Source organism: Anguilla rostrata, chromosome 1, assembly GCF_018555375.3.
Source record: "Anguilla rostrata isolate EN2019 chromosome 1, ASM1855537v3, whole genome shotgun sequence".
NCBI classification, from domain to species: domain Eukaryota; kingdom Metazoa; phylum Chordata; class Actinopteri; order Anguilliformes; family Anguillidae; genus Anguilla; species Anguilla rostrata.
This window is the reverse complement of record NC_057933.1, coordinates 31141496-31386832: the sequence shown is the minus strand read 5'-3', so window position 1 is coordinate 31386832 and position 245337 is coordinate 31141496. Positions and strand designations below refer to the sequence as shown.

The following is a 245337-nucleotide window of genomic DNA, read 5'->3' as shown; positions in this document are numbered from 1 at the left end:
GTTCACATGTGTACTTTTACATGTTGAGTGTTCACATGTGGGTTTTGAACAAACAATTTTTCAGTATGAGTTGGTTCAATGAACTGGCTAACATAGGCCTGGAAAACGAAATAGTCAAAAAGGCTAAACATGCTTCTGCAGGCTAGCTGTCCTATTCTGTTGCAGTACAAGCCAAATTATGTCTTTGTTTCAGCAAATCATCTCTCTGTTATTGCTTTTGTTGTGGATGCTCCTGGCGCTGAATACAAAAATAAAAGTGCATGTCAAACCCTGAATGTGACTGGTACATGTTGTAGGCTTCAAATCACATTAGCAGGCACTGACACACCAAAAGGGTATAGAGGAATGTAACAATGCCACCCAGCTGATGATACTGACACTTAAACCCGTAGAAGCCCCTGGCACTGAAGCTCTGCTTCCACACAGGTAACTTCAATGATGCCATGTCTAACCTGCAGGTAGATAACATCATCATCTAACCCCTTTATTGCCTGTGGAGCTCTTGGCACATGTCCTCATGTCACCCAGATTTGAGAGGAGTCAGGTGGCAAGGCAGCAGCTTCCTCAGCCTGCAAGAATAATTACAAGTGATGAATAAATGGCAATGCTGCAGCAGAAAGACAAAGAGAAGAGGGGACAAAAAGAGGAGGTAAAGAAGAAGAGGAAAGCAGTAAAGGGAAAGTAATGCCAGAGAACAGAACACAGAAATTGTGGAGGAAAATGGGCTCCGCTCCATCTGCAAACAAATGCAATCCCCACATACGATGGAGGCCCAGGAAGACGAGACAGCGGAGTACTGAAGGGTCACCTGCGAAATCTCCCGCCTGTGGTTATCATTTGGACTGCATGGCCATTGATAGTAAAGTGGTATGATTTTTTCAACAAATAATGATGAGTGTCTGTTTTGCACTGCACCACACCCAGAAGCAGTTACTTTCATGTAAGGTCATCGTAAATGACTATTAAATTAGTTAAATATAGTAACTATATAGTAATATTTAAATTTATGCTATCACAAACTGTTTTTGTTTACATCTGAAACTGACAGTACGCAAACATTGAGGCAGTAGTACAGAAGCATGTCATAAGTCAGTGTAACATCCAGTATGCATGAGTTGTTTTTTTATTTTTTATTTATGGAATTATTTTTGTTTTATTTTCTGTTTCTGTCTCTTTTTTAAAATGAATTATTTAAAAAAAGCCAAACATTTTTGAAGTACTACAGGTTCAAATTACATCAATCAAATTGTAATCTGAAGCCCACTAGTTTCCTTGGATGTACGGAACATTGTAACTCTACCTTAGCATAGTGTTCAAGGTTCCACCTAACCTTGACTGAACCATTTATACTTTGCAACCTCTGCTGCTGAATTACAGATTATTGATCAGGTCTGACCATCAAACGTATGAATATTATAACTATGTAACCCGCCCACCCCCAATTTCATTGATACAACAATGTTCTTACTTTGTGTTCAATTATCAATCCAAAAGAAATACATTTTAAAAAGATATAAACAGACAATAAAACTAAATAATTAAATTAATGCTTGTCCTTCTGTTTAATCCTGGACCTAAGTAACAGATTCTACAGTTGGATTACTTATACAGCCTTTTCTATTAGTTTCACAGCACTTCGCTCATAATGAGTAAAATTCAATGAGGCTTTTAAAAATTATTGATTGTATCCTCCTCCTGAGCCAACTGTTATTTGAACAGTTTTAAATGATCTGGGTTACTGGCCTCCATTACAAAATCGGTCTGCCCCACTTAAGTTCCCTTACTGGGGTGTGTGAAAAGCAGCAGGAGCCACTAAGAACAATTAAGTCAAGAACACAAGAAAGATAACTTACCATAAAACCTTTTATTCAGAACAACATATGGTGCAATGTTAGATGCAAGGTGACTGGCATGTACTGTATGACTCCAAATACATCCACATTATCACCACCCTAAGACATCACATAATTACATTATAGCATGGCACAGAATTTGAATCTCTCTTTTTTCGCAGAAAAGGTCATTGGGGCCACAGGGAAATAGACATGTTTTGGAGTTCACACCAGATACACTTTAACAGCTGGGGCACCTTTTTTAGAATAATTTCCAATCAGTTTTAAGCATTTTTTTGTGTTGCTTTATTGTGCCAGGTGCCGCACGTTTATCCCCAGGGCGCCCAGCGTCACTGTCATTCTTTTCTATGGTGCTCAATCGCATGAAAAAAGAGGCAGGCCTTGATTCTGCCATAAACTTCCCCTGTAGCTAAATAAAGATGAAAGAGAAGTTGGTCGTTACAGTTTCTGGCCACTTGAAGTTGAACAATTTCACAGATCATAACTACCAAGACAAAAATAAGTGGCCCAAGGCACTGCAACAAATTAGCACTATGTTGACATACTGCAAATGGCAAGTTATTTTCCGGTGAAATTAGTTGGCTAAATCCATTAAATACGTTACACAAGTGATTGACAGGAGCAGAGTGGGTTTAACAGCAAAAAAGGAGCTTCCACACTTTTTTCAAGCTTCTGATTTTATGAGTAAGTTTCATAAAATCAAAACAGATAGTGTGTCTTGAGTTTTCTAGCTGACAAAAGACATCCAGTGTGAATGCAACCTTATTCTTCTGAAATGGCTGATTCCAGACAAATCAAAGTCCAGGTCGTGCTTATGAGAGAGTCTTTGAGGTAGCAAGACAGCCATGGCTTTCTTATGTGAAATACATTATACAAATTAAATTTCAATAAATACTATGCGAAAAATGCAATATAACATGTTGTATGCCCATTAGGAATAACCTATAGCAACAATACGTCAACTGCTGCAAGTCTTCATCACAAATACTATAAAAACAGACCTCAAACACATATACTTTGGAATGTGCAGCACATAGTGATGGATGAAACAGTATCACAAAGCAATATCATAACGGTACATGAAGTCATTTATACACTCACACTAAATCAAAATGGATAGGTGATGGTAATGATCAAGGGTGAAGATGCTCTGTGCTCTTCAGAAAGCCAAGGGATGTCACAAACAGCTGGATTTCCATTTATATCCAAAGAGGCATTTACTACAACCTAATCTCTCCAAGACCCAGTCCCTCCAGCCGCCTACCCCATCCATTAGCAGATTCATACAAATCACTTACTAATGTTTCAACAGCCTTGAATGGGCTCTATGGTGCATACAAATGCACAGTTGCATAGTAACGAAACAACACAAGTAAAGACCTGTGGTCTTGCATCAGTGTCTCTAAGTCTTTGGGGAATCCCTCATTATTCCTTGCCATATCTTCTAAGCATTTTCTTCAGGGAAGGTCAAGGTTTTAACCATGGGAGTAGAGATCTTCACAGCATTGACATCACCTTGAACACAAAACAAACATATGGTAAGTGCAGAAGAGTATTAAACTCTACAGCATACTATTTCTTGCAGTAACATGACATCTCACCAAAAATGTTTTGAAAGTATGAAAAGCAAGTTCCTTAAAATTCTGGTGGTGTATAAAATTATTCTCATGATGATGCCACCTCTACTGGTGTGCCCATAAAGATGCCATCAGCAGCATTTGGCAGATTCAGGCAGCCAGTTACAATGCTTGCTGTGCCAGGATGCATCACAGTGGCACGAGGTGTCCGGCCACCTTGCAGTTACACTAGAGGAAGAGGGCATCTGCACAACACACATTCTCACCTGCACCTCCAATAGAGACAAGAATATAATCCACTATGTGACAAAAAATTATAGATTAATTTGGACCTTTTTGGGGGGGGGGGGGTGGAGGTGGTTTGGGTGGTGAGGAGTAAGGGGTTTTGTGTGGGTGGCTGGGTGAGGGTTGAAAACTGTCCAGAATGCTTGGTGTAACTTTAAACTCTTTATGGGGAGAAAGTGTTTGAGATTCATTCATAAGCATTTATTCTTTAGCCACAAATTGAGCATTATGAGAGAATATGTATGTAAATTAAGTTTTAAATCGTTGACTTGCACGGAGCTGCATGATTAAAATTTATGCAAAAAAAGAAGGAAGCGTGCAAGGGAGCATGCAAAAACCATGATTAGTTGTGAAACAATATAACCTGCTATAATAGCAGTGAGGAGCTTTAAAAGCAAGGAATCACAAAAGAGATGAAAACAGGTAAAAGTTATATTATGTTTGTGAAGCCATGCAGATGGGGTAATTACTTTAATGTGTGAAAAAACAAGCAAGGAATCATGCAAAAAGCGGGGTTATTGTGAAACGAATCACTAGTGTTATAAACAGTTTAAAATTATCATCAGAGAAGTTGAAACAGCATGCTGTAAGTTTTAAGAAAGCAAAGAAGCAAAAAAATTTAAAAATGACAAGAGCAGAATCAGTCCCGTGGTCAGTGAGCCAGAGGCCCTAAAGTTCCTGTGTATAGTTATGCATTGTTACATTAGCCTATTCTTTGTTCTAAAAAGGTGAGATATAACTTACTCTGGTGTTCGAAACAGAAATAGTCTGTAAGCATGTGTAAGCAAGGCAGGAGCTGGGGAGGAGCCATCCCACCTGTACCATTGGGTTAGAGCAATCTGAGAGTATCTGAGATTTGAGACTGCATCTTCAATAAAGTGACACATCGTTTTGAGTTGTTGAAGGACAAGAACAACTGTTATTTTATGGTAGCATTCTTAAGGAAACAAATAGTAGGGTAGCCGTGCAAAGTGGAAAAATGTTTTTAAATCAGCACCAGCAGAATAGCCTACAGGTTATTGGTCTAACAAAATTTGTCTTCTATTGTTCAGCGTCAGGGTGCTTTAATTTGTTAAATGTAGGAAAGAAAACCTGGTTTGAAAGTAACTACATTTCAGTGTAAACAAAAAAATAATTTGTAAGGTTACTTACATTTTTAAGCCCTTAAAAAAGGGTTTCATGAAATTTGTACGTGTTAAGTGCCATATAGTTGCTTCGTGTCTATACAATGCAAAAAGTGTGTGGTTTTAAAATTGTATTTATTAATTAATTATTTATTTATTATTTATTAATTGCACAGGACTTTATAAAATATTATTAAATTTATTTATTAAAACTATAGTTTTATCTAACAAAGTATTTATTTTTTTTCTTTGAGAGAACCTCCCAAAGTATTGTCAGACATGTAACTCCATTTGGCTGTTTTCAGCCATAGAAAGCTTCAAAGTGCTCAGCCAGCATTGCCTGGAGATAAGACCATGAACTGGAGGGGGGTTAGCCATCTGAGGTGTGAATATGTGTGTCTGCAGGTGTGTGTGTGTTGTGTGTGTGAAACATAATACATTTCTTAATTTTCACCTGGTTGTGGTTTGTGCATTTTGATAAAGGCTGATCCAAACAGTTCTCTGCCTATCAACAAATTCTACAATTTAAATGATAATTGATATCCTTGATAATAATGACCAAATGAAATTAAATAAATATAATTTAATTGTTAGATAAGTTAGGTGTTTGAACTTTTGATGCACTTGTGTTTGGTATTCAGAGTGCAGGACTACAGACAAGGGTGTTAATGATTAAAACTGCTCGGTTCAGAAAATTAAACAAATTTCACATAATCCTCACTCACCTGACATTAATGGAGGTTCCACCAAGATTGAATTTGGAACAGACTGTGGTTAACTACAGCAACTGTACAATCTCTTGTGAAAATAAGTCTCAAAATTAAGTTACAACCAGACATGAACCAGTCACAAAGGAGAGAGATGAGGGAGTTTCCAGCCTCTGCTACTGATCCCAAATTTAAATGGGAGCTCTGTGCTGAGTGCATGGTTTTTCAGAGAATGCGGGAGGAATTCCGTGAGCACTATCCAGGTCTTGACGGACTACGGGAGTCAAACGATGACCTCAGCAGGACACAATGATTGTACATCCTTGTTTTGGGGTATTATATGATTGGTACTCCAATGTTGAGGTATTCTGCTGAAGTCTCTCTGGAGCACTACCTCTGCAGTCACCCATGGAGCCATGGACTCCACTGCACACTGGAACGAAAGTAGAGAGACCAAGACAGTCCCCTTGTATTCCCATGGAGTTGTGCCATGGATATACTGATGGAGATGTAACATCAGATGGGTAGAGTCCTTTCTGACTGACCTATTGCAGTGTGTCAGAGTAAATGGGGCAGTGTCTTCTCCTATTACTACTAATACTGGGGCTCCACAAGGGAGGCATATTTCCCCAGTTTTATTTACCCTCTATACAAATGAATGTAGAAGCAACACATCTGATCGTGTTACTATTAAATTTGCTGATGACACAGCAATTGTGAGTTTGATTCAAGATGATGATGAAACCAGATACCGGGTGTGGGTAGATCAGTTTGTTGGTTGGTGCAGGTCCAGTGTTCTTCATTTGAACACCAAAAAATCTAAAGAAATCATTTTTGATTTTAGGAATGGTAACAACACCCACCAACAAATGACTATCGATGAGGAGGGTATTGAAGTGGTAGATGACTACAAATACTTAGGAACAATAATAGATGCTAAACTGTCAAAGGAATTCTAACACAGATGTTATCTATAAGAAAGGTCTGCAGCGTCTATATTTCATGCGTAAACTGAGACAGTTTAGAGTGGACAGAGACATATTGATCCTCTTCTATCGCTCCTTTGTGGAGAGCATTTTAACTTTTTGTTCCATTGCCTGGTATTTTTTATTGTCAGTGAATAATAAAAACAAACTGCATAAGATAGTCAATATGTCCAGTAAGATTGCTGGACAACAGCAAAATTGCATGACGATGACCTGTGAGTCCCGAGTGGTGAGGAAAGGGCAGGCGATTATTAGAGATCTATCACATCTCCTATTTAGCGTATACAAGCCGTTACCATCAGGCAGACGGTATAGGGTGCCATCCCTCCGAAACAACCGGGCTCGCAGATCATTCGTGCCTACCAGTACTGCATTGCTGAACAAACTGTGAAACAAAATAACTGAATCTCTGTGTGTGAGGATGCTGCACCATATAATATGTAGAGCACTTTGGTGATATGTTGTGTATAGGTCTGTGATTATGTTGAGGTGTTCTGTTGTTGTTTGTTGTAGGTTCTGTTGTCGTTGTGGTTGTTGGTATTGTGGTTGTCTGTTTGTTTGTCTGACGATTGCTGTATGGCACAAGATGAATTTCCAAAAGGACTAATAAATATCTATATATCCATCCATACAGCTAATGCAATAATGGCATAAGATGGAAAATTTCAAAGCTTATTTTCTAAGTGTACAATCACACAAAACTCCCAATAAATATAAAATGACACTGCCTGATGCATGTTTCAATGGTGCTCAAGAGTTTGAAACCCTTCAAAGAGCTCTCTTCAAACAGGAATTTGGCAGTCCCATGGTGTACTCAAATGGAAGTCTTGTCAGATCACAGTTCTGGCTAGAGAGCAGCATCAGTGTCCCAGAATTATCTCTTGGCACCACTGATAATTTTCTCACTGCCAGGCCTGAGGACTGTCCGATTTAGCCTCCTCAGCTTCTCTGTGATGTCCTTGAGATCTGAAACCAGAACATCCATCCTGAATTTGGGCTGGAGCTGGTTGAAGCTCCAGTATGCTGAGAGCTTTAGCAACTAGGAAAGCCAGCCAGGGCTGCTTCAGTTTTTTTGGTCAGCTTGTCAAAGTTGTGCATGAAGTGGAAGGCCTCAGGATTGTACAAACAGGTGTGATGCACCTGGCTGGGGTGGTTCACAGCACAGCCGAAACGGGCTTCTTTCAAATTATTATCAATAATATGATCCAGAATGCAGGGTGTTAAGGACTTCATGATTTTTATTTCGGGGGTGGTGATGAAGCTGTCAGATGTTGGCACATAGTAACAGGCAAATGGTGGTGAAGCTGAGTTCTGACATATTTAAATGTCTCAAGTTGCCTAGGTTTCCAAAATGTCTCTTCAAATACCTCGTCAATGTCTCAAAATATAAAATCCAGTCCTTCCATAGAAAATTCAGAGAATTGATGATCTCTCAATCAAAATCACCCGGCTGGAATTTTAGCAGGCCAGGCATAGTGAATTCAGCCAGTTCTGGAATGCCGTCTGACTCTCTTGTTCTGGTATCCTGAAAGTCTGACATCAATTACACACTGAAAAATGTTTCCTTTAACTTTGCTCTCCCAGGTAAGACGGTAGCACTTTTTCATGAACTGTCAGTCTGACAGGGACGGACGTACACCATTTGTAGATGGGCTGTAAACCTCATCTAAAAGCTTGAAAAGCGTGACCTTGCTTAGTATCCACACCAAAAGCCTGGCTCGTTATCCGACCGCCATTCCTGGTGGAGTATCCATTTCTGTGCTTGTGGATTCTGCTACGGGCTGCAAAGGCTTTCTTAGGTGCTTTGGATGTTCTGTGAGCCCACATTTTCTTTTACTGCAGCATAAGCTGCTGATAGATCTTGATCTCCGCCATGATGCGGCATCCAAACCAATAGACTTTATACACATTCTGAAGAGTGGGCATAATCCTGTTGGACGTATGGGCAGAGGCAGTATGTCTTGCGTACGTTCTAACTTCTTAATAACTGAGAGTGTGTCAGTGTATGAGTAAATTGTCATGGTTCTGTGTTTTCCTGTCTGTGTTTCCCTTGTTGGGCCGCCAGATGGCGGCACTTCTGTTTTGTGTCCTGCTCCCCCTTGTTAATTGTATGATTGTTTTCAATTGTCTCGTTATTCTATCATTGTTCCCACCTGTGTCTTGTTATCCCCTCCTTTTCTGGTTTGATTATTTTTTGAGTTCACCTGTGTCTTGTTACCCCCTGTCTATTTAAGTTCTTTGTCCCCTTGACTTGGGTGCTGGTTCCTTGTGTTTGTTTCCGACTTGTGTTTGTTTCAGACCGTATGTACCTGCCTGTGTTTTTGACATGTTTGTGTTTCTTACTTTGTTTCCGCTTGTGTGTTTCTGTGCGTTTCTGCCATTTGTTTTCTGTACTGGTGTAGTTCTGTTTTTTTTTTGTATTTTTTTTAGTTTTCGTTTTATGCCCCTTGTGGCTCTTTGTTTGTTCTGCCTTCTTTTTTTTTAGTAGTCTTGTTTGTATCAACTTTTTTGAGTTCTGTGTTTTTTCCCACTCTGCGCCTGGGTCCCACCCCCCGTACCGGTAGATAAAACTATAATTGAATTAGACTACTTAATAAAGATCTGTATAATTAATCAATACAATTTTAAAACCACATTAAATTATTTGCATTTTATATACACCAAGCAACGTTATATTGCGCTTATCATGTACAACTTTCACTTTAAGGCTTAAAAATGTAAGTAACGTGCCTATATTATTTACAGGATTCCTGTGTCTTTATAGCATCAAAGGAATTTCCTCACATGTTCCCAATTATAAAGATTTTAATAAATCTTTTCAGTATTGATAGCCCTGTCTTGGTTTCTATATTATTGAATAAACAGTTCTGGTGACTATGACCTCATCAAATAAATACTTAATAAGTGTACATTTATGACTCATATCTGCTACCACATGTATTCCTACATGTGTTCACATATCTTGTCTCTGTATTTCTTCTTTCTATATCAAGAGAATGTGATCTATATATGCATGATCACAAAGACACAAAATGACACGAGTTTGTTGTGTAATTGTGTGGTTGTGCAAAGTCTTATGTTCAATCTGTGTGTTTACACAAGGGTATAGAAGCTATACAAACTAAGGAGTTATTTCTCAAATTATTTCTGTGGGAAAATAAAAAACTACAAATTTGTTATTTGTGAGGACACACTTACCATCCAAATAAGGCTTCGACTAGAATATCAAAATATAATCCATTCTAGAAAGCCTTTAAGAAACCTAGAGCAGAAAGCAATGAATGAGAAATGCTATTTTTTTAACTGGAAAGTAAAAGTGGACAATTTATCCTTGTATAGTATGACTTCTAAATACAATAAGGAAAAACATCTCACAGTGAATGAGATGGAACCCCATTCAGCAGACGAAGCCTAAAGCAAATGTCCTCATTACATTGGTAATACACTAAAAAAAAAGAAAAGAAAAAAAAGCACTGACAAAGCAGGAGGGAGGCTTGCTTTCTCAAGCACAATTATGGCATCAGGAAAACACACAGACTGGGAATCTGCTGCAATGAGATTAGAGAAGAGTAATTACCGTACGTAGAAAAACAGGGCCTGCAGAACACGTTTCAAAGTTCATTCTTGCGGGACATTAAAAAGGAGCAGAGTGGCAGCTCTTCTCACTAAAGCAGACCCAGCCTACCAATGAAGGAGCAATTTCCTTAATGCTCACAGGAATGATTCCTGTGTCAGCTGGTATCCATAAATATTTTTGTGGTGAGAAAATGAAATATTCCTCTGAAAGAACGCAGCAGTGAACACTGCAGCCTTTTGAACCCGTTAACCCCCCAGCAACTAGTACTGTAAAACCCTGAGGCCTTGCTTACCTTATCTGCAGCGTTGAATGGCGACACATATAGAGCACAGATCTGTCAAATTTTCAGCTGCTACAACTGCAAATTGTTTCATTTGAAAATGGACTATTTTGAAATGGACAGGAGATTATGACAAATGGGCCCTGCATTTTCACCATGGGAAGTTAATTCTTCTGTGTGTTTTCACCTAGGGAAGTTTTTTTCTGTTTTGTTTTCTGGCAGCAGTTTTCATTTTCTATTACTTATTCTCTAGTAAATAAAAAATGAGACTGCATATTATGATATTAGAAATATCTCAGTAGCCACCTCTGTGGTGACCTTGAGGTCCAATCATTGTGTCAGATAATCAAAATGGAATTTACAAAATTTAATTAATTGATTAAATTAAGTTAACTAAATAAAAATTGGTATATTTTCTAAACTATTCTAAACTATACATTTGCCCAGCATATAATGCCTCTCATTTTATCAAAATTCAAAATTTGTATCTCTCCAAATGGGTACAAGGAAATATGAGGGAAGACTTTTCCAATAAAGAATGTCTCACACAAAGCATCAAAAAAGTGTTCTTCATAAAAGACACATTTGGTGTTGCAAAATTTCAGAATCAATTTCCTCAATGCCAGCAATAATAGGGAAAAGCTTAACAAAGCAGTCCTATAGTCCTATATGTAAAAGAATGAAGCCTATTTAAGCAAATCTGGCTATGAAGAATGATAGTCAATGCATAATTGAGGGATGAAATAAATTAACAAAAAATTACTAAACACGCTGAGCCAGTTTGAAGGCGCAATGAATCAGGTGTGCCTTCAGACTGGCTCTGTCTGTTCTCTGTCTCTCAGTTATCTCACCACTTAATTGCACATTAACACAGTTTTTCAGTTAAGAATTTATTCCTTTCTGAATCAGTTGTCACCTGGAATCTAGGATAGCTACAGTGATAAATCCATTGTCACCACTGTTCATTCAGCAAGGTATCATGTGTCTTTTCTACATTTCACAAGCAAATTGCAGAAAAGAACCAAGAATTTTAATTCTGAGCTCATTTTCAGGATGCAGGTTCATTGAATATAGGCCTAAAAGTCATGCATTGAAAATACGAAGCCTTGTTTTTGCTATTTAAAAAATACTGGTGGCAGAATTTCTCAGATGATGTAGTGATGCTTACACTCATAATTTCTCTTAGTGGACAAAGACATATCTTTTTAGCCTGGCTTTTACTTAAGGTGCCTTGTCATTTGTTGTTTTATTCATCTATTGTTGTTTTACTGGCTTTTTACTTAAGGTGCCTCGTCACTTGTTGTTTTATTCTTTTATTATTTTATTTGTTGTTTTGCTTTTTTTGTGTGCCTTTGCTTATTGTCTTTCGGTCATCTGCAGCACATTGGACTACAGCCACTGTATGAAATGTGTTATATAAATAAAGATTGATTGATTGATTGATTGATTGAAAGATAGCACCTTCCTTATCCTGCCATCTCTAATGTGCACACAAGTGGTCCCTGAGAAAAAATATGGAGACTGAGAACTAGCCTTTACTCATCAGCTATCCTGAATATTTTGTGTTTATATTGCATGATTAACAAACATGCCAGTTCAATTAAGATTCAAGTATTAGTAGCTGAATAATTTCCCCCTGATATAATACACAAATTTTGCATTTACATTAAATTGTTTTAGCTTCCCATCAGTTTTTTACCTCCCATGTTGATAGCATCCATCTCAGGTGTGTGCTCAAAAGCATAAAATGCACAAGGAGGTGTTACCTACAAAGATGGTAGTATCAGCTAGATTGCAAGAGCCACCTGCATTTTGTGATGGGCAATGCCCTGGTGATGGCAGGGTCTGCACGGGAGGAGTCTGTGCCTGGCCTGGCCTGGGGTGGGGGGAAGTGGGGGGGGTCACATGGGGGGCTTATCAGCAGCCAGTCCTTCTTGGAGAAAGGCTGGTTGAGTGCTATCACTGGCAATTTGACTCATGGTGGAATGAGGCTCTTTGCTCAGTTTGGCAGAAGAGAGATAGGGATAATGACATCATTCTGTCTGAGTTAAAAGGCAGAGCACGTCTTTCCCTCACACCGTTTATAAACTCACTCTCATAAACCAGCAACAAAATAATGCATGAGAAACTATTTCTACCCTGCTGTATAAATGGATAATATTTTGCTGTATATGGAGGCCATGTGTGTTGCCCTGGATTAGGATGTCTTCTAAGCAAATTAATATTTTCACAAAAAATAATGAATGAACACTTCAGATACTGACCAAATTAGCGCTTTCCATTTAGTGAGTCTATCTAAAGCACTAGCCCTTGAGAGAGTAATGTGCCACCCAGTGTCTCCAAATATTAATAAGTCAATATGCAGTTTGTGTATAGCATGCACTTTATAAATCCTTAGTTCAACAAACATATAGGCTTCATGGTTACTCACTTTTAAACTTTATAATAGCCTATGAGCATGTCAAACTTATGTACAGTAGAGAATTAAATGCAAAGATTACACTTTCTTTGGCAGTAAACCTAGTATCATTTTCTTTTCTGATATGCAAAGATTTCTGGGAAATAATCCTGTGTGTGTTTTCGTCCAGTTTTTAGCATGTGACGATGCAGAACAATGTAACTGTTAGAACAATGTGGTGAAATTTTAAGGTCAAATAGCTACTAGGTAGTCAGGATGAAAGCAAAGAGTCCCAGCTACAAAGAAGCTAATCAAAACAAACTCAAAAGCGGATCCTAGAAAAGAGAAAACAAATGAATGGATGGCTTTAAAAAAGAAGTTGCCAAGACAACCCATGCAAAACATCCGACCTCTTTTAGCCTACATTAGGCATACCATATATCAATAATGTTCCCTGCTCAACCGTTGTCATTCACACACTGCCATATCCTAAGCTGCGAAAATGCTTATTGTGGCAGTTGGAACACTATCCGGTAATGTCTACCTCCAGATGAGGTGCATAGGCTACCACACTGCTTGTGACATTGCCTGTCTCAGTTGCAACAGCGGAGTGCTCATTTTCTAAAATTACATTACATTTATTTAGCAGACGCTTTTATCCAAAGCGACGTACAAAAGTGAATATCATGGTCATTGGACAACTACAAAACACAGGTTCAATAATGTACAATGCTAATTTTGTACAGCTATTTCTAGCCAAGAACACAGTTCAGTTCACACAGTGAACACTATTCTGACCTAACTTATGCCAAGCCAAACTAGGGAGAAGAACAAGCTACAATATTAGGACAAATACAAATGACAAAAAGTGCTGGAATGGGGGTACATGTAACATGAGTGTCATCCCGCATCCCCGCTTGCCTGAGGGACATCCAGAGCTGGATGGACAATCACCACCTGAAGCTCAACCCGGGAAAGACGGAGCTAATCTTTATTCCTGCTCTAACCTCTCCCCTCCTCGATTTTTCCATTTCCCTAGGGGACACCTTAGTGACATCATCACCCTGTGCCAAGAATCTTGGAGTGGTGATGGACAACAGGTTGTCCCTCTCCAAGAACATCGCAGTAGTAAGCCGGGCGTGCAGATTTTTCCTGTATAACATCCGGAGAATCCGCCCCTTTCTCACCACCTACTCCACCCAGCTCCTGGTCCAAGCAATGGTACTATCCCGCCAGGACTACTGCAACTCTCTTCTGGCTGGACTACCGGCATCTGCCATCAGACCCCTGCAACTAATTCAGAATGCTACAGCTCGTCTGGTCTTCAACCTCCCCAGACACTCCCATGTCACTCCCCTGCTCACTACCCTCCACTGGCTGCCTGTTATAGCTCGCATCAAATTTAAAACATTGGTCCTAGCATACCAGGCAGTCAAGGGATCAGCCCCAGCATACCTCCACAAGATATTCAAACCCTACATGCCAGCCAGGCACCTCCCCCTCTTGGCACCTGCGCTTCCCGAACACGTCTCCTGTCTGTTCTGGCCCCACGATGGTGGAATGACCTCCCCGTGGAGGTCAGAACAGCTGAGACACTGACCCATTTCAAGCGACGACTGAAGACTCACCTCTTCAGGCTGCACCTCTCCCCATCCCTCCCTACCTCCCTGTAATCTCTTAAATGACTGTAAGCTTAGGGTTGTACCTAGGTAGCTGTTTCGTAGGTGACTTACTTAATGCACCAGTCTTAACTATTGCTTGTATTTTTGCATAGACCGCGTTGTTGCTGTTCTCGTTGTGTTAGTGCTAATCAGTTTAACCTTCAGGGTCCAAGTTGAACTATGCAGTTGTTCCCTGCACTTGGACCGGTACTTCTCTCTAGGGTTTTCGACATACTTGTTCCTGGTTATGGTTATACACTTTGTTGTACGTCGCTCTGGATAAGAGCATCTGCCAAATGCCTGTAATGTCATGAAAGGGGGGATTTAAAGTGAAATCAGGGCTCTGTATGAACTTTTGTCCTTCTGTTATGCCCCAACTGGTCATGTCTGGGTTTGCAGGGTTCCTGCAGTTACTTTTGTTTTACTGTTAGGCCCCTAATGGTCATGTCTGCGTTTGCATGGGTTCCTGCATTTACTTTGCCTATTTACCTATGCATGTGTTCCGTTCCCCTTCCTCATTGTTGCCACCTGTTCCCTATTGTTCTGCCCCTTTGTTACGCACCTGTTCCCTGTTACCCTGTCTATGTATACCCTGCCCGTTCTAGCCTTGGTTGTCAGTTCATCACTGTTTTTCTGTCATTCCTGACCTCTGCCTGTTTTTGGACCTGACTCTGCCTGTTTTTGTACCTCTGCCTGTTCCTGACCTCTGCCTGTTTTTGGACCTGACTCTGCCTGTTTTTGTACCTCTGCCAGTTCCTGACCTCTGCCTGTTTTTGGACCTGACTCTGCCTGTTCCTGACCTCTAACTGTTTTTGGACCTGACTCTGCCTGTTCCTGACCTCTGCCTGTTTTTGGACCTGACTCTGCCTGTTCCTGACCTCAGCCTGTTTTTGGACCTGATCCTGCCAGCCGTTTTTCTTACTTCTGCTGTGTAACTGCATGCCTACGTTATGAAAGACCTCATAACGCCGTTTTGTGTTGTGCCTCCTACGGGAGAGAGAATAAACTTCACTTAAATTCTAATCTTCGCTGGTCCGCGTCTGAGTCTGACCCAAAACCCTGACATGACTTGGGAGAACTTGGGAAAGTAATCAAGGGCTACCTGAGAAGCAGCGTAGGGCAGGAGAAACTGAATGGACTGACTGCACTATCAGGAGCATTAGAGCTTGGGAGCTGATCTTGAAGAAGACTTCTGACAATTTTGCACAATGCATGGCTGGTCGGATTACCTTTAAATGAGTGAGTAGATAAATTTATTTTCAAGGTGGCCAGTTTCCAATGGGCCTGCGTACCAGCCTGTTATAATAAGAGTTGGGCCACTAGATAATTAGATAGCACTAGATAATTTTAAAAGGTATACTATGTAGGATTTTGCGACCCTTGTAGAGTCTGTAAACCCCACTCACACCTCCCTTGTTCACACCCCCAACCACACCTCTGTTGGGGACGCACCCTCAATGTCAAGTGAAGAGTTGCGGTGGCCAGAAACATTTAAAATAGCATTTTTAGAAACATGAATGATTCCATATAGATGGTAATAGTAATTAGGCAGTGTTATAACGATCTTTACACTGAGTGCACCCCTTAATGCGAGGGAACATTGTACGGTAGCTACTCCATAGTGCCGATGCAACTACTTTGTGTTCTTCCTGGTTTTATATTTAGCTATTCTAGGCCCTGTTTCATGAAGCAGGATTATGAGATCAGCTGGATAACTGCGTAAATCAACTGAGTAAAACTCAGAACCCTCCCAAACCTGGAACATGGACTGAAAATGAACTGTTCTGGGGGTTACTCTGTACAGTTGCTCTAGTTAACTCAGTAGTCCTGCTTCCTGAAATATCCCCCCAGACATTTCTTAGCATCTGTCATCACCGTAAACTATCAACAAACACAATCAGAATCTGATCCCAAACCACAGGCTCTGTAGCCACCCCCACCGTTCCCCACACAGAAAAGAGCGCCACTCCAAGAAATGTTCCCATCCATATTTTAGAATAACAAATACAGGTAAAAGGTACACAAATTCAGCAAAACTGAATAAAGACACAGATTGCCAGTGCATCGTAGATATGCCTTAGCATGGTTATTTTTATAATTTGTTCAAGTAAAAAATATGCATAGTCTGCCTGTCAGCTCCAAAAATGTAAGTAGGGTTCATGAGGATGTGTTGAGCGATCTCAGCTCTGAAACAGACCGTGGTTTAATCCTTTCAATCTTGAAAATTTCTTACTGTTGATATAAAATGGGTTGTATGGTGATGTTTTGTTGTTATTCCCATATTATAGCAATTTGGGGATTTAAGCATTTTCCATCATCTTGGTGTTGAAGATTAGAGGGATATTGACTTTTGTAGCTGTTGAAAGTTTGAGTGTCAAAGGCAGTAAAATATAGCTTTTATTGTAGCTAATGTGATTAGGCTATTAGCTAACTAGTATGGTGCAGCTGTCCAGTTTTTGACTGTCGAAATACTGGTTACCTAGCTAGGTGGTGAGCAAACTCCTAGCCCAGTGATCAAGTAAATTAATAGCATAGCCTACGCATTGTATTCACAGCCTGCAAGCCAACTACTATGTGAGCTGCGGCTGTGCCAAACCATGGGCTTCTCTGGGCTTTTTTGTCTGATATGTAGGCCTCAGCAAGCGACAGGCTTAGCTAGTTGGGATGTTTGTTTTTGTGACCATCTGTTTACACCTGAATACCTTGACCAACATTCCCAACAGCCCAACTTGTACAACCCAACAGTGTCTACTGTAAATAATGGTCCCCTCACCGCTCGTGACCGCTACCGCCCCCCAAACCTGTCCTGAGTTCATTGTTGAAGACATTCGCATAAATTGAAAATGTGTTTGAGCTCAAGATTTAGGCTTATGTTTCTCTATATTAAAGTTGCAACCTCTCAGAAACAAGACATTGGTCTGTCAGTTCTTTGATTTCGTTGACTGCTGAAATCAAAATTGATGTGTGAAGTGTGCTCATTATATTTTAAAAGGAAACCCAATTGAATGCATTTTAAAACCACCCCTGCACCATAGTTACAAAAAAAATGATCTTTCGGTATCTATGACTCACTAAAAGATAATTGTAAAGACTATCAAATATTTAAAATTCATTTTCTTAAGGATTTTCTTATTCTTATTCTCAGCAAGCTCCAGCACAAAATTAGTTTTCTCATTTTCTAAATCACTTTAGAGTTTTTAAAGTTAAAAGATGCTTCTCAAGCTTCAAACCAAGGTCCGTCAATTTAAAGCATAAAGCTTTAAGAACAAAAGCAAAACCAACAACTGCATCAGCAAGAATAAAATATGGACCATTATATAAACTGATAATCAATGAATACTTGCAAGGCCCAGTAGAAGTAATAGTTAATTAGGAATCAATGTACTGTACACAGGTTATAGCTTGTATATCTTGACCTTCTAGCACTTCACAGTCAATGTTTTAACGTACAGAAACATTTCACAATGAGGTAACATGGTCAAAAAATGATACTTCAGTTTTGCAGAAGAGGAGAGACAGATGGAGATCTGATATCTCAGAAGGTCAGCAGAATGAATGAATGAAGAAACATCAATGTTGTGTTGGCATAACTAGAAACACAAAGAAGCAGACATCATGATTTAAAGATGGATTTGCAGAAAAGGCTGATCTTTTTACTTTAATTTTTTACAAAATTTTACTTCAATTTGTTTGTCAATATATATATATTGTCAATATATTTTTTAGGTGTTGTGGTTTTCTCAATATAAAGTAATTAGGTTAATTTGGATGAACCAAAACATTTTCAGTTGAGAAAACCTAAAAAATAGAGGTGTAACAAACTGAAGCAAAATTTTAGGTTGATCCAATTAAACTTCTTTTTTTCAGTAAACCAGGGGGGACCTAGAAGGGAAATTAAACTTGCTTAAAATGCGGCTGCTTCAAAGAAATAGATGCAATAATGAAAGCAGACTTCATTAATTGGTGATAGTAGTAGGAAGGTGGAAACATCTGGAGAGTTAATTGCATTTGCTGTCTCTTTCTGCTGAGCACAGCGCAGAAACACCTGTTTGGCAGCAGGCATGATGGGGGCTGTCTCCAGGTCTGTCTCGGGCTGATCTGAGCCTAGATGTTCTGAAAGACATGTGTGGTCAGCTAGATTCCAACAGTAATTACTGCACGCTCATATCATTTTCTGGTAATGAAAAACACACCCGCATGGGCAGCATTGTTACATTACATTACATTACAGGCATTTAGCAGACCCTCTTATCCAGAGCGACTTACACAACTTTTTTACATAGCATTTTTACATTGTATCCATTTATACAGCTGGATATATACTGAAGCAATTCCGGTTAAGTACCTAGCTCAAGGGTACAACGGCAGTGTCCTACCCGGGAATCGAACCTGCGACCTTTCGGTTACAAGCCCAGTTCCCTACCCACTGTGCTACACTCCGTCCTATGTACAGTATGACTGGCTTTAATCATGGTTCGCCCTGGTGTCAGTGTGGCATTCAGTTTTACAGTATGAACAACATGGATTTACAGTTGAGGCCAAAAGTTTACATACACCTAGGCTAAAGACATACATTTTTCACAACTCCACACATTTCATGTTAGCATACATTTCCTGTGTTAAGTCAATTAGGGTATCTACTTTATTTCCATAAGAGGTCATTTCAAAACAATAGCTAAGAGACTGATTTATTTCCGCTTTCATGTACTATATCAGATTTTCAGTGGGTCAAAAGTTTACATACGCTTTGCTAGTATTTGGTGGCATTGCCTTTTAGTTGCTTAACTTGAATCAAATGATTGGTGTAGCCTTCCGCAAGATTCTCACAATACTTTGCTGGAATTTTTGCCCATTCCTCCTGACAAAACTGGTGTAACTCAATCAACTTTGTGGGCCTCCTTGCTTGGACACACTTTTTCAGTCAGTCCACAAATATCTATAGGATTCAGGTCAGGGCTTTGTGATAGCCACTCCAAAACTTTCACTTTGTTGTCTTTAAGCCATTTTGTTACAACATTGGAGGTATGTTTAGGATCACTGTCCTTCTGGAAGACCCAGTTGCGACCAAGTTTTAACTTTTGAGTTGCTGTCTTGAGGTGTTGCTTCAATATTTCTAGATAAACCTCCTTCCTCGTGATGCCATTTATTTTCTGAAGTGCACCTGTCCCTTTTCCAGCAAAACACCCCCACAACATGAAGCTTCCACTCTCATGCATTTGATTTTCCATGAAAATAATTTAAATAAAACAAATACAAAGTATTTCATGTGTAAATACTTTAAATATGTATTTAACTAATTCAAATACGTATTTGTATGTGACTCAGGTTTGGTACAAATAAACTGGCAAGTAGTTTAAGAAGTCAGAGTTTGCCATCCCCCCATGCAAAGACATGTATGGGCATTTAGGCTACCTTCTGTTAGAGGCAGTGCATTTATTGTATTTTAATGTATTTTTAAATGGCTCTAAATACTATTTGAAAAAAAAAAATTGTATTTGACCCAGGTCTGATTTGTTTTTATTTATATTGGAGATACAAACACAAACCCCCACCCTAAAACCTCCTTACCACCACCAATAGCACACATTTCCTATAGACACCAGATATTAGTGTTCCTTCACCTCCCAAATTGAAGTTCATCACATGCCTGGCACATCCCACATGCCTACATCTTTTCCCTACACGCAGGTACCTGTTGCATATAGGGGCAGCATATGGGCCAGACAGCTGCAGCTCAGATCCAGGAAACAGGTGAAGAGCTGTAGGTGCGACTCACCTGCTGTGGGAGGTGTCTTAAGTGGTAGGGTTGAGGCTGGGGTGCTTGCAGCTGGCTATGGTCCAAGAGGCCAGGCCTGAGGAACACAAGTTGGTGGATTGAAAGGTTTTATTATGCCTTAATTTTATCAGGTGGGTCAAAGAGAATTTAATTCTCATTCAAACGGACAACTGGGGAATCAAAGTGGGCAGTAAATTCAAAGTGTGTGTGGCAAAATCATGATCAGGGGATGAATTAGTGACTTGCAAACTATGATTAACACCCTGGTTCTTTCTAAATGTGTGTCCTGGGATCCCTTATAATCACAGTGACCTCAGTTTAACATGTCATATAAAGGATTCTACAGCACTGTGTCTCCATCACTGTGCTGGGGCATGGGATTGCATAGGGTAAAGGGAGAAGCGCATTCCTGTTGGCTAATATGCATATCTTCTTAGATATCCCAGTGGGTAACCCATCAAAGTAATAACCAAGCCCAACCCTGCTTAGCCTCATCAAGTTGACATGAGAAGGATACAGGGTTATGTGGCTGCTTGACTTTTATTAATCATATAGGGAAGTGGGAGTCTGAAGGGGCAAAATGATAGAAGCACCTATTTTCTGTCTCCAGTTGGGTAGAGATGTGCTCAAGCTTGCTGCATTCTTCCCTCTCTCCATTCTGCAAGATGTGGGCAGGGTTCTGGAAATGGTTTGGCTCCACCTCCTGGATTTGGGTGGAGATCTGTGTTTGACTGGAATCTACCCGCAAGATGAGTGTGGGGCTCCATGGACGGGTTGGCTTGGACTCCTCCTCAAGGGCTGTGCAGGACTGCTCCTTATCCCTGTGGGACAGATAAGATATGAGGTCACTGCTGGTCTCTGTGCATGGAAGATTACCATAATAATAACCACAAGCACTTAACTTCATATACAAGTCGCTAACCAAAAATGTAACTCAGACCTGACCCAGCAATGTCTAGGTAATAGGTTTCAGGGCTTCAGCCTGAACTTATGACACCCATCTTTGCCCACTGTGCCACTTTGGTGACCTTAATTTGTTGGTAGATGATGTTCATTTACTACATTTATTACTCTTTTTTTTTTTCTTATTGGGTCTGCTCACCTATTCTGAAACTTAAAGGACCATACCGGCATTTTGGATAATAAAGCCCATTGACTACATTTTTTGTACATTTTACATTGCTGCAAACCAATCTGCAAAGCACACAACAGCTTTTTAAGATTCCCAAATTAGTTTTTCCTACCGTTCAGAAGCCATTGGTTTCCATTAATTTCCCTACGGTATGAAAATCAACTGATCAATAATGTAATAACTAACAAAATTACTGATAATCCAATGCAATGACATTATTACAATTACAATTATTACATTATTGGTAATTTATTACATTATCTGGTGGGTAAAGAGTAATAGTATTTACCAATAAAGTAATAACTACACAGAGCAAGCAGTAATCATTAGAATCATTGTTGTGCGTACTGTATAAATGACCAGTAAATAACAATTATGTAGTAATTTGTAAAGTTATTACATTATTGGTCGATTTATTACATTAATGAACTTTATTAAATTTACTTTGACACTACATATTGTAACAGCAAAAAAAAAAAAAAAAAACAGGTGTGACGACCTGCCCCCTTTTGGGTTGTTTCTGTTCACTTCTGTTCTACATTGTCATTCTAGGTTGGGAGGCAGCTCATCAGAGCTGAGGACGTACACCTGGATCTGGGCGTGGCCTCCAGCATAAAGGCTGCTGCCAGTTCCCAGTGCGGCCCCTCTCCAGTTCGCTGCACACTTAATTAGTTTGGTTATTGTTTGGGTTCACTCCTTGCAACACACACAACATATTCTACACACCCACACTCACTTACACCACTGATTCTACTGACGCTCATATAGGTAACATAGTTGATGTTGTTAATTTCATTACCTTTGTTAATAAATTATTTAATGGTTTCATGTGTCCCCCATTCTTTGTTGCAACCTGAGAGCCAGGGGTTGTAATAAAATGGGGGTTCGTCCTTTAAATTAATTTCTAAATTTGGGTAAGCATTTCTTTGTAATTTGTTAATTTGTTGTATTGGTTTAATTGATAGCGCTGTTTGGTCACTGTTTCTGCAATGTTATTGCCTGGATATTCGCCACATCAAGGGCTCAGCAAATACCATCGCTGACGCCCTGTCTCGGGCTCCTTGCCCCTAGTAACATGTTTTTCTTTTGTCCTCCTCTTGTTGCCCTCTCCTTCTATTTCCTTAAATTGCTTCCTAGGAAGGCCTACTGGGTTGCTGAAGGTGGAGGGAGAGTGGCAGCCAGAGGATGGACAGCGGAATCAGGTGTTAATTTATGCGCATTTTCTATTTATATTTCTTTAGGTTATTTGTATTTTTAGATTTCTGGAAGAAATTCCATCTAATGGGAGGGGGTGTGACGACCCGCCCCCTTTTGGGTTGTTTCTGTTCACTTCTGTTCTACATTGTCATTCTAGGTTGGGAGGCGGCTCATCAGAGCTGAGGACGTACACCTGGATCTGGGCGTGGCCTTCAGCATAAAGGCTGCTGCCAGTTCCCAGTGCGGCCCCTCTCCAGTTCGCTGCACACTTAATTAGTTTGGTTATTGTTTGGGTTCACTCCTTGCAACACACACAACATATTCCACACACCCACAATCACTTACACCACTGATTCTACTGACGCTCATATACGTAACATAGTTGATGTAGTTCATTTCATTACCTTTGTTAATAAATTATTTGATTATTTAATGGTTTCATGTGTCCCCCATTCTTTGTTGCAACCTGAGAGCCAGGGGTTGTAACACAGGTTCACCAATAATTAGGCTGGTACAACAGTGGCAAGAGTAAACACCAGACAAAAGGAAATATTACAAATTATATGTAATTAAATTTTAATATATAAACACACATAATAAAAGTAGTCAGTTAAAACAAGGAGCCCCCTATAGTTTTTCTGGAACTGCATATAAAATTCCTACACCATGCTGGCAGTGACAATCTTGTTACTCACACAGTCATATAGCCTATCACTACAGAAGCCATCAATTACTAGCACCAAAACTACACTCCACACTATTGTGAATAAAATACATCAGTGTAATAAAGGCAACCACACATTAGTTTGCACAGCACACACCCAGCACTAAAACTGGCCAATGTAGCGTTGCATTAAACAGCTACTGTAGGGACACAAGCCAAACCATATGAATTTTCACCAACATAAAACATTAAAATGGTCATGCGACACCATAAAAGCAAACGAGGATACAGACCATAGCCTGCCGGTGTGCAGACACCGTAACATAAATACAAGGAAACAGTTTGTTTGAATCCTCTTGCAAAACATAACTAGCATAAACAAGTGCGTGCTGGAAAAAGATGCGCTGGATAGATGATTAGCACTGTATAAGAACCAGATCTCACACAAGTTTTACCAGAAAATTTTTATAATAATAACAAAGAAATAGTCTTATGACACAAACTACCAGGCTGTGGTGCGGTGTTTCCCAACTCGCAAATGCTTGTACAACTGACCCCTAACACACCGGCCCAACTATTTTTATATTCCTGTCCCAGCCTCTTGATCTGACTCCAGCCTATCAACCTGAGGTTTCCAAGGCTTTGAACAAGGTAGGGAGAGATAATTATTGTAATCAGGGCAATTACGAATTTACTAAGCCGCAAACAATTATACAATACTTAAATTACTTCCCCATGATTAAGATAACCACTTCTTGCCCGTATATATCCTTTTGGTATGTTACTCTAAGCTCAAATCAGACAAACTATTTGAAGTGGCAGATCTTGTCATGTGCAACCTTTCCACTCACCTCTTCAACACAAAAACTACAAGAAAATAAGGTAACCAAATACATTTCAATATAAAGTCAGGTTCCACCCAGCCTATCAGGATTCATTTCACAGACACAGTCTTGCCTGCTAATATGAGATGTCTCCAGCAAATGTTGAATTCTAGTGCCATTGGGTGTCAGTGACTCAGTCGAAGGGCACCTCCATTTGTTAACAACCAATAAATAAAACATGTGCCTATGTCTGTGTTTAACTTACTAAAAAACCAGAAGGCTTTGGATTATTGCATCCCTGCCTAAAACCGAGTGCTCCAATGCTAGATTATTGGAAAGTCAGTGATGTGCTTTCCACTATAAATCCCATTCTTAGTATTGTCACCCCACCCAGCTTATCAAACGCCAGTGCATCTCCACTAAGAGGTAACATAGCGGGATCCCGGACGTTATGTTACGGCCGGCTCGAAAGGCCACAACAAACAAAGTCCAAATCACCAAAAACAAGACAGGAACTGATCTAAAAACACAAACTCAGACATTTATTAGAATAAATAACAAACTAATCACAAACTGAACAAAGGAAAACCCACAAAGTTCAAACAAAACGATCTTCACAAAAACTACAAATCCAAAACCACAAATCAAACCACACACAAAAGAAACCCGAAAGAAGATCCCCCTTGCCTCATACTGCTGGGCTTAAGTTGGCTCACAGGCAGGTGGAGGCAATCAGGCAATTAGGTACCACCTGCACCTGCACTACCCAGGCAAGCAGGGACAGGGGATGTAACACTGCTGCTATTACAAAAAAGAGTAAAAGATATAACTGGTAGCTAGTCATAAAAGTAGTAAACTAAGCCTAGTGAGCAGTTTATGAGTCATCTATACTTCTGGGAGAAAATACATGAACTGTTTTTAGTTTGGTGTCCAGATTGTTGTGAGTTACCCCTGCTAGGCTACACTTGAGAGAGCACTTGATGGGCCAAGTCAACATCATGCACACTTGAAACAAATACTATATCATAGGATCAGAAAGATACTCTGCCTGTCTGTAGAAAGGCCCAGATGGTTTGCAGGGTGTGATTTTTGTGGGAACGCAAGAGTACTCTCTCACATTCAGACATTCAACATACATGGTGTCCACCCATCACATTTTGTGCTATAAAACATAATAATGCAGGCCTATTCACATGATTCTGTGGGGCACTGAGCATTCCTTGGGATGTGTGAGAGATTAAGATTGAAGTCACATAACAATCTCCACATCATTTATTGGTTTTCCTTTTCAAATAATGCAACACAATCTAGCTCTGCAATATAATATGGCATTTCTAAAGAATAAAATGTTTGAGAGGACACTTGAAGTGTTACTCCCTTAATATTTAGGCAGTGGTGTAGCATAATGGTTGGGGAACTGGGCTTGTATCTCTGAGGTTGTATGATTGGGGGGTACTGTTGTAGTACCGTTGATAAAGGTACTTAATCTGAATTGCTTCAGTAAATATCCAGCTGTGTAAATGGAGTAAAAATATAAACTGAGTGAATTGTTCTGGTGAGGAGTGTCTGCTAAATGCCCAAAATGAAAACATTAATATGTTTATTTTGTAGTTGTTTAAAAAGTGGTTATGGGTGTGTTCAAACAGCTTTACATCACATTTAGATCTTAGTATAGCCAAGTATGAGGACTGAGCAGACAGTCTTTTTATCCTGCAGAGAATCACCAGAACGCTGAGCGGCCCAGATGAGTCACACAGAGCCTGCCTGAAGCAGAGTTAACCATGGAGGATTTGAGCAGATACTGCAGAATGTCTTCACTGGAATGTTTGAATGGAAAGGGAGAATTATTTAGTTGATGGTAACAGTCTTTGAATGGCATGCAGCCATTGAACTGTGAGCATCTATTTCACATGAACAGTTAGATGGGTCATTCCCCTGTTGCAATGGAATACTTTCAACATAAGCACTTAGCCAGGTCTTTCTCCTATTGAAACAAGAGCATGTAGGACCGAGTTTAAATCACAAAGCAGTCAGGCACTACAGTATTTATGCCTTTGTGAAGAGGGCCTTGAAGAACACGCTACATAAGAGGAAGAGAAAACTCTTTTCCTTCCCTCCACAGAAAGCCCTCCACCTATTGAGCTCCTGTCATAGTCTGGTTATTTTCTTTTACACGGCCTTTATGCACGACTAATAATCCAGTGTGAGTTGTTACACAGTAATTCAGCATGTCAATTTGGTCATTAAAAAAAAAAACTTGCCTGATGAAATGTAAATTAGGTGTGCTAGAAAATTTTACAGTTGACCCTTCCCACCCATATTTAAGATAATATTTTTAGCATTACCAATGGTTCTATCAATCAATGTACTCATTGAAAACCACAATCAAGTACCCTAGGCTTATCTTCACTATACAGCTTAGGAGAAAAGGGTGAGGAAGATACAAGTGACACAAGAAACAAGTTAAAGGAAAACATGTGGTATCAGATTAACTGGAGCTTGATCCTAATATAAATACCAATTTGGTACATGTTGGTGTCAACCTGGTAAAATATGTCAATTAGTATGCATTCCTATATGTAATTTTTCAATTTTTCCATATTCAGGATACATTTGTTATTTTACTTATATTACTATTTGTGTATATTTTAAATAATATTTCACTGTTAGTATATATATTCGATTTTAGTATATATTTTCCAAAAAAATCCACAACATATACTTTAATATTTTAAGCATAAAATTACAACAGAAAGTGGAATAAATCAAAATTATCCATACTATATGTTACATTATCCAATATTTATCAAATGTTAATTTCTTACATGTACTTAAAAAAATCTATAATTAAAATGTATTCCATATTTGTAAGGCTTTTACCCAGATTAATTATGTTCCATTAAAATAAAACATATTTTTGGAAATGTAATTATTACTTAAGATTGTACAAGATTGTACACATTGTAATAATACCACTAAAACAATTTAAAAAATACAGAGTACAAACCAACATTTTCTATCTGTGAAAAATGTGTGCAGGATGACATGAAAAAACAAAATAGGAGCAAGATAAAAATTTAATGTGATTTGTTTGGTGAATGAACATCACAATTAAGGTCGTTTCAGGAAATCATTGACTCAGTCTTTGCGATTCCGAATTTCAGTAGTAGCTCTGCTCAGCTAGTTGGCTGAGATTCCTAATGTACCATTTCATCAAAATAATGGTGTGCCTGTTTCAGATTTTACCTGTCTTCAGTCATGGTGCCAATCAACATAGGTCATTAAAAACAACCAACACAGAGTAAAATATCTAGTGTTAATTCAACTCTTAACAGATACAATTTGGTTCCACTCTGGAATGTGTAATATAAAATGTACCTTCTCTGGAAAAGTGAATCTGCAAAAGAACTGGAACGTACTCAATGCAAATTGAAGTCAATGCCTTATTCCATGCATAACATTTCCATGTATCCAAGCAAATATCTCATATTTTGATTGACCACCCCTTTCAGAAACTCTCTAGGAGCATATTATCATATCAAAAGAGTATAAATTAAATGAGGAAACATTGGATTGACTCAATGACCACAACATACCCACTTTTCCAACCTCAAGCAAGTTTAGGTTAGTTTATTAACTTTAGAAATTAAAACCTTGACTAAAATGTGTCATCAGCAATACAAGGTAGGTATGATGGCACATTTTGTTATTGAGGAAGACCGAGCGTGATTATTTTATAGCAGAACTGATAGCAATGAATAATGCAATTCTGCACAGAAGGGAGGAATCACTTCCAGCTCCAACTCTTTACAGAACCTCCTCATTCTTTTCTTTCAATTGCTCTCTCCCTTCTTCACTCTGTCATTATCTTGCCCTCAGTACTTCCTTCTTTTGTGTTTCTCTGTCTGTCTCTTTTGCCAGCTTACTCTCTGGCCCTATATCACTATCTCTCTCTCTCACAGACACACACACACACACACATACAGTGGGCCTCATTTATCAATATTTTTGTAAAACTGTAAATTTATGCAGAATCGGAAAGGAACAAATTCATAGACACAGATTTTTTTGTATCCACATGTGTATGTTGATAAATACCAATCCATCGTAAATGAAAAGTGAGTTCTGTCTTGGAATTCCATTGCAGGCAATTTAAAGAGACGGCCGAGAAAAGACAAAGGAAAAAAGTTCTCTGAAGAGGAGATTGAAGTACTGTTAATGAAAGTACAAGCCAAAAACATTTTATTCAGTAGTGTAAACAGTGGAGCATCAGGGCTGGGGAGGACTAAAGCGAGGCAGGATATAACTATTCTTGTAACTGTGTGTCTCAAGTTTGTGTACTATGCAACAGGTAAAACAAAAATTGTTTGAGATGAAACTGGAGGCAAAGAAGTAAATCCTAGTCCACAGAGGAAGCACATCAGTCACAGGGGGAGGTCTGAGTTTAACTCAGTTATCTATGCTGGATGAACACATTGGCAAAAGTATAGGAGACATCACTGCGTGGAATTACCCAGGAGGGTGACAGCAATATGTTGTCCCTGTCCTGTGCCAGTCACCAAGAAGCAGAGGGCCGAAAGCACAAGAAGCCAAGGACCATAAGCACATGAACATGTTCTGGATTTGCACATGTGGATCTACTGAGTTCTGCCTCCAGTGTGTTGCATAGATTCAGTCGGAGGGTGAGCCATTCATTATCCTCAGCAAACAAATTGGCCCAGTCTTTGCAGATGCTCTCCTAAAAGCGCCGTGCGCCAAATCTTCTAAGCAATAGCAATGAAAACCTATGCTATGACTTCTGTGACGTATTTATGGCAAACATTGTTTGGTTTTATGTAATTTATATTCAATAGCAATTGAATATAAATATAAATTGGATTAATCAGGATTACGCAAATGAAGCATCACTTGTTCTAATGTTGAATCTAATTGTTATTTTCATATAATAATTTGAACAATTATAATATAATATTCAATTAGCTTCTAAATTATTCAAACAACTTTAATGCTTTAAAAAAATTGAAATATGAGGACAAATATGAAGATGAAAACAAGAATGAATGGGATAATAAATGCACAAAAATGCACTTACGTGTTTTTTCATTACACAAACAACACAAACAGTTTAGAGCTCTTGTTAAATCTGACATACAAAAAAATCCCACATTGTTTGCATAAATGCATCTACAAATGATTTATGATCAAATTCGTTCGACTCATGTTTGATAGATGAACTCCAGTGAGAGTTTGTAAATCCGAACTCTGTCCAGGCCATTAAACCAATTGGCTGTCACACAATGTCATGCTACAAATGCCTGTTGTGGAGCCACCACTGAAAAATAGCAGGTAGTAATGGGAAGGAGTGACACTCACACAACACATTCACACCAGTCAAATTAAACACTGCACTTGTGCACATGCACCACATTAGATGAATATGCACGCAGTTGTTTTGATATATCCATATATTTTGTACACATATTAGTCTACATTCTTATAAAGGATAGGTAACAGAAAATGTACTCGGTCATTAAGAGGGCCATGGGATCAGAGAGATTAGGAAATCCTAACAGTAAACAGTAAACAGTTTTGGAGGGATACAGTAAATAGCCTAAATAAAATTAGGAAAATAAATGCACACCAAATGCCACACTGCTTATGTACAAGCTATTTTGAAGTTGTACTGGATTTTCTTTCTTTATACTAGAAACCCCAACAATGCCCTAATATCCCTCATTATATGGCTAGCAGGTCATCAGAAACATGTGTAAGTACCTAAAATATCATTCCTCTCACACACAAACTGCCTGGGCCAACTGAAAACATACACATAAGCTGATATATTTAAAAAATATAGAAAGAAATAAAGAATTTTGTCTTTAAATAGTGTCTGAAATAAAGAATTAAAAATGTAAGTCAGAGAGAATTACTCACTCATACTGCTCTGGACACATGCTAATGAGAGTGACCCGACTGAAAGAAAAACACAGAGGGGGAGGAACATGAATACCTCAGGTAAGCATCTTATGATTCACATCCTAAAATACAAGGTACCAAATGCAGAGGAAAAACTGCTAACCTGTGTAAACAGGGGATGTCCTACTCTGAATTACAGAGACATGCAAGGAACTAATTAACTAATTAAGATCTTGGCTTGAGTGTAACATTACTGTCCAACACAAATTCACAAACAACCTGTGCTGTGCTACTCTGCAGATAACAGTCATTTTCAAGAAAAGCATCACATTATGTTACTCACAATTATTGCACTGCACATCAATGTTAATTCACAATTAAATACATTCCGCACAATACTGTTATATATCAATTCACTGTTTTTGTTTATGGATACAATTTAATTGTCTTATGAACAATATTTTTTAATATAATTTATAATTATTTTTTAAACGCAAATTTAACGTTTCGCCCCCTATTCTTTTTTTCTACAAGTTTTAATTGCACAACCATGTGTTATCCCCTATCATTAATATGTTCTGTCAATTTGGAGGAATGCAAGCAACATTGTGGTCTCCCCTGCAGTTCATGCCTCTAGCCACAGCCTGTACAATCTGATGTCCCCCAGCTGAGCTGCACAGTCATTGTGTCTGAGGATTACACTTGATAAATAGTTGGCACAGACAGACTGCAGGTGCTTCATTCACATGGCAAAAGCATGCCGCAATTATGAACCCCTTGAAACTGAGATTCAAAACCAGACTGTAGGGCAGGTCACTACACTTTGGCCTGCAGGGTGTCGCCTGGCTTGAACAACTGGTGATTCCAATATAGGGAGGAGAATACAAATGTTTAACTATATGAAAGAGAATAATGTATGAGACAATCAGAATGAAGTATGATGTTTGCACTTTCCATACTTACGTCTCCAAACTCTCCCCTCCTCCCAGAATATTCTGAACTGGAAGGTAACCAAGACGAGGATGCTTGGCAAAGTACTTCTTTGACCGAAATTTGTTTTTCAGCACCTTTGTGAAGTCACGCACGTCTTCCCCGGAGGTCGTCTGAAACATACACAGAAGCTTTTGTGCTTAGGCAAACAATCCCCCACTATTTACTCAGATATCAGCTAGAGACATGGGATTAGGTAATTATCCATCTACACTAAGTTTCACAAGATCCAGAAGTAAAAGCTCAGAAAGAGCTCTGCAAAACTTCAACCACGATTGAAAGCTCTGCTCGGAGAGGTCGTAAGACTGTTGAGCTGCTCAATCAAAGTGTTTGTCAGAAGTTTCAGTAAAACAGTGATTGCCAACCCTGGTCCTGAAAAATCACTGCGTCTGTTGATATTTATGTTTTTACTTTAAAATTAACAACCAATTTAGAACCAAGAAACCAAGTGAGGAAACCATGTAATTAACTGCCTTAATTGAAAGTGTGGAGTAACTATGAAATCCAGTCAACCAAGGCTAAAAACCACTGCTTTAGAATAAGGTTACATTAATTAACATGAACTAATGAATTAATTAACATTAACAAATCATTAACTTGTATTTACAAAGCACAAAGATTGGATCTGGCTGTGAAAAGACAAATGACTGAATCACAGAGATTTCCTATTGAAAGGCTTGTATTTCTCAAATGAAAAGTGTAAAACCTTAAAGAGAGTTTTGGGGTTCAGTGAATTTGTCTGCATACAGTATGTCTATACCTTTTTCTAATCTCTATGATATCTGCTCACATTACATTTTTAGCCGGCAGCACAAATTTAATAACACATCTTCCAGGGACACCAAGGGCATTCCTCTGAGAGATGGCCAGAACATTCTTGGTAGTTATTATTCAGCATGTGCTTCCCAATGAAGCTTGAAATTATTTTCATGATTTCTGTGAAGAAAAGTTGTTATTTTAAAACTGAAACCAGGGCAAGTTTACTCAGACACATCAAGTGCAAAAAGGTAATGGCAATGAGTTTATAATTGCCCAAAACATGTAACAATATGCCTTTTTCCCGCTTTTATTTTGTCATAGAGGAAAACCTTTGTTTTTTAAATGCCCACCATTTCACTGCTTCCTCCTGCGATCTCTATTAGAAGTGTCAATACAAGAGCTCCTGCTCCTTCATCCACAGCACCAGTGATGGAGGCACTGCGAGAAAACCACTTTATCTGCCTCTGAATTCCACTCCACAATCTGCTTGAAGCTGGTTGCAGAAGATTGGAGCTGTATTGAGCAGGGAGAGATTGGGGGATGCTGTGGCCAATGAGCCATTTGAGGGGGAAATTCACTCTGGTCTTTTCTGTGGGCAAACAGAGCTCTGTGCTTTCCTTGTGCAGGTGCAAGAGGTGACCGAAACAGTCATCTCTGTCAGCCATCTCTCAGACATATTTATTCATGCAGGGGGAAATTAAGCAAGGGCTTATTACAGTGAATAGGGTATCACAGCTGTAAAATGTTGGTTTGTGGACAAGTAAAAGAAAGTATTAAAAGCATTATAGTTACTGCACTGATCACGCATACTCCTACATTAAAATTGCAATATTTTTACTGCCTAAAGCATATCTTTGCTTGAACAACTATAATTTTGCTCTCTCTCTCCTGTTTTTGTGTCGAGTAGAACTATTGAGAAGCTTAGATAAGGGTCAGGGGTCTGTATTTTTATTGTGGTGATGGTCTGGGTCTTACCATTGAGAAAGCCCTTTTGGCCAGGTATCTGGTTTAAATCCTGAACATTTGCCAGCTCTGGAGGATTTTCTTTTTTCTTCTTTCTTAACTTGCTTTTAAGTAACGTTAGAGTAACTGGGCAAATATTTTATTGTGCTGTTATCAGTTACCTTGGTACCCACTACATACCAATACTCCAACAATATCCCAACCCGTTTGGTTTCACAGAAACATAGCAGAAAATTAAATGTTTTTCATTCAGTTTTGTAATTTCAAATGAATTTGATTTGTGAATGGAGATAATTAATGTTCAATAATACTGGCATTTCAAAACTTGGATTAAAAACATTCAACATTCTCATTCGGAAAGGGCTCATGTTTTATGACAAACTTCAAAGTTAACCATCAGGGATTACCTGTAGGTTTTGTATGTGACATGTCTGGAATGTTTCTTTGAGAGAATTTATTTGCAGCAATAAAAACAAAAACTGTATTGGGAATGTTCTCACCACATCTCAAAATGGGAATCTAACTGGAATGTTCCCAAAATGTTTTGTTTGCTGGCAGTTGAACTTCCACCCTTCTGCTTAAGTTGCTTAAACAACATTACCATTTACACCCAAAATTAAGATAACACCACTACACAGAAAAATGCTGTATGTGGGAAAAATCAAATGCCAAGTGCATGGAGTCCAAAGTTCATTACCATTTTAGGGCTTGTGCATCAAATATAGCTGCTTAGGCAGCTTAAATGCTGTCCTGCAAAATATAGTAAAAGCAATTGTAAGGGATATGAATATTTTATCTAATAAAAAACACGTTTTCAACGTACAATAATGGCAAGTTACTCACACATACAAGACATACACCATCTATAACTCATTCGTTCAGACTGCCAAAATCCAGGCCTGCCATTAAAAGTATTGATATCAAAATGACGCCAAGTTACGGTACTACAAACAATATAGGCTGTCTTGCCTCACCAAAATTAAATAAGATGTATTCCAAAGCAATGCTACCCAATATTTTGTTAATTCTTTCAAGTCACTTGGCCCTGTGTTTTGTAATCTTACCATTTTACAATGTCATGTAAACTTTGTGTCAGATCAAAGTGTCAAATATTTTGAATTGCCTTATTGAACACATTGAAATTCATGTAGAAAACTGCTGGTGAGTAACTACAGGAAGCATATTTCTCCAGAAAACATACGTTTATACTTGCTTCTGAACTGAATTTGAGTAAATGTAAAAGTTATTGTATATTTGCTATGTACAATAAATACTGCATGTAAAATACATACTGTACATACATACATAGAGAACTTCTTTATCCCCATGGGGACATTTCCCTCGCAGCATGTTACATTCACATTTATGAACAGACATTTATACCAAGAAACATACAATCATTCACGCAACAGAAAGGCTGGGCAGCGAAATACATACATACAATACAAATGCGAAGTGACCCTGTAAGAAACGGTTGTGGATTATGGCTATCCTTGTGTGAATTTGTACAGTCTGATGAGCGTGTACCGTTTAGCAGTTTCAGTTTGCTATATATGTAAAACAGTGGCTGTGACAAAGGGTGTGGTGGCGTAAGTGTAAACGCATCAGAAACGCAGGTGAAATATGGCCAGAGCCTTGATTGAAAAAAGAATCAGCAAGCCCGTAGAATTAGAGCTCCCTAGGTCACAACTTGTGTACCCTTCTGTCGTGCTCCGTTGTCTGTTATTTCGTGGAGATGCACTTTTAGTGTTTGTAAGGTTTATAAGGTATTTTGATAGGCTTATCTGCAGGTAGGAATCCTCTTAGCTGTTTTGCTAAGCTAGAACCGGAGAACTTGATAGTGGAGAATAGGAGCAGATGCATATGTCCCAGCAGGCTTTGCATATGAGAAAATAACAACAGTGTGAGAGAAATTAGGAGAAATAATGAAACTGCCTGGTTGAAACAATATGTTTTTAGCAGAATGAGCATGTAGGTTAAGGTTGACATGATCACAGACTATAGTGCAAAGTAAATGAAGTGACCATGAGCGAGCTTAGTTTTCTTATCGAATGGTATATATAATAGTCGGTATAAAGCCTTAGTCGTTAAAGTGGAGGGTTAAGTAACGTGTGAAATCTATTGCACTGATGTGCTTTTCTCATGTTCAGTACTAGTAGTTATAATTATGAGTGAGTCATGATTTGAAATGTAATGTTTTAATGGGGAGTTGCAGAACGTGCATACGTAGTAATTGTTTGTATGTGGCTAGATAGAGAACAGGGCGAGGTAACATGAATGTAGAAACATGGCATTTGCTGACAAGAAGGTTTTGTATGGTAGCCAAATGAAGAAATATAGTTAGTAGAAATGGCACAATGGTGAACTGGTGTAACTTTTTAATAAAAGGAATACATTTGCCATCATGAAATGGATATGGGTGGCCGTGAGTGAGTTTTGGTAAAGCAAATATAAGCGTAATAAAATGTTAGTGTAAAAGAGGAAATTATCTGCCTGAGGGCGATGCGGGATTCAATCCTTCAACTGGAGGTTTACCAGTCTGTGACTTTGTTAGTGCAGCACCATGACATAGCTATGCAATGCGTGAAATATCATAAGCATGGTTTTAAAGAAGAACACAGGCCAGTTAGCACAGATTTGCAATATTGTAGTCAGTTAATAACTGAACATGCAGATGGTACGTCATAATGCAGTGTATACGTTCGGTGAACGGTGGGTAGGTGCAAAAGCAATAATTGAGAAGTAGTAGACAATTATAAGTGAGGGTAAAAGCAGGTTAAAGAAACATGTTCCTAGCTGGGCTTGAACCTAGGACCCCATGTTCCCAAGACCTTGTAACCTTGCCCACTAGGCCACAGGCAGACTAGCTGTTTAAACTGGATATGTTTCGTAGTAAAAAGGTATGGGTATTTTGATTGGGTCGCTGGTGTCGGTGAAATGTGCAATGGGGAGACATGTTGTTAGTGGGATAGGCGACAGGAAAAATAAGAATGAGAAGAAGGAGAAAACGCAAAATAACCTTCGTTTGGGGCTTCATTGTGTGGACATGTGAAGTTTTTTATGAATTCTGTCTGTTGAAATGGGGTGAGAATGTACAGAATTTAATGTTTTTAAGGGCTGAGTGTCTGTGGCTGTTGTGGTTATTTCTGTGGGGAACCCTGAAAATTGCCAAACTCTCAGTGCTGTATAGGTATGGGGCATGCCCCCGCCAAGGCGTAACTTGGCGGGATGGCATACCTGCCATCCCAATTATTCTTTCATTCTCGTTCTTCATTTAGTGAGACTATTATGGACAGGTACATTGTCCTATCATAAGCTAGACTGTAGTTCGAGAACAAGCCTATCAGAGTCCAGTATCAGCTTCACTGAGGGTGTCTAAAGAAGTGCGCGGAGAGAAGAGAAAATGGTGGATCACGAGTGAAATCACGTTTTTCCTGTGGGATAAAAAAGTAGACTTTAGCTAAAGTAAACCTTGAAAAAGGAAACGTATATCAAAACGGACAGCTTTGCCAAAGTTTACGTGTTCTCTTTGTTGTTTTAACGTGCGTTTAAGTTACAGAGCGCTCTCTTCGCGGCTGCTGTGGATAACTTGTGCTATCAGATGCAATGGCGGGATTCGTTTCAGAAATGGACATGGACTGAAAGCAACAGAGGCTTCGTCAGTGCCGTGAGTTTCAAGAGGAGACAAATTACATTGCTGAAGAGAGTAGCAAAGGTGTATTCTCTGGGCAGACGTTTTGAAAAGCTAAAGTTTAGTAACCACCGTTGCCTAAGAGCTGGTATTGTAGTGTTTTAAGTTTCAGTTCCATTGTACCTCGCCATTAACGTTACATGCGGTACGCGCATGGTAATTCCCAGTGAGTGCGTTTATTGAGGTTGTGATCGTTAACGTTAAAGTGTTTGGAAGACGGCGAATACAGTTTAAAGACGATCACAGAAAAATACGGAACTGTGCATTCATTTTGGATTGAGGAGTAGCGAGTGTTACCGGTGATCTGGACACACGGAGGAATCGAGGGAGATAGATTGAACTGCGCCGTAGTGTGAAACACACGCACACTGGAGCATCCATCGTTCATTAGAACTCTATCGAAGAGGAGAAGTTCCCTGCCATCCAAAGACATCTCCCAGCGACTCATCTCATCTCAAGTCTACAGAATGGTATTTATATCAAAACTTTATTATTCATTAAGAGAGGTAATAAGTTTACTATCCTTTATTGTAATAGGTTTACTATTATTGAATAGAATAAGTTTAAATGAGTGGTTGATACCATATTTTGTGTTTAAAAATGAATATTCCTATTGTGGGGTTTACTGAATTTTGTTTACAATAGTGGAATATGGACTGAAAGAAAACAAACATGAAAATAGTTTCATGGACTTCATAAAAGAGGGTTTTGTTAAGTGAACTATTTCATATATACTGTGAATCCATTTTGAAGTGTAAATAGCTATTTTCTGTTGGTTTCGATACTGCTGATACTGTGAGAAGAGATTATTACTATGAAAGAAGAGTAATTCATATTGTGAATTATTGTTTTTCTGTTTTGAAATAATTGTAAATTCATTGATTTTATCTTGAAAAAGAAAATAACCAATTTGCTAAGAAGAGGAAAGAAAAGAAATTCATAAAAGAGTATATTATTTGAGAAAATAAATATTTGAGTTATTTTAAGGTTAACTAACATCTCGTGTTTTGTGGTTTAGACTTACCTTGGAGTGGGGGCGTCTCACCTATCCTGCTAGATCTGGGGAGGGAGGGTTTATGCTTTATCTAACCCCTATAAGTGAGTTAAGCATATATTATAGACTTCAGGTCGCCACTGTGTCAGAGTTAAATCCTGAAGCCCACCTCGCCACATCTACTAGTGTTCATCCTGACCACTTCATTCAGCAAGATAGGCACAGACATATCTACACACGTAGGTACTGAGGCTAATTGTACTGGGGACGGGGACTCAGATCCTTTAGTTACTTCAGTCGTCCGAGGTAAGGGAGCACTATATTCACCCCAACAAGGCGGGCATAATTTCCCCGCCACACAATCATGGCCCTGTGGTGTGGCATGGCTACGTTGGGCTCTGACACACTGAATAGCTTTGTTTACTGGTGTCTCTTTAGAGAGGTAATAAAACATTAGGGAGGGGGAGAAAGAAAAACTGGCACAAGTTCATGGGGGATATACTTCACTGTTCTCTTTAACTTGCCATGTATTTAACACTATTTTACAACAAAACAATAACAATCTTTCAGTCTTGCTTTAAATGATCATTATTACACTGTGAAAATGCAGATTTGGACAGGGATTTAAGATTCCTAAAATACAAGTACCCTACTGAAACAGATGTTTTCTTGTTATTGTGTTTTACACCAAAACAGTTAAGGAACAATCTTGCAATCATGTTCACGTCCCAACTTAGAGTAAGGCCTACTACTACAGAGCACGGGGCTGAACAAAATACATATTCATGCATTGAAAGGAGGCTACTTTTACTGAGTAAGTCGTGCTGAATTAACAGATTAGTTTGCTGAAGATGTAGGGCTTTCGTTGAATGACTAATTAAAAATGAATAGTGTGTAATTCACAACTTTGAAAATAAAACTTGATGCTCTGCTGTTGCGTTGAGTAGGCACATTAACTTTTCAGTTAAAACCCAGCTGTGTAAATTGCTGTGCTGTGCTGTGTAAGTTCATCTTCGCCAGTTAAAATGTACTGTTTGAAAAAGCAAGACACAGAGGTCCAATTTTTTCCCCCAGTTTTATTTTGTTGTGTTTTTACTGTTTTTTATATTTGGGCAGCGGAGTTATGAGGTGGGGAGGGGGGGGGCTTCCCTGTGGTTGGGGGTTACTCACCGGTGTGCAGTACTCCACCATGGGGGTGCTCAGCTTGTAGCCCTTGGCGGTGCGTCCAGAGAAGAAGCAGGCTTGGCAGACATTGTAGTTGAAGTGCTTCAGGCTGCGGTACCTGCAAAGACCAGAGCATGTGCACAGCATTTTCAAGAAGGCTCCCTTTGATTCCCACCAGCCAACAGCTCAATCCCATAGCTTTTGTGTCAAAAGACACTTTATTCCATTTTTTAATTAATAAAACTTCATTGAAAAAGTTTGCTTTTTGATGTACCCAGTGGTTTTATTCCCACTCTATGGAAAAAAGCTGGAATAAATCTCTATACAGTATTTTACATAGGATATTTATTTGACAGATACAGACCCTTTAATACGGTATTTTAACATTAAAGCACAGACAGGTAATTTTTTTAGTGCTGGCATTTGAACCCAAGTTAAATACAATGCCTTCAGGATTTCCAGCTCAAATATGTAATAGCTATGCCTGTACAACTGTACAAACCCATGACCCATTTAATTAGCAAATACATTCTCTGTGAACCACCCCTTATTAAATCAGAACCTATATGAATACTGAATACAGAATACAATTAACATTGCGTATTTGTACAATAAACTGAACGTGACTTTTTCACGCATACTTCACAGCCCCATCTCAGGACCCTTCAGTGGGTCTCAAAGTACACTTTGGGAAGCACTGACCTAAAGCTCAAGTCTTCTGAGCATTTTCCTCTGGAATGAAATAAAAACAGATTCAGTGCCAGCTGTGTCTATGAGACCCTTGGGCCTGTGTGCAGTTGGCTGTGGTATTCATTATAAAGGGAGGATTTGGATTCTGGCCACCTTGTCAGTCTTCTCCACTTCAGCACACGAGAACGACCGCTCTGGGCGATCTGGGTACCATATGCCCACTGTGCAGAAAGTGCCAGCTTTTGAAAGAATTGCTGGGTAGCTCAACTGGTGAACCGTGGAGTTAAAAGAAACAACCCCGGGTGCCATGCGTGCATTCCCAAATTGATTTGAAATGTCACAGCACAATGGGACGGGGATTAGTATGATTCCAGATCAGAAGATATATAAAATAGAGATTAAAATAAAGAGATTTTTGTGGAGATAGTGAAACGAGGCAGCGCTGATGGACTGTGGGAAGCAGCCCCGGGAGATTAAGTGAAAGGTGGTCTAATTTCCACTCATCAATGCTCTCCTTTCCCCAGACAGTCTGTGCTCTGAGAGGAATCAGGCCCCGGAGTCCCACATAGCCCAACCCTGATGAGATGTGGCACCTCAAATTGATATTGCCTAAAAGGTGATATATCTGATTTTTTTCCCCTACTTGCACCAATGAAAGCATTTTCATCACAACTCAAACTGTATTCATTTGCATGTCATAGGCTTAATGTCATTATAATTCATGCATGATTTGCATTTGTTACTATTGAATATTTTTTTAATGTTGCTAGAAAAACTTGGGACTATACTGTAAATAAAAAGCTTCTGAGCTAAGTCAGGTGCAGTACAATGGATGCATGAACATGTATTTTGAAAATCATACACGCTTATTACAGATAAATAATTAAATATCTCATACAATATGGTATTGTGTAATATTTTTTTGTAATAACAGTATTTTTCTCAGAATTCAGCTTAAACCCAGTGGCACCACAGCACTCCTTGATCCAACAACAGTTTACAACCACTGACAGTAACCTGACCATCATCTTGTGAGAGTCACCTATGTATATTTCTTTGGAGGTTGGGGCTTGGAGTACCTGAAGCCCACTATGGGACAGTCCTTGCAGATGTTGCACTTGGCCTGGTGTTTTGCTGTCTCCGCAGCGGCTACGCGGTGCAGGACTGGCAGCCATACCACGGGCTGGGGCTCCAAGCGCATCCAGTCCACAAAGTGCCCCAGGTCCAGCTCTGCCCTGCAGTTCACCTGGTGGGGGGTGGAGCCACACACAGGAAACAAGCTCACTTCACATCCTGCGGCCACCGGGATCAACTAGAGCACAGCGGGTGAAGCTAATTAAAAGGCTTTATTCTTTAGATTACACTCTCTCCAAGAAAAAAGATGTGAAGAACATGATACCAGATCACTTAGTCCAGTTTTAAAGACTTTCAGAGAACTGGAGTTCACATTCAGCTCAGCTATGAGGAAAACTGAACTGTAAATGCAGGTGTTGATTGTCAAGCATAATCATCAGCTGCACTCTAAATGTGGTTTCATGCCTTTGCTAAACAGATGTCCGACTGCACTGATAACAAGGGATGAGTCAAGGCGTTTGTTCCACCAGCAACAAAAGTTACAATTCCAGTGAACTCCTCAGGAGAACTTCTAAATTTTGAACTTCCAAAATATCTAGCATTAGATCTGGGAGCAAACTACAACACCATTCTTGACTACTGACTACTGAGCATTATGACTCTTCATTGTTGATTTTAACATTATGAAATCTGCTGGCTGTTAGCCCCAAATTAACATCATCATTTGTATCACCTTTGCCATTGACAGGTTGCAGTTAATGCTTGCAATGCCACCTGATTCTCAATTCGATTGAGCCAACTTACACGCTTGCTTCTGCTTTCCACTGCGAGGGATGGCAAGACGTCTCTGTCAGAATTTAAACAGGCGCAGCTAACCTTATTAGCGCGAAGGCTTATTTTTGTCCACACAGGGCAGCGCTGCCACCGTCATTGCCACCTTTTCTGTTTCTCTCCGTCCCCATATCAGAGACCTATCACTAAAGTTATGGATTGATAATGACAGGCACATAAAACACCGGATGATCGGTTCCCCTCCCTTTCTCATCACATGGTACATTAAATAAAATGCACCTCGCCGTGACGGGAGGAAAACATTACAGCACACGGCCGGCCGGCTCCAAGGGCCCTGGCAGAACTGCCATCCCTGTTTATAAATGCACTATTAAACTGCTGATGTCCACAATGTCAGTGTCTCTTCGTCACTAATGGCATCAGCAGAATATTTTTGGAGCGGGGAGAGAAATAGTGTTAATTTAGCTGGATACAGCACACAGTTCTGGAAGCATAGTCAGACTGCAAGAAAACCTAGTAAAAGAAAGGGGTGGTGTATTTTGAGAGTAAAAAAATAATTGTGTTGTGGATTAATCTTTACCATTCATCCCCTCAGAAAGCAAGCCAAATCCATATGAAACTATCTGAAAAAGCCTACATTTCTGATTTACTTTGTAATACCCAAAATGCTATTGTCCACTGTCGTGAAATTGTTTCACCCTTGCCTGAAGTTCTTAAAACTGGTTTTGTGCATTTGATTTGATTAGTATGAATGAACAGCTCTTATGAATGCTATTTATCCTGTGCCAATGGGTACATGTGTAAACACCTATATTACATTACCAGAAAGACTGCCAAGCAGTTACTTCAATATTTTTTTGCTCGGTATTGAGCTTTTTTGCAAGAAACTGGGCCAAAATAGAGTAGATATTCAATCCTGAAACAAAAACACTGATTTCTGCATGAAAGGAAATGTGCCAAAGAGGTTTAACAGAAATGTAAGGACATAGATATCCATTGAAAATTTGTAGGATAAACTGAACCGGAATTACCTTAACATTTTTGATTCATGCAGCCTGTACAACCATAAAATGCTTATTTTGTGTCTAATAAAAGAAAATAAGCAATAATAAACTTGAAATTAACAATTGACATACTCACTATGAGAGTTAGCTTGCAAATATAGCAACATGCTGTTGAAAGTTTACTATATACTGCTGACGAAGAATGGATTTGCTTCTTTACTTTTCTTCTTCCCTTATATGAATGAGTTTAAATCCTCAATGTGGTGTTTACAGTGAGACACATCGCTGGTAAGGTGAGGTGCTGTTCTGGTACAGTGGTGTGGTACGGTACAATACATTGTTGCACGCACGTGTTGAAAGCAGCTGTGTATGCTGGGCTGGACGCTGCTGGCTCCAAAGGCAGTGGCCTCTCCGAGCTGCCTCGGGATCTGAAGAACGTCGTGGAGCAGCAGGCCCAGCCCTCCAGGGTCACAAGTGTCTGCTGGCGCTGCCACCTGTCGGAACAGATCTGACACAACGTACACCATGCAACATCCACGTGTACACACACATGCACACACACACCCACATGGACCCACACACAGGGGCACAGAAATGTATACATATGTGCCCACATACACACATGCACATCCGCACACACAAATACATGGATACAAACGTGTGCGTGCCACACACAAATACCCAAACACAAACGCATACATAAAACACACACACAGTGAGATCTTCTTTCTCCAGGCTAAAAACCATCTAAACTGGTGGTAGTTCTGCATTGCCCCAATGAGATAACTCACAACTGTATTTCCTTCCCACGACCATATTTCTCAGAACATAGAACTTTAGTGTCTTTCTTTGCTCTATGACCCTGTTGGTTTATTTATAGCAGTGTGTGGGTAGTGTGCTCTCAGGGCAGGGAAGAATCCTTAAAATGCAATAAGTACCATTGGGAACAGCAAACCCAGGCTGACAGCTCCTGTCTCCACAAGTGACAGAGTCTAGCCAAGCATTCAATTGCACATTAAGAAAGGTCCTGCTCGCACCAGTAGCAAACGGATTGATCAAAGGGGACTCTTGCCTAAAATCTATGATTACATTAAATGAGCACATTTAGCAACTGCCGCAATATCTTTTGGATATGCATCAGTGCAATGGCATTGGCAAGAGTCTAGTTGTGAATTTGCTGCACTGGTATTATCTCTGTGCAGCATAAACCCATAGCACTCTACTGCTATTCTTGATTGTAGGTTGGAAACTTTTCTTTTAAAAGGGGACTTTAATGCTTATTGCTGTTCGATCGCTATCACGGCACACTATACTGCTTCTGGGTTTTTATTTGAATGTTCATAAAAAATGTAATCACAGTCACTATATGGTGCAGCAGTAAACATATATTACAAATATATTTCTAAATATCTCAAAGCCAAAAACATTGTTTATATAGTGTTGCTGCATATTTATATATTCAAGTTTATGCACATACTTGTGGATATATCATAAAATCCATAAAACCAACATAAAAATAAAATTGCAAGGTCAGAATGGAAATATGTCATAATGAATGAGAAATGCAAGCAAAAATGAAATACCTGAGTTTCAAATAACTTGTTAATTTAGACACATATACTATAACTTTATGCTACTATTGTTACAAGAGTATTTAATAATTATTTCATAAAGATATACATTTGTGTAAAAAATCTGAATAATGTGTAGCATTATTATTCCAATAAACTAAAATGATCACTAGAATACTGTCTGTTTAATAATACAGTGCTGCTACATTATACTGCCAGTTAAAACCTGGGTCTAAAGTCAGCTAAGGACTAAGCTGGTGACAAATGGATGGTGGGGATACTGTATAACAAAGCTGAAAAAGAAAATGTGTGTAAATAGTGATGATGGGCAACTTAAAATGTAAAAAACAAAATAAAATTTAATACATTTCATCTTAATGAAACATTCATATACTGTAATAGTCCTGCCACCATTGATTTCCAACTTGTGCCTATTTGGCTTTACTCTAAGACTGAACAGTTAGGAAAAAAACCCTGCTTCAAGATTTCTTATTAATTTGTGTAGATAAGAGGAGCATTTCGTCGGTGAACAGCAGAGCACCAAATAAAAAAACTTTCTCCAAATCAGAATGGTTTTTAAGACGTTTCTTATTTTGATCTTGACCATTAGAGCTAAGCCACTTCTCTCACACTCACAGGCCCCATTCACACTTGCATTTTGGGGCTCGACAACCAAGCAATGGTGCCACTTATTTTATGATGGATTCGACTAAACCTCAACATGACTTATGAACTTCAAAGGCCTGATTCATATTCTACATTTATGAGTTAAGTCTGGAATCAGTGGAATTCAACACTGATATCACTCATTCAAAGACAGCGTACTGTAAGAGAATGCAAAAACCTTGTTTAGCGCTGATTCATCACAGTAGTGCATCTTGCCCCTTGATCTGCTTTTGTACTTACATTTATATTTGTCCTCCAGATGACCATTAGACAGAGAGAGTACGGCGATCTTCACAGAACGTGCTCGAATCTTCCCACTTCGACCTCTGTGAGAAAAGAGGGAGGGCTCATGAAGAGGTGTTACTGGGCATTACCACCACAATCTACTGGTGGGCAGGCTCCACTCCTGTGACATTCAGTTTAAAAAGTGAACTCCCTCCTTAAAAAAAAATGCTGAGATAACAAAGGGGAAACTATACTTCTTTAAGAATATGTAGATTATTTATGTGCACAATTTTTAAAAAGTCATAAGGAACATACTACACAGTATATGATGCAGGGGCAGGCAGAAAACCCTAAAGGGTTTATTCACAGCCTCTACCTAAGTAGGAAAAAATATTGTTCACAATATTACATCAAAACAAAAACATTTATTAAGGAAAGAAGAAAAACACAAAACAACACAGAATACATAATAATAATAATAATAATAATAATAATAAACGTATGTGCATGTGCGCACATGTGCAATGAGCAAATACATGTGGATATACATATATTAAAACACGAAAAAAAGAAAACCAAATAATAAAGCATTGAATTAAATTTTTTCAAATTATAAAGCATTAGAGATAAAATTTTCTAAATGTCCTCCTTAAAATTTTACCAAATAAGAAAAAACATTCCATAATTAGGAATTTGAAAAGATCTGATCATCTTTATTTCCCCAATAGGAATGGATACTTGGAAATAGGATTTGAATTAATCTGGTACATTTCTTACCTTCAAAAATACATATTTGAAAAACACTGATGTAACAACTTGAAAGAAGCCGAAGTGTATGGAATAAAGAAGCAAATGGGGTGCATAACTTTGAGTGGGCTGTGACCCAAACAAATATTTTCTGAAGGAGAAGAGTTTAAAGTTTTTAAACATTTAGAAAAATTGAAGAATGTAGAAATAGGACACCCTTTTCAACCTTTAGTTAACACTCACTTACTCACTCACCCACTCACTCACAAATGGACTAACTCGCCCACTCATTCTCACACACACACAACGACTGGACTGTGCAGCAGAGACGTACATGTCATAGAGGTTGAGGAGCCAGTTGAGGCACAAGTCCACACACAGGGGCACATTGACCAGGTCCTTGTGGTTCCACTCCAGCAGGTCGTATATGGAGGTCAGACAGTGGGCGACGTCAGGCACACTCAGAAGCTGGTTGTTCAACGTGAGTCCATACTGCTCAAAGATCTTCTCAGCCATGCTGAGCCCCAGCAAATCCACTGAGAAAAAAAGATAATTATGTTCTCTTCACTTGTAATTCCTTTCTTCCTTGCATTTTCTCCCTCAGGGCTAAAAGGCTAGAGCCACACTCAATCAAAGGCTGAAACACTTGAGTCACAATCACTTCAAGCGAAAAAGAACATTTCCCCCCTGAGAATTCATAACATACTGTATAGGTCTGGTGCATAAGTGCAGCGCAAATTTGCTCAGAGGTACCTGAATAGTTCTAAAATAATATGCATTGCTATGAATAGTTACAAACAGAAATAAACACACATGACATAAATTTCTCATTTTGGGAATTTTCAAAATTCACACAGCTTTAAAGGGATGGTTTGTTTTCAAGTACTATTTCAGCTTTTCTGTATGTTTTTTTTTTTTTTCTGGCTCAGACAGTTTTTGTGTAAAATAATTCAGGTTTACTAATGGATTTCCCACTCTGCCCTGCCATGTAAATAGAAAAATGTTCCTTCCCAGTTAGTGCAAAACAATATTCCAACTTGGAAAGGTTACTTGAAAAACAAAAAAATATGTACTTGTCTTGGCCTAAATACAAAGCATTTGCAGTTTGAGAGGTGATCAAATAATAAAAATAATAAAACCATAGCACAGCAAGTCAATTTACCACAACCCTGCTGCACTGTTGTAAAAAGTTGCAAAAATGTTTTGTGATAGCTGGGGTTGTGCCAGTAGAAACACAGCTGGTCCCTGAACCATACTGAACCCCAGGTCCTTCAGTTCAGATGATTGTCTTTCCTGTCTCCAACTGCCAGGCACCCGATTTATTTCAGTGTTCATTTGGATCCAGGGGCAATTTTATCATGAATTTGAACTGCAGAAAAGTCCAGTTTGGCTCTATGAAAAGCAGCACTGGAGTGTTCAGAATCCATCTCTGTCCTCTCTGAGAGGAAAAAATTCAGCATCTCAGAGCATGTCTATGTCCTCAAAATTTACATTTTAAATGATTCTGCTCAGGCAATTTATAATTGTTAAATTGCTTTAAATAATTGTTTATAAACAAAATAACATCGCTGTGCATGTTCGAATTTACGGTCATGCCCAAGGCTTCTCACATCTTGCTGATGCTCATATTCAGTAGTACAATCACAATTGACAACAATGTAAGCAGGTAACCTGCTCCCATAGAGCCACTGGTGTCCCTGCCATGTGAGCCTAAGAAAAGGAAGTAGGTTAGCTGCCCTACTGCTTAGGTGGCTATTAGTTTAATTTAGCTACCATTTCAGTTAGCCATTTAAGTGTGCTTCCTACCTAATTTAATTACGTGGTAAATTTAACTGCAAACCCTGCTTGAAAAGATCACAATCAGAGCAGTTGCTTTACTTTCTTTTAATACTGCTGCATTAAGGCCACAGCAACTGGCAGTTTCATCATGTGTAATATATAGTGCTAAAAGTTTGGTCAGCCCTGGTTAAATGGCATGTTTTGTTTATTTTCAAAGTGAAAAGAAGTTCACACAACTTTTGCACAGAACAAACTTAAATGAGTCATATTTCTGTAAATTTTAATGCACAGTGACTTTACAGTTGTCTTAATGGATTTATTGATTTTAAATGCTCAAAAAAATGTTCTTGTAACTTGACTATGTTAACGTGGTCTAAATCAGCACTGAAACGCATGCCAATGTACTATTTTGCCAGAAAGTCTTATAGAACTTTATATATAAAACTAATCGTCAAATTGTCATATTGAACTGCCGAATCCGATTCGACTAAAAAAATTCTGAGTCGGGCACAGCCCTTCTATTTAGTTGAATCCATTCTTCCACCTGCACAGTATTTACAGTGTCTCTGGTTGCCACACAACCCTAAAGCATTATAGATCTACTCATATGCTGAACAGTTGGCAAGGTGTTGTTTCTTCAAATGCTTCCCTTTTTTCTCCAAATGTATATGGTGGTTCGAGAGTTAAATTTTCTTCATCAGTTCACAACACTTTGTTCTAAAAAGTCTGTGGCTTATCTAAGTGTTGCGTTGAATACTTCAGATGTTGACTTTTGTGATAGCGGGAAAAGTTTCCTTCTGAAAGCTCTTCCATGCAGAACATTTATGTGTGAGCAACACTGCACAGTGAACCAGTAAGCCACCACTTCCGTGTCAGCTAAACATTTCTGCAGGTCCATTGCATATAGGTTTTGCTTTGCATACTTGATCAGCCTACGAGCAGTTCTATCACATATTTTTCTCGATCTTCCAGAGCGACATAGGGGCGACATAGCTCAGGAGGTAAGAGCGGTAAGAGCGGTTGTCTAGCAGTCGGAGGGTTGCCAGTTCAAACCCCGCCCTGGGCGTGTCGAAGTATCCTTGAGCAAGACACCTAACCCCTAACTGCTCTGGTGAATGAGAGGCATCAATTGTAAAGAGCTTGGGATAAAAGCACTATATAAATGCAGTCCATTTACCATTTACCATCTTGTCATGACTTCAAGGGTTTCCCTTAACATCCAGTTCTTAATGATTTTTTCTGACAGAGGAAATTCCAAGCTGGAAGCATTTAGATATTCTAATAGCCTTCTCTATAAGAGTTAATTATTTTTGTTTTCAAGTCCTCCGTCAGCTGCTTACTGGAGCCTGTGGTTGTTGAGAGTAAGCACAACACTCTGAGAGGTTAGAAGGGTCAGAGTATTTAATAAGCTCTGGAATTGTCATCTGGCTTAAAGTCAATCAACTTTGAGACCTAAGAAAAGGTCAACTGCAAGGGTGCACATGCTACATTTGCTGTTTTATTTTTTCAAACAAATAGTAATTGTGTATAAAACTTGCAAAAATATGTCATGTTTAAGTTTGTACCCTGCAGAGGTCGTATTCAATTCTTTTCACTTATAAATTCATAAAACATGCAATTTGATCATGGGTGCACAAACGTTTGCATACTTACTGCACACAATATTTATGTAATCCACAAGATGAGACTAAAATAACTTCACATAGTATTAAACTGTGGAAATAGTGTGTTATTATTGTATATTATTGACAGTATTATCCATAATGAAAATGTCACAGAGAGGTTTGGCCCCTGCAAGGGTTGGGTATGCCACAACTAGTGAGCCCTCTGATGGAGACTTACAGCACAAAGCCTTCTGCAGCCTACGGCTCTTCATGGCAGTTCTGTAGGCTGAGAACCTCACGCCATTCAAATCAGCTGGAGTTGAGAGAAGGAAGCAAAATAAGAAACATGGCATGCTGGGAAAAGACCCTCCTAGAGGGCGCACAATCTGGGCAGCTGCTCGGCCCAGATGGCTGACACCTTGGAGACATGAAAAGAATCATACAGGCAAGACTGCTGCGTTTCATAATGCAACACCGGCTCTGAGTACAATCCCAGGGATGGCAGGGACAACACTTCCCTCAAGAACATCCAGGACCTTCTAAAGAAGATCTGAGGCAGAGACTCTAATAATATTCATTGTCTCAAAATAAATACATAAATAAATTAGGCCACCTGTGGTTAAATACAGATCAATATTAGCAAGTCACAAAGATGATTGTAAGATCAAGGAATCTGCACAGAGCCTTGGCACAAAAAATTGGGGGCTCTTGTCTTTGTGCTTGGGTTACGAATACATTCATGCCCGGATTCATAAGTTTTAATTGGTTATTTATTTGCCTGTGATGCAACAAACTGAAAATAAAATAAATGTAATATCATTATTCCTCATTCAGAGAAAGAAGCCCATCGTATCTCACAAAGGTCGGCTTTTGGGATTTGTCATGTCAGAATATACAGTATGTACTGCACCCAATCCCTACAGCCTGCCTTTGTGCAGTACATGACACATTCTGACAAGATCCTGTCACCCAAAACCCAATTGTTAATTTTACACTCATAGGTGAGTTGAGGCCACTTTAGGGCAGCAGGAAATTAAATTCTGGGATCCCCTGTACCAAACAACATAAAACACAACATGCAGTCATGTATTCATACCAAAATCCCAATCCCTAGTCTGGACTAACACATGTACTGTCTGGGGCAAAAGGGAGGAGCCTCTGCCGCTGGGAGCCAGCAGCAGCTTCCCTATTAGTTAATCAAACTGTCTGTCTCAGTGTGCTGGTTCTCCCTCCCCCCCGGCACTCCCTCTGTTCCGTGTGTGCTGAAATCCAAGTCCCGACTGAAACACACCAGCGAAACGGACTAAACTACCCAAATTATCTGATAAAAACAGAATTATGGACAAATTCGAAGACGATTTTAATTCTGTTATATCACTGACTTGTCAAATACATGGCGTGACTTCGTTGAAGGACCTTCAGCGCGTATGTTTGGATGCGCTGTTATCGAACAGAGATGTACTTGTTTGCTTGCCTACGGGATTTGGCAAAAGTCTAATTTTTCAAGCGTGGCCTTCGGTATGCAGTCTGCTATCAAATAAATACAGAGAAAAATGGCCAGAAGAAGCAATGGTTTTGATTTTTTGCCTGTTACAATCAATAATGGAGGAGCAAGTGGAATTGTTGAACCAAAAAGGAATTAAATAAATAAACGTATCGCCGATAAATAAATTGTGTTTGTTTCTTTTATTATCTAACCTCAAACCGCAGACTCTGCATATCTCGGTGATAAACCTTGATGGTGTGGTCGGTGCTCTGACGTTAACGTTAGCCATTTTCCCCAAATAGTGGCAAACTGATGCGGGTCTGTGGAAAAGTTTGCCTCCGGTAATGTTTATCCGGTGCATGTTTCAGACCATGCCTGGCCAAAATCATCACCACATTTGGAGCACTGCCCCTCTGCACTCTGATTGGTTGGGAGGTAGCCTCCTTCGTTTATGCCTAGAACGTCAAGGCATCAGCCAGGCTCTGTTGGACGAAGTGAAAAAAGAGACTGGCTCATGAGGCTACCCAATCCCAAACTCAGACACCTGCGTATGTCGGTTTGTGCTCCAGATGAAAATATGTCCAGCATCTACTGTAATGTTAACTAAGCTGTAGTCTTTAAATGCATGTTGTCAATTTACTTTGCTGGAAGGAAAACCTGCAAACATGGGAGGTCCCCAGGACCAGTTTTTAAAACCATTCTAAAAATGTAATTCCAAAATAAATCTGGATCACAACTTGTTTTTGGCAAGTAGCGCCACAGATTGATCAGCAACTCACCAGAGGTCACCCTCATAGTTTTTTAAAAATTTGTCTCTGTTTTATCATTTCGCGTTTTAATTGTATTATTGGTTCTCATCTACATTCCAACACATGTTTTCATTTAGTTCTGTGTTTTCACCAGTTAGTATTTTTAGTATTCTGCGTATTTAAGTGTCTGTCTTGGCTTGGTCTTTGTGTTTTGCATGTTCAAGTTCTCTTCTGTTGATTTCCTGAGTTTATCTCCTCTGAGTGGTTTTCTTGTGTTACAAGCCAGTTTGTTGTTTTCGAGTTTCAAAGTAAACGTCTTTTTTGTGCTATAACTTACCTGGCATCCCGAGTCTGCTCTGCACTTGAGTCCTACCTAGAAACCTCCTGCGACAAGTAGTGCTACTAAAATATGAAATGGTAGCATGTTTTTAGGATAAAGTTCATCTGAAAGAACAAGGCAGATGTAATTAGCTAAGGTTCAGTCTGAAGTGAGTCTTTACAACAGGGGTCCCAAACCCTGGTCCTGGAGAGCCACAGATTCTCTTGTATATTTGTCAATATATAATCGATAAATAATTATATAATTTTCTATATATTTTACAATATTATACTGAAATAAATCAGAGACTTCCTATATATAGGAAAATGTATTTGTATTGCATAATGGTAAGCCTGATGAAATGAGGCGTGTTTTCAACTGAACTAATTGATTAATTATGTTGAGTAACAATGAAAAACAGCCGACCCTGCAGCTCTCCAGGACCAGGACTGGGGACCCCTGCAGTAGATTTCTCGCCGAAGCTGGTGGGCATCTCTTCTTACTCAGGTTGGTACAACATTCCACCACTTCACCACTCCACCAAAACCCGTACCAAGAGAATGGAGGAGTTCTGTCATCTTGGGATGGTCCCAGCTGGTGCTCTGGGTCTCATGGCTGGAAGGGAACAAATACATATTCAGTAACTAGCAGAGTTCAACCAAGAAGGAGAAATGTCATTAATGGGGTGGGATCTCACTCTGTCAGTGAATCGATCAATGAGTTAGTGATTGTTTCTGAATGTTAATGAAGGGATCACAGGACTACAACTCCATAGCATAATAGGATTACAAGTCTCAGCTGCAATTTCCAGCACTGTAATTCAATACTGTGCAACAGAAATGCGTAGCTAACAATAAAAAGGCAAACAGCATTCTCGTTTCGCTCTCACATTTGACACTGTCTTGAGTCTCTCTTCCCTCTCTCTTATCTCCCTCTTGCGTGCAGCCCGCACACCAGGAAGTGTTTGCTCGCCTATCGGCCGCAGAGTAACTAGACACCCAAAGGTTAACCCAGATTCTGTGTACGCTATTTATTTATCCGCAAAATGGGAATTATGAGGCCCCACATATAGCCTGCTGTAGCCTACCTGATAAATGCAAACAATTAGTAATAGTCTATGCCCAATTTATCAATATTAGGAAATATTTCCCTGCTTTGGTACAATTACTGTAAAACTGCAAGGTGAAAGTATATTTCTGCACTGAAATATTTGTTCTCCACTATTCACAGGCAGATGGCTTCCTCTTGTGGTTAACATTAGTACATAGACTATCATTATATATAGCCTAAGGTTACGAAAGACACTCGATAAGAACATTATGTAGTTTAATTGCTGTTGTTTATTAATGCTTTGTGATGAAACAGTTAAATTGTTTCATTTTTAAGATAAGAAAATGTATGTTAATGTCTCAGCTTTTCTTTCTTTGCTAGTCTTGAAAGATATATGGGTGTAAGAATTATGATTAATAAGTGGATTGTTAAACAAAATAATTATCTGTTGTTTATTGAGTATTGATGAAGAGAAATTAGAAGATGTATCGTTCTTATAATCTCCCAGCCACTGCTAGTAATAATATTCTAATTTAAATATATTGTTGTAAGCATAGATATACAAAAAAGAAAGAAAGAAAGAAACAACAATGCAAGTTTGTAACACATTTTAGTTCTGTTTTTTCTGTGCAGTTGTAGTACCTGCACTTTATTTTTGGAGTCTGGAACTCTATTGGAGCTGTTCACTATCTGCTGACTCATACAAATGAACCTGTGAGGAGAGCAGAACATTCTATCCATATTGATAATGCAGACAATGGTTTTCTATGGCAAAGGAGGTGATTTGCTCAGACTCAAAGAGGCTGTTTTAATCTAGTCCTGTTAATATAGACATTTCATATAAAGAATTTAAGAATTTATCCAACTATCTGTTAGTATAGATTAGTCAAATTCATTGTTTCCTTTATAAAGTAGCACAGCTATTCTGTATTTAGGACCTCACCAAACAGAGAGAAGATAATATATTTATTAGCCAATTCACTTCGTTTTGTCTTATTTGCATGCATTGCTGTAGAATAAAACATACTGTCGTATGAGTATGAAGTCCAAATGTTTTCTTAGAAGTGAAAATAAGTGAATAAATCTCAGAAAGTAGGAGTAAACTTTGGGGTTTCAATATGACAAGATTAAGTCACGATATGAAAAATGTATCTGACCTTGATTTATTTTTATCAAATACATTTTTTCCAAAGTAAAGCTAGTAGCATTGATTGAAGTGTCTTGCCCTTTAAAGATTGGTATGAATTCTATCTGTGCTGACTCAGGATAGTTGTATCTCATCATTTTTAATTGATTGGAATTTAGTAACATCACTGAACCAGAATCCCGACACAAAATACATTTTTATTTTTTATTTATAATTACATTGCTCACTTTGTTAATGGATGCACTTACAGAGACAAAAAAAAAAAACAAAATGAAAAATTCAGGAGACCAAGAATCACAAAAACCCGCTGGTCTATATCTATTTTAGTTTTTGAATTAATGAAATAAAGACTAGCACTGGGTTATGAGCCAGGGCAGTAGAGTGTGGATATGCTAAACCCACTCTTTCAATTCTTCTTTCCCAATGGAGTAGAATCACACTATAAGACAATTAAACAGACATTTACCACGTAAAATCATTTTTGTGTTTGCCATCCTAAGCTCATTAAGGTCCCTATTTCAGGATTTTACTTTCTGGTAATATAAATTATACCCACAAACCATACATCACAGCTAAATCAGTAGCCTGTTTTTAAATTGAGCTCAACTATATGAAAAAAGCTTCATATAGTTAACATGCTAATTCTATTCAAAGAATGGCCGGGGCCCTTGACAAAGAGATCATTCCAGTGCACTGTGGAGTGTGAGACCAGGGCTTGGTTCCCAGGTCTGGAAAATCTTGTTGCCCCTGGGAATTACCCACTTACCACATTGGTGTGATAAATGAGTCAGGACATGAGGATGTATCCAGTTAAAGGACAGTGTAGTGCTCCTGCCTGTCAGGCATGTTGACTTTTCAAGGAATAGCATGCAGTTAAACATCCTTTAGGGTCCCCATCTCAATATATACAATACTAACTATTCACACAGCATTTTACTTGAGCAATGGAGCTAAGAATCTTGTTCAAGGGCGAGACATCCTTGTTGTCCCACCAGGCATGTGACCCTGCTTCTGAACAGGAATGCATTAGGCAGAAACCACAGTATCTCACTGAATTATGATATTAGCTATATTTCTGATAAGTACCGTGTCTTTCATTTGGAGGGACAGTAAATGTGGTTAAAGTTTTGGAATAGAAAAGTCCGCTCCTCTGGAATTAAAATTTTCATATTATCAGTGGGTAACAAATTCACTTTTGACAGTAGGTTTCAAATAACAAAGTCTCTCTTCTGGTATGACACATCACAGTCACTCTGTCTCTCTGTTATGACACTATTATCATGCCTCTAAAAACAAGTCGTATTTAGTTTTAGGCATTCACTTTGTAGGTAAAAATGTATATTCACTTGTTAAAAAGAACCATGTCATTATTTATTTCAAGTCTTAAATCCCTTGAATGTCAGGCCTCCTTATAATATGAATAGCTCATTTGAGTAAGTAATTTCAGGCCAGCACAGCAAAGTCAACCTAAACATATGTCACTTGTTTGAAGAATGCTGCTACCCTTAGTGCAGTAGTATACTGGGTCTGTATCTGAAAAAGCAGAAATGCTTCAAGTCAGGCCCCTGGCTTTGCCTGACGTTAGTGAGCCTTTGCCATAGATTTCCTGCCTGCACAGTCAAAGAGGAGGGCATGTCATTAAACTGTATAAAAACTGTAACAAAAAATTCTACAAAATTTAATATGCCATTCCTCACTTTAGAGATTAGTGGGTTTGCATACTGAAGAGCAGGAAACTGTTTTCACAGTGGATTGATTGAAATCTCACTTTTCTTCTCTGAGAAGGTCGCAGTCTGACATCAGTGCAGACGTTTGTCCTTTTTAATGTTTGAGTGTTGAACAGTGGATTTATACCAGACACAAGTTCTTTTTTCTGACCTTGGTATGAGCCTTCAATCGTTTTTTTGAAATGTTGAGATTTCTTTTTTAGTTCTAACTGAGCACAAGGTTTTAGCTTAATTGTGGTCCGCCTCTTATCTTCAGAATGCTCTCGAAAGTCGGTCTAATAGCTAATGCAGCTCACGAATTGCTAAAATAAATAATAGAGAACCTCAGAAACAAAGGGGGGTTGTTTGGAACTGAAATATATTTGTAACATTTGAAAGTGAATTCAAATTACACACATTTCAATTAGCATAATTTATTGTATGTTACTTGCTTAATCTTGCCTTAGTTTTTAACAGACTCTCATTTTTAGCTTTTTATTTTGTTGGCTTTACAAAAGATGCAACCTAATAAAAGCAGCATTAAAATAACTTGTCTGTATCTGACAACTGTAAGCATAAAAGTTACCCTTCTAAAATGCAGTTAATGTTATAAAGAATATAGCGTTTGCCAGGTGTCAATGAACAGTAAAAGTGGAAGAACAGTTTCCAAATGTGCCTTTTATTAACCAAGCTCAAATTAAACTGCCTCTAGCATTGCGGATTGATAAATACATTTGTCAATGTGCCAAGAAATGCATTAAAGTATGTGTATTGTTGTTTATTTTCACACAAAAATATTAGTTTTTTTTTCATAATGCCACTTCTACAGGACCAGTGAATTTCACATTGATGCAACAAACAGATATACTGCACATTTCAAGTTTTTCATGCTTTCCTATTCATGGAACGCATGACAGTTCCCTTTAATGCTCATTGTGTGGCTCCAGTGAAAAATAACAAAAATAATCTATACTGTACATTATATTAAAGAGCTTACAATTTCTTATGCTGCTTCCGGGTTCATATGCTGTTTTACTGACCAGTTTAAAGGAACGTTTTACAGCCTGTATAACAGCAAAGTCATTTGCAAATGAGAGAATTAAAGGAAGAGAAATAGCCTCTGTGTTGTTAAATCACTGGTTTTCAGTAATATAGAATGTAGTGACCTGCCCCACAGTAAGTATCACATCCTGATCTTGAAGTGTCAGGTGTGGTTATAGCACCAAAAGCAGCAGGTGTATAATTGTTGTCCCCCTGGGAGGAACGGTTTTGTCATATTCCTCTCGTTCCCCATGTTTTTTGTCTTTGCCTCGTGTATCTTGTTTCTCCGCACATCTTTGTTCTCTCCCCGCAGAGTAGGCGTGCCACTGTGACAGCTCTGTAATTCCCAATCCTCAGCTGATTTCCCTCACCTGGTCACGCTGCATTCCGCATGCTTTTCCCCCAGTTTATATTCTCTGTTCGCCCGCAGATCTTTGCCAGATCGCACTCCGTTCAGTCGCGCGTTTTCTCTGTCCGGTTAAAAGAAACGTATTTCGGTTTATTCTATTTTGGAAATTCTCCCAGCCGTAGCCTAGCTCGCCTGCCTGCTCCCTCATTCCCTTTCAGTGTTTTTTGCTCTCCTTGTTAACCGTTGTCTGTCTCTTTGTTTCCCCAGTGCTCCCAGTCTGCGTGCTCGTCTCTTGTCCCGTCTCCTTGTCTGTCTTTATTTTTTACCTCCTGTGCCTGCCGGTTCCAGCCCGCCCTTCGCTAGCCTCCCAGTCCAGCTCCTTCTGCCAGTCCAGCCCTGCCCGGTCCTGCCAGTCCAGCCGTGCCCGGTCTTGCCAGTCCAGTTCAGCCCGGTCCGCCCAGTCCAGTCCAGTCCTATCCAGCCAGCCCGACCCGCTTCAGCTCCCGTTCCAGCCTTCCTGTCCGCGTCCACCTGAATCCTTATTGCCATCTACGTTTCTCCTGCCCGTCTTCCCCAATAAACCACTCGGTTTGCATTCCCAGAATTTCCTGTGTCTGAGTCCTGCATTTGGGTCCACCTGATCGGTATCTCACAACAGGTTTCACTCAGCATAGCTGTTCACTTTCACATGGTGAAAGAGTAACTCCTCACTTCCCGATGCCTACAGTTAACATTATGTAGGTGTAAAGTACTTGCCTCCGCCAAAGTATGTCCTGCAAACCGCCACTTTTCACTCCACAACCTTTGGAGGAGGCACGTACTTTACACTCGCCTAAATTTATAGGTAGGGGAGGCTCAGGAAGTAACTTAATTAACAGTTCAGGCAAATAAACTTTTTAAAATTCCATTCTATTCCATTTCCATTTTATTTCATTTCATTCCAAATTTGGAAAAAAATGAATATTTTTAAAAAGTGCATACAAAAGGATAACTAGATTAGCAACTTGTTTAAGTAACAACACTTAAAACAACAGTTGTTGAGAGAGATTTTCAAAATAGGCACTACCATAAGGAAACAAGATGTTAACACGGATGCTGGATGATAAATTGCCAATGATTACCCATCATTTTTTATTCTCTCAGCTCCTTGCCAAGTGGCACAAGCACCTTTTAATTAGTCATGCAATAAGCTGGGCATAGCACACTGATCAAAGGAAATAAAATCCTTTTTTGAGGTTCAAAGTAAAAAGAAGGTTCGTTTCTTCCCTGCGGTGATCCTTCTAAATATAAACGCTCATTTGTTCGCGTTGTGAGAACACTGTATGACGTTCTGTGCCATACTTTGGTATTGTTTCCTCTGAGAGACCACACATGCAACCACAGGCTGAAATTCCTTTAGTGCATGGGTCAAAGCCTTTCAATGCTGGTCTTTTGCTGCATCACTCAAGCTCAATAGACGTTTTTCTTTCCCCCCAGAAGACCCTTACGTGGTTACTGTCAAGCGTCATACAGACACTGAAATATCCATGGTAACCTTTCCTCAAAAGGTTTCCATGGATATCCAAAGGAGAACCACTTTACACAAGGAAACAAAACCTTTGTTCTTTTCTTGTAACATTCTCATGAAATAGCCTCCTATTTTCTTTCTCGTTCCAAACCATTAAAGTGAGTTATGGAAGAGACGAGGGCATGTGCATCTGATGGTTTTTTTCTGATAATGGGCGTAAAGGTTGTATACACTGACCAGTTTCAAAATGCTCAGGAATGGGTCAGAGAATTCACTCCAAAATGTGCAGTATATGTTTTAAATATGGAAAAGGCAACTGTAAAGTTTGGCTTTTAAATGAAACAGACACTTGAACGGTCAGCGCCCTGTCCTCATGCTCTTTAGTCTGATAGGCACAAAGTTGCACAATGTGGCACAAAGGAGGGGGTTAAGGTGAGTTGGTCTTTTTGTCTTATGTGAATGCATATCATTGAATCCTCCCGTATGTCTACTCATTCACATAACATAGTCATACTTACGGTGTGATGTATTCCCTCAGCCAGATATGATGTAGTACTCACTTGATGTAGTATGGTACCTCGTTGTGAGACACAGCCCTCTGCCATGGCAGTTGTACAGAAGCTGTGAACAGAATCATGTTTTTGCATGTTTTAATAAATGATTTGGCATTTATTTCCACCTACTGATATACAGTTTGTGTTAATACTGGTGTTCTGTTTATATTATGTGAATATTTATGTTTATTTCACGTATATTTTTATTATACATATTTATTGATGATGATGATGATGATGATGATGATTATTATTATTATCATTGTTGTTGTTGTTGTTGTTGTTGTTATACAATTAAAGACAAAAAGCCAGACAATCCTGTACAACATTCAATTTCAGGTCTGTTTGTAATATTCAAAAATATTTCAATTTAAAATAGTCAGAGCTTCTACTGTTTACATATCATGCTAGGTTTATTGGTTCAGTATAATTTGTGCAGCATCTGGGCTGTATTACATATTAGACAGGACAAATTGTACATCCCACCCAGAAATATTTTCATGAAATGTCTGACTCTTCCTATCAGGATACTATAAACTACCCTTCCCTGTACAGTGTAGGAATAATTTGTATTCATTAATTTTCTTAGTTCTTCATTAGTTTTGTTTTAATGCCATTTCAACATAGACAGAGACAATTTTCCTCAATGGCACTGATATATTGAGATGTCATGAAGTAACTACAAATGTAACACATGATCGCAATGATGCGTAGCATGCATAATAATGTTTAGGACAAAGACATACTTTTCCTTAATTTGGCTCTGTACTCCACAATTTTAGATTTGTAATCAAACAATCCGCATGTGGTTTAAGTGCAGATTCTCATTATCTTTCAAAGGCAATTTCTACCCATTATGTTTTCACTTTGAAGAAATAACAGCACATTTTATTCACAGCCACCCATTTCAGGGCACTATAATGTTTGGGACATATTAATGTTCTCTAAATGAAAATAGTCATGTTTAGTCCTTTGTGGCATATTCTTTGCATGCAATGACTAGGCCAGTTTTCCAAGCCATTCAGAATTTTCCAGTTTTTGCCTTTGAAAAATTCCTTTTTTTCTTTATCAGTATGTTTGGGATCATTGTTTTGTTGCACTGTCCAATGAGTTTGGAGGCATTTGGTTGAACCGGAGCAGATAAGATGTTTCTAAACACTTCAGAATTAATTCTGCTGTTGCTATCAGCAGTTACATCATCAATGGAGACAAATGAGCCAGTACCTGTGGTAGCCATACATGTCCAAACCACAACACCAGCATGTTTCACAGATGAGGGGGGGATGCTTTGGATCTTGGGCAGTTCCTTTTGGTTTCCACACTTCACTCTTGCCATTACTCTGATACAAGTCAGTCTTTGTCACGTCTGTCCACAAGGCCTTTTTCCAGAACTCTGCTGACTCCTTTAGATACGTCTTTGCACCAAACCTGGCCATCCTGTTTTTTCAGTTAATTAGTGGTTTGCATTTTGCACTGTAGCCTCCATAGTCCTGTTCATGAAGTCTTCTGCTGACAGTAGTCACTGACACATCCAAACAGGACTAATTAGAAACACCTATGAAGCCATTTGTTCCAAACATGGTGCCCGAAAATGGAGGGACTATGTATACAAAGTGCTATAATTTCTACATGGTGAAACCAAACTGTATATGCTGAGAATCTGCACTTTAGCCACATGTGAAGTTTTTGAATACAAATCTAAAATTGTGGCGTACAGAGCCAAATCAAGAAAAATGTATATATATCAATGTATATCAATTATTGCCACTTTCACACAGAACATACACGGCATATTCTTTCATATATGAAAACAATTTTCTGACATACTGTACGTAGTATGATTCAACATATGATTAAGAATGTATTTATATCATTATTTGGATTATATAATAATAATAACAAATATATAAGGATTGTTTGAGGATACATTTCTGTATTGATATCCAGCACAGTACCAGACAGACCTGCCCTAAAATTGTGCCATCACACAAAATAATGCGAGGAAGAGTCCTTACTGGACAGGAAATGCTGGGAAATGGGTCCAAAATCCCGCAGTGCCATCTGCAGCTGCCTGAGTCTGTCCCCTGTGGCTTCCTGTTTGGCGAGGATGAGGTGATGGTGTGGTCACAACAGGAAAAAAGAAAACATAAGTTGGATTCCAAAATAAAGACTGCTGTTGTACATTGTATTAGACACTCAACCCAAATTACTAAAGTGAGTTTCCAGCTGAATAAATTAGTAATATGAGAAATACGAGCTATAGCCTTACGATGTACATATACTGGTTGCACATACAAGTGAAGCAGTAAAAACAATGGGTAATACTTATGAATGGTCTTTCATAAGAGCTGTATAATTCCTTTATAAGCACTACATAGCACCGGCATTACCATTTCACAGACATTCATAAATGCTTAAGTCAATAACTACAAATCACCTACGCCTTATGGTGTGTTGTGTCACAACATTACCATGATATACCAAGTGACACACAGCATAGTCTGGTGGTAGGGCGTTCACTATTCCTACAAGGCCATTAAATGAAATAAAGGATAACAAAGACAAAATGTGCATGCAGGAAAACATTCCCCTTGCAAGTCTACACTGTATCAAGATTTAACAGCCCAACCCGCTGAGTGATGTGACGGGTCAAAAAAGCTCCTGTTTATCATTTTCTGATAGACAACTTTTTAACTGTGGCACCTTTGTGACAGCAATGGTTCAACAGTGCAGTTTAGTCTTACTTCAGCGGGGAGCCAAATCTCAGGGAGCAGATTGTTTTGACAGTCGATGATTCTGAGTTTGACTCAGGGGTTGGAGCAGGTCAGGGAAAGTGCGGTGGCGGGGACGGCAGCGAGTGTGTCTCTCTTTGGATGGCCACTTAATTACTGGCATCCTTCAGTCACTCTGATCAATGGAGCTGGTCAATAAACCCTGCCTACACTTCCTCCAGCACCGGGGAAAGCACACCCGGTCAAATAAACAAGACAAGGACACATGCCGAGTCCACAGACCCACAAAGACCTTCTTGATGAACAATGCGCCGCACCAGCGAGACACAGCTCTTCTTAAAGATGATGTAAGGACAAAGGGAGCCAACAACAAAGTCAACACAGAGTCTGAAAGTGCAGACAAACTGGCACACTAAAGACACCATGGGAGGCCACTTTTCCAACTGAAGAATACAGGCCTACACTGGTCCCTGGAGCCCCAGTAAGCCACTATCAGAAAATAAATTCCAGCTGACATGAAATTTTTCAAGAATGTTAGTGAACATACCAGTTAGATTCTTGTTTGTTTTTAGATAATATTATCATCATTCTCCATATTCCTGACAAGTCACATACACACATCCCGCTGACATACCCAGATGGCTATTATTTAAGATATGCATCAGTACAATTTTTAATTGTAAGTATTAAAATGCCAGATATATTTATCTTTGTCAACTGTCCTGATAAAATCAGCATGGTAGACTATCCACAGTTCAAATTGCTTTTAAGGCATTGCAGGAATGGTCTTAAAAATAGCATTGCAGAAATCTGACAACCGTAAGCACTGGATATATTCAACATAACATTCCAGAAATGTAGGCTAAAATGCTAGGAAGACATTTCACCTCTAATATGTTCCAGCGTTTGTTGAGTTTGCCGATCTGTGCGGATGTGGTGGAGGATGGCTGAACACAGAGGGCTGATAGCTCGGCAGAGAGCTTGTTCACAGCCCTCACCTGAAGCTCCAGGGGCACCATGTTCTGCCTGAATACCTGGTTTCAATATGAAAATCACACAGTATTATTAAAGAAACACAAATAGACACAAAGGTGTTGTTTGTGCTAGGGTTCAGAAAATGAGGCTTTATGAACCATACAATGGGAGCCATTATGAAATGTTTGTGACCCACACATTTCACCTGTTCGAGCCAATCATAATGCTTTGCTGTTAAATACAAAGTATTTAAAGGGCATGAGAACAATGGAAGGTTTATTTATAACAACAGGCCATTCAGTGCATCTAGGCTAGTAATTTTGCCTTCTGTCTAGAGCACAGGTATAAACCCTGGGACCCAGCAATGTTTCCATTCCACCTGAGGCTTATAGAAACAGTTTGATTATTAAGAGTCTGAGCCTGAATATTCACTGAGTACTTTCAGTACACAGTCACATGTGTTCATTTAGCCTTATCCTGAATCCAATTAGGTAGTTAGGGGCTTGGATGGGGCAAAAACCAGGAGCATATTTAGCCCTCCACCCTTACAAAAATAGAACATGAACAATGAGCATGTGCACACATTTTTGGAAATTATAATGATAAATATATTTAACTTTTTTTAAGTTTTCAATATCTGAAAGTAACAATAATTGTTACATTTGCCCTTATATTGTAAAGTGGTGCAATACCTTGATAAGTTATTTTCAGTATAATTTTATAAGGGCAAGATCAGGTTTGTTGGCCCCTGTTTTAGAGCACAAGTTAAATCTGGTCTTGAACACCCCAGATGTCCCCATTTCCTCCATAAGTCCTGGTAAGGTGTTCCAAAGTTTAATAACTAACTGTGGAAAAAAACTTAGGCAGAAACTGAGAAAAAAAAAATTCTGTTGTTTTTTTTTGTTCATACATTTAGTGATTGGCAGCATGTGAGATCTCCATCAATATGAGATCATCGAACCTGAAGATACCATTACTTATGTGGAAGTGCTCTCACAAAATAGGAAAATAAAAACAGACTATGTCTATTTCCGAAATGGAATGCAGCTGTCTCCCTAGCTACGTGCTAGAAGTGAGTTCCCTCCAAATGTAGTGCCCTAAAGGAAAAAGGAACATCATAAGGCAACACATTTGGGATGCATTTATTATAGGCAGGATGATGTCAGAAAAGAAAAGTAACATGGTTTCTAGTGAGTTAGCTGGCTAGTTCATGAAAAGCTCACTAAGGCTTATGTAATGTTATTCCAGTGTATTAAATAATTAAAATGTACTGTAAGGTATAGCTACGACAAAGTTCACTGTTTACTCCCACTTAAACAAGCTCTTGCACTACCACTACAACTGCCACTTCCCTGTTTTCAGCTGCCATTATTTTAACAGAAGTGAGAAGCCTGAGGTAATCACAAAGACCCATGGGACAATATGTCTGCTGAAGGATACATCAGAGGCTGCCTTCACCTTAGAAGGTGAAGGACACATTTTTGATGACATTTTTTGAGGACAAGTGAAAGTCTTCAAATGCTGCCTTCTAAGGCAGCTGCCTTCTTTTTGATTTGAACTCATGCCATGAAGCATAACAAAAACAATGTTTTTATGAACACGGACACAAAGGAATTACACAGTTGTATAAAAAGTTTGCGTTTGATGCTGGACTGAGGTGGGCACGTGACTTACAGTGGCCTTCTCAATGTGCTCCCGAAGAGAATCTGCACACAGATCTCCAACAGAGGGCCACCCCACCCTCTCCTCCTCTGCCTGGTCCAGCCCCAAGTTCAGCTTTTCCAAAATGCCATTCAGGTTCTGCAGCTTCTCCAAGGCTGCGTCCGCCTGTAGTCGCCGGACGCCTGCGCGGGTGACAAGGCGCTCCCAGCGGCCGCGCACCTCTGATGCCCGCTGGTGGATAACTCCAACTGCCCTACTGGCTGTGCCACTGGCCGTCTCCTCGGCCGGGAGGTCTGAGGCAGGGAGAGAAAGGGCCGTCACCACAGGGCCATCAACACGTGAGTGATGCCCAGACCCTGCAGGGGGCGCTGTCCTTTCTTACCCGTTCTTGATTCCGCATTCTTTTGCTGTTCCTCCAACTCCTCAGTGGATGGGTCAGCCGAGAACATGTGGGCCTCATCCAAAGCCCTGACTACTAGAGGCTCACAGGCCTCCAGTTCACTCTGCAGTGCCTGAGGGAGGCAGATATAACACTTAGAGGTGACACTCCATTGTCTACTTCCTTGGAAATTAGCCTCACCCAGAGGACCAAACAAACAGAACTTGTTTTTACAATGCATAACTAAAATATATAAAATAATCCATGTTGAAACATAAGTATCATCGTATCAGTGGAATGATCCAACGATAACAACGCATGGTAAGGCATTGAGTGCAAATGCTAAGGGAAACTGGGCAGCTGTGTAGCATAATGGGTAAATAGCTGGTCTTGTAATCTAAAGGGCACAGGATCTATTCCCAGGTAGGACGCTGTCGTTGTAACTTTAAGCATAGTACTTAACCTGCATTGTTTCAGTATATATCCAGCTGTATAAATGGATGCTATTTAAATGCAATTTATGTAAAATAAAATGTGTTGCTCTTATAATGGAAACCTCCCATCATCTATTTTACATCTTATTATTAGTTTGTATATGTTGAGCACAACTGCATAAATGTAATAATTTTCAACCCTGTACTTGAAAGACTACCAGGTAACTTCTTCACGTGAAAACCAGGTGGACCTCTTCACATTAAAACCTCTTGATATCACATAATGAAAGATTCCCTCAGATTCTTATATTCCCAAACAGAGATTCTTAAGTTAATAGCCTTTCCAATGGCAGTAGTCTAGCTATGCAGAAACATTCTGTGAGCCTCCAACAGCAGTGTGTGTGCTCACAATCAATACAAGAGGCTTCATCGCAGATGTGCCAGACATTCAGAGCTGGCTGTTTAGATTGGGCTTTCTGATCGAGAGAGAAAAGAATAGAGCAAGAGAGACAAAAATAAGGAAAAGGTGAATTTCCCCAAGGGCTCCTGGTGATTTTTTTTTCAGATACGTCTGCCTTCATGACCACTGTCACACAATATTCCAGTCTCCTACCCCAGCTCTTTCCCATGCGATGGCTGGCATCTCTTTAACAATTCATGACATTGCAAGCCTGGGGAAAGCTAATCAAAGAAGGGTCTCATTGTGCCATTTCTGCCTGGCAAATATGAATAAGATCCCCTGTAACCTGCCTGTAATGCTTCCATACAGTGTATCTTAGTTAACAGAGGCAGAAATTATTCATCATTACATTACCTGAGTCATGCAACCCTGGAAATGCTTAATGACAAAGATGACATTGAGCCTGTCCCTAATAATTTATTTAGTAGGATAATTGAAGTAGGCTATTTAATTGTACGGAGACAAATATTTTGACAACTGAAATTACAATACTAACTATAATAAGTCATTCACAACGCTGTGTGGCAGCCAACTCTTATGCCATAACTCCCTGCATGGGATTCCATCCATTATTATTCTACAATAATGATGACACTACTACTACTACTACTACTACTACGACCACCACCAACAACAACAACAATAATAATTCACTGAAAATGGTCCAGTTCAATGAACTGGGATAATCGTGTGAAATATTCCTGGTCAATTTCGTCACTCAGTTTAGATCTATACTTAAATATCTAGGCAGTTTATTTCTCAGAATTGACTAGTGACAAATCTACTTTTCCAGGCATTGTAATGGCTCATTTACAGATTACTGGTGCTGCCAATGAGTGGAGAGAAGATAGTGTGAGCTGTCAGCTGTGGCTGCCTAATGACCAGCCATTGCCAGATAGCACATATTTGCCCCATTGCCCTTCTCCATGAGAGCCACAACATGGAAGGATTATTATGGGCGTGAGCCGGACCCGGCCCATAATGGTTAGTTGTGGCTGCTCTGCTCACTGAGTGGCCACGGCAGATATTTTTCACTCCCTCCTCTCTGCTTATTCACCATGCCAATAGTTGCTAAATAAACTGAAAATCTCAATAGTAACAACAATATCATTGGCACCTAGCTAGCACACAAACACTTAGTGGTACTCTTTCTTATTATGTACCATCCCCCCACAATCCCTAAAAATGAATCAGAAGGTCAGCTGCTCCTTTCTCTATCAAAGAGTTGGCTGCACTGGAAATATATGCTTATTTTCGACTCACTCACAGTGGATCTGATGAGTCATGCAGACCAGCCTTAGCGCAAACATTTTAGAGCTAAAATAATTTTTTGTTGTCCTAGAATAAAGTAAAAGCTTTGCACTGCCATGTCTATGGTCCTCACATGAAATTGGACTACATTCAAAATGCAATTGTGGGTTTAAATGAAGAACATACTTTTGAATATACAGTATGTATGTGGTGCTTGGTGTTGTTTATATCAGTAGGGCAGGCTAATCATTTAGCAATATACTGATTTATTCACATCTGCCTTAAAGCATTCATTGATAATAAGTCAGAGATCTGTAATGGCAGTCAGTCAACCAGCATGCTTTTAATGAGCAAGGATAGTATTATGTGGAGCTTAGCATAAAGCTAAGTTGATACACAGTGATATATAGCTTTTATGAAGTATGTACTATTCCAATACAGTTTTGTTGCAAGATCTTACCATAGCAACAGAGGAAATGTGGGATCACAGTGTATTTCAGGATTTATCATAGCAAGGGCTTCTTGGTGGTTTTATCCCACTGAATTATATATTAATAAAATGGTATATGAGTGCTGTTTAAATCTTTTTTCTGATAATGAGTAATGTTGTATAATTGATCCACAATTCATTATCTGCCTGTTTAATCTCAAGATTAACTGTGATCATATTTACAATAATTTCACTCACAAACAAGACCTTCCACACAGGCATGCCCACATACAGTATACATACAGATGCAGATATATAGCCTGTGACATGTGCGCACGTACACACACACACACACACACACAAAAACAAATGGGTAGAAAAGTGAGAAAAGCACCCAAGTCTTATCTCCTAATTATCACAAACAGAAAACCATAAAAACTGGACAACTATGAACCAAAGGCATCTGACAGGTTCAATAAAGGCTGAGCATATATTCAAAACCCATGCTGCCTTTAAACATGACTACTGCCCAGCTCACCTTATTAAGTTACCTTAGTGGCAAAAATCTGCCAACACTGGCAGCAAATGTCATCCAGGTATTTATTTATTCTGTAATGTTTTTTTGTTGTTGCAAATGCTGGTTATCAATTTATCTTTCATCTGTTTCTGCACATCATATTTTTTAACATTTTACAGTTTATCAAGTTAAAATATTTAGAGACATTAAATTTTTGTATAAAAAAAAATTAATTTTGCTCCTCAAAAATAAATGAAGGCTATGCTACTCATTAGAAACTGAGTTTTTTGTGTTTTTAAAAAAAAGTAGATTTCAGTGGTAAAATCAGTCATATTTCACAATTTAGGCCCATATATAATACATCAAGCCAAAAACCTTGTAATGTAGCAAGTCATTTACAAATGCTAGGTCATTGTTAAAAGGTGACCTAGAGCCGTTCTCTGATAGACACTGTATTTTAGCATAAACCTGTTTCTGCAAAAAGGCAATGCATGTGTCCTAATGAACCCTGCACAGTCTTCATTAGGATTAGCCAAGCACATAATGACTCAATGTGAAAACGGCTTGATAAAATGTATGACTTTTTGGCATGAATGATTTCATAAGATTTATTTATCAATGCCAAATGCCAGCCAATGCTAATGTTCAGCTTGACACATTCATGGCATCTATTTATTCTGCCTGTCATCAAATTTCTTCTTGGTGACATATCCAGCTGAAGCCTTGGTTCTCTGAGATATGCCCCATGATCAAGAATCAAATACATGTTGTATAACATGTTGAATTCTGGCCTGTGTGGCCAGAATTCCCACAGAATAATGCACAGTTTTTCAAAGTATTGCCCAGGGAGGTAGTGTTAGTAGGTTAGTAGTGGCAGGTTAGTCTCTACCTGCACATCATTGATTCCTCTGGTCAGTGGGGTGGGTGGTCTGAAGTGAAAAAAGCAGCAGCTAAACATATGTCACTGTGTGACCATGCAGTTATGATTTTTGTTTTGTTTTATTTTGAGCACTAAAAAGAAAGGAATCCTCAGCTGGGATGCTGGAGGAGCTGGACCTGGCTGGGAAGGCGGGTTAGCTACGGACGGCGCATGGGAAAGTGGTCGCACCGTTTTACTTTCTATTTAGTGCTCAAAATAAAACTAAACGAAAATCATAACTGCGCTCTCGGTGTTCACTCCCGGGCTCGGCCCCGAACTAAGGAGAGCAGCACCCCTGCGTTAGCTAATCAGCCCAGGTGCGTGTGCTCTCTCCACCAGCCGGCTCAGCCGAGACCAATCTGCTTTCCGGCGGACTGAATGCCATATGTATGTTAAGGAAAATACTAGGTGAACACAGGTGAATATGTCACTTCAGTATTACTGAGACTGTACCAAATGTATTTTTGAGTTTTATATTGTACATGGGGTTGTGTCTGGGTTGTGATATAAGAAAGGACATTAGTTTATCTTGGGTATGTGATTGATTTCAACTTGCACTTCCATCTAACTCCAGGTGGGGTCACTGTAGGCCTTGGATTATCACAATCACCTGACTAATTACACAATTAATAACCAGTTATAAAAGCCATTTCTTTGACGTAATACTCAAAAAAGTGTGCATGACCATGTGCCTTCCTCATACTCTAGACGTTGATAGTCAATTTATTTAGCACAGTGTACAACAAATCCATGCAGGCACAAAAAAAAAAAACAATAGAACAGCATGTACAGAAAACTAGAAATACCACCTCGCGGTTGTATGCCTCTGCCAACCAGTAGCCAGTTTGGATATAAAATGTCATCACTTCATCATTTTATCCTATTAGACATTTGTGTGAAACTTTGTCATAATTAGCCTATGAATTCTTGAGTTGAAGTGGATGTTTGTGCGAAATTTGAAGAAATTCCCTCAAGGCATTCCTGAGATATCGCGTTCGCGAGAGAATGGGACGGACGTGAGGTCACAGTGACCTTGACCTTTGACCACCAAAATCTAATCAGTTCATCCTTGAGTCCAAGTGGATGTTTGTGCCAAATGTGAAGAAATTCCCTCAAGTCAAAAACATGCTTTGTATTCCCTCAAGGCAAAAACGTGTTTGTGAGGTCACAGTGACCTTGACCTTTGACCACCAAAATCTAATCAGTTCATCCTTGGACGTTTGTGCCAAATTTGAAGAAATTCCTTCAAGGCGTTCCTGAGATATCGCGTTCACGAGAATCGGGAGTGAACGGACAGACGAACGGAAGGACGGACGGATAACCCAAAAACGTAATGCTTCCGGCCAAGGCTGTGCCATCACGGAGGCATAAAAATATCAATTGTGGGCTGAAATAAAAAAAGGGGGAATTCTCTGTCGGTAGAAAAACATAAATGAGCAGCAGATCATGGATGCATTTTTGAATGCAAAAAAAAAAACACTTGGAAAAGTTGACAATCTAAATGACATGCCTTTTTAAATAGGCAAATTCCCTGAAAACAGTTTCAGTGACTTCAGTTTTTTTTTTTTTTTTGCAAAGAAAATGAATTACATCTGATTAAAATGTTATTCTTGACATTGTACCTTGATGCTGTAAATTACATCTCAGTCACAGATAACATGAAACAATGCCATTTGAACTTTGAGGTTGATTTCAACATTGCAATTGCTTCTGTCTTGTACAATACACGTTACATATTGAAAGTATAAATAAATCCTCATAGGCTTGATGCCAAATGCAATTCATTTTTAGATGAAACGCTCACATTGTGACGTCCGCGAATGGCATTTTACCTAGCTATTTACTAAATGTTGACAAATTCATGGAGTCATGAAAAAGATTTTCAAGCACTGTCCAAGCATAAAGGTGCACTACACGGTGCATCAGACTTGACCATAAAACTTGTCAACACCGCTGCTGGATTCCAGGATTTGATGAATATGGTTCTTCCAACCTAGTTGTATACAAATTATTGCCACAGGAATGAGGCACTGCATTGCCACTTAGGGAGTTCTGAGATAGAAAAAAAACAATATTGTGCAGAAGGCAAAACAATACTTGCCTGTCTCACAAACTCAGTTGATGCAGAAAGGTAAGGAAGGCCAAACGGTTCAAAAATATGTGAAACTGGCATCTGGAATGACATGTTGTCAATGTGTGGTTAACGCATTTTTTGGTTTGTGTGTTCTCAACATGTTAACGTGTGAAAAATCAACATGCTAACAACATGTTGCCAACGCATTGAGAACGTGCAAACTATCTGGCCTCTAGTCCATTTTGAATGTGTGAGTGTCATAATTTCCAATTTGCCGCTGAGCACTTTGGTTAAACCATTTCTGTACGCCTAAGAGTGGCCTACCACTATCAAACAACTAAGGATTCTCTTTTTGTTCTAATTTCTTTGTCCTTCTTTTTCCTTTTGGCTAATTCAAAATTATGACAAATAATGGCATACTAAAGTAGTCTGTGTTGTAGCACTAAGAATAATATCACATAATAATTTCCTTGTTAGAGATTATAACTGTATCCTACATTGCTCCTTTAACAATTAATTTGCAGACAAAATACTATGATAGCATTATTTTTAAAACTTCCCATTGCTTAAAATAAATAAATAAATAAAAATGTTACTGCTGAATACAATAAAAATGTCTGTTGACTGTGGTTCTATGCACTGAAAGAAGCCTGTTACAGTGTAGAAACATTCCTGTCATCGTCTGCGTTTAATTGCCAATTCATGTAGAATACTGGGAAGGGCAAATATAATTAGAGACATAGGAATTGACCTCTTGCTTAGGGATGACTAAAAACTGCATTTATTAATAAATAAAAATTCAAATAAATATTACTAATATTTATCAATTAATAACAATCAGATTTCACAATGTTGATTTTCCACCTTCCAAACCAAACAGTTAAGGAGTTTTAGAACACAGGAGAACCAGAGAGGCCTGGAGAGGCAAGGGACTCACCGTACAGAGGCTGTGCTGTTGCAACAGGGCGGGAACTTCCCCACTGATGGGCCCATGGCTGATGAACTCTTCCTCTTTCAGACTCAGCCACCTTCTCAGGTCCTCCAGCATACCCAGCACCCAACCTCGCCTCTCTGCCCTGGCCTCCAGGTGCACCCTGGGAAATGTTGTGTCAGCAAGAGCACTCAAATTCTAGCCAACAAAACTTCATCTGTTGTCCTTCAGAAAATCACGGAAACAAATTGAAACCTGGCAAATCTAAGCATTGTTTAATTACTTTATCTCCCAAGATGGAATCCTGAAACATATATAGTCGCCCTGTATAGTAGGGGATAACATGGTTTACCCAAGTAGGACATGTTCCTGGCTCAACATCCCTTGTTGTTCCTGGAACAGCATTGCCCTCTGATGCCATCAGTGTGTGCTGAACAACCCCAGGTTCCTGAGCCTGTTCAAAATTTCCACCAAAATGCCCCAGTTTCCAGAGAGGTATGCTACTATGTGCACCATAGCTCTGTATTTCTGTTTACAAAATCATAGATTTAGTGAAAATATTTTATTGGAATTTATTTCATTGGATCATTGGCATATCTATCAAGTGAGTGAATACAATTTTTATGCAAAATGGCTACAATTGGTATAATTAAGTAACTTTAGTCACAACAGGTAAACAATTGGGGAAATAGGATTAACAAAAATAAACAACATGATCATCTGGGATCAACAATAGCAATCTATCCAGGATCTATATGGCAATGATGGTCCTGAATCAACACAAGCAAATTTATCCAGGATCCATATGGCAATGATGATCCTGGATCAACATTAACAAATCCATCTAGGATCAATAATGTAATATTTACCCTGGATCAACATTAACAAATCTATCCAGGATCAATGTGGTGTTGATGGTCCTGGATCAACAAATCAATTAAGGATCAACTTTGCAATGATTATCCTGGCACAATGTTAGCAAATCTATCCAGGATCAACATGGTGATCATGGCCCAGGATCAACATTAAAATCTATCAAGGATAATGGCATATGAAATGACACAGAATAACTTTTTCAGATATGAGAGAAAATGTGACCATTACAGGTCTTTGTGTGGTTCACAAAGGTAAACCTTTCAGTATTAATGTTAAGCTAAGAAGACACTGGCCTAACTATTCACAAGCATATTTGTTAGCATTAATAGCAAGATAACTAAGTGGCTTGCTATTTATATAAACTATATAATAAGAGTACTCATTTAAACGTATGACTGAAACAAGTGGAGCTAAAATCTTTTCTGGAAAAAACGGATTTTTTTGTATATATATTCAGATTCTTGATGTATTCAAGTGACGCATTTGCCTCCTATCAACCTTGTCCATATAGTTGAGGCCACTCCTGAACTTCCTTCTTTTAAGCCCTGATGAAGACCAGCTGTTGTCAAAAATGTTGGCTTTTCTTATGTCCTGGAATTTTTTATATTATAGTCATCACAATGGCTTTTTAATCCATATTTTTCCTTCTGATTTAATTTTTGGAGTGCCTAGAATGCCATTTCTGTTTTTATTTACTATTGCTTTGTTCCTCCAGCTCTAAGAGCACCCATCTTACATCTCTACTACATGTTTCCAAGAGCACCCAGTTTTGTTTTAATTTTAAATCAAGGATTTTGTTCAATGTTATGAACTGAAATGGGGAGAAACACAATAATTATCCCAATGGAAAGCAGAGAGTTTTGAAGAATTTTTAAATGGCTCAGGGGAAAGTTGTTTGGCACCCACTGATGAAATGAGAGGGCAATGATTGGTTAACAGGAATGTTGTTCCAGGAACAACATTAGTGATGTTGACCCAGGAGCACATCCTAATTGTAAAAATCATGTCATGCTACAGTAGGCCTGTTCTGTCACTCCAGCATCAGGAAGGCACAACAGCATGCATTTCCCCGAAAACACATTGCGCTGAGCTGTGCCGCACTAGTGGGGGAGGACTGCACTATTTTAGTATGAGTACACTGCAGGCACCCAATCGAGCAGAGGAGTTGCACATGACCACTAAAATGCTCCTGCCCTGGCAAAGGCTATGGTCAGATGTATGCCACCCCACAGAACTGCCAGCTGTGGTCTGCACTGCTCAGGACTCAAATTATCTGACTGAAACAAATTATTCTTGCCAAAGTCAAGAATTTTAGTATGAAACAAACACAGCCTTTATGCTACAGGATCCATGGTGAACACTAATAGGTATATTTCAACTTTTAGCCCTGACAAACTGTTATGTGTTTTGCTCCCCCCGTCCTTTTTGGCAGTTCTTTAATCCCTTTGTTCTTTTGATTCAGGCAATTAGGTGCACCTGGGATGGCATCTACAAAAGGTGCAGCATCTTTGTGACTAGGAGTCCATTCTCCTGCCATGGATTGCTTGTTGTTGATTTCCCTGATGGTGTCTGGTACAATATACACAAGCCATTCTTTTCCATTTTTTCATTAATTGCTTCTATGGTTATGATTGATTAATACAACTTTTCAGACAACTTTTCAGTGTGATGTGGTTCATGTTTTGGCCAGTTCAGAGACTTTGCTAATGTAAATTGTGTAAAACAGGGACAGAATAGAGAAAAGCTGAAAACACAAGGTAGACGAACTAAAACATGTCAACAAGACTAATTACACAGACACAAAAACACATTGTAACCTGTCACATAGCATTTCAATGAGGAACTTAGTATAGCGTACGCTTGATTAGTGACTTTATCACACCATTTGAGTGGCATCTACTGAAAATGCTTTTGTTTCTGGTCCTCATAAAAAGTCTGTGGCTTTAACCAATGGTTAGTGTGATCAGAATTACATGAAAGAAGAAAGCCACAAAGATACAATGTTCTGCTATTCATGGGGTAAAGAACCTAGCACTGGACTGTCAATGCCTTGTGGTCAGAGGCCAGATTGAACCAATGTTTATTCTGAATGTCAAACACATATTGGAGTAAAATTGTATTTGCATTAAAACCAAGTAACACATGCATATATTTGTAAGTAAATGGGAAGTACAAATGTTGATTGAATGAGTTCTGGGAACGTAAGACTATTTGTGAGCTCCTTAGTACTATGGCCAGTGAACCAACCCATCGACTGACCTGAAACTGACAGTCTTAGACCCTGGCTCTGCCCAGCCATGGCTCATCTCTCTGGGCCTCTGCTGCAGGCCGACGACCTCCTCGGAGCTGCTCAACGACCTGACTGCTTCCCAACCGCCTGGCAACTGCGCTGTCTTCACCACATTACCATCCATACTCCTGAAGATGTCATTGTGAGCATCAATTTCCGCCTGGATATCCTGCAGAGCGGGCGCAGAGATGAGGGATGGGAAGGGGGGAAATGTGACAGTTTCTGAGAGCCCTTTGAGCAGCGTATAACTGTTGGAACACTTTGAAGGAAACTGAAAATCTAACTTGCTTCTGAGAGAACTGAGACCTCCCTTTGGTGGAATGCTTATGTCACTGTTTCCCCTGAATTTAATGTGACAGGCAAAATGAGCAGCCCATAGACATGATGTCTGCTCTGGGATGCCCCTCGCCCCCCCGACTAAAAAGAAACCCTTTGCATGTTCCACTGCCATCAGAGGCACAGAAACCAGCCTTCAAAAAATCTGTAAGATTATTTATAAGAGTCTCACAGGTGCATGATTGCTGATGGGAAACTGGGGAACCATCTGTCAGCCATGTCATTTACAACTGCAAATCGCTCACAGTGTCTGTATCCTGAGAGTAGGCTATTTTTAACAGGACAAAAAAGGAAAAAATATATCACCCACAACACAAGCAGTATGCTCCAGTGTAATTACTACACCTATCACTTTATGGATGTGCATCCTCTATGGTGGTGTGAAATATTGCTTTCAGGACTAAATCTGTACATAAATGATCACAGAGTCACATTCCAGTTAAGAATAGGCATGGTAAATGCACTATTGTTTAAATATAACAAAATGTATATCGGCAAATTGTAGTGTGCAAAAAATTCCTGAATATTGTCCATCCATTCATCCATTATCTATACCCTCTTATCCTGAGCAGGGTCACGAGGGTGCAGGAGCCTATCCCAGCGTACATTGCAGGAGTACACCCTGGACAGACCGCTAATCTATCGCAGGGCACACACACCATTCACTCACAGACTCATACCTATGGGCAATTTAGAGCCTCCACTTGGTCTACCTGCATGTCTTTGGACTGTCGGAAGAAACCAGAGTACCTGGAGTTAGCTAGCTAACTAAATAACTATTAGGTTTTACAAGCTATCTATTGAGCTGTCTTACTGACTAGCCACAGCCAGTTAGCTAGTGATGGGCAAAGCAGTTCTTTTCAGTGTACTGAATCAGTAGAATCAGTTCACTAAAAAGATGAATTCAAAAGATTTGTTCACCGAATCAGTGGTGTCACTATGGTTGGTGTCGGTCGACCGAGGGGGGGCTGTTGGATGTTGTCAATCGGGGGGGGGGGGGGGGGGGGGGGGGGGGGTTAGGGTTAGGGGGGGATGGGGGACAGAGCATTTATAGATTTATAGACAGAGCATTTTCCGACAGAATATTTAATAGCCAAAGAACAAAACACTTTCTTTCCGTATTTTCAATAAAATGTTTTTGTTTCGATTTTATTAAAAACAATTTAGTTTGAAAAAATGTGTTTGATATGGCCATTCTAATATATTTCCCAAAATGGATTGTTTTAGCCCTACATGCTGATTTCTTTACCGTGACTTGTTCTAATGGATGCTTGAAAGAGAAAGTGCTGACATACGTTGGCTAAGTAGATAGATCATTTTCTCAGGAAAATGTAGTCGATAAATGGTAGCCTTAGCTAGCCTACTTTGAGACATGTTAAAAAAGTATTGTTATTTCATTGAAAATAAACAGCAGACTTGACAATGATGTTTGACTGTTATCCATTTATTATCCATTATTCCATACCGTACCCACTCTCCTCCCCAGAGACTCCTCGCTCCTTGCATTCGCTACAGCAAGAGGAACAAACTAGTGTTGTGTCGTTCATGAACCATTCGGGCTAGTGTTGTGTCCTTCGCAAACGATTCGGGCTAGTGTTGTGTTGTTCGCAAACGATTCGGGCTAGTGTTGTGTCGTTAGCAAACGATTAGGGCGCACCTCAGTTCAGTGTACCGTCACATCCCTAGTACGTTCAGTGAACAAATCACTGAATCAGTGAACGATAGTCAGTCAGTGAACGACCAGTTCATGTTCGCAAACGAATCATTTCCAGTGAACGACCAGTTCATGTTTGCGAACAAATCGCTTCAGGAAGTGATTCAGTTCAGTTCGTTCACCCAAAAGATTTGTTCTTTTGAACGAATCGTTCGCGAACGATACAAAACTACAGTTAGCTAGACAATAGAACAGTTGTAGATGGCTAACATTTCCGAACAATACAAACATTCAGTGGCAGTCGACTGTTACAAGTAATTATATCTAGCTAGCAAGAAGTGTGCACTCAGCCATTCTGTGTTATGGGAGATTGCTACTTTCTAGCTACTGTTGTTTAAATTAAAGAAGATCAGTGATTCAATTGTAGTCTAAGCTTTCTAAATCCGTAAATGACCTCCCTATGATTTGTAGCTATTCCTAGCCAACGTGACCCTGATCTCAGGCATAATGCGCCGTTGTGAAAAGCGATTGCAGACTCTAACAGCTAGCTAATATAATTCACTTGATTTATCTGCTTGCTTTGACTTGAATGCCTGTTAGGTGCATGAGAGAAAGCAAAAGATTTAATCAATATTAAGTTTTATTTTTTATTCAAATGGGAACATGCAATGTGCTTTAATATGTATATTACATTACATTACATTACATTACAGGCATTTGGCAGACGCTCTTATCCAGAGCGACGTACAACAAAGTGTATAACCATAACCAGGAACAAGTATGACGAAACCCCTAGAGAGAAGTACCGGTCCAAGTGCAGGGAACAACCGCATAGTTCAACTTGGACCCTGAAGGTTAAACTGATTAACACTAACACAACAATAACGGCAACAACGCAGTCTATGGAAAAAATACAAGCAGTAGTTAAGACAGTTAATGCACCTAAGTCACCTACGAAACAGCTGCCTAGTTACAACCCTAAGCTTACAGTCATTTACAGGGGGGTAGGGAGGGATGGGGAGAGGTGCAGCCTGAAGAGGTGAGTCTTCAGTCGTCGTTTGAAATGGGTCAGTGTCTCAGCTGTTTTGACCTCCACGGGGAGGTCATTCCACCATCGTGGGGCCAGAACAGACAGGAGACGTGTTCTAGAAGTGCAGGTGCGAAGAGGGGGAGGTGCTAGGCGTATATTAACAATGTGTAGTAATAAAATAAGAGCTTGTCACTTACTGCAATACTGGCTTGTTTTCATTGTTTGCAGGAAAAAGTACAATAGGGCAACGACAACCTTTCGATACGATTTTCTTTACTGTAATATTGTTAGTCAAGCTATCCTGAACTCGGGTAGTGACAATTTAAGCAGTACAAAGTGGAAATTATTTAAGATGTCATTGCCTAGTGCTGATAAATCTACCCCATCAAAAAAAAAGAAAAAAAAAACCGTCCCGGTTAATTGTGCTTTGTGTGTGTGTTTTTTTTTTTTTTTTTTTAATCATGAAATACATGCTAAGATATGACGAATCCACTGAAAAGTGAATGTTCGTATCCTTAGAAAAGCGGTGAGTAGTAGCCTACAATTAAAACCGTGAAGCGAATTCTAAAACAGTGGTATTCTACAAAAAGCTGTAGCCACTGACGTGATGGTTGGTTTACCACAGCACACAGGCAAATGTTTGTGCTTACTGAGCACATTGAACAATGAGTTAGCCAATAAGTAATAAATAAATGGGCAAAATGCAAAAATTAACATAAAATCTTAATAAATTAAGCTTATGTATTATATTCATACAATCAACATCTTTGTAAATGTTTATCATCTTCACCACCACTTCATCTTAATTAGAATCATTAGAAAGATAATTTAAGGGCAAATTAATTTATTAATTATTTAATTTATGTTATTTCTTTTTCATAGGTGATTACGATGTCATCATCAGCACCATCATCATGCAAAGACTGTTAATACTACAGCTAATAACATATTAATGATATATTAGGCTATTAGTAGCAATATCAAAATGAGAATGTAGTCTAAATAATATTGAAGAATCAGCATAATAGAATCTTAATTTAAGAGCCACATATGCCTAGCTTTATTAGCTACTAAGTATTTATTTATTTGTCACAAGTCATCACCATGAACAATGGACACAAGAAAATGATGGCAGGTAACATTACTATTAGTAATATTAATATACAAAAATAAAAATATAATCAAATCAACAATGGCGGTGGATTCATGTCTTTATAGGTCACGGATTCATACTCTGCGTATTCTGATATTCAACCCTTTTCAGTCAATAACAGTCTCATACTCGTTCAAGTATGAGACGAGCGAGTGTATTCGTCTTAGCAGTTAGGAGCACTGTGACGTAAAACTATGCGGACCAAATTGGAAAGAAATAAATCTTATATCTTCTTCTGTGGGACTCAGAACAAAAATCGGTGCCTGGAGCGTACTTAGTTCAGTGTGAAGAAATTTTAGACTTAAAAAGTTCTGTCCAAAAGAATTTAATTTGGCCAGGGTAAATTTGTAGTTTTGAATGGACTTCAATGGGGAAATTTGCTTTTTGGCACCAGAGGCTTTCTAAACTGCAATACCTCGAGTAACCACTGGAGTTTTTGTGCTTCACAGAGAATGGCAATCTCTGGTCCCCTTATGCAAATGCATTTGCTTCACTGAAATGAGACTTCATTTTTTCAGTCTAAGTTCAGTGCATGTGTCTCTAACCCACACACACTCTTCTCTACCTTCTCTTCCCACCTCAGTCCCCTTCCACCCCTCTCTCCCCTTTCTGCAGATGACTTTCTGGTCTACTTTGAGGGGAAGGTAGCAAGTATCCAGAAATCCTTCACTCACCCAGTGATCGCCCCTAATCCCCAGGAATAACCCACTGCAACACTGTCCTCCTTCAACATCCTGGTGGACTTACAGTTGAGGCCAAAAGTTAACTCAAATTTTCACAACTCCACACATTTCATTTTACTATACATTTACTGTGTTAATTCAATAAGGGTATCTACTTTATTTCCATAAGAGATCATTTCAGAATAATAGTTAAGAGACAGATTTATTTCAGTTTTCATGTACTATATCAGATTTTCAGTGGGTCAAAAGTTTACATACACTTTGTTAGTATTTGGTGGCATTGTCTTTTAATCGCTTAACTTGAATCAAAAGCTTGGGGTAGCCTTAAAGCATATCACAATACATTCCTTCTGACAGAACTGGTGTAACTCAGGTTTGTGGGCCTCCTTGCTCGGACACACTTTTTCAGTTCAGTCCGCTAATTTTCTATGGGATTCAGGTCAGGGCTTTGTGATGGCCACTCCAATACTTTCACTTTGTTGTCTTTAAGCCATTTTGTTACACCTTTGGAGGTATGCTCAGGATCATTGTCCTGCTGGAATACCCTGTTGCGACCAAGCTTTAACTTTCTAGCTGATGTCTTGAGGTATTGCCTCAGCATTTCTAGATAATTTTCCTTCCTCATGATGCCATCTATTTTCTGAAGTGCACCAGTCCCAAAAACACCCCCCACAACATACTTCACAGTTGCGATGGTGTTCTTCAGATTAAAAGCCTCACCATTTTTCCTCCATACATAGCGCTGATCATTATGGCCAAACAGTTCAATTTTTGTTTCATCTGACCACAGAACACTCCTCCAAAAGGCTAGGTATTTGTCCTGGTGATCACCTGCAAACTTCATTCTGGCTTTTTTGTTGGTCTTGGAGTAGGGGCTTCTCACTTGCACGACAGCTTTTCAGGCCATGGTGATATAGGATTCTCTTAATGGTGGATGTAGATACTTTGGTACCTGATGCTTCCAACTCCTTCACCAGTTGTTGTTGTCTTGGGGATCAGTTGGAAAGGATAAGTGGGTATAGATAATGGATAGATGGATGTTTGTACAGATGCTTGTGGTACCTTCAGTTGTTTGGAAATTGCTCCTAAGGAGGAACCGGACTTGTGGTGGTCCACAATTTTGACTGACTGTGATGGAAGCACTTATCACTGCAAGAGCCTCATCCCTTTCCTCTGTCCTGAATATCCTAGACCTGACTGCAGCATTCAAATTAATAATTTAATTAATTATTATTAAAATTACACATTATAGTCAATCTTAATCAAATCATAATATCATTCAGCTAATACTAAATTAATATAAATGATTTAGCTAAGGGGTGAAGGTATTCATTAAGTTCTTTGGATTAGCAGCGGCTGACTCAGTTCAACACAAGGTAATATAAATACAGACAACCGTGTAAATATAATAAAGTTCATTAAACACAAAGTACTGAGAAGGCAAAGCATAATTCTCTACAATTATGTATAACAAACTATGTGAGTGCATGTGTGTGTAGGTGTTGTGTGTGCATGTGAGTGAGGAATGTTGGATGTTCTCCTACGTGGGGGATTGTGTACCGCGTAAAAGCCGTGTAAACTAATGCAGCGAGGTGGATGGCTTAGAGCCAATTGAACAAATGGAACGTGTACATTAATCACTAAACACAATAACCGTCACAGTTACATACATCCAATCATAAATGTGGCTAAATTCGGTCCGTCACTATTGTACTAAGCCCAGAGTTACAGCCTTACTTGAGTGTCCTTTGCTTTAAGTTGGTTGTTTAAAATGTTTCCTGGTTTCCAGTGCGAAGTCTGTGGAGGTTGTGGTGGAAAGGGGAAGCTGGTCGCCCTTTCTGTTCCAAAACACGCAACCGTATCCTCCGCTAGCCACTTGCTTCTTGGGGCTCGCTCTGCAGGATGCGTCGGTTGTGCGTGGCTCTCCTGGTTCTTCAACCACCTCTAAAAATAGCGCTTCGTAGCACCTCGTTCCGCCAGCAGCCACCGAGGATATTCGGGCCTAGCTCCGTTGCAGGCCTTGCGAAATGTTCCTGGCGTGTGGACTCACTCAGGTTCAAAGTCCTGACCCTGGCCTACACTGCAGCCAACAGGACAGCCCCGCCTACCTACATGACATGATTCAACCCTACTCACCAGTTCAACCACTCCGCTCTGCTGCAGCAGGGCCACTTGCACTCCCTGCCATCTGAATAAATTATTCTCACTCGTTCCGACCACAGAGCTTCTCCACCTTAGCTCCCTAATGGTAAAATGAACTCCCCGCTCCCCTACGAACCACTTAGTCATTGTCCATCTTTCGCCATGGTCTGAAGACACATCTCTTCAGACTGTACCTGGACTAACTATCACTACTCCACAGGGCACTCCCAGTCTAGGGTCTCTCTTATCACTTGTATTGTATCTTATTCCTGTAGCACTTTCATGTTACACTTGTGCCTCCGTCCACCACATGTATTGCGCTTGTATTGTTACTTCTTGATGTTGTTTCTCATTGCCATGCCTCCTAGTTTGACTTGCCATAACTTTCCGACCTAGCCTATGCCTACTGTATGACCTAGACTTAATGTGTTTATGGCAATGGATAACTGTAACATAACAAGCATTGTACCTTATCAGCCCTGTGTTTTGTAATGACCTTTGGTATGCACTAGAAGTCTGCGCAGCACTAAATTCCTAGGCCTTGCAGCAGGGCCACTCCGTCTCCAGGCACTGAAACTCCCAAGGACAACAAGAAGTTAAAAATATTGCATGTATGTGTATCTATGTGTGTGTGTGTGTGTATGTTTTCGGTCTCTCTGTCTCTTCTGCCTGTCTAGAAGTCCAAAATGGCGAGCTTGGCCATCCTTCTTATCCTCCCCTGCCATCCTGCCAGGGAGGATGCGGCTATGACATCATGCTGTCAATCATTTATTTTGTATCAGATATAGAATTATGTATGTTATTGTTTAAAAAACTTTTTTCTTATAAAAGCAGGGATGGCCTGCTTTCTTCAGTTTAGGCTTATCCATTTTGTTGTGTGTAGGCTCCAGACTCTTTATGCATAAATAAATCCTATTTCTCATACGGACATACCTCGTTGTGCCTGGTTATTCAAAAGAAAGAATATTCTCTGCTCAGAAACATGTATTGTAGATAAAACATCTCCCAAATAAATGTAATGTAATAGTGATAAACCGAACAAATACAATGATTGCAAAATAATAATGAAAAAAAAAACAATAATACATAAGCAGAATGTTACCAATTAATCACTGCACACAGGCATCAGATGCAGGTTTGTCAGCTAGCTCATGAACCACATACATGATACTATAATCATTCCCCACCTCCCACCCAACCTCAAGATGTTAATGTGCAGAATAAGTATACACATAGTTAAGTATAAACTTTTAAACATTTAGAACAGTTATAAACATTTAACTATGAAGTAGTTAAAATGCAATAGCTCCAAGGATTTGAAAAGATGCTGAAAATAAAAGAGCTTAGAATAAAAAAAAATATTTGCAGAAATGAAAGTTTTACTACAGACACATTTCCCACAGAACCTGTTTTACTAACAATGCACAAATGAACGGGGAAATTTGCTAAATTGTTAAATTCTTCCTCCAAATGTCACATGTATAATACATATGAAAAATAATGTTTTGAGTATGTCCAGTAAATTGCCTTTTAAGGCTGAGCTTTCCAGTGATTATTTTTGAACCCTTTCAGAGTACTTTTTATGAAAAGTCCCACAAACAAGGGATGGGAGAGTGGCATCAAGAACTCATAGATGCAACACACAAAAATCATGAAATACTTCACCTTTATTTCACTATTTTTTTATTGCACGGACTCTGACACGGTGCTTTTTATATGCATATTTTATGAAATGTTGCAAGATATAGTGTGTATTATTTCTACTGAGATATAACACAGACTATATTTTATTTAAAGAAACTCAGGAGAAAACTGGTACATCATTGAAACTTGGTGAACAATTATATGACGAAAAGACGCCTCTTTTGTTTGAACGTCCCGTTGGAGACAGAAATTAATCTGAAGAGGAAGAAACTTCATACATTTCACATACCTATTATTATATTTTAGGTAATCATCAGCTTATGTTGCTTTTATTGCTTGTATTTGATGCCAGAATGGACTCTGTACACCTTATGTGTACAAACCACTGTCAAACAGACACAAATAAAAAAAGGTTATCAAATACACAGGCAGGAAATATATGAAAATAAACATGAGCATTATTCAAACGGTTGTCATGCCAGACTCGGACTAGAAAAAAGACTTTCCAAGAAAATTATTTTATTTCATATCCTCCTATTCTATCACATATCCTCCCAGTCCAAGACATTTAATTCGTTTCAGACAAGTGTAAATATCCCTCACTTTTCATGTGACTTGTCTCACATGACTAACGCTCATGGCTTGTATACAACTGAGCTTCTGTACTTGAATTCATACCGCACCATTAAAAGTATTCACACAATGTATTACATTCATTACAGTTCAAGATTTGCAACGCTACTATATATGAAGACTAACACAATATAACTAACAGGAAATAGAATGGACTGAAACACCTAGATTGAGTTATAGTTACCGTCACATACAATACAACCCAAGTCTCAACCTTTACCATGTGGTTAAACTGTATCTAACACCTATCATCGAGACTGCTCTAACGCAATCTTGGAAAAATAATAACATAAAGATACAATAGTCGTTAAGACTCCTCAACTAGTCACCTATTAAACTACTGCACTGTTAACCCTAGTTAAGCGTATGTATATTAGTTGCTAGGATTACAAATGATCGGTTTGTCAGTCCCTGCATGAATTAGTTTTCCTAATTTCTTCACCTGGATGTGTTGTTACTCCCTACTCACTTAACCCCTTGATTGTTACCTTCCCAGTGTATAAATGTCAGTCTTTTCCACCAGCTCAGAGTCAGAACGTTGATCATATTCATGTGCCGATATTTGTAAGCCTTTGTCTATTGAGATTCTGCGACACCCCTTTGCCGACTTCGAGTTGCTGCCCCTTTTGGTTTGTTTGCTTCTGGTTTGACCTTCGCTTGCCTTGACTTCTCTTTTGCCTGTCCTTTGTACCTTCGCCATTCTGATCTCCTGGTTTTGATTTTTGCGTCTTTTCACTATTCTTTTGGAAACTCGATTCGGCACCGTCCTCTCTCTGATTACCTGGCTTCGAACCTCGGACTGAATAAAGACAACGTTTTTTGGATTTCCCTGGTCTGCGTGTGGGTCCTTACACAGAACATCACAAGACAAGTGTAAATATCCTTCACTTTTCATGTGAGACTTGTCTTCACATGACTAAAACAAAGCACAGTGGACTCTAACAATTCTGAGCATTGTACTTGCAATACATACCGCACCATTAAAAGTATTCACACAAATGTATGTATTATTAGTTGCTAGATTACAAAATGATCCAAAACTCACATGCACAAACAAAATATTTTTTGCTGAGGCAAGGAAATTCACACTTTTATTTTCAAGCCACTCCAAACATTGGCCCTTTCATTGTCCTGCTGAAAGGTGGATTGTTACTCTATCTTCAATTCTTTAACAGAATAAAATCTATTTTCCATCAATATTTGCTGGCACTTTGTGCTGTCCATTTTTCCTTCTATTCTAACAAATGTTCCAGTCCCTGCCAAAGAGAAGCATCTTCAACCTGTCATCGCTATGCTTCACTGTATGTAAGGTGCTAACTGGGACATGAGCAGCGTTAGCCTTGTGACAGATACTGCTTTTGACAAAAAGCTCTATTTTAGTTTCATATGACAGAAATATCTTTTCCTCACATTTTAGCTGGATCGGTCTTGTGCTTTTTCACCAACTTCAAGCAGGCTTTTTTCAGTCATGGGTTTTTTTCTTGCCACCCTGCTGTGAAGGCCAGGTATATGCAGTGCTCTTGAATTTTTTTGACTGATGCAAATTTTCTCTATTCTCAGCCACTGAACTCTAAACTATTTTAAAGTAATTGTTTCATCACACTTTTTGCGAGGCACATTATATTATGGCACAAGAAGTACTTGCCCCACCCAGTTGCACTCATCTTTCTCTCCCTCTCCTGTCACCTCTCCTGCTGCACCTGCACCATGGATGGCAGCCACAGCCTAGAGCGGCACAGCTTGATCAGCTCCTTGATTATTCAATAATTGGGAGCCAGCCAACATCTATCACCTATGCCAGATGTAGGCAGTTAAGACCTGGCTGGCTGTCCTACAAAAAGGCAGGGAGCTTGCAGAGTCTCAAGTGTGTCTACGCTACTAAGGCTTGTGCCGGTACTTCATCTGCAGAGAGTAACCCTACAGGAGTTCCCTACCTACTGACAAACCTCCCACTGTTACACAAGAGCCAGTGCTTGTCATGGAAATGAAATGGTGCGTGCATGCATGTATTGTACTGTAGTACAAAAAAGTACTGCTTTTTACTTCTATGCATATATACTGTGAGCTTCATAATGTTTGGGACATGTGACGGAGAAGGAATTCTCGCTATGCTATGAGGAAAGCAGGGGAGTGCAGAGTACACGGACACTTAGCCCAGAAACATACCCTACGTAAGTACGCAAATGTAGACGCTTTGAGCTACACAAAATCAATTTCACACGAAGTTGCATTCTAAAATGTGACACCTAAAATTCTTAATGCAATGCAAACACGAGCCACAGTTTTAAGTGTCGCAGGTAATAACAAGATGAAGCCGTCTTTTTCCATTTGTGCTCTCTTCCGCTCAGCTCTGTCCAGGATCGCCCATTGAGGACTCAGGTGAATTACCTCCACATGGACATGTATTTGCAACCGAGTCATGCGTTTGCAGTGCGTAGGCCTGGCGTTGTCATCTGTGTTCGCAAACGTGCATAGGTTATGTTTCCGGCCTTACCGCCTATTTACTGAATTTAATTGGTTGTATTATTGTAACAGGAGACTGGATTACTCCAGGGCGGGGCTAATACTAGGCTACTTAAGCATTGGGGCTGAGGGCTGAATAACAAAACATTACAAAGCCTATGTGTATGTGGAGACATTTGGAGAATGTTTGCCCTGGGTCTTTTTTTTTTCCTTTAATGTGAATAGTTTTTTTTGTTTGCTTGTTTTTTTGTTCTACAGCACCATTAAATGCCTTGTCTTTTTCACCCCAATATCTGTTTTTGCCACCTGTTTCGACTCACTGTCCCATAACAGTAATATGTCATTTCTACATGGTGGAACCAAAAAGTGTGAAAATACTCTTGAATAAAAGGTGAGAATGTGCATTCTAACCACAAGTGAATTGCTTGATCACAAATCTAAATCAAGGAAAAATATCTTTGTTCCAAACATTCTGGAGCTCATTTTACATACATACACACAACTAACCCTAATAGTACATCAGATTTCACCCAACAGTAATATATATTTAATAGCAAGCAAGAGGTCATGTCTTTGAAGGACAGCAAAGGTTTGAAGAATGAAAACGTCAAGTTATTCCTTGTAAAGAAATATAGAATTTTTGAGTGACAAACTGTACTAGCAGGTCAGAGGTCAAGAGATGAAGACTAATGTCAGAACCTACTGACAAACAGTTAAAAATATTCCTATGCACAACTTCATAGTTTTATGTGTAACTTGTCAGAATTAGTCTTTTTAATGAAAGCAAATCCTCTGGTTCAGACCACGCAGCTGCGGGAATTGCTCAGACACATCAATAAGACAAGAAAAAACTGGACGTGACTGAGAAAGTTGCTGTCAGGTACAGCTCTGAGCCTGGCTAAAGTTACAGCTGTTTTTTTCAAAGCTCTTGCTGCAGAACTGACTTCATTATACTGTTGAACATGTGTACTGAATCCCTATGGACTTGCATGTCTCCTGACACCAGAAGCTCATTTCCCCCATTTTTAAGGAAGACAAGAACCTCAGGGATTTGAACTGCAACCAGCTTTTTTAATTAACTGAACTGAGAACACACTGTCAAAAATATCAACCAGTTGGATGGCTAATGCAGTGATCACTTCAAGCTGGTAATACCCAGTGAATGCTATCTTTTTGGTTGTGTGGTCTTAATTTAAAATTGTGAAGTTAAATTTTTAAAGGAAAATGGTTTATCACCTGCGTCTGCTGGTCAAACCATATAGATTAAGATTGCTAATGAGCAGTTTTAAATTGCTTTTGACCATAAGATGCATGTCCAATGAGGATCAAATTGACTCTGGTGTCTTACAGCAATTTATTATGGTTTTTAAAGTTATTCAGATGGTGGTTCAGTGGTCCTATTAGAACAAATTGCTATGTTTGTAGTTCTTAGCCAAGTTATTCTTCTGGTTTTTCAGATGAAACTGGTGTTATAGAAGTTGGCTAGCTATGACCCCAACAAATGTGGCTAGTATGTACGTTATTTGTCCAAGCTTTGAATCAAAACCTGTAATTAGTGATTGCATGAGATGGTGGTTTGTTATAAGTAGCAACAGTGACAGGTTGTTTGCTAATGAAACATGAAAAGAACCCATGGATAGAATTGTGCATTTTTTGTTGAACCAGTCTATAACCTGTATAACCAACTCAAAGCAGACTGCTTGACCTTGGGAAGGTGCAGGGGTGACCAGTCTCATCCTGTTGCATGTTCAGCAACAGACTCGTCTAGTCACGCTCTGAGTGGCACCGTACACCCATGCATTTTCTAATGATTGGCTTGACTGTGTTCAAAGGGATATTCAGCCCTTTTTTCATATATTTAGATTTTTTTTTTTTCAAATTTTTCGTCTGCTTGAGATGTCTTACAAAGACTGAGACGTTTCATTTCATTTATTTATCTGAAATTATCTGAAACATTTAGATCAATGGAGTTCAACAACCAGTTAGAATTTGGTATGTCAGTAGAGCCAAACTTATTGAAATAACACAGACATGACAATGGTTTGGAAATAGAGGATATACATTTATTGGTTATGACAATGAATTTGTAAACAGGCTAATTGAAAACAATAATTTGCATAACATGATAAATAATATAGTATAGTTCTAACAAGAGAAAATGGTAATTCTGCAATGGCTAAACATAGAGGTTAGCAGTACTACCATTTAACAAAGGTTATGTTGTGTAATGGGTTAGTGATATGCTACTCTATGTTACGTGGTTAGTTCATTAAATTAGTCTCATAAAATAAAGTTCTAACAACATAAAAGGTCCTATTTACTACGAAAATTTTGGCACTTAATGTTTCCCAAATGGCTTAATGGTCTTCCCAAATGGTCGTTTTCTCCCGAAATACTAAACATATGTAAGAAACTCATTTTAAAGGTAAGTGAAAGTTTGAAACCTGCATGGGAATGTGCTACTAGAATCACATTGCCATTAAAATAATAGATAAAGGACTTTTGAAAACATATAAATATGTTTATTACATGTTTATTATTAAATCCCACCAAATTAGGAAAAGTCATATAATATCTAGATGAAAAAATAAGGTTAACTGCAGATGAAGAGATGTCAAACACTGAATGGGGTATATGATATTATGACCCTAGACATAATATGAGGGTTAATGCATTGTCCCACAATGAGGCAAATAAATTTCATGTAGCAAGATAACCTTGTTTTATTTATAGCTGGCTATCTAATCAACTTACAGCTTGGTTCATTCAGGCATTCCTTATATTTGCAATACACATGTGCAGCATTTTATAATGAGTAGCAAAATCTTAATAGGCATACATTTTTAAGTTCCCTTTAAGTTTACCATTTGAGTTCATGTTTTCCAAAGAATAAAGCAGAGCTCAATGACTTTTTCTTCTTTTTCCATTAGGATACAGTCTTCACCACTCTTACTCCTTTTGCCAAATGAGCCACCTGTGACCCAGAATGTTCCCTCATAGTGACGAGGAAGACAGTGAATGTGTTGATACAGAGTGCTTTTGTAGCTTAATCATCCTGTCTCTTTACAAACAAAAAAGCCAGATAGAACAGCTTTGCTCAGTATATCAAGTCAATTGCATTGCAAAATGAATGTATTTTTGGTGCTTTTGGTTTTTCAGGCTCAACTATAATTGTATACGACTTTCAAGTAATGGAGATAACACGACTATCACTAATGAGGTTGGCACACATAATTTGAATAGGCTATTATAGACTTTCTTACTTCTGTTTTTACTTTTATAAAGTATCATGTAGTAGCCTATAATTACAGCTGAGCAAAGGTTAGCCTACATCAAAACGACAATATTATGCGTATTGCCACATTTTGGTATCATGGCTCAGCAAAAGTATAGATACACTGTGTGACCATGATATGTGATGTCACACATCCCCATGTTACATTACATTTGGCAGATGCTTTTGTAAAATTATGAATATTCTGTTCATAATTGTACATTTTTCATAATGCTGCATTCATTTTCAATGAAGCCAATGAGAACCATCCATCACAGGGAGCTGGGAGGCATAGTTGCCATTACAAACACTACCAAAGACTTGGAACGAGATGGAAAATCACTAGGACTGCAGATTGCTGAATTGTGCATTTAGCCAGATCCTACGAAGTCTTCAGTAATAGAGGATGATTTCAAAACAACTGCAGCTGTGCACAAGGGAGAGTGACACACACACAACATAATCTTTATATATTCTAAACCACATTCCCAGTAGGCAGTTCTGCCAGATTGCACTATACCATATCTCTGTGCGTAAGCACAAAGAAAACTGAAAGAGGTCAAAATCCAGGGGGGACACATAACCATCTGCTCGCTGTAAATCACTTCTGGGGTGGACTTGGCTAACAGTCCTAAGGGCTTTTATATTTTATGGACAGCAAAGAAATTATGAGTATGGCCTTTTCATAAGCTTTTTTTCTTAGCCTCTTGAATGACGCCGTGGGGGCAGGTGAAGGGTCCGGCCTCATATTTCACATCTGAACCAAGGCAATACATGTCAGTACCAAACGCAAGCATTTGTGTTCCACCCGAAGGACTAAAAGAGCATCTATCCCAGGCATGATAAGTAATTTCAGTGGAGGCCTGGTGGACTACAACCAAGCAAATTGCACATAGTTTATGTACTGGAGTGCATTAAACTGCCAATGCAATTAGTCTTTCATCGATTTCAGGTGGACAATGCACTTAGCGGTATGGAAAGAACAAAGTAAATCACCGGACCGTGTGCGCTACAGCTGCCACTGTGTGTAATTCACAGACTGGCACAAACAATAGCAGACCATAAGCTGGTCATAAGATGGTTGACTGCAGCTGATGCCATCAGGTTTTATTCCAGATTCACTGTTTTATAAAAGCATTTTATCTTCAAAAATTGTTTAGACTTGTGCCAGATTTAATAATGCTGGACCCTTGGAGGTCCCATAAAGTTTCCTCACTGGAGTGATAAGGGAATTCATGCCCTGTGTGATATATTTGGGGGTTATGGGCATTCAGCATTCCAAGACAAATGCAAATTAATTTTTTTAGCAAAAAATATGGGATAAGGAGACTAGTGTCCACAATGTTATATTTTGTAGAATTCCTACAGGCCCCTTTTTACATTATATTACATTACATTTTTTTGACAGCCACTTTTATCCAAAGCGATGTACAAAGTGCATACCAAAGGTCATTGGATCAACTACAAACACAGGTCCGATAAGGTACAATACTCATTTTGTACAGTTATTCATAGTTATAAACACATTAAGTGCAGTTCACAGTGAACTTTTTGTACATACAATGCAGAAGAGATATCTACCAGAATTGGAATCTGATTTTAATTGAGAGACTGTTTGGTCAAACGTTCTACTAGCCTCAAGAAAACCTGAACTTTCATTATGTCTAACACCACCTAAGCTTGGTTATATGGATGTGATAAATAACACTACTGTTCATGCACACAATGTTCTCTGAATTTAACTGCCACTTTTATCCATAGGGTCTGGGAATGGTCTGATATAATGGAATTATGGAAGATGGCATCAAATCTTTCCACTCTGCTCTCAGTAACTTTGTCTATATATCTCTCTGTCCTAATTTTAAATAATTTGAAATTTAATAAATTTCAATTAATCTGTGTCAGAAACATACTTTACTAGCTGACCTTTACTTGCTACCTAAAGATGATTGTGATGCATTGGAAGCCTTTATCTTGCCAATGGGCCCTCTCTTTGTTCTACATAAGATATATGGAACCGTCTACGGCAAGAGTACATGGTGCTGAAGAAGAGAATATCAACCTGTGGAAATATAGGGCTGATCAACTCAGCAGTATTATATGATAAATGTTTAATAATGCAGTGACACTCCTATAACTTAAGGTCTTTGTGGTGGGCCGGGGAGCTGGTGGGACAGGTGGGGACAGGACAGATTTTCTTATCCTTTCTCTGGGTGATTGAATATTTGCTTATGCCAGTGTTTTTATTGAAAATAAAATAAATATTTAATCACAAAAAAGTCTTGTGCCATCCCATACTAGCTACAAGAATAAAAAGACAATCTGAGTGGATAATCTATGTGGACAAACTTTGTAGCTGTCAACACTATTTAGTACAGAATCATGTCAACAAACTAAAAGGAAAATGCAGAATTGTTGGCCGTTCACACCGTCATAAACTAGTATGATACTGGAAAAGTAGAAGAGATTCATGGCAGGGTTTCCCAAACATGGGGGACCTGTGTCTTTTGCTGTTTTTTGTTCAAGCCAAACTTGTTACAAGTCAAATTGCTGGAGAACATGCATGCGTGAATCTCCATGATAAAACATACTTTTAACATACGCTCAAATATAAGAAACATTTTATTCAGGTCTCAAACAGTTGATGTAGGTTTCAGATTCAAAATCCTAAATTCACGAATGTCTTTGCTTGCTTGTTATCTTGCAGAACTATTCTAAAGTTCTGTTCTATATCATTGAAAATGTAGCCTCTTCGCATTATTAATTTAGTCAAATTAATCTATGGTAGGTAGTTTACTTGATACCTGATACCTAACGTGATTAATATTGCAAACCTTTTTGTCACTTAATCAATTTGCTTAAAAGGTACATAGTGAACAATTCTATCAGTGAGCTGTATGAAACTTGTACTAAACATAGATAGCTAATCATAGTTTAGGAAAATAACAATAATGATATACTTAATGTGACATAACTATGGTGTGTCCAAGATTTCCCAATAAACACTTGTTTTTTGTACCTGAATTTAATAGATTTTGTTAAAGTAGAGGATGCACCAAACCCTACGGCTTTTGCACATACACTTGATGGACAATAGTAATGCTGAAAGGACTAAACAAGGGGTGGATTAGCAGCCCATTAGACACTGGAAATAGTTATTTCAGCTGAATGTTAAAAACACCAGCAGTAACACTGTCACCAGGACTGCTTTCAGGGATATTTGAGAAGCCTAATTACACAGCATTTACACAACAAATAAAACCATATTTATAGTTGGAAAAACTGTGGGATCTGTGAACATGCTTTGGATATAAGTGTAGCACATACATCACTGACATCACTTTATCTGATAGGCCTGCTATGAGCATGGCAAGATATTTTACCATTTAATGGATATCATCAGGAATGCATCACATACACATTCAGCCACATTGCATTACTGGTTGATAGCACAACATTGCTGGATGATTACACAATCCCTTACCATCGCATTTCTCAAAGTAGCATTTTCTATTCCCAAAACAATATGAATCATTCCGATAATGATAATGCATTACATTACAGGCATTTAGCAGACGCTCTTATCCAGAGCGACTTACACAACTTTTTAAATAGCACTTTACATTGTATCCATTTATACAGCTGGATATATACTGAAGCAATGCAGGTTAAGTACCTTGCTCAAGGGTACAACGGCAGGGTCCTTACCTGGGAATCGAACCTGCGACCTTTCGGTTACAAGCGCAGTTCCTTACCCACTGTGCCACACTCCGTCCTAATGCCTCCCCAATAGCAAAAAGCAGGCTGTTTGAATTATTTAATGTTGTCTGATACATCTCATGTTGTGTGTAAAACAGCTTGTGGTTTGACTGAAAGTGATGAGTCAAGCAAATTCAGCTGTAGAAAACATGCGAATGGAATGGCACAGTGGTGACAGCACAGTCAGCTCACAGCAAGAAGGACCTAATTTCGAATTTTGACCAGGACAGGACAAATCTATGTTGAGTTTGTATGTTCTCCCTGTGTCTGTGTGAGTTTCCTCTGGGTACTCCAGTTTCCTCCCACAGCCCAAAGACAAGCGTGGTAGGTTAATTGGAGAGTCTAAGTTGCCTGTAAGTGTGCGTGAATGTTGTGTGTGCTCTGCTATGGATTGGTGACCTGTCCTGGGTATATTCCTGCCTCTCTCCCAATGCATGCTGGGATAGGCTGCAGCCCCCTTGCAAATCTGACCAGAAATATGTGGGATAGATAATGGATAGATGGAAGACTTGCAAATGAGGAGTTTGCAAGTTTGCAAACAAATGGGAGACTTCAAGTCCTTTGAAGATTCTCGGCTAAAGAGGCCAAAACATGTGCATCAGTGCCTCTGCTTATAGCTTCACTTGAATGCACCACTTCTTAAAAACTCCTCACCTTGTGTGCAACCCATGTAAGGAGATCTGTTTTGTGCAGTGTAGCTGGTGTGTAGCCATTAAAGGCAATAATTTTATTTGAAAATTAACCAATATGAGTGATTTCCATATAAGCTACTCCTGAAGGAACTTCATCTCTCATATCATAACTTGTATCAGTTATATAATATGAATGACAGCTTAAACAGCTGATATCCATAGAGTATGTCAATGTGAATATCAGTGATGTTAGTGAACAAATGCAAATTTATGGCCCCTTATCAGCTGGGAGAAGTCTTCAAAGGGTTTTCCTCATTTGCTTACATCCTAATGTGTTTACATCTCTGCTTACATCCACATATGAAGCAAATTTTATCCTTCACTGCTTTCAAACAAAGTAAGCTGCGGGTTTGATATCCAGCTTTTTTCCAAAGAAGATGACAGGAATCTGACAATATAAAGGGACTGCATTGGTCAAACAACCTTTTTAGTGATGGGGGGAAGGCAAACATTTTTATCAAGGGCATAAGTGTGAAGAGGGAATGGTTCGTTGAGAGAAAGCAATGTGAACAATACAGTCATTAAATTTGTCCACAGTGTAATGCAAACACCCAGTAACATGATGTGACCAACCATTACTATGATACAATCATTTTAATATCTATTAAATTATACCATGGCTCGCCTTCATAGAAAGCAGGTGTGGTATCCACTGAGAGAAAGAGCCCAAATTCACTTAATCAGGGCACAAGTAACAGTGATCTCACAAAAACATGGTATTCCCTGGTGGGCCAGCAGAGCCATGTTCTCTGGTTCTCTCCTGCCTGCTGGCACATATATCTCATTAAAACTAGGCTAATTTGGGCAACGGTATGAACATAGCTGTATTTTTCACTCAGCACAAAGCTAGCTGTTAAAAACATTTTTCCCTTCATATATAATACTACAAAAGCTCTGCAGGTCATTAAATTACTATTTAATTCCTCATCCCCCTCCCACCCCTTCCTCACCAACCCCCAAAGAGTTTCTTCTATGAAAAGTGTCAGGGCCGGTCAACCTTTTCTGACCCATATGCACAAGCTCAAACAAACTAGTCCATGACGAGTGCTGCAAATACATTTTACCCCAATTACAAGTTTTTCACCTCCTTCAAAAGTTCATCTTTTCAGAACACCATATGACTTTGCAAAAAGTTAAATTACTGTATACTTCCTGTTGGTGACAGGCCAGATGATACTGTACATAGATTTGGTAAATTAGACTCATACTGAGATAAGATTGTATAATTGCTCAATCACATCTCCATTTAAACTGGCTTACAGTCAGCCTTTGGAGTGTCACTTAAAACTGTGTCATTTGTACGTTTGTACCAATTTGAAGGCCACTAAATTACTTTTTTATAGTAACCTGCCATTTGTTGACAAAGCTAACAGAGACAGCTTTTCCAGACTTCACTTCCAGATTTTATACTGATACTCTAAAGCTGTTGCAAGCAGGAATTGTATCTTATTACTTTTAGGACAATTGTGTAGTTTACTTTTTAGTTAATACAGGATTGCAGCAAACAATGTAACTTCTTTTCCTTCTTTTTTATAATGTAAAAGGTTAAATGTGGAGTAGCTAAATGTTTTCATGAACATTATTTCATATTGTGTCATGGCAGGATGGTTGTGGGCAGTGGAGCTTCATGGTGCCAGGTGTACTTACACATCATTGAAAATATTGTTGTGTAAGTACATGCAAAGAACTCATATTGATTGTAAAGCTCCCCCTAGTTTGACTTGGCATAAGTTAGGTCAGAATAATGTTCACTGTGTGGCTATAAATAGCTGTACAAAATAAGTATTGTACCTTATCGAACCTGTGTTTTGTAGTTGTTCCAATGACCATGATATGTACTTTTGTACGTCGCTTTGAATAAAAGCATCTGCTAAAGAAATGTAATGTAATGTAAAAAATTGCCTATATTACTATTTTCTGGTTATGGAACGTACACATGCCATATCCCCCTTTCATAATTTTGTTTATTTTGCTTTCTTTAAAGTAATAATCTCGAAGATTTTCATTAAAATAAATGTCTTTTAAGTCACTATCTATCGCTACATTGGGTAACACAATGGTGATTGAGCCTATTTTTATATTAATTTATACTATTATTATTATCATAATTCATGATTAAAAAACTTGGTGTCTGTGGCGACATTTCCGGGAAAAAATCACAAGCGGCGCACAGTTAGTGACGCGTTTTTCATCACCCATCAGTGGTTGGTCCGCCAGAGAGGGTAGGCGGAACTAACGCAACAGGCTCGCTCTTCAACTCACTTGTGTGTGAGCGGCGTACTGTTTTTTCTGGTGTCTGCATGCGTTACAATAACAGAGAAAGGGAGGGTTGGGGGAGTTATGGAACCCTAAAAATTTTTTGTGTAACATGAGAGATCATATTATTTGTTGATGTAGATTTCGTATTACATTTAATGACAATGTAACTTTACTAAATTACATAGCTATTTGCACAGCTAACGCTAACTACCGGACCATGTCAAGAGAGACAACATTAGTTTAGACAATGTTGCGCACAGTATCCATCTCTCATATCAGGTAACGTTGCGTTAGCTAGCTAGCTAGCTAGTAATTAACACAATCTAATGTCGGCTAACAATTAGAAAAAAACGCTAACGCTACCGACCGGTACCGACCTCGCAAAGTGTCACTGTCACACAGGCGACACTGGTTGGATCCGGTTGGATCTATGGGAAGTGAGGTCCAAAAACACACCTGCAATTACCGCTTCTCGCCATTGGCACCGCCATAGAGAACGAAACTAAAATCTTCGAGATTGTCACTTTAAGGTTGAAGCCATAAGGCCTTTTTTATCATCAAGATGCCTTTATGAAATGACAGAGGTAGAATTTTAAGTCCAATTTTTCATCATGACAGAAAGCTGACACTTTGACATCGGGACATTTTAGCTGTCATGTTGGAAACTACTCATGTAGAGTGAGCACAGAACCCTTCTAACACACTGGACACGCTGGCCTGCTATTCCTCTCAACAACAAGAATGAACGATAAGTGTATGGTACAGTCATAATCTATATCTTTAGTGAATATCCAGCTCTGTAAGTGGATGTTAGAAGTTGAGTAAGCAGAAGGATAGGTGTCACCCCAAATAGGGGCATGTATTAAAGCAGGCACAGTAGCCCAACTGTAACCATAGACCGTGCAACTACGGTGTCAGTATGAACAATTGTTAAAAAAAAAATTTTTTTTTTAAACATTTAAAACTTGAAATTGCTCATGTCATGGTTGTGCAGAAAAATGGAAATAACTATTTAGGGTTTAAGACCGTGCCACAACAAGATTTAGAGCACCCCACGGTAGAAAAAATCCCCTCAAATTGTATACATTTTAATGTGATTACTGACAACACTTTTCTGAAGAACAATCTGACCACCACAATGCATGAGGTGCTCAAAACTGGCTTCTATAATACCAGATGCAGTGTATATCATCCGAAGTTTGAAAAAAGATAATGCCCAGCTAATCTCGGGCACCTCATTACTCCGGCTGTGTTGGCTACCCAGTATGCAGCAATGATGATCGGATTCAGTGTGCGGCTTCTCAAGTAGATCAAGCAAAGACATGTAATGCTGCTTTGTGTTAAATAAAAACTAATTTGACTTTTTAGAGTGCATTGCACATGAATTCATTATGTTTAAAGTGGTTAATTTTCTGTGTATAAATAGGTTATTTTGCATGTTGCCTACTGCTAGAAAAAACATTGAATTTTTAACCCTCACCCATGAAAACTCATTTACATTTACTCAAAGCTTTTAAGTTGGCCAAGCTAGTCTATATTGTTTATTCATACTGTATTTGATAAGACTTGGGGGTACTTCTATTTGCTCATGAAAGCTGACAGGTAGGACCAGTTGATGTAGATTTCTGCCAGCTTTCATTTGCGATAATATCATTACCAATACCTAGTATTGAACCTAGTAGTCTGACTACTTAAGTTATGTACAATGTTGTCATAGTGCTGGAATGTGAAAATTACCTGGGGAATGCTAGTGTTATTGGGGGCCAAGCAGCGAAGCTGCGTAGGCACACATTGTGTTTCTACCTTTTCTTACTATTCATCATCATCATCATCATCATCATCTTTTTCTTCTGGCTAGGGTGTCTATGGCAGCCCCTAGAACTGTATGGTAAAAAGTTTTGAAATTTGGCACACTGATTGGGGACAGTCCCATGATTCAAGATTAATGTCTCCACTTCGAGCGCTGTAGTGCCACCAACGGGTCGAATTTTGAGGTACATTCATGCATGTAAGTTTTGAGCCGTATCCCGATTTTTTAAAATGAGGTACCGTTAGATTCCTTGGATTAACCCGAGTTCAACGCACCCATTGACGTCAATTTCCGCCATATTGGATTTCCGTCATATTGGATTTTCTGAAAAAGTTTTTAAAATTTTCACAGGCCACAAATTTTGTCCAATCTTCACTAACTTTGGCACAGATGATGTTCAGACCAAGCAAAAGTTAACAGATGAATTTTTGATTTTCAAAAGCGTTCATGCGTCACAGCCAATTGAATACCCAACAACCAATGGTATGTACTGAAAAAAAATTTCAGCTCCTAGACGAATTCAATTTTCCAAATGTGCACATCCTCTCTCTCCCCCCATCATCCCTACTGGTCCTGAGTAGTTCATGTCTCCCTAAAGCTCCCCTGATGCTAATGTTAACTTAGCAATAGTGACATAATGATGTTTAACTAAATAATAATCAAAGTATAAGCATTACACATATTTTCAGTATGATATAAATGTGATTTTTTCATATTTGCACTGTAGGCATTGCAAATACTATTTATGTCATTAAATAAATAACAGAAATACTCTAATCCCACAATCAATAATTCTGCCCATTGGACATTTAGCTACAAATATGCCAATGACAACATCTGATGAAAATAGTCAGATCATAGTAACCAATTGCAGAATACTTGGATACACAGGAAAAACGTTTTGGTTTTTCATCATTATTTATTTATTTATTTATTTATTTATTTATTTATTTATTTATTGCGAAAACCAGCTTGCTTGCTAACTAATAATTGCCTAAATGTTGCTTTAACAGCTGCATAATCTTTGTGGGAAGCTAATTTATGCTTCACTTAAACGCATTCTCTTATTTCACATGCCAGCAACATGTCATGGTGTAGCCAGCAACATAGCCACATTTGTTTCATTCATATAGCTGGTCGGCTACTTAGCTACACAGCTTGATTAAACCAGCTACATGGCTAGATAGCATGCTGACTTCAGCTCAGTTAAGTTAAAAATGAAAAATGAAACTAACATTACTGAAGTATAGCTAGTTAGCCAGCACATGCACATGGCATCCATAAAATCATTAAGTAGCTACCTAGCTATTCTTAAGATGTTTCATTACAACAGTACACTAGATAGCAACCTTCTGTGTTGTTAACACAAGGAAGCCATTATGAGGCTGTGAAATAAGAAAAAAACAATCAGAGACAACGGCCAAACCTGAGGCTAACCAAAATCAAATGTTTGGGACATTAAGTGTCATGGTTCTGTGTTTTCCTGTCTGTGTTTCCCTTGTTGGGCCGCCAGATGGCGGCACTTCTGTTTTGTGTCCTGCTCCCCCCTGTTAATTGTATTATTGTCTCGTTATTCTATCATTGTTCCCACCTGTGTCTTGTTATCCCCTCCTTTTCTGATTTGATTGTTTTTTGAGTTCACCTGTGTCTTGTTACCCCCTGTCTATTTAAGTTCTTTGTTCCCTTGACTCGGGTGCTGGTTCCTTGTGTTTGTTTCCGACTTACATGTATCTGCCTGCCTGTGTTTTGACCTGCTTGTGTGTGTGACTGTGTTTCCGCCTGTGTGTTTCTGCCTGTTATTTCCTGCCTGGTTTCTGTTCTACCTGTGTTCTGCTCTGTGTGTGTTTTGAATTTTGAGTTTTCTGTTTTGTGTTTTTTGGAAGTGCCCTGCGTGGCCTTTTGGTTTCCTGTTTTTTGTCCCCTGTCGTGTAAGTAAAGTCTTTGTTAATTTTCCCTTTTTGAGTTTGTGTTTTTTTTTCCTCTGCGTTTGGGTCCTCCCTACCCGTTACGTGACATTAAGAAGAAAGAGAGCACTGGTGAGCTCAGTAATCACATAGAGCCTGGTGAACCAATGATGACCTCTACAGTGAATACAATAAATTTGGATGAACGTGAGCAGATAAGTTGCTTCTGAACTTCAGAATTCATTCTTCTGCTATCAGCAGTTACAAGTGGACAAGTGGTTTCCTAAATTATTTAATGTAACTTGGCTATTAGTTTTTTCATCTGGAGAGAATGTGGCCATATCAATACTTGTAATGGCTTGAATTTGCTAAAATATGTAAATGAAATACCTTTGATGGCAGGCTTGAATTTTTAATTAATGACGTACAGACAGTGCATTGTATGTGTGAGTAACTTGGCATGCTGATAATGTTTTTTGTCTTGATAAAATGATACCCTTTGAGTCAATCCTGATAATGGGGTCTGAGAAATAACCTGATAATAATGAGATTGTGTTTTTAATGTGGAGTGAAACTGTAATATGGCTGTTGCTTTTCCCCTCCGGAGAGGGGGATGTCAACAGGGGTGTCAGAAATGATAGTGGTGATGGAATCCTTCTCAGCTGTGAGTAAGGAAGAGTAATATTTTATCTGGCTGAAGGCTGTGACAGCCAAAGCAAATTTTAGTTCAGTTCGAACTCCACACACACAGTTTTCCTCATCTGAACTTCTCCCCATGCATTTCTCATTCTTATTGCAAGGATCATTTTACCATTGGATAATGTAAAACCAGCAAGATATAGATGAATATCAGATTGCTTAACAAGCCTTTAATTAAAATATAAAGTGTTCCTATATGTGCATAAATAAGCTCCAAACATAAGTACCCATTACAATAAATACAGAAAGCAATGTTTTTATATAATGTAGAGCACTAATGGTTTCCATCTAAAGTGATGGAACTAAATTTAACTTTAATTACCTCTTAAATGGTATTTTGTGCCCTGTGAAAGCCCCAAACCCCCCATTATATGAGGTTAATTACAATAGGATTAATGTTATTCAGTTTTGGAATGAGAGAATTTGGTTTATGGAACATCAACCATTCAAATGTCGTCGCAAAATTGCACAGAACCTCTTTGACTCCTTTAAAATAAAAATTATTTGTTTTTAATTTGTGTATAATTGTAAAAGGGTTGTAGTTCATGACAGACATCTTTTTCCTCTCGCAGAGGCCTGGCAACAAATTCTAACAATTTCATTTAATTTCATTTAAACAGTAATGCCAATAGTCTGCAATATGTACAGATGTCTGAAAAGTTATACCAGAAAATGACCATGTAACTTATCCTTAAATTCAGCAATTGTTGAATATTACAAGGGGGCACATGACTCTTTCAGAAATAAGATCCAAGCTTAAACTTTATATCTCTCAATAATTTATCACTGTGCATTCACCTCCACACCACTCCAAGCAGTCGCAAGACACGCAGGTGGATAGGGATTTTATAGTAGGACTAGGTGTAAAGCATGGATAGGGTGAAGGGATTTAGATTGTAAATCTATTGTCTGGCCCACACTCCGGAGCAGAAGGTGGCGGTAATTCACCAATAAGCTGTAAACAACCGCTGTAAAACAACAAGAAGACGTTATATCTAATCATATGTGCATATTGCTGTGATGTAAGAGGTAACGTCCTCTTGGAAGAAGGTTGCTGTGGTTTTAAGTTCTCTGTGGGCAAATCTGGGTTTGACGGCGTTCAAGAGCAGCTAAGTGTTTCACTATGCCTTTATATTTTTAACTGAATGTACTGCAGACCTTTTCAGTTAGTAGTATTTGCAATGTAATGTTGGAGTCTACTTTCAGCATGCATGTTTGCAGTTCTAGCTGAATGTTGCTAATGCTTAAAGTTGAAATGGTGATGTTCAGACCTGGCGTCTGTTCTGGGACTAATTTGAGTTAGTGTTATGTTAGATAACATATTTGCCAGTTTGAGTATTTAACACTAATAGCCCAGTGCAAATGTAATGTAAGACCAGCTAACATTACCTAGCTGATCTCGGTGATGACCTGTTTAGTTAGCTAACAATTGAGCTAGTTCAACATGTATAAACGGCGGTCCCTAAAGCACCTTTATTAATGTTAATTTGTTTTTGGTGTTTGACAAACTGGAGCTAGCCTGCCTTTTCAAGCTAGCATTGTTGGCGCTTCTTTTGAAAGCTATGTGGCGCTCTTTTGAAAGCATTTAGCTAAACATTATTTCCATTAGGAATGCAACAACTCAACATTTTTTTTTCCAGATCCGCTGGCACTATTACTCTATACCTGGTGTAATCGTGGCCTTAAAAAAAATAAATAAATAAATAAATTTATTTTGGCTTCGTGCCAGTGGATTGTGGAATGAATTTTAATGAAGAATATTTCTCTGTATTTTCACCAAATACTGACTTAAATTTATTTTCTTTTGCAGAGTTCTCTACATTTGGCGCAACAGCTCAAATGGAAACTAGAGCACAAGATAAGAGTAAAGGTCGTTATGGATATTATATGGAAACGGCTCTTTGCTCATTGACTGTTTGTCATTGTCAAAACACAATTTCAATTTTAGCCTGCAGCATGTGTTACTCAATTTATTTTTCTTACTTGGTCCAATTTCATATCCTTTCAGCTCCCACACATGGCCTTATGACTGTTGCTCCAGTGAAGAACCCGAGATCCACCCTTCCCCGCTCAAGACATGCCTGAGACAAGAGTGACTGTATTCCAAGTAGAACAATGCATGGGAGGCCTGTGAATTTGGGCAGTGTGATTTGGAACTGTATAGTACATAATAAGACTCTATTGAGCTCTTTTAACCTTATTAAATAGCTAACATGGAAAGAATTTTTGAAAATTAATAACATGTAAAAATGAATGTGACATGTCTTTAAGGGTGTTTGCAAGCCCTTAAAAAGTCTTAAATTGTCTTAAATGTATTTTTGTTTGTAAAATTGTATAATACATCATGAAAGTTGAATATATCATGGTGTATTTATCTGTGGTTACAATGCATTTGTATTTGAATGGTAAAAGCCCACAATGTGTCCTTTTCTTGGACCAAAATAAACATTTGGACAAATGTCAATGTTGTCGTTTTAGATAATTGTAAAAATGTCAAGTAGCTAAGAGTACAACTTGCCTGTGCTTACTTGTGTGGCAAACTGTCTTAAATGTTATTCTAAGAAGCATTTAATATGTCTAAAAAGCCTTCGATTTAACTTTTGCCTGACCTGCAGACATCCTACTTTAATATGTGGGGGGATCCTAACTGAAATATTGTTCACTGCTTGAAAAAGACAAAAATACTTAACACTGATCTAATGTTGAAATCATTGGTCTATGGTTGTTACTGTCCTGAAACTACAACAATACAAACAGTGTTTTAATTTAGTTCTTGTGCACTTTAATATGTTTACATATCAAGCAATTGTAATGATGGTAATGCCATCATTTTATCAGAAAAATACTAGGGAGGAGGTAGTCATGATATTTTGTCAATATGCTGCAGTTGATGCTTATGATGGTGGTGGAAGTGATTATGGTGATGAGGCGGTACTGTATATTATACTAGCGCTTATGCTTTGGGGGACCTGCTATGGACATTGCACTAGTGCAAGTCACCCTTTTTATGTTGTTTTTGCATCTAGTTTTGTATGTTTGTCTCAACTTCTGTACCATAATTATACTTGCTGCAGCACATATTGCCTACTAGAAATGTAACTTGAACCTGATCTCAATGGTATTCTACCGAATGAACGGGGAAAAAGAATGGTGAGAGTTCTCAACCGCGTTTTGGTGTAATTTCTGGTCGCCTCTTCCCTCTCTCCTCTCTGTGTCTGGGTGCGTTCGTAAATTCACTCTGACAATCTGCTCTGATTTCAGAACGCTTAATTTTAGAACGGGGACGCTCTGAGCACTCTGAATTTCCGAACGACCAGAGAGCACCCCAGATGCTCAGAGCGTATTTATGAACGCACCCACATTTACTTGGCCTTGTTGCAAAGGAAGTGATATGTTTTGATACATTAAAACAAAGTTTTGAATGTAGACATTGCATCTGTAATTATTTATACATTTGATGGGAAGTTATTGGTCCTTATTGATAAATGTGTTACCTTAACTGTTGCAGTGTGCAATTTTAAGTTACTCTAACTTGTTCCACTAATTCAACTCAACTGAAATTAAGTGGGTACTATGTACAGATTTAAATAAAGTTGTTACAATGTGAAATTATAAGTTACTGCAACTTGGAGTTGAGTTAATATAAGTAAGGATTCAAAGTTGTTACAATGTGAAATTGTAAGTTCCTGCAACTTGGAGTTAAGTTAACAGAAGTAAGGATTTAAAGTTGTTACAATGTGAAATTATAAGTTACTGCAACTTAAATGTTTGTTTAATTGCCTAACTTAAAATTTTACTGAAGTTTGTTGCCTTAAAATTTTGAGTTGTTCCAACTTTTTATTTTTTACAGTGCACATTGCACTTGACTAGTTTTAACTAGTTTTTCATGAAAGTTCCTAACTGCGCATACTTGTTTGTTTTGTTTTTGGTGAGTCTTCAATAATACCATTTTTTATCATTGTTTCTAGTACAGTTGATACTGTATTTCTTTCTAAGCATTTCACATTCATGTTCAGGCCGGTTTTTCCTGTCTTTCGCATTTATAAATGGAAAAGTGCACTTTCATTTATATTGTATACGATTTTCGTGTGCTTCTGTCATGTGTCTGTGTATGAGATTCATTTTCTTTTCGTCGGTTATACTTAACAGTATGTGAATTTATGAAAGCTTGCCTACCTGTTCTGTTTGTGGCGTCCGTGGAAAAGTTTTTGAGGTAAAGATACGCGCGCCTGTGCGTGCTGCAGATATCGTCACATAAACTGGGCTCAATTCTGACAGTGGCAGGGCAGGCTGGAAGGGTTTTTTTCAATGAGTGCTATTAGTGCAGAAACAAATTAGGTTGTATTAGTATGATTTTGCTTGTGGATAATTATAATTTATTATTTGTTAATCTCTACACAAGCGTGAATGGGCTTGGTTTTATCACATTTTGATCCAGGGGCGAAGCATTACCTTTATAAGCCATGTAGCAATAGGCTCAGGGGGGAGTTTTGTAAAAAAGCGACCAAATGAGAGTGTTGTGAGGCTCAGTTGCATGAGTGCAAATTACAAGTCCTGATTATTGTGGCAAGTTTTTGGGTGTTTACATTTGCACTATAGTTTTTTTTTTTTTTTTTTTCAAGTTCACTGTAAATACCATATTCTGCATGGCTGTAAATGAAACCACCTGCTTATTTCTGGACTCCTGTGTGTTCCTGCCATCTCCCATAGTTGTAAGGTCCCATTACATCTTGATATAGAGGTTACATGAAATGTACACTAGGACTGAACATGAGTATTTGCCATAATACTGAGTAAGAGCTTAAGCGTTGCTTTGAATTGTCTCCCTAAGTGTCCCCTCAGTACCAGGGGCGTGTCTACGGGTGAGCTGGGGTGGGCATTGCCCACCCAGAGATAAGCCTTGCCCACCCAGAGGAATCGTCTGCCCATCCAATGAAAACTCAGACAAAATCACCGTTATGTCTATTTTTTTGAGCGTTCATAGTTTTTTGTAATTTTGTCATTGGTCATCAAAAAGTGCACTGATTTCCTATTGGCCATTTTGAATGTGTGGGTGTGCTTAGTCAGTGTTGCTCCTTTTCATTATCGCCAAACCACGACACTTCTTCACATGTGGTACAGACATGGCTAAGTGAACTGCAAAACCTGTTTGTAGCTAGCTGCTCTCAGCAATCCAATTAAAAGAGGTAATACCTTTGATTCTTGTTTAATCTTTTTTCTGGTTCTTATAAGTTATATTGGTAGTCTTGTATAGTTTCACAGTTGAGTTTGCACGTTTTGCAAGCTGCGTGTTTCATTTAAGTTACCAGCTCACTTGGTGGCCATTGGTTTAGTGATTAGGCAGCTAGCTAGCCAGCTAGCTTGTATAGCTGTTTCCGTGGATAAAATCACATTTATAATTGTTATTTTCTGTTAAAAACATTAAATTCATGTTCAGGGAGATGGCCAACTACTCGCAAGTTAGATGACACGTGAAGCCGTTTATTAATACCATCACACCGTTTCAGGCTGGAAATGAACCCGTTAAAACAGAGAACTTGCCGAGTTGTCTTAGAATCTTTATTGCCGCAGAATGCAGCAAAGCGTTGGCATAGCAGCGAAACTTCAAGCACGTCACAACGGGTACAACAGCTGTTTTAGAATGTCATTGCATCGTTTTTGCAGCCCGGATCAAAATCGGCGTGACAGTACCAAATGAGTCATTTGTTTAGTGTTACAGAGTTTCATTATTTTTTTCTTTTTCATGAGATAGTGGCCCCGGACCCCCCTACAAAAATTGGATGCTGTAATTGTATTCCTTCCCCCCCCCCCCCCCAGCCTTTCAATATTAAATTACACCCTTGTTTACATACCTTATTTAGGAAAAGCAACATTTTTGTTGCCCACCCAAATGCCCACCCAAAGATGACATCCTAGCAACACCTCTGCTCAGTACACAACTGTATAGCAATGCCTTCAGACACGTGCCATCTATTGACTTCTCTACCTCTCTCCGCACAACAATTTTTAAAAATTCAATGAGATGTGTCACCCCCAATCTCAGACTGAACATTTATGCCTGTCATTCTTTCATTCAGAATCAGAAATGGTGGATGGATAGCTTAAATAGCTTTTGATTACTTATATAGGGTAGTGAGAATGTGTCAAAGCCATTAGGAGTTAACATACTTAGGAAAATCAACCTTATATTAAGAATTGTACAACGTAGCAGAATTACACGTTTATGAAACATTTTATCCATCTTGCTTCTGTTGTCTTTCTCCTTTAGTGTAAGAGGGATTTGGTCATTTATCTGAGGCACGCATGCCCACTTGGCTGAAAACAATCGTGAGCCAAAACAGCCAAGCTGTAATGAGCGGAGCTCTGCAGTTTCTCCTGAGCTGCTAACAGCTCAGCCTTGTGTGTTCCCCAAAGATCTCAGGGTGGCAGGTCTCTAACTGTCAGTGGCGAGGGGATTGAACTCTGATAAGGATCAGAATGTTAAAAATAGTTCCCACCTGTATTCCAGCACCACCTTCCTAGACCTTGGTAGCATATCTGGTGCTTGCTCGCCAAGCATGCTGGTTGTTTTTTCTTCTACTCTAGAGTTGCTCTTGAGTCCTGGCTTAATCAGAAACAACCTGAAACGTGTCATGAAATTGTGTCATGCTTTCTGATTTTAAGTATTACCATTCAATGTTCAGTCATTTTTTGAGTGTCCCTTATCTACCAACCAGTAGAGTATGTTCTCTAGTTTGTTCTCATTTTTCATTTGTCCCTTTAGTCTTTAAGTGACACCATGTTACTTTGGACTGCCTTTTTGCCCTGATCCTGTTTTCATAATATGTGTAAGAGTAGGGGTGCCAAACTAGGATCAGTTTGCCTGTAGGTTATGGTGAATAAGATTTGCATATGAATAGGGAATACCTGATCCTAGAACAGGACTCTGAGAAGCTTGTTGAATACATTACATTACATTACATTTACTTGGCAGACGCTTTTATCCAAAGCGACGCACAAAAAGTGCATTTCATGGTCATGGACAACTGCTGAACACAGTAAGGTACAATACTTATTTTGTACAGCTATTTCTAGCCAAGAACACAGTTCACAGTGAACACTATTCTGATCTAACCTCTGCAACTAGGCAGAAGAATAAGCTACAGTATTAGGACAAATACAAATTACCAAAAAGTGCTGGGATGGGGCAACATGTAACAAGTGACATGAAAAGGGGGGGGGGTTTATATACAAGAGTGAAATATACAGTGTGGTGGTGGTTAGTCTAGGTATAGTCTGAAGAGATGAGTCTTCAGGCCACGGCGGAAGATGGGTAGTGAGGGGGAGATTCGGCGAGAGACGGGGAGTTCGTTCCACCACTGGGGAGCTAGGGTGGAGAAGCTCTGTGATCCCTTTGGGCGGGTGGGAGGGGTTAAAAGCCGCCCTGCTGCCGCAGAGCGGAGTGGTCGAGCAGGCACATAGAACCGAGTCATGTCCTGCAAGTAGATGGGGGCTGTCCTGTTGGCAGCAGTGTAGGCAAGGGTCAGGGCTTTGAACCGGATCCTGGCGGCGACCGGTAGCCAGTGGAGTGATCGCAGCAGAGGAGTGACGTGGGAGAATTTGGGAAGGTTGTAGATGAGTCGGGCAGCGGCATTCTGAATCATCTGAATACGTGCATTAGTCTTTAGAAAAATCAATTTTTCACAGCAAGAAGGTCCTAGGTTTGAATCTGGCCAGAGTTTGCATGTTCTCAGAGGAAACCCTCCCTGTGTCCATGGGTTTCCTCCCACAGGTAGGCTAATTGGTGACCCTAAATTGCCCATAGGTAGGAGGGTGTGAATGAATGGTGACTGAATGGTGTGAGTGCCCTGCGATAGACTGGCAGCCTGTCCAGGGTGTATTCCTGCCTCTCGCCCAATGCATACTGGGATAGGCTCCAGCACCTCACAACCCTGCTCAGGATAAGCGGGTATAGATCATGGATGGATAGATTACCCTCCTCGTTGAAGTAAAGAGCAAAATATTTGTAGATACTTGTAGTTACTGCTCATATTTCCCATGATTGATCTCCATTTTCCTTTGAGCAGCAGCAACTTTCCAAGCACAAAATTCTGGCCCTGCATGTATTTTCTAGCTCCCAGGAGTCCAGCAAGTGTGCTCAATTAAAATAAAACGGCATATTCGCACTGAGCTGTCATCCCAGGGAACACACGCTGACAGTTTTTTGAACTTCTAGCCATAACTATAAAATAGAAAAGACGAAGTATGACTCATCTGTAGGGCTGAGCAACAGCTTATGTGCACTACTGACAGCAAGCGAACCACCCAGCAGGACAAATGGCTTGCTTGTATTCATACAGTTGTGATAGAGCGTAGCATTTTATGTCATACTTTTCTTTGACTTCTGAACCTCATGCACAAATTCTTGAACGCTCTAAACCTAAAGAAAGAAAAAGACTAAGGCTGGAATTACAGCAGAAGTGGAGTATACACATAGCAGATAGATGATACATAAGCCATTGTCTGGCTCGGAATGTGCAAAGAGTGTGTGCGAATCGCAGCACACTTTCTGCATCAAGTCTAATTTCTCCATGCCTGGCATACTGATTTCACTGAAACGCACTGTGGAAATACACTTGATGGTCATATTTTCATCATATTGCCAAAGAAGCATAATCCTAGACTATATATTCGATGAGCAACCTATACTCATGTCTTCATTGTTATAAAATAATTGCAATCGCCATTGTTCAAAATTTCTATGAAAGGCTTCGGTTTTTTAAAATAACTGAAATCTTTTGTGTGGTTTTTACAACATATTTCCATAGTTGAGGGAATTTACAACATATTAAGCCCTGCAAGTCTTAACAGACAGGGTTCTTTAAGAACATTTGAGGAAACTGAGCAGTAAACAATGTATTGCTTGAGAATACTCTCAATGAAAATGCGCTACCTCCAAAAGGCATAGGAGAACACATACTCTGTCACATGTGACTGACACTTCCACAGTCAGATATGTTTAGTCATGCAGTATATGCCTATACACATATACTCACACAGTCACATACACATGTGCACACATACACATATGCACACAACCCTACAAACCACACCACAGGCATTATGGTGTATTATTTGCTTGAATCACCGCAAAGAGGGAATCAAGCAGCGCTGCAGCTGGCTTTTGACGGATAGGCGTGGTAGTTTAGTTCCTCTCAAATGGAAGGAGTATGTCTTAGCAAATTACTGGCACTTGAATGAGAATTTATTCTCCAAAATGAGGGAGAATAAAACTACATAAGATACAGTTGAAATGTGCTTAGACTACAGGATTGGAGTAATTTGTCACATACACACTGCTTTAATGGCACATTGGGAATGATATGTAAGAATACATAATGTAAGCTGTATCCGTTATTCCCACCAATGAAAAAGTAATACATGCATATTCTGTACATGACTGGTCACAAAAATCCAAATACAAAAATCTTGAAATGTTAGCATATTTCAGAATGTGACAGTGATAATAACACATCAATTATTTACACTTCCTTTTTTTATCTTGTGCATAGAATTCAGGGTCTGTTTATACAAACAATCACATATTGAATAGAAATGTCAATAGCTTATGTATTTTCATAATGCATTCAGTGCATGCACATTTTGACATTTTACAATGAAGTCTTGTAACGAAATATTAAAACAATCCTAACTCTTGAATAGTGTGCAGAAACAGGGATCGCAGCAGGGGGATGGGGAAAGATGGCCAAAGGCAGTTGCATGTCCTCACAGTGCCTCCCCAGCTCCTAATTAAATGCTGCTAATTATTTAAACTTCAACTCATCTCAGGGGCATAAAGAGCTGCAGAGGACCATGGCTCTAACTAGAACAAACGCATTCACCCCCTACCCCCTGCTCCCATACTGCCCCCCCCCCCTCCCAAACTGACCCAAGAATGCCCAAGGTAATTACTTTTCCAGATGAAGCTTTCCATTCCCACTGATATTTAAAGGTCTACAGTGGGGTGTCAAATGCATTTATTTGTATCTGTTTTTTTTTACAAGAAAATTGTTTTTCTGCATCTCAAATTATGTTACAATTTCCATCTTCTGACACTATTACTTTATAATATATATGTATTTAGTTAGAAGTTACTCTTATGCAGAATGAATTACAAGGTCATCGTGGTGAGGTACTGTAGCTGGAGTGAAGGGAATGCATATCACAGAGGTAAGACAATCAACTAGAACACAGGCACCAAACAGCCAGTGACAGTGTTTTGGCAACACAATTTTGTACACAGATGCCCACCCAGCATATTTGCAAATATGCTGGTTTAAATCATTTGATTAGGTTAGAGAAACCCTTTTAAATCGTTATGATTTAAATAAATGTATATAACGTCAAAATAAATGTAGTTCAAAATGATCAAAAGCTGTAGATCAAAAGAGAACAGAAGAGAGTAGAAAAAGATACAACTGATGCAAGTATATCTGTGTTACAATATTGTTTTGCTGCATGAATGATCAGTGTAAGCCTATTATTGAACATGGATTTTGCCTGAGAGTGTGATTTTAGGTGGCAGACTAAGGTAGGTGTTCTGAAGCCACAACCCTCCTATCCTGTGGTTGCATCATCATCTTTATGAAACCTCTCACTGATTGGGCCTTCATTATGTACCTTGGTACCTTAGTTGATGACAGGAGAGGATGTGGACTGACAGGGTGCTGCACTTTCAGGTTTTATATATCTCGTTTCATTAGTCCTTACAAACCTTCATGACACCACTCCACCAAAGCTAGTGAAAAATGAACCTATGATGCAGTATTGATATTCCACCACATTTTCCTTTTCTGTGTGAATGAGTGTGTGTGTGTGTGTGTGTGTGTATATGTGTGTATTTTGTCCAAAAAATATCCAGACAATATTGAAACACACAGGGGCATGCTTAAGTTCAACATCATTGACACCTGCATAAGCACCCTCAGCTTCAAAACCAAGAAACACAAAGACTTGTTCAATGGGAATGAGTCCAGCAGGTCATTGATAGCAAGCGGCAAACCTTTAATATCTGTCAGAATGACATCAAGGGTGAGGCTAAGAGAACTGCCCATGCCTAAGTGAAGGCAGCTACCCTGCATCAGGTGAAGGACATGAAGTTGTGTACAAGGAAGGCGCTGTAGCTCCAGAAACTCGCAGACTCTGGGTACACCAGGGGCTTCTTTGACGCCACAAGAATGGTGTACGGACCCAGCCATCGTGGCCTAAGCCCCCTTCACTCCAAAGATGAGCAAACACTGCTCAAGGATGGTCAGTCCTGATGAAAAGAGCACTTTGAGGAGCTACTGAACAGAGACACCACAACTGAGTTGGAGGCTCTTGATAGCCTTCCTCAGTGGCCCATAAAGGAGAACATGAGAGAACCACCCAGAGAAGAGAAGTGTAAGATATCTCTGGGAAGCTAAGGAGCAACAAGGCTGTGGGGCCTGATGGAATCCCAGCTGAGGTCCTGAAGGCAGGTGGGCAAGATCTCTTTACCCACATCCATACCTTGCTCCTCAAGATAAGGGACAAGGAGGAAATCCCAGCACAACTTAGGGATGCCCTAAATCTCTACATCTTTAAGAAGGGAGTCAAGGCAGACAGTGGGAACTAGTGTGGCCTCTCCCTCCTCTCCAATACTGGGAAAATTGTAGCTTGGGTTCTAGCTAACAGACTCTTCCCCTTTCAGAAAAAAACCTTCCTGAATAGCAGGGTGGATTTCACCCAAATAGGTGCACCATGGCCTTCACTGCTCACCAACTCTAACAAAAATGCTGGGAACAAAATCAACGATGTACATGGCCTTTATAGTCCTCACTAAATGCTGCTATTCTGTTAATCGTCGGGGCCTCTGGGTGGTTCACCCTCTGGGTGAGTAAAATCGGCTGCCCTGATAAGTACATCTGAATACTAAGACTACTGCATGTCAGCCACAGTATTCAGTAGCAGTGGGGAAGAAATGGAACCATTTAGGGTGGACACTGGAGTCAAGCACGGTTGGATCATTACACCCACCCTGATTTCTGGTTTCATTGCATTTATCCTCTACCTCACATGCAAACATCTACCTCAGGGAGACAGAATCCTCCTTTCCTCCAAAGCTGACATTCATTGTGAAATACATCACCAGCTCAGTCGCCTCAGCAGAGCCTTCTCAAGACTGAGAAAAATTGTCTTCAAAAATCATGGCCTTCAGACCAAGACTAAAAACCTGGTATAAAAAGCAGTAGTGTTACCAGGTGCACCAGCCCCAGTATCCTGGAGGAGACCAACATTTGCTCCATCACAGCAACCATCTCCCAACAGCAGCTTGAATAGACTGGCCACAACATCCACATGCCTGACTCCTGCCTGCCAAAACAGGTCCTATACTTCCAGCTTCATGCTGGCTGACAGGCCCCAGGAGGTCAAAGAAAGCAGGACAAGGACAATATCAAGGTGATATCAATATCAGAAAGTGCCAAATAGACCTTACCACCTGGGAGAACACAGTAAAAGATAGGGAGACCTGTAGAAATGTTGTTTGTAGAGGGTCGCACTTTATGACAATGACCTCTGCTCAGAGAAGAGAGAGATTCCACCAAGAAGGCCCTAACAATCACCACCACAACTTCTCACCCCTGCACACACTGCACCAGAATATGTGGGTCCAGGGTCTGCCTTTTTTCCCACCTGAAGACACAAGGATCCCAAAGGAGGACAATCTTGTGTTCGCCTATGATGAAGATGATGATGATGAAAATGTTTGTGTGTGTGTGTGTGTGTGTGTGTGGAAGAGTGTGTACAGTTAAAAAATCATGTTTAAGTAATTGTGTGTGTTTGTGTGTGTCTGTTTGTTCTTCAACAGTTTGATAAAGTTGTTTTGCCCTGACATAATATAAAGATGTTTTGCTTAAGCACTGATTCAGCAGGAACAAGAATAATATGCACACAGCTGGAACAATGTAGAATGTGCTAGTTATACAATTTTGATGTAAAACGCAGAGTATATATCACAGAGCTTGCTGCTTTGTTTCAGAGAAAGCACCATACTGATGTCTTGTGAATTCTCTCCATGCAGCAGGTAATAAAGAGTGCCTTATCACAATGGTCCTTCTACACAGGGTTGTTTACTCGACAATTTAGATTATACTGTTTCTATGAAGTGTGTGTGTGTGAGAGAGAGAGAGAGTGAGAGAGTAAGAGAGACAGGAGAGTGTGCGGTAGTTCAATAGGTTTAGCTTAATTGAACATTTATTTCCTCTCATGTGTCTGTGCTGTGATGAAGCATTGTTGTCAACTGGATTTTCTGATATTTAGGAAAACTTGAGACAATAAATAGGGGAGAGCTGGGAGATAATGAAATGTTTTCATATTTGGCGCAATTCTGAAACTATTGGGGATAGATGAATCATTTTTTAATACAAATAGTAATCTAGCCATAAGTACTGAGTGTGAAATGTTACATTTAACCCCGAGGGGCAAAAACTAACATGGCACGGGGTTCACCTAACAGTCTTAATAGCTTTAAAAGTTAACACAAAGTAAGGCAGTTCATAATACAATTCCATGTTGTAATATACAAACAGTCTTTAATACATTTTTTTATGTTGGTAAAAATCTATTACATCTAAATCTAATGTCTGTTTGATCCAAACAGCTGTATCAGTCAATGTCACATGTCAACACATTGCCTAAAGTTGAAGTTGAGTTAAACAAATGTGCGAAGATCCAGTCTTAGTCAAAAAAATCCAATCAATTGGTTAATTAATAGTCAACGGACAACAGGCTAACAACCCCATTTGGTTTAACCCCACGGGGGGGTGTCTGCACTTTTGCCTGGCTAGCAATCCCAGCATGCCAGTATGCAATATCAAAACTATCTGTTAGTCACTAAATGACTGTTTACAATTACATACATTTGGATTCCTTGACATACACACACAATACAGTAGCTGAAAAACACTTCCAGTAAAAAATAATTAACTTGCATATAGCCAAAAAAGACTTTGGCAATATCTTCTGAAATATTAATTGAACTCTCAGACCATTCATTGGAGACAAAGAGATGGTAATTCTGCATGTTTAACCTGAAATACGTCGTTCAAGCTTGATGCATCTACCTAAAAAGTCTGTTATATTTTACCCCCATAAGGTTTTGCCTCGCTCTCCCCTACAGTACATCATCAAAAATCTTCATTGTCTATAATTTTGTTTTTATACTGTCCATCTGCAACCATGTTATATGTGCTACTGCCTGTCTTGGCCAGGACACTCTTGAAAAAAAAGATTTTTAATCTCAATTAGGTTTTCCTGGTTAAATAAAGGTTTTGAAAGATAAAGTACTTAACTAAAAACCTTTTTGCCCCCTTTTAGTCTCTTGACTGGAGCACCAATCTGCATTATCCATTTTGTCACTCCAGAACTTTTTTTCTTTTAAAGACCTTTTAAACCTTTTAGTGAGGGCTGCTGCTGTAGTTTACTTCAGAAATGATCATTTAAATGAACATTCACTTATAATTGGAGCTTGAAATGGATAACACGGTTGCTGTAAATGTAACCATTTGATCTGTGGTGAAAGCTAATGATTGAATAGGTTAGACGCACACAGTGTGTGCTTCATTAGAGACCTTCATTCATGAAATCTCTTTCCTCTTAAATGATTTCACTCATGGTGTTCTTTTTCCACATTCGTTATAGGCAGAAAATAATTATCAAAATTTTTTGAACGCTGATAAAACATTGTGTCTTTTTTATATGGATGTCTTCATAATGTAAACATAATCAACGTCATGATATAGGAATACAATACAACAGCAGAAGCGAGCAAATGGGGACTAAAATACAAACAAAAGACACTTTCTACACCCGCAATGAAAACTATAATATAAACAATACAAGCTAAGTGATGTGATTGAGAGGGATGGCAGAGCTCACAGTATCAGGTCAACTGCTCAAAATGGCAGAGCCTTTGTAACCCTTTCATCTACCTCTCTGAAACAAAAGCATCAGGAAATAAGTAACCAGGCATTAATTGCTGGCTAATGTGCTCATTTTAAAGCACTCAATGAAGTAATAAAAACAAATGCAATACTCATTAATATGCTAATTTTGGAGTTGTTTTTTGAAACATCATTTATTGTAAGACTTGATTTTGTTTTGGCAAAGTGAAGCAAAGACATGAAAAACATACCCTCACTGGGTTTGAATTAAAAATGTTAAATAACATCAAACATTTCAGTTAGTTGTGTGCGTGAAAATATGTAATATGTATATTATAGCAGCAGCCCTCCATTCCACATGACCCTGAACCTGTCTGTTCTGTGTGTTCGTTTGGGAGGATAGGTGGTAGGTAAAAATGAGAGCACTTTTGTTTACTGGTTGGGTAATTATTAAGTTCAATTCAAGATTCAGCAGCAGACATTTTAGTTAGTGGTGGGGTTTTAGTATGCAAGTTGTCCATTTAGTATGCATGTTGTTCATTTTAAAGGTATAAAAAAAAGAAAAAACAGCCAATACCCTGGATTGCCTAGCCGGTAATTCAATAGGAAATAAAGGTCCCCAATAAGCACTGAATTCATCTGGACATATCTGCAGTTACCAAACAATGGTTGCTGGAATTTTCACTTTGTTACAATATTTAAGACTGATCTGAATTTCTAATGGCAGCTACCATGGCTCAGTGCACTAGAATTGATTTCATTCTGGATCTAAGTAAAAAAAAATGTCTTTTGGAATCCAAGCATGATTGACACCCTATATCACTCTTGAAGCTATGTGTCACAAACATTATTTTAACAGTATAGCTTGTGTTTCAGATTTTTGTACATTCCCGGAAATATATTTGGGGTGAACCATTCACTATCATTAATACCATTCATGTCTGCAACAATGCCATTGATCTCACTACTTAAAGTATCACAAAGAAACAAAAAAGATTCATTAAGATCAATATAACAAAGACAACCTGTTGTGTCCAAAACACAATAAAATCAATGCTGCTCTTGCAGCAACTCAATTCGCATGTAGTTAAAGACCCAGTGCAATCATTTCTTTCTTGCGTACAAAGTGCCCATTAAGCCACAAGAAAAACATTATTATTTATAAATAGAAAAAAGGTCCTTGTAATTCAGAAGGGATGCCATTTCAAAGCACAGGAGTTAGAAATCTGATGCGGCGTGTCTGTTCTGCATGGATAGTCAAGTCAAGTTCACTTCTGATTGGCAGGCCACAAAACATTCACACTGCTGGTTGATTAAAATGTAGATGCAAAGTTACTCACACAAGAAACACTGTCTCCAAATGACCAGTACAAAATCCTCCTTTAATGGGTAGCATAAGAACTGTATTACTTTTCAGGTATAATGGTGTGTTATGAATAATATAATGTAAAATACATTTTAAAAAGAAAACTTATAGTATAGAAGAAGGATTTAGGCAGTCTACATTCATGGGTTGCTTATTTAGACACTGCTGTAAAGTCTTAACCAATCACATACCAGTTTATATTTCCCTTGGGGTTCAAAATAGATTAAATGATGAGCAAAGAAACAAACAAAAACAGAAGTTTCCCACATATTTATGCGACACATCACATGGGTGAGACCAGGTGTCTTATGTGGACCTGTGAGAGTTGCAGACCCTGGCAGAAAAGAGTCATTAATCACAGTTACAAAAGGCGCAAACAATGTTATCAGTCCGATACCACCAAACTCCACACCATCACTATGTCTCAATGTCCCCATCCCACATTTTGGCTTATACCTCACTATTGTAAAAAAAAAAAAAAAAAGCAATGATAGCATACCCTACAAATTATTAAAATAAATCTTGTTTTAGTTTCTAAGACACACATTTGTAACTACTCAAATATGCATTTGCTGTTTAACCACTTGCAATTTTGCATAAAGAAAATGTTTTTCACTGCATTTCACAATATAGGCTATTCTGCATAGTTAAAAGTAAAGACATTTCAAATATACAGTTATTTACTAAATTATTGGCATTATTGGCAATGATAAAATGAATAAACAAAGCGGTAGAGAATAGCACAGGTAATGAACTGTATGAATTTATGCTCACAATATGGGAAAACAACATTAAAATTATTACAGTAAATAAATTATTTCAAGTAATAATTCCATGTCCATAAAATAAATTGCACTGTCCTTTCACAAGAGAACACCGTAACCTAAATAATCCACCACAACATTTCGCCACAAGTACAATGTTCTTTTTAACATACATAGGCATCCTTCGCAACACGTAAACCAGCTTTGGTGTGCATGGACAAATAACTTTCTCATAAACTTTCTCACAAAACCTGAGGTTCCCTGCCTACCTCTAGCTACATCCTCTGCTCTCCAGGACCTGTTCAAAGAGGAATGAGCTCCACCCTACAACCAGAATCACTGCCTGAAAGTGTACCCATGTAAGTGCACCCATGTAAATTGCACCTTTGCTCAACTAATGCTGAACATTTGCCATGAGTTTACTAGCTATACATGTGCTAAATCTGAAACTATTTTTCCGAAACCCATTTTCTTCCTAATAATACTAATTTCCCTTTTCCAACAACTATAGCATCTATCTTCATGTTGTAAGATTATATATTGACTATTACTGTTAGTTGCGATCTTGATGACTTTGCACCAGCAGTTTTTATTGCCTAAACCTGTATGTATGTCCTTATGTAAATCACTCTAGATAGGAGCATCTGGCAAATGTATATACAGAATATTTAAGGATCCTTCAGCCAGCCTGTTTTTGTTGACTGTTCATCTATTCATGGCCACAAATTTTGATCAGCTTCAAGTGTGGAGGTGGCCATTACAAAACAATACATTTGCAGTCAGTTAACCACTACTTAGTATGCTTTGGAACATTGAACTGCTGAATGATCCACCTGCTGCCAGGTTTGTCTTTCCTGGTAAGGGATGCCATTTTTTGGCCTAAATGTATTAGAATGTGGAGTTCCAATTCAATGTCAGTTAAGACCAAAGTGGAGCTTTTTGGCTGTACACACCAGTAGTTGTTTTTGTGTCCAGGGGCTTTTGTTAAGGTAAACAAAATTAAGAATGAATTAAAATAAATCCCCTAAACTACTACAAATAACAAGTAGTGTTATCCTTGTGAAGAGATGGTGCACAAAGGACTGAAAACAGGGGAGCTCATAATTTTGACATCTAACTGACATCGCCATATTTTGTGTATATAACATAGCCTGTGTTGTTTATTTTATACCAGGCGTGGTGATGTGGATGAGCCAAACGGGCCTGAGACCACCCACTTTCACCACTGGCCCATCCTAAATGAATGTGGGGAGAAAATATTTTTAAACTTTTATTACTTTCCAATTTGTTTCATCAATATTTAATGCACATTAAAGACCGAAAATAAAAAATGTCCTCTACCTTTAAAATTTTTTAAAAAGATTTTATTAGGTTACTATTGTGTGCTTGACAGTTCATCTAATTTCTGCATTAAGGGCCCAGCCAAAATTACTTTGGCTCATCCAAAATGTCAATCATGATGTCACTACAGTTTTAGGTTTTTTTTTTTGTTCATCTTTATCAACAATGCCAATATTTTTGGAGGTGGTTTATGTTATGTTTTTCGTTGATGTTTATCAGTTTCACATTTTTAACATTTCATTCAGCATGCTACCTGTCCATCCGTGTCAGGCTTTACATCAGCATACACCCTAACAGGAGAATTAGCACAACAGATGGCCGCCATTCATAGCATATGTCTCACAGAAGCAAAGGTTAGCCGAGAGTTTTGAAATTAAAAGCGTCTGTCACCGACTGTGAAAAGCCTGTGGTCCATTTCAGAGGAAGGAATAACAGTCATAGCACTGGAGGCAACTGTGATTGAATGTTAAATCACAAATGCATTCACATAACCACTCCTCTCTTTATTGTGCTATCCCAGAATGGAACAGAGCAACATTATTGACATTGTTGCTAACACCAGAGAGAGAGAGCTATGTCTATAGATGTAATCGGCAAACTTGGCATAGCTAAACTGTAAAACATGCTGAGAAATAGAAACAAGACCATGGATTTAAAAAGTAAAATTGTATTTTTATACACCTTCTAAACTCTCTATCCATCATGCATGACATCCCCACTCTCAGCTGTGAGGAATGACAGTCCTGAAACCTAATTAAAAGATTCACTCACACATACAGGTCAGATCCAGTATGAAAGTGCAAGCAAGTATACTCAAGCTGCATTGATATTGTTTACATTCCAGTACAGAGATAAGTAAATACTGAGTGAATGAAGCTACGCAGGGAGGGTTAATTGAGTGAATTAAAAAAAAATGCCATCCAGGAAGGGTTAATTGAATGAAGAGTGAATGATGCTGCCCAAGAAGAATAAATAGAGTAAAGAGTGAGAGTTGCTATCCTGGAATAATTAATTGGTCAAAAGGCTAATGCTATTCTCCAACATATTTAACAAAAGTAGACACTGTCAAATGCAACTTATAGGGCCATCAAGGCATGATACACGATGTGAAATTGAAATGTGTGACAAGTGAATGGGGCAGGGATAATTAAATGAGTGAAGTGGTAGTGGGCTGGTGGCCTCCATCCAGGACGATTTAAAGATGTGACAAGAGAATGCGGCTGTCAAGGGAGTTTTAAATTAATGAAGAGTGAATGCCTATTCAGTCAGAGTTATAATTGATCTGACAGTGAATGACATTTTCCACCGAGACTGAACAAATGAAAAGTGAGCAGAGCTTCTGCTGGTGATCCCCACAGTGCTACAAGTAGGCACCTGGTCTAAACTCAGAATGTTAAATTCAGTAATCTGCTAAACTCTGAAAAGAATTGCAGTGTGCTTTGACAAAATGGCAACCCTCACTGAGAGATATAATTTAAAATTGTTTTTTCTTGGTGTGCCTGTTTAAGCATTAAACATAGGAAACTTAGTTCAGTAAAATAAACACATATCATAACTTTATGCATTTTCAAATAATATATCTAGCCACTGCAACTTACATTCTGAATCCCAAAATGAGTGCATTTGACCCATAGTAGCCACACTAACACCAACTGTCCATTTTTTAATTGACATTTGCTTGCCAGTTTCAAACAATTCATTTTAATAACAACTTTTTCTTTAAGTTCTAATGACCCTCAATGGCCGTTTATGTTGGACACTGGTGTCTAATAACAATCATTTTAAACAGAATGGGGAAAAGGGGGTTAATGCAATCCCATTTAATTGTTAAGCACTCCCTGGTATAAACATAATTTCTAAAGATAATTTAAATGCAAGAGTTCCCATTAGGGAAGGGAAATGGCTGTTTAGGGAAAATTACTGCACAGAGACAAACCTATGCTACGGAATGGACACAGCCCACCCTCACTAAAACAAACACAGGACACACCCCACCCTCACAAAAACCTGTCCAGAAAACAAGGCACTTCCCTCTCATGCCTGACTACTGCTAATGAAAAAATATCCAATGAAGGATTGCCATATTCATAATAGCCTAAGGATTATTTGCAATTATTCCATCCTTATTGTTCTTGGTTACTATGCAGACATAGCGATGTAATGTACTTCAAACCATATATCAAACTAAAAGCCAAACTCAGAAGAAATTAGAATCATGTGAGGAATCTTTCAGAAGAATGTTTCAGAGATCTCACATGCACCGATAAAAGGAAACTACCAGAAATATGTATTTTTGGTAGTTAAACTTTCCAAAATCACATTTTAAAAACAAGTTTTTTTAAAAACTTGTTTGGCCATTCTGTCATTCAAAAGTATAAAATCACGTTTAAAAGAGAATCCAGCAGAAAGGATTCATAATTCTGAAGATTCTAGTGCACAATAAATGATTACAAAACTACTCGCTCTGCACTAACCTTAATTCATTTCATTACATGTGAAAAACAGAGATTACTTTGGGGTCAGTAAAATAGTTGCAGGGCACTCACCTTGTACAGTTTGTGGTAGCGAGGGGAGGAGATGGCCATCCTTTGCAGACGATGTAAGAAGACCACTACCTTCCGGAGGGACGTCCTGACCACAGTCATCATCTTCAGCCTGCCTGACTTCTGCAGGCTGCTAAGGATCTGCATCATAACCCCGGAACGGGCACTCATAACCAAACTGATCCCCCGGCAACTCACTCTTCCATCTAAGTGCACTCCTGTCTGCCTGCCCCCTGTGGAGCTTCCTGCTCTGCCCTCTCCTTCTGAGGTCAGAGGTCACCACGAGGCAGGGAGAGGAGGGGATGCTCAGACGAGCATGGACACAGAGACCGAGGAGTGAGTGAGGAGTCTACAGGAGAGGAGAGGAGAGGCAGAAGAGGGATGGCTGGAGGACAAACAGCAGCTATCTCCCCAAATGCGGAGCTCTCTGTGGCTGTGGAGTGTAGAGTGTGTCGGCTCCCCCTCTTCAGGCAGGTCAAGGCCATTAAAGTGTAGGCTGGTGGGGAGACAGGAGACGCAGTCCCAGGGCAGGAGGACTCCCGGAGTACTCCTGGACAGCTCTGAAGTCTCTGATTTCTCTAGCTAGTGCAGGATGAAGGAAGAGGCAAGGAGAATAAGAGGGAGGGAGGGTGAGAGAGAGAGCACTTCTGCTTCTCTCATACATTTGCAGAATAAGAAGGAAGGAGCCAGTTGCAAGTCGGAGAGAGAGTGACAGAGCGAAAGAGAGTCAGAGAAAGAGAGGGAGGGAGGGGGAGAGAGACAGAGAGAGCAAACGAGTGAGAGAGAGAGAGAAAGAGAGAGAGGGAGTGAGAGAGAGAGTGTGTGAAAAAGAGGAGAAGAACAGAACAATGACAGAAAAAGAAGCTATGAAAAAGAAGCTATGTAAGAGGGAATAAAAAGAATGATCTTTAAATGGGAGGAAGAGGTATAGGGACAGGAGAGCCTGACTGAGATACTGAGAAAGAAAATAAAAAGGAAAATAAATAGTGCAGTCCTCCGGCTATTGACTGAAAACACAACTGTATATCACTGGTTTACACCATCACAGGCTCCCAATGTTAACTGTCCATGTTAACAAAGGGATTTTTTCTATTTCATTCAGCGGATAACTTATAAATATGGAACAGGAAACTGTTTCAACTAAGGGGTGGGAAATGTTTTCCCCCCAAATGCATATGTTATTAGGTTTTATTGACTTTATGAAGGACTAAGGCAGTACATTGAATAACACAAACTGGTTTCTTTGGGTTTATAAAAGATTACAAGGATGGGCATTTTCATTAACATAGCTAATTGTGTTTTTAATTCTATGAATATGTTGCTGTGGTGTATAATTTATTCCCATTTCAAGCCTAATTTGATTTTCATGACATTTTAGCAGTTTAATTGCATTTTTTCTGAAGTGGATTCACCCACATTAAATCTACAAACACACCACCTTATGAAATTTTATTTTCAGTTGTACATTGTAATTTCAGCTTGCATGATAATTTAAGAAAGCATATATTTTTTCAGTTTGTGAAAGTAACACTGGGCTAGGTGCACTTACTCAACTTTGCAACACTTAATTTCATTGCTGAAAAGACAAAGCATATTGTGGTTTGATTATCCTTGACACTACAGTTATTTGTATATATGGGCAAATGCCAAAATAAAGGAAACATTTGAGAAAGTATGGGTATATTTACAAAGTAAATTGGAAGCAGGTGCACCCACATAAGTGTGAATCTTCAGCTGGGAAAGCCCCATTGCCCATTATTTTGGCTACCTAATCTAAAAGAAGAGATCTTAGAGAACCTGAAATATGCATGTTTGTTGGGGCATGTTGGGAAGGAGCTTCAGTGACTAAGACTGCTGAACTTACTGATGTTTCATGAGGAATAATGGCTATGGTCGAGTTGGAAGCCTGAGGGAAAGACATCATAAACTGTGTACTCCTTGACCATGATGTCTGTGCATTAGTTGAATATTCAAGGCAAAACAGATGAGCGGCTCTGGCTGCAAATGTCAATCTAGAATATGAGCTGGAAATCTAAACAGTCTGTTGGGACCTTTACTATGGGATACTATGGTTGGAGTTCCATTAATTTTACATGTACTTGCCTTGTTTTCACCTGTCCACCATTCACAATGCAGTAAAAAGTGTAGACGCAGGGAACTCTAGGAGGTATATCATTTCTGTGTGGTGTTTGCTCCATTTTTCTAGCCAGGGTCATCTGATGTAGATGGTGTGAGCTGTGAAGAAAATTAAATACTGAATCCTGCTTATGTGTGGCATTGATGAATGGAAGAATATCGTGGAAGGTGCTATTGGCACAAAAGGAAAAACGACCTATAACTCTACTTTTAAGAGGCCTAGAAAACGGTACATGCGCTCACACACACACACACACACACTCAACCATGCAAAATATAAAGTAAAAACACCATTAGAAGTACTTCATAAATCATTGAGCAATGAATCTTGAAAATTAATTTGCCTTGTAAAAAATATTAATACATTAGTGAAAGGAAGCTTGAGAAGGAAGTTACTCTCCTCTATCACTTCTTCACTTAATTTTAACTCTATATGCAGGGAATTAGTCAGAGCCCAGAGACAGAGGGTGTATAACAACTGTCATAATGTCAACCATCTCTCTGACTGCCTAAATTTGACATTTAGAACTTGATACATTTACTGAGATCAAGACACATTAACATACACAAATCACTGCATGTTTTTTACTCTTTAATGGGTAATACAAAACAGCAATGTAGATTTAGTTTATTGCAACAATTTTTTTTGCAAAAATTTTGAAAGCTTAGGAAGGGCAATCCGTTGATTTTCTGCATTCAGGGAGTTAGCAACACCAGCGCATGAGCAATTTGTTCACTGTACCCTTGGGGAACAAGTGCTCAACATCCCATAGCTATGCCAAAGCTAAAGAGAAAGTGGTCAAAACTCTGTATCATCTCTATGGACAGCTAAGACCCAGACATGATCCTATCACAATCCCCATACAGTAGCCACATTCATAAACCCAACCTCACTTAGTCAATTTACTATAAGCAGCCAAATATATCGCTGTGTTATCTCAGCCAGTTTTCATCACAAAACTTCTATTTTTACATAAATGAAATAGGCTTATTCCACTCTGACTACTGGCATAATCAGTGAATGAAACTGTAGAGGCAAGAAATTGATTATTTTGCAGCACTTGAAAACATTATAAATACATAATCTCTAGGGGGAAAAGTATTTCTTGTGAAAAAGTATGCTGAAGTGCAAAATCTTATATACAAGGAGGATATTTCTATGGCATATATCTCAATATACCATACACATTTTTAAATATAACAGGTAGTTCTACTGGTTTTGCCGCTTTGCATTTGTAATTGCATGTAATCTTCTCTCAGTAATTGACTAGTTTTCAAAGCCTTCAATTTTTGGAGGTAACCTTGCCTTATAATATTACATGGAAAGACATATGGGGGGGTGGGGGGGGGCGGAGTTAGTGGTGTGAGCCTTCTCAGAGCCTATGGAGAGTCAGTTCATTGTTTCCCTCTAACAGCCAGTGAGGCCCAATAATTGAGTCACACACAGCCCCCACTGTCTCGAGAGTGGAGCACATTCATTGTCTCTGTACCTCCACTAACACTGGCCAACATCTCCATATCTCCACCCACACACTTTTACCCACCATCTTAGCACCTCCCCCTTTACAGTCTTACACAACATCTGTGCATCTCCACCTGTTATACCAAATATCTGTGCATCTCTGCAGCTGCAGACTTACTGTCTTACCAAACATCTATGCACCCATACAGTCTAACCCAACAGTTCTGTGAATATACCCATATCGTCTAACCCAACTGTCTCTGTAGCTCTACAGTCTGTCCCAATAAATGAGCATCTTCACCCATACATTTCTACTTAAAATTTTTGCCTGTTGTGTTGACTAATACAGAATGGATTAGCCCCGAATGCGCTGTCAGCATTTGTCTCCCCATAGAACAAACTGTCAAACTGCCTTTGCTATATGCCTGGTTCATGGGTATGTCATGGCTTGAAGAAAGCTTTTTTCCTGTTTCACAATCAAGGGCTTTCATCAGTATCATTATAAATACTCTTGAGCTATTAGCTGAGGGCAGCACACACCTTGCATAAGTATTAAGACATGTCATTTAATACCTTGACAGTCATCAGATAAGTATGAGAACAGTATGATAGTTGATACTGGATACAATATGAAAGTTACGGAATCCAGTATCAGGATGTAAAGTCAAGGCATATATTGCAATGACTGACACTCTGGCACCCTCTACTGGACAATGTGGCTCCTTGACAGCAAATATATTCCAGTTAAATTATTATCACTATTATGCATTCTTTTTTGGGGAATATACAGTCCTCTTAATCACCTGTACTTTCCTCACAAATAAAACAAATGGTGGAAATAATACTCTCACGCTCATAAGAATTCTCATTCACTTTTTATTTGTTGTGGAACATAGAAGACGGAGAAGTGGAGATTTTGGGTCACTACATAGTGAAAAATGTATTTGAGAATGTGTGGTGGCTTTTAAGACTCATGAATTTCCACTCAATTAATTGGATTGTGCCTTCCTCAATTCGTCATATTAAAATTTGTATCTTACTACCATTTAAGCCAACTTTCCAATTTGATGTATCTTCAGAAAATGTATTAAAGGGCTTGACAATGGAAAATGTTGTCACAATGGATAGTAGCAGCAGAACCTATTGCTGGGAAGAAAGGAGGAGTACAGGATTTGAATATGTGTTTAGTATATACCATCTGTGGCAGCATCCATTAAAACAAGAATAATAGACCTTATGAGAAATATGGAGATGAGGGCAGATTATGATGTAACCTTCTCCTTGGGAAATAAGTGTTACTTTTTATGAGCTCAGACAATTAGGAACAACTCTCTATAACTGTCTGTCACAGGAAACTCAAATGTCTGCAAATGTAATCTATCCATTCAATTTTATTGTATAAGGTGATATGGAAATATCAGAGTGCATTACATGGAAATTCAAGTTATAGCAGCACACAAACAATGTGATATTAACAACACAGAACAAATCACCTAGAGTGCAACACCTCAGATCGGTTAAGAGTGATTGTTTGTGAGAAATCCACAAAAACAAAATGAAACATGCTATTGGGATTAATATGTGTGGACAAATTATATATATATATATAGTGTGTGTGTGTGTGTGTGTGTGTGTGTGTGTGTGTATTAATTTTCACTATCATGAACTTCAATACCTAGCACCATGACTAATTAATATTATCCATAATTATAATTAATAACTAACTGTAGTTTAGAAGGGGGGGCTGGGTATGGGGAAGGAGTCCTAGCAGAGCGTACTCTCTGTAGTACTAAATCTAACCGTAGTAACCTTATTTGGGAGACCAGTAAATCATAACAAGAAATGATTCGCTAATGCTTAAGGTAACATGAATGATGTGACCTGAATGATAACAATGTTCAGAGGGACTGCCCCACTGTAGGATTCATACATACTTTTGTGTGAACTGGATCCCCTTCTATAGAATAACTTCCTATCAACTTTCGGAGTCTTACAGTGCTCTTTAAAATGATTGTCATATTCAGAGAGGTGCAGATTTGTGTTTCCCTTTCAATCAGCAGCCAATTAAGGCATTGAGAGCAAGGGGTGTGTCCCAGTACTCCGCTACCACCTCCCCTCTTCCGTGCTATGGAAATCTTTGTGTTCTACCTCCCTCAAGTATCCCAAACTTGAAGGATAGGAGTTAAGCCGCTTTAAACTGGGCCCCATGTCTCCTCCCGGTAAAGCCTAGGGATATGTCGATGAATCCTACTGCGGAAGTCTTCCCATTTCTGGTTACATCACTGTGCTCGCGCCCACTGAGATTGAAAGACCATCCCACAGAATCTGATACTATCCCAACTTCAGAAAGAGTAAATGGCGGAGTACTTGAATTCTCCCAATTATGCAAGATTTTTTAACCACATTTGTGTGGTTCAGTAGCCTAGGTTATCACAGTGCCCTACCCAAAGACTAGATTGCCTGCATTGGATTACAAAATGTCAGTTTGTCTTGTGGCTAATATCCTACAGACAGATTTGGCACTTTAGGACGAGGAAACAGGTTTACAGTAGGCTGTTTATTTTCTTGTACATTAATGTTGTTCAAACAAACTCTAAATAGAAATAAGCATGGCAGCAACTTTTATTTCAGTATGTGAATGTACATGAATAAATTTATACAACCGTTTTGTATTTATGACCAACAAATTTGATTTCAGATGTTAAAGTGGCAAATAATTGTTCTTCAATGTGAAAAATGAACATTGGGGAAAATGTGAGATGCAATGAACTGGCGATAGAATGTAAGGTGTCACAGTAGCCGATAGCTACAGACTAGTAGCCTATATGAAGTGAAGAATGCTGCATTCAATCAGTCTAGTAAACTTGTAAGGTCGGAAAATATAGCATGAGACCAAGTCGATATGAGGTTTGCGTTCAGGTGATTATCAGCAACAGGTAAGTTTATCACCAATGATATCGCCTATTTCAAGACGTAAATAATGGAGTCCAAACAAATCCGAAGAACACCATCCCAACTGTGAAGCATGGGGGTGGCAGCATCATGTGGGGGTGTTTTGCCGGAAAAGGGACTGGTGCACTTCAGAAAATCGGCATCATGAGGAAGGAGGATTATTTAGACATACTGAAGCAACACCTCAAGACATCAGCTAGAAAGTATTGGGTCACAACTAGGTCTTCCAACAGGACAGTGATCCTAAGCATATCACCAAAGTTGTAACAAAATGGCTTAAAATTATTGGAGTGGCCATCACAAAGCCCTGACCTGAATCCTACAGAAAATTTGTGGACTGAACTTAAAAAGCATGTCTGAGCAAGGAGGCCCTCAAACCTGACTGAGTTACACTAGTTCTGTCTGGAATGGGCAAAAATTCCGGCAAAGTATCATGAGAAGTTTGAGGAAGGCTATCCCAAGTGTGTGATTCAAGTTAAGCAATGCCACCAAATACTAACAAAGTGTATGTAAACTTTTGACCCACTGAAAATCTGATATAGACTCCGAGCTATTACTTTGAAATGACCTCTTATGGAAATAAAGTAGCTATCCTAATTGACTGACACAGGAAATGTATGGTAACATGAAATGTGTGGAGTTGTGAAAAATTGAGTTTGAATGTCTTTAGCCTAGGTGTATGTAAACTTTTGGCCTCAACTGTAAATCAGGGGTGTTCAATGTTATCCGAAAAGGGCTGGTGTTGTGGCAGGTTTTTGTTTTAACCTAGCATGAAGCATTTAACCACTTAAAAGTCTTGATTAAAGACCATGATTAGTTAATTAGTTAAATCATGAATTAATTTTTTAATTTTAGCAAGTTAAATGTTGTATAACTCCTCTTTTTAATGTGGGCGTTTCCCCACTGTTTCTCATAAAACCCTGCACAATATGCTCCTGTACATCGTTTAAAAATACTGCGGCACGTCTACGGTAATAAGTAATTGAACTGAATTTAACACCTGAGTGCGCTGGTAAACATCACTGTCAATCATCTTCTGTGCTTAATTAATGGCAATTACTTCATCAACTTGGATTATTGAGGTGGTGCAAATGGGATAATTGTGTGACAAGGGGCTCCATGACCTCTAACTGGCGTAGGACTGAAGTACAATGCAAAAAAAACAAGGGGAGACGAACTGGTGGCCCAAGTTTTGACATGATTTGTTCATCAAAGACATGTCTACATAACCAGAACCCTAACCAATATCTATGGTTTATCTGTTGCTTGCTATTTTTATACAGTCTATGGTTGCTTGTGCTGGCCGTGTCATGCATTTCCTGTAAACACTGTATCAGCAGTTATTTTGATGTCATGGCTGATTGACTAACTTTTTTTTTTTTTTAGATAGCAGGTCCACAGGTTTGGTTATTACATTCTAAAATCCATTTGCAGTTAAGTGATATTATTTTTAAGTTTTGATGATTTCTCAACAAAAAATTAAAATAAAATAAAATAAATAAAACCGGCATCTAAATGATGGAAAAAGCACTATATTAAAAAGAGACTTCCCAGAGCACAGGTTTGCACAGCTAAAAAGTACAAGATTGTAACCATTTGCATTTATAAACGGATTCCCCCCTCATATTCACGCATGTACACTGTATACACTGGGCTTTCTTATCAAAAGCATCTGTGAAAAATATAAATGTTTAAACATCTGTTTCAGGCATAGCATACGATTGTAGGCAACTTTAAAATGTATTCTACTATTGAAGCAAGAAGCCTGAAATTGGATCCTAAACAAAATAAATAAATAACTAAATAAACGCGTGGGCGGTAAGCCGGCGGCTATGGGAGCGGTAGTACTTCAAAGTTGTTTAACGTTTATGAAAGCTTATGGGGTTAGTATTACTGTGGCATTAAGCCTGATTTATACTTCTGCATTGAATCTACGTAGAGCCTACGCCGTAGCCTATGCAAGTGGCCTACGCCGTTGTGAGCATTTATACTTGTGCGCTGGTCTGTCTGCGTCGCTCTGCAATACACCGCCAAAATGCGAGTTGGCGGTGGGGTTTCTATGCCACCGTGTTGAGTGGCATAGAAAGTTGAGTTTCTTCCAGTTTCTTTGTGTACTTCAAACAATGGCGACTGAAACTGAGCAGAACATGTTGGAGTTGGAGCTAATAAATGTTGAACAACAGTTGCTTTTACGTACAAATGTACATATTTACGGATTTCCTCAGTTAACCTGTCCTCGAATTTGGTCCATGTTCGTTCGACTCACTTTGAAAATGGCGGAGGAGCAGCCGCAAATGCGTAGGAGGAAATGCGATGCTACCAAGCGGACCAATCACAGTTGTTGTGGTCTGCATTGCCGCAACGTGTAGTTACATTTCTGGGGAGATGCACGTCAGGCTACGGCGTAGGGAATGCAGCTATGCCGTACCTACACCGTACCTATGGCGTAGATTCAACACAGAAGTATAAATCAGGCTTTAGCCTGAACGTGAATTGTTATTAAAACTCCAGTAAATAGCTACCAGAAGTGGGGCTCAAACCCACGCAGACATAGGACCATTGGATCTTCCAACGCCTTAACCACTTGGCAATCCTGGTAAGGCAATTGCTGTGCATGAAGAAGGTGATTCATTTTTACCCATTAGAGTAATTGTGAAGTCACTTCGCTTGCTTGCACCAGTTAGTTAATCTATCAACATTTAACTAAATTACGATTGCAGTAATTCTCACATTCATTCAACTATTGGAAGACTATACGCTGATTATTTGGTAAAGAAGATACACCACATCAACTTGTTTCAACACACCAGAGGCAACTAAAGTTACAAAAAATCGTAGCTTGTTGTTGGTGACTTTATATAACTACCAATCAGTAGACTCAAAATGTTTTTGACCTACTTTGACCCTGGCGGTCAGCCAATGATATTGAATGTAGGAAGATATATTTCTCCTAAAGGAACTATGGCGACAGATCACATGGTGCAACAGCCTTTGTGATATGACTATAATGGTATGTAATCTTTATGCTGTCTCTTGCAGATAAATTTACTTCAAATAAATTGTGTTCTGCAAAAACTTGGGGCTCATAAATTCAGTTCTATATTTGTATACATCTATAAATGTATATTTCTATGTATATACTAGAGGCCTTGTAATGGTGTGTGTGGCCTGCGATGGACTGGCAAAATATCCATGGTGTATTCCTGTCTCTTGCCTAATGCATGCTTAGATAGGCTCCAGCACCTCTGGCAACCCTGATCAGGAATAAGGCATAGATAATGGATGGATGGAAAACAGCCTTCCGCACAGCAGCGCTATTCTCCGAGGTTTCATTGAAATATAAATCTGAGTATCGTCTGCATAACAGTGGAACTCTACGCCATGTGCCCGGATAATATTGCCAAGTGGTAGCACATAGGGAGAAGAGTACTGGTCCTAGTACTGATCCTTGTGGAATACCGTATTTCATTATTGAGGAGCTGGACTCTTCTTCTTTTAATTTGACAAACTGTTTCCTGTCACATAGGTATGATCCAAACCATGCGAGTGCCTGTCCATGAAGTCCAACACAGGCCTGGAGTCTGTCCAGTAGAATTCCATGATCAATTGTGTCAAAAGCTGCACTCAGGTCGAGGAGTACAAGAACCGACACAGAGTTACGGTCGGCTGACAGTAGTAAATCATTTGTAACCTTTTCATTCATTGAGTTTCATGACTAGCATTTCATGTTGAGAAAATCTGTCCCATCAGTTCTTGAGGTTCATTCTAGCTTTTTTTTGCTGGTCTCAAAATTGTGATGGATGTAGGCCTATTAGTCTGCAATTTTTTATTGTAAAGTCTGACATCATCCAGTCAGCCTGGCCAATTTTATTTGTAATATTGTAAGGTATATAATTGAGCAAGTAGATGAAATCTGCATAATACAAGATAATATAATATATAATATATGTATATCGTACAGGGCATCCTTTTAGACCAGCAGATCATAGGAACCATTTCACTGTAGTCGGAGAAACTGGTTTCTTTCTGGCTGCATTGAGTTGTTCCTGTAGTTGTGGTGCAATTTTACAACAATTCATTTTGCTAGACACCACAAGATATTTGTCTACTGCCTCTTGACCACCTTTGTATTGCCCATCAGGTGGACCCTTCTGTGAACTGAACTTTGCTCCTGGAAATATTAAGCTTCTTTGCAATTTCTCACGGGCAATAACCTTGCTACAATGTGTCTACTTGGCTTGGCCCCACACATCTAAGCCTAAGGCCTTCTTCTTTGCCATATTTCTTGCAGCATTAGTGCCTGTTTTACTGACACGACAGGCCAATGGTATTAGGCTGCCTGTGGTTTTAAAAACCTTAAGGTAGGTAAGATTTCAGTCAATTTAATTACCCCTCCTCCTCCCTCCAACACCCCTATTTGCAAAATGATTGGATAGACTTCCAATAATTTGTTTAATAGTAATTAAAGCTAACGGAGGCTATTTTGCGGAAAGCAGTGTCTAAGGTTATTTTTTAGTACATTTTACTTAAAACTCATGTTATTGTGTTATTGTAGGTAGAAAGTTAACAAAATTTTCATACTTTGGTTGTTCAATAAATCAATCAATCAATCAATGTGCATATATTAACTGAATTCTTCTCTACCTGAGGGTTTTTAAAAGAAAACCACAGGTGGCGTAATACTTTTGACCAGAGACACTCTTTTCCAGAGCAGCAAACTGTGGTGGAGAACATCAGAGTTACTTGCAAAAATCACCAAGGCACAGATATCCATTGATAATAACTAAGTGTAATGTTAACCTAACAAACAAATTTGTATCATGATTAAGGTATGATTAAACAGAAAACCTGTATTACACAGCTACACATATGACATTATGCAAAATGGAAATCCAAGAAAAGAAAGGATATCTAAAGGGGTCAGGGGAGCCATGGTGCAATCTGAAGAGGTGCATCTTCAGTTTGTGTTCCAAGATGGGCAGAGTTTCTGCTGTTCTGACTGCAGTAGGAAGCTAATTCGACCACTGTGGGGCCCAAACAGACAAGAGATGTAATCTGGAAGTTTGATGCATCATATAAGTAGCCAGTGGAGGGGGCTGAGAAGGGGTGTTAATTTTCTGAGCCTGAGGAGGTTTTAGATCTGATGAGCAGCAGCATTCTGGATGAGTTTGGTTGAGTTGGTGGTTCAACTTTGTCACTGTGTAAAAGGCAGTATTCAAAGTTCACAGATCATACATTGTTACAACAAAAGACTACATTGGATCATACTCCATTTCAGTTTTCTGTCCTCTTTATTTTTATATTCCCATATGTACTGTCTTCCCTCCATTCCCCACCCACCCATATGGCAACAATACTTGAATTATATAAATAATAATCATAATCATCATAGCCTTGCATGTATAATCAGTACTGATAGATAATGTACCTAACTAGATGTCTAACTACATGTCAAATCTCCCAAAATGATGCCTTTTATGATGTTTTATGGTGCTTTTATGATGTTTTATGATGTTTTATGTTTTTACGAAGCTTGTTTTATGTTATATGTTTGATGATGTCTCTCATGTTTTTAAGCTCCTTGTGCAAAGTGAATTCCCCATAGGGGCAATAAAGGCTCATTCATTCATTCATTCTTCATTCAAATGTAATGTAATGTAACCAAACTAGCTACATTTTGGAAGCAAGATATTGGTAGCCCCCTAGCTGGTTGGCTATCAACTTGTCACTGATATTGATAACCATGCCACTGATTCAGAATTTTAATTAAATATTGTAGGATAAATGGTATCTAGTGAGCTAATAATCACTATTAATACATTATATTGTGTACACCACCACCACCAAAAATCTCACCCAGAGTCTTGGATATGTTGTTGGTGAAAAAACATGAATACTAAATCCACAAATTGACAATATATTAAATGTACTGTCTGCCTGGACCACATACATTATGACTGAAGAAGCTAACATGCTAGAAGATGCATAATGGCATTTTATTAAACTGTGGCTTCCTTTGAATTAAGCCCATTATTACATTATATTCATTTAGCTAGCAGCTGCTCTCCAGAACTGTTCAATTGCTGTGTTTAGAGGACTAAATATAGCATTGCCTCGATAAGCCTTTTGCTGTAGAAATGGTAAAGCATTGTGCCGACAAGTTTCAGTTGCTAAATGTTAAAGAATGTTAATATTTCAAATGTACATGCATGGAAAACAGCTTTGCGAACATGGCAAGATGAGCTCGAACATTGAGGTTACAAAATCATCTAGTTCAAATGTACATAGCAATGGAAAAACAAGCCATGTTGCGAACCATGGCCAATGATGAGCTCCGAACAATTTGAAGGTTACACCTAGAATTCAGTCTAGTTCAAATGTACATAGTAATGGAAAAACGAGCCATGTTGCGAAGCATGGCCAATGATGAGCTCCGAACAATTTGAAGGTTACACCTAGAATTCAGTCTAGTTCATAACTACAATCTGAACAATTAAGAATTCTGTTTTGTCTAACTACTTCAGTTGAATTATTAAAGGGAAGCCTGGTCAAAAGTGAAAATCTGGTGTTTTTATGGCCGTCACGGTGAGGTGGAGGGTTAGGACCCAAATGCAGAGGGGGAAAAACTCAAACTCCAAAAAAAGGTAAGAACAAAAGACTACTAAACAGAAGGGGAACAAAGGGAACAAAAGGCCTCGCAGGGCCTTTTCAAAATAAAGGAAAACTTCAGAAACATAGAACATAGAAAATCCAAAAATCCAAAAATCCAAAAAGCACATAGAAGCAGGGCAGGAACACAACCAACCAACCAACCAACCAACCAACCAACCAACCAACAACGAGCAGGGATCCAGCACTGAGTTCAGGAGACGGGAAACTTAAATAGGCAGACACAGACGAGACACAGGAGGGCACAATGAACAATCAGGCCACAGAGAGGGAAGGGAAAACGAGACACCCAGCAAACAATAATGGGATAATTGAAAACAATAATACAATTAAACAGGACACAAAACAGAAGCGTCGCCATCTGGCGGCCCAACAAGGAAACACAGACGGGAAAACACAGAACCATGACAATGGCTGTATATTTGTCTAAATCAGTGGTGTCAAACTCGTTGCCATGGAGGGCCGTGTGTATGCAGGTTTTCATTCCAACCAATTAATGCTGCCTTAATTGAGACTAATTACTCATTCAGCCATATGCGTTTAACTGCATTGAAGCAGAGAATATAAGAAAATTTTTATTTAGACAATGCGGGTCACCATAGACGTCGGGTCACCATTGTGCACAAACCTGCATCCCTAATTCAGCAAATAATTTAACTAATTATATAATCAAGATCTGAGGCTGGAATGAAAACCTGCATACACACGGCCCTCCATGGCAACGAGTTTGACACCACTGGTCTAAATGAATGGCAAGGAAAAATTTTAAGAACTGAGAGCAAACATATTAGAATTACAAACAAAAAAAAACGTTATTGAAAGCAAATAAATTCCAAATCCAAACAAATGCAAAAAAAAGTCATAAGCTATTTTTTTAAAATGTGAGAGCAAAACATAAATCTAAATATAAGCAAAAATGAATTTAAAATAGTTTTCATTTAAATATTTTAAATTTTAACTTGATTGTTTCTATTGCAATTTCATCTTTAAACAGCTTTGTATGACGCTGCACCGCCTTTGGTTGCAATTCCCAGAACTTCACTTTTGGTTCCTCTTTTTAGTTGTGAAGTTTTGAGACAAATGCCGGGTGGGGTCTAAGAAAAGGCCATATATCATACACATATATCGGTCAATCAGGATTTGAAGTGACAGCTCCTTAAAACTGTTACCTCAGCCATTCAGTCAATTGCCAGTGGATGGATACATCAAGCACTCAGTAGCAGAATGGACTGGACTGAATATTACCCTTCAGATCTGCAGGACGTTTTTTTTTATTATTGGAATAAAACATTGAAAACTCTTGTTTTTGGATGGCATCAAGTGTTTAGATACTCAGTTGCTTGTCAGACTTCTTCTGGCTGTGTCACAATTATGAGGTGGCAAGGTCTTTACCTTATCTAAAAAGCAACACTGAGATCAGAAACTGGTTAGGTTAGGTGATTGCAATACTAATTATTTTGCTCTCATTTCTGACATTATTGCTTGCCCTTAACTGAGCGAAATCTACCACTATTTTGCTGCCATCAACTTTGATGTACAATTCCAAACTGTGTCCCATAGGCCTGGATCCAAATTATTCTTGAGTTGATGATACATACCAGCATTACTATTAGATAGAAGTTTTCCTTAGAATGAAGTTATAAATTCAAGACATTTGAACCAGGCAAATTTCACATGGATAGCTATTGCATTTACAAAATCCAATGATAATTCATAGACTGTATAGACTTTTGGATGAGATTTCAGAAAGAAAACAGGCTTAAAGAAAACAAGACCAGGTCAAAACCTAGTATATGGCTGGACCGGCCGACCAATGGTGTAACTTCATCACTCAGTCACAGACATTTGCGTTTATAGGGCTGGCTCCGCTGTTGCGGTCCAGCCAAAAAAAATGGGCGAGGGTAGGTTGACAAAAGATTATCATACTGAAGATCTTAAGTATCAAAATTTTAATTAACTGCCAAAGTGTCAGTGGGCTGCTTAAGCAATGCAAATGTCACCTACATTTGCAAAGAATCACAGTTGACATAAATTTAACTACAACAAATTATAAGTTTAAAGATTGGTTAAACAGAATTGCCTTTAGTGCCTTTAGCACAATTAGAAGCTTGGACTGTTTTAACAGGTTTATTTTTTAAAATAATCTCTCTAGACCAGCACTCTAACCCTAAGATATAGTTTAGGTTACTGCGCAATCATGCAATGCCATTTCCTCTAAATATCTGCACTTTCCGGAAACTGTGTGAAGAACACTTGAGACACACACTGTGGCAAACACGCCTGCCACAGGCCACCGAAGTGGCTTTCAAAGTGGCCCTCCAGCACAGAGACACAGGGAGAAGATGTTCAAACAGTCCATGTTTATTTACGAGGGTGGCAAGACGTTACAGCCAACTGAGCAGATGTTAAAAACTGTCATGACAGAGGCTCCCCTTTGTGTGAGTGGGGATGGCAGATTTAACCTGTACGCACTGATTACCTCACTACGCACAGGTGCAGCCACTCCTGTTCCCGGGTCAAATTAGTCTGGCCAATTATCTAATTCTTAATCAATTATCCAATTGGCCAGGTCTAATTAGCTTGACCCAGGGCAGGTGTGGCTGCATAAACCAGCCATCCCCACACCACACACACATTTATGTTTGTTATATTGAATTGATTTTTTATCTCTGAACTCATGTACTGTCGGTAAATTTGTCATCCAAGACACTTGCATTATTACAAAACATTAGATTACTTATTACAAAACATTAAATTACTTAAGCTTTTTTCCTGCTGGGACTAAGGAGGATGTATACTGGTGAAACAGGCCCAGTTGTGGTCTGACACCTTCCCTTTGGCTGAAGTAATGTGAAATTCCATGATAAGGATGCTCCTATTTTAATACAAGATGGGTAAACTTGGATCTCTAGTTTCAGTTCCTACAATGCTATGTAAGATTTAAGAATAGAAATTTCATTTAAAATATTTGAGGGTACAGTATTTGAGGAAGTTTAAACTTCTTGTATATCTTGTATATATAATAGTCAAGCAGACGTGCTGCCTGAATGCCTATCAAAGAACCACAGCAAGCTGCACTTTCTGAGAAACGGCAACCTAATCTGTTTAGTTATCCATCCCTTGGTACAGTGACTCATTCATGCAATCATGAGTTGCAAATGTATTACCAATGTTCTTCAGGTGAATACTGGCTTTAAATACATCAGGAAGTGTTTGGGGCATCAGTGTTTTTTCCCTCAGTTTTGATATCTAGTCTCTGTGCACAGCACCTTACAAAAATGGGATTGAGGATTGTACTACAGTATATTTCATTATAGTTTATTTACACAGACTTTCTCATCAATACAAAACATATTCTGTTAAAGTTTACAGTTCCCTCTATATTGTCCTGTATTGGCATACAAAAGATACTGGGTACCAAAATAAAAATATTATAAGATGTAGCAAACATTACCCAGTCATACTGTTTGGAATCTGAAATGGGAAATGAAGCTTCTCACATTGCAGCTGTGCATCACTACAGGCCTGAGCCTGTGGTTAAAGTGGTGATGGTTTGGTTCCTCTTCCACTACAGCCTTTAAGAAAGGAAATAGCAGTGGGGCAATTAAGCACTGAAACTCTGTTTCACAATAGAGATAACCAGACTTTTTCAAGTTGGACAATGTCGCAACACTATCTACAATTCCTACTAAAAAGTACATTGCTTCTGTTAATCAAACAACGTAACACCAGTAACAAATGTACTACTGCATAAACATATCCACAAAGCATGTACCACCACAGAGTGTTTCAAAACAACAGCTATATACAATGGTACTTTCACAGTGCACAAAGCACAAAATGACTAAACCAGCTAAACATTACTGCTAATATTCAAATGTGAAGGATATAGCTCACTGCTTCAAGTATATTTGAATATATTTAATAGAATCACATGTGGTTTGACACCAAGTCACAAGACCTTATCCCTCACACCATCCTCTGCACATGAAGCCAAGTGAAACTCTCATTTATCTATTGTCTGTCAAGCATCATCAGGTTTTTCTGAGGCTTGTGAGAAGCCTCGGCTCAAGCTTTGTACTGTATTTCAGTAACCATCAGTACAATTTTGTTGGTCATTCAAATGAACATGCAACAGGTGGTCAAAACAATGAAGCTTGAAATCACTGTATATAAGATTTCAGATGCACAGAAAAGGAGCATGACTAAGAATAAAAGTGTGTCTGATAATGTTTTGTTGCTACTTGCAGCAGGGGCAACAGCAGCAGAAAAGCTTTTTGCAGGGATTATTCTTCTTGTATTTTACAGCCTGCTTGATCTGCGATGAGGCCTCCATCACGTAGTCTTGGGTGGAGGAGACGTTGGCCTCAATGTTCTCCAGCATGCTGCCCTGCTCCTCTACCAGTATGGCCAACTGCAGGAACAGGTCATGGATGTCCCTGATTCGGCTCTCTAGGTCCAGGATCTCTTTGTGGCGGTTCTCGATCTCGGTAAGTGCGGAGCGTGCCGTCCTCCCATCGGTCAGCAAGTTCTCAGAAAAGACGTTCCACTTGCCCGTCTCTATCATTTCTTCGATTTGCTCGCCTGTTACCTCCCGGCCCATAATGCCCACTTGCCTCTGGATCCGGTTCTTGCAGTTCTCGCGCTGGACCTCTTCGGCCTGGTTGTAGTCACTCATGGCATCGTGGAAGGCACGGGTAAGCGACACGAACTGGGAGCGGACCATGCGTACCAGGGCTGTGCTGGGGCCTTGGTCATCTTCCAGTTCCTTGTTCAGGGCCCCCAACTTCTGTAGCCGCTTGTGGATGCCCTCCCCCCTGGTCTTGATGTCGCGGGCGATGGCATTGGAGTCGCGCTTGATGCTGCTGATGCGGCGGACAGAGGTGATGAAGCGTGTGTTCTGCTTGCCCAGCCGCTTGATATCAATCTTCAGGAGGGCGATCTCCTTCCGCATGCCTTGTGCCTCCCGGTACACATCGTCCATGATTCCCTCGCCCTGGAAAACCAGCTGCTGCTGGAATTCACCATCGTCCTCATCGCCTGCACTGACTTCGTTCTCTCCAGCGGAGGCCTGGGCCACGGCCCGCAGATCACTCAGCCTGTCTCGCATTCTGTCTGCAATGCAGAGGAAAAACAGCTGCAATTTTTTCTGCAACACTGAAGGAATCAAGGAAAGCTGCTGATTGGATGCACTAACCAAGGTGCTTTTTTTACATTCTTTTCTTCCAGGAAACCTGAAATGTATTTCCCACCTCTAATAATTAAGCATACATGCTAAATAACAACTTGGTTAAAGAACTAATACTAGCATTTCCAGTATTCATTTTCCATGACACTTGTTTCTTGTGGCACATTCTATGACATCTGAGTCTGTGTAATGTGACTTCCCTGGTGAACAGTAATTCATCATTCACACAACCATACCTACTCCACATCTGTCATATGTTGAAAAGAACAGAACAATGCCATCCCCTTTTTTTTTGTTTCACCAGGAATTGCTGCCCTTGAAACTGTGGAATAACATTCAGTAAGAAGCCAAATTAAGAAGGTTTGAATATCAAATGTAAAAAGACTCATTATACCTGATGGCAATAGTGCCTGTGGGACCTTTTCATTACTGTACTGTTAATTATTCACCACTTTCACAAACCCACAGCCTATTCCAAACATCATGTCTGATGTCAAAGCAGTCCATTTGTGTCTATGCCATTGTTAATTTAAGCAAAGCAGGTGTGTAATCTTATAAAGATACCACTCTAGAAAGTGTTGCACTGTGCAAACTGAGCAACGGTTTTTGCATAATTAAGCTATGCAGAGTTCTCTTACAGTACTTTAAGCTGTTAACGTGTGGGTTTGACACAATGTTTCTTTTTTAAAGGACACAACACATATGCCCTAACGCACATCTATTTTCAGTATACAGTCAATGATATGCCTGGCTAAATGGTAAGGTTGTGTAGGTTCAGTGATGTTGATTGTAGAAACACCTCTTTATAAGATGGGTGTTTTATAGCATGGTAAGCCATGACAAAATATGAAAGAAACGTACAATCCATATTTTGGAGGCAAAAAATGCAGCATATACCAAAAAATGTATATATGCAATTGTTCATAGACAAGAGCTATATATTTTCAATATATTCCTCAATATATGTCCTATATGCACAGAGTTATGAGACTTGAATTCATATTTTCAGACATGAAAACAAAACATCTTGAGATACTTTTTCCACTGTCATCTTATAAATGGAGTTATTTTCTAGTCCATGAGTACTCTTCACATGCTGGGTGTTCACATGTGGCTTTTGAACACATGATTTTTGAATGCGTGACTTTTTCGTAAGGGGCTGTCATTGTCATAAACCATCAATTAGATTATTTCACTTACTTGCCGATGTTGTTCATTTAATGATAATGTTCATTTAATCCTACAGATGATACAGAATGTCATTATTAATTTTACAAATTCTGAGCAAGGTTTTTTTATAATGCCCTTAACAGTGATAGTGATGATGTAAATAATAGAAAGTAATATTACAAAGTTGAATTAAAAAATCAGCTTGTGCGATAGAAACTGTCCAAACAAAAATGTATTAGAATAGGATGAGGTACTGGGTGCTCTCCATTGAGGAAAGGGTGAAAAAGTGGTATCACCATGATAAACTATAATTTCTGTTGCCATCCATTTTAGGATTGAGGTGGTATTTTCTGCTGCAAACTGCATCAGAATGTCCTCCTTTATTCAGGACAAATGACCAACACCACACATTTAGAATAAGGTTGACTAACATTAACAGTGGAAAAGAAGTAAGGATTTGCCCCAAAGGTCTAATGCAAGCATACTGCAAATATGAATGAATCCAGGTAACATTCTTAACCTTTTATTAAACGATACATTTGGAATCCATTTTTGATTACAGATCTACAGTTGTGTGAACATACTTTAGTCTCTTTTACAGTGAATTACTAGAAATTACTAGAAATCAAAACACATTGGTACATTTTCAGTGCATATAATAACATAATTACCTGTTTTATAGAATAGAAGCAACTCCCAAGTCTTGCATTAAAATAACTTGTTTGGTTGCTGATTCATAGATAATGTTTCATAGTGTCCTCAGCAGCCTGCCCACGGGTGAAGGCATTAAATAATTGTGTGTCGTAAGCTTAGTCAGTACAGAGGTCATGATAATGGGAAACATATTTATGTGTTTTTTTGGCTTTGATCATCATTATCTTACACCAAAAAACATTGATTTGGGCTTGACATACCAGTCCTTTTTTGGCTTTTGCCAAATAATTATCACATTAATCTAAAAAGATCACTAAAAACCTTTCTGGGATAAACGTCCTGCTTTGTTTCCACATAAGGCAAGCCAATATATCTTCATAAAAATAAGAAACACAAAAAAATACCATAATTCAGTATATAAACAGTACCTATGGCTGTAGCTACCTTTGGACACCCACTGTTTATGTTTTTCTCCTTCAATACCTCCTGTTGATCATAGGGTCACTAGGAGCCTAAAACCACTGGAGCAGTCAAGGCTCATCTACACTGCTTTTGTTGCTTTGACGTTTTTATCTGTTCTGAATTTCTGGCTTGCTGTGATTCGCTCTAAATGATGGATACGTATTATCGATACAAATGGCATCTATAACTGCAGGTGCATCCCCTGTTTTCTTTGGTACCACTGGAGGACAGAAGATCATTTTGTGGAGGTGGCTAACTTGCTAACCACTGAGCAAGCTCATGGGTGCTGCCATTACTGTTGCTGTTGTTCTCATTTGCATGTGTCTCAAATGTCTCTCTATGAAGCTGTAATGCCTACTATACATACTGTTACTGACAGTGTGTTTATCTTGTTGAGAAACCGCTATTTGTATATGAGTAACTCTTACTCATGCTCACGACGAGTGCAAATAAAGCCTGCTAAGAAGTATGTGATAAAGCGGGTTGTCCCTAGTTTGTCCTTCTGCAGTTCTTACTACAATTCAATGAGTAGCTGAATGCCTTTTCATTTCCATATTGTCCTAGGAAGAAAAAAAATTAAATCTTTAGAAACTAGAAACACCGCCTTGCGGTTGTATACCTCCGCCAACCAGTAGCCAGTGCTCTGTTTTTCACGGTGATGTCCTGGGGTGGTGGTATCAAGGCTTGGAGGTCAGCAGTCTCAACAAGCTGTTAAGGAAGGACATCACAGTGACCTTGACCTTTGACCACCAAAATCTAATCAGTTAATCCTTGAGTCCAAGTGGATGTTTCTGCAAATTTGAAGAAATTCCCTCAAGGCGTTCACGAGAATGGGACGGACGGACGGACGGACGGATAGACAACCCGAAAACATAATGCCTCCGGCCACGGCTGTGCCGTCGCGGAGGGATAAAAAGGAAGTAGCATTTCTATTCGTGGAGGGGGGAGAAGGATTTTGAAAATATCCAACAGAAATGCTGATCAAATGACATGGCCTAGAATGGGAGTAAAGAAACCATGGCTTTGAACTGTAAATTTGGACATTAAAACATTAATCTATTCTTTCCAAGCTGTTTGATTTCTCAGGTACATTTGTTTCCACTGTTGTTACAAAAACGCATGGACAACATCATGTCCACAGCATTAAAACAGAAGATTTTATTTGCTGAAGAAAATTACACAAAACTCAATTCATGGCTTTTTGAGAAACGTGAAAGTATGTCATAAAAGTGGTACCACATTAAGATTTCATGTGTAAAGACAATTACTGTCCAGAATACATTTATTTAAGGTTAAATTCATATTTGATCAGTATAGAGATCGATTAGATTTTTGGATATAATAATTGACGTTGTCCTGTCTACTGTTCACACAACTACACACGCAATACAAGCTGGCTGTCCATTTGATGGTGCCTGACCGATAACTAGTTAATTTTAGCTTCTAGAAATTTTGAGGACTTGTCCCAGTATTGCTGTTCTCTGTTCATTAACACTGGTGGTGGAACAATGGATAGAGTGTCTGTTATATATATAGTGCACATAACCTGTGGGTTAAACAGGATGTTAAGGCACACATAAATGTGTTGAGTCAATGTAATGAAAACAGGTCAATGTAATAAAAACAACATAATCCCCACAATAGGATGTGGTTTTACATGCTGACATTTATACTACTTATACGCCTAATACTGCCGTTGTCTGTTTACTTGGCAGGTGCCCTGTACAATGTGGGTTTAATAGCTCATGGTTGAACATACAGTATTAATTCATGGATATAGATGGATATTCACTAAGTAACCTCTGGTTAATGTAAAAATGGACCATGCCTTAGAAGCTCCTGCACAAATATCTGGATCCCTGCTCCTAATAAAAAATTCCATGAATAAATATAACGTCAAAATTTAGGGGTGGTAATAGCACTGTCACTTTACAGCAAGAAGGTTTGAATCTTGGCTAGGGGCCTTTCTGTGTGGAGATTGCCTGTTCTCCCCGTGTCTGTGGGGGTTTCCTCCAGGTATTCCAGTTTCCTCCTACAGTCCAAAGACATGCAGGTTAGGCTAATTGGAAAGTCTAAATTGTCTGTGGTCTTAAGTGGATAGTGTGTGTGCCCAGCAATGGATTGGTGTATTCCTGCCTCTTGCCTGTTGCATGATGGGACAGCCCCCCCACAAGGACCAGGAATAAGCAGGTCAATCGATGGATGTCAAAATATTTTTTAAAAATATTAAAATGGTGGGTAAATCTGCAACGGGTAGTTTGTGTGTGGCTTGGGGGTAGAACTGATGTTTTGCTGAAAGAGATTGTCAGACTGTTGGTTCAGGGACTTCTGGATTCAGGTCCATTGTTTATAAATGCTTGTTGACAAGGATTTTAAGTCTGGCACTCTCCCCTCGATGGCTGTAAAACATCAGCTATATAGGCAAAAAGTGCGGAGAGTAAATTAGAAGATGTTTTTTCCCCCACAGAATACGACCACAGAAGATGTATAACAATAGTAGAACACAAATTCATGCTTGTGTCCTTGCGGTGACAGATCGCCACCATCCTTACTCATTCACCTCTTTGTGTGTATCCAGTTTATTTCTTCCAGTAGTCTTTCTTTTATCATTCTTCACATTTTCTATTGTCTAAATATAAACAATGTGATTCCAGTTTCCTGCCAAAGCAAACCACTGGCTCTGTGTTTGATTCAATGACCAGGGGGTCATCAACGTGTCCGTGGCAAGACTTGTCTATGTCCATGGCAAAAAATAAATAAATAAATTTTTAAAAAATTGATTGGGAAAAAAGTTTATTTTTTTCCCATGATAATACACATTGCAATCTGTTTGAGAACAGCGAGGAGCACAATGAAGTGAGCAAACTTGCAATACTCCTGCTCACATTAAGCCCAGACACCTGTAGCTGTGAGCGTGGTTTCAGTCATATGAACATTATTAAATCTCAAACACGAAATGCCGCATTGATGCCTGTTTTAGGATTACCACCTGCTCATATACAATGGCTGACTTTCCAGTCTCCAAGTTTTCATCATAACAAGGTAAGGCACTGTTGTTTTAATGTTAGAAATTCTATCATCATAAATTGTGTAGCATATTAAAATATGTACTATGGCACATTGTGAGGTCTAGCATGTGAGGTCTAGTGTTTCTGATAATATTTGACCACTTCAAGTTTTGTATGTCCGGGGTAAAAATCGCATTTTGACCAAAAAGTCCGTCACAAGCCAACACGGTGATGACCCCTGTCAATGACAGATAAGGGCTGAGAAATCCAAAAGACTCCTTTATGCTTCAGATATGACTAGAGGCCTAAACACAGTGCTGGTGTGAACTGGCAAAGAAGCAGTTATGCTCCTGAACATTCACCGCTGTTGTGAGGTCCATTAGAGCGTAACGAATTAACTGATCTCATTCCACGAATTTATGGGCATACCGCACCCTTCACTACGTTAACGCTCTGTGCCACTGCACATCAAACACAGCGACGCCTGAAAAATGCAGTCGACATTTGCTTAACAGAGATTTAATCAACTAGTCACGTGCTTACATTGTAATTCTGTCTACAGGAAGACGTAGAGAGATTCGCGTCTTTTTAGTTACATTTAAGTAAACTTAAGATGCTCAATAGAAAACATTCTCAGAGATGGAGATTCGTTGATTAATTAAAATGCATGATATTCCGTTATTTTAACAAATACGGTCCGATTGAAACTGTGTTCTGGTGTAAAAAGCTGTATCAGGGTTATGCAGTGAAGTCTATCTGCTCCACCAACAAAACGATCTGTTTCTGTAGGCTATTTTGACAAGTTGGTGTGGGTTGGGGGACCCATTCGTCGACAACTGTTGATTAAAAATGGCATCTGTCGATGTTTCGAAAATTGCATTAAATCGCGTTTACTTGTGCGCAAATAACTGAGATTTCATTTTATGTCAAAGCATATACAATGCTTACTTTTCCCGCTAATGTAAGTTTCCGAATATCCATCAAATATAATATCTCAAAAAAATATATATATGTACAGGCTATAAACAAAGTATGCGTGCCTTTCCGAATAGGGTTTCCGCCACTGTAGGTCGGATGCAAATGTAAAAAAAATCTTTAAAAATAACTTGTGCAGTTGATTAAACAGTCCATAGACCTGCCTTTATGCCCAGTATAACACAAGTTGCTTGTCAACTATTTGGGTTTTTATAAGTGCAATACAGAAAGGTAATTTATGAAGGCTACGGAGTGTTAAAGGCTACAGTGTAAACATAAAAAGATACATCATGGCCAAATGTGTAACCAATGCGAACACAATTCTTTTATAAACAAGCATCTGGGCACACTTGTCTAATCGTAAACACTCAGGGCATTGCTTGTGTAAATTAAATAATACTGATTCTTCAGATCTGCTCTATTCAGTTGTGGACAGTTGTTCCACACATGAATGTTGAACTTTCCATTGCGTGGAAACCCAGCCCACAACTGAATTAACCTGATGCAAATTGTTTTTTGAGCGCGCGCGACGAATATATATTCACAAAGTGCAAGTTACTCAAATGTAGGCTATGCGACTAGGCTATGCCAAACCTCGAAAAAAACTGACACTTACAAACACGTCCTACAAATAATCTAGGAGTTGGCTATTCGTAGTTAGGCTAAATCACACGTCAATTTAAAATTTGACGAGAGAAAATTACTATACCTTATTTCATGCACCGTAGCCAGTTCAACGACGCAAATGTTGGCTAACAATCATAATCAAACTTATTTGCTTTCACTCTCCAATATTATCATATTCGATGCTTCTTCTATGAAGTACTGTAAAGACTGGTTCATGGGTGGAGTTCCCCAATGGTGCCGATAAAGTTCTTCCTGCACTACATGTGTGTCCTCGCATAATGCGGAAGACAATTTAACGTGAAGTTTTCATTCGAAGACGAACAAGTGGCACAGAGTAACAGAGTTGCCGAAAGAGTTTGCCTGCATGCATGCGATTCGCAACCATTCTTTGATACATGGTGATAATCTGGTTGTACATTTTAATCGGTAGCTTGCTACTTGACGTTACTGTGTGTTATTACTGTTTCGGAAAACAGGAAAGCTCTTCTTTTTTTCTTTTTTATAAATGAGGTGACCTTTCGACCATATAATGCATCAGTTTTTTCTAAAATATTTGGGGACAAATGCGCATGACTGTGATGATCATTGATAGTCTATAGTCCAATATATAATCTCATATATTACTTTTTAGGCATTTGAGAAATCAAAAAGGAAAACCATTTCCTGCCAGCCAATTTGAATTAATTTACAACTCTGCTTCATTAATGTACACTCTGTAGTTAGTTAATTACATGTGTGCCCACACTCATTCTCATGCTTCAATGGCAGTACATTCCCTGTTGCAATCATTTGTGAAGCAAACAGATAGAATTTGTGTATCTGTATGTTTGTTTGTATCTCTTGTTGGTGTCCAGTTTGAACCCTGGTCATGGTCAGGCCTGTGCTGTGGATATTGTCCTGGAAACTGTATCCTATATCATATCTGGTGTGTATTGGTTCAGGAGTGGTATTTAGATGTCCCAGATGCCACTGTCAAGGTCCAGGACATCTCTATGCCAGCTTTCAGTCCAGGTGAGCATGACATGGGTGTCCTTGCCCCCTTTCAGAACATTGTATAACATACCATTGGTCTACATTTCTTATCTCTCTGTCCACTACATCCATCGGCTTCTGGATGATCATTTTATTGTCCTCCTTGCGGGTCATTTCCATTTTATTGTAGACCTCCCTCTGGACTTTGTGTTAGTGGTGACTGTCACTGTATTCCTGCTTTAGAGCAGTCATGCATAATATCTATGGTTCACCTGCCTGTTCATGTTTGGGGTAAAAAGTCAAATAAAAGTCCAGTGGTGAATTTCTAAGCCTATTTACACCACATCCTGGCCTTAGCAGTTCAGAGGCTGCATCTTCCAACAACCAGTTCTGGGGGCGTGTGCTGCAGTGCTGGGGAGAGGTGGACAGTACAGCACTGACTCCACCCACTTGTTCCTGCTAGAAGCCGTCAGTTCTTTTTGTCTGAAACAGAGAGACAATCTGCAGATGGTCACAGTGAAAAAAATTATGCATTGGAATTGTCATATACCTAATAATGACTACACCTGTATTTTCTTAAAAAATAACTTTCATGGATACATATTAAGTGTACTCTTTTAGACAGACACATGAAGTTCACAGCAAGACAACAGTTCTCAAGACAGCTTGAGTAGGCTGTGTCAGTAGTCAGTTCTGATAGGCTGATTTGTCTTTCCCAGTGAGGGACCTATCTTTTAAAGTGCAATATATTCACATTTTCCAGTAACATTTAACCATCATTTTATGTCCTGAAATCTCTTTCAGCCACAAAATGAGCTTTACTGTTGCACATTACGTTGTGATATATCCATGTGCTGGCATATCAGCATTCCTAAAATTGAAAAGTCTTGGTTTGCTGAAAATGTAATTTGTCATTAAAATTCCAGGCTTCCAGTAGCTTTTCATTTCGTAACCCCTTAAGTTTATGAAGAACACTGGTTTTTTCCTGCTGTAAATAAAGCAGTGCAACCTTTTCCATGTGATCTGGCTCTGGGCTGAGAAATCAGGAACAGGGTAAACCTGTTCTGGTTCAGTGTTACAATGAGCGATGAAACTCACCAAACCAGTTTGTACCACAGGTCAGCCATTATGAAAAAACCAAAGGTTATATTTGTCAATATACTGTGTAGTAGAATGGGGTTTTGAAAATACAATGATTGCTTGTATACATCTCATTTTACTCTTAATTAACTTGTGTATGTTGCTCACGCACATTTACGCATATATCTTAGCATGCCATGTATATTGCCATGTATACATGCTTTCAGAAGCACTGCGCAGAAGCACTGCGCACACAAATGAAATGGAAAATGAATGATGCATTTTCTTCATATATGTAGAACATTTTGATGCCAATTTTAAAATATAAAATATATATCCTTGGATTATATAATGTAAGAAGAGGATTATCTTTTTGATAGCACCCACGTTTTTTACTCATTCATACACATTATAAAATGCATAAAATTACATTTTAATTCACATGCCATTATGTTAGTCAGGCATATGTTGTAGTTTTATAATAATCCAGCTGTTATATTTATTCCTTTGTTTCCTAAATTATTTTCATATTTGTACATATTCGAATGTCCACACCAAATGTTATAGTTGGACACCATTGACTAAAATCTGGATCAGATTCCTTCTCAAAATGGGTAAGGACTTACCATGTCATTGCAGTCCAAAATAATTAAAAAAGAAAAGCCGGTTGGAAGAAAGAAAATCTTGGTGCAATCCATGCATAGAAATGGCATTTTACCAGCAGTAGTCATGACACTGGGAACAAATCAGTAATTCACACCAGAGCACACTTCATATGAGATGAGTGCTAACTTAGTACCACTCTGGAAAATTGCTGTAAATTGTGCCTCCATTCTCTTAGCCTCTTAGCTGACTGATACAGCAGAAGCATCTCCTTGTGTATGCAGACAGCATGGAAGGTACTTCCTATTGTACTTGTGGGTGTGGAAGACCAGATTGGACCATCCTGAGGAGGAAACTGTCATTGTTTGTCTGGTTTTGCTGGTAAAGAAATGTGAGGCATTTCGCTGTCACTCTGGCCATAGAACTCTGGAATGCAAGAGTTGCTCTGCGTTCTGGCATGAGGAAATAGCTGATATAAAATTTAAATAGTCAGACTTTACAGTACTATGGTTTGAATTGGGATCCTGCACTAGCCTAAAGAAGCTGTACATGTCAACTGTACATTGTGTGGCAAGGGTCATCAGATAGATTTTAAGTATAGAATCCAATTGCAGTCTTTATTGTAGACATTTACTGTGACTGTAAAATTCCTCTTCAAATGTATGACAAGTTCTTGGAATTCTGCATTCTAAAATATTCTCAATGGATTTCTGCTTTGCGTTAATGAATGTACGGTTACAATACAGATACTACAGGCACTCTACATCTGATGTGCCTGACAAACTTTTCATATAACAAGGTTCTCAGGAAGATTATATAAGACACAGACACACACACACACACACACACATGGTTCATAACTGTTCCTAATAAATAAGGCCTCCCACTGCACTTTTAATGACATCAGTGTATTCAGTTTCAGAGAGAAGAATCAGGAAAAAATCCTGAAAAGCATTACAGTGATATTTTCTAAACCTGAGGCAGTGTTGTATTTCACAATACCAATCATTGTGTGAAGCATATAACACAGTAACATTAGCTGTCTCTAGCTAGCCTAGTACACTGTGTTGCAAGCTAGTTATCGATAGTAGTTACCTGGTGGTTGATTGCTTGCAGTAAAGCAGCACTATCGTGCATGCACATAACATTTTTCTTTAAAGCTTGTAAAGTTACAAAGAATACCGTATAGCTTTGTTGTTTAGTCTTCATCTGTTTACCTGACAGTAGCTGAATTGATGTTACATCATTAGCCAGCTACCCATGTCACATGGATGCAGGTCCTTTTTTGTAGGCATAAGGAATGTCAGAATGTAAAAGACCTAGCTGTTCAAAGTATATTTGTGCAGGTGCTGTATGTGGATGGATGATATGATGACTATATTACTTTAAGCCTATAGGTGTTTGGTTATTATTATATATTGTGAAACAACAACAAAAAGATTGTGAAGGAAGTAGGCATGCACATACATGTGTAATTTAACTTCAATTATTTCCTTGTCCTTCCGTGTTTTTTTTTCAGTGTGTGAAGTATTAAGTAAGTATTGGTGTTCAGCAGTTGTCTACGATCATGAAAATGCACTTCTTGTACGTCGCTTTGGATAAAAGCGTCTGCCAAATGAATGTAATGTAATGTAATGTATTGGGTGGAGTGGGAGGATTGTGCATCGGAGGATTGAGGAGTATGGAGAGAAGAAAGAAGAAGAGAACAAGTGCAGCGAAAAAGAGCATAGGAAAGAAGAGGTGTAGGGTGAGAACAAAGGTTGAAGAGAAGAGAGTATGTAATAAAGTATGGAGAGGAGGAAAGTATATAGACAGGGCCAAAGCAGAAAAGAGAAGAGTGAGGAGTGTAGAGCAAAGGTATGTTATGCAAGTTTTAAGGCATCCCTATGGCAATATGACAAAAGGTTTATGTTTTAGTTTAGTTATATTTACACATGGCTCAGTTAATCAACAGTATAATATGGTCAGGTATAGTAAAGGAGCCCTCCATGTGGATAGAAAATGAACAGATTCAGGGCTAAAGTAAAGCTAGTGAACTGGTCCTTCTGGGCCTTCTGAAATTGAATGTTATATACATAAAACAATACAATAAATAATAATTAATTAATTAATTTCTACCTATTATGAACATTTTCATGTTCTTTTTATAGTTCCCACCCCTTGATGTTAACTCTTTAATTCACCTTTTTAAAATTTAATTATCAATAAGATGTAATGTACATATTTTGCTTTGCTGAAGTTCACATACTGTATATTCAGTTCATCTGCAGTTATATTCATGTTCATTCTCAGTTATCACTTATTTGAGTTGTTGGTGGGAAACATAGAATGAACTAAGAAGTGAACATAACGCTGCCTGTGAATAGTTTCAACAACACTGCATAAAATTTCCCATGCGATATGAGTCATGCAGGGGAGTTTCTCACTTAGGGGTGGTGAAGCAATGCTCATTATAGGAAGTGAAGCCACCAGAGCAAGTCTGTGGGTGAGTCACGCTGGTGACAGTGCAGTGCTATTTTAGGGAAACAAGCCTACCAGCCTACTATGCTCAGAATTGTGGAGGGAGAGAGAATCACGCACAACCTTTCCTAGCTTCAGGTTTGAGTCTTATTCATTGCAAGAAGAGAAAGTGGCACTAATTCTTTGTTCCTCAGGCCTAGAGGAACTTGTGGTACTGAACGTATTTCTGGCTGCACTCTAATCACATTCAACAGTGACTATGTGCCTGATCTCTGGCCATATTCTCTCACTTTTTAATACTTGACTGCTGGAATTATTCACTTAATTTAAAAATCGGTAAAAATCTCAAACACCTAACAAACAGAGATGGAATAAGAATGCCATAACAAGTTTGTACAAGTTGTGGGGGTTGGCTTACAAGTGTAGTATTTGTAAAGAGTGAATTACACAACTGACTATCTAGTGTGCACAGAAGATGTACAGGGAAACATAGTTCTCATTATGGTTGCAAATTGTATTTCAATGTGGAGTGAGACTGACTGTTGTGTGCAACCACAAGATGGCAATACACCTAAACAGATGTGGAAATCCACTGACTAATAGCAGCATCATTGAGGTTAAAAATGATTTGTAGTTCTCAACATGATTCAGTTTGAGTCAGATTACCTGACAGGACTGGATATTTCTGAGTAAAGCAGTCCTTGGTGGGTGGGAAGAATCAGACCTGTATGAAAAGTACACAATATAAAATATTACTATGGAACATGTTTGGACATATTTAATAATTAACAACAGAATAGGATGTAATAGTAATTAACTATATGTTTACAAGAACTGAGAATGTTGACAGGTTAGGGATGTAGACAATAAACAGTGCTAACCTCTTGGGTAATGAATTTCCAAAAAAAGCAGAATGGACAGGCCCAAGTGATAAATGTAAAAAAATACCCGCTATGACTATTAATTTGTACCTTTTGACTTGAGGACCTGAAAACCCCACGCTTGCCCACATGCCTGCCTTGGGGAAAAGTGTCCCATGTCCCTTGTGAGCCAGAGGGAAAAGTGATCAGAAGACCTTGGCTTTCCCAGCTTTCCTTGCTGCAACTGAATGTTTTACTGAAACAGCTGCATACATTGCAATATTGTGCACGTGCGGAACAGTAGTGCCCCACCCAAGTGTGATGGATAGGGCAGTCTGACACAGGAGTGGACGAGAAAGGCCATGTCTGTTTCTGGATTTTATGTTATGTTTATGTTGCGTGATCTGACATTTTAGCTACATTTTTTAAATACTCAAAATTGACAGCTCAATTCCCCTACATGAATGTGGTCTAATCTACAAGCATTGGTGTATCATTAGCTAATTTGCTAATTGAGCCATGGAGATTGGTGGAAACAAAAGATCTGACAGCACTCTGGGAATGGAATTGCCCACTCCTAATCTAACAGCTCTCTCTCTCTCTCTACATTTTTTGTACATATTTTGCTATTGGTTTCACAGTGACACACAGTTACAGCTGCATAGGTTAATCGGTCCTGCCTTGAAATCACATGGGGGGAAGTCAGATGTTGCGAATTTGGTCCAGGCATGAAACACCTTAATTTAAATCTCATTACTAAATGCAGGTCAGATGAAACAGATTATAATATCAACATCAGCCAGTGTGCAGGAAGGACACGAGGTGCTTCTTCTGTGCATCTGATGCCTAGTGTCAGGTGATTGCAGTGTTATATGGAGTTCCCCAATACCAAAAGCCCCTTGGCTTTATGGGGTTTATATTATAAAAAGACATTAAGATTTAATATTTTCCCAAAACTTCTGGATAAAAAACTCATTGTTTCACAAACTGCTACACATAATGAAATTTCTGAACACTGAGGTTTTGTTTGGTTGTCAAAGCAGCTTGGTTTTCTACATTGAGTACAATGGGCTGTAAGCTCTTTTGCACTCAGCACGTGCAATATAGGCTGTTTCCTGTCACTTCTGGGTGCTTCACTGCCTGGCCTCTCCCACCCCTCCAGTTCCTATGTATGCCCTATGGTTTATGCCCACGCGTGTGTGTGTTTATTTCTGTACTGCTTCTGTCTTTCCTCTGTATTGTGTTTGCAGACCACTCATTACCATGAGTCATTTAAGCCTACTGAGTTGATTATGAATCTTGTGCTGACATTATCCTTTGCTTATTGCATGGAATTCTTTGCAACAAATAAATATTAATCAACTGAGGTAAATTGAATTGAAATAACCAGTAAGCCAGCTGCAATTAAAATTGTCACACTGTGGCTTATTTAAGTCCTGTTAAGAGGCACTGATGATCTGTTTCTTATTTGTTTTCTTCACTGTTTAGCATATTATTCTTGCAATGGAAGGAATTTGTATGACTGTCTTATGCCATTCAGGCCATTTGGGCTAATGCTAATGAGATGTCAATTTCATATTAACAGATCATACAATGTTTCAAACAGTTGGATGCATACAAAAAGTCATATAAACAGGTGGACCACGATTGGCAGTGAAGACACTACTCATACAAGGGTTTGGTTCCTCTCCTGTATTCCTGCCAGTGTAATAGAGAGCTCAAAATACTTTCTACTGAGAGCTCTTCCTTGAATATACTGAGCTACTTACTTTTTAATATAGGAAATTTGGGGATTTTATAGGCTTTTAGGATATTGTAAACCATGAAATTTATATAATTTTTTTTTCTCAGCAATAAATGAGGGCCTATGTCATTCAAATGGAAATCCAACATAAACTCACCAATTTTTTCATGACAAGAAAGGGCCACAAAATGGCTGTACGGTGAACACGCGCCACTAGATGGTGCTAGGGAAACAGTAATGACTTATTCAACCATTGGACAGAATTGTGGTGGTGGGATTTTGCTTTGTCACCTACTTTTTACTATGCATGTTTGAGTGCTCAAGTGGAATCTCCACATTAATAACACTTCGTGAAAAGCGGAGTTTCTGGAAGATATCCAACTTGTTAAATTTCAGATAAATTTGGGGTGTGTTGGTTGGGAGCAGTAGTTTCCCCATGTCAACACATGTATTTACAGAACCTTCTGCACACTCCCGGGCCACATCTGTGATCAGGGATTTCTGGACTAGGATATCCCCTATTGATTCATGGATGCCCTCGCACTGAAATTTCACAGGGTGTCCTGCGATGTGGATGGGATAATCTGGTCATTTATGCCAAGTCTCTTGACAAGTTTCGGATTTGCGTCCGGCCAGTAAATGCACCTTTTCATGCAGTGTAAACCATTAAATATGTGAAGATTGACTGCAGAATGAGAATAAACAATATTACATAATTTGTGTAATCGGCCTACTTTATGAAATTTTTTTGAAGGCTAATATAACTATGGATCTGTAGTTTGAAAGGGGGTAGAACTGGAACAGAGTTTAGGATTAAGATGTAGGGATAGTGATATTCTTATTTAGAAACCCTTTAGAGCCACATATACTGGAATCATTCACTGAACATTAATTGCATTGCGATACAGACAAAAAGTAGCCTACTGTAGCGGTAGCTGGCTACCCACCGTGTCTTGTGTAAAGTTGATACATACGTGTAACACTTCTTTGCGATGAACAGCTATTCTAAGATTTGGTTGAAGTATAGCCTGTTAGAGTGCATGAAGGATTGCATGTAAGGAATAAAAAGAGCATGTTGTCTGCGCACGTGTTCAGTTCTGTAATCCCATGTTCATGATTGACGCTGCATTTACTTTGGTCTGTCTTTCACTGAAATCTCTACAGTACTTTCGCATTGCCTGTTTTTTTTTATTTTTGATATAATTTCAGTTTTAGTGTGTGTGTTCAAGTGGCCCAGAAAGGTTTTGTGTGCAATAAAGGATATTTTAAATATTTACAAATGTTTCTGTCAATATGGGGATTTTTGAAATTGTGAAGCCAGAAATGCACTTCAAATAAATAACTCCAAGTTTATACAAAACATTACAATGAGGGTGTACTCTGTGTTCTGTATGTATTTTTTAATAAATAATCTTATATTCAGTTCAAACTATTTCATATGACTTGTGCTCAAGAAGATTGTAGCATGGCTTCCTACTGTATATAAAAATCACTGTACATGCCCTTCAGGATGAAGAGCTTGCACTGGTTGATAACTGATAAGGAAATAAGTACTTACTGGCACAATGTAAAAATGTATGTTTAACAATAAAACAATAATAATACTAATTATAACAATAAAAAGTCTATTCAACTACTCTGTTTATACATACAAATTCATGTGTACATATCATCACTGTATAAGCTTATTTATCTGAACAGTTACTGTACCTGAAGTGCTTTCTCTTGCTTTAAATCAAGAACCTCTGAAAGCCCTTATATCAGCCATTATGATAAAGCTGGTTTGTGTTGGGCTCGGTAGAATTGTGAGGTTGATCTGGTAACGGTGGGAGGAACACTGACAAAGGCTTTTTTCTGAAATGTTGGTTTAATAAATACAGCAAGGAGGAATTTGAGTGTGTGACTTATTTTTTATCATTTACGTTCCGTCAATCTGCATCTCTTTCATTTTTGGGTGTGTGCCATTTTTGTACAATATAAGGGATGTAAATGGATGTATGGTGGTTGGCCATCTTAAATGTGTGTATATAAAATATCCTGCTCTGCGTGTAAACCATGCACTAATAAAAATAAAAATAAATTTAAAAAACGAATTATACACCAAACCTGAAATATCCATAAAGTGAACTCTTCACTATTACATGCTCATGTAACTCTCCACTATTACATGCTTTTGTTTTTGTACTTTTCCCATCAGCAACAAAATATTTGGATTCCACAGACACTCGAATTCATCGTCAGTGTGTTCCATTTTTAATGGCTTTTGCATCTCATGTTTGTAGTGCACTTTACAGTGAAGGGGAGAAGCTCACCTTAACTACCGTTGATGAGTGCACCCAGCTGGTTGATGCATCACATTTTGCACCAGAATGCTGAACATCAGCTGAGGAGGAAAAAGCATGATGCAACACCAAGTATGTCTGGGCACTCTACAGGATGATGTCAGCAATCACAAGAAAAATGTGAATTTAGCCAGTGTAAAATATGCCTGAATTAGGTTATGTTGCCTGAATTTAGTTATTTCCGGTGAATAAAAATCAGTGGAACAACTGGCCTACCTTCAGGGTGCTGACAGCAACTGAGCCACACTTGGAAAACTATTTTCTCTCCTGCAGTTAAGTAATAAGCTGCACGTTAACAGGGCATTACAGTAATCTACCCAAGATGTAACAAAAGCATGGATCAGTTTCTTTGCATCCACCACTGACAAGAAGTGCCAGATTGATATGTTATGTAACTGAAAGAAAGGAACTCTGGATATGTTTTTTTATGTGCGTGTCAAAAACTAAATCAGGATCAGTGGTAACACCAAGGTCTTTCACAACCAATTTGGTTCAGCCAAACAACCATCACAGTTTAAAATAAGACTACACATTTTCTCCCCCTTTTAGAACCTAAATCCAACATTTCGGTCTTATCCAAGTTCAAGAGCAGAACATTAGAAAGCATCGAAACCTTGATATCTCCAACCATGAAAGTGGCAGTGCCTCACCAGGTTTCATTGAAATAAATATATATATATATATATATATATATATATGCGTATTGTCCGCATAGCAGTGGAACTCTATACCATGTGCCTGGATGATACTGCCAAGTGGTAGCCTAAATAAGGTGAAAAGTACTGGTCCTAGCACTGATCCTTGTGGAATACCATACAGTGTCTTCGGAAAGTATTCAGACCCCTTCACTTTTTCCGCATTTTGTTACGTTACAGACTTATTCTAAAATTGATTAAATTCATTTTTATTCACATCAATCAACACACAATACCCCATAATGACAAAGTGAAAACAGGTTTTTGGAAAGTTTTGCAAATTTTTTGTGACTCAGGTACATATCCTGTTACTCGGGAAGCGTTAATGATTTTTAGCATGTGCTGACCTAGTACAGGAAAGAGTTCTTCAACCAAATTTGAAGGAATCGGATCGAGCAGACAGGTATTTGGTTTTGAGGCCATACATGCTAATGGGCGTAGAAAAGTTCAGTGTCATGGTTTTGGGTGGCTTGAGCATTCTGCTGTTTTCCCAGCAAAATTTCTCCTACGGAAGATGGGGAGGAGAGCTTGGCTTGGGATTCTTTGGTTGATTGGGGAGCCCCAGTTGACGAGTTATCCTCTGGGAATTTCTCCGAATCTGATTTTAATTTTGAATCCATGCCCGACCTCCCTGGTTTGGAGGATTGTCAATTAGGGGCAGTGCCTGAATTCGCACTACCACCTAATGTTCCAGTTGAATATGCAGATCTTGCCGAAGTTTTTAGCAAGCAAAGATCTACTACCTTGCCACCCCACAGATCTTATGATTGTGCCATTGAGCTATATCCTGGCACAGTGCCCCCACGTGGTTCCCTATGTTCTCTGTCAGCCCCCGAAAGCAGAGCTATGAGGGAGTATGTTCAAGAAGCATAGGCTAACAGTTTTATTAAACCATCTACCTCACCGGCAGGGGCAGGCTTCTTCTTTGTGGGAAAAAGGGATGGGGGATTGAGACCCTGCATTGATTAGAGGGGGTTGAATAACATAACGGTGAAGAACCGTTATCCCTTACCACTAATGAACTTTGCTTTTGATCGCCTCCAAGGAGCGTCCATTTTTTCCAAACTCAGTCTCCGTAATGCCTAATATTTAGTGCGGATACGGGAGGGAGGTGAATGGAAAATGGCTTTTAATACACACGATGGACACTACAAATACCTGGTGATGTCGTTTGGCCTCGCTAATGCCCCCTCTGTCTTCCAGGCGCTAGTGAACGACGTGCTCCGAGATTCGTCTTTGTCAATCTAGACAATATTTTAATATTCTCCCCCAGTCTCTCGGAACACAAGAGACACATACGCCAGGTTTTAAAAGCTCTTTTAAAGGCCAGGCTTTTTGTCAAGGCAGAGAAGTGCCTGTTCCATGCCAAATCGGTGTCGTTTTGGGTTTTATCATTGCTGAAGGGGCGGTTCAAATGGACCCTGAGAAGGTCTCAGCGGTTATGAATTAGCCTACCCCGCAATCCGTCAAGGACGTCCAGCGGTTTTTGGGGTTTGCTAATTTTTATAGGCGGTTAATTAGGAATTTTAGCTCCGTGGCCGCACCGATCATCGCGCTAACCAAGAAAGTTTCTCCTTTAAAGAATTAAAGAGGAGGTTTAGCTCGGAGCCTATCTTCATCACGCCCAATCCTTCTCTCCCCTTTGTGGTGGAGGTGGACGCCTCAGAGGTTGGGGTGGGGGCCATTCTTTCTCAGCGTGCGCCACATGATAACAACCTGCATCCTTGCGCGCATTTTTCTTGGTCTCTTTCCCCAGGCAAGAGGAATTATGACATCAAAGATCGAGAACTTTTGGCTGTTAAGCTGGCACTAGAGGAATGGCGCCATTGGTTGGAGGGCACGGAACATCCCTTTATGGTTTGGACCGACCATAAAAACCTTGAGTATATCCAGCAAGCCAAAAGACGCAATTTGCGGCAAGCCCATTGGGCGCAGTTCTTTGCCCGTTTTAACTTTTTATTGACATACCGCCAAGGGTCGAAAAATGTTAAACCGGATGCACATCCATGATCCATCAGACAGGGACCCTGCCCCTGAATCCATTGTTCCTGCCACTCAGATTTTGGCTCCGGTTTTATGGGATGTTGAGTCTGTGGTGCAGAAGGTTTTGTGTCTGGACCCGGGTCCGGGTGGTGGACCGCTTCACTACCTCTTTGTGCCCTCTAGGGTACGGTCCCAGGTGCTGCAGTGGGGACATTCCTCATTCCTCCCAGCTCCACCGGACGAAGGACTTCCTGTCCAGACGGTTTTGTTGGCCTGGTATGGAGAGGGATGTTCGAGAGTTCGTTTCGGCTCGTTCGGTCTGTGCCCGTAACAAGGGATCACAGCTCCCACTCTTGGGGTTCTACGCCCGTTACCCATCCCTAAGCATCCTTGGAGTCACGTCGCCTTGGATTTTGTCACTGGCTTGCCTGCGTCGGACGGCAACACTGTGATTTTTGGTGGTCGTTGCCCGGTTCTCCAAAGCGGTACATTTTATCGCTCTGCTGAAACTGCCATCAGAGCCGGAGACCACACGGTTGGTGGTCGACCATGTTTTTAGATTGCACGGCCTGCCCCAGGACATTGTGTCTGATCGCCCCAATTCTCCGCACGATTTTGGCGTTCCTTCTGTGCTCGACTGGGGGCGTCAGTCTGTCTTCGGGATTTCACCTGGAGGCTAACAGATAGACCGATCGCACAAACCAGACATTAGAGAGCACGCTCCGTTGTCTGGCCACGTCCAACTTGACCTCATGGAATCGTCACCTCGCTTGGGCTGAACGCTGCGTAATGTGTCCATGGGGCTCTCGCCATTCGAGGCTTAGATTAGTTATCAACCCCCTCTGTTCCCCAAATTAGAGAAGGACGCAGAGGTACCGTCCATTGGGTTCTTTGTCCGGAGGTGTTAGTCCGTGTGGAGGAGAGTGCGTGCGTCTCTCCTGCGCTCCTCGGCGAAGCAGAAGGAACTGGCCGATAGGCGTCGCCGCCAGGCTCCTTCTTATCGGGTTGGTCAATGGGTGTGGCTATCCACGTGGGACCTGCCGTTGCGAGTGGGATCTCGTAAACTCGCTCCGCACTTCGTGGGGCCTTTTAAAATCATCCAAAAGATTAACCCGGTCACGGTTCGCCTACAGCTTCCTCGCTCTATGAGGATTCACCCAACATTTCATGTCTCTCGTCTGAAGCCAGTGCTCATTAGCCCATTGTTCCAGCCGACAAGCCGCCGCCTCCACCTCCGTTCGTTGGGGGAGGTCCTGTGTATACAGTGTTGCGTATTCTGGCTGAGAGATGTGTGGGCCGAGGGGTTCAGATCCTCGTGGATTGGGAGGGCTATGGCCCTGAGGAACGCTGCTGAGTCCCCTCTACGGACATTTTAGACCCAGAGCTTATTCCTGATTTTTGCAGTTGTGGTTCGGAAAGACCGTCTGGTGCAGTTCCTTAGAGGGGGGGGTCATGTCATGGTTTTGGATGGCTTGAGCATTCTGCTCTATTCCTTTCCACCCCTGCTTCTCTAATTAGAGTTTGTCACGTCGTTTGGTTTAATGGTCCGTACGCATGCAGAATTCACTCTGCCTACAGACCCCTTCCGCGCTGATTAGTTCAGTGCTTGGCAGGCGTGTTGATTGCGTTCGCTGCAGCACCTGTCTAATGTTACTTAAGGTGTGGGTTCACGAAAGACGGCGCTTTAGTGTCATCTACACATGAGAGCCAGTACTAGTAACTAAACAGTGCTTCTCAGCGCTTCGTACTTTATATAAGCTCATGGCCAAGAATTATGTCCATGGCCGTTAATAATCTCTCGCGTGAAAATTATATAAAGGAGGTATCTGGTTTTGCACGTCCATGACTCCTTTAGTCAGGATTGTCATGGGGTAGAGAGTTAGGAGGAGATCCGTTCTGCGAGTTGTGCAGTTAGTCCTCTCTCTCTCTCTGAGCTACGGAGGTTTTTGAGTGCAGCGCCCAGAGGTTGGGTCTGTATCAGCTTGCTCCGTTGGGCTATTGTTTATTTTATTTTTGTTCTGAGTTTTGGAGAACCTATCTACTCCTTCCCCTTGGTTCGGAGTCCTCCTTTTGAGGTTCCCTTGTTTAGTTGGGATATTCCTGTGGAGTAGTAGTTGTTTCTGTTCGTTTATTCTGACCCTTCCTCGATCTTGGAAGAGATTTTGTGGCGTGCTCAGCTTTTAGCGAGACGCTTTATTAAGATCCCTGTTCGGTTGCGCTTGGTCTTCGTCCCCAAACCCTTACATTCAGTGCCACTGTTTGTACAATTTCCTGTTGTAACCAAGCACTGGGCTGTTTATTTATACTATCAGGAGTAATGTATGATGGAGGAGACAGTTTGGAGATCTGGGTCTCTAATAGCCTCAATTTTCAGATCGAAAAAGTTCATAAAATCATTGCTGCTGTGATTGGAAAGGATAAGATGAAAAGTCTGATGATGGTTCTTTAGTTAATTTTTGCACAGTACTAAACAGAAATTTTAGGTTATATTTGTTTTGTTCAATTCGTTTAGAGAAAAAGGCAGATATAGCAGATGCAAGAGCTTGCTTGTATTGAAGGAGGCTATCTTTCCGTGCAAGACGATCCAATTTTTTTGTGGACTGCTTCAGGGCCCGGGTGGTGTCATTGTACCAAGAAGTGTGGCTTTTCTGACTGGAATTTTTTAGGGGGGCAACCATATGTGCTTCTGAGAGTAAGAGTTAACTGGTTAGTCAAGTGGTCCAGTGATACTTCATCAGCTTTTTCTTCACTAGAGAGGAATGACTCCAGAAGCATATTTATAAACTTAGGAATGACCTCAGGGTTTAATGATCAGCTGCAGTCGTGTCTAGGCTCTGATACAGGTGGGATGGATGCCTTGGTTTCAAAGGCAATAAGGAAATGATCGGATAGTACTGGCTTATATGGCACTAAATCTACGGTATGGCTATGGTAGTGAGTAGGCTCATAAACATTCTGTACAAAACCAATTGACAATAATAGAGGCAAAAGCTGTTCCAAAGGGATCACCGCGTTTATCCACGATTCAGTTCTCACCCATGGTGATCCATGCTAAAATCGCCAACAATAACGACCTTGTCTGCTGAAGTTGCAAGGTGTGACAGAAACTCAGCAAATTCAATTTAAAAAATCAGAATAAGGCCCAGGTGGCCTGTAAACAGACACAAGAAAAAAGTACTATGTGTGACCACTTATTTTAGCCAGATCAGGCTGTACAGTTGAGACCAGAAGTTTATAGACACCTAGGCTAAAGACATTCACACTCAATTTTTTACAACTCCACACATTTTATGTTACCCTAATTGACTTAACACAGGGAATGTATGGTATCTACTTTATTTCCATTAGAGGTCATTTCAAAATAATAGCTAAGAGACAGATTTATTTCAGCTTTAATTCACGATATCAGAATTCCAGTGGGTCAAAAGTTGGCATACACTTTGTTACTATTTGGTGACATTGCCTTTTAATTACTTAACTTGAATCAAACGCTTGGGGTAGCCTTCCACAAGATTCTCACAATACTTTGCCGGAATTTTTACCCATTCCTCCTGACAGAACTGGTGAAACTCAGTCAGGTTTGTGGGCCTGCTTGCTCTGACACACTTTTTCAGTTCAGTCCACAAGTTTTCTATGGGATTTAGGTCAGGGCTTTGTATTGGCCACTCCAATACTTTCACTTTGTTGTCTTTAAGCCATTTTGTTACAACTTTTGAGGTATGTTTTGGATCATTGTCCTGATGGAAGACCCAGTTGTGATCAAGTTTTAACTTTCCAGCTGATGTCTTGAGGTGTTGCTTCAGTATTTCTAGATAATCCTCCTCCTCATGATGCCGTCTATTTTCTGAAGTGCACCAGTCCCTTTTCCAGCAAAACACCCCCGCAACCATGATGCTGCCACCCATGCTCACAGTTGGATGGTGTTCTGAGAAAAGCCCACCTTTCCTCATACATAGCGTGTCTTTATGGCAATTTTTGTTCATCTGACCAGAACATCCTCAAGGCTAGCTAAAATTGTCTCATTGTTCAAATACTCACGGACTGCACTGTGTCTTTAAAGTAACAATCTCAAAGATTTCAGTTTCGTTCTCTATGTTGGTACCAATGGCGAGAAGCGGTAATTGTAGGTGTGTTTTTGGACCTCACTTCCCATAGATCCAACCGGATCCAACCAGTGTGACGTCAGTCAGTTGGCACCTGGGCCACGCCAACTATTACACTTATTATTTACTGAATAAAAAATGGTTGTTATACAATTAACGTTATGTACATACTCATTCATTGTCTAACATTAGGCTAACTTAAGCTGTCTTTACACTGCCGAGCCAGGTTAAAATGCTGTAGCAGACCTGGGGTAGAATTAGTGATGATCAATTTCCACAAACGTTCTTTATCCACTTTTTGCTCGGTATGAACATCTTTACAGTGCAGAGAAGAATTTGCGGGATTCGCTGTGACTCATGCAATTATGTATCTCGTGCATCATCATCGTGAATGATTGTTGTGTGATATTTTTGAAACAACAACTGCCTTGTTTCTGGTTTTGCTAGCTAAACTGTTTGAGAATAAAGCTGAGCTTGGTGTTAAAAACAAAAACAAAGGAGATTTCATCAAAAAAGGGCATCAAGGCTGAAGGAACATATGTGGAAGCGTAATAAAATAATAACAACGCTAATCCATACTGCCATATTCTTTTATTTAGTTTTCTCCGGCTTGACATCTTTACATAGAAATCAGACCCCACTCTGCTCCACGTATACCCCGGCTTATATATTGATGAACTTGATGGCAATGTAAATAACGGTAACGTTAAGGTCAGTTAAGATCAATGATTCGCAACGAGACGAAACAGTTTTAGAATGTTGCAGAAAAAATTGCAGCCGTGTGAACTGGTTGCAGAGCCTCTGAATGGTTGCCTAGGGTCTCAAAAGACCCACCTTGTCAAATTGCCATGTGCAGTTTTAGAACGTTTACAATCAGACGTCTTGGAATTTTGCAAGTTGCATCCAGTCTCGTTGCAAATCATTCATCTGAACTGGCCTTTAGTTTGCTACATTGCAACGCTGCAACAAGGTAGCATTGCATTCGAGAGACGGTTTGCGAGGTCGGTACCGGTCGGTAGCGTTAGCTAGCATTTTTTCTAATTGTTAGCTGACATTAGATTGTGTTAATTACATTAGCTAGCTAGCTAAATCAACGTTACCTGATATGAGAGATGGATATTGTGCGCAACGTTGTCTAAACTATTGTTGCCTTTATTGACATGGGCCGGTAGCTAGCGTTAGCTGTGCAAATAGCTATGTAATTTAGTAACGTTACATTGCCATCAAATGTAATACGAAATCTACATCAAGAAATAATATGACCTCTCATGTTACACAAAAACTTATTAGGGTTCCATAACCCCCCCACCTTTAACGCTAGCAGACACCCGAAAAAACAGTATGCCGCTCACACACAAGTGAGTTGAAGAGCAAGCCTGTTGCGTTAGCTCCGCCAACCCTCTCTGGTGGACCAACCACTGATGGGTGATGGAAAACTATCATGCGCCACTTGTGATTTTTTCCCAGGAATGTCGCCACAGACATCCAGTTCTTTAATCATAAATAATAATAATAATAATAATAATAATAACAATAATATAAATTAATATAATAATAGGCTCAATCACCATTATGTAACCTAATTCAGCGATAGATAATGACTTAACAGACATTAATGAAAATCTTCGAGATTATTACTTTAAGTAAGATGTATTTCATGTGCAAAAAGTGAAGTAGAGTACTTACACAGGCTTATCAGTTGGTGTAGCATTGTCATTCCAGTGTATATGGAATTTCTGGTTCTGCTGAATAACAATTTTTCAACCAAAGTTGAATAACAGCCAGTTGTTTTGCCACCTGTTGTTAAGTCATGACCTTGAACTCAAATGGGTACATTAAGAATATACATAAATCAAAATTTTTTATAATGTTACATTTTCACTGATTTTCATACCATACATTGGATGACATAGAATTTTGTCGAAAGCATACACTTCAGCACACTGTACATATGTGTGCACATTTATACCATTTTTAAGAGAGACTTGCTAAATTTTCTGCTTAACCAGGTGGTTCTTCACAGGTGTCTTGTGTTATATCATATACTGCTGTGAGTATCATAATGTGGTATGGTGGTCCAAATTGCTGTTTTCTTATCAGTTATACCGAATAATATAAGACTACAATATAATGTTCTCATGGTAATTATCATCAAAGAAGTATGTGATTATACGTGTTTGATCATCCATTCATTTTTCTGCTGTAAACCTACAATGTTGACATCTCAGGAAGAAGAAATTGTCTGAAAAAACATGGGCCTCCACTCTGTGATTTTACAGTAGAATGTATTCTATGCTGCAACAGCGGCAAATCAGTGGCATATCTTATGGCCTGCTAGTATTGCATCTGTTAGTGTTTTCTCCCATTTTGCAAAATTATTAGCATACCAATTGATCACAAAATGGTAGGCTACATTAATAGCATCTGCTAATATCTGAAAGGTGAATATAATATTAAATAAATATTTTGTTGGTTAATCTTCTTTTACCAAAAACACAGTTCCTGATCCTTTATATTTTTACTTAAATGTAATCATTTCATTTATACTCACTTGGCAGCATTAGTGTTGTGTCGTTCGTGAACGATTTGTTGAAAAGAACAAATCTTTTGGGTGAACAAACTGAACTGATCCGTTCATTTCTCAGTCAGTTCAGTTGAGCTCTCAGTCAGTTGCGAGCGAATGTGATTCGTTCACAGGGATACACTGAACGGTGCATGATCAGTGATTCGTTCACTTAACGTATACAGTGAACGTTAGCCCTGAGTGATAGACAGTCGCTGAGTCGCTCAAGCCAGCCCCTCTCCTTCTCTCTCATGTCTTGAAGTCTCGAAGTAGGAAGTAGTACCAAATATTTTATTTAATAATTAGGTGTCGCGAAAATATAAGTGCTGTACATAATAGGGTAGGACTTTGTTATAGCAGCTTTATCCAACTAAATTCTCAGCTCACTGTCTTATCCTTCACGAATGACCGTTCTCAGTTCACTAGTTAGCGAGCTGAACTGAACGTTCGGCCGTGAGTGAGTGGGACTACGCAGTCGGAGCTCCGGTCAAGCACTGAACGATTCGGTGAACGAATCTTTTGAACAAATCATTTTAATGAACTGATTCTAATGATTCAGTACACTGAAAAGAACAGCTTTGCCCATCACTAGGCAGCATGTATGCATTTAAGTTTTAATTCTAAAAATATATTCTTCATTTTTCATGTATGTAAAAATAATTTCTGATATTTCCTGAAGCAGTTCAGGAAAAATGATGCAGTGATTGGCTGTAGCCTACTACCACAGGACAAATCCATTCACAAGCATAATTTCCTGTCATGTAACCTCTACATCTAATGAAATGTGTCCTCTTTTACAAAATAGTACTCAGACTCAGGAAGACTCAAGAGGGAAGTGTGTGGATAATATATCAGTGCTGAATGATACTAAAAAGCTCATCAGTTCTGCCACACTACCAGACTTGTCATTAGTTTGGCTTTGGGTACAGTAACAGCCCTTTATCTCATAAATACTGAAAATAGAAAGTTTTCATGGTGCAGAGTCAAACCACTAAGCTCTGGGTCTTTGGTATGGCTGAATGGATTGATGCAACATCCCGATAATGTTAATGTGACAGATAAGCATGACAACAAATTTTAGGTATTAATTTAAGATTTATTACAAGTAAATACAGTGAATAAACAATCTGATGCACAAATAACACAGAAATGATTCAATATGTGCTGTTTGGATTGGATTAATGAAGAATGAGAAGTATGCAAATGCATATTGATCCATGGGTCCAGAGCAACTGCAGTCACCCTGGGACATCTTAGGTGTCTCATTCAGGAACACCTCGTTAAAATACCTGTAATCGTTGCGGTTCACCTGTGATTGGCAGAAAAGAAAGATCTGTCAGGGGCCAGAAATAGAGTGAAAAAAATGTTAGTAATACATGATGGGAAAACTGAAGCTCAGGAGACCCTGTCTGCAACAGTTTTATCCCTTTCAGATGGAAGAGCAGTAGGACACACACATGAGCTGATATAGATTTGCAATTTTTACTACTTGTACATTCACAGTTTAGCACAGGAGTGTCATTAAGTGCACTCATCCAAATCCAAATTAAAATCCTGGACTGACTCAAAGACTCATTTTGCTCTCCTATGTATTATATGAGTTGACACTCTATGAACTTAATATATTGTTTTGTAGACTCTCCTGTGCAAGTCTCAAAAGCATTGGTGCTCTTAAGCATAAGTAAAGCTGTTCTCACATAAGTTTCACCTTAAAAGTACAGGACATGTACTGTATATTGCTATATGATCAGCACATAAACCAATGACCAAGCAGATAGTACCAATTCAGGCTTGAATAGGGGCTCAACCTCCTTTTAAGCCTAAACCAATCTATGGAGTCAAAGAAGGCATGTTCCCTAATGTTTCCAAATATGCCCAACCTGTGGTTGGGGTCTTTCTCCAATAGCTATGGGGGCAAAGTACATGGGAACATAGACATTAAGCAATGCTGGTTTGGAAGGTGGTCAACGACACAATGTACACTTCAGGGTCACTCTGTAAAGCTGAATGAGATTAATACAAACTACTTCACTTGTCCACAGATACATTCACCTAGTCAGGTTCACTCCTTCACTAAGTGACTAACAGATGTATTTACTCACTCACTCATTAAAAGATTCAAACAGAAATATTTGATTGATAGAACAATGGTCAGAATGGTGCAGTAAATTTGCAAAAGGACACACAAAGACATTGACTTATGGGTGGTAGATATAGCTTCTACTGAATACTCTACTGAGCTCTCATTGGTTGATTAACCCCACATTGACTTTGAAGGACAGATGGGTTGACACACATACAGACCTTTTCCAGAATGTCCTTTGACTCCTGGTTGATCCAGGTGGGATACTGAGGAATGTCCATGCAGACAGACACGTGGAGCTCCACTTGATCAGCTCCTTCAAAGGGACTCCCGCCAGTCAACATTTCAAAGAGAAGGACTCCAAATGACCACCAGTCAGCAGGGGAAAAGTACGGTTGATTCTGAAATATCTGTGCATGAGATGGATACATTGACATCATCACAAAGACATTCACTGCAGACAGTTTTATTAAACAGCACTGACACATTCACCTGAACATTTTTTGTGGTTTGTCTAGTGGAATCCCATTGAAACGATCAGCCCAGAAGCCCAAGATATGACCAAGAATCTAAAATAAACCTTTTCATGTCCTGTTGCATAATGCCTTGCAAATACACAGACGCTCAAACACACTGCACTCAGATAGTGCAATGACATTCAAATAATACAGCTAATAGCTTGTTCAGCCAGAAGATTCATAATAAATCCTCAGAATTCAATAACAAATTCAAAACCTCTGTAGTCTGAGAAATAGAGGATTCTCCCAGCGTGAAGAAGAATCCAGATTAATTGAACATGACTTGACTGTAGCTTCACATATCTGTCTTAGACTGACTGATAGGCTCTGTTTGTCAGGCACACAAGGGAAAATATTCAATTTACTTTTACCCCCCTTCCTTCTGCACGGCCCTCTCGGCCCCCATTCTCCACCACCTGGTCCCATACCTCTGGTGCCATATAATTGCCCGTTCCACAGAAGCTGTTGGTACGTTCATCCCCAAACATGTTGTCTTTGCAAAGCCCAAAGTCCATAATTTTGATGAGTCCATCTATATCCAACATTACATTTTCCAGTTTCAGATCACTGAGGGAGGAGAGGATAATAAAGAGAAACAGATACGGATTTTGGGTTTCATTGACAATCATGGAATACATTCACATTTACAATGGGGATGACACAAAAATGTTCATTATAAAGCTAGAAGTGAAATTTTCACAGATCTGACACCAAAATTTAATAAACATGCGGAGATACATTTAGCGTCTGAGACTAAATGTAACTCTGAGACCTCCTGAATTGCTGGCATTGCCAAGGCAACGTCCTGCCGATGAAGGAACAGAAGTGTTTTACCGGTATATGATTCCATTTCTGTGGAGGAATTGAAGCCCATGTCATCTCTGCAGCATAAAATCTAAGAGAGAGCAAGAAAGAAAAGAAAGTCAAGAGCATTTTTGAGCTTCTACCTGCGTGATTTGGTCAGAGAGACCTGAACAACATCATCAGAATAATACTATCCATAAACCAACTATTTGTATGTGACCCTACTTTGCAACCACATGAACCACAGCACTGATTGGCACTGAGACAATCCCCTGTAATAGTAACAAGGGCAAACCTGCTTGGTACTCACTGTGTGATGACTAGGTCAAAGCGCCCCTTCTCTTGTATGTGGAAGAACAGTTCTCCTCCATTAATATACTCCATCACAAAGAATAAGTTAGCCTAAGGACACAAATAGCACTCATGACAGGGAAAGACTTCCCTGCACTTGGGGGCTACTGTCGTCTAGACAGAATAGACGACGTGTGAAGAGGAGGGATGCTATCTATGTTCATAATGTGGAGTATAAATATGTTGGAGGAGAGCTACTTTGGTCTGGGAAATGGAATTACAGGTGTAAAAAAGGAATGGAGATTTTCCTTGGCCAAAGTACGAGTGGCACATGTATGTGATAATCTTATTTTTTTATTTAGTGGTGGTGTACAACTATGGAGTGGGAGGTGGTATTACCTTTGTTTGGAATGTAAAATACAAATGGGCGAGGAAGGGGCTTTCTGTGGTTAACTCAAGCACATGCTTCTCAGTCATGAGGAACTGTATGTGACTGTTAGCCAGGATATTGATTTTTTCCAGGGCTTTGATTGCAAAGTACTCTCCAGTTCCTTTCAATTCTGCCAGCATGACCTGAACAAAGTGAGAACATTGGAAAGAAGAGAAGCAAAGAGATGGAAAAGGAGAAGAGAGAGAGAGATATATATGTTTAATGAGTGCTGTAAGCATCATTCGTCGTAACTCCTGAGATTTTACACAGAGAGACAGAACCAGAAGAAGATCAGGCCCTACTTTTCCAAATGAGCCCCTGCCAAATACTTTGTGTAACACAAAGTTCTCCAAGGACATGCCATTGTGGAATCTGGTGTTTTCCAACAGCTCGCAGTGGGGTGTGGTGAGCTTCATTCCCAGCTCACTTTGGATCAATGCTTCCTTTTCTTCCCACTCTAGTTGGTAGCCTGCAGTGTTTTCATCCAAATTATATTTATTCCGTTCAGCCATTTCTTCCAGGCTAAAATCCCAGTCCCTTTGGATCTGGATTAAAATGTCATCCAACTCACATTCAAACTGGTCTGCTGGTACATTCAGGTCATACAGAATATGAAATGCAGCTGTTTCCACTTCTGTTTGAATCCAGGTTGCTGTTCGGAGTTTATGTTGGACCTGCTTATCCTCTTCTTCCTGCATAGGACTGATCGGCACAACCATTTCTTCCAGGCTAAACTCTCGGTTTCATTGGATCTGGATTGAAGTGTCATCCAACACATGGTCAAACTGGTCTTCTGGGACATTCAGGTCATACAGAATACGAGTAACAGTTTCCACTTCTGTTTGAATCCAGATTGCCGTTCAGAGTTTATGTATAACCTGCTTATCCTCTTCTTCCATCTTAGGTTTGATCTGCTCAGTCTCAGAAAGGGAGAACATAGGAAAGAAGAGAAGCAAAGAGATGGAAAAGGAAAAGATATATATATATATATATATATATATATATCAGGGCTGTCAAACTATTAAATTTTTTAATCAGAATAATACCCCCACCACTTCCCAGCTGGGTCCCCAGCCAGACCACCTTGACTGGGAAAATTTCTGTGGGAGACCCTGTTTACTATATCCTACACAATTCAATTTGTCCCTCTTAACTATTCCTCTTTTAGCCAGTTGCTGAGGCAAACTAACTGGTTCACATTTTCTGAATGTAAAGCAGACTGCTTCTTTTGAACAATGTTGCCTGCAACTGAGAAGAGTCTTTCACACGGAACTGTGGACGCAGGAGTGGCTAGATATTTGCGAGCCAGCAGGGCCAGCTTGACATGGGCTCCTGAATGAGCCGACCACCACTGCAAGGAGCAGTCTTCCATGCTAATGCTGGGCTCTGCTCTGTACCTGTGTATGGCTCTGTCAGGCAGCACCTCTTCATCTGATTCTGACTCTGAGCCCATCTGAAGAAGGCTCATTTTCTTCTTGGGTGGCTCATCTTCAGAAGTCTGTGGAGACCTTCTGGGTGCATCTTCATGTAGCATGCCTCCAAGCGTGGTCCACACCTTTTCTCTGTCTCTCTTGGGCAGGCTCTTTAAATCTTTAAAACGTGGATCCAACGCTGTTGCAAGCTTGAGCCATGTATTGTTGGTATTTGCTTGGTGGGAAGCTAGGCCTTCCTTGAATGCCGTCTTAAATCTCACCACATATGCGGGGTCATCATCAGAGACTTCCATTACATGACGCAAGTGTCAGAGGGCAGGCAGTACCACAGAGCAGGAGACATAGCCTCCCCCCCAAGAATCTCAGTTACATACCTGCAGTGGAATAACACACACACACACACACACACACATCAGTAAATTAAGTTACAAAAGTATGTTTTTAAAAAGTAGATAAATTAATTAAATTAAAATTAAATGTTAAATTTAATTTCAGCCTACACAAATTGTCATATTATATATGCAATGATAGGTGGCTTACCTGCAGGGCTCTAGAAGAGTCTCCAGTCTCTGCGGTTTGTCCCATTCAGGTGGCGTCAGCATAACCAATTTGTGGCGCTGTTGGTCCAGAGTTGCTTTTATTGCTGCTTGGTTGCGTTGCATGTGCTTGACCATTTCCAGCGTTAAATTCCAACGGGTTGGAACGTCCTGGATCGGCAGCTCCTGCTGCTGTCCAAGGGTCGCTTGCTGTGCTTGAAGCTCCGTGGCGTTTGCCAGGCTGTGTTTGAAATGCCCGACAACCTTGCGACACTTGGCCAACGTATTCACAAATCCGCTGTCGGAGAGGCCCACAGTGATGCTTCTCTGTAAGATGTGAGCTATGCAGGGTATATACTCAAACGAAAGAAGTCTCGCTGCAGCTCGCTCGCTGTCATAGTGCATGCATTGTCTGTCCCTACAGTCAAATTAATCATCCGCGTTAAAGCATTCATTTTGACAGCTCTAATATATATGTTTAATGAGTGCTGTAAGCATCATTCGTCGTAACTCTTGAGATTTTACATAGAGAGACAGAACCAGAAGAAGATCAGGCCCTACCTTTCCAAATGAGCCCCTGCCAAACACTTTGTGTAACACAAAGTTCTCCAAGGACATGCCATTGTGGGATCTGGTGTTTTCCAACAGCTCGCAGTGGGGTGTGGTGAGCTTCATTCCCAGCTCATTTTGGATTAATGCTTCCTTTTCTTCCCACTCTAGTTGGTAGCTTGCTGTGATTTCATTCAAATTATATTTATTCCGTTCAACCAGTTCTTCCAGGCTGAACTCCCGGTCCCTTTGGATCTGGATTAACCCCTTAGCGCACATGCCAAATCTTGCCAATCCTTGCCCATTTAGGGGGTACCCTATTGAAAGCTTTATAACTCTAGATGTGAACATCACAGAGACTTGAAAAATGGCTTAAATGAAGCAAGACATTTGTACAATTTACAATACTAACACAGATTAATTTATATTCATAATTTTGGAAGAAATAAAGTGCCACAAATGCAATTGTCTAGACAAAAAATCTAAAATAAATTTACACTTTTTTAGTTTGCAATGAAATACTGAGAGATTGCATATATACAGCAGGTTAAACTATACATGTGTTGGATCAAAAACTTCTTGACCACTGTGGTGGGGTGGGCGTGGTTTGAGCGTCGGCTGCAGAGAGAGAGAGTGTGAGAGGAGCGGCTCTCGGATCCTTCGCCACAACTGTCAGGTGGAGGTAATCAGCGTCGATAATTGTCAATTGTTTAATTGCGCTGATTGCCTCTGATTGTTTTTCAACAGTGAGCCTGGGGTTTTTAAAAGCGAGACCGGGAGTCTTAAAAGGAGAGCCGGAGAGGAGAACGAGCGCGGGTGAAAAGAAACCTACGAAAATTCTGTGTTTTGTTATTTTCAGAAAAAGCCGAGGGCTTTAATAAAAGAGCACGGAAGTGCTACAAACTAAAACGGTTGTCTCCCGTGAGTGAGACAACCATGGAGCACAGCCAGGAGCATGGTGAAACGGCACAACCGGTGGTAGCGCTGGCGAGGATGCTGGAGGGGATTGCGGCGATGCAGGAAAGGCAGGCGGCGATGCACGCTGAACAACTTGAGGCTCTGCGGGCACAGACCTCCCTCCAGACTCAGGCTCTACTGCAGCTGGCTGCTGCGGGAGAAACCAGCTCCCGAGAGCGACAGACCGGACCCCCCGTAGCTCTCCATCTGCCCAAGATGACGACGCGGAGGCATTCCTCGATGGGTTTGAGGTGGCCGCGAGGGCATGTCAATGGCCGGAGGAGGAGTGGGTCGTCCGCCTCCTGCCCCTCTTAACTGGGGAAGCCCAAAAAGCGGCACACAGCTTACCCCCCACAGCGCGGTCGGTGTACGCGAACCTGAAGAAGGCGGTCCTGGACCGCCTGGGGTACAGCCCGGAAGAACACCGGCGACGGTTCCGGGAGACGGCCCTGGCAGGAGAGGACCGGCCGTTCGCATACGCCCAGAGACTGCTGGACATGGCGCGTCGGTGGCTGCGACCGGAACTCCGGTCAGCCGACGGGGTGGTGGAGCTGGTGACCCTCGAGCGATTCATTGATGGCCTCCCGGGGGAGACGGCGAACTGGGTGAGGTGCCATCGACCAACCGGGTTGGCGGCCGCCGTCACCCTGGCGGAGGACCACCTGGCGCTCTACCCCCGCGGCCAGTCACAGCAGCAGCAGCAGCAGCCACAGCCAGGACGGGCAGAAACGGCTCCGCGCAGGAGAGCCCCTCCTCGTTCCCTTCCTCCCCCCCTTCCTTCCTCCCTTCCGTCAACCCCTATTCCCAAAACCCTTTTTCTGTTTCCAGCCCCAGGCTCAGTGGTACGGTGCAAGAAACATAAACTACGGCTTTTTTTTCGTTACCGCTCCAGCGCCTGCTCGCACCTCAGTGGATCGGTGTCAAGGAAAAAAACATAAAATAAAGGCTGCGGTTAGCTCCCGCCTCTCGCACCCTCTGATTTTAGGCACTGATTGGCCGGGGTTCCGCCAGGCAGCTGGTAAGGTAGGGGGGGTGCATTCACGACGGGTAGGGCTGTGTGATGTGTGTGCTGCGGTCAGCGGTGACGCGGGGTCGTCCGCCGCGGCAGAGGGGGAGCCGGCACCAGTGGAGCCTCCGGTGGAGACTCCGCAGGTACCAGTGTTTCGCCCCATGGAGGATTTCCCACTCGAGCAGTCTCGTGATGACACCGTACACTTTGCCTTTGACCGCGTGATGTACATTGATGGTCAGCAGGTGCGCCCTGATGCAACACTCACTCACCCGTATTTTGTAATAATTCGGGATAGGTTATACAGAGTGTGTCGTGACACTCAGACTAATGAGGAAATCACCCAATTGCTGGTGCCTAAAAGCTCTCGGGAAATGGTTTTTCAGACGGCTCATTTTAACCCCATAGCTGGTCATTTAGGGTATGAGAAAACACTGAACTGGATAATGGCTCGTTTCTACTGGCCGGGCATTTGGGCCGACGTGCGTCGGTGGTGTGCGTCGTGCCCTGAATGCCAACTAGTAAATTCCCCGGCTATCCCAAAGGCGCCGTTGCGCCCCCTTCCGCTAATGGAGGTCCCTTTTGAGAGAGTGGGGATGGACCTCATCGGGCCATTTGATCGGAGCACGCAGGGATACCGCTTCGTGTTAGTTCTGGTGGATTATGCGACAAGGTATCCCGAAGCAGTTCCTTTGCGCAGCATTTCGGCAAAAAGTGTTGCGCAGGAATTGTTTCAAATAATCTCCCGAGTCGGAATCCAGAAAGAGATTCTGACTGACCAGGGCACGCAGTTTATGTCACGCACACTACGCGAGCTGTACGGGTTATTGGGCATTCAATCTATTAGAACCAGCGTGTACCATCCCCAAATGGATGGGTTTGTTGAGCGTTTTAATAGAACGTTGAAGTCTATGATCCGGAAGTTCGTTCATGAGGATAGCTGTAATTGGGATAAGTGGTTATCTCCTCTGGTGTTTGCAGTGCGGGAGGTTCCCTAGGCCTCCACGGGATTTTCTCCCTTTGAACTACTGTTCGGTAGGAAACCCCGGGGGATATTGGACCTAGTTAAAGAAAATTGGGAGGAGGGTCCGAGTCCTAGTAAAAATGAATTACAGTACGTGCTGGACCTGCGAGCAAAACTCCATACACTGGGTAAGTTGTCACGGGAGAATTTTCTCGAGGCACAGGCACGTCAGCAACAGCACTACGACAGAGGAGCTAAACTACGTCAATTTTCACCGGGAGATAAAGTTCTTGTGTTACTCCCTACCTCTAGTTCTAAATTACTCGCCAAGTGGCAAGGGCCCTTTGTGGTCACACGGCGAGTGGGGGAGGTTGACTATGAGGTAGAGCGTACTGATAGAGAGGGGGCAAAACAGATTTATCACCTCAATTTCCTGAAAGCGTGGAAGGAGGTGGTGGCTGTCTCTCTGGTTACGGTGGAGAGAGATGAGCTGGGGCCGGAGGTACCGGAGTGGAGGAAGGAACTGGGCTTGTAACCAAAAGGTTGCAGGTTCGATTCCCGGGTAGGACACTGCCGTTGTACCCTTGAGCAAGGTACTTAACCGAAATTGCTTCAGTATATATCCAGCTGTATAAATGGATACAATGTAAAAATGCTATGTAAAAAGTTGTGTAATTCGCTCTGGATAAGAGCGCCTGCTAAATGCCTGTAATGTAATGTAAAAGGTACCAAATTCATCCAATCAGATCTCAACCCTTTCAGACGACCATCTCTCACCGAATCAGAGAGCAGACCTTGCCTTGTTGCAAAAGCGTTTTGCTGATGTGTTTTCCCCCATACCAGGACGCACGCACCTCATACACCACCACATTGACACTTCCCCGGGGGTGACGGTGCGGACCCGCCCCTATAGGTTGCCGGAACACAAAAAGAAATTTGTTCAGGCAGAGATAAAAGCAATGCTAGAGCTGGGGGTAATAGAGGAATCCCACAGTCCCTGGAGTAGCCCCATTGTGCTGGTAGGTAAGCCTGATGGGTCTATTCGCTTCTGTGTGGATTATAGAAAAGTAAATGAAGTGTCACGGTTTGATGCTTATCCAATGCCTCGGATCGACAAGCTCTTGGATCGGTTTGGCACGGCTCAATTTTTTTAGACACTGGCAGATTCCCTTGTCTGCCAAATCTAAGGAAAAAACGGCTTTCTCCACTCCGGATGGTTTGTACCAATTCCGGACACTTCCGTTTGGGTTATTCGGAGCCCCTGCCACCTTCCAGCGCCTGATGGATCGGGTATTGCGTCCGCATGCTGGATATGCTGCTGCCTATCTGGATGACGTAATTATCCATAGCAGCAGTTGGGAGCAGCATTTGCAGCATGTGGGGGCAGTGCTCGAATCCTTAAGGCAGGCAGGGCTCACGGCTAACCCAAAGAAGTGTGCTATTGGCTGAGCGGAGGTACGGTATTTGGGGTACCACTTGGGAAGTGGACAGCTGCGGCCTCTAGTGGACAAAACCGCTGCGATTGCAGCCTGTCCCCGACCCAAATCAAAAAAAGAGGTATAGAAGGTTCATCCCGGCATTTTCGGAGCTAACCAGCCCCCTAACTGAGCCCCCCTCCATTGACGACATTGGTAGTAAAATGGGTTGTACTGAAGAGCTTAATGACTTTCAACATGGCATTGTCATAGGTTGCCATATTTCCAACAAGTCAGTTTATTAAATATCTGCCCTGCCAGAGCTGCCCCAGTCAACTGTAAGTGCTGTTATTGTGAAGTGGAAACGTACAGGAGCAACAGCAGCTCAGCCACGAAATGGTAGGACACCACGTTTTGAGTTCCAAACTACCTCTGGGAACAAAAATCTGCATCTGTACTGGCCCAAATAGTGCCAACTGAAAAGTTTGGTGGAGGAGGAATAATCTGAGGCAATAATGGTTTTTCATGGTTTGGGCTAGGCCTCCTAGTTCAAGTGAAGGGAAATCTTAATGCTGCAGTATACAATGACATTCTAGAGAATTGTGTGCTTCTAACTTTGTGGCAACAGTTTGGGGAAGATCCTTACCTGTTTCAGCATGACACTGCCCCTGGTTACACAGCGAGGTGCATATAAAAATGGTTTGGTCGAGAATGGTGTGGAAGTCTTGACTGGCCTGCACAGAGCCCTGACCTCATCACGATCCAACACCTTTGGGATTCATTGGAAAGCCAACTGCGAGCCAGGCCTAATCACCCAATCAGTGCCCAACATCACTAATTGTTCTTCTGGCTGAATGGATCACAGGACAGCATGTCATAATGACATCACTACATTACAGGGACTGAGAAGGGACAAAAAAGCAGAATAGGGGAAGAACATACATATAACAGAACAATCACTACTACAAATACAATGATTACTCTTAGATGTACACTATATTATGGATAATGCTCCCTATCCTGGTCATGGTCACATTCTGATTTAGGTGTTTACAGGTACCGTGATTATGATGCCCAATATTTGGTTTTCAATATTTGATATTTAATTTAATCGTATACTTGTTTAATCGTTGGGCTTGGCAGTGAGTTTTTGTACAGCTTTCTAAGAAATATGTAATACTGATTCAAATGTTAGTCTGTCCAATTGAAGAGAGAGTGTCTGTTTCATATGGGTTAACTGAAAGTTAGAGCTGTGGTAAAAGGGCTTTGATAACAAAAAACATCCAAAATTATCCTCTCAAAATCTACATCTAAATGGAAATTAACAATATAAGGAAAATACTTTAAAACTATTTGGATATTCACACCAGGGAATAAAGATAAGCCAAGTCAGAGCCAGTGAGAGGTTCACACAGTGAAAGAAGGAGGGAGAGGGGAAATTTCATGCTGGTTGTCAGGTCTGTGGGAATTTTCTGTTGCGAGGGCTTCTTGAGTCCTGCAGTGCTTGGGGCAGGGTAGCCTCTGTTTTCACAGATGGGATTAAAGGGTGACTTGCCAAGAGGACAGAAGTAGTGCCAACCTTGCTCCATGCATCAGGTTCCCCTGTCTAAAAGGCTGCCAGAACCACAGCTTCTCTGAGATCCTTTGTGTCAAAAAAAAAACTTCCACCAGCGTTGCACAGCTGAATAACTGAGGGTTAGGAGAATCAGGGAAAACATATATAAGTCTGTCACAACAATGTTCTAGTTATAATAACTCTTCAAAAGACTTTCTCAGTTAGTGGCTTGACTGAGGATTGAACCCGAATTCCTTATGGTGTTTGACCATAAAGAATACATGCCATTTAACTGCTCCGTTCTCTTCTCTTCGATTACATAAAATATGTCTGTTTAAGGCAATTCATCATTTTCACAGGAAAGAGAGGAGCAAGGTTCAAAAAACTATTTCCTTCAAGACATCATGCAAATCTGAAGCTAAATTCAATGTCCTGAATATGAAAATATTTTAGACCTTTATTAAAATCACCCTGAGCTGCCAGTGTACCAACCAATCAGATCAGAGGAAGAGGCATCCTTTTAAAGCTGATTAGAGGAAATGGAGAAACTTTCCTATGGTGTTGGAAGGTCACAGACACTCAAACATTTATCCTAGAAGACTTTGGTGTCTACTGCCTTTTGCTTCTTCCTGGTACAGTCAGCTGATTCTGCTAGCCTAATTAGTGCTGTGCCTGGATAATTTTTGTTTTTTCCTGCCAGTTCTGAGTGCATAGTAGTAATTTAATGCGAGCTGCAAAACCTGCTGGATTACAGTCCTCAGACACAGAATTTGAGTGGCTGAAGGGAGGGACAAGTATCGATCTATAGCAATTTGATAGAAAGCAGTTACGTTCAGATCATTACTGGAAGAGAAACAAAACAGAGGTTAAAGAAAAGAGCATGATAAAAATGCACTTTGCTGGAATTAAGTATTTTCCTTTTTAAAAACATCTCAAAATGATGATATTAAACGAACTCATAAAAACAAAGTTCTGTCAAAATGTAATTCAGTATTTTCCATGATAATCACACAGTTGTAACCTAGGACAATATACTGTACAGAATATTTCACTTTATATGTTGGTTATTCAATGAACTTCACAAACGTGCACTATGTTAGTGGAACTTGAAAGAGAATATTCATCATAATCAAAATTATTTTACAAACAAATTTGTGTGATTGTAAACAAAACCTGGGACCTGAGGACCAGAGCTTCTCAGGGTGGAAAACTGGAATTTTCTTGACTTGCTAATAACCCAACCTGAATCCAATTGAACATGCGCTTCACTTATGAAAGACAAAACTGAAGGCAAAACAGCCCAGTAACAAACAGAAACTGAAGATGGCTGCAGTACAGGCCTACCAGAGCATCACCAGTAAAGATACCCAGTATCTGGCAATGTTTATGGATCTCAGACTTCAGACTGTCATCAAATGCAAAGGATTTTCAACCAAGTACTATTGTATATTCTCAGTGCGTAGTATATCTTTGTATGGCACTTCTGAGAAGTAGGCAGATCACTTTCAAAAGATTATCAAAGTGTGAACTGGGAAAATTTCTGTATTTGCCTTCCTCAGCATGTTTGAGTAAAATGATCTTACATGGACTGCTGCTGTATGGACAAAAAAAAAGGAAAATTAGGAAGTGGGAATTTTGGGAGAATGCCTTTGGGCATAAATCCTCGAAATACCCCATTATGACTAAATAATAGTTTTCCTTTGTTTATGTTTTAAGTGGCCTGGATTACACAATCACTCTATAGAAGTAGGTCTACTAAGAACTAATTTTCTTTATCAACCATGCCAATGTTTGGCTTTGAAAGTTTAACAAACACAAACAAAGTAATGGCTTGATGAAGTGCATAAATTAAGAACTGCTCTGCTGTTGGGTATATATTTACCTCCCAATGGTGGATTGTAAATTGACCCCCCACCCTAATTCTTGACAATATGAACAAATATGTAACTACTTTTTAATGACAATTTCAAAACCATCCTGCCACACCCCTGGTGGTATCAACAGAAATAAACACTCATATTCTTTTTTTCATAATACTCTTTTCTATATACATTTCCAAGATATCTGAGCCCAAAGTAAACACATTAAAGATGAAACAAGTAAGAAAAACATTAAACAAGCACAAAAATATACCATGGCGTGAGAAGTACAGGGTTCTAGGTGACATTTTTCTCAAAAATTAGTTGTATACAAATTAATGCTTTTTATCATTCTTCACGTGTGGCATTAAAAATTGTAGGTAGTTTAAAATTTGGGTTATTCCAGGTTTTTAGGTAGTTCTGAATGATAAAATAATGAACTGACAAGAACTTTAAAGCTCAATATCTCAGAACTGTTGAATGCCAGAGAGAATGCTTTAATTCTCAGGTATGTGTACTGTACATCCACATTCATGTACACGCATGTGTGTCATCTATCTAGTCTCAGGAGCTCTTGTTTTGATAAACATCACCTGTTTTGTGTTACTGAGCCTTGTGAGTTGTGACTTTAATTAGCTGATCCCATTAACATGGGGCCATAGGCCCTATGGGCTGTCCAGTGTTTCAGGGCTGTTATTTCATTAGCATTATGGCTGTCATGTGTCTCATTCCACAATTTAAAATTGAGAGCTTCACTAAGCACAGAAAAAGGAAACCTAATAATGGTAAAAAAATGTATTAGGATTGGACCACAGCCGAATAAGGAAGCAGAGTGTGCAAGTTTAAATATTACCTGGGGATGGGGAAGAAGGCTAACGTTGCAGCCACAGCTTCCTCCTCGCAGAATCTGCCTCCTGCTTCCCACCATGGAATAGTTATGTGCTCAACCACAGGTGGCTGTTGAAAGTTGACTGATTTTCCTATAACCTCATAGACGTTAGTGCACACTAATCCACATGGGTTGTTTACATTCATTTTCCTTGCCTCTCTCCATTGGATGTTGATAAGTAATAGAATTCTGTGCAACACACAAATCCTGTTAGGCATTTACTTTCCTAAATGAGCTATGGTGCTTTGTTCGTGGAGTGTCTTGCAACACTGTCTGGTCAGTTTGGGAGCTAAATAACACCTGCCATGGTTTATACTATGGACTATGTTGTATAGGAAAGATAGACAAGCAATTTAGTGTTTGATTATTCCATATGGGGACCACATTGTTGTAAGAGCATTCCCATGCAAACCGCTGCATTACGGTTTTTAATAGGCTGTCAGTTGGAGTGTGTAATTAATCAAATAAAATTTGCCCATCCACCTTCTGTTCAGGCCCACTCAAAAATCCATTCCTGGCTATGCCACTGTGCGAGAGTTGTGTGTGTTGTTGTGAGTGGCAGCTAGCTTGCCATGTGGCAGAAAACAAACCCAAAAAATCTGATTTACTACTGAATAACTAAGTAGGCATCATTTGTCTGTAAAATGAATTTCCCAGTGACTTTATCCCTTTGCTTATGTATTTGTTTGTTTATAAATTGGTGCACAGTCTTAAGACACCAAAACAAACAGATGTGAGGTTTAGGTAAGCATCATGTTGCAACTAGCTTGCTAACAAGCTGAATTCATTTAGAATTTGTTGCAAAGTTGGCTGATTTGTTGATTGTTAATCAAAAGTTGATTCACATATGACAGAATTTGCACCACTGTCACAGTGATTATCTATGCTTATTTTAGTGATACTGTTTCTTTCACTTTAGTTAGGTAGCTACCTAATATCAGTGTTTCACCAGTAAGTAAGTTTAAAACTTGATGACTAGAAATATTGCGAATAACATTTCCAAATCTGCCAGTAGTCCCTTGGGGTGCTCGATCTGGCAGAGGTAGCCAGAGAACTCAGCCACGCCTAGTGAGCACACGCACCTGGGTTGTGTTACCGATTCATCCCATTCCCAGGTGCATAAGGTGTGCTCCTCTCCATGATATAGAGACTGGGAGCATGCATGCCAAGATAGAGGGATTCCATGAGAAGACTGAACGCATTTGCTGTATTTGCTTTGTTTAGCCTTTGTTATTTAATTTTCTTGCAAGTGTTATTGGCTCATAATTATTCAAATAATTTTGCTACTCTTTTTAAAATTAAAATAAAAGATGAATGAGTGGAATAACAAAAGCACAAACACAGAACAAGCTTTATAATCGTCTTTCATTTATGCACACGATACACTCAATCAATCAATCAATCAGCCTTTATTTATAGAGCACATTTTATACAAATTTGCAACACAATGTGCTGAACACAAAAATGAAAATAAAGAACTTAAAAATCAGGTGATACATAAAAGTTCACAAAAGATAAGATAAAAAAATAAAAGAATAAAAAGAATTAATAAAATGATTTAAGAAGATTTAAATGATTACAAAAGAATGTGGATGCCCTAACTAAAAGCAATGCTAAAGAGGTAAGTCTTGAGATTCTTTTTGAAAGTGTCCACAGATGCAGAACCCCGCATTCCCTCCGGCAATTTGTTCCAAAGGCTAGGGCCACAGAAACTGAATGCCCCCTCACTTCTCTTGGTCCCAACCCTTGGAACAGTCAGAAGGCCAGTACCAGAGGACCTCAGGGATCTGCCGGGCACATACCTTAAAAGCATATCTGCTAAATAGGGAGGTGCACTACCATTAAGTGATTTAAAAACCAATAAGAGAATTTTAAAATCTATTCTACAAGATAGACGGAGCCAGTGCAGGGTTTGTAGTAGAGGGGTGATATGATCCCATTTCTTTAATCTGGTTAAAACTCTGGCAGCAGCATTTTGTATCAGTTGAAGTCTGTTTATTTGTTTTTTGGGAAGACCAGTTAACAGAGCATTACAGTAGTCTAGTCGGCTAAAGACAAAGCTATGTACCAACCTCTCTGCACCTTGCTGCCTTAAGAAAGGTTTCACCTTAGCTATATTTCTGAGTTGGAAAAAGGCAGACTTTGTGACCATGCTGATATGAGAATTAAAATTTAGATCAGAGTCTACACAGTTTAGAGCACTTGTTAAATCTGTTCAGATCCTACAAACAAACTGACTTACAAAAACTTTGATAAAAACCCACATAAATTGTGTAAAGGCATTTGCAAATGATTTACGATAAAGCTTGTTTGGCTCATGTTTGATAAATGAGGCCCCCTGTGTAGAGGACATCAAGCATGCTCTTGAGGGAAAAGACCAGCTGTGTTGTACTAGATGACACAACAGATACTTGTGGCTGCCGTGTCCTTGCCATTCTCCAACCTGATGGCAAGCCACCTCTGGCAGGACATCTCGTTTTCCTTGAGATTTTATTTCACCATTGAGTCTCAGGCAGTCATCTATTAATACCTATGACATAGACTTTAATGATGAATGGGCTTTTGTCACAAATGCAGCAAGTTACATGAGGAAAGGCTATAACAGCATTCTGCATGGCCTCTTTCCCTGTTTCAAACATATCACATCTGGCACATGTCCTGTACTTAATGCTGGAGGTCTTTCCAGACATTTTTGTGGGCTTCAACAGGGTGTGTGGCCTCATGAATAGTGTGTTCTGCCAGACACCTCAGCATCGCCTACATGCTGGCACTGAGCGTTTCTGCTGCCATGCTGTGGTCTTGACTAGATGGGGCTCCTGAATTTGGGATGTTGTTACCTTGCAGAGAACCTGTACATTTTATATGACTTCATGCCCACGTTGCCATTGTGCTGGAGGCTCCAGCTGTCTTCATCATTGGGCATTGGTCCAACATCCTGGCTACCCTCAACAAACTGGAGGAGAATCCAACCCCTTTGCTGCCACCATTCACAGTCAGCTGGTGGCCCTCTACATTTTGTTGGAGTATGGCCATACTTAAGAGGAAGAAGACTGGAATTCTGGCACTATATGCCTAATCCATGTCTCTTGCAGTTATTTAAAAGATGACTTCAGCGGTTTTTTGCATCTTGTGGCTGAGGATGGCTTTTCAAAAGACAAAACAGGATTTTCATTACCCACAAGATTAATTCCTTCTTCATCAGTTTACTTCTCCATCATGGATCAGTGGTAGCAAATGTTCTTTACCTTTATAGCATTAGCAGCAGACATCCCCTCTCTGTCTAACTGCATTGACAACGAAGCAGACTCCTTTTTCCATACTTTTTTGAGTGTGGGTTAGGAAGCTTCAAAGCCACTGATCATTCTTAAGAACAGCAGAGCTTCTTTCAGCCAACTGGCTTTTTTCTCTGATTTCACCCTGATTTGTGGGAATAAAAAGGCCATTGGCTTTTTGCATATTTATTTGGATGTTTCCAAAAAATCATGTAAACTAAATAAACTGTGCCAGTTAAAATAGCACAACAAAATTGTTCCTGAGTTTGTCGAACAAGATCAGTTGACAGGTTGGTCTTTTTTTGTTTTCAGAATAAATAGTGCGGCCAACATTGGCTTTTCAGCATTAGAATGTTCGGTAAGAACATTCTAATCACATATTCCTGACCTTACGCCTTCAAAGGTTAAAAGGTTCTTAATCCGATCTCACCGCTGCATTTACACTGGGGCGACATAGCTCAGGAGGTAAGACCGATTGTCTGGCGGGTTGTCGGTTCAAACCCTGTGTGTCCCCCCCAAGTGTCCTTGAGCAAGACACCTAACCCCTAACTGCTCTGGTGAATGAGAGGCATCAATTGTAAAGCGCTTTCGATAAAAGCGCTATATAAATGCAGTCCATTTACCGTTTACCATTTTACTTTGGCCATGCAGCTCAACTGCTTTGGCTCATTGAATATAGTGAGCTCCATAATGTTTGGGACAAAGACATATTTTTATTTTATAATCATCATAAAGGTCTTCATTGGCTTACCAGGCTCTCTGAGATTTCTGAGCTCACCAGTGCACTCTTTTTTTATTCATGATTTTGGCCCATGTCTCTGACTGTTTTTTTTTCTTCTTATTTCTCAGACTCATAATCGCTTCTTTCACTAACATTGGCACAACTCTGGTCCTCATTTTGACAAACACCAATGGCAGACTTAAAAGGCAATCAAAAGGCTAAAATCAAAAGCTGTTTAGCTCTCTTATACCTGCACTAAGGAAATAATTGTATACACCTGACTGATCAGAAACACCTGTGATGCCATTTGTCCCAAACATTATGATGCCCTGAAATTGGGTGACTATTTATAAAAAGTGCTAAAATTTCTACATTCTGAAACCAAAATGTGTAAAAAATACCCTTAAATTTGAAAACTGCACTTTAACCACATATGAATTGTTTGATTACAAATATAAAACTGTGCTATACAGAGCCTAAAAATTCATTGTCCCAAACAATATGGATCTCACTGTTGATGCAGTTGCTTTGGTTTAAGATATTGAAATCAGAAAATGTCTATAAATCTATTCCCATTCAGTTGTTATTTTTATCTACTAAACTAAAATGTGTGGTACATGGATGCTTCATACAGCTTTCCAAATTAACTGGTTTCAAAATCTTCTTGTGTTACTAGTGAAATCTATCAATTTCAATGCAGCTACAGTAAGTTGCAGTGCACTAAGGTTCATGACTTCTTCAATATTACATTACATTACAGGCATTTAGCATACGCTCTTATCCAGAGCGACATACAACAAGTGCATCAGTTCAAAGTGCAGAGGTGCAGAAAAACACACTAGAGTGAAGTAAAGATCGTAGTGCCAGAAGTGACCACATAGATCAGGACTCCAACCCTGTAGGGCAGGGGTCCTCAATCTTATCCAGAAAGGGCCGGTGTGGGTGCAGGCTTTTGTTCCAGCCAAGCAGTAACACACCTGATTCTACTAATCAACCTTGTAGAATCAGGTGTGTAACTGCCCAGTTGGAACAAAAGCCTGCACCCACACTGGCCCTTTCTGGATCAGATTGAGGACCCCTGCTGTAGGGTAACCTGTTGAGCAAATAAACAAAACAATCCTGCCAAGTACAAAACTAACGAGATCACATTAGCCTAACTAGGTACATTGAGGTAAATAGACAATAGACAATAACTGGCCGGGGTACTCAACTGTACTTTTTTATTGCAAAATGCATAAATTCATTTTGCCATACTTTGAGTTACTATAGAAAATACCTAGTTGGAGAGATGTTTCAAAAATCTCTTTATCAGAGTTGTTTACTGCTCCTGTGATGTCTGCTTCACATGTCCCTTCTTAATCTAAATTACATTAAGACATCCAAGTTTCCAACCACGGAATTTCACCAGTCAGTTGATTTTAATTCCTTGTATGCTCAGCAGTTCCCCGTACCTTCACCATTTTCAAGCCTTTTTCCCACTTTTATGAGCAGACATGACCTCTTTAAAGTCAGGCATGGTGAAGCGGCTTTCAATTCATTCAAACAGCATTCATTCAAATAGTGGTGGCCAAATTTTTTTAATGAGGCAGTTCATTTGCTAGTGAGATTTTAATGAGACTGTCCATTTGTTGACAGTCCCTTGTTTGGATAAATAATCACTGCAAGGGCATATACTCTAACCCTAACATGGCTGTGAACTGCAGTGAACTCTCGGCTCTCTATGTTCCATCGGCCCTTTTAAGTCTTTTCCAGAAGAGATACAAATCAACTGTATGGAGGGAATGCAGCTGATTTAGGTTTTCTGCAGAACAAGGCCTGAAGCTTCAAACCAATAAGTTAGTGACAATCTTGAAGATTTCAGTTTCGTTCTCTATGGCGGTGCCAATGGCGAGAAGCGGTAATTGCAGGTGTGTTTTTGGACCTCACTTCCCATAGATCCAACCGGATCCAACCAGTGTCGCCTGTGTGACGTCAGTCAGTTGGCACGCCAACTATAACACTTACTATTTACTGAATAAAAAACGGTTGTTATAAAAGTAACGTTATGTACATACTCATTCGTTGTCTAACATTAGGCGAACTCAAGATGTCTTTACACTGCCGAGCCGAGTTAAAATGCCGTAGCAAACCTAGGGTAGAATTAGTGATGATCAATTTCTGCAAACGTTCTTTACCCACCTTTTGCCCGGTATGAACATCTTTACACTGCAGAGAAGAATTTGCGAGATTCGCTGTGGCTCGTGCAATTATGTATCTCGTGCACAATAAGCAGTCTTTTTCGTGAATGGTTGTTGTGTGGTATTTTTGAAACAACTGCCTTGCAAAATGTTACCCCTGGTGTTTCTGGTTTTTCTAGCTAAACTGTTCGAGAATAAAGCTGAGCTGGGTGTTAAATTAGCAATCAGAACAAGAAGAATAAAACAAAAACAAAGGAGATTTCATCAAAAAGGGCATAAAGGCTGAAGGAACATATGAGGAAGCGTAATAAAATAATAACAATGCTAATCCATACTACCGTATTCTTTTATTTAGTTTTCTCCTGCATGACGTCTTCAGAAATCAGACCCGGCTCTGCTCCACATACCCCGGCTTTATTCCGATCATTATAATATATTGATGAACTCGATGGCAATGTAAATAACGGTAACGTTAAGGCCAGTTCAGATCAATGATTCGCAACGAGGCGAAACGGTTTTAGAATGTTGCAGAGAAAATTGCAGAGGTGTGAACTGGCTAGTAGCAGAGCCGTTGCCTGCCCTGAGGTTTTAAAAGACCGTCCTTGTCAAATCGCCAAGTGCAGTTTTAGAACGTTTACAATCAGACGTCTTGGAATTTTTCAATTTTCACCCAGTCTCATTGTGAATCATTGATCTGAACTGGCATTAAGTTAGCTACACTGCAACAAGGTAGCATTGCATTTGAGAGACGGTTTGCGAAGTCGGTACCGGTCGGTTGCGTTAGCTAACGTTTTTTTCTAATTGTTAGCCGATATTAGATTGTGTTAATTACATTAGCTAGCTAGCTAACGCAACGTTACCTGATATGAGAGATGGATATTGTGCGCAACGTTGTCTAAACTAATGTTGTCTTTCTTGACATGGTCCGGTAGCTAGCGTTAGCTGTGCAAATAGCTATGTAATTTAGTAAAGTTACATTGTCCTTTAATGTAATACGAAATCTACATCAACAAATAATATGATCTTTCATGTGACACAAAAACTTTTTAGGGTTCCATAACTCCCCCAACCCCCCCTTTCTCTGTTATTGTAATGCATGCAGACACCGGAAAAAACAGTACGCCGCTCACACACAAGTAAGTTGAAGAGCGAGCCTGTTGCGTTAGTTCCGCCTACCCTCTCTGGCGGACCAACCACTGATGGGTGATGAAAAACGCGTCACTAACTGTGCGCCGCTTGTGATTTTTTCCCGGGAATGTCGCCACAGACACCAAGTTTTTTAATCATGAATTATGATAATAATAATAGTATAAATTAATATAAAAATAGGCTCAATCACCATTGTGTTACCCAATGCAGCGATAGATAGTGACTTAAAAGACATTTATTTTAATGAAAATCTTCTTTTTTTATTATTTTAAAATAATGGAAGAGAAACAGAATTTGGTTTGGAAATAATTATGTCAAAATGAAATGGCGATATTCCAGCTAGCACCTTTTGATTCTCACAACATTCCCAGAATGTTGGGAAAGTTAGTGTTTTCTGGATGTCCCTTACACATTATGTTTAAATCACAAGGAACATTTCAGAAGCAGCCCTGGAGCCCAGGTCAATTTTGTTCAAAAGTTAAAACTGAATTTGGTCATTCATGATAATTTTACCAGAAACATGAAAATTGGTAAGAACATTTTCTACCAATGTTTCTACCAATATTCTTTCATTCAGAACATATTTAAATATATATGAAATGTACACTCCAACGTTAAACTGTAAAACTGCGCTTCGCGATTTGACAAGGTGGGTCTTTTGAGACCCCAGGCAACAGCTTCAGACGCTCTCCAACTAACCAGTTCACACCGCTGCAATTTTCTCTGCAACATTCTAAAACTGTTTCTAACTGTCTCGTTGCAAATCATTGATCTGAACTGGCCTTAACGTTACGCTGATTGGAATAAAGCCGGGGTATAGGTGGAGCAGAGCGGGGTCTGATTTCTGTGTAAAGAGAGAAAACTAAATAAAAGAAGCAGTATGGATTAGCGTTGTTATTATTTTATTACGCTTCCTCATATGTTCCTTCAGCCTTGATGCCGTTTTTTGATGCAATCTCCTTTGCTTTTGTTTTCTTCTTATTCTTATTGCTAATTTAACACCCAGCTCAGCTTACACGAACAGTTTAGCTAGCAAAACCAGAAACAAGGCAGTTGTTTCAAAAATCACACAACAATCATTCACGATGATGATGCACAAGATACATAATTGCACGAGCCACAGCGAATCCTGTGAATTCTTCTCTGCAGTGTAAAGATGTTCATACCGAGCAAAAGGTGGATAAAGAATGTTTTTGGAAATTGATCATCACTAATTCTACCCCAGGTCTGCTACAGCATTTTAACCCGGCTCGGCGGTGTAAAGACAGCTTAAGTTAGCCTAATGTTAGACAATGAATGAGTATATACAATAATGTTACTTGTATAACAACCATTTTTTATTCAGTAAATAATAAGTGTAATAGTTGGCGTGGCCCAGGTGCCAACTGACAGACGTCACACAGGCGACACTGGTTGGATCTATGGGAAGTGAGGTCCAAAAACACACCTGCAATTACCGCTTCTCGCCATTGGTACCGCCAAAGAGAACGAAACGGAACTCTTCAAGATTGTAACTTTAAGTAACCAATAAGACTGAGATGGGACAAAAGAATGAATGAAATAGAGGTTTATATGGTGATTTAGCACTCTAGTTGTATTGTGGGCTGTTCTTTTTCATTAAGGCTGGCCGCTGTTGTTCATAAAAACTATATAATTTACAGTCAGGCAGAGATATACTGCTTCTAAATTTTTATAAGTCAATTATATGTATGGTTGAATCAAATGTTACCAAGTTATAAAACTATATTACAAATGAAGAGATACTCATTAAATAAATTACATTAAATTAGATGTAAGAGAGAGTTACACCAAAACCGATTAAGAATTCTAGCAAACGAAGAACAACATATTAATGTTAACAAGGAAACACATTTCGTAATGTGAGACCAGCCACATCCTCAGATTATGAAGCATGAAGCTTTATTGATAAAAAACAGACATAGCAACTTCATAACTTACCTTGAAGTGAGTTGTGGTAAAATTGATGCTTTTGTTTATTTCTTATCACCCAGGTAAGTTTTACAAAGCAAATATCTGATCATACAGACTATGGGACAAGTAAGGATTAATTAAGATTATGTTTATTTTCTGAATCCAGCAGTTCCAACAGTCAATGCCCTTGTTAAAATGTTCAGCACTCTGAATACTGAACCGAGCAATATTGCATGCTAGAACCCCTTAATTAACCTACATGTAAAATATATTTTATTAGATTTAATTTAATAATTATGTCTAAAATTAGAATTATCAATTAAATCACCACATTCATTAATAGGTCAGTCTACAGAAAACTGGTGGAATCAACCAATAAGTCAAAACAAGCTGTATATAAGGTTTCAAGATTAAAGAATTCAATTCAATACAAAGCAATCAGATAGATTAATGAATTGAAATAATACATTCTTTATTGAATGCAGGCACACTACTTCTAAATGACAAAATAGAAGACATACAAAAAAAAACATTACACAATTATGGAATACCAGAAAAGAGAGAGAGAAACAGATAAGCTAGACCTTGCCATGACCCACTTCCAATTTAAACACCACAGGATGAAAGGAAACCAGCTAGAACCACACAACCAAGGAACCACCACCAATATGAAAAGAGAAACTCTTCTTCTTCAATGTCCGAAACCAACGCAACACACACAACCTTTTTCCCTGTGGCAATCTTAAATACCTTACCCAGCATGGCTTGAGGATGTTTTGCCCTGACTGGGTGATGCCAAATGAAGGTGTAGGAGAGAAGGGAAGGGGGGTCAGACTAATTTATGACAAAGGACTGGCCTACCTAAAGATTGCATTCAAACATAAAGTAATGGGAAATGTTAAGGCATGTAGCTATGCAGGGTCTCTGACCCCTGATATGGTGTCCTGTGTCTTCTGGTTTGTCTCTTCTGAGGAGGATAGATTGTTGGCCTATATTAGGGTATCAGTGGATTTTAAAATGCCCCAATCACATTTGCTTTGATGATCGTTATGGGGAGGCCAGGCCACATTCTTATTCACTGTTTCCCTCTCTAAGGCCATAATCTAAATGCTACATCCTACGAGACCAACCAACCAATGATGTGTGCTTATTATAAATGCCTGTGACCAGGTAGCCTTTTATTTTTCATAGATCACTTTGATAATCCTGAAAATGATGTTGTCAACGCAGCAAGCAAATTAGCTGTATTAATTAACATTAAACACTGAACCAACTTAAAACGTCAAACACGTTGATGAGTAAAATTTATATCCATTAAAGAAAGTAAACACCATTTAAAATGGCCTCCCCAAAAGGACACTACATCTAGATGGCTCTCAATACCATCTAGTGTCCCTAATCTCCAAATCTGAAGTCCTCTCCATGACCTCCTGGGTACCAACCCTCATATTTTCTCTTTATATGGTGTTCTGTGATCATATAACAGTAAAAAAAAAAAGGTTGTTTTGTATAGCAACTCAGCCCTGGCATAACTGTAACAGCTGTTACATTTATACAGATGGGGACATCATGTTTTTTTATATAGTGCATTTCACAAACAATTTTCACGATGCGCTTCGCAGACAATCCAGACCTAAAAGGCATAGCATATTGACACTTAAAATAACCATTTCATGATAATGTTAAGTTAAAAATGGTACAACCAGTATTCTTAGTTATAGTACTTCAAAAAACGTGAAAAATCCACATTTCTTTCCACAAAATTGTATTTAATTTCTGTTTTTGGTCCCGACTTGGCTAGAGCTGTATTATGTCGTAGTCTTCAGCCAATCACAATGCACCCATCAGGGTTTTGACAGGTTGGACCCAAGTGCAGAGTAAAAAGAGACTCAAAGGTAAATGAAACAAAGACTTTACTTATTACCGGGAACAAACAAAAGGCCACAAGGGGCAATAACAAATGAAAACTCAAAAATACTTAAAAACACAAGCATAGAAAGTCAAAACACTGGGAACACATAACGAGGGCACACAAGCAGACGGAACACATAGGCAGAAACACAAACGAAATACAAGCAGGACAAAAGCGGGCAGATACATATGGTCAGAAACAAACACAAGGAACCAGCACCCGAGTTAAAGGGACAAAGAACTTAAATAGACAATACACAGGTGAACTCAATACATAATCAAGCGAGAGGGAAGGGAAAACGAGAGGCAGGTGGGGACGATGATTAAATAACGAGACAGGTGGGAACAATGATTAAATAACAAGACAATAATGGAAAACAATAATACAATTAACACAGGGGAAACCAATGAGGGAATGAACAGAAATACAAAAACTGAGAAAAGCCGCCAACTGGCGGCCCAAAAAGGAAAAATAGAAACAAAAAGACAGAACCATGACAGCACCATTACAATAGATGTGATCAGTATGTGTGTCACATGCAATAAACCAAATATATCTTTGATGAAGATCACATGATGAAAAGGTCAAATTAACAGAGATGCATCTGCATTTTTCCAGACTGGGAGAATTGTCAAAGATACATGGACTATATATGCTCCAAACATGCAGAAAGAAGACGCATTCTAAAGTTTCTTCAGAACAAGACAAATTCCCTTTAAAAGGGCAAATAGTCATATTCTCTTTTTTCCACTGCATATTTAACTGGCAAAAACATCAAGTTGGAAGCCAACAATATAATTTTTTATCATTATTGTTACAGTCTTTCAACTTTAGCACCATGGAGAGCAATGCTGATATTTGAAGTATAGAATTCCAAGTGCCTAATGGAATACAATGCATACTGTTGCCTTGGCAACAAAGATGCCAGTAGATGCCATTTGAAAAATTCTTTCTGCTCTGTAGAATTCCAGTAAATATTATGTTTTAAATTATTATTAGTTATGTTTCAGTTCTGTGTATTATGACATCACAATGGATGTACTTCACTGTATGCAACTCTCTGATTCAATTACACACAATTGCTAATTTTAACAATTTGAAATATTGTATTGGTTACATAATTGGTTTAATTTGTTAAGTTACTTGTACTTCTTTTTCAGGAATTGTTGTTGAAAAAATATATTTAGCATAGCATGTGAGCATGCCAGCCAACGTGTTTTCAGACTGGCGGCTGCTTATCCTACCCTTTTCCTTTTTCTAACACCTGTGACAATTTTCAACTTTGGTAAGTTGAGCAGGGGTGAATTTGTTTGAATTTGATGATATCTGTATGATGCTACTTGATAATATTGATGGCAATCAATTATAACAGACGCTTAAATCTGTATGATGCTACTTGATAATATTGATGGCAATCAATTATAACAGACGCTTAAATCTGTATGATGCTACTCGAGAATATTGAAGGCAATCAATTATAACAGACACGTAAATCTGTATGATGCTACTTGAGAATATTGAAGGCAATCAATTAACAGACACTTATTATTTTCACTTATTAATCTTGATAGAAAATTATTTTCCTATCAAGATTATTTGGGACCATCTTAAATTTGAGTACAGCTGTCATAAATAATAATGTATTGTCATAAGTATATTATACAGAATAAGTTTTATGTTAAATATCTAGCCATCTCTACTTATTGGTTTAAGAAACCTGCCTTTCCAAAAATAACCAGAATAGTAAGATTTCTTCTAAGGGAATGTACAGAACTTTGTTTTTGCTTGTATTTGAGAGAAGGTGCTGTTCTCTGAATTGTGATTTCAATAATATTTCTTTCATTTTTCCCCAGTGCAAATTTCCCCAGTGATCCCTACCTTCTCTACGGAAGAATTTCATCAGCTGTCCGACTTGGTACATTATGCTAGTTTTTAAAGGATTTATTATTAATTACAGCATGTATTTATTTTGTGATATACTCATATTACCAAAAGGAAATTGGTGTCAACCCAAATACCAAGTTGCCATGAGTTTTCTTCCTCAAAAAAAGTGATGAAGGGTATCAATGTGCATTTTAACTGATGGGGATTGGGCCTATTATATACCCAGCTGAGGCTGTAAAATCATTAATGTTGATTCAGTTTGTTGTATAAATTGCGTTGAGACTGACTGGTTTTACCTGGATTGTTTTTATGACTCTTTTTCAGCTCATCACCCACCTTCCAGAGGGCTGGAGACTATGCCCTATCTTGGGAGAGACCATCCTACTCCTGCTATGGGTGTTGACAATATGGAAAACCAGGATGTCACAGTTGAGAAGGGTGGGACGCAATTGCGGACCGAGGGGATCTAAAAGTTAACCCTGAGGGGTAACCACAAAATCGCTGAGCGATAGAAAGGAACAGGGGAAATACCAAATAATAAAGAGCTAAGTAATCGCTCCCTCCACTCACTGAAACTTCTGTCAGCAGGCTCAGAAAACTAAAAGAAATGAAACACCGCCGCAGCGTAGCTACTCAGAAAGAAAAACCCCACTAGAAAAACAGAGTGGAGTCACTTACAAAAGAAAAAGGACACTCGCAGCCTGGCAGGTAGAAAACAAAAGGAAAACTAAAGAGACGAGGGCAAAATGTCCTCCACAGCACAAATAGATAATCAGCTCCAGAAGAAACTAAATGGTGGTCAAATCTGGCGGATAGGATCAATACGGTAACTTCTGCCAATTCTTACACCCCTACACACCAAGAGCATGACAAACAATGAGTCTGTGCTGAACCCCAGAAATCAGGGGCTAGATATAGGCCTCCCACACCTGACCCTCATCAGGGACAATTAGCTCAGAGCAAATGCCTGTGAGGTGCCATCACTTCACCATAGGACTCACACACCTGCCCCTCGTCAGGGTCAATTAACCCACAGAAATCAGAGTGAGAGGTGCCACCACCTCACAGGATAACTGTAAGCTCTTCTTTCATTATGTCTGCTGCCTGCAAATAATGACCTGGATGATTACATGATCAAAACTTGTTCAGCTACTGTAATACAGTGAAGTTTATGTCAAGGGTACTGACTATTTTTTTCTCTTCTGTCTCCCTTCTGTTGTCCCCAGGTAAAAAACAGGATATGTCAAAATTTGAATATCTAATGAACATTTCTTTCTATAATATTTACTTTTCAAAAAGAAATCCTGCAAGGCGTACGAAGAGAGAACTTTGGCTTCAGATAAGCTGAATCATGGATTGAAGATCATCATGGAGAACAAGGTGAAAGACCTGGAAACGAAGGCAGAAATCCTAAAAAACAGTCTGAAGATGACTGCCAAACGGCTGCAACAGAGGGAGGGCTTTCTACAGCAGTAAGTTTCAAGCATGGAGGAGAGATAGGCTTTGAAGTGACAGGATAGTGGTTTTATAATCATTTTAGTTGCAATGATATTGGTGATATTGGAAAATATAAATGTAACTGATAAGATAAGTCTTCACCCTGCAGTATGGCAGAAACTGTGTCCTTACTGATTTTTTTAATTTTTATTTGTTCAAATATGTGGTGAGGGATATATACAGTTATAGGACATAATAAAGGCATTTAAAGAATAATCTGTAAAAATAGTCTCAACACCCAGTGGTTTCCATCTGCTGTGGTCTGTGTTTCTTAGGAAACTTGCTCAGGAGAAGATGCTTCGTCAGGAGTCAGAAGAAAAACTGAACTCGGAATTTAAAGCTTCTGAACAAAACATAAAGAAAATGAACACGGAACATGAAGAAAAAGCGAGTTCATACAAGCACCAGGTGAGTCCAGCTAATCCAAATTCACTCTAGTACTTTTCTCATTGCATGAATCACTTGTTTATTTTGTTTTCGTGTTTCTACACATACTGAAAAAGATTTGGGAACAGTGCTGATCATCATGTGTCTTTTCCTTTGCTTCTCCAACTCCAGTTTGAGGAACTCACAAAACGTTTGACTGACATGAAAACACTGCTGCACTCCACTAAATTTGAACATGAGATGCTGAAGGTGAGAAGCTGAAATGGGCCTTTAATCCACAAGCCAACATTGTCAGTAGCACTTTGCTAACCTTCTGCTCATGTGAATAATGGCTGAAAGTCATTTGCCATGCAGCAATTTCTTGTTTCCACAATTTCATATTTAACACAGGAATCCAGCAAGGCCTTCCAGGCAATGACCGTGAATCTGACTAAGGAAATCTTTAGGGTCAAGACAATCGTTGAAGAGGAGCGTAGCGCACACCATGAAGAGATGAACACCCTCAAGACCCAGCTAAACATGGTCACCATTCAGGCGCAGGAAACGGAGACCACTTTACAGGAGTAAATATCAAGTAAAACTCGTGAAAAATGAGCTTTGATGTGACAGACATAAAAATCAATACAGGATAATGGTGGTGCAATAATAGTTGTAATGATACTTATTTAAACAGCCGACACGCATTGTCCCTATTAAATGTAACTGATAAAACAGTCTTAATCTTAGATTTGTCATGCAAAATTCTAGAAATTGGAACAATCTTCGTATTGTTCAAAAATTTATGGAGGATGTAACTAGCTATGGGACACAAATGAATGTATTTGAGAGTACAGGAGTAGCAATATAATATTGATAATAATTGTGCACTCAAGGACTTAATGCTCCCTGCTCTGCTGTGGTCTGTGTCTCTTAGCAAACTTGCTCAGGAGAAGGCCCTCCTCTAGGAGACAGAGGCCAAATTAAAAGAAACAAATTTGGAGTGGGAAGAGAAACAGGGATCAGACAAGGCTCAAGTGACAGCGAATGCTAGTGTAGTACTTCTCCCACTACAAATATCACTTGTGTGTTATTTTGGATTTGATTTAATAATTTATTGGTTTTCATGTTCCCTTTGTTTGTCCAATTTAGATCAAGGAACTGTTAGAACATCTGGCAAGCGCACAAAAAGTAGCATCCTCTACCAAATCAGAAAATGAAGAGCTGAAGGTAAGAAGCTGATTTGGGCTTTTTGGCCCACATGTTAACATTTTCAATAATGCTGTATGAACATTGTTATCATGAGAGATGCCTGAAAAGATCAAAAAGTGCTAAAAATGCTGCAACTAAGTGATTTCATATTTTTAAAAGGAGTCTTGCAAGACCTTCCAGCAAATGGTGAAAGATTTGACCAAGGAGATGCTTGGGCTGAAGGAAAACACCATGCAGGAGCGCAGCATCCATCAGAATGAGATTGAGACCCTCCAGAAGAAGCTTGAGACAATGACCATCAAGATGGAGGAGAAGGAGACTGCTTTACTGCAGTAAGTATGAAGCAAAAAGACCATGCACAAGATGGGCTTTGAGGTGACAGACGTGAAAATGATTTTGGTGTTTTAATAATGTTAGCTGCAGTGACATTTTAAAAAAATCTCAGATTTGAGTGCTGCTGATGTTTCCACCACTAGCTATAACAGACACCACTAACTGTTTGGAGGCATAGTCCAAATACAACACTTTGGTGTACTGCATCGTGCTATTTTAAGGAAATGTGATTCCTTAAAAATGAATTGTGCAGTGGAAAGTTGGAATTTGTGCTTTGCTGAATCGCTTGGACTCTTGTATGTCACAGGAAACTGGCTGAAGAAGAGGCCAGAACAGCCCAAGCGAATAGGAAATTTGTAGAGTATAAAGACAACTTAATCAAAGTCACTAAAGAGCGCCAACATTTTCTGAAGAATGAGGTGAGCGAATTTGCCCAGTAACAGCAGTATGATAGTGTAATAACATTTTTTAAATATTTTCCAGTGTAATAGCAGTTTACTTTTTCACATTAAATAACTCATGATAATTAGGGATTTTCATGACCATAGTGTACATTAACCACGTGCAGAAGTTTGTATTTCCATATTCATCTCCATTGTTTATGTTCTGACTTACATTCAATCAATCAAGAATGAATTAACCCGGTGAGTTCTCTCTTTTCAGATTAGACATTTTCAGGGCAGAGCACAGGATAATTTGGTAAGACATCCGGACACGATCACATTTTTATGAGCAGGTTAGCTACTTCATGCATCTGACCATAGCCGGATGTTAATTCCTCTCTCTCTCTCTATGCCTCCAGACGGCTTATCGAGACGCTGAGAATCAGCTAGCCAGGGAAAGGAGAAAGGCAGCAGACCTGCAGAGAAGGTGGGTTCAGTAGAGAATTCCACTGAAATTGGATAGTGACCAATACTGAGCCAAATAACAAATGATTAGATCTGTTAATCAGAGGCTGAATACAATCAGTCAGGTGGCGAGTGTGAATTCACTAGACTGGGTTCCAAATTGCTGAAAGTTCTTGTAGGGTAAAGACTAGGGACAGAAATCAGAAAGAACATAAATAATCTGAGGCTGAAACATGCAATTTTTCTTCATGTAATTTAGCTCACTAACAAACAATTACCTAATGTTAACATGCAAAAAAAAACCCCTTTACATCACATTAGCCAAACCATGGTTTTGATTCATAACTGAATAGATTTTTCCCCCATCCATAGTAAATACTGGATTTTTCCTGAAATGCATTTGTTGGTTTTCAGGCTGGATGCACTGAATGAAAAGTTGGCTCAATGTTCCCAGACATCTTATTGGGCACTAGGTGAGTTCTGGGCCCTGTTGAATAGTACATCCTGCTATGATACAGGATTCCATTGTGTGGTTGTGTCCCATGTACTGGGATACCCACAGAGCAGCAACAAACTGGGCTTAATGTCACCCAGAAAGGGTTTCAGTCGGCAGGATAATTCTGGTGTCATTGCAAGCATGCAAGTCATCAGGCGGTTGAAGTCTGTTACTGGTCTCAAGTCTTTCCCGTATACTTTAATAAATTGTCATTTAAGATTTATTGTCTTCTGCCTGGTCATTTTATGTTCTATCCTGTCCAGATGCCACTGCTCAGGGAGGTGTTCAGTATAATTCAGGAAGATTGGTGAGTTTTTTTTTTTTTAACACAGTATCTGTGAATATAATTGTGATTAATCATATAATTCATCGTAATTGGTGGTGTATCACAATTGGAGGTGCAGTCATCATTTGAACCAACATATTTATTTGAATGGATTTGGATGTTTGAATTAGTCAGTTATTAGCCTGGTCTGACACTAAATATCTGTGAAATGTTTGATTTCCAATTCTTAGTTGATTTATTTGATGATAAACTAACATGAATTTCCCCTCCTTTTCCTACAATTGAAAGGCAGTGGATCAACACCGGCAAGAGAGAGAGCCAGCCTTCAGAGCCCGTAGAGGGAACCAGAAATATTTTTATTAAAATGATTAAGAAAGTGAATATTTGTTAGTGTGATTATCACTGTCCTGTGGTAATAGAAGAGAAAAATGTACTTCAAGAGTGAAATATAATTTGGTTCAGGTAAAAATTGTAAATGTTTCTGGTTGTTAAGGATTCTGGTTTTAATATCAAGTGAATATTACTTTACAAACAAAAATGCTTTTGAGAAAAAGTACATGAAAATCAAAACAAGGACCAAGGTTTAAAATAAAAAGTGTAAAAAATGAACATGCTTAAATGAATGAAGCTTAGAGTAAATTGAAATACAATGTGAAGGCTCCTTTTAAACAATATATACTTTTTGAGAATGAGAGTGAGTGAAATGCACACTACTTATTAGTGCTAATGTTGTATAGATTTTCCTTGGCTTCTGTCTGTAGGAAACGGCTGCAGCTCTTGGTCCCTGCAGAAGATGAGATATTATGCTAAGTCTGCATCAAAAATGCTAGCATGGGAGCAGGCCACGCCCCCTGAACAGCCTACCTCCCTTGTAGCATCTCTTCTACCACAAGTCAACAGGAAGCCATCTAGACCAATAGCAGCCATTTCAGGTGAGACAATTCAGGCCATAACAGTTGAGGTCTTTGTCAACCGACAAATTGAAAAGCTGTGTCAGTTTTGGTGTTTTATCGGCAGATACCCAGTCAAGGAAAGATATTTTTTTAAAATGCCCACAATCATGATTGTACTATGTAAGCTCCATAATGTTTGGGACAGTGACATATATTTTTTCTGCATTTGGCTCTGTACTCAGTTTCAAAATTGCAATTAAACAATTCCCATGTCGCTAAAGTGCAACTTCTCAGCATTTATTACAGGGTATTTTAATCCATTTTGGTTTCAACATGTAGAACTAACAGCCCTTTTCGCACCTGACCAATCAGAAAACCTGTGAAGTCATTTATCCCAAACATTATAGTGTCCTGGAATGGAGGGACTATGTATAAAAAGTGTTGTAATTTCTACATGTTGAAACATGTTGTTTGATTAAAAATCCAAAATTGTGGAGTACAGAGACTAATCATGAAAGAATGTGTCACAAACAGTATGGAGCTCATTGTATGTGTGTGCATATATATGTATCTATATTTACAGTACAAGTCAAAAGTAATAGGCCACCTGTAGTATTAAAAAAAGGAATGCCGTTAAATATATGTGCATTTATTGAATGACAAACCATTAGATTATATGTATACACATTTATTTTCTAATTTTACTTGCAATAACACAAAAAGATGAGTTTTACTTAAAAAATAATCACAGACATGACTATAGCCACCTTTGGCTTCAAATACAATTGATCAGTGTTGTTTTATTGGGAGGTGGAGGGGTGGGAGGGACGTGGAGGTGTGATGAAAGAGTGAAAATGTTATCTACCGTTTTTTATTAAGCCATAGGTAACCCAATACCCAATTTAGTCGATAGTGCAATTAAAATAGGCCCTAAAATTTCAATAAACATCAAAAATAAGGAGCAGTTGTCAGTGGGCCTGATGTGAGTAAGTAAACATATTGTGGCAAAAAGGTTATTCTCAGTGAGAAATTGCAAAGAAGCATACGTTTTCCAGGTGCATTGTTCAGCATACACTCAGAAGGGTCCAGCTGATGGACAGTAATGTTAACAGGAGAAGACCAGGAAGATCTGTTGTATAGCGAAAGAAACCATCATAAAACTGCACCACAACAATAGGAAGTCAATGCAAAAAGAGTTAAACCAGTTTCCCCAATACAGCGAAATGGCGACTAATATCTGCTATTCTAAAAGGATGTGTATCTGTGAAAGAGCCCTTTCTACGTGCTGTTGAAAAAGTAAGGTAACTCAGTGTTGATGGTACTTGAATCACCAAAGTCTTTTCTTCTTAACAGCACGCAGAAAGGGCTCTTTCGCAGATACACATCCTTTTAGACTAGAAGATCAAAGTCAGCATTTTGCTGTAATGGGGAAACTGGTTTAACTCTATTTGCATTGAGTTCTTCTTGTAGTTGTGGTGCAGTTTTATGAAGCTTTCTTTGCTAGACGACACTAATTATGTCTTGTGCCTCTTGATCTTTCTGGTCTTCTCCTGTTAACACTACTGCCCATCAGCTGGACCCTGAACACTGAACATGGAAATCTTAAGCTGCTTTGCAATTGCTTGCTCGGAATAAACTTGCAACAATCTGCTTATTTGGCTCCACACATCTAAGCCTAACTGCCATATTTCTTGCAACTTTAGTGCCTATTTTACTTACACAGGCTAACGGTTTTAGACTATTAGTGATTGAAAAATAACAAGCTAGATAAGATTTCAGTCAATTTAACTACCACTCCATCTCTCTCCCACCCCTCCACCTCCCACACTGTAAAATAATTTGTTCATTGTAATCAAAGACAAAGAAGACTATTTTGAGGTCATGTCTTAATATTATTTCTAAGTAAAAGTCATCTTTTTGTGCAATTGTAGGTAGAAATAAAAGCAAATGCTAGTACGTTGGTTTGGTTATTCAAAAAAGGTACATTAATCTAACTGAATTCTTGTCTACTGTACAATATATGTTTAAATATACTATAAAAAAGTCATTACAAGGTCACAGCAAATACACTAAGCATTTAAAGGATGATTAGGTGTCTATTGGGAGCTTTATATCTTTTAATGTTCCCTCTACTTCAATTAAAATGATTACTACTGAAAGATTGAAAAATGCTTACATTTCTGAACCTTTTAAAATGCATATAGCAAAATGTTTTCCCTAATAATGAGATCTCCAAATAATGGGTGATCATTGATCCGACCATATTTCATGTGTATAAAGCCATATGGTTCATTAGATATTATGTAAACCATACATTTTCATTTTGCCTGAACTTAACCAAATACATTTAAATGTAAATAAAACCAATAAATATGCAAATGATGAACTAATACATGCCTATATCAAACCAATATACATCATAATCGAACCAATAGATGCATAAATTAAAAAACAATAAATGCGCAAATGACTACCTGATACATGCCTATATTAATGCAATATGAAAGTGAAACCAACCAATAAACATAACAAACAAAATAATATATGTCTAAATAGGAAACCAATATATGCGTGAATGACTAACAAATACATGCGTGTAGCAAACCAATATAAATGTGAAGCAAACCAGTATACATGACAATCAAACCAACAGATGTGTAAATAACAAACCAATATAAAAGCAACAATGACAAAACAATATTTGCACAAATCAAACCAATAAATGCGTAAATAACAAACCAATATGCAAGTATCTGCGTCAAACCAAAATATATGTAAGCAACAAACCAATATATGTACTAATTATTAATTCATACATACATACATATATCAAACCAATATGCATAAATGACAAACCAATAGCGTCTGTACACCAGATCCCTTGGCCCTGTAATATCTGCCCATGGCTTGTCCTATCATTCCTATGCCGACGACACGCAACTCTTTCTCTCCTTCTCCCCATCGGACACACAGGTCCCCGCCCGCATCTCCGCTTGCCTGAGGGACATACAGAGCTGGATGGACAATCACCACCTGAAGCTCAACCCGGGAAAGACGGAGCTAATCTTTATTCCTGCTCTATCCTCTCCCCTCCTCGACTTTTCCATTTCCTTAGGGGACACTGTAGTGACATCATCACCCTGCGCCAAGAATCTCGGAGTGATGATGGACAACAGGCTGTCCCTCTCCAACAACATTGCAGCAGTAACCCGGGCATGCAGATTTTTCCTATACAATATCCGCAGAATCCGCCCCTTTCTCACCACCTACTCAACCCAGCTCCTGGTCCAAGCAATGGTTCTATCCCGCCTAGACTACTGCAACTCTCTTCTGGCTGGACTACCGGCATCTGCCACCAGACCCCTGCAGCTCATCCAGAATGCTGCGGCTCGTCTGGTCTTCAACCTCCCCAGACACTCCCACGTAACTCCCCTGCTCACTACCCTCCACTGGCTGCCTGTTATAGCTCGCATCAAATTCAAAACATTGGTTCTAGCATACCAGGCAGTCAAGGGATCAGCCCCAGCATACCTTCACAAGATTTTCAAACCCTACATGCCAGCCAGATCCCTCCGTTCTGCTACCTCAGGACGCCTAGCACCTCCCCCTCTTCGCACCTGCACTTCCAGAACACGTCTCCTGTCTGTTCTGGCCCCACGATGGTGGAATGACCTCCCTGTGGAGGTCAGAACAGCTGAGACACTGACCCATTTCAAACGACGACTGAAGACCCACCTCTTCAGGCTGCACCTCTCCCCATCCCTCCCTTCCCCCCCTGTAAATGACTAAACTTAGGGGTGTAACTAGGCAGCTGTTTAATAGGTGACTTAGTTGATGCGCCAGTCTTAACGACTACTTGCATTTTTATTTATTTTTATTTTTCCATAGATTGCGTTGTTGCCGTTCTCGTTGTTAGTGTTAATCAGTTTAACCACCAGGGTCCAAGTTGAACTATGCGGTTGTTCCCTGTACTTGGACCGGTACTTCTCTCTAGGGGTTTCGTCATACTTGTTCCTGGTTATGGTTATACACTTTGTTGTACGTCGCTCTGGATAAGAGCGTCTGCCAAATGCCTGTAATGTAATGTAATGTAATGTAATGTCAATGAAAAACAAATACGTGCGCATATCAAACCAGTATATATATATATATATATATATATACACATACATATGCCAAGCAACCTAAACATTTGTACACAATATGGATTATTTTTCCCTAAATGGCGTCCCATAGTGTGTGGAGGTTTTTGTAATGTCTGATTAACCGTATTGCCTTGCAAGCTTGAACTGTTTTCAGGTCAACTCTCAGCCATTTTTTGAAAATCTCATCATCAGGAGAAAACAAACGCTCCATGAATCTCAAAGGATTCAGAAGTATAACCATTTATTTTAATTTTCAAAAGAGTGAGTGCATTCCAAATAAATAAATAAATTAATTAATAATAATAATAATAAAGCTCCTCATAGAAACCTCAATGTAATATAAAGAACACAATGTGAATTTAGGGATTTTGGATTTTTCTTTATTTGAAGAAAAATAATACTATCATAATGGTGGGTATTTTTAATTTATTTTTTTAAGAAAAGGTCTTTCCTTGTTTATTTTAAAGCTGGGTATCTGTGGCTAACACGGAAACTGTCATGCTCTGCAGTTTTCCGGTTGACAAAGCCCCCCAACTGTTATGGCTTGAATGGTCTCACTGGAAATGTCTGTTATTAGCCTAGCAGGATTCTTGTTGCTATATTGCAATAGAGCTGACACAAGGGCTGTGGGCTGTTCAGGGGTGTGCCCTGCCCCCTTGCTTGCCTTTTCTCGATGTCCCCACTTAGCATAATATTTTAGGTTCTGCAGGGAGCAACAGCGGCAGCCATTTTCTCTGGACAAAAGCCTTCGCAGAATCTGTGCAACTTGGAACTAGTAGGCATTTTACATCTCACTCATTCTTCTTCTAAAAAAGCATTTTTGTGTCTATCGTTGCATTCACTATGTAGCGTGAAATATTACAATTAGGCATCTTTTATACCTTTTGTTTCAAACGTTTACTATGTGGGCTTGTATCAGCTGTATTTAAATTCTTGAAAAAGAAACTCATAAGAATTGTTGCACTTTGTATTTAGCTTTTTTACACAAATATTTTTTTCTCCTAAAGTAGCATTCACATTGTTTTAAAGCTTCAGACAGAACCAACATCTTTCTATAACCAATGATGTTTTAATGTTTATATCCCTTTGTGCAAATACATTTTTTTTCTCCAATATGTCTTCTACCTGGCTTAATTTATTACACACTAACATTTAAAAAGCACCAAAAGAACTTTACCAAAAATGTGTAAATCTTTAAATTATTCCAAAGAGACACATCAAGAAACAGACCAAAGGGAAACACAAAAGTCTAAGGTCACAGAGTACCTGAATGGAAACTTGACAACTGGGGAATAACTGAAACATAGGTACAGTATAAGTATTGGTGGTACGCGCTAAGTAGGTTAACTAAATTAGGCGAAACGCTAAAACGTTAGAGTTGGCTCAAGTAACGTTAGGCAATAAAGCCGTGCTTAAAAATGTTGTGCCGTTCAAAGTGGTGATTTTGGGAGATGCACCTGCGCATGCGTCCTACTAAATGAAGCACCACCTGTGCATGCATCCTACCAAATGTCCCTCTCAGGTCGTCCGTGAGTGAGTGAGTGAGTGACCACAATTTGCCATGCATAGCCCACGGAGGCAGCTCCTGCGCGCCGTGGGAAAAACAAAAGTAAGTGGAGAGGAGTAAACCATTTTGAGAGCTGTGAACATTGAAATGTTTTACGTTGAAATGTTATGTATTCAGTTATGAGTGTTCAGCATTCAACTAAATAAATTGTTTAAGTTGTGTCAGAAGTGTGTTTATATTGTGTTAATCCAACTTGAAAGCTTTAAGGCAATCAGTTTCCTCAAATGAACTGAGTAGCTACAACAAAGTTTTAAGTTGTCACAACTAGAATGTAATAATTTGCATTAGTGGAAGAAAACTGAGTAAATGAAACTTAAGTGGTAACATTTGTGTAAAGAAGATCCATTTAAGTTAGTCTTACTTCAGATAAATTCTATTGACACAATTTTAATAAGTTTGGAGAAATGCTACATGTGTGTGTAAAATACTTCTTAGTTTTAAGTTCAAAGAACTGAATGGAATTGGTACTATTACCATTATTTACCCAAGTTACCTTAACAATAAATACTTGAGTTACTTGTACACAAGTCAAAATTTTTTTCATGCTTAAATAGTTTGAGTTAATAAACTTAAATGGTTTAAGGCAATCGGTTTCCTCAAACAGTTTGAGTTGAACTAACTCATCGGGTTTTACAGTGAAAAGATAAAAGTGGTGAGGAAAACCATAAAATGCTTAGGCGCACATGCAAAATCTTGCCAATCCTTGCCCATTTAGGGGGTACCCTATTTAAAGCCTTATAACTCCAGATGTGAAAACCACAGAGACTTGAAAAATGCCTTAAATGAAGCAAGACAATTTACAATACTAACACAGATTAGTTTATAAAGTGGCACAAATGCAATTGTTTAGACAAAAAATAAAAAATGAATTAGCACATTTTTAGTTTGCAATGAAATACTGAGAGATTGCATATATACAGCAGGTTAAACTATACATGTGCTGGATCAAAAACTTCTTGACCACAAGTTCATAAAATCTAATGGTGGATATGTAGAACTACTATCGATTTATGAAGCAAAAACTAAACAGTGTACCCAGCGTCTCCAAATCTATCCAAAATGTCTAAATTATGCATTGCTGTAAATCACAACATATTCACATATTTCACTGCAAATCAGCTGCTTTGTCTCAAGAAACTCACTGCTGCATCATTTTCAAGTCGGAATTATAAGCTTTCACAGTCAGTACAGTGGTCTAAAATATCTAGGGGGCCAGAAACATATCCAAAATCTCTCCACAATTTAATAAAATGCTTTTTGTCCATTATAAAGCATATAAATGGAGCCCCTTATGAAGGTTTAAGATGAAACATTGCTATCAGATTTAAAAAATAATGCAAAAATATTGTCACGCAATGCGGTACAGTACCTAAATGTGTAATAAATAACTCTTGTACGTATTTCTATACTCTGTACTCTCGTATGATTTCTTGTATGGGGATGGGACGATATGTAAACAATTTTCAACCGTCCACCATGTTTTGGCAATGTTCGAACACTCTCCTCATCACTATTACATGCATCACAAAAACTATTACACTACTAACGCTTACATCACAGTGTGAAATATCCACATTATATAATACCAATAACCTATTTAAAGACACTCAATTTCAAAAAGAACGTATATAACTGGAATATTTTGAGCTGTAATACTTACATAGCAATGATGAAATTTTATGTGTTCAGTAGATAGAGACAGACAGTAAATCAATGACAGTTCTATCCGCTATTGTTTTGCTCCATAAAACGATATTCAGCAAACATATGGCTTAGTTATGCCCAGAAGTTCTCAATAATAATAATAATAATAGTATTTTCCAAGAAATTACGAAAAATCGTTGACAACGTTTCGTTAGGTGCAGCGTCTTTTACTGCTACCACAGAGTGAATTCGATGATAAGACAATTTTCAGTTACGTTGACCTATAAAACGATATTCCAAAAGCAAAATTAGACAAGTTATATCGTTAGAAAGCTTATACTTTCACCTACTGAATAAATTAATTCTCAGTCAAGCCAGACTGTACGAAAAACGGCAACGTCGTAAACAACACGCGTGGTATTACGCACAGCTATTTTGGAAGGTACCCAGGCATCACAAATGCGCGTATATTTCACAAATGGATTGTCTAAGACAATATATGACCACTCAGTCTCAAAAGGGACATTTCTACGCATAAAACCAATGGTAAGGTTGTATATTTATTCAATATTTAGTCCCAACACGCAGCCCCACCCTGCAGCCTCATCTGCAACTACACCCCCTACTCATGACATAATGGACAATATTGTCTATCTGGGCATTCATAAAAATATTCTTTCACCACTCAAAAATCCGTCATAGCAACAAGATAAACCCAACAATAGCCCTAAGATATGCCAATACAGCAGTGAAAACGCTGCTCACTGAATAACGAAATAAAGGAGACAAAGTTTTAAAAAATGATACCATGTCATTCTACAGTCAATATCTGGGACTAAATATTTACCGTTGGTTTTACGCATCAAGATGTCCCTTTTGAGACTGAGTGGCCATATATTGTCTTAGGCAATCTGTTTGTGAAATATTTGTGATGCCTGGGTACCTTCCAAAATAGCTGTGCGTAATACCACACGTGTTGTTTACGGCGTTGTCGCCCGTTTTTAGTACAGTCTGGCTTGATTGAGAATTCATTTATTCAGTAGGTGAGAGTATAAGATTTCTAACAATGTATAAAACTTGTCTAATTTTGCTTTTGGAATAGCGTTTGATAGGTCAGCGTAACCGAAAATTTTCTTATCACATTCACGCTGTGGTAGCAGTAAAAGACGCTGGTATTGTTACTCTGGTTTTATTATTATTTTTAAATGAACTCATGGTGTGAAGACAGTAGTAGACAGAGTGCACCAGGTTACAGTTGGCTAACCACGATGTACTGTATGCCTTGTGATTTCAGGTGAGCGACGACGTCTAAATGTGCACAAAAGTGATATTGCATTAGTATAGTGGATTTATAAGAATGCTAGGTTGTCAATGATGCTAGTAGATGTGTGTATGAGATCGCTAAATGTAAAGCAATGGAATGGAAATGGAAATACAAGTACATGCTTATTAGGGATGAGCGAGTACACCATTATCTGTATCTGTTCAACCAACAAAATTATCTGTACCCGTATCCGTACTCGGAATGGGTGGGGCTTAAACCGGAAGTGGACAGGGCATACCCGGAAGTTGGTATTTTAACCTCTTAGTGCAAAGCCCTTAGTGGTCGGCATAGAGCTTTTAAGTGTAAACGTCACCAAGCCACTCCCCTCGTTTTCCCGCAAATTTGTCAATGGGAAAATGAATGGGGCAATTTTCAATAAGCAATATTTTTAGTTACAAGTCGGGAACCAGTTAGCTATTGGTATGCGGTACTCATGACATATATGACTCATGAAATATAATATCAGCAGCACGATTGACCCATGAGAAGTACAAGGTACAACGTTGTCTACGTTTAGTACGCTTAGGAACTACACATACCGGTACTGTGCTCACGACGCACGCTTATATCGTCACGGCTCAGCTGGAACCAAGCGGCCAAAACCAGACTTCGTTTTTGAAGCTCATTTCCTGGTGTTGTAGTTCCTGGTTGCTCACTAGCGCCACTACGGATGGCTCCAGTATAGGTGTTTTCATATCCGGTTTCCATGTAAGTCTACGGTACAAATGCAATAAAAATACAAAGCCACTAATTTTTTCTCACAAGAACAAATAGTCATAATAGGTGTATTTTATTCGTCTTATGACTGTCCATGGGTCTATTTTATGATTTATTGCATCATTTGGCCACAGGACCAATATTTGTTCTGGAGCAATGAGGTACAGCTTGCGTCACTTCCGGATTACTTCGGAGGACTGAGCTACAGCAGGGGCTACAATCTGTGGTCACTGGGTCTCTGGGTGGGAGGTGGCTTCTCATGACCTTGACATTGCCACTCCGACTGATCGTCAACCTCTTGTCTGTGTGAAGCAGAGACTGTGAAGTTGGCAAATGCAAACGTCCCATTTCATAGCAGTTTCATATCAGTATCATTATGGCGTGTGTTGCTTACAATTGTACTAATCGACCTTCAAAGAATCCTTTTCTGAAGTTTTTTCGGTAGCTAAGTCATTTAACTATATCCTTAACATACTTTGTCTAACCAAATCATTAATTGACAGAAAGCGTAATCAGCTAGCGCAAGTCTAGCATGTTAAAACAGTTAGCAACTTTGGCTTCCAAGCTATTTGGCTTGCAAGCTAGCTAGCTTGCAAGCCAAAGCTAGCTAGCTAACCTTAGCCGGAAAATATACAACCTGTCAAACGTGCTTGACGGCTTGTCAGTCGTGTACATTCCGTAAATGTCTACCTGTGCCATGTTTCATGTATGTGACAATCTAACTATTATACCGATTTATTTGCTGACATTGTGGGATAAACTGCAGGACTTCACAATTTAGCCAGACCGGGGCAATACGTCTTAAAGGAGTACCATGGTGGTTGAACGTGACACTTCCCAGTTGTCTTCAGGCAACAACAAAACAAATGTGCATAATTTTTTTATTCTTCAGTCATTTCAATGTACTTTAAAACGTATTTTTATAAGCCTAAATTTCCCACTATAAAAATTCACCCGAACCGTCTGGGCGTGGTAATGAGAACTGTCAGTTAGCTATGATTGACAGACCGTTCCCCGTTACCATAGCTACCCCCATGATACGCTCTCTTTGGGAGACTGAATTTTCACAAGCTAGCTAGCTTAGTAGTATATCAAGTATCGATAGATAGCTAAGGTAAGGACGTTGACTTGTATCCAGTTACAATTTTTGCTATCTAGCTAGCCAAGTTAAGATAAAAGCACAACTATAACGTCCTCATAAAGCGAACTAGCAAGCTAACGTTATCGATAACATTGCCTTATGAAAGCAAACCTCCTAGCTAGCTAACGTTAGCTAGCTAGCTAAATGAATATAACCAGAAATAATCTAAAGGAACTCTAATTTAAGTGAACCTAACGTTATTCAAATATTTGCATTGTCTGAACAGCAGGACGGTGTGTCCTGTCAGATTTCTTTACGGGGCGTGGAAATAGGAGTGGTTACTGTATTCGTGACGTAGAAAAATGACAACTTTCTCAACCGGTTGAAAATGGGACGATGAATTTAAAACGCATATTTCTCCAAAAATACAGAACGGACATATTTAATACTTTGCTCATTGTGTTTCTTCAATGCCTCTTGTGCAAATAGCACATAAAACAGAGAAAGTGTGAAAATCACCATGGTACTCCTTTAAGGTTTATGCTTGAATAACATGTACACACGGTGCAAAAAGAGGGATCGCTTACCCTCTTCGGTACATTCTGCCAGAAACAGTTATGCATGTTGTCAAGAATACAATTTCCATGTTCAGGTTGTGCAATACTGATATATACTGATTATATTAAAACGTGCAACATGTATCACAGTGTAGGAAAAAAAATAAACACACCCCAATAAACTCCCGGTGCTGGATCATAGAAACATCAAATAGGTAAAGAAAAGACTCGCACATTCGCTTCATGCTCCTGAAAATATCATCGTAGTAGCCTATTATGAATGCTATATATAATAGTGAATACCGATGGGGTTGAAACGTTAACCGTGCTTATGGCTAAATAAATAGGCTACCGTTATATTTTTTTTAGCATCAAGCGAGTGTGCGGGTCTTTACCTATTTAACATTTTTAAAAATCAAATGAAGGACTGAGATTAATGAATTTACACGGGGGGAGTTTGAGAACCACTGTTTTAAGGCACTTCTACAATTGTCTCTATGAGTGCTACTAATGTAGTCGTGAGGGAATTATTTACGTCTAGCAATGAATAGGAGTGTACATTGCTTTAAATGTTGCCGGTTCGATCCCAGCGCTGGGCGTGTCGAAGTGTCCCTGAGCAAGACACCTAACCCCTAACTGCTCTGGTGAATGAGAGGCCTCAATTGTAAAGCGCTTTGGATAAAAGCGCTATATAAATGCCGTCCATTTACCGTTTACATCAGTCTGTATTGCAACCATAGATTATAAAAAATTGCAGTCTATTTTACTGCGTCTATTGTTTCATAGTTTTCCTTTAGGTGATGAGGCCAGACTGCAGCAGTGGTTAGCCAACATCCGAAGGGAGAACTGGAGACCCACCCCGGCATCTCGTCTGTGCAGCGACCACTTTGAGGAGCAATGTGTTTTCCGGGACCCCAAGGTTAGGAAAGGCACTTATTGACATTGATTTTTTTTCTTTAATAATCTGTATAGCCAGTTTTTGTGTGTGTGTGTGTGTGTGCAGACTGTGCACATACTAATGTTGATCAAGAAAACACATTTCAGAAAAAAAGACTGCACGTGAACACAGTAGTGGCAATGCCAAAATTGACGAGGAAGGCTACTTTTGTTTTTTTAATACCTAGGTAATATACACATATGAAAATAGGTCATGAGATTACCAGTTCTCATTGTGAATATTCAGTGACTAGTAATTAACAGTGGTTCCTTATCCCCCTTCAAGGGAAAGCATTGCTTGACCATCTCTGCAGTGCCAACCATTTTTGATTACCCGGCTAGATTGCTGAGACGGCCTGCAGAACCAAGGAAGCAGCGCTGTAAGGTGAGTATTAATGCAGAGGCAAGTGGCTCTACAGTTCCTTCTGTTAAGTATTTTTCATGTGATGACAAGGTGTCACAATCCAACGGGGGTATATTAGCAGCTGATCACAACAGTGTTGTCATCATGGAGGATTGTGTCATCTATGATTCCAATGATGACAACATTTCTGTGGCAGCTGATGTGCATGTAGATGTTGGTAGGGAGGTCAGTGGTGCTTCAGGTGGTGTTTGCAGAAGGGAGATTACTGAAAAGAGAGATCCAATGGTGTTACAGGATCATGACTACTCAGCCTTAACATCCAGCTGTTTTGATGATCACTGTTATGCCGTTGTGGGGTCTCCAAAAACCCTCAAGCGGTTCCTGGGGATTGCCGGTGGAGGTCTTGCAGGTCCCGCTTCATTCCTGTGACGAGATCAAGGCTCTTGATCTTGCCAAGGTCGTTCCCGCCACAGTGAATGAGCAGGAGATCCGGGGCTGCTCTTCCTCTCAGGGACTGGTGAATGAAAGGGAGAAGGCTCTCCCACCTCAGGCCTCCCCAGCCAAACCAATGGACAATGGTGTCCAGACCCAGGCTGGTCCCCACAGTCTTCCGTGCTCTCTCCTCCCCACGCCGGATGTAGCTGTCTCCCACAATCCACACATTCTTTGCTGTGGAAGACAATGAAATACTTCTCATTCAAAACGAACACTGATAAATACACACATATATAGTCTGGATGTAAGATTTTAAAGACATCCACAGTTTTTACAGTGGTGTGGCACGGTGTGTTCTATTATATACATTACTTAACTGACTAGTACTGACTAGTTTAACTGAAGGCACAGCAGTGGTGGCTGCTGAGCTAAAAAATCAACGAGGCAGAAAACTTCCCCTTAAAGGAGTACCATGGTGGTTGAACGTGACACTTCCCAGTTGTCTTCAGGCAACAACAAAACAAATGTGCATAATTTTTTTATTCTTCAGTCATTTCAATGTACTTTAAAACGTATTTTTCTAAGCCTAAATTTCCCACTATAAAAATTCACCCGAACCGTCTGGGCGTGGTAATGAGAACTGTCAGTTAGCTATGATTGACAGACCGTTCCCCGTTACCATAGCTACCCCCATGATACGCGCTCTCTTTGGGAGACTGAATTTTCACAAGCTAGCTAGCTTAGTAGTATATCAAGTATCGATAGATAGCTAAGGTAAGGACGTTGACTTGTATCCAGTTACAATTTTTGCTATCTAGCTAGCCAAGTTAAGATAAAAGCACAACTATAACGTCCTCATAAAAGCGAACTAGCAAGCTAACGTTATCAATAACATTGCCTTATGAAAGCAAACCTCCTAGCTAGCTAACGTTAGCTAGCTAGCTAAATGAATATAACCAGAAATAATCTAAAGGAACTCTAATTTAAGTGAACCTAACGTTAGTCAAATATTTGCATTGTCTGAACAGCAGGACGGTGTGTCCTGTCAGATTTCTTTACGGGGCGTGGAAATTAGGAGTGGTTACTGTATTCGTGACGTAGAAAAATGACAACTTTCTCAACCGGTTGAAAATGGGACGATGAATTTAAAACGCATATTTCTCCAAAAATACAGAACGGACATATTTAATACTTTGCTCATTGTGTTTCTTCAATGCCTCTTGTGCAAATAGCACATAAAACAGAGAAAGTGTGAAAATCACCATGGTACTCCTTTAAACTGATTATTGGTCTTGGCTTTCAGACATTTTCCTTTCCTCTGCTCACAATCTGACTAATGTATTGTATAGACAGGATAAACACCGTGTCCTTCGCCATGCTATGCCAATCAAATAAATTCGAAACAACATTATAAACTCAAAAGGCTATCTAACTTGTGCTCATTCAAATGACAAAGCACAATAATTAAAAACAAGTTGACACCAATAGCAACGTTAATCAATTTCGGGAGTTTTCTGCCTGCTCATTTTTTTAGATCGGTAGTTACAGACAAACTCACGGTTAGGACGTTTGCTTTTCTCCATTGATGATCTACACGGGAAAAAAAACCAAATAATTAGAAATTCAATGTACATTATTCTTGTCTTCATGCACCAGGTGGAAAACTTGCTGTACAAAGTGCTTTGCCATAGTTACACGCCTGCAGATCAGTTATTAAAATACTTGGTAGATTTGTTAATCACCGCTGACAGTGTTAATTTTTATTCGTTTAAAAGCGACTTGCGAACGATCGGTCAGCTAGCATCACCCAGCGAGTGAACACCACAAACGGCGGTAGAGTAACAGTTATTGGCCCATTAACTGACTTGTGGCGAAAACCTACGATGATAACTTGCTGGGTTAACAGCAGGTCTACCAGACAGTTATATGAAAATCAGCCTAGTCAAAATCACCAGTACACATCTCTGATTTATTGACCATCAGTGTCTTCGATGTTATTCCCCTGTGGTTCATATTGCTAATGCGTGAGCTAACCACGGATAGCCTACCTAGCTCACTGGCAAGCTGATATGCTAGCTAAGCATATACGGTGATGTTTTGCAGATAAACATAAGTTGAAGCTAACTGAACATAATTTTATTATTAAAGTCATACATATAACGTCATTACATGACACAGTACAGTCACGGATGGAAATTAAACTCTGTAAACATTTCATAATATATTTTAAAACATAACGGCAGACAGTTAGCTTACCTCGAGTTCGTTCGTGGTTCGTACAGGTTCAGGTTGATGGGTAAGTGAAACATGCTTGAAGGTCATGGGCTTTTCCGCACCGGGCTGTCAATCACACTGTAAAACTCACAGAGCGGCTTAAACTCTGTGGTTTTGGCTCCAACTCGAGAAAATGGCCGCGCCCGCCATTGAGATTCAAAACGTATTTTCGGAGACCCACGGAGAGTCAATGGGTGACGTCACAGTAGCTTTGTCCATATTTTTTACAGTCTCTGGCTGGAACGCTTGCGCCCTTCTACTTCTAGTGTCACTTTGATATCGTATTTTATTTTATTTCACATCATAATTGTACGGTCGTGATGACAACAGGATTTCCTTTCAGGGATCTATAAAGTAAAACCATAGACCGTATAAAAGAGTACAACCTAACCTAACTAACTTAAGACGTAATTTCAAATGGAATATAACGTCATATATATTTTTATGACAACACAACAACAATATAGCTAGCCAGCATGGTTTTCGATAAATTACCGACAATATATTTACTACTTACTATGGTTTAATAAAATTATTTATTAGAAATAGTCTATCTCTTGCCTACTGCACCTGTCTTGTCTAAGTGTACTGTGATTCTGATTTTCACAATGTGTGTATTCCTTTGTAAATGCTGTGAGCAGACTGAAAGTCTATGTTACACTGAAGCCTTGTGAAACGAAGTTTCGTTACATGATGTAGGCCTACTGTATAGCATATGATTTGTAATGACAAATAAACCTGACTTTGACAGCTAGCTAGCTACCTGCTGATCCAGCCATTCCTAACGTTAACGTTAGCTAACCGAAACTTTATAAACAATATCTTTCATGCTGGCGCTAACAGACCCACTAATCTACTCTGGCTGTATATGACCTGCTCTACATGGTTGGATTTGGAATGATTTTCTCCCTTCTTAACATTATTGTCCTGACCATTGAAAAAATGCATTAAGCTAACCAGTGACACCGCATTTGTCGTGGCTATAGCTAGCTAGCCACCGGTGTTGAGTGCAGTTGGCCCTATCTGCTGGTCCAGAGCAGAGACTGTAAAAAAACATGGACAAAGCTACTGTGACGTCACCCATTGACTCTCCGTGGGTCTCTAAAACACGTTTTGAAGCTCAATGGCGGGCGCGGCCATTTTCTCGTTTTGGAGCCAAAACCATAGAGTTAAGCGGTCTTGTGATTTTTACAATTTGATTGACAGTCCGGTGCGGAAAAGCCCATCAACCTGAACGAGGCTAGCTGACTGTCTGCCGTTATGTTTTAAAATATATTATCAGTTGTTTACAGAGTTTAATTTCCATCCGTGACTGTACTGTGTCATGTAATCACGTTATATGTATGACATTAAAAATACAATTAGGCTATGTTCAGTTATCTTCAATTTATGTTTCTCAGCAAAACGAATATGCTTAGCTAGCATATCAGCTTGCCAGTGAGCTAGGTAGGCTATCCGTGGTTAGCTCACGCATTAGCAATATGAACCACAGGGGAAGAACATTGACTACACTGATGGTCAATCAATCAGAGATGTGTAGGCTACTGGTGATTTGACTAGGCTAATTTTCGTATAACTGTCTGGTAGATCTGCTGTTAACCGAGCAAGTTATCGTCGTAGGTTTTCGCCACAGTCAGTTAATGAGCCAGTAACTGCTACTAGCTACTCCATCGCCGTTTGTGGTGTTCACTTGCTGGGTGACGCTAGCTGACCGATCGTTCGCAAATCACTTTCTACCGAATAAAAATTAACACTGTCAGCGGTGATTAACAAATCTACCAAGTATTTTAATAACTGATCTGCAGGCGTGTAAATATGACAACACACTTTGTACAGCAAGTTTGTACACCTGGTGCATGAAGACAAAAATAATGTACATTGATTATTATTAGGCTATTATTATTATTTTCTTGTAAATCATCAAAATCAATGGAGAAAAGCCAATATACGCAAGGAGCCCCCAGGACCGATTCTGAGAACCACTGTCTTAAATGCTCTTGTCGGTCTTTTAAATGATAAAAACATGTTCCTTTCTAAATGCCAGTCTTACAAAGATGGTTAATTTCGTTAAATTCTGTGTGTGTCATTTCATCGTGTGTTGTATGTTATTCAGCAAGTAAACCTTAAGACTCTTAATTCGCTTTGTGAAACTGAAAAATTTGCAGTGTTTATCCCAAAATCGGGATTATAGTAGCTTTGTCACATGCGTGAAGTATGGCCCAGGTAGACATTTACGGAATGTACACGACTGACAAGCCATCAAACACGTTTGACAGATTTAATATTTGCCGGTTAGGGTTAGCTAGCTAGTCAAATGGCTTGGTAGCCAAAGTTGCGAACTGTTTTAGCATAGGCTACTGGACTACCAAATATACCAAGCTGATTACACTTCCTGCCAACTAATTATTTGGTTAAGTAGGCTAAAGGAAATAGTAAAAATGACTCGGCTACCTAAAAACTTCAGAGGATGATTATTTTATGGTCGTCTATTGCAGCTGTAAATAGCACACGCCATAATGAAATCACTACGAAATGGGATGCCTGCATTTTCTGACTTCGCACAGGTGGACCGTGGTCGGAGCCGCAATGTAAAGGCCAAGAGGCACTACCTCCCACCCCAGTGACCATAGACTGTAGCCCCTACTGTAGCTTAGTCCTCTGCAGTAATCAGGAAGTAACGCAAACTGTACCTCATTGGTCCACAACAAATATTATAACAGTGCCCAAATAACACAATAAATCATAAAATCGACCCATGGACAGTCATAAGACGAATAAAATACACATATTGTGACTATTTGTACTCATGGAAAAAAATTATTGACTTTGTATTTTGACCGCATTTGTACCGTAGACTTACATGGAAACCGGATATGAAAACACCTATACTGGAGCCAACCGTAGTGGCGCTAGTGAGCAACCAGGAACAACAAGACCAGGAAATGAGCTTCAAAAACGAAGTCTGGTTTTGGCCGCTTGGTCCAGAGTCATTTATTTTCTTCTCCTTCTAATGGTTAAAGCAGAGACTGTAAAAAGACTGGGTTAAAGTTAGGACCTGGGAAGGGAAATCTGATCCCAGAGCAGCAGTTAGGGGCAGCCAAGGCACCGCAATTGGCGGGTAGACTTACAAGCACACGTGTGACGTATATCGTGCGACTTTGATTTTAGTGTAGTTCAGGACAACCAACACATTGTAAATCTACATAAATCCGTTATTTTTCCCTCCAGAGGGGGGGCACATTTTTTTATTTTAATTGAATGTAGTTTTCCAGTTTGAAAAGTAGGCTATAGACAGAGCATTTTCCCACAGAATATTTCATAGCCAAAGAACCAAGCACTTTCCCAGATAGCACACATACCTCTCGCCGATGTCTGCCTGATATCGTAACGTCGCATTCTATTCATAATGTCTGACAAGCATCGGCCCATAGGCAGATTTCTTCTAATCTCTGTGCTCTATTTCAAACGTCTCAGATAGGTCGACCCACTGACTATTACACTTAATCTGCCGCCACCGCAACCAGCACTCGAGAAGGAGAGACTCTTCAAACTGTCACTTTCTCTTCGTATTCAAAAGGAGTTGTCGTAATGTTACTGGTTTTCAGGTAAACTGGCACTTTAAGTAAACTGACATAAAATAGCTATTTTGTTGATTCTGTGACATTTAATAAAGTAGCTAATAAGGCACGGCAGGGTGTGCCATTAATATACGTTAGCACAGGTGAAGAGCCTAGATGCTGGCTCATTATTACTTAGCCAACTTTAGCTAGCTAGCATAAGGGGATCCATTACCAACCGATTTGACAAAATTTGAATCGTGTCTCTTCATTACACCCACATACAAAATCAGGTAGCTAGCTACTACAGCCCATTTTTGATGGTCAAGCATATTGTTTTTCATTGTTTCCTCCTTATATTCCCATCAAATTTGATGTTTATTACATGTTTATTTGGTAAGTGAAATTTCAGATCAGTCATGGATAGTGAAATATGTCTGAAATATCCGACCTAAATAAATAAAATGTTGTAGTTAACAGAGGCTAGTCTGTGGAGCGGTCGGGCGGTGCAGCTTTGATTCATCGCCCAAACATCGTCTGGAGGGCATTTTCGACCAAATGCCGACCTTGCGGCGACATCTCGCCAATTAGCAAACGCTCTCCATACTACATCTTGCCGACATAACTTCTATACATCGGGCCGACATCGGTGTGCTATCTGGGTTCTTTCCCTATTTTTAAAAAAATTTTGTTTTCGATTTTATTCTAAACAATTTAGTTTTAAAGAATGTGTTTGATATTCCCATTTTATTTTACTAAATTTCCCAAAATGTGTTGTTTTAGCCCTAGATGCTGATTTCTTTACCATGACTTGTTCTAAAGGCTGCTTGAAAGAGAAAGTGCTGATATACGTTGACTAAGTAGATATAGGCTATCGTTTTCTCATAGAATGTAGTCGATAAAATAGTAGCCTTGGCTAGCCTACTTTAAGACATGTTTTTTTAAAAAAAAGGCTTGTTATATCATTGAAAATAAACAGCACACTTGACAGTGATGTTCGATTATTATCCATTTTTTATCCATATTTCCATACCCACTTTCCTCACCAGAGACTCCTCATTAGCTACAGCAAGAGGAACCAAACTATTGTTGTGTCGTTCGCGAATGACTCGGGCAAGTGTACTGTACTGTTGTGTCGTTCGCGAATGATTCGTGGAAAAGTACTGTTGTGTCGTTCGCGAACGATTCGGGCAAGTGTACTGTCGTTCGCGAACGATTCGTGCAAGTGTACTGTCGTTCGCAAACGATTTGGGCAAGTGAACTATCGTTCGTGAACGATTCTGGCCGGGTGCAGTACGTTCAGTGAACAAGTCACTGAACTGCGAACGATAGTCAATCAGTGAACTACCAGTTCATGTTCATGAACGAATTGTTTCACAAAGTGATTCAGTACACTTCATTCACCCAAAAGATTTGTTCTTTTGAACGAATCGTTCACGAACGACACAACACTAGGCACGCCGGCATGCCGAGATTACTGAACTCAGACATTCAGTGCTACTGCAACCAAAGTATGAGTTAAAAACAGAAACGCTTTGTTTTAGTTTCATTAGTAGACGAGATACATGACAGCTATGGCCCATAGGCAGTTTTACCATAGGTCATAGGTAGGCAATTGCTTGGGGCCTCGTCCACCGAAGGGGCCTCGTGAATTTGTGTTTCCTTTTTTAAAAATAAATCTGTCTACATGTAAATGTGGGCCTATCCAATTAAATATCTATATTTGCCAATATTTATTATCACCCACATTTCACATTTAATGGACTATTCCACCTTGACCTTCCTGCATTTGCGCCTAATCAATGACGTACAAATTTGAGTTGCCATCAGAGACAGTCATGATCTTTGTTACCACAAAGGGTTTTCACAGTGGATTTGAGAAGAGGAAGAGGAAGAAGGAAGATGCCCAGTTTAAGGAACGTTTGCCTAAACTGACGAAATTCTTTAATAAAACAGCCAGAGACTCAACGACGGAGGAGCAGCAACAAGTAGAGTGAGAGCACCTATTATGGACCACCCTAACCGCTAGTGTATTTACTTCGTATTTATTAGAACGAACTGGACATTGCTACCTATTTAAATGTAAGTCCTGTAAAAATACACATAATAAATTGTCTAAATGTAAAAAACCAACTTTATACATATACATTTAGTTAGATTTTGATATAGTAATACAGCCTTATTTACTATATCAACTTTAAGACAAGCAACACGCTCAGAATTATCTCATCGCGACCCATTAAATCCAAAGGCGCAGACGTTGCTTCATAATTTAAAACTGCTTTCCTAACGGTTATTTTGCATCCTGCGACTTGGGTTACAACAGTGAATATGTACGGATTCCTAGACATGCTGATAGCGACCACCCTTTCTCATATTTACCGCAAATACGCAAGACAGGACACTTATACAGTATGCTAGCAAATTTATGTCAAATTCCATTCATTTATATGGGGTGGTCGATACACGTCCCACACTTTTCAACTGAAATCTAGCGCTGGACCACCTCTGAGTTATTTGCCGGCACATAAAAAAAATTGCGAAAGTACTTAAAAAAATAAAAATAACTACTGGAGGATAACGAGGATATTTTTATTACATAACTAGGTACAGGTTATTACCGATATTTCGCCTTTGCATATATAGTTGCAAATCAGTTTACGTGTTCCTGTCTGTCGAACGAAGTTGGTTGATAATAGGTGCTCTCACTCTGGCTGACGTTACAACAGGTGCAACGTTAATTGAAGAAGCTGAGCTAGCTAACGTTAGCAGCCTTTACTGCTGCCTCAGCCTGTTGTGCACCCACAGAACCTACTACACTTCTAGCATTATTACTGTCTCTGCTGGTTGCGGTGAACCAGCTACAGTGTGGGAGGAAAGTGTCAGAGGCGACACAGACAGCAGCAGCCCACCACAAACCAGACACCCGCTCGGACTGGGACTTTTACCCCTAGAGAATAGTGAATGTTCAAATGCTTTATCAAAAAGCATGTACTATACTTTTGTCTTGAAATAATTAAAGATTATATACTTATAATCTTTTTCTTGCCATATTGTCTTCTTCTAACTGACTGAGGGTCATTGGAAGTTCTTCATTTAGAATTCTAATTTGGGTCTGTCCTTTAGTTCTGTGGCTTTGTTAACTGAAAAGAGCTGCCTCCAAATAGTTTTTGTTCACTAGCTATGATTTCGTTAAAGTTACAATCTCAAAGATTTCCGTTTCGTTCTCTTTGGCGGTACCAATGGTGAGAAGCGGTAATTGCAGGTGTGTTTTTGGACCTCATTTCCCATAGACCCAACCGGATCCAACCAGTGTCGCCTGTGTGACGTCAGTCAGTTGGCACCTGGGCCACGCCAGCTATTACACTTCTTATTTACTGAATAAAAAATGGTTGTTATACAATAACGTTATGTACATACTCATTCATTGTCTAACATTAGGCTAACTTAAGCTGTCTTTACACTGCCGAGCCGGGTTAAAATGCTGCAGCAGACCTGGGGTAGAATTAGTGATGATCAATTTCCTCAAACGTTCTTTATCCACCTTTTGCTCGGTATGAACATCTTTACACTGCAGAGAAGAATTTGCGGGATTCGCTGTGGCTCGTGCAGTTATGTATCTTGTGCACAATGAACAGTCTTTTTTGTGAATGATTGTTGTGTGATATTTCTGAAACAACTGCCTTGTTGTTTCTGGTTTTGCTAGCTAAACTGTTCGAGAATAAAGCTGAGCTGGGTGTTAAATTAGCAATCAGAATAAGAAGAATAAAAGAAAAACAAAGGAGATTTCATCAAAAAAGGGTATCAAGGCTGAAGGAACATATGAGGAAGCGTAATAAAATAATAACAACGCTAATCCATACTGCCATATTGTTTTAGTTAGTTTTCTCCGGCTTGACATCTTTACACAGAAATCAGACTCTGATGACTCTGCTCCACCTATACCCCGGCTTTATTCCGATCAATATATTGATGAACTTGATGGCAATGTAAATAACGGTAACGTTAAGGCCAGTTCAGATCAATGATTCGCAACGAGACGAAACGGTTTTAGAATGTTGCAGAGAAAATTGCAGCGGTGTGAACTGGTTAGTTGCAGAGCGTCTGAAGCCGTTGCCTAGGGTCTCAAAAGACCCACCTTGTCAAATCACCAAATGCAGTTTTAGAACGTTTACAATCAGACGTCTTGGAATTTTGCAAGTTGCATCCAGTCTCGAGCTACACTGCAACATTGCAACAAGGCAGCATTGCATTCGAGAGACGGTTTGAGAGGTCGGTACCGGGCGGTAGCGTTAGCTAGCGTTTTTTTATAATTGTTAGCTGACATTAGATTGTGTTCATTACATTAGCTAGCTAGCTAACGCAGCGTTGCCTGATATGAGAGATGGATACTGTGCGCAACGTTGTCTAAACTAATGTTGCCTTTATTGACATGGTCCGGTAGCTAGCGTTAGCTGTGCAAATAGCTATGTAATTTAGTAATGTTACATTGTCATCAAATGTAATACGAAATCTACATCAACAAATAATATGACCTCTCATGTTACACAAGAACTTATTAGGGTTCCATAACCCCCTTCCTTTCTCTGTTATTTTAACGCTAGCAGACACCAGAAAAAACAGTACGCCGCTCAGACACAAATGAGTTGAAGAGCAAGCCTGTTGCGTCCGCCTACCCTCTCTGGCAGACCAACCACTGATGGGTGATGGAAAACGCGTCACTAACTATGCGCCGCTTGTGATTTTTTCCCGGGAATGTCGCCACAGACGCCCAGTTCCATAATCATTACATTATTACATTACATTATAGGTATTTAGCTGACGCTCTTATCCAGAGCGACTTACAACAGAGTAACCAAACTCAGGATCAAGTCCGCTTAAGTCCATTGAACAACATGTAGATAAAAAGCCTTTACTATGATGCATACAATAAGGAGAAACAAGATAGTCTGAACAAAATTTTTTTTTTTTTTTTTTTTTTTTTTTTTTTTTTATAGTTATGGGAGGGGGTTTAGGGAAGAGGAGAGAGGTACACAGAGAAGAGGTGCGTCTTGAGTTTCCGTTTGAAGGTGCTCAGACACTCTGCTGTTCTGACCTCCACTGGAAGATCGTTCCACCATCGTGGGGCCAGAACTGCAAAGAGTCGAGACCTTGTTGCTGCTCGTGTAGGGGGAGGAATCAGCCGCCCTGTAGTAGCCGATCGGAGCGATCTGGCCGGCTTGTAGGGTCTGATCATCTTCTGCAGATAACCAGGAGCTGACCCCTTGACTGCTTGGAAAGCAAGCACCAGTGTCTTAAACCGGATGCGAGCTTGCACTGGTAGCCAGTGGAGGGAGATGAGGAGGGGAGTGACGTGGGAGTCACGAGGGAGGTTGTAAACCAGACGTGCTGCTGCATTCTGGATGAGCTGAAGGGGTCTGGTGGCTGATGCTGGGAGGCCAGCCAGGAGGGAGTTGCAGTAGTCCAGACGTGACAGTATCATGGCCTGGACCAGGAGCTGTGTGGAATAATTGGTGAGGAGTGGTCTTATTCTGCGGATATTGTACAGGATGAACCTGCACGACCGGGTGGTTGCCGCGATATTCTCAGAGAGTGACAGCCTGTTGTCGAGCACAACTCCAAGATTTCGGGCACTCTGTGAAGGGTGTAGGGGAGTGTCTCCTAAAGAAATGGGGAGATGAGAAGTGGGAGAGGTAAGAGAAGGAATATGGAGAAGTTCCGTTTTGTTTGTGTTGAGCTTGAGCTGGTGTTTGGTCATCCAGCTCTGGATGTCACTCAGGCAGGCGGATATGCGATCGGAGACCTGAGTGTCTGTGGGAGAGAAAGAGTAGAAAAGTTGAATATCATCTGCATAGAGATGATATGACATGCCATGGGCGGCAATAACAGGGCCAAGGGACCTAGTATACAGAGAAAAGAGGAGGGACCAAGGACAGAGCCCTGAGGGACCCCAGTTGTGAGGGGACGAGGAGCTGATACTGCACCGGCCCAGGCAACCTGGAAGGAGCGGCCGGAGAGATAGGACGCAATCCAGTTGAGGGCTGGTCCGCAAATTCCCAATTTTGTCAGGGAAGACAGAAGTGTAGGATGGTCAACGGTGTCGAAGGCAGCTGAGAGGTCAAGAAGAATTAGGACAGATGAACGGGATGCTGCGTGTGCTGCGTGGAGAGACTCAGTGACGGAGAGCAGGGCAGTCTCCGTCGAGTGACCGGGTCTGAAACCAGACTGCTGAGGGTCTTGGAGGTTATGTTTAGAAAGAAAAGAGGAAAGTTGGTTAGACGCAGCACGTTCGAGAGTTTTAGATAGGAATGGAAGAAGGGATACCGGTCTGTAGTTTTGGGTGAGGCAGGGGTCCAGTGTTGGTTTCTTCAGAATGGGGGTGATGTGGGCTCTTTTGAAAGATGACGGGAAGGTGCCAGAAGTCAGGGAGGAGTTAATCAGGTGGGCGATGAAGGGGATGATCTCTGGTGAGATCAGCTGGAGGAGGGTAGAGGGGAGGGGATCAAGGGCACAGGTGGTGGGACGGTGGGAGAGCAAGAGTTGGGAGACATCAGGGAGAGAGAGTGGGGAGAAGGTGGAGAATGTGGGGAGGGTCATAGAGGGGATGGGGGGAGGGAAGGGTGGGGAGTCGGGAGGGTCAAGGGAGCTGCGGATGAGTGTGACCTTTGCTTCGAAGAAGGCTGCGAATTCTTCAGCAGTAAGGGAGGTCTGAGTTGGAGGTGAGGGTTTACTGAGGAGAGAGGAGAAAATTGAAAACAGTTGCCTGGGGTTAGCAATAGATTTGTGTATTTTAGAGTGGTAGTATGTTGCCTTGGCAGTGGCAACTGCTGAGGAGAAGGAGTTCAGTAGGGACTGGTAGGCAGAGAGGTCCGTTGGCATTCTAGACTTCTTCCAGTTCCGCTCTGCTGCACGCAGGGCAGTCCTGGAAGATCGCAGAACGTCAGTCAGCCACGGGCATGGAGGAGATGGGCGTGTGGGCCTGGAGACAAGAGGACAGAGGGTATTAATGGCAGTGGAGAGTGATGATAGCAGGGTGTCAGAGGCCGAGTCAGAGGGAAGGGCAGAGAAGACATCAAGAGGGGGAGGGAGGCAGTGGCACAAGGGCAAGAGAGGAGGGAGAAAGGGCGCACAGGTTACGGCGGACAGAGACGGTAGGGCTGGGTGGAGAGAAGGGGTGTGGGTGGGAGGGAAGGGGGAGTGAGAAGGAAACAAAATGATGATCAGAGGTATGGAGAGGGGTGACGTTTAGGCCAGTGCAGGTGGTGTTCCTCAAAAATACGAGGTCGAGGAGGTTGCCAGCCTTGTGGGTTGGGGGAGAGTGCTGGAGGGAGAGGTCGAAGGAGTGGAGTAGTGGAAGGAAGGCTGCAGACTGGGAGGCTTCAAGGTGAATATTGAAGTCTCCGAGGAGGATGAGGGGGGCACCATTCTCAGGGAAGGAGCTGAGCAGGATGTCAAGCTCATCCAGAAAATTTCCCAGGGGACCTGGGGGGCGGTAGATGACAGAAATAAACAGGTTAGATGGGTGAGTCACATGTACAGAGTGGATTATAATAATAATAATAATAATAATAATATAAATTAATATAATAATAGGCTCACAATCACCATTGTGTTACCTAATTCAGCGATAGATAGTGACTTAACAGACATTTATTTGAATGAAAATCTTTGAGATTATTACTTTAAGCAAAATGGAGATGGGCCTCATATTGGTCTTTGCCTGGGGCCTCCAAATCACTAAAACCGCCCCTGACTATGCCGAATACGGAGTTTCATCGCGCCACCATTGTCGCTCTGGTTGTTCATTTAACACGCACCCCCTCCCTGCAGTCTCATCTGCAACTACACCCCCCACCCATGACATAATGGACTATATTGTCTCTCTGGGCATTCATTAAAAATATTCTTTCACCACTCAAAAATCATATTCTGTTATAGCAACAAGATATACACAACAATAGCCCTAAGATATATCAATACAGCAGTGAAAACGCTGCTCACTGAATAACGAAATAAACGAGACAAAGCTTTAAACAATTATACTATGCCATTCTACAGTCAATATCTGGGACTAAATATTGAATAAATACACAACCTTACCATTGGTTTTGCGTGTAGAGATGTCCCTTTTGAGACTGAGTGGTCATATATTGTCTTGGACAATCTGTTTGTGAAATATACGTGCATTTGTGATGCTTGGGTACCTTCCAAAATAGCTGTGCGGCTAGTACAGACTGGCTTGATTGGCAATTCATTTATTCAGTAGGTGAGAGTATAAGCTTTCTAACGATATATAATGGTGTGTTCACTCCAAACGCGAAGCGAATTTTCACCTTGGGGTACTCGCGCGAGCTTGACTGTAAGATCATTTGTGATCATTCGCCTCATGTAAATAGCAACAACGTTTCTTTCAACAACGCCATTTTATTCCGTTATCAACCATGACCGAAGTAACCACCATTGCTGCCTTGTACCTATTGTGGAAGTCCCAGATACGTCGGAAAACCAAACGCCTCGCTTACTTTCCTCCAAGCCCACTCCTTTTTTTGTCGGTCTTTGTAAGCATGTATGGTGGTGTCATACAGCTCCCGGTGACCGCAGACAGCAACGATAATTGTTTCCTCCATTTTGTGATTCAACTTCAGGATGTCAGTGACGTCAGGAGAATAAGGCTGATAGGCTTTCGCAACATATCATCACGCGCAACTTTCGCTCAAGTTCAAAATGTTCAAGTTGCGCGGACGCGTGTTCTCGTCTATTTGCGTCGCCCAGCGTGAATTTGCGTCTATTCGCGTCTTTGCATTGACTTTGTATGTAATCGCCCAGCGCAAAAAATTCAATTCAACGATGACAAGATTGTGTTGTGTGGCGCAGCAGCAGTGAACTTTGTATAGGCTCTGTGTAGAAGAGGAGATCTGTGTGTGGCTGGCCTATTACAGAACGATGTGGACACTGGACTCAGCTACCCAATGAGGATTTTCCTTCATCACAAGTACGGATATTTACACATTTTACTCGGATGGTACTCGTGCTTGTAAAAAGTACATTATCCGTACCGGATACTCGTTTGATCCGAGTATTCGGTCCACCCCTATTGGTAGCTAGTTAACAAACAAAGCTAGCCTTCATAAATTATAAATGATGGTTGCAATCATACTCATGTTAGCTAGCAAGCAAATAGCAAGAAATCAAGCTTGTTCTAATGAAAAAAGTTTCAGCTAAAATTTATAATACATTCATTACTTTCTAGCCAGCTTGCCAGGTTAAAATTATTGTGGTTATGTTTAATTTGTTCAAAATCAAAACACGACTTGCAAGAAAACATTGGTAGGTAGCTAACAAGCAAAGCTAGCCTTACAATCAAAGTTATGTAATGCTTACAATTCTACTGAAGTTAGCTAGCAAGCAGTGAAAAAAACAAGCATGTTCTAATGAAAAACGTTTCAGAATCAGCATCTAAATGTTATAATGCATTTATTACTTTCTAGCCAGCTTGCCAGGTTAAAATTAACTGGCAATTCCTTATGACAATGAATTATTTTCCACCACGCAAGTAATTCAATTCATGTAAACCTAATGTTTATACGCACTCCTCTCTTGAGCATCTAGCAGCGATTATAGCCTAACTATTGAGATTCTAAGTAACTCGAGATAAAACTTTTTTTTGTACCCCACGTAGGCCTAGATCATAAACCCTTGAATATAAAAATGACTCTTTGAAATCGGTTGAGAAATGTAAACGTTATAGTGCTTTTTATCCAGAAAAACCGCAGCTCCCCCGTTTACTTGTATTTGTTTACAGGCCAGTCTTGCCTGGTCCAATATGACAGACGCGTTGACATATCGCAGCAACGGGCCGAAGCGGCCAATGCAGCGTCTACACATATATGTCTATGGTTAGATCTGTAGAACATCTAATTCTGTGTAATTACAGCGGCTGATTCTATAGGTCAATCATTACTTTTATAAACATGGGCAACGCTAGAGCACTAGGAAAGGCAGACGTGACATCATTCACAAATCGGTGAAAGGTGATTTTTGTATGATTTTTGCTGTTGCTAGACAACAAGAATGGAGGTTGCCAAAGTTTCAAGAAGTCACCAAATTTGTCGCTAGTCGCTAGATAAGATTTGTAGTCGCCAGGGAAGGTCAAAAAGCCGCTAAATCTAGCGACAAAGTCGCTAAATTGGCAACACTTTTATTTAGGACCGTTACCGGATCAAGATGTTCTTGCTGGTGCAGCATCGTTGAGTTGCCTTAGACCTCAACCACTTATAGCGAAAATTGTTCATGGCGTATCTGAAATGAGTCTTGTGCCATAAAAATTTAGAGATGTCCCCAGAGGCTCAATACCTACCAGTGCCCCCCGGTGTTGTCCAAAGATGTAATTAAACACCCAGATGCCCAGAGATTTCCTCCATTGCCTGTACCACACCACACACTCCCACAATTTCACTTTGTGTCTGGAACCTTAGCAGAGCTCCTGCACATGCAACATCTGGAGGTGTCACCTGAGCTTTCTGTCATCATCGAGGAAGGAACCCAGGATCTGTCCAAATGCCCTCTCTGGGTAAGCAGGCGGCGCCTTCGTTTTACTGCCAGCAAGTTTTATGAAGCTGCTCGTGAGGTCCGAGTCCACAGCAAAGTCACTCTCAGTAAGGATAATCAAGGGTATCAATCAGACCAAGGCAATAAAGAGGAGACAACAACTTGAGCCAGAAGTTCTTCGCCGGTATGCTGAGACCTCTAATGCGAATGTCTATCCATGTGGTCTGATCATCCACCCTGTTGCTCCTCATCTTGGAGTCGGTCCTGATGGCAAAGTAGTGGACCCAACTGAGGATCCTCCCTATGGCCTGTTGGAAGTCAAGTGCCCTGATATTGATAGTATTGCAGAGGCAAAGCACATTGCACTGTCTGGGGGTCAAGCAAAGCTCAGGGAAAGCCACCAGTATTACTGGCAAGTCCAGGGCCAGCTTGGAATTACTGGCCTTGCCTGGTGTGATTTTGTTACAGATAAAAAAAAGTGATTTCACTGTGGAGAGAGTGTGGAGGGATGATGAGCTCATCGAAGACATCAAGGCCAAGGCTGATGCCTTTTACTTTGGCACTTTCATTAAAGTTCTCCTAGAGGGGAAGTAAAAACATATTATACCGTTTTAAATTAACAGTTCCCAAAAGATTACCGAGTGTTGTTAAAAGGAAAGGTGATGTAACACAGTGGTAAACATGCCCCTGTCCCAAATTTTCTGGGATGTGTTGCAGGCATCTTTTCTTTATACTGTTTTCAATTAAATATATATAAAAGAAAATTTACAAATCATTGCATTCTGTTTGTATTTACATTTTATACACTGTCCCAACTGTAAATGAGAAAGTGATTAGAAATTAATTTGAATATACTGCATAAGCTAATTCCATATCTTCTGTTAAGTACCAGTTTCAAGAGATGCCTGGCATGTGATGCTGTCCTTGAGCCCTGTTAGAGAGACCTTTCTTCAGTGTAGGCTTATGCTGCCTTTACAGTTGGCACAACCTCCCTAAAAAGTGAAGCAAACTTTTATCAATTTTTTTTAAAATCCACACATTTATTAATGATTATTAATTTTGTGTAATAAAATGTTTTTATTTAAAATTACAAACCCAGGAGAGGAGAGGTTAGCCTGGTGTTATTGGCTGGAGAGGTGAGCCAGGTGTTGTTGGCTGGAGAGGAGAGGTGAGCTGGGTGTTATTGGCTGGAGAGGAGAGGTGAGCCTGGCAAACCTACCAACCCACTCAACATCCACTTTTTTTTTTTGACATTAGCCACCAAGGAGCTTCAGGTAATAATTTAGCTAAACCTCTAGTTACAAAGGCCTACATTCCTAGATAGTTTTTCAATTTAATACTTTTTTTTTTTCATTAGGCCTATATGATGTGTGCCTATATAAGCTGATTCAATTATTTAATTATTAAATAAAAAAAGGAAATCATGAACAGAAACTTCATTTTAATCATAATTGACAGTGTTTTACATCGCAACATAAGTTTTTTTTTACATTACAACATAAGTTTCTGTAAATACTTGAAAATGAAAACATGTTACAATATACAAAATAAATTATTTCCATTTTTATTAAATAATTGAATGCAATTCACTTAACTGATGGTTATCAGTTTGTATAAGCACACATATCATATGATGAAATATTAATCATGAAAAAAATGTTTTAAGCAGGCGTACTCAAACTTTTGACTTGCGAGTGTATCATAATATAGCCCAGTGCAGTGCAAGTGATATTTTAGAATCAGGTCAAATTATACAATTTTGCCTGATCACTTCAACAGTCAAAACTAGAATTATGAAGAAAGGCTTGTGTGTGTGTGCAAAGCGAAGTGGTGCGAAAGCATGTGAACTTAGCGTTACACTGACTATTGTGGTAGTCAAAATATTTTCCTAAGGTTGGCAGGTCTGGCCTGGTGTTATTGGCTGGAGAGGAGAAATGAGCCTGGTGTTATTGGCTGGAGAGGTGAGCCAGGTGTTATTGGCTGGAGAGGTGAGCCTGGTGTTAATGGCTGGAGAGGTGAGCCTGGTGTTATTGGCTGGAGAGGTGAGCCTGGGGTTATTGGCTGGAGAGGTGGTGAGCTTGGTGTTATTGGCTGGAGAGGTGGTGAGCCTGGTGTTATTGGCTGGAGAGGAGAGGTGAGCCTGGTGTTATTGGCTGGAGAGGAGTGGTGAGCCTGGTGTTATTGGCTGGAGAGGTGGTGAGCCTGGTGTTATTGGCTGGAGAGGAGAGGTGAGCCTGGTGTTATTGGCTGGAGAGGTGGTGAGCCTGTTGTAACTTTCTACTCACTCTGCCCAATATTGCACTTCACCATCAAGGTCGAGAGGACCCTGGTAATTCACCATGACACAGCAGTTGGACCATATTTGGTTTACAGTGCCTGCCAGGGTTAGAGGAATTGGTGAATCCCAGATGTGGTACTCTTTTACCCTCCTAATTGCCCGTTCAACCAGAATACGGAGTCTGGCAATAGCCTGGGTCCTCTCCGTTTCCTCTCTGCTGAACTGACTCTTGTGCCTAAATGGTGGTATGATTAGTTTGGCCCTAACTTCCTGCAAGGACTTTTCAATGATGAAGCCTTTGTCTGCCATAACCTCATCCCCTGGCTCCAATAAAGCCAAAATGCCAGACTCCTTTGTCAACTCCAACAATTTGGACACAAAGGTAATAGCACCACAGGGTGCAACACCAATTAGAGCTTTGAAGGTGGTATGGCTCTTGTACATCGAGAACGTTTCAGAGTGCAGAGTAATGGCCTCTGGGCTCTCACATTGAAACTCGGTGAAATCGATGATGACTCCGAGATTTGGGCTGTACTGCTGGAATTTCAGTGGCATGGTCTTCCTCACTTGCTCACGTGTCATCCAGAGTGGAACAGATCCCAAAATGAGGTACAAGTAATTGGACCATGTGATGATAACACGGCTCACTGCTGATGTGCTCACCCCAAATATCTCTGCCAGAACCCTCTCCAAAAGGCCAGTTGCTACACGTAAGCAGTACATAAAAAATTCATCAATAAGATGTAGCTTACGTGTGGTGCTTGGATGAATTACTTCCCTCTCCATGTTGTCAATGCCAACTCTCCTCACTTTGGACCAATACCCAATCTGTGATGCAGATGGCTGAACCCCAAAACACATAAAATGTGTGCTTTGATGGAAACCTGGTGAAGTACCTAAAGTCTTCGTCCGAAATACACCATCTCTCCAGGAAGGGCCCAGAGAGGGTGAGGCGTGAGACCATCTTCTCCAACTCCCTGATCCTCTCCAATGCCTCATCAAGCGCACCTAATGAAAAATAAGCAACTAATAAAAACTCAATCACCTGCCAATTTAGCAAAAATAAAGTTTGGGGCAGGGGATTCTTAAGCAAATGACAGTCACGTTCATTTAATTGGTTTCCTACTCGGATAGTGTAAGCTACTATCCATAGAACTCTCGAAGAATTAATTTAAAAATAACTTTGCGGAACAAATGTAGTGTTAAAATTACTCGGTCAGTTTCCTGTACAGTTGATGGCATTTTCTGATTAAGTCTAATTTCATAGTGTATCTGAAAAATGTAGATATCCCTGACATCAATTTCAGACACATTATGTTTACCTAGGCAAACAGTAGCAATCAACATTAACTTAACCGTGCTTGCAGTTTACCGATGTACAGTGGGGTCCATAAGTGTGAGTTCACTACCGAGCTGTTTGTTTTCATTGTTGATAAAAAACTACCCACACATTTTTAAATCAGTTGATATATCTTAAGTAGGCTTGTCGCGATGCCCGTCAATACATTTTGTAATTACAATTAACAACTAAACAAAACGTGCATCTGCAGTTTCAACAGTGAATGTCCAAATATGTGCTTGCTAACAAGCTAGCTAGCTAACGTAGCTACGTTAAACGTAATTTGCAAATCATAACATAAAATATAGCTAGCTAACTGATTTTATGACATTCTTGAGTAACAAATACCACATGACTGAAACTGCATTAGGTCTCAATGAATGATAAAAACCAAAGGAGTTGGTAGTGGACTCAGACTTTTGGACCTGACTGTATGTGAGAAGAAAAGTTTAATATAGAGTGTAATCTCATTCACAAAGCAGTAGCTAACTTAGCTAGCTATTGTAATAAGTTAGTTTAAGTTAGTTTGCAACATTATAACACAGTCATGCTACCTAGCAAGCTTTTACAGTCTAATTTTCAACACAACTACAGTTATTTGTACACACTAACCATATACTGTATAAAAACAATCATCAACCCATCAAAGCTAGCTAGCTTGCTATCGTTATCGTGACACTCACCCGGGCGAGGACGGCAGTCGTAGTCGTGACCCGTAGTTGCAATTGCGGCATCACTAAGCTCTGCTTCACCTCCCATCTCCTCTCCAAAGCCAACATCACCTCTTCTCTTTGATGTGGCTGTCTCTCGTTTTTTAGTTTTACCCCAGTTGTTCCAAGAAAATAGGGAAGGCACGGACTGCGCAGTAAGGTATGTGCGGCCGGACACATGCATGTCACTCTCCTCAAAGTGCAGTCCACACACATAAGTGCTGTACCTCCTAACGGCGAAATCTTCTCCCTCATCTCTCCTAATCTCATGTATCCATTTCTTTTTTTGGAGTACATCGGTTGGAAAGCTGTGAAATAACAAATAAGGCTGTTTTTTCTTTGAATTGGTACACAGAGGAACGCTACAAAACTGCTTGTTCTTCGTCGCTGCCATTGTTTTTGGTGGTGGTTAAGCTAACCGGAAATGAGAGACCCCTACATCCAGTTTGCATACCCGGAAATGTGAAATAGGCCTGTTGCAGCACGCACGGAACAGAGGGAGTGTCGGGGGGGGGGGGGGAGGGGGGGACTGGGGTGCACACTGAGACAGACAGTTCGATTAACCAATCGGAAACCTGCCGCTCCCAGCGGCAGAGGCTCCTCCCTTTTGCCCCAGAAAGTACATGTGTTCGTCCAGACTACAGTAGCACTGAATGTCTGAGTTCAGCAATCTCGGCCCGCCGGCGTGCCGACCACTAGGGGCTTTGCGCTTAGAGGTTAATCTCTTCAAGATTAGTAAAAGGAGACTGTGGCAAGTGAGTGCCACCCCTGCTGCCTTCCAACAGACTCATGGGAGACAACCGTTTGGTTTTTTTAGCACTTCCATGCTCTTTTATTAAAGCCCACGGCTTTCGGTCGGAAACAACGTAACACAGGGTTTTCTTTTATTTCTTTTAACACTGTGCACTTCTTTCGTCTCTCCGGCGTCCGCTTCCGAAGACACCTGGTCTCCGATTTTTAAAACCCCAGGCTCATTGTTGAAAACAATCAGAGGCAATCAGCGCAATCAAACAATTGACAATTATCAGCGCTGTTTACCTGCACCTGACAGTTGTGACAAAGGATCTGAGAGCCGCTCCTCTCACTCTCTCTCTGCAGCTGACGCCCAAACCACGCCCACCCCACCACAGAGACTAAGGGGGAATTTTATTTAGGCTTTTAAATTCATATAAATGATTAACAAAGTAAACTACAAAAGATTCTTCAGGTTGAGTTCTGTTGAGTAGAACGAGGGGGATATTAGGAAGTATTTTTTTCACACAGTGAGTAGTCACTGAGTGGAGTAGCTTGCCAGGTCATATAGTAGAGGCAGAATTTCTGGGGGGACTAGGTTTGATATAGTTCTAGTGTTACGACCCCAAAGGTCTAGGAGTACATGGGGTGAGTAACATATATATATATATATATATATTTATAAGACCGGGTGATGTAAAGATGAGCAATTGTAGTGATAATAATAAGGAGACTGAAATGGACTGCCAAGTGAAACGTGTTTACTATAATTAAAGTGCAAAAGTGAAAATACAAGTGCTATGTACAATATTTATAGTACACAAAACAAGACCCAAGACACACAATCGAGGTCAGGGAACCTGAGTGTTGCTAAAGAAAAGAAGAAAACAACAAAACCAAACAGAGCTAACTAGAAATCAAAAGTAGGACAAGGCTATCTAGGTAGTATATTTACAAAACAAAAGCCTTCCTACTCTAGCTAACAAACAAACAGCAGGTGGCAACCACTCCTAACCTAAGGTGTCTATACAAGTACCAAAACTATGTGTGCTTAATGTATAGAGGCCTCTGTCTTACCCTGTCCCAAGGCCCCGTCATGGCCACATGGAATGCAACAGGACAGACAAACAGAGGATAACGAGATACACAATGGCAACACACTAGGGAACTGTACAATACGAAGATTAACCTCTTAGCGCAAAGCCCCTAGTGGTCAGCACGCCGGCATGCCGAGATTACTGAACTCAGACATTCAGTGCTACTGCAACCAAAGTATGAGTTAAAAACAGAAATGCGTTGTTTTACTTTCATTCGTTTTCTAGCTTTAATTCATTTCTAGAGGAGATGGCAAATTCAAATTCTAACTAGTTAGAATGCAAATTCTTGATATCAGAAATTCAATTGTAACTAGTTATAATGTGTATTTCTGATATCAGAAATTCGATTTTAACTAGTTAAAATGCCAATTTCAGATATCAGGAATTCAATTGTAACTAGTTCTAATTCAATTTTGACTAGTTATAATGCTAATTCTTGATATCAGAAATTAAATTCTTACCCGAGCTAATGCAAATTGGCTTAATTTGAATATTGGCATGAAAGTCGGTAACTTTTGCCCCACTGATGTGTATGGTCTGTGAAGATGGATGTGCTTTGTAGGATTAGGAGGAGAGTTTTAACTATTGAAAGGAACTACCAACAAAGAATAGTTTCGAGAAGTGATTTGAGGACAATTGACTCATTCATTGTCAATTTGCGACAGATTGAAAATGACCAAGAGATGTTTCGTGAATTGATAGAGAGTGTAACTACTCTAAGAGCATCCCTCGCCGCGGTAAATGAGCCTGACATTATTTCAATCACGGCCCCATGTAATCGCACTGGTAGGCTACTCACTTATTTTTGGTCTTTGCATTAGTTGGCTTTGTGCTAATTAATTGAGCCGCTCAATCCAGAAACAGCCAATGTTCGCATTGTTTACGAATTGCTAATAGATCATCTTATCGCAACGCCGTTATATCAAGTTCAAGATCTTTATCGTCATGTGTGCAGGCTCTGCACAATGAAATTCTTAACTTGGACACACCTCCAGATGCTGCATGCAACTCAGAAAATAGAATGAAAAATACACATTATGGAATAAAAATACACATAATAGAGTATGATATATACAATATACTATACACCCTATAAACAAATACACAGTACAATATACAATGCAATATACATATAAATAAAGTTAAAAAAAGATCTCAATGTATGTTCAGATGATGCGCAAATATGTGGAGTAAAGTGGCATATTTATGTTCTTTCACTGGACATTTCAGGTTTGCGAGGTAGACCTCAAATTGCAGTCTCCAGAGAACAGCTTCTGTTGTTACAGAGGCAGGGGTTTAGGTTCAAAGCCATGGCAAGAATTCTTGGCTGTTCCACCTCATACCTCTACTGCAAACTGCGGTCTTTGGGGATTGCCATGTGTGTGGCACATTGATGGACGTCTCATACGGTAAATACAGACCCTGAACGGTTATGCTTGTGCAGCTCAAGCCATTGTTTGTGGCAGAGCAATAATCGCAAACATATGGATCTAATTGTGAAGCATACCTGATAAGCTACACATCAACTTAAAGGGGACGTTCGCCAAAATTGTAATAGTAGTCTTGTAAGGAGTCGACGGGCCAGCAGTGTTGACAAACTGCCTGTTTGCTTCTGCTTCTTTGCGGCTTGTTAGCTTCATAATGGACTTTCAGGTTCCCAAACTTTAGGGCCTAGTAGGGCTTGATTTTGGGACCCTGAAACTTCATTATGAAGCTAACATTAGTCTAATCAAAGCAGCAAAAGCCAAGGTGTAGCATACATCCACTGCTGCCCATAGACTATTTGGGTCATCCCACGGGAATTCACACAGAAAAGTGGATTTCGAAACCCGCTATCTCACATTGTTCTGAAATGTTTCCTGTAGTTAGAACAGATATAAGCATTCCTGTAACATTATTTTGTAGAAATATATGATCTCAGATAAATCAAACTATTTGACTGTACCCAAACTGGACATTTTAATTTGATAGGATTTATTTTGTAAAAATAGTACCAAACATTCAATGTGTTCCAAACTCCTTCCTGATCACTCCTTGTCCATAGGTGGGGAATTGTGATGCATGCTGGAATTGATGGATATTCACGTGTTATTACATACCTCAAAGCAAGCACTGACAACACTGCTCTCACAGTACTGGATGGCTTTGTTAGGGCTACCTGTCAATATGGACTACCATCCAGGGTGAGGTCTGACTTTGGAGGTGAAAACACTTTGGTTGCACCTTTAATGATCTTGTTAAACGGGGATGGACGTGGGAGCCACCTAACAGGACCATCAATACATAACCAGCATATTGAGCGCCTCTGGAGGGATGTTTTCATTCAAGTCATCCATCACTACTACCAGATTTTTTTATTCTTTTGAAGAAGAACAAATCCTGGACCCAGATGATGACGTACACAGGTATTCCCTCCAGATGGTGTACCTACCTGACATTCAAGGTCGACTGGATGCCTTCAGAAGTGCATGGAACAATCACAAGCTACGGACTGAGAGGAATCGTACTCCCAACCAGATGTGGATGGAAGGCATGGTAACTAACCGGCAACTGGACAGGACTGCTATCAACAATGTCTTTGGCCAGGACCTGTACACTGAGAATTTGGAGACCATGCTGGGACGATATGGGGTCCAGCTTCCACATTTACAGGCTGACCAGGATGATCTCGACCAGGCTGTAGCTGTGGGACAGAATCAAATTACTCTGACTCATGAACAGCAGCAAACACTTGCCGGTGTCATTGCAGGGGTTGAAGACTTGCAAGAGAAATTTGTAACCTGCTACACAGAAATTTCCAACCTGCTTGAATTTTAGCTTTCAAGTACTGTGCTATAGTGAACTGAACCACACATCAACTCTGTCTTCAACATGAAGTTCTATTGCGAACATCTGCTATTCCATTGTTAAACTGTGTAACATAATAAAACATAATTAATTGTAAATTGTGTCGTTGAATGAGAAACCACACAGACAAGACAAATATTAATTGTGAAAAATGTATTATAAGTTCCATAACAGTGTAAGCATTTACATGGGTTACATTCCCTTTGATGCACTTAAACTAAAAGGTAACAAGACATTACATTACAGGCATTTAGCAGACGCTCTTATCCAGAGCGACTTACACAACTTTTACAAAGCATTTTTTACATTGTATCCATTTATACAGCTGGATATATGCTGAAGCAATGCAGGTTAAGTACCTTGCTCAAGGGTACAACGGCAGTGTCCTTACCCGGGAATCGAACCTGCGACCTTTCGGTTACAAGTCTAGTTCCTTACCCACTGTGCTACACTCCGTCCTAAGACCAGGTCAAAACCTAGTATATGACCGACCAATGGTGTAACTTCATAACTCGGCCGACCAATGGTGTAACTTCATCACTCAGTCACTGACATTTGCATTTGTAGGGCTGTTGCGATCCAGCCAAAAACAAAAAAGGTAAAAAAAAGACTTTCAACTCATATGTAATCCATTGTAAATGCAAAAACAAACAAAACTAAGTGTACAGCAAAAATTATTTCTGAAAGTTTCAGTGGCCTTTAAACTTTCCCAAAGCCCAAAGAACTAAAAACAGCATTTGAAACTAGATTTCCCAGCTCTTCCTCTGTCAAGATTTCTCGTGGCAGGTACAGTATCAATGAACACATTGATGCAGAGGGGTAACGACAGAGGCCTGTTTCCTGCTCATAAAACTGAATTTCAGGTTGTCGTGGGGGGGAACTGAATCAGCACCAGTGACGAATGCCAGGAGGTCCTCAAAAGTGAATGTGGTTTGATGTTCTGTAGATTAAACAAGACAACAACAAAAACATTAATAATGGAAAAAAACCAATATGCCGTCAAGTACACATTTCATTTCACCATTGTACGTACAAGCATTGTCACATGCACAAAGATTGGTACACCAAGATATGTTTTGTTCAAAACTGCTGTTAGATACAATATACTCAATAAGTACTGCATCATTTACATTTAATAGCTGAACTGTTTGAAAATATACACTCCAACCTTTCAATGTAAAAAACAAAAATCATGTAAGATATGGATCAAGGGGGTGATTTAAAGGGATTTCTTTTTAAATAGGTTTGGTTTCTGTTACATTAAGGTAAAGTATTAAACCTACCCTGTACACTGTTCAGGAGACACTCCCAGGAGAACATGGTGTCCTCTTCCATCTCCCTCCTTTTTGTTCCCTCGTCACTCCAGACAATTTTGAAGAGGGAGCGAAAGTCTGCGCTGGTTAATGGATCATCTGCATGGGTGAAGTGTGGCAAGAAAGCTTTCCAGTATCTTGCCACTGTTTCCCATAACAGGCAACAGGAGTTGACCCCTTGCTTGAACTGTTCGATCATGTTTGCAGTCCTGACAAAAAAATAAACACAAACGGAATAATATCTCAGTCAACAGTATGGTAACAATTAATCGTTTATCAGTACAAGGAAGACCTGAGCCTTTTCAGAAGACCTCTGATGACAGTATTAGCATGCCACGTCTCATCGCCACGCCCCTAGCAATCGCACGCAGAGTGTGTGGAATTGGAGGACCTTTCAAACAGTCAATGATGACACCACAATATTAACCACTGGCTTATGGGAAAAAATTGCCTTCAAAAAAAAAAAAAGACAAAAAAGAGTTTGCCTTAAAAACGCAGCTTGGTATATGGTTAGGGAGTCATTCCATTTCAGATGGACACAAAAAGGTTTATTTCATCACCCACCATCTCAGTTTCATCTGTCACGTCCACAATGCCTGATTGTAGACCTGATGCTGCTGTGGTGATACAAATTACTTCTGGTGTGTCTGCGTTGATATATTCAGGGCCAGGACCAATAGCGTCCTGCATATGGAAGAGAAGCTCCACTGTCAAGCTTTAAAGATTACCTTGTTTTATGTGAGCTATAGTTTTGTGAAGCTGCAAACACACTTCTGTCATGACAGCAATCTTTAAGTCTACAGAGTGGTATTTATATCAAAACTTTACTATTTGTTAAGAGACTGAGGTAATAAGTTTACTATCCTTTATTGAATAGAATAAGTTTAAATGAGTGGTTGATACCATATTTTGTGTTTAAAAGTGAATATTCCTATTGTGGGGTTTACTGAATTTTGTTTACAATAGTATAATATGGACTGAAAGAAAACAAATCTGAAAATAGTTTCATGGACTTCATAAAAGAGGGTTTTGTTAAGTGAACTATACAATTTACCTAAGTAGGAACGTTTGTCTTGGGGAGACAAACCGTGGAAATACCCCCTAAATGGGCAAGGATTGGCAAGATTTGGCATGTGCGCTAAGGGGTTAAACACCAGAAACAATCAAACATACGGCTAAAGCTCCAGACAGACTGAGAACACAAGAGCAACCAAAAACAGGAAGCCTGGGGTTTTTAAAATGTGAAGCTGTCCGCTGATTGGAGGTGGTGTGGAGCCTTCTGATTGGTGGAGACAGGACAAGGATGTAATGATGATTGACGGCAGACGGGACAAATGGGAATGGGGGTCCTGTAGAAAATGATAGTCAGAACAAAGTCAGAGAGCGAGAGAGACACATACACGCACGTGAGACGTAACAGCTAGATACAATCTAGTTTGTAGGTAACCCGAATAGGTAACTAGGTACATTTAGTGCTAGGAAAATTATGAGCATTGTTGGGCTGAATGGCCTGGTACTGTTGTTATGTTACGTTATATACATTGATCTGCTAATAGGAAGACCATTCACCAATTATTTTGCATTCCTTTAACAGTTGATTCTTATCTCAACTGCTTTGTGTCAACTATCCACTAGTGGACTACTGTAGAAGCTATTTGCAAAATGCTGTGCGACCAAGAGCTATATCAACAATGGTCCACTTGCAGGCATCTTGCGTCCACTGCATGTTTTCTTGCTGGCTTGTCTATGGGGAGTTATTAAAAACATTTAACAGTGTAGCTTTCATGCTTTGGTTGGTGTAATCATAGTGTGAATGCATTTGTTGTATTTGTTTCAAACATAGATTTAGTCTCAGTCTGAATTAGAAGAAAATGGTGGCAAAAACACCATTTTAGAACTTCTGGCGTTCTTGAAGTTCATGTAATTTATATTATTTCCCTGACACACTTTCACTTTGAAACATGTTTAAAAATAGAACCTTCAAGACCAGATATGCCCAGATAGATGTGCCCAGTAAAGTCCCAGGTCTTCTTCACGCATTTATCAAACATGAGTGGCTGCAATAATGTGGTATTTATGTATGTGAAAAGGTAATCTTTTCAACCAAATGTTGTCCATTTCAGTCATCTTTTCAACCTACAGGTATAGTAGCAGAGCGGTTTGTCTTCCACCAATTGTGTCACCCATCACAGAAGTAATTGTCCGGGTTTGGTAATTGAAGTAATTGACTTTAGGTGTTTCTGTCTGGAGTGATCAGTTTGTCAACTCTGAAGCCATTCTAACAACAATTTTAGCTTAATTTAATGAAAAACCTCTATAATAAAATTATTTCTTGGCTAGTCTAATATCTTTGGGAGATGCCATTATGTGTGCTTACCCTTTAACGCTCACTCAGAAATAAAGTAGGACAGCAAGACTCTCTTATGTCACAGCTTACCTAGGTTTATTCATTACCTAAATTTTAAAAAATGTAGAGACAGAAGTTATGCCCTGCATTTATATGCAAAAACTCAAGATTAACAAGAGTCTTTCTATTTTTTATTTGCCCAGAATGAATAACAGACCATGATGTTAAAATTACCATTATCATCACACTAAAGTGAATTACCTTTTCATCAAGTTATCTGTGGCCTATCCAAATATTAGCTTCTTTATTTTCTGTAATACAACATAATATGTATATGTTCATGGCTATGGATAAATGGTACTTTATGTGACTTGTAGCTACCTTATCTGACCTGTGTTCTGTAGTTGTTCCAATGACCTTCTGTATGCAGTTGGTTTAGATAAAAGTGTTGGCCAAATAAAATGGAATGTAATCTAATATTACATTGTCATATTTCTGTGGCACAGAGTTAGAAATAATACTTAGAAAGTTTAGCAAATATGCATTTAGAATCATTTTCTATAATTCAATGGAAGTACTACAACTTATGTCATATGAAAAGATTAAATCAATAGCCATTGATAAAGCTAACTTTGTTAGCTTTATTAGTGAAGTTGGCTACACATAGCTAGCTAGATAGTATGCATGCTATATTGAATTCAGTTCACCTGATTGAAATAAATACAATAAGTTTCATATATAAACAGTAACAGCAGTTCCAATAGGGGGATGACACCTTGATGGGAGAACATAATTTGATACAAAACCTACCCAACCTCAGGCATCTAGCTGCCTAATGTAACTAACTAAAAGTAAGGTTACTTACAGGTCCAACAGAAAACAGGCCAACTCCGCATTGCTTTTCATCCCATTGGTAAACTTCATCTGACGCCAGTGAGGAAAATTAATTCCAAGGCTGACTCAAGGTTCTGAGCAAACCCTGTCGGCTTGTGTTTTTGCTTCCCCATATCTAGGCTTCTTAGCATCTGCCATTGCATCAGCTAACACTTCGCTGGAATCTAATTCCAAACCACAGGCTCTGTAGCCTCACCCACTCCTCCTCACACAGAAAATAGCGCCACGCCCTGAAACGTCTGAGATTGCCAGTACATCAAAGATATACCTTAGCATAGTTATTCTATAATATTATCAAGTGAACAGTCCTGCACAGTATGCCTTTAAAACACATATTGCAGTGTGTGGAAAAAGCAAGTGCTGTAATCTAAATGAAAATTGCATTTGTTAAATTTTACATTTGTTACATTAAATGAAAGTTACATTTTTATCATTATTGCCACAAATTTAGAGCATACCTGCATTGCACAGACACATAATTTAACAAATAATTGAAATCGTATAAATATTCACTCACAGAGAGAGAGAAAGAGAGAGTTGAAGGAGTCTAATTACTTTGAGTTGACTGAATAGAGAATTTATTAATGCTAATAAATGTGCTGGATTAATGTGTGTGTGTTGGGTTGGGGGTAGGGGGTGTTGCTGTTTCTTTGTTTTGATTGATCAGCACTTTTGCTTCATGTGAATTGGCAGTTTTGTTTGAATGAAGGGGATGTTGTTATTCCTCTTAAATGGCCTAAACATATAAATGAAACCTTGGCAAGAGCCTCCCCCCAAAAGAAAAGCAGCGTTTCTTTGGTGATCTCTCTGTCTGCCAGCACAATTACACTTGGTCCAGTCTGCTCCAGGTTTGCCCCATTGGTGCTTTAGACAGAGATAGATGGAGGCTATTTTCTTTTATAGTTTCACGACCTGGAATGTCCTACCATGGCATTGACAGTGCATGATAGTTACCATAGGAAAAGCCAAAAAAATGTGGCGCCTAATTTTCTGCTGTGTTTGCAAGACTTCCAGACGAAAGCCCTTTGCTTTCTGTTTAATAGCACAGCCACTTTGACGCTGGAGCAGGACCTGGCAGCCATCTCAGTAAACTGCGGAGGAGGTCATTGGTTTAGTTGTTCCGACAGAAAGGCCTGTGCCTGTGGCTTGCAAACTGACTTCCCTTGGGTGGGATGGTGTGATGTTCAACATGTATTGTCCAAAACGCCTGCAGAATGTTAAGATAGAAGAATTCATAACATTTGGTACATAAAAAGTCTGGTTTAAAGGGGGCTGTCTCTGGCCTTTGTTTTAATTCATTAAAATTGAAATCCCCAAATTGTTGTTTAATTTCTTTATGAAAGTGAAAGAAGTCAACATTAACATCACATGAGTTAGTTACAAAGTGGCAACAAATAAATATTTATTCAGAACGTGAGTTTGTGATTCTGTGAGTACCTTACCAGAGACTGACAGTAGAGTCCTTGTTGACCGACAAGTCAAAGGCCTGTTCATTGAAACTGGCCCCTCCTCATCCTCTTGTGGCACCCCAAGTCATTTTTTGGGTATCGATTCCGATTCTAACCACTGGGAGTCACTGGGAGGACAGTATCATCTCAGCTGTGCATGCCTATAGGTAAGGCCACTGCTGTGCATGGTCCTGGCTTTGAGAGGCATCAGGGAGCTCTGACAGCAGCCAGAGAGGAGGAATAGAAAATTTTGATTCTCCCCCACCCCTCCCCGTACTGGGAACCTCATTTACATAATTTGTTTTAATTTCATTCTGAATTTGAGGATATCATCAATTACTAAATTGTGTGTTAAACGTGAATTAATTTAAATAAAAGTCCTGTATAAATCACTTATCAGACATCTAATTCACCACTTGGCCGTTCTCAGTCATAAGCCGCGTTTCCACCAAAATTACCCGGAACTTTCAGTCCCAGGAACTACTTTACCAGGAACTAAAAGGTTCTTTCAGCCAATGGTTGTCTGCGTTTCCACCGGGGTCTAAAGTACCGCGAAGATTAGGCAAATTAGCCCACTGACGTTGTCGTCGGTCCATCTGTCATATGATT

The 245337-nt window shown here is 39.6% G+C and overlaps 2 protein-coding genes and 1 long non-coding RNA gene across 8 annotated transcripts; 1 reads left to right on the top strand and 2 right to left on the bottom strand.

Annotated features, from left to right (window-relative positions):
- Nucleotides 1–1845: 1845 nt before the first annotated feature.
- Nucleotides 1846–122280, bottom strand: LOC135254431 (utrophin-like). Of its 3 annotated transcripts, none has more exons than XM_064334563.1 (20): nucleotides 121603–122278; nucleotides 74478–74677; nucleotides 71349–71505; nucleotides 64330–64459; nucleotides 63960–64240; nucleotides 62198–62344; nucleotides 60594–60672; nucleotides 58585–58645; nucleotides 51778–51839; nucleotides 48909–48983; nucleotides 45622–45823; nucleotides 44556–44641; nucleotides 42429–42586; nucleotides 40288–40454; nucleotides 38525–38636; nucleotides 30921–31060; nucleotides 29976–30014; nucleotides 20818–21045; nucleotides 20225–20300; nucleotides 1846–3368 (listed from the first exon to the last, which is right to left on the bottom strand). In XM_064334563.1, the coding sequence occupies exons 1-20, from the start codon at nucleotides 121768–121770 to the stop codon at nucleotides 3351–3353; spliced, it is 2586 nt and encodes an 861-aa protein (XP_064190633.1). In that variant the 5' UTR covers nucleotides 121771–122278; the 3' UTR covers nucleotides 1846–3350. The 3 variants fall into 3 exon arrangements, with proteins under 3 accessions (XP_064190633.1, XP_064190641.1, XP_064190650.1); XM_064334571.1 differs by lacking the exon at nucleotides 121603–122278 and adding an exon at nucleotides 81102–81408; XM_064334580.1 differs by lacking the exons at nucleotides 1846–3368; nucleotides 20225–20300; nucleotides 20818–21045; nucleotides 29976–30014 and having other exon boundaries at nucleotides 30917–31060; nucleotides 121603–122280.
- LOC135254446 (uncharacterized) lies at nucleotides 36029–42187 on the top strand. Of its 2 annotated transcripts, XR_010329890.1 has the most exons (4): nucleotides 36029–36830; nucleotides 39733–39824; nucleotides 40155–40239; nucleotides 40355–42187. It is a non-coding gene; the product is annotated as an uncharacterized LOC135254446 (long non-coding RNA). The 2 variants fall into 2 exon arrangements; XR_010329889.1 differs by lacking the exon at nucleotides 40155–40239.
- A 15835-nt stretch (nucleotides 122281–138115) lies between the features above and the next one.
- stx11a (syntaxin 11a) lies at nucleotides 138116–149832 on the bottom strand. Of its 3 annotated transcripts, XM_064334552.1 has the most exons (4): nucleotides 149581–149832; nucleotides 146985–148357; nucleotides 142897–143000; nucleotides 138116–139933 (listed from the first exon to the last, which is right to left on the bottom strand). In XM_064334552.1, the coding sequence occupies exon 4, from the start codon at nucleotides 139926–139928 to the stop codon at nucleotides 139059–139061; it is 870 nt and encodes a 289-aa protein (XP_064190622.1). In that variant the 5' UTR covers nucleotides 139929–139933; nucleotides 142897–143000; nucleotides 146985–148357; nucleotides 149581–149832; the 3' UTR covers nucleotides 138116–139058. The 3 variants fall into 3 exon arrangements, with proteins under 3 accessions (XP_064190622.1, XP_064190606.1, XP_064190612.1); XM_064334536.1 differs by lacking the exon at nucleotides 142897–143000 and having other exon boundaries at nucleotides 149581–149830; XM_064334542.1 differs by lacking the exons at nucleotides 142897–143000; nucleotides 149581–149832 and having other exon boundaries at nucleotides 146985–148375.
- Nucleotides 149833–245337: the final 95505 nt, after the last annotated feature.

Bases quoted from the DNA above. Each gene is read 5' to 3' on its own strand.
- LOC135254431 (XM_064334563.1), bottom strand. From the start codon at position 121,770: ATGAGTGCCCGTTCCGGGGTTATGATGCAGATCCTTAGCAGCCTGCAG. The intron at 42,587-44,555 runs GTAAGTACAAAA...ACGTTGTGTCAG, and splicing joins TCTGGAGGACAAATATAAAT to ATCTGTTCCGACAGGTGGCA. The intron at 40,455-42,428 runs GTGCGTGCAACA...ACCCCCCACCAG, and splicing joins TACACAGCTGCTTTCAACAC to GTGAACTGCAGGGCAGAGCT.
- stx11a (XM_064334552.1), bottom strand. From the start codon at position 139,928: ATGCGAGACAGGCTGAGTGATCTGCGGGCCGTGGCCCAGGCCTCCGCT.